Below are 245793 nucleotides of genomic sequence, written 5' to 3'. Positions count from 1 at the left end.
CCCTCCTTTTGAGCCACTGGCATCATGCCTTCTGTCATTCCTTTCCTGGAAGGTCGTCTTTCTGGTAGCAATTACCTTGGCGAGGAGGGTCTCAGAGATCAGGCCCCTTACTTCAGAACCACCACATACAATGTTGTTTAAGGACAACATTGTATGTCCTTAAACAACCCCCCACCCCGCATTCCTCCTGAAGGTGGTTTCACAGTTTCGTAGTAACCAGGTTATTTTCCTGACAGTTTTCTTCCTGAAACCACACAAAAATAGGGAAGAGCAGCGTCTCCATATGCTGGATTTTAGGCGTGCACTAGCTTTCTATATAGAAATGACCAAACCATTCTGTAAATCCATGCCTCTCTTGTGGCAGTAGTACATAGGATGAAAGGCCCACCCATTTCGGCTCAGAGAATTTCATCTTGGATCACTTCCTGCATTGGCATGTGCTATGAGCAAGCAGGCATCCCATAACCTGCCAGGGGTGGCAGGTTTGTAGAAATTTTCGTGGTGACCAGAACCCATCCACCCCTACCCAAACACCACTCACCCAAACTCCGCCCCTCCCCCATGCCTAAGGCTCTAAGAGGGAGTTTGGGTGGGGGAGGAGATCTGGGGTACAGGCCCTGGGCTGGGGCAGGGGATTGGGGTGCAGGAGAGGTGCAGGCTCTGGGAGGGAGTCTGGGTGCAAAAGGGGTGAGAGGTTGGGCTCTGGGAGGAAGTTTGGGTGGGGGAGGGAGTCTGGGGTGCAGGCTCTGGGATGGAGTTTGGGTGCTGGGTGCAGACTCCGGGCTGGAACAGGGGGTGGGGGTGCAAGAGGAGGTGAGGGGTGCAGGCTCTGAGAGAGAGTTTGGATGCAGGCTCTGGGAGGGAATGCAGAGGGCTGGTGGCAGTCTCTGGGAGGGAGTTGGGGTGCAGGCTCTGGGCTGGGGGTGGCGATGTAGGAGGGGGTAAGGGGTGCAGGATCTGGGATGGAGTTTGTGTGCAGGCTCTGGGATGGGGGTGGCGGTGTAGGAGAGGGTGAGGGGTGCAGGCTCTGGGAGGGAGTTTGGAGGTTGGAGGGGGGTGCGGAGGGAAGGGGTGCAGGGTGAGGTCTGTGGGGTGGCTAGGGATGAGGAGTTGGGAGGGAGTTCAGGGCTAGGGCAGAGTGTTGGGGTGAGGGCTGTGTGGTGGGGCTGGAGGGGTTCATGATGCAGGAGGGGGCTCAGGGCTGGGGAAGAGGCTTAGGGTGCCGGGGATGAGGGCTCTGGCTGGGTCCAGGGATGAGGGTTTGGGGTGTGGGAGGGGCTCAGGGCTAGGGCAGAGGGTATGAGTGCAGAGGTGGGTGAGGGCTCTGTCTGGGGCTGGGGATGAGGGGTTTGGGGTGTTGGAGAGGCTCAGGATTAGGGCAGAGGGTTGGGGTGTCGGGGGGTGAGGGCTCTGGCTGGGGGTGTGGGCTCTGGGGTGGGGCAGGGCTGGGGATGAGTTTGGGGTGCAGGCAGGCTGCCCCAGAGCTGGGGCCAGAGAGGAGGACTCACCTCAGTCCTTTTCCAGCTGGCAGCAGTGAGTTCTGGGGGAGGGCTCCCCCCTCCCCCCGGCAGCACACTCACCCCCACCATTGTCACTGCACGTGCTCCTAGGGCCCCTCACAGGTCCAGGAAGCCTCCTCGCCTCCCTTGTGGTGGGTGCTGGAGGGGAGCTGCCATCACATGTGCACCTCCTCCCCTGCTGCTGCCCCTCAGTGTAGCCTCACTGGGGTGAGGGATGAGGCTGCCCCTTGCCCAGCGTGGGGCAGGAGCAGTGACTGTGGGCAGGGGGGGGCCCTGTGCTGGTGGAGGGTCCCGCCGGAAAAGGGAAGGGTCGGAGGTGGAAGGGCAGGGTAAGGGCAGCCTGCTCTGCCATTAGTGGTGAAGGGGCACTAGGACCCTGTGGCAGCAGTTGATGCCGGGAGCCAGCAGAGTGGAGTTGGAGTCAGCATGGAGCTGCAGGGGAAAGGCAGGGACATGCTCTGGGGCCTGGGGGAGGCAAGTGGAGGCAGCAAGTGGGGCCCAGGGGACATTTGGGGGAGGCATGCGGGGCCAGGGAAGAGACCTGGCCCCAAACATTGGTGGAGCCAGGCCCCCAGGCCCTGAATGTTGCTGGAGCCCAGGCACCACAGGCCCATACAACTCGCTGCCCCTGTCACCTGCCATCCTGACCACCCATTCTATGAAAACACAAGTTTCCTCAGCAATGTTCCTAACCCACATCCCAGTCCAGGACATTTGCAGAGCGCCAACCTGGTCATCGGTGCACACTTTTCTTCCCACTATGCCATCACCCAGCAAGCTAGGGATGATGCCAGGTTTGGTAGAGCAGAGTTGGAATCTTCATGTCCATGAACTCTGAGCCCACCTCCTAGAGTACTGCTTGGGGGTTGTTGCCGGCACAGAGGCCCGAGGACAGCAACAGGGGTTCGTTGCCCGGTGTGCTTCGCTCCAATAAACACACCAAGGTGGAGAAGCAGACAAAGTTTATTTGAGCCCAAATAAGGTGCAAGGGAGACATAGCAATCTCAAATCCTGCACACAGATACAAGCCGTTTTTCCCTTCTTATACATGATTTCAGCTAAGCATTCCCATTACCCCCCCACACTCCTCCTCCTTACCCCCCCTTCTTCCCCCTCCCGTCTATTTTTCTATAGCAAATACATCATGCAAGTAGCAATTACACTAAGCAGGTTAAATCATACTTGGCAAAAAACACTTTAGCTCGTTAGTAACTCTTCTGTGAACAGTTATCTTGTTTTACTTCTTTGATCTGTTATTTTGCCCCTTAACCAGGATCAAGCAGGCCTTATTATAGCAGGCCTCATTATTACCTTCTGGTACAGGTGTTGTAACTGATAACCATTCTCTGTTGCCAGCCTGTTAGGTCGATTAAAGTTCAAACATAAACATGGAAGCGCTTTGGTCAGACATGGAGTGACTTTAGTTCATTTAGGCCTACTACAGGAAGGCTTTATTGACACTTATGGTTTTCCACTCTCCTGAGTTACCTAGAGTCATGCCTAGTGACACCAACAGGGTCACCTAACATGGAATGGACATGTGCAAGCACTTGAAGAAAAGTTGATTACTAACTTTTCTGTAACTGTTGTTCTTCAAGATTTGTTGCACATGTCCATTCCACGATTCATCCTCTTGCCCCTCTGTTGGAGTTAGCCAGCAAGCAAGAATTTAGAGGGTGAGGGGTCCGCTGGTCCCCTTATACGCGCCATGAGTGAATCTCACCAGAGGGCACTAGATCCTACCCAATGGGTACCACTGAGGGAAAAATTCCCAGTGACTGTGCATGGGCATGCACATAATTAAAAAGGAATTGACATGTGCAACACATCTTGAAGAATAACAGGTACAGAAAAGTTAGTACCTGCCTTCTCTTCTTCATTTGGCCACACAGAGCGCCTGCAGGTGAGCAGTTAGCCATTTCCCCCTAAGAAGATGAGTGATTGGAGTCCCTATATAGAAAATGACTGTAGTACAGCACTGCCAAATGGGGCAACTGAGCCAGAAGCTGGGACAATGGAGTAACGATTGGTGAATGTGAATTAACTCCAGATAGTTGCTCTCCAGGTTTTGGAAATAGGCACCTCTCTTACACAAGCCACAGATGCTGACTATCTTTATGAAATACTGTATAAGATGCTCCAACCCAGTTTGAATTTCATGCAACCTCCAAGCCAAGGTGATGGCAACTAAACCAACCATTTTAATAGAACGGTGTGTGGAGGCCAGGATGCTTGGTCACACTCAGGAAAGATGGGTCATTTGCTGCCAGCATGACTCTATGTCTTGACAGATGATGTTGTGGGTCTCTCTCTATGCTGGCTGGGAAACTTCAGTCCACCCTTGGCTGGGCCTGAGTGCCAGGTATGGGTAACCCAGGCTCAGCATGTGGGTGACAGGGTGACCAGATGACAAAGATGAAATATCGGGATGGGGGGGGTGGTGGCGGAAAAAAAAAACCAGAGCGCCCCACCCTTCCCACTGCCATTGCTGCCACCAACAGGTAGCACAGTCCCGTCTCCACGCGACTCTATGGTGGCCGCAACAGCTGAGCACACCCAGGCACAGAGCTGCCAAGCCCACATGCTGCTCTAGATCCCCGGAGCAACCTGGCTCACTTCCTGGCTGCCCTCCTCGCCCGGGCTGGGTCGCTCCGTGAGCCATGGGAGCGGCGCAGGAGGCCCAGGCCTGCCTCACCTTCTACTGGGGGCTCGGGCAGAGGGAGCTGCTGCGGGATCTCTGCCAGGCCGTGCTCACCTTCCTAGAGAAGGTGGACTGGAGCAGTCCGCAGGGTGAGTGCTGGGGGCCCCCCTTCCTCCAGGCTTGCGCCACCATACAGCTGATCAGCGCAAGCCTGGGAGGGAGGAGGAATGCGGCATGCTTGGGGAAGAGGTGGGGCCAGAGCAGGGATTTGGGGAGGGATCCAATGGGGCAGTGAGGGAGCAGGGCTGGGGACGGGGCCAGGGTGGGGATTTGGGGAGGGATCCAATGGGAGAAGGAGGGGGTGGGGCAGGGGGGCGAGAGCCCCTCTGGGCTCCGCCTGTGCGCTGGAGCGGAGGGCAAAATTGCTTGTTTGTCCAGTGTCCCAACCAAACATCAGTCGGGACGCAGGACAAACAAGCAAATATCGGGACAGTCCCGATAAAATCGGGACGTCTGGTCACCCTAGTGACAGTCTGGCCCTGGTTCTCAGGTGTTTGTGACCAACTGCAGCCACAACCTTTTCCTTAAAGTTTCCAAAGTCAATATTGGGCTGTTGGACACACAAGGAGTGCAAAGCCTGCCAAGCAAGATGGTCATGAGTTCTTCTGCCTATCTTTGGGCCAGGTCCTGTTCTAGGTCCTGGACCAGGTAGGGTCTTGTAATGGAAGGCTAAACTATATTATACTGTTCAGCCACTAAGTTGCACTGTGGGTAACATAGCTTATTTAAATTAACCTCAGCCATACCCAGCAGAGCTTTAAAGGATCTTATGTAGAACACATCTTGTGTGTATAAGCAAGTTCTGTAGCCAGTCCATATCTGATACAGAAGCACATGCCATGGTGTCAGGAGTAAAATAACAGACAAAAGGAAAACAGCAACAAAGGGTGCGAACAGAAGGAAAAAATCAACAGCAGTTGCAGGATCTCATGAACATGTCATTCTTCAATGCCCCAGAGAAATTCAGCTCTGGCAAACCTTAAAATGGACAGACTGGAAATAATATTATGCAAGATTTCACATTGCCACCAAGCTCCACAAAGAAACTGGCGAAATACAGGTATCTTTTTTTTAATTAGTGCTTTGGGGAAGAAGGCAGAACATATCTCTAAATCCTTTGATTTTACTGAAGACACTCACAGTGATGACTATAAAAGCATTCTGGCTATCTTTGATGCACTCTTTATATCCCAGAGAAACCTGGTTTATGACATATCATGTTTTCACCAGAGAATTCAAGAATCAGGGGGAAATGCTGAATGTTTCATAAGAGCTCTACATACATTGGCTGAAAACTGTGATTTTGGGGAATGCAAAACATGAAAATATCAGGTTGGTTATTGCGTTAACAGATACAAACCTTCCGCAGCATCTACAATTGAAACAAGATTTAACCCTAGCCACAGCTATTCAAATAGCAAAACAGTCTTAACCTGTGAAACAGCAAAATCTAGAGAAACTTGAAAAACCTGACAAACCTGAAACTAGCTTATAAACTGTAAACAGACAGCTGAATGTCAAAAGTCATTATCATAAGACCCCTGAAAAATGAGAGAGAACTCTCAGGCTAACAGGGACAAATTCCAGCATACATGCACAAGATGTGGAAAAAGTCATATCCCAAAATGCATGTCCAGTCAGAGGCACATGGTATAATAAATGCATAAAATATGGCCATTTTGTAGCTGTTTGCTGCACCAAATCAGACAATGAAGAGTCATTGTTTCTGGGATCTATCCAGAGCCTGCTGAGAGAGTGAAACTGAACAGTCATGGCAAGACTATTAACTTTCAGATTGACTCAGGATCTAATGTCAGAGTTGTCTCAGGAGGGATTTACACTCACCTTCAACCCCTCCCAGTGCTGAAGTCATCTAACACAGTCCTGAAGGTATTTTGAACTGCATAGGGCAGTTTACCACAGGAACAACTTACAAAGACAAAAGCTATGCATTCAGAGTGTATGTAATCAAAGGACCAACAGCCTTCTCAGCCACAGCATGGCAGCCATGATGGGCCTAATGAGAAAGGTGGAAGAAGTCTATGGACTTTGAAAGGAGATCCGGTATAAATAATCTTAGGAGACAATGCTGAACCATATAAAGTACAAACATCTCACGGGATTCCTATCCCATTATTTCATATAGTGGAAATTAAGTTAATGAAAATGGAGCAGATTGGCATAATTGAGAAAAATCTCTGAGACAACAGCATGATGTGCCCCAATTGTATCAGTTATAAAGAAAAATGGAAAAATATGAATCTGTGTGGATCTTAATAGACTTAGTGAAGCAGTTGTGAGAGAAAAATATATTCTCCCAACACGGAATGACTTCTTCCCCAAAGTGAAAGGAGCTACAGTATTCACCAAGCTGTATGCCTTGAGCAGATTCTGGAAAATTCCTTTAGCCAAAGTGCTAAACTGACTACATTTATCACATCTTTTGGGATATTTTTGCTTTTGAAGATTACCTTTTGGGATTACCAGTCAGGGCCGGCCCACAACATTTTGACACCTGAGGCGGGGAGCTCAAATGACACCCCCATGTCTCCTCGCTTGGGCCAAAACTTTGAAAGGTCTCAATTCTGCCTTCTTCCTGTTCTATTCCTCTCATGGTACTGCTCTGCTACCTACCCCAATAAAGGAGAACTAACAACTTAAAATGCCTTGTTAAAAAATGTTAAGTAACACTTAACTTTCAAACGCCTGAACAGCAAATGTAACTTTTCTTGTTTGCATAGTAAACACTGGCATTTTTATCTGTTGCAATAATCAAAATTGTGCTTTCCGTGCAGGGCTGGCTCCAGGCACCAGCTGATCAAGCTCATGCTTGGGGCAGCAGATTCCAAGAAGTGGCATTCCGGCCGCCCTTTTTTTTTTCTTTTTCTTTTTGGTTCCCCGCTGTGGCCGCCCTGCAGAGGGTGGCGGTGCGGAGGAGGAGAGCGCCCTGCAGAAAACTCGCCAGGGCAGCCCTTGTCCTTCCCTCCCTGCCAATCAGAGCGGAGGGAGCCCTCTCGGCAGGCGGCGCGGCGGTCGGGGCCGCGTGGCTAGCACCCCGCTGAAGTCCTGGCCGCCCCCCTTCTGTCTCTCCCCCCTGCTCCCTCCCCTTCACCCTCCCCCCGCTAGACCGGGCGCACACTCCACTGCACATCTGCAGCACAGGGAGTCCCCCTGCGCCCTGGCTCCGGCCATCCAGCAGGTCGTTGGGTTTTTTTCTGCTTTGCCACTCCAGCCACCCCACAGGATCTTTTTGTGTCTATGTGTGTGCTTTTGCCACTCCAGACGCCCCACAGGATCTTTTTGTGTCTATGTGTGTGCTTTTGCCACTCCAGACGCCCCACAGTTTTTTGGGGGGGGGGTTGTTTGTTTGGTTGGTTGGTTTTTCTGCTTGGGGCGGCAAAAAAGCCAAAGCCGGCCCTGTTTCTGTGCCTTCTTGGTTGCAAAGATTTGAACTGCTTCCTATAGGTCCACAGTCTGGGCCAGCTCATGCTCTATTGAGATGGTAGCAAGGCCGACCAGCCTCTCTTGTGTCATTGTGGAGCATAGATGTGTTTTTATTAACTTCATCTTGGAGAAATTGCGTTCTCCGCTGGCAACTGTTACAGGAAGTGTTAGAAGTATGTGCAGAGCAACAAAACCATTTGGAAAGAGTGTGGTCATCTTATTTGTGCACTTACATTCCAGAACAGCCTTTGGAGTTGATCCTGCTGAAATGTATCTTGAAAGGGCTTTTAGTTCATCACCTAAATCACTCACATCAATATCAAGCCTGTCATCACGTGTCAACACTGTCTCTAGTGCCCTGCATTGCTGGTGTAGGTCTTCTTTGGGTATAGTGAGGAGTTTTGGAATATCATACAACACCCAAATATACTGCTGTGTTCCTCGAGCTGCATGAAACGTTCTTCAATTGACTGTATTGCACAATCTAGCACCTGGTTAAAGAATTCAACTTTGAATTGTTGTTTGGGGTCTCTTATGGGATTATCCCATGCCTCGTAATCAAAATGTCTTTCTCTTCGGTGACTCTTGTATTCTTGACTGAGTGGGAAAATAGTTTCAGTGTGAAGATCTCTGCCAACTTCTGTGCACTCTTCAGAACATTTTGAAATCCCTCATCTGACCAGTAAGACTGTAGGTATGACTTTGTTTTGTCTACTTGTTCCATTGCTCCAGATATATCAAGGTCAACACCTTGGAGTCTCTTGCTTACAACATTTATTTCAAACAGTATGTCATGCCACAACTGAAATTTGAAGTGATGTATGTTTCTGGTGATTCCATTTCCCTTTGCCACTGTTCTCCCATGAACAGTTCCTGTCATAGCATTATCCACCATAATGACAACTATGGCATCATCTATCTTCCCAATTTGGTATTTGATAGGCTTTATCGCCTCCACTCTACTTTCCCATCTTATGGTACTCAGTGGTTTCAGTGTCAGAGAGGATGTTCCCAGATGTTGCTTCAAAATTTGCCATCAATGAGTTGATGCAGAGAAAAATACATAGATGCTTTGAATTACATTAAAAAATTCAGCAGCCTCACTAGAAGCTGATGCTGCATCACAGACCACCAAGTTCAATGAATGAGAGCTGCATGGGACAAAAAAAGCTTGATGGTTTAACTCTCGGATACGTGTCTGCACTCCTCTGTTCTTTCCTCTCATGTTGGCACCATTATCGTAGCCCTGACCTCTCATGTCAGTTATCACAATTCCCATATCTTCCAGCTTTTTAAGAAGCACATTTGTCATACTAGCTCCTGTAGTATCGTCAATGTCAATAAATTATAGAAAATGCTCTCTGACAGTCACCATTGCAGGGATGTTTTCACTAGGTTCTGTTACTGTTGTTACAAAATGCACCATTAAAGTAATTTGTTCCATATGGCTGATGTCAAGTATGCAGTCCAGAATAAGAGAGTAATATATTGCTGACTTCAGATCTGCCAGAATCTTCTGTTTGACTTTTGTTGCCAGTAACTGCATGATCTCATTTTGAATTGTTTTTCCAAGGTAGTGGTGTGTATACATTTCTTGGATGGTGACTCTTCTTAGATGCTCCTGGAGTACAGCATCAGACTCAGCCATCAGCTCCACAATTTTAAGGAAGTTTCCATTGTTTGGCACATACAGCTGATATGAAGTGCCATGCAGTGCTAGGTTTTGGGTAGCAAGCATTCTCACAATGGCAGTGAGCCTTTTCAGAACATTTTGCCAATAAAGAGACTCTGATGCAATCTTCTCTTGATGCTGATCATCTATGGTGGCCTTTAACTTAGTCTCATCTCAAGCTTTTTCTACCTATGGAATGCTCTCTGGTGATTTGCTGCCTTCTCATGGCATGACAGATTTCTAGCCAGATTTTTCCAGTCCTTTGTTCCTGTAGAACCCAATATGGCTGGAACATTAGACTGGAAGAGTTTGCTACAAAAACAGTATGCAGCATTCTGGGTTTTTGAGTACATAAGCCATGGCCTCTCCACTTTGTCACCATTGGGGATTTCATGCCAGTAATGTGTTGGATGGAAACGTCTATTTTCATTGTCTTTGGGGAACATGAAGTTTTTCACTTGCTGTGGCCCATGCAGTACAAGGAAGTCCCTCAGGCTATTGCTCAAGTTGGTCCACAGTCCTGGATCATCTAGGCTTAAGGAACTAAACTCAGCAGCAGCTGTTTCTTGTGCCTCCACCAAACTCTTCTCTGATCTACACTTTTCTTCAGGAATGTGCATGGTTACATCCATTTGAGATGGAGATATGGATGCTGCAGTAGCTGCCAGGTCACCTGCACTCTGGCTAACTGGACGATCAGGCATCTCCTCACCACTCACATCCTCACTGGGGCTGGAAGGCTCATCATGAACATTTGTGTCTCTGTATCTCAGGAGAGCTCCTTCCTCCTTAGATAGAAAAGCTTCCTTTGCTTTCTTTCCTTTTCTGAATGCTGCCCCAGAGGGGCGTTTTCTTCTTTCACTCATGACTGCAGTTCTGTGCCAGCTAGCATGGCTCTCAACACTCAATGGAAGGGGAAAAATAAGCGGGCTGGTAGCAGGGCCTGAGTGAGGGAAGATATCAGTGTCTTAAGGGCCTAACTGGCTCCTACTACTTCAATTGACTGCCTGTTCTCCTCAAGTGAGTTCAGAGAAGCAGCAGGAAATAGGAAGCTCCCTGAGAAGCTGGTGTTAATCAGTCCAGGCTCCTGGGGGTGCTAGAGAGGTACATAAGAGGCTCCTCCTCCTCTCTCTCCGTGCGGCTCCTGCAGCTTTCTGTTATTGCCTCTCACCCTTTCCCCTGCCTGCCTGTTATGTGTCTTGTGCCCTCCTTCCTCCAGCACAGAACTCCACCATCTCTGTGCATCTAGAGCGGAGAGATACATATGCACCAGCAGCAGACACAATTTTCTACACTCTAGGTCCTAGTGGTGCGCTCCCCCACCCCCCAGTCTGGCACCTGAGGCGGCCGCCACAGTTTGCCTCATGGTAAGGTCAACCCTGTTATCAGTGCACCTGAATTTTTCCAAAGAAAGATGGCAGAATTGTTAACGAACACAAAGGAAGTTGTTGTTCTCATGGATGATATTGTGATATATGGGTCTTCAATGGAAGAACACAACAAAACCCTCAGTGAAGTCCAAAGCCTAATCAGTCAGTCTGGACTGAAGCTAAACAAGGAAAAATATGTAGTACACCTACCCACATGAAGTTTTTCGGACAGACACTAAACAAAGATGGAATCAGTCATAGCCCAGAGAAAGTAAAAGCAATTAGAGAACTGAATGCACCAATTAATGTAAAAGAACTGAGATGTATAATGGGGTGTAAATTACCTTGGTGGATACCTACAAGATGTTTCTACAGTGATAAAACCCCTGAATGAACTGCTAAAAGTTAACACATCTTGGCTATGGAGGCCAAATCAAGAAATTGCCTTCCAAAAGGTAAAAGAAATTATCTTAAATGCTCCAGTTCTCAAGTACGCCAGTCTGAGCAAACTCACAATGGTCTGTGCAGATATAAGCAGCTTTGGCCTAGATGATGCATTGTTGCAATGACATGGCTCTGAGTGTGAAAGCCAGTTGCATTCTGCTCTTGCACACTCACAGATGCATAAAAATTATATGGGCAGATTGAAAAGGGGTTCCTGGCAAGTGTTTGGGCGTGTGAGAATTTCTACAGATATATGTGTGAACTGGATTAATTTACAATGATAATATACCATAAACCACTTGTAACCCTTGTGACACTGCACCTCATAGTCATCATAGTGGTATCATGATATAATAGTGACATAGTTATGATGCATCTTGTACAAAATGTGTCATGTAAGGTGTCTATGGAAAAGTTATGATTTGCTAAATATGATTATCCTATTCGTGTGCGTGTATAATTTTTGTATATGAAGTTATGAATATTGATTATGTATTTGTATTTCAAATGTGGTTACACCTGGGTAACACCCACTAGGCAAGATGCTTCCAGTTTAGACAGCAGGTTGTGAAGGGCATATTCAAGGTAATGGGCCATTAAAGGAAACAATAGGCCATAGAAGAAGTTTATCCCCCACCTGCTGAGCCTTCCTGGGAACGCTTCAGACAGCCTGTGAATAATGGCTGCTATGACTCAGCAAGACATGCAAGGGTATATGACCAAACCGCATGACACTGAACTCCATTTTGGTACCTGTATTTTTCCACAAACTGGGCTGGGAACTTAGCTTGGAACAAAGGGGTCCCGCCATATGGAGAGACTATATAAGGTGGGGAGTGACATCATGATTTGTCTTCACTCCCCCACAACTCAACACCTGAAAGAAGCTCTGGAAGACAAAGGACTTGGAACGGGAGAGGGGAACCCAGGCTGCACAGCAATTGCAGTCTGTGCCTTAAGAATCTGCAAGCCTGCTTGTATCATCAGTCAGGGTGAGATATGGCTAATTCAAACCATATCTAATATATTAAGCATAGCTTGCGTTTTTGTTTATTTTCAAGGCAATCTGCTTTGATATGTTTGATATCACTTATAATCACTTAAAATCTATCTGTAGTTAATAAACTTGGTTTATGTTTTATCTTAACCAGTGTGTTTTGAGTGAAGTGTCTGGGAAAATCTCAGCTCGATAAACAAAGGCTATTGCATATCTTTCCAACATCAAGGGGGCAGCAAACTATATTAATGAGCTTTCCCTGGATAGATCCCTGTGCAGTGCAAACTAATGTATTTCTGGGTTTAGACTCCTGTAGGGGTGCAAGGCTTGGAAGCTGGGAAATTGGCTGTTGTCTCCTGTTTGCCCTTGAGTAGCTTAGGTACACGCAGGTAGTTCAGTTGGGTGTGTGGCACCACCTGCTGTCATGTTGGGTGATAACAGGGCCTGGAGAGGCTGGCTATGTCATCAGCAGAGCAGTGTTCCAATAGCTCCAATAGCTCCCAGACTGCACCATGGGAGTGACAACCCGTCCCAGTGGCAGAGCGAGCAGGGTGAAGTGCATAGCTTGTTGTTCTGGGTGATATTTTCACTTCATGCACTTGTGCAAAGATTTTAAGTCAAACTTTATGTGTGATGGCTGGAGATCAGTCAAAGAGAGAGTGAGAGTGAGGGAGTGAAGCAGCTTACCCCAGCGGCTGCCTGTAGTGAAATGATAACTATTCTGGGCAGCAAACCTTGGGTGCAAACCACGCCTTTTGGTCAGACCAATCAGAAGCTGTTCTACAACTACATCATAAAATGCATTTTCCTGAACCAATTATATCATACCAAGATTTTAAAACACGAGACCCCCCGCCACGTCCAACTTTTTGAAGATATAAGATAAACCCCTTTTTAAAGTCTTTTGCTAACATGAAAAACAACACTGTGACTAAGATGAGTTTTGTAGTTAAATAAAGATTGCCAGAGTACGATAGTAAAACTCTCTTGCTCAACCCGGCCCACCAACCACACACACACACACAAGCTTGATTTTTAACATTTTGCCTAAAGGAAAACGTCTGTAAAGAAATTATACAAAACACACAGAGGCTAACAGAAAACAAAAAGAGCTTATGTAAAGCTGATGAGTGGATGAGAGCTGGGGCTGTTTCTCCCTCACTTTCTAACTTTTTAAATGATTTTAAAGTTTTAACAAATGCACCCGTCTTTAAAGTTTTGCCTAAAGGAAAACTGTTGTAAAGAAGGCAAAACATGTACATGCACACACACACACACAAAAAACCCCAAACACTAGATCATGTAAAAGCATTAACACTCTTTACCAGAAATAAGGAGTTTGTTTTCCCCCTACCACATACACTTTCTTCTTTCCTAATGTTTTTTTTAAATCTAAACCAAGGATAAACAAACTTTTAAAACATTAATTAGAGGGAACAAGCATGTAAATTTCTTTATTTAGTTTTGTACCTGGAAGGGGTCCTATTAATTTAAGCTTTGTGAAGGGTGAATGTCATATCCTCATCATTTACAATAAATGTTTTTAAAAGATTGAATAACTGCATGATAGGAATAAAGCTATATTAGCATGCTTTTATACTGGATGACACTAAGAAAGCAGCTTATACAAAAAAGAGGCTACTTTTATTAAATGTAAAAGGAAAGTCTTGTGTTTTACCACAAAGACATCTCATCTAAGATAAATATAAAAACTGACACCCCGGGGTTAAAAACACAAGCCCTGAGTAACAACACAAGCAATAAAATATATGTTATAAATTAAGAGAAAGTTTCCCCCCCACACCTCAGGAATTTTTCTTAATTTTTTTGCTAACATGAAAAAACAAAACTATGACTTAGATGAGTTTTGTAGTGAAATAAAGATTGCTAGAGTATACTATAGAAACTCTCTGAAAAAATACACCAGCTTGCTTTTTAAGGTTTTGCCTAAAGGAAAACTGTAAAAACATTATATTAAACGCACATAGGCTAGTTTAAAAGGAAATTAATACAAAACATGAAAAATAGCTTATGTAAAAGAGGCGTTTTATTATTATTATTATTATTTAAACCAAGGAAAGTTTTAAAAAAAATATTTAGTTTTTTACCAGGAAGGAGTCTTTTCAATTTCAGCTTTGTAAAGGGTGTATGTCATAGCCCCATAATTTACAATAAAAGTATATAAAGACAAAAGCTCTGTGGAATGAGGAACTGCATGGAGGAGTAAGATAAATATCTCCCCCCCCCTCCAATATTTGAAGCTTTTAACTACTGCAACAATTTTATTTATTTATTTATTCGGAATAAAGCTATATTAGCATGCTTTATAAAAAATTTAAAAGACAAAAGCCATGGCTTTGTGACTGTATGAAGTTTAGAGATAGCCTCTGACTATCTGAAGACTCACACCCCACACCCCGTCTTTTCCCCCCACAATTTAACACTTTCATGTTCTTTTGCTAAACATGCAGTATTAAATTATATCAAATAAAGGGTTTTTTTAAATAATTTAACATGAAAAAACAGCATTGGTCATTTTTTAATTAGATGTATCATAACAATGCCCCCTTTAAGTACACCTCTACCTCGATATAACACTGTCCTCGGGAGCCAAAAAATCTTACTGCGTTATAGGTGAAACCATGTTATATTGAACTTGCTTTGATCCACTGGAGTGTGCAGCCCTGCCACCTCCCAGAGAACTGCTTTACCGCATTATATCCAAATTTGTGTTATATCAGGTTGCATTATATCGAGGTAGAGGTGTATGTTTTGTAAGAAGTGAGGCCTATTTGAAGAAGCAAGTCTTTTTAAAAGGTGTTAACTTTTGCAGTGACAGCACAGGCTTAAATTTAAATAAAGTGATTAAAAGCTATGCTATCACCAATTTTTAAAATTATGTAAGCATGTTTTTACATTTAAAAAAGATGCTAAGTTTACTTAATTTCCATAGCTGAATAATTATAATCTTGGCAACACAACAATTTTAGGCTAAATGACTTACCTAGTAAGATCATCCTCTGTAAAAATAGCTTAAAGAAACGTAAATTGTGAAGAAATAAGTTCCTGGAGAAAAGCAATATTATACAAAACCCACACATAAAGAGGGATTTTATAATAATAAAATAAAACATGTTATAGCTTTCTAAACAGTTACAGAGGATCTTTAAAATATAGCACTAGTTTCTTTTTCAACTTAAGTTTTTTCACTTTTCCTCTTTCCTAGAGTGTTCATTCTGTCAAGCAGGCTGCAGTTCTTGTTGGCAGAAAGGCACAAATATTTTGTCCAACTGCTGTATAAGGCTCAATCAGTTCAGTACAAATGACCGAAGTTGCCCGCATTCTCCACCAGTGTTACCCCATCAATTTAGGGCTCAAGGTGTGACAAGGTCAATTTATCAGAGGGGTAGCCGTGTTAGTCTGGTTCTGTAAAAGCAGCAAAGAATCCTGTGGCACCTTATAGACTAACAGACGTTTTGCAGCATGAGCTTTCGTGGGTGAATGCCCACTTCTTTGGATGCAAGTAGTGGAAATTTCCTGGGGCAGGTATATATAAGCAAGCAAGAAGCAAGCTAGAGATAACGAGGTTAGATCAATCAGGGAGGATGAGGCCCTGTTCTAGCAGTTGAAGTGTGAAAACCAAGGGAGGAGAAACTGGTTCTGTAATTGGCAAGCCATTCACAGTCTTTGTTTAGTCCTGAGCTGATGGTGTCAAATTTGCAGATGAACTGGAGCTCAGCAGTTTCTCTTTGAAGTCTGGTCCTAAAGTTTTTTTGCTGAAGGATGGCCACCTTAAGATCTGCTATTGTGTGGCCAGGGAGGTTGAAATGTTCTCCTACAGGTTTTTGTATATTGCCATTCCTAATGTCTGATTTGTGTCCATTTATCCTTTTCCTTAGAGACTGTCCAGTTTGGCCGATGTACATAGCAGAGGGGCATTGCTGGCATATGATGGCATATATTACATTGGTGGACGTGCAGGTGAATGAACCGGTGATGGTGTGGCTGATCTGGTTAGGTCCTGTGATGGTGTTGCTGGTGTAGATATGTGGGCAGAGTTGGCATCGAGGTTTGTTGCACGGATTGGTTCCTGAGCTAGAGTTACTATGGTGCGGTGTGCAGTTGCTGGTGAGAATATGCTTCAGGTTGGCAGGTTGTCTGTCAATTTAGGCACCCCTGCCCTTTCCCTACTGAAGGATCAGGGTGTAAGGCACCTATCCTTTCCCACTGGGCTCAGGAAAAAATGGATCAATTTAACTACTCACACTGGTTTCAATTATTTTGGTAATTTATTCCAAAATACCTGTCAGCAACAAAAAGATTGAGGGAATGTGTTTTGACAGATAGATTCCTTATTAAATACACAACTATGAGTAATAATTCATTTAAACTACAGTACAGAACCATATTTCCTTCACCCCTCAGAAGTAGTACAAAGACTTGGGGAGCCAGTGGTAATGGAGGAGCTGAGGGAGAGGGAAATAATCGCTAGGAAGGAGTTTGAAGGGTTGTTGGGTATGGGTGGGAAAAGTATGGAACAGGTTTTTTTGCAGGGCGTGGAGGGATTGTTAGGAGCATCCCCTGTGCAGACCCTGGCTGATCCCTAGCCTCTTCCATTCAGTCAGGCACATCGGGTCCTGTCCCCATGTGTCCCTGCACTACCATGTGTCCTTGCACCCCCTGTCCACATGTGTCCCTCCACCCACACACCCACTCCCCCCATCCGCATGTGACCCTGCACCCTCTCCCCATCCCCATGTATCTACCCCAACTCAGCCAGCTCTTGCCCCCATGTGGCCGCACACCCCTCCCCTCTGTTCCCATGTGACCCTGCACCCCCTTAGCCAGCCCCCTTTCCCCTGTAGCCCTGCACCTCCACTCCCATTCAGCCTGTGTGCCCCTATGTTCTCCCCCACTAGCCCTCATGAAACCCTGCCTGACCACCCAGCAACCCCATGCTGTCTTTCTCCCCAGATCCCTTGTCTCCTGACCAGGGGCGGCTCTAGGATTTTCGCCGCCCCAAGCAGGGCAGCATGCTGCGAGGAGCGCTCTGGCGGTCGCCGGTCCCGCGGCGCTGGTGGACCTCCTGCAGATGTGCCTGCAGAGGGGGCGCTGGTCCCGCGGCACCGGTGGACCTCCTGCAGACACCTGACCTAGCCCGACAGGCGCGGTAAAGAAGGCAGGGTCTCTCTCTTCCCTATCATAGCTGGGGCGGGCCAGGACCGGCTGCTGTGTTCTAGCACCACAGCGCCCTCTGGCAGACAAAAGGCAGAACTGCAGCAACATTTCAGCAGCAGCTGTTTTCTGCAAAAAAAAATTAAAATATGCACAACACATGAAATTTGCACACATGTGGTGGTGCAGAATTCCCCCAGGAGCACTTTTCCCAGTGAAAGGGCCTTACACAGGTGTGTTCTAAACATCTATTTATTAGCAACACACAGAATACATATGCCAAGCAAATCTCTTATGCTCAGCATGCCCAATGTACAGACAAATTTCACTCGATGACCAGTCAGAATCCACTCATCTGGGGATTCCTAGAGATCACTCTGCATATCACAGTCATGCACTGGGGTCAGAGAAAAAAATCCTGACTACTAAACCAACCCTGTGGCTATTTTCAAGCCAAGGGTTTTTTGAGGACCTTTCCCCTAATCAACTTTCTCTCACCCTAATCTATTCTATTGTGCTCCCAGCCCTCTGTTCTATATAGAATATCAGGGCTGGAAGGGACCTCAGGAGACCATCTAGTCCAACCGCCTGCTCAAAGCAGGGCCAATCCCCAGACTGATATTTACCCCAGTTCCTTAAGTGGCCCCCTCAAGAATTGAGCTCACAACTCTGGATTTAGTAGGCCAGTGCTCAAACCACTGAGCTATCCCTCCTCCCACATACATGCGATGGTGGAAAGGGACACATTTTAGCATCTAGCTCCAGTCTTTCAGTCAGGGGTGGCTCTAGGCCCCAGCATGCCAAGTGCGTGCTTGGGGTGGCATGCCATGAGGGGCGCTCTGCCGGTTGCTGGGAGGGCGGCAGGCAGGGTGCCTTCGGCGGCATGCCTGCGGAGGGTCCGCTGGTCCCGTGGCTCCGGTGGACCTCCCGCAGGCGTGAACCACCTGTGATTCATTAATTTTATACCAGTGTAACTCCACTGATTTCATTGGGGTCGCTCCAGATGTACACTGCTACAAGTGAGGAGAGAATCGGCCATAAGTGCTGAGTCTATGGGTGCTCCAGGGCTCAAGCACTCATGGGGGGAAAAAAACAGTGGGGGTGGTCAGCACCCGCCAGTCACAGCTAGGCTGCCACTCAGCTGTTTGGCAGCTGGTGTGGAATGGAGCGAGGGCAGGGCCTTGAGGTGGAGTGGGGGTGGAGCACCCACTGGAAAAAAATAAAAGTCAGCACCTATGCTGCCTGCTCAACAATACTTAGGGCTACAATGTAGATGGGCACATTTTGTGCATATATGCATGCATGTGTGCACACATGCCCCATCTCAAGGCTCCCTCTGCTGAAATCCTCACCTCTGCCTCCCTTACTTCTTGGCTGCACTATTCCAACTCCCTTCTCCATGGCCAGCTCATGTTCCCGTTCTCCAGACTGCTGAGCCCCAACTCTTCACACACACCATATTCATTTTATGAGTAAAAAGATGTTTTTCCTCACTACCAGTGCCACAAACTTCTCCAAACTCCCTCTGAAAGCCAAGATGGGCTGTTTCCTTCATCACCTGCAACAGAGACCCAGGGTCTTCACATCTCCCTTCAGTTACTGAAGCTTAGGCCAAGATCATCCTCAGTGCAGGAAACAGGATAGGAAACCTCAGAACTTCCTCGGTTGGAAGTAACAGAGGAGGAGAAGGACCTCGGAGTATTGGTTGATCACAGGATGACTATGAGCTGCCAATGTGATATGGCCGTTAAAAAAGCTAATGCGGTTTTAGGATGCATAAGGCGAGGTATTTCCAGCAAAGATAAGGAGGTGTTAGTACCATTATATAAGGCACTGGTGAGACCTCATCTGGAATAGTGTGTGCAGTTCTGGTCTCCCATGTTTAAGAAGGATGAATTCAAACTGGAACAGGTTCAGAGACGTGCTACTAGGATGATCCAAGGAATGGAAAACCTATCTTATGAAAGGAGACTCAAAGAGCTTGGCTTGTTTAGCCTAACCAAAAGAAGGTTGAGGGGGGGATATGATTGCTCTTTATAAATATATCAGAGGGATAAATATCAGGGAGGGAGAGGAATTATTTAAGCTTAGTACCAATGTGGACACAAGAACAAATGCTTATAAACTGGACACTAGGAAGTTTAGACTTGAAATTAGACAAAGGTTTCTAACCATTAGAGGAGTGAAGTTCTGAAACAGCCTTCCAAGGGGAGTAGTGGGGGCAAAAGATATATCTGGCTTCAAGACTAAGCTTGATAAGTTTATGGAGGGGATGGTATGATGGGATAGCCTAATTCTGGCAATTAATTTGGCAATTGATCTTTGATTATCAGCAGGTAAGTATGCCCAGTGGTCTGTGATGGGATGTTAGATGGGGTGGGATCTGAGTTACTACAGAGAATTCTTTCCTGGGTGCTGGCTGGTGAGTATTGCCCACATGCTCAGGGTTTAACTGATCGCCATATTTGGGGTCGGGAAGGAATTTTCCTCCAGGGCAGATTGGCAGAGGCCCTGGAGGTTTTTCGCCTTTCTCTGCAGCATGGGGCATGGGTCGCTTGCTGGAGGATTCTCCGCAGTTTGAGGTCTTCAAACCACAATTTGAGGACTTCAATAACTCAGACATAGGTTAGGGGTTTGTTACAGGAGTGGGTGGGTGAGATTCTGTGGCCTGCATTGTGCAGGAGGTCAGACTTGATGATCATAATGGTCCCTTCTGACCTTAAAGTCTATAAGTCTATGAGGATCATGCCATCAGGGAAGGGTCTGTTCCCTGCCTGTACAACTAAACAGGCCCATGTGATGCACAGATCTTCACAGATCACGGGCACCAGGGCTGTTCCCAGAGAGACCCTCTGTCTCCAGTCATTTCTGATGTCCTGCCAACCTCTCCTTCACACCGATGGCTGGGGGTGGCTCTGGATCTGTTTTAAGGTTGAGACTATCCTGTAATCTGATCCCAACAGGGGAGAAGGGATAAGCCTTAGTAACCAGGAAAGAGGCCACAAGCAGCTGGTCAGAATCATGACAATTTATTTATAACATTAATTATATGGTGCTGAGGGGTTTTCCTCACCACTATATCAAACCACTTCCCCCGAGGGGATTGCTGCATGCAGAGATGAGCAGAGAGGATCCAGCAGGGCCCAGAATACAGCTCCGTTATCACGCATTTTCCTGCTCAACATTAGCTATGATGGGGAAAAGAGAATGTGAGACAGTTACAGAGGAATCAATGATTCACAGAGGGGAACCTTTCCCTCTTGTAGGTCACCTCATTCTGAGCATAGGAGCTGCAGAGACACTGCCCTGCCCAGACTACAGCTTCTCTGCCACAGTGACCAGACGCATCCCTAGAACATTCATGGGTTCAGCCCTGACCCCTTTCCCAGCAGTTTTGAGTCACCCCAACCCTGGAAGATGTTTTTTCATTAACCTGTTTTGCTTTGCAGCCTGTTTAAAAACAGCCCTCATGAGAAGAGGGATGCCAAGCGTGGGTTTTGGAAGGACTTGCTCTTGCTCTGTCCCAGAAAGGTACAGAAAGAAGCAGTGACTAGGTTTGATTGAGGGGGAAGACGTAATCTTGGGACTAACCAAGCCTGCTGCCTCAGACTCAAGGCCTGAATCTGGAACTTGACAATGTGGGGGAGTTGGCGTTCCCCTCTCCCCTGAGCACTTAGGGGTGCTGGCAGACCACTCCCAGACATGGAGCAAAAGAGAACAGCAACTTTTACAACCCTCCAGACAGGCTGAGAAGACTCAGGCTGGGTTTCAGCTCTGTGCTAACTGAGCAGCCCTGGGCAATCTGAAAACCTCACAGTCATCTCTTCATACACTACCTTTGCTGCAGGGGGCGCTGTACTCAGTGATGGCAAATTCATCTGGAAGACACAAGGGAAGGGAGATGTGATCAGGGCTGTGTGAGACCCAACCAAGACTCCTCACACTTCCACCAGGCCCTGCAGCAGAGAGCTGGCACCTCTCAGGCAGGAGAGGAGGGAGCCCTCTCTCCAGGGGCACTGAAGGAACCTCAACTGGGCTCCATGGGAGGAAGGCAAAGGCTACCACAAGCCTACAGGGCAGCAGGCATCTCCAGCGGGTCTGTGCCATTTGCATCTCGCCTGACACACAATCACTGGGGTTGCCATTGGGCTTTGGTTTTGTCACCCCAATTTCCTAGCTGGAAACAGAGGAGTGAATGTGCCTCCTCCAGGTCACACCCAGAGCTGGGATCTCAGGGCAGGATCTGAACCCAGGACCCTCCTAGATCCCTTTGGCTCTAACCTACGTGGATTAGCATCTTCCCTTTACAATGCACGAGGAGTCTGGGGCCTCAGAGACTCCCATGGTGCAAGCATGAAATCAGTGCAGGATGATCCCTAGCATGTAAACCCTATGTGCCCCGTGTTCTCTTCCTGGAGCAGGAAGACACTCAGTCCCATATCCCAGCAGGTTTACTGTGGCTCTGAATATGACTTTTCACCCTCTATGACAGGCCCACCAGCCTCCACTGCTGCCAGCCCCACCCGCACACACACCTGTCTCATAGTAATCATAGACCTTCACCACCGCCGGCATCAGGCTCTGCACGGGGAAGTCCTGCTCCACCGCGAAGGAGAAGCTCTGAGTCACATTGCTCACCTGAAAGGGAAACAGATGAGGCTCAAGAGGCTCTGAACCACTTCACCCTCTCCTTCCACATCTCCTCCCCGCATTGGTGCCCCCCATGATCCTGCAGGTCCAGCATCTGCCCCACCTTGGCTGCAGGGACTGGCACGGATTCAGGCCCTGAGGGAGGTGTGATAAGCCCTGCCTGACCCCCGGGTATGAGCTGCTGTCCCTGGTACCTGTAGGTGGGGAGAGATCAGGGCCCTGTGTTGGGAAAGTGCTGAAGGGAAACACTGGGCAGCAATACATGGGTTTGTCTTTCTCAGCTGAGGCGTGGGAGATCCCCTCCCCTGGGCACTTCTATTGCGGTACATGGGGGTGGTTCTTCCTGGCCCATCCTGGCCCCATGTGGCCACTCACCTGCTCCATGTACAGCAGCACGTGGTTGGTGCTCAGTTCTGTGCGGTGGATGTGGTGATGTCCTTCCAGCTGCCAGCAGCCAAGGGAGAGAAGCAGGATGTTACTGAGCTCCCCATCAAACCACCCCAGAGCCCTAAGGAATGGGATGCTTTTACAAATTCATGGAGTCCAAGACCAGAAGGGACCTTTGTGATTAGAAAATCTGACCTCCTGTATAACCATGGGTGTAGTTTGGGGACACTGGGGGGTGTTGTCCCCCCCAAACTGCAATCCTTAGGCAGGTGTGGAATTTGCCCCACCCTGCATATGTGCAGCCCCATTGCCCTGACTGGAGCTGCCTCCCCCTTACCACAAATACAGAAGTCAAACTACGCCTGTGTGTGTAACACAGACCAGAGAACTTCCCCAAAAGAATTCCTAGAGCAGATCTTTTAGACAAACATCCAATCTCGAATTAAAAATAGTCAGTGATGGAGAACCACCGGGACCTCTTTCCCCTGGTGCTGTAAGGAAAGAGGCGGAGTATGTGTCCCCACCCAACTTATGGACTGAGGTGTAAAGTGCACCTGAGGTGCTGGACCCCAATCAAAGGCAGCACCAATTCCAGTATATACCCAACCTCAGTCAAACAGACCTAATAGTTCTTCCTCATTCTCTAGGTCTTAGACTGGTTAACACTGTCTGCAATGCCAGGGGTCACTGCACAAGGTCTCCATAAGCCCAGGCTGGAGTCAGACATGGGAGGAGCTGCTGTCTACACTGCAGATCCTGCAGCTGGGAAATCTGCAGGTGAAAGGCTGGTCTGAACTGGCCCCTGTGACAGAAGTGGGCTGGGGACTCTCAGACCCTTCAGGATTCCAGTGGAAAAGAAGAGATGGGGTCAGAGACAGGAGACATGGAGGGCCCTACTGCTGGAGATGAGACCAGGCTGCACCCATAATATGAGGGGTCAGGCATTGGAGCCCACTGGGGGCCAGATACCCCTCAGGTGGGGCTGAAGGCAAGGGGCTCTGGGGGGGCTATAGTCCATACACAGAACAGGCTTTTACCTTCCTCACTGATGACTTCACAGGGATGAATCCTGACAGCATCTTAACATCAACGATGACCATGTTGGAGACGGGGCGTTTCCCTGTGTAACTGGGAGACCAAGCAGGAAATGAAACAAGGTTTAATACATCTCAGCACAGAGCTGATGCACCTCAACTCTGATTGGCATAGGTGCACGCTCCCCCGATCTGGCATCTCCCACCCCACCTGCTTGTCCACCTGCAATCTCCTGGAGTGACTCATCCCCAGCCCTAGGGCTCAAAGGCGCTGACTCCATGGGTGCTCAAGGGCTAGAGCACCCATGGAAAAAAAGTGATGGGTGCTTAGCACCCACCGGTAGCCCCCCTATCAGATCCTCTCCCTCCCCACAGTGGCTCCTGCCCTGAAGCGTGCAGGAGGTGCTGGGGCGGAGCAAGGCTGGGGCATGCTTCGGGGAGGGGGTGGAATGGGGTGGGAAGAGGCGGGGCAGGGGCGTGATGGGGGTGGGAAGAGGCAGAGCAGTGGTGGGGCCTTCGGGGAAGGGGTGGAATAGGGGCAGAGCCTGGGGGTGGGGGGCACCCCTTGGCACATTAGAAAGTTGGCACCTAAGCTAGGGCTGCTCCGGAAGGCCTGGGCCTGTGAGGGGAGTTACCTGATGTTTATGGCAATGCTAAAAGTCCTGTGGACCTGGGGGCTGTCACATGTCTCGGGGACCGTGTGCACCTCCAGCGCGAATGGTGCCTCTTCCGGCTTGGGGAGCACATTGTACCTCAGGCTGGTCTGAAAGAGAACACAGTTTTATGTGAGCCTGTGCGTATCTCCTCTCTGCTTATCTCCTCTGCCTCCTTCCCCCTGGTCCATCTCATTCCCATCTTTGTCTTCTCTGCCTTCCTCCTATCACTAGATCCCCATTCCCTAACTCTGGACATGCTCTCTCCTCACACCTTTTCATATTTTCTCATCCTCATCCCCATCTCTTTCTCCCTTCTCTCCCCCACCCATCCCACCTCACCCTGCCATCTCCAATGGGAATGAGACGGGCTCCTCTCAGTAGCAGCCTCTCCCTCTCCCCCTACCCCAGGGCCCCTCACCTGCACGTAGACACATCCTTCTCCTGTCACCCCCATGCTGTAGTCCCCTGGCACCTCTGGCAATGCCATACGCTGGAGCAGCAGACGGTTCGTGTGATCCACCTGGAACTGGATCTGAAAGTTCCCTGTGGATTGCAGGGTCACTATGGATGCTCCTCCACTCTTGGTGTAAGTAGAGGCTCCGTATCGGGACAGGGCCTGGAGCGCCACCACTGTGTCCTGCCAGTTGAGAGATGGGCCCAGGTGCCCAAGGGAATGAATGAGCCATTTCTATGGCCTGGAGCTCCTACACCACCGGCTCCTCCCACACAGCACCACCCTGCTCAGAAAGGTCGGCTTTTCCCATTTCCACCCATTCTCTACCCATCACTCCCACAAGCCATTCACCTATTCCCTGGGTCCAGATCCTCACAGGTATTTAAGCACCTTTCTCCCACTAAAAGCAGCCAACTGTCTAAGTACCTTTGGGAATGTAGGCCTTGGGATTTCTGACACTCCATTACAGGGAGCTGAGGGAAGAACCACCCACCCTAACATGAAGGAGCAACCTGAAGGGACAGCTGACAGGGCAGACAGATAACCCACATGCCTCAGCAGCAGGAAAACAGAATTACAACCCTACTGTGTTAACCAAATCCCTCAGTGAAGTAGTCTTCCAAAGGCCAACACTTCATGCACTGTCTTCAAGAGGGATGTGTTTTCAGCTGCCTTTAATCAGGTGGCACTTTCTGGTTCTACATAACTCGGGATGGTGACCCCGTCCCACCCAGGTGTGTCTGGCAGTGACTGACTGCTGCTGCTTCTCTCGGGAGGCCTCAGCTCCCAAGTTGGATTGGCTGGGCTGGATGGGGTCAATGCTGGGGGGAGCTGAGGAAAGCGTCATGCTCGTGGATGCTAAGGGCAACAAATCTGCCCTCTGTACACAAAAGCATCACTTGTCCAGTCTCCTGCCTCATTAGCCCACTAAGGCCTGTGGAGATCTGATGTAGCCATACTCCATGCTGTGACTATCCCATGATCTAAATCCCTCAGAAACAGAGGTTCTCTAAACCCTGCAGCGAGGGCACTGTCGCCCCATCCCCCTCCCCAGGAGGAGTCTGTCTCTTATCCAATGCTGGGTTATTTGTCCTTCTGTGGCATCCTGATATATATATATATATATATCCTGGCTCCCACTCCTGTCCTGGGTGTCTGAGGCTGGGGATGGGAACTGCTCACCTGGGTGGAGGAGAAGCCCCCGTTGGGATTCTGCTGCTTGCTGATCCACTTTGCAATTTGAGTTGCTAATGACAGGTCGTCTTGGGATGGTGCCGGCTGCGTGGTGAGGTGAGTGAGGAGCACGTAGGACGTCATCTCCACCTCGGCAGAGGGAGCACGAGGGTGATAGAATGAGAGATCGGCCTCTGGCTGCTTCCCGGGCCTCTGCCAGTGAATGGAGCCATCTGCAGTGGGAGAAGGGAGAGGGAGGAGAAAAGAAAATGTTTATTACCAAATATCTGGTTGTTGCCTAGAGGGTTACGGACATAGTGTCTCTGAGGATGGAGGATGGAGAATGGAGTCCCAACCCTTGCTGGGCATGTCAATACAAAGCATGAAGGTATTAAATAATCCCTCTAGTGGGTTGATACATTCTGGGTATGAAAACTCTCAGTGACTAATTAGGTTGCTGCACCTGTGCCTGTGTCTCCCACATTTTATGAAGTCAGATCCCAGGAATGGCCAGTGCCAGGGTTTTTAGGGCTCGTTGATCTAAAATGTGTGAAGAGGCTAAATAATCCCGACCTGCCGCAGCACAGACTGAAGGTTATAGTAATAACAATCAAACCCTTCTCTACCAGGCTGGGTAGGGCCAGTGGGCTGGGATGCAGAAGAAGGGCCCATAAACAGGTCTCACCCTCTTTCACAGCATCCTTATCAAGCGAGTCCAACAGTGCCCTGCGCTTCTCCTCCTTCCCCGCCAGGGCGAAGGCATAGGCCATCAGTGCCTTCGTGTACACATGGTTTCCTCCCTGTTCCATGGCTGTTTCCAGGCAGAATAAAGCACTACGGACCACAGAGTGCTGCAGGGAGCATAGAGGGGAAAGGATCACTGTTCGCAGTGTGACGATATGAGCTAGGCTTTGGGCACTGCCTGTGCAGGCTGTCATCTCATGGCCACAGAGCACAGCTGGGTTTAAATAAGAGGTGCAGTGGATCTAATATAATGCAGATGCTGGTGATAGGATGAGTGACTTTTTGACACCAGGCACTTGCATGGTCCCAGTGAACTCAGACTCTTGTAGTAATTTGGTCACCCCATCACTGTGAGCCACTGAGCACAGAAATGTGGCTTAAACGTGTCTAGCTGAGACAGCCTCAGCAGTTACAAAAATAGCATTCCTGCCTTCCATGGGGTAGCCATGTTAGATACAAGGCCGTCACAACATGGAGAAATTAAGGTCATCTGAGGTGTCTAGGGCTATTTATTGAATTTTAACCAAGAAAAAATGTGGAAGGCAAATGAAAGACTCTGCCATGGATAGCAATGGGCCACCAGCTGTCAACGAGTATACAATCCCTCCCAGTCATTCATCCAATGAAAAGCATGACTAGACCCCTAATATGTTTACAGAGACTATATAAAACAAACAGGATTAATGAAGAAGGAAGTAGCCATGCTGTCAGGTTGAAAAGCTTCCATCAGTCAGACCCATCTGAGCTGCAGCCAGACACACAGGAGACAGCGACCGAGCGCTACAGCTCTTTTGACATGAATTTTGGATTTTTTTTTTTAATATGCACAATGGAAAAAAAATGATAAAGAGCCAATCAAAGAAGCAGAGCTTGGCCAGAACCAGTACTGCACACTGAGATGCATCTGAGGCCTGGGGACCATCTCATTCTGGAGCCAGAGCCAAAGCCTTTCCAGACTGGTTTTTTTCCCTCCTTTCCTTAGAGGTCCCTTTATCAAGGCAGTGGGCTGCCACTATCAGGACTTGGCTGGGTATAGGGAGTGGGGGAGAGGGGAGGCCACTGACCCAGGGGAACTCATGAGGGGGACTTTGTGTGTGTGGATACGTACAGTGATGGGCAGAGGAATCTCCAGCAGCGCGATGGTGATGTACGCAGAGAGCGTGACCTCATCATCCACCCCGCCCTGCAGGGAACCACAGAGAGAGACATTAACCCCACGCAGCACCTAAAGCCTTTCCCCTCTGGGCCCTGCTCCACAGGAGCTCTCTACATACTACATCCTCATCCCCTTTATCTGCCCACGCTTGCCACGCCCCATGATAGCTCTCACAAATGGGTATGTCTAACCTGCACCAGAGAACGTGCTTCCTAGCAAGGTAGACACGCACACACTAGCTCCGCCTGAGCTGGCACACTAACAAAGGCAGTGCGGCCACGGGCGGCAGCTGTGGCTAGCTGCCCAAATGCAGTCATGCTCAAGCTTGGAGTATGTACTTGGGCAACTAGCCCGAGCTGCCATGGCCACACTGCTATTTTTGTGGCTGTCTACCTGTGCTGGGAAGTACTCTCCCAGCTACCCTGTAGACACACTCTGTGTTTCTATCCCCATTTACCTCCCATGATAGTTACCATGTATCTGCCCCCTCCTTTCTCCTCCCCATAGTACAGGTAGGTCTCACGTACAGTACAGTATCTGCCCATCCGTATCTCCATGGTAGTTCCCAGGCACATGTCATCCCCTGCTCCTCCCACCCTGGCCCCATGTGCTGAAGTGTCTGAACTGTTCCCATGGAGGAGCTGTAGCTCTCTCCATGTCACTGGAGTCCTGTATGGGTCCCATGAGGCCCATGGGAAGCTGTCTGGGAGGATACGTCACCTTTATGGCATTGTTCAGGAGCGTCCCGGAGCTGCGGAAGCAACCGTTGTCCTTCTGCTTGCCAGCGAGCCAGGCCAGGGCGTCCTGGATGTGCTTCTCCTCGATGAAGATGTGAGAGCGGGCCTGCGCAAAGGACTTGAGGACGAAGGCCGTCAGCCTGCGACAGAGAGTGGGCAGCGGTGAGAGCTCCCACCCATGCCCTGTGCTCCCTGGAGGGGACAGAGTCCTGGGGCATCGCCAGCCTGAATGGAAGCAGCAGGGGCCAGAGAGCTGGTGGCCATGGGGAAGAGAGCATGAATACATTGCCTCCACCTTCACACACCTCCATAGTCTCCTTCACACTGATTTCAGGATCCAGTTCAAGCTCTCTCTTCCTGTTTATAAAATCCTCCCTGGACACAACCAGTCTCTCAAACTTATGGGCCCTCTTCATGCTAAATACAGCTCTTATAGCAGACAGTCGCAGGGTTGCAAATGTTGAATCTATATTTAAACAGAACTTCATGGGAGTTCCAAGGAGTTATACACCAGTTTGCCTGTACTTGGTAAATTAGTCAAAATGACAATTAAAAATAGCATAATAAAAGATTCAGGAGATCATGATCTGATGGGGATCTAACGAGCATGGCTTCTTCAAAGGAAAATTGTGTCTCACTAATCTCTTAGAATTCCCTGAACATGTCAATAAAGTGCTGAATGAATGAGAACTGATTGACATAATTTCTTTAGTAGTCTCTTATGACAGACTTTCTCAAAGCCTTCTGGAAAGTCTAAATGAATTGAATAATCATGGGATGAGACTCAAAGTGTTGTCGTGGATCAGAAATTGGTTCAGGGACATAAAACAAAGACTGGAATTAAATGATCAATTCCATCATAGCACAAGACTAACAGTGGGGTGCGGCGAGGTTCAGTACTAGGACTGGTGTTGTTTAATATACCTATTAATGATCTTGATAATGGGCGATCGATGGCATAGCAATTCCTATGGTCCTATCTAGCACCAGGTTACTCTCTACCTCTAACCCAATTCCACCACTATAGGTATGAGAGTCTGCCCCTCTGCAGCTCCCTGTCTGGAACAGCCTCTCCTGGATCTGTCCATCTTTCTTCAAAAATGATCTGAAACCATCCCATCCCCTTTGCCTCTTCAGTTCTCTCTCCCCTCAGGTCCAGTGAGAACAGGTGCTTTTTATACACAGCAGGATGATGAAGCCTATTCCCTTTGGTGTGATATGCCAAGGGACTGTGAAAGCTGCAGCGAGCTTCAGGCCTTTAACAGCATCAGCAGTTGACTAAAATGTAACACTTCCTTTATAACTATATAACAGAGGAGGTTTAGGGGAGGCATGACTGGCAAGAAATCTCACCAGGTATTCCCCGGCTGCCTGTAATGCTCCCCAAATGTGCTGTAAGAGCCATCCAGGTGCTTGTAATTCAGCTGCCTCTGATAACCTGAAATGGAAAGTTAAAGCAGGATTTATACATCAGGAAAAAAAAACAGTAGGGAGTGAGAGAGCAGCTCACCAGCTCAGCCAGTAAAGGGACTCCTAGGCCTTATGTGTACTAGCCAGCACTGATAGACAAACATACACGTCTCCATCCCACGAGCTAGTCAGCAGAGAGAACTGACATACGACACGTGGGCAGCACCATCATACTCCAGTAGGGGGAGAACTGCACAGTCTGGTTAGCTAGAGCACCCAGGCTGAGAAGCCATTTCACCTGGCTACTGTGTGCAGCATTTCCACACTTTTGGGGTGACTCATAGGATGGACACAGCAGCCAGTAGCTCTCGTGGGGCAATGAGTGCACATGACTATAGTGCTCAGACAACTGACAATAGTGAGCCAAGAGTGTGTCGAATGGGGACCCCACTCCCCAGATACACAACCCAGTCCCTCTGTCCTCAGCTGAGGGAAGCTCTCTCTGCAGAGCAGGCAGAAACAGAAACCTCCCACCACAACTTTGGAAGGGAGCAAGTGAAGAAACAAAAGCCCCATCCCCCCTCACCGCTGACTAAGTATCCGATGGCCTTGGATTTGGTCTCCTCACTCAGCTGCCCTGTTTTATTCAGATAGTCCAGGACGTAGATGTTGGGGGCAAACAGGACCATGTTCTGCTCCCCGCAGCCGAAGGGCATCTGGAGAAGCTGCTGCAGGTTCTGCATGGCTGTGCCCAGGATATCGCCTGGGGATGGAGACACAGGGAGTCAGTGTCGCACAGAGCCGGCCCGCGGAGGCAGAGTGCACCGCAGAGCACAGGTAGTAACAGGTGAGAGAGAAGGACAGAGGGAAAAACAGGACAGAGCCATACTCTGAAAGAGGAAACACGGAGAGAGAGAATGGGGAGACGGAAGGGTAGGAAGATGTCTGGGATGGGAATAGGGATACTTAGACAGAAAGGCCAACACACAGAGAGACTGATGAAGGTGAACAGGAACAGGAAAAGAGACAAGAAGAGATGAATGGAGAGATGATGGGGACACTGATGAAGGGAGTGAGTAGCTGACCAGGTGGAAAGGCTGGCACAGCAGGCAGACAAGGAGCAGTGGCCGCAGCTGCCACGGCAGGTCCTTTCTGAGTTGCTGCACTCACCCAGTACTGTCACATAGGCTCTGGCTGAGCCCTGCACCACGTTCAGTGGAAGCTTCAGGGAAATTTTCCCTGCTTCTGAATTTCCTGAGGGAAAAAAATCAGACAGATGAGATGCAGTAAAATGCCCCCATGCTCAGCAGTGAATGGGTCCCAGAGCAGAACCTGGAACGCTGCCTTCCACCCGACCCCTGCATGGGGAATCCCTGCTTTCAACAGCTCCATTCCTCCTAGCTGGACAGTGAGACGCCCAACTGTCCCCTCTGGCTTGGGGTCCTCTGATCCATGGGAAAAACTCAGCTTTTTCTATGGAGTGAGGTGCCACCAGATGGCCAGATGGGAAACTGCAGTCTCCAGTTCTTTGGCCCTTCCTGTTTGCTGGCAATTGGCAGATGGTAGAATCCAGTTTGTAATTTCACTCCATAGAATAAGACATTAAAGATGGAAAAGTCCTATTAACACCCCTTTAAGCCCATCCCCCAGGGACTTGGGCCAGGATTGCTCATGCAGTCTATTCTCCGGGGCTTTGTCAAGCCCTAGATCTCAATGTTCCAAGCAATGTCCTCGTGATTAGGAAATGTGTCTCGACTCTCCACACAGAAACATCCCCATCATTGCTTAGTCTCTATCCTGACACCTCAAGTTCTCACAGCACCCTCAGAGTCTCCCAAACAATCCCACTCCCTCCTTGGGGCTGTCACTCTTCATCCACTGGCAAAGGGCATAGATGAGGAAGGAGCAGAGAGGTCCTTACCATTTGCACAGAGCAGAGAGTTGAAGGTTGCTTCTGTCTCAATCCCTTCGGGCTTGGGAGAGGAAGGAAAATGAGAAAGGTGAGAAGCTGCAGGCAGACTGAGCATCTGGCATCAGGAACAAAGTCTGTGTGAGGACAGGGCGGGGAAACTTCAGAAAGGGACAGAGAGGCAGTAGGAGAGGTGGGGAGAAGAGAGAGTTTGACAAAAATGGAGAGACAATGAATGAAGACAGAGAGAAATGTAAAGGCCCAAGTGGGTGAATCAGAGAAAGAGGGAGATTTGCAAATTTCCATGGACCGATGCTTGTAGATTCATAAAATAATAATCCGTTAGAATAAAATAAAAACCAGATACTAATAAGTTATTGTCTCTTCACATCCAAGGGAAGAATAGTGCAGCTGTACTGCATAGGTTACTAGTTACCTGTAGCACACTGTGCAAGATGGTACCTTAATGCCCCTATAACAGAGAGGACATGCACTATGTGTCATTGCCAACATCAGGTGATGTGATAAGTTAAAGACAACTTACTACATAGTGGAATATCAGCAATTCTACATTCTGTAATGCTGCAGATTTTCTATTTCCATTACAGGACAGCAGTAGGGTATACGGATAATAGGAATGGACAATATTACACATTATTATAACTGGTATTCCTGTTGGTATCATGAAACGTCATTAGTTATCGTTGCTTTTTTATGACACACAGAGAGCCTAGGCAGCTTTCTGTATCATTTGTTACTGATTATAGATGCTGTATAATGAGTTCTTGCTTTCCTGCAAAGGCGAGGATGTGCAGCATTACCCTGTGCTATTTCATTTCACTGTGTAACAATGTCAGCAACCATTGCTGCCCTAGGAAAGAGAGAGGTTATGCAATGTTACCATGTTATGCTTATTTGGCACACTATGAAATGTTTTTTCTGTAAGGGAATATACAGTATTATATCCTATAGTGGGTGGGATTTTCCAAAGCACACCTAATTCCCCTAGGTGCTTTGAATTTCCCACACTTGTGCTGCTGTTAGGCTATGTAGCAAGTTGTCACAGCTTCCCTATAACAGAGGAGGCATGGACAGTTATAGTCTCACACTCTATATAAGTTATTACTGTTTTCCTATCCTACTTAGTGCATCATATCACAGCTTATTGCCTACGTCACACTGTGTGAAAACTTACCACTTCTCTATACCGCAGGGACTAAGCAGCCCACATACCTCCACTAACAGCTGTTTGATCACTGTATCCTTCTGCCCTGTCTCAGGGAGCACTGCTACCTCGTTCCCACAGAGCAGCTCTGTCTTCAAGGCCTCTGCACTCACAGAGAAATTCACATTACCTGAAACAGAGATAAGTGTTCTGCCAGGCACTGCAGCTACAGAGGTGTCAATGTCATTTCCATGGTGCTCCACTCTTCGGCACCATTGATTACATGGAAACCTCTCTGTAGAGAGAGAGCTTATGTCATATCTCATGTAGGCCTGGTCTACACTACAAAGTTAGGTTGATGCAAGGCAGCTTATGTAAATCTAGTTGTGCATGTGTCTACATTTCAGTTAGGTTCTTACCGACTTACACTGACTAAATAACATTGCCGCCCCGAGCAGCATAGAGTCAAGTTTGATATCCTTAGGTCAATGCAGTGATAGCGTAAACACTCCATTACTTATGTTGACTGTTACTGTCCTCCAGCAGCTGTCCCACAATGCCCCATGCTGACTGCTCTGGTCACCACCGTGAACTCTGCTGGCCAGGGGTCACAGAAACCAGAAGCCTCCCCGCCACCCTTTGAAGCCCTTCAAATTTTGGAAATTCCTTTTCTTGGGTGCCCAGCTTGGTGGGCACACCTAGCAACTCTCCCTTGTCGAATGCAACTGCCCAGCTGTCATGCCAGCTACACACTCCAGACATGATCCTGCCTGGAATAGACAGAAATATTGGATCTCCTGGGCCTGTGAGGAGAAGGCACAGCTCTGAACCAGGCATAGAAACATGGATATCTAGGAGCAGATATTATGCAAGACACGGCATTGGGCTATTTTCCTCACTGAGGTCCCATCTGTTAGTGAACAATGCTGGCGCCCCTTCCAATGACCAAAAGGACATTCAGCTGTCATTCTGCACCTGCTGAGACTCTAGTTGAAATATGCCTTGGTGCTGTCGAGGTGGCTGGTGTATGGCTTCATGAGACAGGGGAGCAAGGGTCAGGTTGGACTGCCCAGGATCAAACTGACATTTCAACACTGCCACTGGTAATCTGCCAGTCAGGAAAGAAGGTCCCTGCCTGCAGCTTTCTGAACAGTTCTGTGTTCTTAAAGATGCAAATGTCATGCATCTTCCCTGACTAGTCAACACTGATGTCAGTGATTCACTAACACTTGACTAACCACAGAAAAGTAGCCTCTTTTGTTGATATACTCTGAAGCAAGTGGTCTGGTGCCGAAAGAGGAATATGTGTGCCATTTATCACCCCACCGCAGTTTGGGAACCCCATTGCTGCAAATCCATCCACTATGTCCTGCACACTGCTGAGAATCACAGTTCTGCATAGCAGGGGGCGATCAATGGCTTTTCATACTTGCATGACAACAGCCCCTGTGGTGAATTTCTTGACTCCAAAGTGATTCTCAACTGACTGATAGCAATTTGGCGTAGCACGTTTCTACAGTGTGATCGTCACTTGCTTCTCCACTGTTAGTGCAACCAGGGCTGGCTCCAGACCCCAGCGCGCCAAGCGCGTGCTTGGGGCAGCATTTTGCTGGCAGGGCGGCAGCCAGCTCCGGCAGACCTTCCGCAGTCATGCCTGTGGGAGATCCACCGGAGCCGCGGGACCAGTGGACCTCCCGCAGGCATTACTGCGGAGGGTTTGCTGGTCCCGCGGCTCGGGTGGACCTCCCACAGGCACGTCTGCAAGAGGTCCCCCGGAGTCGCGGGACCGGTGACCGCCAGAGCGCGCCCCGCGGCGCGCCGCCCTGCTTGGGGCAGCGGGATTCCTAGAGCTGCCCCTGAGTGCACCTCTCATTTTGATGAGTGGCGGTGGAATACCTATCCATGGTGCACCACACTCTGCATCAATACAAGCACTCCTGATAAGTATGCATATCTCTGACATAAGGAGCCAAGTATGCATGCATACAAGTAATGTGCTAACTGTGGCAGCTGTATGATGATGTAACTTGAGTCAACATACGTTTGTAATGTAGACATGGTAGTAGTACTTTAGACCATGCCTGCACTGGGTTTTTCACACAGATGTAGCTGCATCTGAGCAAACCCTGAGAACAGCCCTGCTTCACTGTTGTGAAATGTGACTCACCCCAGTGAAGCAGGACTGTTCTCAGGGTTTGCTCTGGTGCAGCTACATCAGTGTGAAAAACCCCAGCGCAGGCATGGTCTAAGACAGGGATTCTCACAACAAATATTTTGGTGGCCTCAGAGTACAGGCATCGACTCTTGCAGGTGGCTACTCTGACACTTTCATTTCAAACCAGGGCACGTGGCACTAGTGCAAGTCACAGGTTACACCAGTTAATGCGTCTACACTAAGAGTTTGTTCTGGTGCTGCTACATCAGTGAGCTACAATAGTGCAAAAAAAAAACAAACCACAGTGCAGACAAGACATGAGGATCACTCTGCAGCAGCCTTCCCAGTCCTGGCAGGAATTGAGCAAGACGGATAGGAGTGCAGGGAGTAATGGCTCTGATTTCTGGCTGAGGACAATGGCCTCTGTTACATAGGACTCAAGGGTCATTATAGCCCCTTCAGGCCTTAGAATCTATGAATCTATGATTCTATCCATAGAGCCCTGGCTGAGTCAAGCAAAGAGTTAATGCTCCCGTTTAGCCCATCAGGGCCATGAGGGGAAGAAATAATTAAATTCTCCATCAGATCCACAAATTACTTAACAGGATCAGCACCACTTATTCCAGATGTGCTCACCTGAGATGTTTCCCAGGAAACGGTTTTAGCCTAATGACAGTGAATGGCAATGACAACTGCTGAATCAGGATAGTATTTGAAAAAATTCTGCTCCTTGGGGATGCAATTGGCTAGAACCAAGGAGTTAAGTGGAGGGTAGTCAGGAGTTTATTAAGGGCATGTCCACACTACAAAATTAAGTAGACCTAAATTAGGTCAACATGCAGCCACGGCAGTAATTAAATCGCTTTTGAATGTCCACTCTATGCTCCTTGTATCAGCAGTGCGCGTCCACACTAACAGTGCCTGCATTGATCCAGTGAGCAGTGCACTCTGGGTAAGTATTGCACTGTGCAACTCACCACCATCTAGCACAAGGTATTTTGGAAAGGGTTTGCAATGCATCATGGGGGCAAAAAAGTCATGCAGGGGTGATTGGGAACATGGTTTCAACAGCTCATGATGCAGTTTTCTCCATCCCATAATAATATATGCATCCCATAATGTTTTGCGCCTCTTTTCAAAAACACTGCAAACCTGCGCATCCGCCATCTCTGTGGGAAGTGTGGATCCTTCAGTGCTTTGCACTACTGTAGTGAGCATTGTGACCATAACATGCCTGATCCTGCAGCATTTCCGGAATTTCAAAAGGAGCCCTGGGGAATATGACAATTCCTTGCAGGCTAGCTTATCATGTACCATGGAAAGAAACAATTCAAGGTTGTTGGCAGTCATGGAGCAGCAGCAGATGGTGGCACGCTGGTTCTGGACCTGAGAAACAAGCGCTGACTGGTGGGATCACATCATTCTGCAGATATGGGATGACAAGCAATGGCTGCAGAACTTGTGGATGTGCAAGGCCACTTTTCTGGAACTGTGTGCATAACTCGCCCCAGCCCTCCAGCACATTGACACCAAAATGAGAGCTGCACAGATGGTGGGGAAGCGAGTGGCAATCGCTGTGTGGAAGTTTGCAACACCAGATTGCTACCAATCAGTTGGGAATCATTTTGGAGTGGGAAATCCACCATGGGAAGTTGCTGTAATCCAATTGTGCAGGGCCATTAATTGTTTCCTGCTACATAAGACTATGACTCTCAGCAGTGTGCCAGACATAGCGGATGGTTTTGCAGCGATGGGGTTCCTGAGCTGCAGTGAGACAACATATGGCACACACATCCCTATTTTGGCACCAGACCACCTTGCCAGAGTACATCAAAATAAAGGGCTACTTTTCTATGGTAATGCAAGCTATGGTGGATTACTAGGAAAGTTTTACCAACATCAACACGGGATGGTCAGAGAAGGTTCATGACACATGAAAAAGCTGCAAGCAGGGACTTTCTTTCCAGAACAGAGGATTGCCAATGGGGATTTTGAAATGCCAATAGTGATCCTGGGAGACCCAGCCTACATTTTACTCCCCTGGTTCATGAAGCCATACAGTGGCTACCTCTATATCAGCAAGGAGTGCTTCAACCACAGGCTCAGCAGGTGCAGAATGATAGTTGAATGTGCCTTTGGCCACTTGAAAAGCTGCTGGTGCTGTCTACTCACGAGTTTAGACCTCAGTGAAAAAAATATCCCCATAGTTATAGGTGATTGCTGTGCACTTCATATCTGTGAAGCAAAGAGGGAGATGTTTCCACTGGGACAGAGGGCAGAGGTGGAATGGCTGTCTGCTGATTTTGAGCAGCCAGATACCAGGGCTATAATAAGAGCTCAGTGGGGAGCTAGACACTTCAGGGAGACTTTGAGAAATGCTAAGCTCTGATTCACTACTAACAAAGCTGCCAAATGAAGAATGGAAGAAGAAACAAAGATCAAATAAAGGAGAAAGGTAATGAATCTCATTGTCACACTTGTATTTGTATTCAGTGGCGAGATGAGCTCAAACCACAAAGCTGTATCCAGACCTGAGCTGGATTTCAGATATCTCAGAGTTCTTTTGGATCAGTGGATTGGCTTCATGCCTGTCTCTAAATCAGCACAGAATTTTAAAACAATTTAAGTTCTTTCAGATGGGATCTTCTCTTAGTCAGGATGGCCATTTAAACAGGACTTTAAGTTTTCCCTGGGGTGTCTCAACTACCCAAGATCCACAAACCCGGAAATCCTGGACGCCCCATCATCTCTGGCATTGGAACTCTCACTGAAGGACTGTCTGGATATGTGGACTCTCTACTCAGACCCTATGTTACCAGCACTCCCAGCTATCTCCGTGACACCACTGATTTCCTGAGGAAACTACAATGCATTGGTGACCTTCCAGAAAACACCATCCTAGCCACCATGGATGTAGAGGCTCTCTACACAAACATCCCACACACTGATGGAATACAAGCTGTCAGGAACAGTATCCCTGATGATGCCACAGCACAACTGGTTGCTGAGCTCTGTGCCTTTATCCTCACACACAACTATTTCAAATTTAATGACAATATATATCTCCAGATCAGTGGCACCGCTATGGGCACCCGCATGGCCCCACAATATGCCAATATTTTTATGGCCGACCTGGAACAACGCTTCCTCAGCTCCCGTCCACTCACGCCCCTTCTCTACCTACGCTACATTGATGACATCTTCATCATCTGGACCCATGGGAAGGAGACTCTGGAAAAATTCCACCATGATTTCAACAGCTTCCACCCCTCCATCAACCTCAGCCTGGACCTATCTACACGAGAGGTCCACTTCCTAAACACCACAGTGCTAATAAGTGGTGGTCACATTAACACCACCCTATACCGAAAACCTACCGACCGCTATGCCTACCTTCATGCCTCCAGCTTCCATCCCAGGCACACCACAAGATCCATTGTCTACAGCCAAGCACTGAGGTACAACCGTATCTGCTCTAACCCCGCAGACAGAGACCAACACCTAGAAAATCTCCACCAAGCATTCTCAAGACTACAGTACCCACACGAGGAAATAAGGAAACAGATCAACAGAGCCAGATGTGTACCCAGAAGCCTCCTACTGCAAGACAAACCCAAGAAAGAAACCAACAGGACTCCACTGGCCATCACATACAGTCCCCAGCTCAAACCCCTCCAACGCATCATCAGGGATCTACAACCTATCCTGGACAATGATCCCACACTTTCACAGGCCTTGGGTGGCAGGCCAGTCCTCGCCCACAGACAACCTGCCAGCCTGAAGCATATTCTCACCAACAACTGCACACCGCACCATAGTAACTCTAGCTCAGGAACCAACCCATGCAACAAACCTCGATGCCAACTCTGCCCACATATCTACACCAGCAACACCATCACAGGACCTAACCAGATCAGCCACACCATCACTGGTTCATTCACCTGCACGTCCACCAATGTAATATACGCCATCATATGCCAGCAATGCCCCTCTGCTATGTACATCGGCCAAACTGGACAGTCTCTAAGGAAAAGGATAAATGGACACAAATCAGACATTAGGAATGGCAATATACTAAAACCTGTAGGAGAACACTTCAACCTCCCTGGCCACACAATAGCAGATCTTAAGGTGGCCATCCTACAGCAAAAAAACTTTAGGACCAGACTTCAAAGAGAAACTGCTGAGCTCCAGTTCATCTGCAAATTTAACACCATCTGCTCAGGACTAAACAAAGACTGTGAATGGCTTGCCAATTACAGAACCAGTTTCTCCTCCCTTGGTTTTCACACCTCAGCTGCTGGAACAGGGCCTCATCCTCCCTTATTGATCTAACGTCGTTATCTCTAGCTTGCTTCTTGCTTGCTTATATATACACACCTGCCCCTGGACATTTCCACTACTTGCATCCGAAGAAGTGGGTATTCACCCACGAAAGCTCATGCTGCAAAACGTCTGTTAGTCTATAAGGTGCCACAGGATTCTTTGCTGCTTCAACTAAATGGTTTCTCCACTATGTGATATGAGCAGGTATGAAGCAGATGGGTGATAATTGTATCTCAGGCTTCCAGTCTCATCACAAATCACCCTCATTCTGGATGACTGTCCTGGCCCATGTGAGAACCAAGGACTATAACCTGCTTTTCTTGCTGAAAGAAGAGACCCAGCCAGCTCTCATCTTTCACTGGTGTGTTAGAGAAGAGTATGTTGATGGAGGTCCTCACTGTACAGACAGTGTCTTTTGAATGGAGGGGGTCCAACAGCTGAAAACCATCTAGGGTTCTCTGTCTTGTCTGAGGAGGAGCTTATCACTCCCCAACCAAGGACAGAAGTAAAACACCCCAAAGAAGGGTCTTGGGGAAGTTGAATCCCCTACCAGCAGATTTTTGAGCTACCAGGTCCCTGCCCCATGAGATTTCTGTGCCACTCCATCCAGCCCCCAAAGATATCAGAGCTTGAATGCTTCTTACCCAGAGATATTGGGGTCACAGCCCAGGACACCGTTTTTCTTCCATTCACACAGAGACAATAAGAGTCCTCTTCCTTCTCCACAGGGGTAGCTTGGAAGTCAGCAGATGAAGCCAGTGAGATGCTGACCTGTCAATTGTCCAGAGAGATGTCATCAGGGAGGGGGCAAGGGAAATTAGTAGTAACTAGAGATGCAGACAGTATGGCAGATGGGATGTGCAGAGAATTGGGCAGAACAGGGTTTGTGGTACTATATGGGACAGAGGGGGTTGAGGGAACACATGGGTTTAGAAGTGTAGATGGTTACAGGGGTGTAGAGATTTGGAGTTACAGGGGTTTGGAGTGCTTGGGAGTTACAGGAGCATAGAGGCTTGGGTGCACAGGTGTTTGGGGAGGACAGGGGCTGCAGGGAGTCCGAGGGCTAAAAAGAGCTACAGACACAGGAGTTTGTGAAGCAGAGAAGTGTGGCCTGTGGGTTTGGTTGAACGGGGATGGTGTGAGTGTCCCTTACCCTGATGCAGCGGGTCAGGTAGTTGAAGACAGTGGCCTTTAGCCTGAAGGCCTCACCACGCACCACGGAGTAGGGCAGGGTGAGCTCCACAAAGAAGGGCTGGAAGGCTCTGAGGGATACGGTTGGGGACAGGCCAAAGCCAGTGTCACTTGAAGTGCAGAACGCATTAGCTTTCCATTCTGTGATGGTGTCGGGGATTGCCAAGAGCAATTCAGCACTTCCATTGGAGCTAGTGACAAAAAGAGAGATAGGATCATGATCACAGCCTGGTCAGACACTGAAGGAAAATCCAAGTGTTCCAGGGAGTGATATAGGAAACTCAGTAGATAATGCTTTCCCCTCTGAGTCCACACTGATCTCAATGCTCGACTATGGTACAGTGCTGCAGGGAGTGATGGGGGGACTCAGTAGCACTCCCCTCTGAATTAGCACTGAGCCCATTGTGCTGGGAGGTGTTGTGCCAGAGGAGGTGCTGTCTTTCAGATAACACATACAGCTGATATTTTGACAACTTGTGATCATTAAAGACCCCACATCCCTTTTAACAAGAAGAGGGGGGCTCACCGGGGGCCATTACAATCCAAATGCTTAGATTCCCCCTGCAATTTCAATTGGAAATGGGGCTCTTTTTCACTTTCCTTTCTAGATGTTTGTGCAGTGTTGTTTTGCACTGTAAACATCTGCCATTGGGGAACGGCCTGAGGGTGGCTGAGTGATTCCTGCATACACAGAGTTTAAAAAGCATTTTGGGATGATGAAAGAGGCTCAGTAACCATCAGGAATTCATATTATCATCACAAAAAATAATGAAATGTTAAAACAGCAACAACCAGCTACTCACGTCACAGGCACTAAATCCCAAATCCATGTCTCTGGGAAATACTTTCGAACTGTTTCCACTTCTGCTGGAAGGGTCTCAGCCACAACAGGGTAACTTGAGTCCATTAGCCTTGCATGTCCTGGGTGGTGTGAGTACAACTGATTAACATAGATATAATGCATCAATACCAGTCTGATGCTTCCATCTCTGAGGGTAGGTCAACACTGCAGCTGGAGGTGTAATGTCCAGCTTGGGTAGATGTACGTACACTACACTACCTGTGATCAAGCTAGTGTGCTAAAAATAGAAGTGTAGCAGTGAGGGCATGACAGGCTAGCCTCCTGAGTACATACACAGGGTCCCAGCAGGATCGTGCTGGGGGGGATTAGCCCAACCCCCGCATCCATGCTGCAACAGCTACACTTCTCTTTTTAGCTCACTAGCTCTTGATCAAAGCTAGCATGTGTGTGTCTGTCAGACCTGGAAATTACACCTCCCACTGCAATTTAGACACACCCTGGGACACTCTCCCCTCCAGCTACACTGATGTAATCAGACACCCAAATCGGTTGTGGTGGGCAGGGTAGGAATGGAAAGTTCCATGCCTGAAGCATGTTTGAGGGGTCACATCAGGACTCCAGGATGTCATTTTCTGCTCCACAATCACTGTGAAGCCCCCAGCCTTTCAAAGGATCGGCCTTAGAGCTGGTCACAAATTTCTCAAAGATTTTATTTTTTGGTGGGGGGAACAGCTTTTTGACTCAATGGAAATTCTCATATAAAAATGTCTGTTTCCATCAACAGTTTCTGGGGGGTGGGATTGTTGGAAAACTGGAAAAAAAACACTTTTTTTATTTTGGATGAAAATTTTAAAAATCCAAAAAAAAATGTTTAAAAAAATGATTTTCCCATTTTCCTTATTTTTTCGTGTGTGGAAAATAACAGCCATTTTTTGCTCACCTGTGTATTAGTATTGTTAAACTAGGCATTAGAGTTATAAAAATGTGTTCAGTGTTTAGACTTTACGGAATCCTTGTAAGCGGGTGCAGGCATTAATCTCACTTATAATATCTGTATCCCATGTTCTAAGGTAATATTTAGTGTTTGCTCTGTAACTGCGAATCACCAAAACAGAAAAGAAGCATTAACGAGTGTGAAATACCAGTCTGACACAAAAGGTGGCCCATCAACACCAGACAAACCATTGTGGAACATCAGTTGATTGTTCCCCCTCCACCAAGAAGAGGAGACAGGCCTCTGAATTACTCCCAATGCAACTCAAAGAAGGGGCAAAGGAATAAAAAGCCCTAATAAGGAAGAACTGTATTTTTTATGCTGCTTGGAGTCTGAGGGGCAAGGATCACACAAGCAAAAGATTCCCAATGCTTGGCCTGGGTTAGCCCTAAAGGTTATATAAATATTGCTTATCATAGAAGCTACTATTACCATTTGAACAGGACTGGACTAGCAAGGAGTTGCAGGGCAGGACTCAGGGGCATTGGCAGAGCTGTGTGGGGAGCCCAGCACTGGAATAGCAGAGGCATCAGAGTTTCTGCCTACAATATGTTTAACTAGCCAGATCTATTGGCACCTCACCACTATTTATTTATTTGGATTTATAATACACACAAAACCCCACCAATCCAGTGTTCTAGGCTCTTTGCCATAAATTGAAAATGCACCTCTGAAAAATCAGATATACACCAATTAACAATCTCTCCTGCTGGTGGGAAATGTTCAAATCAGTCACCAAGCAACAAGAGCCCAGGTGTTTCCAGACTACCCACCACTCCAAAAAACCCCACTGACTCTATGATTGTGGCAAACAATCCTTGTTTTGCCCCCTGTACAGCTATGGCATAAGAGTTAAGAAAATCTTTATATTGGAACTGGTCATCTTCAACCTCTCTAATGTCTGGTGGAGGAGGCAGTCCAGAGCAGTGGTCAAATGTGGGCAGATGATGGGTCAGCTGGGAGGTTGATCAGTATCAGAGGCAGCCTGGGGCAGTGGTCAGAGTTTTCTCAGGGGTCAGTAGCCGGAAGGTCCAATCCAAGGGGTCAGGTCAGTGCATCAGGGAGGCCAGACCAGGCGAGGCAGCAAGGCAGGGCCAGGCGAGGCTGTCTAGACAGCAATCAGCAGGCAATGATCTGCTGCTCAGACAGCTTCCTCATCCTGTTGAGACCTTTAAATAGCCCAGGTACTCACTAAGAGTGCTGCCTGTCCATCCAATCAGAGGATCAGGGCATGGCTGCTGTGGGTTTGTAGGCCTTTAGCACTCAAGCTGTTGGTCAGTGGCAGCAGCTAAGGAAACCACCTAAAGTCCTTGGTTCACTATCAGAGTCTAACAACCTGAGGGCTATTGGTTCCGTAACGTGCCAGTGGCAGAAGACCCAGGCTGAAACTGACTAATTCCATCATAAAGATTTTTCCCTCTCACTTCAATTGTCCCTAATCATCCATAAACTATGGTTGTGACCCTGACTGACCAGGTGCCAGCTCATGCCAATTCACTTGTGTGTGAGTATAGATCAAAGTGATTGTTAAATGTATTAGAGTATGTGGTGTTTCAACTTCATGAAAATGAGTGGGATGTTACCTGCTTTGTTTTCACTTATCTGTATCCTGTTATAATGTAGTAACAAACGTTTACATTGTGTATACCCTGTAACTAAATAACCCATCAAAGGAGAAAGAAGCCTTGTGCAATGCAAATGAAGAACTTTAAACAGAAAAGTGCAGATTTCAAAGCAAGTGGTCATTATGTGTGATGATCAGAGGCAAACACTCAAACACTCACTCTGTCATTAAAGGAAAAGCCCATGTGGGTAGTAACCCTGTCAGCTTGTTTTTGGTGAGAAGAAGCTATAAGTATGGATTCAAGGAAAGATCCTGCATCTCTGGACTGTTTGGACTCTTACAGGGAAGTGCACCAGATGCGAAGCGGAGATCCCCAGAGACAATCTGGGTACCCTGAAAAGACTTGGGAAACTGGCAGTTTATTACATCACTGCCACCATTTGGAATTACAGACTATGACTCACCTGTACATATATTTTACCTGCTTTAACCTCTCAATAACTCTAATTTCCTTTTCTTAGCTAATAAACCTTCAGTTAGTTTACTATAGAATTGGCTACCAGCCTTATCTTTGGTGTAAGATCTAGGGGTAAGTGACTGGTCTCTTGGGACTGAAAGTCTTCTAAAATGTGAGGTGATTTTTGGTATAAGTCACTTTTTATCACAAAGTTCAGTCTGTCTGGGTGGCGAGATAGACTGGAGAATCTAAGGGGATTGTCTATGACTCCATGGTAAGATTGATATAGTGATCCAGGAGTTCACATTTGTCACTGGCTTGGTGAAATCTAACTATAGAATACACCACCAATTTGGGGTGTTGCCCTGTTTTCTGACAATCTGCCCTGAGGTAGACAGTCATGGTTGTGAGCCACTCCAGACAGCGTGACAATGATGACTCTGTAGAAAGCTGTGCTTGGGGAACTCTCTACTGATGCCTGAGGATGGAAAATCCATTGTAAAGCCTTAGCGAGCTACTCACAGATTTGTCTGCCAGCAGCATAATATTCTCCCTCAGAACTCCCAGAAACAATTTGGCTCCATTAACCTCCAAGGGTGAGGCTATCAAAGCAGGCCCCTCACTCTGTCAGGAGAAGTGTGCCCCAACTTCAAACTTCAGGAGGGAGTGGTCATTTCATGATGTGGGAAAAACTTCCAAATGCTCAATCCACAACCCCAGTCCCAACACTAGAGCTAGCATGCAGCCAGCTAGGAGCAACAGCTGTGGGGGAGGGATAGCTCAGTGGTTTGAGCATTGGCCTGCTAAACCCAGGGTTGTGAATTCAATCCTTGAGGGGGCCATTTGGGGAACTGGGGTAAAAATCTGGGGATTGGTCCTGCTTTGAGCAGGGGGTTGGACTACATGACCTCCTGAGGTCCCTTCCAACCCTAATATTCTATGATCCCAAAACACAGATGCACTCTCTGCTCAGAACAGAATCCTTGTGAGGCCTTTACCAGTTCTCCTGAGTGCTTGTGCTTGTGGTGGTCTCCCGGCTTCACCTTCAAACTGTCTGTAACCCCAAGCAACTGAAGGGAACTGGAGGCAATAATGTGGCTTTCTCACCTTGGAGTTTGTGAAGACCTTTAAACCCATTTCCTGTAGGGAAAAACCCACCACACATTTTGTTATTTATTTCTATTGAGGTTGAAAATGACCCCAGTATTAGGGAGACAAGGTGGGTGAGGTAATATCTTTTATTGAACCAACTCCTGTTGGTGAGAAAGAGACAAGCTTTTGAGTTTACACCAATTGGCCCAATAAAAGATATTACCTCACTCACCTGCTCTGGGACAGACATGGCTACAACACCACTGCATACACCAGTATTAAGGGTTTAATGAGCAAGGATGAAACCTTGACACTTTTCCTTGATGGGATATGGAGCCTATCACCCATAGATAAGGCTGTGATTTAGTCATGGAGGTCACAGCAGTCACAGTTTCCATGACTTTACCGGCCCTCTGTGATTTCTACACTTCAAGAAGTGGAGGCAGGACTGTGTGACCCTGCCCTGCAGCTGGGGCTGGCTGCAACCACGACCCTGAAGCCCTAGCACTGCGGCATCTGGGCTTGGTGAGGGCTGCAGCCGGGTCTGTGTGCCCCAGCATCATGGCTTCTGCTGGGGGCTGCAGCCATGGCCATGTGCCCTAGTACCGCGGTGTCCCAGGCTTCGTGGGGGCTGCACCCGGGACAGTGTGCCTCAGCCCCACAGCATCCCGGGCTTGGCAGGGGCTGCAGCCAGGGCCATGCACCCCTGCCCGGCAGCTGCAACAGAGGCCACGTGCCCCCCTTGCAGCTTCCCAGGGCCATCTGCCCCGCCATACTCTCCTCCTGCTGCAGCCAGGGCTTGGTAGGAGCTGCAATAGGGGCCGTGCACCCCTGTCCCACAGCTGCAGCCAGCTCCAGAGCAGGGGCTGTGTGCCCCCCATGGCTGCACCCCCACTGCAGCCACTGGGACTCCATTCCCCCTCCTACCTAGCCCGACAGGTCACCGGCTCCATGAATTTTCCTTTATTGCCCGTGACCTGTCCGTGTCTTTTACTAAAAATAACCGTGGCGAAATCTTAGCCTTACCCATAGAGCACAGGGTGACACTCAGTCTCAGGTCTGAGAGAATGGATGTCTCAAAGGGGTAAGGGAATAGGATTATTTTGTTTCTAGCCCACCAGTTCCAGTCTAGTCTCAAATCAGCACTGACTCCAAGGCGTTCCTAGGAACTGGTCATTCATTGCTATGTGAAATGAGCTGGTGAGTATTAGGCCAGTTCTTAGTGGTGCTGGTGCCCCCCTTTACAAAGAACACCTTCACCATGAGCACTAATACACCCCTTTTTAGCAGCCTCGGAAGAGAGGTCAAGGATTGAAATGCCCATGAAGACAGCATTTGCCTCACCCTAGAGGTGCTCACACCTGATCTTTCCAGGTCAGAGCTGCAGCACATTGATGAGAGACAGTGCATGGTGGAAGCTTGCACCACCATTGTACTTGCTCCAGATACAGCTCCGAGATCAGAACGCCAGAGCAACTAGCCCTGCACCACATGCCACTCAGAGCAGGTTTAAATGTCCTCATCTCCCCACAGCCACAAAGACAGGATGAGGAGATTTTACCTTCAAGATGCTATAAGTGTCCTCTTCATCTGGCTCCGACACTGGAGCATAGGTGACTCCATTGACAATTATCTTCTCTGCGGCAATGCACTGCTCCTGGGGATCCATCGGCAGCATGTCTGTGCCATGATGATACCCCTGAAGTTCCTTCACTGGCAGCAGGTTATACACCTGGGCAAACAGAACTGCGTCACTTGGCCTCATCAGTACCAAGTGCCATGAAACACCGCGGGGGGAGACAGACAGGCAGAGGCAGACAGACGGCTATATACAGAGAGAAGGTGGAAGTGATAGAAAATAAACTAAGAGCCGTAAATACACTACAGAGCAGGGAGCAGGAAAGAGGGAAGCTGCTTCTTTGTCTGGGGGCAGTTTGTTGCTCTGGCTGTTATGATCAGCTATATCAAAGTACCTGCTAAAGGCTCTAATGCTCATACCAATGGCCCTTGTTTCTTAGGCAGAGACTGTTACTTACTATACGTTGGTAAAGTGCCTGAGACTGGTCTAGGCCTATAGGCGCTACACCAATATAAGTAACTAAATAAATGAATAATAGGCCCTGAACAGGAGAAAATTAGCAGCCCCATTGACCAGGGCTGTTTCCAGACATGGTAGCATCCCAAAGGAGTTGAAAAAGTTCCTGGAATCTAAATGGTGCCCAGTTCTCTGCTTCTCACCTAGCGAAAGAAGATAAGATACGGGCAGGACAGGGTCCTTTTATCTCTAGGGCACTGGTTCCGATTTCCAATCCAACCCCAGGTCAGAGGTGTGGGTGAATCAGGGAATGAAATACAGAGTCTTATCTCTAGATGTCTCGTTCCAATCTAGCTCCAGCTCAGAGGGCATTCATTAGTCTTGGAGGATGGTAAGGGCACATGGATTATCACCGGTCCAGGCTGGCACTTACAGAGCTGGGCGAGAGCTCGGCTTCAGGCTTCATGAGGAGGACACTCTTGTCCACAGCACGGATGGCGCACAGGGAGCCTGGGGAGGCTCCGACCCGGAGGTGAGTGTCGGAGGCGGGGAGGCCCTCAGACGGTGAGAAATTCAAGTCGACCTGCAACCCCAGGAAAGGAGTTAGAGGAGCTACTTCTGCAGATACCTTCACACACTGCCCTGCAGCACAGCCCAGTCCTGGAACCGCCTCATTCAGCTCTGCCAATGCCCCTCAGTCCTGCCCTGCAGCCCCCTGCTATCCCAGTGCTGGGCTCCCCTCACAGCTCTGCCAACGCCCCTCAGTCCTGCCCTGTAGCCCCCTGCTATTCCAGTCCTGGGCTCCCCATACAGATATACATTATTATCTACTGACATTCAGTTACTCTCTAAGGTGGCATTGGAGCAATCGGTGCTTGGTAAATTCTCTGTTCACATTGATGACTCAGTTCATGATTTTATAGCTACCATGAACACCATGACACTACCGCAAGTGGTTGCTGGCTCTGCTTGTACAGTGGACACACCCGTGCTCTGGGCCCAGAGCCTATGCTGCATCCTGGATATACAAGGAAGGATTGTGGGCCATCAGGGAGCTGATTTTACAGCAGCCCTGGTAAAATGAAGAAAAGCCTAGGACCTGGATGCTGCAGATGGGTAATGGCTCCCAAGAATCCATCCATCAGCTGGAGATTGCAAGAGCACAGAGCACTCCAACAAGGCCCACTCCTCATTCTATCACATGACAAACACTAAGCCCTCCCCTTGTTGAGTTTAGGCCAGTGATCCTCACTGAGGTTCTAGAGGTATTGGGAATACACTGAGCCACACAGGCAGTGCTTTGGACCCATGTCTTCATTGGCTGATGAAGGCCAGTGGGGAAGGACTGGGTCCACAGCTGGGGCCTGGTGGAAACGTCAACCATTCCCAGGCTGTTAGCTTCTCTTAAGGAAGCTACTGTGTGGCTTTCACTTGTCACTTGATGCTGACAAGCTGGCTGACTGGGGCCCAGTACCTATTCTTCCATTTTTTGGTTAAGATTATTGAGAAGGTTGTGGTGAAACAGCTCTCACAGTATCTAGATGCCTCGGCTCCCCTTGACATGGGCCAGCCTGGATACAGACCTAGAGCTGGTATAGTGACTGCACTAACTGCTTAGGTAGATGATCTCCAGATGATGAATAAAGATCAGGGCCCAAATCCTCAAAAGTATTTGGACCCCTAACTTCTATTGAAATTAATGAAAGTTAGGCACCTAAATACCTTTGGTCTGGGTACAGGTATCCAAGTGGATATTATCAACCACCTTTGATACCACTGATCTCAAAGGGGCATTCATTTACCTGTGAACCCTAGGAGAAGAGGGGCAGCCCTTCAGTGGTTTGGTGCCTGTCTCTCAGACGGGTCCCCAAGGGTAGTTTTGGGCAATTGCTCTTCTCCTCTGAGGACCCTCTCATGTCGGGTTGCACAGGGCACATCTTGTCCTCTCTCTTCTTCAAAGAGTATATGGGGTCATTAGGAGGACATAGGCTATGGTCTTTCAACGGGCTGAGGACACCCAGCTCTCATCTGATCTAGTCAGTGCTACTGAATGCTTTACTGACTGCTTGATACAGCATGTGGCTTGGATAAGAGTAGGCTGGCTGGAGTTCAGTATGGAGGAGATGAAAGTGATGCTGGTAGGATGGAGGGAAGCAGCCAGAAGATACAGCAAGAATTAGATCTGTCCTGTTACCTGTCCTCCATGATCTGCACTGGTTGCCTATCAGTTACTGGGCTAGATTGTGACCTGGTTACCTGACAAACCCACCTCCCTTGCCATCCCACAGTGCCAGAGTGGAGATCAGTGGAGGTGCAAGAGCTGGAGCCCTGTCAATTTTACAAGGAGGGGGTCTTGGTAGTGTGTTGTCTGGGAGGACCCTTCGGCTATGAAATCTATTCCACCTTCTCACCTCATCTGAAATACCACAAATCGGTTAATCTTAGGGCTATTTTTAATGTATGGTAAAAACACCCAGAGCATTTGATGATAAGTGACTGTTTTAATGTTCATAAATCTAAATAAATAAATACAAACTGCTGCTGCTCTCTAATCAATGACTTCAAGTGAATTGGGGGTTTCTCAATCAAGACACCCACCTTATTGGCAAAGCAATTTTCGACCTGGAATTTGACTGAATCAGCAATGGGCTCCTGACTGGGTGAAATGGTGTATATGAGCATCTGTGCCAGGGGAGCAATATCAGACTCCACGGGAAGCATCAGTGAGAAGGTCCCATTAACTGGCAAATAAAACAAGAGAGAAAGGCTAAGTTACAGGAAGTTGGCTCCAGGACAGGGCCACACATCTCTCTAGAGTCTCTAGGCTTCCCTTCATGCCAAACTTGCTACAGCTAGGATTCTGATCACATGGAAACATAGGGAATGGATCTTGATTTGCTGATGACAACATCAGCTCTTACTGCTTTGGCACATACTGGTGACATGAGTTTGGTGAGACTCAATCTAGTTTCTAGACCCTCATCATTAACTGTGTCCCTCAGGAACCCAGAAGCCCCACATGCCCCAGAAAATAAAAGGGAGGATTTTGTAAAAGCCTGGTGGCTGAGGGAGGGATGCAGATTGGGTGGGATTTCTACCCAAGGGTTAAAGCAAACCCAGCCTGAATTACTCAAAATGAGAGTATCCTGAGACTGACATCAGTGACAAAGAATATATCAGTCAGGAGATATGAGAAGCTGGGGGGATTAGAGCTCGGCCAGAGCTGCAGAGCTAGAATGGCTATAGAGGAAAGAAATTCGTTCTCCCCCTCTTTTTTCCCCCATCTCAGGGGATGGCACATGATGATTCTCTCACTGCATATGGAAGCAGCCTGTATTTCAGTCACAGTGGCCTAGCCTCCCGGGACAAAGATAAGGGAAAGGGTGGTGAGTGCTCACCATCATCATGCTCCACAGCCAGAGCCTGGGTCCCTGCTCGCACAATGCCTCCTTTGGCCATCACCTGCATGAAAGAAGAAGCCTTCCTGTTATGGGTATTATGAGTAGGAGAGGCGTTAGAATGGGGGAACCTGTGAGAGAAATGTCAGGAATTTTGGGCCTCAGGTGGCTGGAACCAGCAGAGCTGCTCTATTGATCTCTGCTAGCAAAATTATTTGTGTTTAATCAGGGGCAATAGAACCCAGTTCCTCTTCTTCTCCTCATAAAATGTTGGTACCCAGTATTGGGGCTCAGCAAAGAGCATCAGCCCAAGGAAAAGAGTGTGAAGGATTATGGGTAATATAGGTACAAGTTCTTGCCCCAAGCCACACACAGTTTGTGGCCCCACCTAGAATTATTGTCCAGGGACTGATTGTCTGGCAGGTGCTTGGGCCTATCTGTTGGTGTCACCTATAGGTAGACAAAGAGCAGTGTGTCCAGGTTTACCAAATAGTAAAAGACGATTTCCTTCTGCTCGCCCACGGCCTCTGGCTTCAGGATATAGTGCACCCGGACTTCCTGAGTGTGGCCACAGCTTAGCGTCTCTGACACAGGCTCTATTTTGAGAAAGCTGTTACTTGAAGAGTAAAAGCGCTTTGCTCTGAAATAGCCCAATTCGTATGAAGGACTGGTCCAGGAACGGTCGTAACAGTAGGTGCCTGTTTTATGAGTTGCCTGGTAACAGAGAAAATATTTATATAAATCATTAAAAATGGAATTGAAATTCACAGCATGTGTTTAACAGAGCGAGATAATAATGGCCTGCTTCTGGACAGGGCCGGCTCCAGGCACCAGCGCAGCAAGCAGGTGCTTGGGGCGGCCAATGGAAAGGGGCGGCACATCCAGCTCTTCGGCGGCAATTTGCCAGCAGGTCCCTCGGTCACTCTCAAAGGGAAGGACCTGCCGCTAAATTGCCACCGAGAAAGCAGTGCGGTGGAGCCGCTGCCGATCGTGGGTTTTTTTTTTCCATCACGCCGCTTGGGGCAGCAAAAACCTTGGATCTGGCCCTGCTTCTGGAAGGTGCTGGGTGCTTTGTTCATCAAGGAGTCAATAGGAAATCAGGGTGCTCAGCATTTCACAGGATAAAACCCACAGAGGACATGGACTCCTTGCCATGTACAAAACAAGACACATTCTTTCTTTCTTTCTTTCTTTCTTTCGTAGTAGTAGTAGTAGTAGTAGGACAAATCCAAAAATCCTTACTCAGCCAGAGCTCCCATTGACATCAGTAGGAAAGCTGGCCCATTATTTTTATGACATATTATTTGTATAGCACCAAAAGTGTGCTAAGAACTGTACAGACAACTACAAATGATTTACTTTGTACCCACAGAATTTAAAATCTGAACTGAACAGCAGTTTTGGAGATGAGAGAATTTTGGTCTGAGAGCAGAGAGGAGAGAACTACTTTGTATTTGCAAGAGGAAGTTATTTAATGCCTTGAGCTTGCCCCACATGCTTACCTTTCTTTATTTTAACCTGTGTCTGATTTGAAATTCTTGAAATTGTTCCCTATAATCCCTGAAAATTTCAAAAATGTCCCTGCTACATTGTGGACATTTTCAATATTTTTAATCTGGGACAAGAGAATTACATTAAAAAAATCAAGCATCATAGAATGTTCCCTCTTTGAGGGTGAGATAACGGAGAACGAGTCTATTTTCCACCTGTTATGTGTTTGGACAATAAGATGGGCCACATATTGAGGCTTGTTTATTCTGATGTTGCATCTCAAGCTAATGCAATCTCAGAAGGAAACTCTACATTTGGGGCGAAGAAGCCATTTGTGTGGCAGGTTGATTTTTTTTATGGCAGCTCAGAGGTTTTGAATGTTGGAATCAGTCCTGGGTGATGGGGACTGATGGGCAAAGTGAGATGGTCAAAAGTACAAGATAATTGTGTTTATCACATGTGGCTATACAACTGATGGCAGGGCTGTCGCCACCTCACAGATATGAAGGAGATATAGATATATACACATGTAAGCAGAGTCAGGATGAGCTCTACCCTGACATCTGGTGGTAAACTATGGGGCGTGCAGAAAGAAGTTTCAAGTATTTGCATTAGCATTTCAGTTATTTGCATTGGCACTCCCACCCCACTTAGTATAGTTCACAGCAGCCTGGGATGGTTATTTTCACAGCTGTGGGATCCCCAAATTCTTTGTTATTGGGGCAGGAGGAATCAAATGTTGTCACCCTGATTAAGTAAATGAGGAACTACAAAATTGTTTTATGATAAAGGGTTTCATTATCAACTAAATAGCACTTGCTAGACAAGGGACATGGGTTCCAAAACCCATTGAAAAGAGAGAGGCTGGGACAGATATCTGTACTTGGTGGCATAGGCGCCTTGTGTGAGCCAGAAGAACCAGTTCTATCTATGCATCTCTCCACTGTGGAATGTCAGAGTTAATTTTTGATTCCCTTAAGAATCTAGTTACAGGTTACTGAGCTGAACTCACTTTGGGCTAGTGGTGCACTGGCACTGGGCTCCCCTACTGTGAGCTGGAATCACTAAGAGCTGAAATCACTAAAGAGCTGGACTTGCTGACCTGAGAGCACCTAGTACTGTGCTAACTAGTGGGGGAGCCTGATGCAATACTGTGGAGCAGAGCAGCTGGCAGAGTGGAGTGGAGCAGTTTGTGAAGCCACTGGGTGAGTGGAGCCAAGCAGCTCGCGAGGATGGCTGGAGCGGATCACAGGACAGCTGGTGGACCAGAGCATCTGGCAGAGCGGAGCAGCCCACAGAGCAAGCGGAGCTGAGCAGTTTGCGGGGACGACTGGTGGAAGCAGAACCCCACGAAGAGGCAGGGCAGTTGGCCCCGAACCACGTAAGGTGCCCCTTTCTACCCAGGCTGGGGAGGGGGACCTCTGCAGATAGACTCTCGAACTCTAGGACTGCACTGACCCGGGACAGAGACTTTTGGATTGTGGGACTTTTGGGACTCTGGGTGATTTGGGGGTTGCTGGACTCAAGGGCCCCGAGAGAAGGACACGGCCCAATTTGCTGGGGTGGGTCTTTGCTCACAGTTTGATCTATGAACTCTAGTTGAGGTATTTTCCTAATTTAATGCTTGTTGTTTATCTCATGTAATTAAATCTTTTCTGCTACACCAAGACTCTGTGCTTGCGAGAGGGGAAGTATTGCCTCCTCGAGGCGCCCAGGGGTGTGTGTAAGATTTTCCCAGGTCACTGGGTGGGGGCTCGAGCTGGTTTTGCATTATGTTGTGGGGAAAGGACCCCCTTTGCACTGAACCCGGCCCTTGCTGTTATCATTTCGGCCCGGCAGAAGGGTTACACACACACTCTCTGGGTGAGAGGATGTCTGTTTTCAGCAGAAAAGCTACATAAACCCCTAAAGGATACTTCCCTTGAAGCCCCATCAGTAACTCCCCGCCCTCCCACAGCTACTCACTCTGAGCCCAATGGAGGCTAACTTGAACTTAGATGTGTCCAGGGCAAACCGTGCTCGCCCCTGATCATCCGTCGTGTAGTTGACTTGATAGCCGCTCTCTTCCACGGAAATCTGGACTATTTCATTGGTGATTGGCGCATCGGTCCCATCCACCAGCTTCACCTAAAGGAGATACACCAATGCCCCATGTTTACACTGGGCAAGGAAGCTGGTGCCCACAATCTTACTGGCCCTTTACTCCATCACCATGAAAGGTGCTTGCTGTGAAACACATTGTGGTTGGGGAATCTGCCGAGGGACTCTCAGAAGCAGGTGGCAGTGAATATGCCAGAGGATACTGAAGTGTCTGAGCTGAGGACAACACCCTGTGCCCAGAGTGGGAAATGCAATCTCTGAATCCCGTTTCACTGTATCTTTCTCATCACTCCCTGTGGGTCAGAGGAGTGCACAGTGGGCTCAGAGGTCACACATCCCAGAGCTGCGAGTCTCCCAAAGAGTTGGAGAGTTAGAGAAGCAGCACCTTGACTCAACCCAGCAGGAGACATCCTCAGAACAGAAAAGGGTAGGCGAAGGGCCAGAGGGAAAATTCCACCACAAGCATTTCCTCTTGGCCCTCAGGACAGTCAGGGAGAGTGGCTGGGGACTCACAGAGATAGGTAAACTCTAGCTCAGTTTGAACATAACCAACTTTGCACAACCTCAGGTCTTACGCTGCAGAAATGCTGGTGCCAGAACTTGTGACGAAGAAGCAAAGGCACTGGGTGTTAAAAATACTGTGATCCGGCAGCTCTCATGGAAGGAGAGGAGATATCACCACCCTATGACTGCAGATTCTGTGGCACACTCATTTGATACTCACATGTCATTTAGCTGCTTGTGGTTTCAGAGGTTCCCTACCTGCCCAAAGAAGGGGATCCCAGGTTTGTAATGGGAGTCCACCTTCTCAAAGGTGACTTTGCTAATGGTGGATGTGAGTTTGCAGGAGCCCGTCCCAGTTAACTCCACCCCTGCAAGAGAACAGAACAAAGAGGGGGCATGAACTAACACATCTTAATCATGCCTTGCAGCCCACTGCCATCCCAGTGCTGGGCTCCCCACACAGCTCTGCTAATGGCCCTCAGTCCTGCCTTGCAGCCCCCTGCCATCCCAATGCTGGTCTCCCCACACTGCTCTGCCATTGCCCCCAGTCCTGCCCTGCAGCCCCCCTGTTATTCCAGTGCTGGGCTCCCCACACAGCTCTGCCAATGCCCCTCAATCCTGCCCTGCAGCCCCCCTGCTATTCCAGTCCTGGGCTCCCCACTCAGCTCTGCCAATGACTCTCAGTTAGGGCTGCGGGGGGGGGGGCAAGTGGGGCAATTTGCCCCAGGCCCTGGGCCCCTGGAGCAGGGTCCTTCACTCACTCTGGGGGCCCCGGAAAACTCTCACGGGGCCTGGGCCCCTGGAGCTTCTTCCACTCCAGGTCTTCAGCTGCAATTCGGCAGCAGGGGGCCCTTCCGCTCCAGGACCCGCCGCCAAAGTGCCCCAAAGACCTGCAGCTGGGGGTCCTTCCACCCTGGGACCTGCCACTGAAGTGCTGGGTCTTTGGCAGCGGGGACCCCCGCCACCGAAGACCGCAGGCCCCGTGGATCCTCTGGGCGGTCCTGCTCTCAGTCCTGCCCTGCAGCCCCCCTGCTATTCCAGTGCTGGGCTTCCCACACAGCCCTGGCAAGTCCATACAATTCATACCTGTCTCTTCCTCTTTAATCTTGGCTTCCACTTGGATTTTATCCTCGTACCCAGCTCGCCTGAGCTGGAATATCTTGGTCTTTACCACTTCAGAAATGCAGCCGTGGCTGTCTGCCTGATGGACAAAGAACAAAATTCTTTGGGACTTTGTCTCTCATTCTCCTGTTTGTAAGGTTTACCATACTCAGAAAACCCATCCTCACCCACTGAACTGAGAAAAAAGAAATTGGCAAACACCACATTTTCACTGTTCAGGGTTTTTGTTTCCCAGATTCGGAAAGCCCATAAACTGACAATGAACATTCTGAAATATACAGCAACATTGCTGCCAACACCACCCAGTACCTGCATGCTCATCCAACAACCAAAATTAGGAGACTAGACTATTATGTGCCACAGGCAGAGAATAAGAGGGACTGGGGCCTGAGGCCATTGCAATGGCAAGGAGTACAGATCCGTTATTACTGGTACATCTAGTCTGGTATCCCACAGTCTTTTCATGGAAAAAACTCTATTAACCTATCCAGTCCAGCTCCCTGTCAGTGCAGGATTGTACCCATAGCATATATACAATTTCATTATCCATGCCACCTCACACCACCCCACACACCAGAGTAGCAATGACCCACCTGTCCAGAGAATTCCTCACACACTGCCTTTGCATCCTCGCCATAACAGGAGGTGCCTGGGTGGTTATATTTCCGGCATACACGGAAGTTCACAAGGCCAGGGACTGGCTTTCCAAAGGTATATCTATAACCAGGGAGGGGTGAAAGAAAACCAAGGCCATTAATGATAGGGAAGAGATGGAGAGATGGTTAGTCCATCCCCACAAGGACCTGGGCAGGGTTGTTTACTCTCCAGTATGCAGCCTAGTGATAAGAGGGAAGTGCTTGGTGGCCACAACTTTGTTAACATATTGGGCTCAAATTCAGCTATGGAGTAAGCCTTACCTACATCAGGCTGACTTAGCCTGTTAGCTATTTTGTCCTTTCTCATGAGTACATCCTTCCAGCCCCTCCATTATTTGTGTTACTCTTAATCATAGAATCATAGAATTCAAGATCAGAAGGGACCATTATGATCATCTAGTCTGACCTCCTGCAAGATGCAGGCCACATTAGCCGATCTACCCACTCTTTTAGCAAGCGACCCCTGCCCCATGCTTCGGAGGAAGGCGAAAAACCTCCAGGGACACTGCCAATCTGCCCTGGAGGAAAATTCCTTCCCGACCCCAAATATGGCGGTCAGCTGAACCCCGAGCATGCGGGCAAGACTCTCCAGCCATACCCTCTGAAAGAGGTTAAGAATATCATATCATTGACCCAATTTGACCCAATTAAGTACCAGTTTGGCACTTAATTGACCTATTGACTAAGCCCGTTATCCTATTATACCATCTCTTCCATAAACTTATCTAGCTTAATCTTAAAGTCATGGAGGTCCTTCGCCCCTACTGTTTCCCTCGGTAGGCTGTTCCAGTATTGCACTCCCCTGATGGTTAGAAACCTTCGTCTAATTTCAAGCCTAAATTTCCTGACTGACAATTTATATCCGTTTGTCCTCGTGTCTACATTAGCACTGAGCTGAAATAATTCCTCTCCTTCCCTGGTATTTATCCCTCTGATATATTTAAAGAGTGCAATCATATCTCCCCTTATCCTTCTTTTGGTTAAGGAAAACAAACCGAGCTCCTCAAGTCTCCTGTCATACGACAGGCCTTCCATTCCTCGGATCATTCTAGTGGCCCTTCTTTGTACCCTTTCCAGTTTTAACTCATCCTTCTTAAACATGGGAGACCAAAACTGCACACAATACTCCAAATGAGGTCTCACCAACGCCTTATATAAGTCTTCTCTTCTCTAAGTCCCCTCCATTTTAACTTGGACAGTGAGTGCCCAAGAAATAAAAGTACTATTCTAGGAGTGTCCTAAACAGAGCCAGATAAGGTGTGCATCTGTATGAGGGGCAAAACAATGCTGCCAGCTGTCCCTCTGTAAATCCCATCCAACTCTACTGAAGTAATTTGCCATGTTTCTTGTATAGCCGAGAACAGAACTCAGTCTTGAAGAACCAATTGCAAGAATACCAACTGCTAGAAATGCTTGGCTGAATCACTTGTCTGCATGTTGCATAGTGTCCATTTTTGACTAAACTACTACATATCAAACGTCTCGCAACTCACTGTCACAGTGCATTCTGCCATGCATTTCAGAGTGCTCAGCATGAACTCTGGAGATTGCCAAACATGAGACATTGCACTGCGGGACAGCACTAGGTGAACTAGCTGAACCAGGGTTGCCTCGTAGTTTCCCCATCAACAATGATGGAGCAACCTTTGTTAAAAGCACCAGTCCTACTGGACCTGAGCCAAACACTTTGCCACAAGCATTGCAACCAACAACTGCAGAACACCTGGGATAGCTCTTGTGTTATGCCCACAAGGGGTGGGGATGGAGCTCAAGGTGCTCCACGAAGCAGTTGATGAAAAGCTTGCTAGCCTGTTATAAACAGAGCTTTACAGGAAGCATTTCACTTCTTGGCCCTGGGCCATGAGACTTTTGTGTATAGGTCCCAAAAACTGTATTAAGAAATATTTTAAAGCATATTGATATCAGCTCGGGCTTCATTAGCAAGTGGGTTGAGACACTCACCAAAAAGGAGTGAATATAAGAATGATACTCACAGACCACAGACTGTCACCTTCAATTTCTCCTCCAGGATGCTGATCATTTTGGGAAGCTTCACCAGCACTTCAAATTTGGGCAGCACTGCAGAAAAGAGACCAAAAGGAACCATAAACACAGTGGAAAGAGGGTAGCATGATAAGGAGAGTTGATTATTGCTCTAAAGCCTCTTTCCCAAGCAGACCCAAAGCATTTCATAGCCTTTCTCGTTGGCCTGATTTTCTGAGGTTCTGATTATCTGCAACACCCACTGAAATCAATGGAGCTACGGTTGCTCAGCCCCTACTAAACTAATGCCATATTAGTATGGAGATTACTTCACCTGCCACCAAAATACAGCTGCCTCAGAGCTGGAACATGGCAGCTAGTCTGTCCCACAATGGTGTCTGACAGCAGACATATTTAATAAATAAATCACATACCTGCATACACAAGCAGAGGGAGCTAAGGCTAAACCCGGGTTCCTTCAGTTCCAGAATCACATGCCTCTAGCCAAAGGAGATCTCCCCTAGCTGCTGGCAGGGGAAAAGCCTTTTCTCTTTTCTATGAGCCAGTAACTAGAGGGCAGCATCACACACTCCAAGCCAGCCACACTACACAGCAGTGTCCTAAGAGGGGCAGTGAACACGTTCTGTTCTGTTCAGGAGGCGTTTCAGGGAGGTAGGATGGTAATGGAACTGGAATGTGGTCAGGGTACTGGGGTTCACATCCCTGCTCTTGCAGAAAGTTCCTCAGGACTTTTATTAACCAGGAGGAGTCAGGGCCTTGGCCTTGCAGTGCATCTGAAGCCTCAGGACTCCAACAGCACAGTGCCCCTAGCACCAGGCTGCTGCACTGGCGTCAGCACTGACTCAAAGGGGAGCACATCCCTGTCTGATTGGAGCCTTTCTAAGGTGAGTGTGTGATGCGTGGCTAGAAAGGGTTAAACATCCTGCAAAATAAATAACCCTCAAAAGACATGTGGGGAGATAATGTTTGTGGGTTTGTGTATTTACATATATATGAGTAGGGTCGACAATGTAATCAACTGTCCCTGTCTAGGCCGTAATCTGATAATTCACAGGTTAAAAGAACATCCTAGCATTTAAATGAATTGTAAACACGGGATATCTCTGTATTCATCACTCTTTGAAATGCACTGTAAATGGTGGAGAAACAAGCAAATTGCCTTATGTTAATCCATATAGCTAAGTGTCAGTGATGGACCTCCTTCAAAGTCATCCTAATTACCTTTTATTCCTGGAGGAACTCCCAACTTGTCAAAGAGGACATGAAATTGTATAAAAGATCCTTGGGTCCTGATTCTGTCATCTCAGATTTGCTTAAGCTTCATTGGGGGAAGTTTGAGTCTCAAGACTGAGGTCCCAGTTATGCTAGTACACCCTGAATAGGATAGTTGGACATTGAACTATAACCTATGAACTATTTCTGAAAGAATTCTTTGCAACTACAAAGCTCATCATCTCTGCTTTGAATCTGAACCTCAATGAATCGAACTTATGTCTGTATGTATATTGTTCTTTTAACCATACTCCCTCTCTTTTGTTTTTTAATAAATTTTAGTTTAGGTAATAAGAATTGGCTGTAGAATTTATTTGGGTAAGATCTGAAACATTCATTAACCTGGGAGGTAATGTGTCTGATCCTTTGGGATTGGTAGAACCTTTTCTTTTATATGATGAAATAAGATTTTCAGAAATCATCATATTTGACTTAGGTATCTGGACGGAGGCCTGAGGCTGGATAACTTTAAGAGAACTGTGTTGTTTGGACTTCTGAGTAACCAATGAAGTATAAAAGAAGCTGTTTTATGCTGGCTTGGTAAATCTAAGTATTGGAATATCCACCAGCTTTATGGGAATTGTCTGCCCCATTCTTTGCAGTTCAGCCTAACTGAGTGACCACAGCTGGCCCCCACTGGGACCCTGATCACAGGTTGTCTACCACTCCAGCAGTGAAGTTTTTGTACTGGTGGTGCTGGGTAGAGGATTCACTGAGTTCTCTGGTACTCGACCCTCAAGATAGACAGTAAAGGACAACTCTGAAGAGGGCATTACCAGTGGTGAGCTGCAGCCGGTTCGCACCGGTTCGCGCGAACCAGTTGTTAAATTTAGAAGCCCGTTTAGAACCGGTTGTTCCTGGAGGGACAACTAGTTCCAAAAGGGCTTTTAAATTTAACTAAAGCTCTAGCAGCTCTCTACCCTTCCCCCAGCCCCAGCTCACCTCACTCCGCCTCCTCTGCTGAAGTTCCTCCGGCTTCTCCTCCCCCTCCCCAGCTTCCCGCGAATCAGCTGTTCGCGCAGGAAGCCTGGGAGGGCTGAGAAGGAAGCAGCGGCTTCCACAAGGTGAGCTGGGGCCGGGGGGTGGGGGCGCCAGCAGGAGGAGGGCAGGAGGCGGCGCGCCGCTCAGCGAGGTCGTGGCGGGACTCTGGGGTCGGGTGGCGCGGCTCCTACCCCCAGGGTCCAGCTGCGACCACGGGCGGCGCTGTTCCTGCCCGGCCCCCGGGTCCGGCCGGGTGGTGCAGTTCCTGCCCGGCCCCCGGGTCCGGCCCCGACCTCTGGGTCTGGCCCCGATCTCAGCCGGGCGGCGCGGCTCCTGCCCGGCCCCGACCTCTGCCGGTTGGTTCCGGTCCCGGCCCCAGCCCAGCTGGGCCCCCATCTCCAGGCAGCACTGTAAGGTAAGGGAGCAGGGAGCGGATGTTGGATAGAGGGCAGGACAGTTGGGGTGGGATGGATTAGTGTCAGGGCAGTCAGAGAGCAGGGAACAGGGGGATTGATCGGGGCCAAGGGTCCCGGGGGGGCAGTCAGGAAGGAGTAGGGGTTGGATGGGGTGGTGGGGGGCAGTTAGGGGTAGGGATTCCAGGGACAGTCAGGGGACAGAGAGAAGGGGTGGTTGGATGGGGTTGGGGTCCCCGGGTGCCATCAGCAATGAGAGAAGGGGTTGGATGGGGTGGCAAGGGGCAGTCAGGGGACAGGGAAGGGGGGTGGATAGGGCACGGGTCCCGGGGGGGGCTGTCAAGGAACATGGGGGGTTTGGATGGGGCAGGAGTCCGTGGAGGGGGCATGACCCCTCATGGGGTGAGGAGGAGGGAACTGGTTGTTAGTATTTTGGCAGCTCATCACTGGGCATTACCCCAACCTGTGGGTGTACAGACTCCTCCCTGCCCCATTCCAGTACAGAAAATGCTGATCAGACCAACTGACCCATTCAATCCAGCCTTCATTCTCCATTGTCAACACCTTGGATCAACTACCAGCAACTGGCTTGACACTATGAAAGCAGCCATCCGTACCATATTCCTCCACAGTAAAGGGGTGTTGCACCTTTTCCCCAGAGCTCTTCTGTACCACCACTTTGTAGGTCCCTTGGATGGGCTCGGAGGTGAGGGGGAAGGAGAGCTGGGTGAAGCCCCCTTTTAACTCAACTTCTTGCCACTGATACACACGGTTCTTCTGTGGGTCCTAGAGGTGTCAAGACCACAAGATTACTTGGACAGTAAGGGGTGATGCCGGTGAGAAATGAGAAGCATTGGCAGAGTTGTGTGGGGAGCCCAGGACTGGAATATCAGGAAGGTTGCATGGCAATATTTGGATACATTATTGGCACTATGGGGGGTAAAGTGTATCCCTCTTCCAGTTAGCGCTATGAGTCTAAACAAAATCAGCAAGAAGCAGCTTGAAGCAGCCAGGGGCTGATTGCTGCCCATGCTGAGATGTGATAGTTCTGAACATGAAGTAAATTCCTCTACATACCTCGATATAGGCCAGTGGAACCTGGAAAAAAGTGCAAAAGGGAGAATGAGTTTAGAATTCATACCCCAGATGGAAATGTCAGCAAGTGCTGAAAAGGATCAGAGACATTAATGTAAATGAGAACAGCATCTTGAGTGACACCAGCTAGGCTACAAATTACCAGGGCTATGGATCATCGTGCTTCAGGCATAAACCAATCACCAACTAGGGCCTGGAAAAAATGTCCCTGCATGGGACAGCACTACATAATGAGAAGCATTATGAGAGTTTTAAAGCTTCCTACGAGGCATGTGGCACTGGCCCCAGTCAGAGAGAGACAGGGTTGAAGTAGATAGACCAGGGATCCCCAACACGGTGCCCGCAGATGTCATGGGGACCACTGAGATAGACCATTGGTCTGTTCAGCTCTAGCAGGGAAGCAAGATAGCAGCATGGTGGATTCCAGGTTGTGATCTGGTATAGCAGGGAGAAGGAATACCAGGATAAATGGTCCAATTGCAGTGATCTGGTATAGACTCATAGACTTTAAGCTCAGAAGGGAACATTAAGATCTTCTAGTCTGACCTCCTGCACAATGCAGGCCACAGAATCTCACCCACCCACTCCTGCAACAAACCCCTGTCCTATGTCTGAGCTATTGAAGTCCTCAACTTGTGGTTTAAAGACGTCAAGGTGCAGAGAATCCTCCAGCAAGTGCCCCGTGCCCCATGCTGCAGAGGAAGGCAAAAAAATCCCAGGGCCTCTGCCAATCTGCCCTGGAGGAAAATTCTTTCCCAACCCCAAAGATGGCGATCAGCTAAACCCTGAGCATGTGGGCAAGGCTCACCAGCCAGCACCCAGGAAAGAATTCTCTGTAGTAACTCAGATCCCAACCCATCTAAAATCCCATCACAGACCATTGGGCATATTTACCGCTAATAGTCAAAGATCAGTTAATTGCCAGAATTAGGCTATCCCATCATACCATCCCCTCCATAAACGTATCAAGCTTAGTCTTGAAGCCAGATATGTCTTTTGCCCCCACTGCTCCCCTTGAAAGGCTAAGGGCAGCTCCTGCGACCCTAGTAACAAGTGAGGAGGAGCTGAGAGAGGCAGAGAGGTATGTTGATGAGGCTTTCCGGGACACAGTAGAATTGTCCCACCTCCGCTTAGACAGCTCCTGTGCTGTTGAGGAGGAAGAAGGGCCCAGGGAAGTAGAGCAGTCGATGGGAGCAGAGGGAAACCTTCCCGTAGTTGGGACCCTCCTTCCAGATGGTGCTGGGGTTACCTCTCGCACTGAGGTTGCCTCTCCGGGGGAGGGAACTCGAGTTTCTAGGAAAAGGCAGGTGTTAGTAATGGGAGATTCGATTATTAGAAATGTAGATAGCTGGGTCTGTGATGACCGGGAGAACCGTATGGTGACTTGCCTGCCTGGTGCGAAGGTTGCGGATCTCTTGAGGCATCTAGATAGACTTATGTGTAGTGCTGGGGAGGAGCCGGTGGTCGTGGTACATGTAGGTACCAATGACATAGGGAAGGGTAGGAGAGACGTCCTGGAAGCCAAATTTAGGCTGCTAGGGAAGAGACTGAAATCCAGGACCTCTATGGTGGCATTTTCAGAAATGCTCCCAGTTCCACGCGCAGGGCCAGGTAGGCAGGCAGAGCTTCAGAGTCTCAATGCGTGAATGAGACGATGGTGTAGAGAGGAGGGGTTCACGTTCATTAGGAACTGGGGAAACTTCTGGGATGGGAGGAGCCTATACAGGAGAGATGGGCTCCACCTAAACCAAAGTGGAACCAGACTGCTGGCACTAAACATTAAAAATGTTGTAGAGCAGTTTTTAAACTAGGAGATGGGGGAAAGCCGACTGCTGCACAGGAGCGTGTGGATCGGACACAGACTTCTCTTAGGGGAGAGTCTGATGATAAAGAATCTCCAGGTTATAGTCAGGAGCAGAGGAATGAGAAGTATAATGTAAGGGCCGGATCAGATGATAAACAGTCACATAAAAAAGAATCTGGCACATCAGAAAAAGGTAGGCTAATAAACAGGGACAAGTTTTTAAAGTGCTTGTACACAAATGCCAGAAGTCTAAATAATAAGATGGGTGAACTAGAGTGTCTTGTGATAAAGGAGGATATAGATATAATAGGCATCACAGAAACCTGGTGGACTGAGAGCAATCAATGGGACACAATCATTCCAGGGTACAAAATATATCGGAAGGACAGAACAGGCCGTGCAGGGGGAGGAGTGGCACTATATGTTAAAGAAAGTGTAGATTCAAATGAAGTAAAAATCTTAAGCGAATCCACAGGTTCCATAGAGTCTCTATGGATAGAAATTTCATGCTCTAGGAAAAATATAACAGTAGGGATCTATTATCGACCACCTGACCAGGACAGTAATAGTGATGATGAAATGCTAAGGGAAATTAGAGAGGCTATCAAAATTAAGAACCCAATAATAGTGGGGGATTTCAATTATCCCCATATTGACTGGGAACATTTCACTTCAGGACGAAATGCAGAGATAAAATTTCTCGATACTTTAAATGACTGCTTCATGGAGCAGCTGGTACGGGAACCCACAAGGGGAGAGGCGACTCTAGATTTAATCCTGAGTGGAGCGCAGGAGCTGGTCCAAGAGGTAACTATAGCAGGACCGCTTGGAAATAGTGACCATAATACAATAGCATTCAACATCCCTGTGATGGGAAGAACATCTCAACTGCCCAACACTGTGGCCTTTAATTTCAAAAGGGGGAACTATACAAAAATGAGGGGGTTCGTTAGACAAAAGTTAAAAGGTACAGTGACTAAAGTGAAATCCCTGCAAGTTGCGTGGGCCCTTTTTAAAGACACCATAATAGAGGCCCAACTTCAATGTATACCCCAAATTAAGAAAAACAGTAAAAGAACTAAAAAAGAGCCACCGTGGCTTAACAACCATGTAAAAGAAGCAGTGAGAGATAAAAAAACTTCCTTTAAAAATTGGAAGTCAAATCCAAGTGAGGCAAATAGAAAGGAGCACAAACACTGCCAACTTAAGTGCAAGAGTGTAATAAGAAAAGCCAAAGAGGAGTTTGAAGAACGGCTAGCCAAAAACTCCAAAGGTAATAACAAAATGTTTTTTAAGTACATCAGAAGCAGGAAACCTGCTAAACAACCAGTGGGGCCCCTTGATGATCAAAATTCAAAAGGAGCGCTTAAAGATGATAAAGTCATTGCGGAGAAACTAAATGGATTCTTTGCTTCAGTCTTCACGGCTGAGGATGTTAGGGAGATTCCCAAACCTGAGCTGGCTTTTGTAGGTGACAAATCTGAGGAACTGTCACAGATTGAAGTGTCACTAGAGGAGGTTTTGGAATTAATTGATAAACTCAACATTAACAAGTCACCGGGACCAGATGGCATTCACCCAAGAGTTCTGAAAGAACTCAAATGTGAAGTTGCGGAACTATTAACTAAGGTTTGTAACCTGTCCTTTAAATCGGCTTCGGTACCCAATGACTGGAAGTTAGCTAATGTAACGCCAGTATTTAAAAAGGGCTCTAGGGGTGATCCCGGCAATTACAGACCGGTAAGTCTAACGTTGGTACCGGGCAAATTAGTTGAAACAATAGTAAAGAATAAAATTGTCAGACACATAAAAAAACATAAACTCTTGAGCAATAGTCAACATGGTTTCTGTAAAGGGAAATCGTGTCTTACTAATCTATTAGAGTTCTTTGAAGGGGTCAACAAACATGTGGACAAGGGGGATCCGGTGGACATAGTGTACTTAGATTTCCAGAAAGCCTTTGACAAGGTCCCTCACCAAAGGCTCTTACGTAAATTAAGCTGTCATGGGATAAAAGGAAAGGTCCTTTCATGGATTGAGAACTGGTTAATGGACAGGGAACAAAGGGTAGGAATTAATGGTAAATTCTCAGAATGGAGAGGGGTAACTAGTGGTGTTCCCCAAGGGTCAGTCCTAGGACCAATCCTATTCAATTTATTCATAAATGATCTGGAGAAAGGGGTAAACAGTGAGGTGGCAAAGTTTGCAGATGATACTAAACTACTCAAGATAGTTAAGACCAAAGCAGATTGTGAAGAACTTCAAAAAGATCTCACAAAACTAAGTGATTGGGCAACAAAATGGCAAATGAAATTTAATGTGGATAAATGTAAAGTAATGCACATTGGAAAAAATAACCCCAACTATACATACAACATGATGGGGGCTAATTTAGCTACAACGAGTCAGGAAAAAGATCTTGGAGTTATCGTGGATAGTTCTCTGAAGATGTCCACGCAGTGTGCAGAGGCGGTCAAAAAAGCAAACAGGATGTTAGGAATCATTAAAAAGGGGATAGAGAATAAGACTGAGAATATATTATTGCCCTTATATAAATCCATGGTACGCCCACATCTCGAATACTGTGTACAGATGTGGTCTCCTCACCTCAAAAAAGATATTCTAGCACTAGAAAAGGTTCAGAAATGAGCAACTAAAATGATTAGGGGTTTAGAGAGGGTCCCATATGAGGAAAGATTAAAGAGGCTAGGACTCTTCAGTTTGGAAAAGAGAAGACTAAGGGGGGACATGATAGAGGTATATAAAATCATGAGTGATGTTGAGAAAGTGGATAAGGAAAAGTTATTTACTTATTCCCATAATACAAGAACTAGGGGTCACCAAATGAAATTAATAGGCAGCAGGTTTAAAACAAATAAAAGGAAGTTCTTCTTCACGCAGCGCACAGTCAACTTGTGGAACTCCTTACCTGAGGAGGTTGTGAAGGCTAGGACTATAACAATGTTTAAAAGGGGACTGGATAAATTCATGGTGGCTAAGTCCATAAATGGCTGTTAGCCAGGATGGGTAAGAATGGTGTCCCTAGCCTCTGTTCGTCAGAGGATGGAGATGGATGGCAGGAGAGAGATCACTTGATCATTGCCTGTTAGGTTCACTCCCTCAGGGGCACCTGGCATTGGCCACTGTCGGTAGACAGATACTGGGCTAGATGGACCTTTGGTCTGACCCGGTACGGCCTTTCTTATGTTCTTATGTTCTTATGTTATGAGTTTTGCTTAGTGCTGAGTGGCTAATGAATGTTGTCTGTATGTCATGTCATTCCCAAATCTTTCCAAGATTGTAACGAGATGACTTTATGAAGCAGTCTAAAGGAGGAGTCCTGGAGTGTCAGAAAGCACTGGGATACCCCTGGCACTAGAGCCCCACCTTAATCTGAGGAACACCTCCTCTCGAAGGGATGTTTCTCTCATCCTTTTCCCCTCACTGATGACTTAATGACTAGCATACTTACCAACCTATTCAGAGGATGGAAGTTTTCATCCAGATAGACAACTCGAAACAGGACTGAGAGAGACAGACAGACAGAGAGATTTCCATGATGAGACATTCAGCCACCAAATCAGGAAATGTCAGTCATATGGCATGATGGGGAATGGGATATGGAGTCTTTCATCTCTATGGACTTGGGTTCACTACAAAATTAGGTCATGTTAGAACAAGATCTTGAGGAATCATGTTAATTAACACAGTGTGAAAAGCAGCTTTGCAGTCAGTGTAGACATGGACAAGTCATTTCACATGGTGGTTACTGGTCATGGGTAAATGCTACTGGAACTGTAGGCTTCACCAGGACCAGCTGACGCAGTCATAGAATCATAGAATCATAGAATCTCAGGGTTGGAAGGGACCTCAGGAGGTCATCTAGTCCAACCCCCTGCTCAAAGCAGGACCAAACCCAACTAAATCATCCCAGCCAGGGCTTTGTCAAGCCTGACCTTAAAAACCTCTAAGGAAGGAGATTCCACTACCTCCCTAGGTAACCCATTCCAGTTCTTCACCACCCTACTAGTGAAAAAGTTTTTCCTAATATCCAACCTAAACCTCCCCCTCTGCAACTTGAGACCATTACTCCTTGTTCTGTCATCTTCTACCACTGAGAACAGTCTAGATCCATCCTCTTTGGAACCCCCTTTCAGGTAGTTGAAAGCAGCTATCAAATCCCCCCTCATTCTTCTCTTCTGCAGACTAAACAATCCCAGTTCCCTCAGCCTCTCCTCATAAGTCATGTGCTCCAGCCCCCTAATCATTTTTGTTGCCCTCCGCTGGACTCTCTCCAATTTATCCACATCCTTCTTGTAGTGTGGGGCCCAAAACTGGACACAGTACTCCAAATGAGGCCTCACCAGTGCTGAGTAGAGGGGGATGATCACATCCCTCGATCTGCTGGAAATGCCCCTACTTATACAACCCAAAATGCCATTAGCCTTCTTGGCAACAAGGGCACACTGTTGACTCATATTCAGCTTTTCGTCCACCGTAACCCCTAGGTCCTTTTCTGCAGAACTGCTACCCAGCCATTCGGTCCCTAGTCTGTAGCAGTGCATGGGATTCTTCCGTCCTAAGTGCAGGACTCTGCACTTGTCCTTGTTGAACCTCATCATATTTCTTTTGGCCCAATCCTCTAATTTGTCTAGGTCCCTCTGTATCCTATCCCTACCCTCCAGTGTATCAACAACTCCTCCCAGTTTAGTGTCATCTGCAAACTTGCTAAGGGTGCAGTCCACACCATCCTCCAGATCGTTAATGAAGATATTGAACAAAACCGGCCCCAGCAGCGACCCTTGGGGCACTCCACTTGATACCGGCTGCCATCTAGACATGGAACCATTGATCACTAATGTTAAACACGACTTGTTTATGTCTACACTGATTGAAATGTTGTATGTAACATCATGTTAATTAACACAATCCCTCAAGGTTGTGTTCTATATAACGAGGTCAAGTTATAAAAGACAATCCCTGGGAAATCAGCTCCGCTTCAGCACCAGATTGATCGCCCTGAGCCATTACTCTCAGACTAAGAATATTGGCTCAGGATGATCAAGAAAAATAGTACAGAGTTTTCCACCTTCAGGGCACCAGTTCCAATTCAGCTCCAAGTCATGGGGATGGATGGCACAATCGACATGACTTATGGAATTCTTTCACCTCTACGGCACTTACTCCATGTCTATAGTGAGCAAAGTCAGTTTCCATCCTGAAGGTTATTTGATTGCCTATGCAAAATGAGTTGGTTGGGCCCCAGTCTAGTTCTTAATGGGACAAGTATCCAAGTCCTAAAAATACATCATTGCAGTGAGTGATGTCTTCTCTTTGGTGGTCTCAGTAAAGAGGATGAAAACTGCCTAGGCCACAGAGTCTGAACTCCCTCCAGGCACGCAGGCAGCGTGTGTGCTTGTGTGTGTGGCTTATGTAGGTACAGCAGGGGGAGCACCAATGTGGGGGATAAAAAAATTCTTCATTCTCTGAGGACTATTGATCTGGCACCTTCAGTGCACTGCAGATGTCAGGCCAATGTGGATCCAATGCTTATAAGGGCCATGGAGGATTTCCTGAATGCAATTCCCCACCCGATTCCCTGTACCTGTTTGTCCCGGTTTGTAGATGGGTTTGTCCGTCTGGACAAAGACCAGGCTCTTTGAGTTCTTGACCAGCACCGATTTCCGGCTCCTGAACTCCAGCGTCGGCCCCTTCACCAGCACCGTGAGAAACGCTGATGATGAGCTGTTAGATTTGGGAAGCTGGAGAACAGTAAAAGAGCCGCTGCCTTAGAGACTCCCCTCAACAGCCTCTTTAACTGAACCTGCCGTTGAGAGATGAGGGCGTTGTGGGAAGCCATCACAGGCCCAACCACAGCGGTGACAAGGATTAGAGCAGGGAGCAGGGGCACACAAGCTGACCTCCCCTATCTCCACATTTCCACTAACATCCCCTCGAACCTGGTGCTCTGGGTGCTTTGCAACAACAGGGCCTCGACCAGCTTCCTCCACCCCAGTCGCTCTGACAAATTTCCCCTTCATGTCTTAGCCCAAAATGTATCTTCCTTTTTTCTTGCCATCTGCAGAGATTGGGAATAAAGCCCCTTCCTCCTGTTATACTGTTCCACTAAAGGGATTCGTCCACTGCAATCCTGACTCTGTGGAAGCTTCTTTTCTAGATTAAATATGTTGACTCCCTACACACGTTAAGTCTCAATCTCCAGTCCATGTGCGACAAACCCTAGCTATGTACACTGTATTCATCAGCTGGGATTTAACATCAGACCCAAAGGCCAGGTCCCTGTCTCCTGAGCTAATCGAGGACTCTTGTTAGCTCTCAGTTAGTAGCAGGGAGTTAGTCACCAAGGTAGCCATTCGGAGTCATGATCACACACAATACACCCATTTATTACACATACAAGACAAGCTATTCCCAAGCATCTGAGGTTTGATCTGAAGCACAAGTCCAATCTAAAAGGCCATTTGTACTTAACCGTGGCTGCTGGAAGTACAGTGAGATGAATCCACTGAGCAGGTGCCCGCTACCACCAAATGGTGAGATAGGTCAGCAGGAGGGGTAGAGCAAACCCAGTCCCCTCTCCTGGCCAATAGCACGAGGGGATTGGGAGGCAGCTTGCTTTCTGAGGACCCAGTAACAGCCACTGCCAGCTGAGAGAGGCTCAGGAGCATTCAGCAAAGAGCAGACTACTGATGCCAGCAAGATACAGGTGTGGATAAACCCAGTGAGGAAGCAGGAGATACTTGGAGCAGGCAGCCCGGCAGCCAGAGAACCAAAGAGAGGTTGGCATGGGGCTCTGGGATCAATGGAGGCGGCAGCCCTCCAAGACTTAAAGGTGCAGTAATGGAAATAAACTATTGCAAAACCCTTGCTCTAGACCAGCAGTTCCCAATCTGCGGGTCACAACCCCAAATGGGGTCACGCTATCAGCAAATGGGGTCACTGCAATCCCTACTGTGCAGAGGATGCCAGTTTGCTACACACAGCATGGCCTCACATGTATGGGGCAGGCAAGGTCACGATGCATGGAGAACGCCATTTTGCTCTACAAAATGGCTTCCTCTGCACAGTACAACCTCACATGCATCATACATCACATTGCATAGACAATGCCACTTTGTTCTTCAAAATGGCATCCTCCATGCTGTCCCAGGAGGAAATAATTCATTAAAATTTGGGAACTCCTGTTCTAGATACTGGGGATTTGCCTGGGGAAAGCATCAACATGATTTGACCAAATGGTAGACCCTGGGAACAGGGAAGGTGCTGCAGTGTCCATAAAGGGGGATTGCATAATAGGAAGTTTAGGGTAGGCCTTGCAGCCTAATTGTTGCCTATAGGTGAAACAACATGCAAACAGATGTGAGTCAACTGCTACATTTGATGCCAGGACAGGACAACACAGAGGGACCCCAGTGATACATCAGACTAGGGGACTGACCCTTGCCAGTGGGACCTGCAGGCTAATTGCCCTTCTAAAAGCAAGCTGGTCTAGAAGGGACATCCCAGCTATGAGGCCTGAAGAGCCTCATTGGACAAATTTAGCCTTGTGCCCTCTAGTGGCCCACCCCTGAGAGGACAAGTTTGGCAATTACTGCGTTCATCTTTGGTTGTAACTCACTTCGCTGATGCCATTTGAATCCTTTCTGCCAACCTTACTAAATAACCCTTTCATTTGAGTTAGCATGACCATATTGCCAACCTCAAGAGATCAACCATCAACATCAGACCTCAGAAAATCATGAGATGGTTCCAAAATCATGAGACCAAAAAAAGCCAAACAGCAAATCATGTTTTTTTATTGTTTTTTCACTGTTCAAAACTCCCCTCTACGCCTCTGGCTATGTGTGTGGTGATATTTTCAGGTAGAAAAGTCTACCTTTCATGCACCCAAAACTGCACATCTCTCCCACAGCACCCCCTACTCCAGCGCCCCAACTCTCTCCTGTACCCTGATTCCCCCCACATGTCCTTCTGCCTCCTTCACATGCCTGCTGCCACTGATCAGGGGGACCCGGAGGAGGAATAGTCAGTGACTCTTTCTCAGCACTGAGAACTATCACATGAGGAGCCACAGAGAGCCTGGCCACTGTTTATGATACACTGCACTGTGGGATGCAACTCATACAGTCATCTGGCCCAGGGCCATTAAAACCCTTGTAGCTTCCTGTCCACACTGACTAGAAACCATTGCAGTAGCCATCTGGATAGCATCTGTCTTGGATGGTGTAGACGCAACAAATCCTGCCTCTTGGTGGGGGGTTAGATAGATGACCCTTGCGGTCCCATCTAATCCTGTGGTTCTATAATTCTAAGGTTCAGCAGCAGCTGCCTTGAGCTAGAGCTCTCGCCCCAGGTGTTCCAAAGGACTGAGGAGAGTTTCTAAGAATAAGAAGGGGAGTGACTTTGCAGGGAGGACTGAGAAAGTTTCCAGCAGCAGGGAAGGGGATCTTGAGGCTGGGTTTCCAGCAGTGGAGAAAGGAGTTGCATATGCAGTGGGAATTAGGCAGGTCAAGCACAGGGCAGGGCAGGGCCCAGTCCAGGCAACCAGGGCCAGCTTTAGGCCTATTCCACCAATTCCCCCAAATCGGGCCCAGCGCCTAAGAGGGCCCCACGCCCAGTGAGAATCCCTTCCCTGGCTAGAGGCGCCTTTTTAATTTTTACTCACCCGGTGGCGCTCTGGGTCTTCGGCGGCACTTCAACGGTGGGTACTTCACTCGCTCCGGGTCTTCGGCAGCAGTTTGGCGGCGGGTCCTTCAGTGCCACCGAAGATCTGGAGTGAGTGAAGGACCCACTGCAAAGACTCAGAGCACAAGCCCCAAGTGGTTTTTGTTGTTGTTGTTGTTGTTTTGTTTTTTAGTCACCCCTGCTGGGGCCCCATCAAAACTGTTAGAATTGGGCCCTGCACTTTCTAAAGCCGGCCCTGTAGGCAACCTCCTCTATTCTCAGACTAGCTTCTCTTAGTTAACCTTGCTAATCAACCAGAGCTCCAAGAGTTAATCCCTCTGGTCACTATCCTTATTGCTTTACAGTTGTGACACAGATAATAATCATTGTGGGGGTCAGAGACTCACCGTGAACGGGACGCACTTGAACACGTCCTTCTCTGACACCACGTCTGCGATCAGGCTCCTGTTCTCCCCTGCGTATTCCAGCGTGGTGCTCAGCGTCACAGACTCGTTCAGATGGGTCAGCTGGATACAGACCTTTTCAGGAATGTTGGTGTGGATCAGAAAGGGCACTAGCACCATGTACTGCCTGGGAAGGGGAAGGGCACAGGTCAGAAAAACCAGTTTGATGGTCTCAGCCTTCACCTTCCAATGGGAGCTGTATATTTTATCCAAATGACGCGGACTTTTCCCTTGTATCTATAACATATTACCACGGGAGGTGCTGGTGAGTGAGGAAGGGCCAAGGTGACAAGTGGAACAAGACTGACAGATGTTAATGCTAGTGTCTGACATTGAGCCACTGCCTTGTACAGCATCAGTGGCACTGGCAACTCCACGCCACACCCTGAGTGCAGGGTGGGTATTAGAGAGGAGTGACGAATGCCAGAAATGACCACAGCTGTCCCATTTGCTAGATAATGTAATCGGGATTCACAACGCTCTTTCCAGTGGGTGAACAATAACAGAGTGTTAACTCCAGAGCTCTTTTTTACAATCTGAGACATGACCTTCAAGGCAATAGAAACTAGAGACATAATGTGGCAGAGATTATTTAGTAAACAGTACAAGTAATTTAGTACAGTTACTGCAAATGGCCACGAGGTGGTGCTAGATCTTAAGAAAGGACCAGAGCAAATGCACTTTACATGGTCTACCTGGGACAAAATTTCTCCCCGACTCCTTTGCATTTCAGCCAGAGCTCTGGGTAGGGTGACCAAATGTCCCGATTTTATAGGGACAGTCCTGTTTTGGGGGACTTTTTCTTATATAGGCACCTATTACCCCCAACCCCCTGTCCCGATTTTTCACACTTGCTGTCTGGTCACCCTAGCTCTGGGACTCTGCCTGCGTCAAACACTGAGCCCTGGTCTACACTACAAACTTATGTCAGTATAACTATGTCACTCAGGGGGTGGGGTGGGTGGGAAATTCACACTCCTGAGCAGCACAGTTATACCTACCTAACTCCCGGTGTAGACAGTGATATGTCAACAGGAAGGCATCTTCCATTGATAAAGCTACCGCTTCTCGGGTAGATGGAGTACTTATGCCAATGAGAGAAGCTCTCCCGTCGGTGTAGGTAGCGTCTTCATTAAGTCCTACAGTGGTGCAGCTGCAGCTCGGTAAGTGTAGACAAGCCCTTAATCCAGGTCTCCCACATGGCAGAGCAGAGTGTTAACAAGTAGGTGCAACAATGCTCAACCCCTTGAGAGGCCAAGTATCAGCCTGAGTCACAAAGTTCACACTGCTAGTTTTCATGAACTAGCAGGTCTCATGGCTGGGAGGCGCCTTCCCAGATGCAATGTAGACATAAGTCAGAGAGAGCCTGGGAATCAAACCTGCCTCTCCCTGGTGGCAATGGAAAGCACTGATCTCTAGGGGGCAGTACTAGGAGTAGCCTTCCCAGTACTCCCGGTGACTGCCAGCCCCAGAGTAGTGAGGAATTGGGACAAGGAATCGAGTCTTTGCATATCAGCACAGAGAATTAGCCCTCAGCGATCTCTCTGCTGGCTGGTATGTCAGGGGGCTTGGGAACAGGGAACAGGGGTCAATGCTAGCAGCACTGTTATCTCCTTCAATCTGTTTGCACAGAGGAAGCACTGACGCATAGCTGCCGTCTTTACCTGTGTTTGTTAAAACCTGACAGCTGCTTTGCAGATGCCCCCAGTGATTTTTTGGCACCAGAGGAGGGAGCAGCATTGCCAAAGCCCCAGCTGAGAGAGTCTCCCTTGCAGGGCCGGCTCCAGACCCCAGCGCGCCAAGCGCGCGCTTGGGGCGGCATTTTGCCGGGAGGGCAGTAGGCGGCTCTGGCGGACCTCCCGCAGGCATGACTGTGGAGGGTCCACTGATCCCGCAGCTCCAGTGGACCTCCCACAGAAATGCCTGCGGAGGGTCCGCTGGTCCCGCAGCTCCGGTGGAGCATCCGCAGGCGTGCCTGTGGGAGGTCCACCAGAGCCGCGGGACCAGCGGACCCTCCGCAAGCACGTCTGCAAGAGGTCTTCCGGAGCCGCGGGACTGGCGACCGCCAGAACGCGCCCCACGGCGCACTGCCCTGCTTGGGGCGGCGGAATTCCTAGAGCCGCCCCTGCTCCCTTGTGGCAGAACCCCTCACTTTTACCTATTAACAGGTGGGAGGGAATGCATGGGCAATGAGAGAGAGAAAAAAAACGCAATATAATGCACTGACCTGCTGCCAGCCATCCATCCAGGGATCTCAAAGCACCTTACAGACCTTAATGAACTCAGCCCTCCCTCCATCCTCACACATACACACCATGTGTTAGCAAAGTATCGTTACCCCCATGGCAGTCATGGGAGGACAGAAGCACAGAGCAGTGCAGTGACTTCCCCATGGTGACAGAGTCAGTCAGTGGCAAGGCCAGGAATAGAACCCAGGACTCCTGATTCCCCAAAAACAGCATGAGCCCCCTCTCTGTGTGCAGCTTACGGTTCGGTGGTGGGCGAGGTGTCTCCAGGGAGGAGGAAGAGGAGCAGGAGGAAGATGCTGGGGCCACCGGGCAGCCAGTCCTTCCCCATGGTGCAGAGTGAGGGTGGTGAGTGAGGCAGACACACAGCCTTGTCCGCTGGCTCCCTGCACCCTGGCTGTCCGCTGGGTCCGCCCCTTTATACCTCTCTCTGCAAACAGCCCCCGGGACAGTAAGATAAGAGCAGGGGCCAGGACCATCTGGCAAATAAGAAGAGGAAGGTGAGGAGAAGCCGGAGCCAACAGCTCTGAATCAGGGCACAGAGAGGGATCTAGCCGGTCCCTGACAAACTAGGGAGAGGGGGTCAAGTAGGCTCTGTCTGATGAAGGAGAGGGACAGAAAGGAAGGTGGGGGGAGATGGCAGAGCAGGCAGTGGCAATGAGAACCTCCTTTCTGATGGAGCTCAGCATGCCGTGCTGGCCACTTACCCTGAACCAATGCTAAATGAGGTGCTGAGGGAAGGGGAAGATGCTCCTTGAAATTGGGGGTGCAGAAAGTTGAGATGTTTTATGGGAAGCAATGGGGGATGGGTCTGAGCCCTATGTGTATAAGGAGGGTGAGAACCATCCCTGCTTGGTTTGAAAATGGGGATCTCTGCTGAGCCCCCCTCCTTCCTCTGAGATCCCACCCACCCCCACACATCTGCTTGCTCTCTCCCACGCACAGACCTATCCAGGCCTAGCGCAGGCAAATGGGGCCAGAGAGAGGTTGGGCAATGACCCCTCAGAGATAACCCGGCCTTCGCCTCCCTGCCCAGGCACACAGGGAGGGTAACAGGGCGGGATGGGGATGAGAAGCTGCCAACAATTTCACCCATTAACAGCCTGTAACACATTAACCAATTCCCCAGGACAACAGCTTAGCTCTCCCCACACAGCACAGGGGTCACTGACCTAGAGCAATGGTCCATCTAGTGTATTCTCCCACTTGCTTCCACACTGGATCAACCTATTGGTCTATTTAGTAGAGTATCCTATGCTTGACGGTAGCCAATGCCGAATGCTTCAGAGGGGGAGAGAAATCCCCACAATGCACCTCACTAGGTAACATTGTCTCATGGAGGGAAATTTCTTCCCAACTCCTGATCCCTCGCTAGCAATCTGCTCATGCCCTGAGCATGAACATCCATAGCTCTGGTAATGATTACCCTAGTGGCTATTGGCACCATGAATGCTCCTCTGAGTCATATTCTCAAAGAAAAGCTATGCTAACAGAGTTAGTTATACTAAAGGGAAGTGTGTATGCATAATTTAAGGGGGAAAGCTTCATAGGGATAGAGTAATTATCTGAAAAACAAGCATTATAAAGCCAAGCAATTCTGAGTTAAGGTTGCATTTAAAAGAAAACCAAACGTATTCAGATCAGAAAGGCACAGCTAAGGCTCCCAAACACCTTCACTCTACCGTGTAGTGACACAAGGTGGGAAAGAAAAAAGAACCTTGAATCATTTTTAAAAATCAAACCCTGCAAACCCTGAAATTATGCAACTGAGTAACTAGAGGGCAGCGCTAAGGTTGTTTGAATGGCCTAGCTGTGCATTTCCCATAGTAAGAGGCAATAGTTGTGGGGGAGCATGCAGGGTCACATGCCCTCCCCCTCAGATTGCTTGGTCACATGGTGCCTCCAGGCCCCCACCCTGCTTCACAGCTGAGCCAGTGAGCTGCACCAGGCAAGGAGAGGCAGGAGTGGAGGAACTCTAGGATTATAACAGCGTTTAAAAGAGAACTGGATAAATTCATGGTGGTTAAGTCCATTAATGGCTATTAGCCAGGATGGGTAAGGAATGGTGTCCCTAGCCTCTGTTTGTCAGAGGATGGAGATGGATGGCAGGAGAGAGATCACTTGATCATTGCCTGTTAGGTTCACTCCCTCTGGGGCACCTGGCATTGGCCACTGTCGGTAGACAGGATACTGGGCTGGATGGACCTTTGGTCTGACCCGGTATGGCCGTTCTTATGTTCTTAACAGCTGGGAGCTGGTGGGAGGCAACCCAGCTTTAACTTTGCCAAGAGAGGCAGAGGAATAACTGGGAGCAGCTGAGGGGCCACTGCTTTCCCAGTGAGGGGCTGCCAGGAAGGTATGGGGGGGATGACTTCAGCTGCTCCGGGGTTGTGCCCCCACACTATCAGCAGGCACAGGTCATCTATGCCCATAGCACTTGTCAGGGGAGTGTGCCTCCCACTTTTCCCTTCTCCCTGCCCCCTGTAGCTTTTAGAGGCTAAAACATTGGGGGAGGAGAGGGGGAAACTGGCAGGCAAACTCACCTAACCAGTAGAGCTCTGAGCTCCATTACTGAGCCAGCTGCTGGGCTGACAACTTTGCATGTTTAGGGTAGAGGTGAATTAAGATATATTCGGGCCCGGGTACAAAGAACACCCCTGCCATGGGGCCATGCCCCCTGCTGCTCCGCTTCCCCCCAAGGTCCCGCTCCCTGGCATGGCCAGAAGCCGGGCCATGGTAAGAGCTGCCCAGAGAGCCTGGGCCACTGTGGGGAGCCCTGGACCCTCCACCTGCCCTGGGCGGTGCACTCTGGGGGGCAGGGACATGGGCTGGGGGCTGCTTTCGGGCATCCTGGCCCCCTGCTCAAGGCAGGTGCAGCGTCTGGGGCTCCCCACAGCTGCCCAGGCTCCCTGGGCAGATCTTACCAGAGCCTAGGGCAGTGGTCCCCAAACGGTGGGACATGCCACCCTAGGGGGGCACGGAGGAACATTTGGGAGGGCAGCAGGGCCCAGCCCTACCTCCAGGGGCGGCTCTAGCAATTTCGCAGCCCCAAGCACGGCGGCACACCACGGGGGGGAGGGCACTCTGCTGGTCGCTGGTCCCGCAGCTCTGGTGGACCTCCCGCAGGCACGCCTGCAGATGCTCCACCGAAGCTGCGGGACCAACGGACCCTCTGCAGGCACGCCTGCGGGAGGTCCACCGGAGCCGCCTGCCGCCCTCCCGGCGACCGGCAGAGCGCCCCCTGCGGCATGCCGCCCCAAGCACGTGCTTGGCGTGCTGGGGACTGGAGCCGCCCCTGCCTACCTCCAGCTCCACTCTGACCTCACCCCAGCCGCAGCCCCAGCTGTGGCTCTGCTCCTGGCTGCAGCCCCCCTCTTAGCCCCCAACTGCGGGCCCCAGCCCTGCTCTTGTCCCCTGGAGGTGGGTATAGACCAGGTAAGAGAGGCCTGATTGAAAACACACCCCTGGCCTAGGGTGACCATACGTCCCATTTTGGCCCCAGATGTCCCGACTTTTTTGGCAAAACTGGGCATTTGTCTTGTTTTCTCTTTGTCAACTGATCACCAGTTATCAAGAGCAAATGGGACAAATGACCAGTTTTGCCAAAAAGGGGCTTGGGGGAAGGAGGGGGAAAGGGAGAAGGGGCTCAGAGCAGCTTCATGCCGGGGAGGGGAGTTGGAAAGAGAGAGGGGCTCAGGTGAGCTCTGTACTGCACAGGGAGGGGAGGAAGGGAGAGGGGCTCACTCCAGCCCCACATGGGGGGGGCCTTCGGTCCAGCACTGCCCATACTGGGCAGAGGGGGCCCTTGGTCTGGCGGGGGCTCAGACCAGCTCAGGGTGGGGCTTGGGCTAGCAGCACTCAGCGCTAACAGCCTGGGGGTGGTGGGAATTGCTCACCGCCCTTCCACAGGCTTCCCACTGGGCTGGAGGTGAGGCCTTGGGGGGACGAGGAGGATCGGGGAGGGGCAGGGAGTGGGGTCAGAGTTCCAGCCACTCTTGCAGGGTGCCCAAATTGGCTGGGGCCTCTGGGCACAGGCCCCCTCAGCCCGTACAGTAATCCGCCACTGGTTTAGCCACAAGGGAGAGCTGTTCTGTGACAAACCATGGGAAGCACATCACCCCAAGACTATCACAGATCATCATGGCGAGGGTGAGCAGAGAGGTGGGGGTTGTGGTGAGGGCAGTGTGGGAGAGCAATACAAGCGGTGTTACCAAACTTGCACTCCACTCCCAAATCATCAAAATTGTGAGTTTGAAAAAGGAAATAAACATATCACCGCTTATTTGGTCTGCCTTCTGATTTTGGAGCCTTTAGGATCTCTTTGCACTGCTCTACTAGCACAAAGGAGCTGCAAGCTTGGAGGATCTGCCCTGTTGGACATCCCCCATCACAGGAGAATCCTTGTGTAGAGCAGAGCTGACACAATAGCACTGACACTCCACCTTGCAGCCGCTTGGGTCGGGGGCATGGCTGGGTTTGGAAACGGGAATGGCCAGAGCATCTTTGTGCTCCAGCTCCTGGATGGCTGCTTGGCCCCTAAATCAGTGCTTAAGGTGACTTTTGAAAATAGGATTTAGAGTAACATTTTCAAAAGTGGCTCAACACCAGGTATTTAAAGATATCGCTATGAGCTGGGAGAAGTCATGTTATGGGTTGAGTTAAAACCCACATGGAGATTGGTAGGTGTGAACTCACCTTCAATTAACATAACTGTAAACATAAGCCCCACCTAGGACAAAGGGTATCTGTGAACCTGCCCAGTAGTTTTAGCTGAGGGCTTGTCTACACCACGCAGCTTTTAGCGACAAGGCTGTTTCATCACAGCCTTGTTGCTAAAAGTCAGCGTGTGTAAACGCTCTTTTTTGGTACTTTGTCGGCACTTTTGCTGACAAAATATTTCCAGCCCCGCGAGCGGCGTTAGCTTTGTCTCTCCTGCCGATAAAGCCGTATTCACACTGCCACTTGCGTCAGCAAAACTTTTGTTTTTCACGGGGGGACTTTTTAAAGTACCCATGAAAGACAAAGGTTTTGTCGACAACTTCGCAGTGTAGACAATCCCCGAGTGTAGTTTTGGGTAAGCTTATGTGTCTGTGGCCATGTCTACACTACAAATTTTGGCCGATGCAAGGTACATCGGCATAAAGCCACAACAGTTAGTATAAGGCTATGTCTACATGACCGCCTATGTTGGCAAAACTTATGTTGCTCAGAGGGGTGAATATTCCACCCGCCTGCATGACATAAGTTACACCAACATAAGCACTAGTGTGCACAGTGCTATGTTGGGTGGGAGAGCTTCTCCCACCCAACATAGCTTATGCTGTTCACAGGGGTGGGGCTTTTTATGCAAACGGGAGAGCTCTGTCCTGTCAGCATAGAATATCTTCACCACACGTGCTGCAGTGGCGTAGCTGTATCAGTACAGCTGCGCCACTGCAGCGCTGTAAGTGTAGACATGCCCTAAAGCTGGTGCAGAAGTACACTTGGCTTCTTGCATCGGTGCTGCACATACTCACCAGGAGTGCTTGTGTCAAGGCACAGTATACTGCACACTGTCTTTTGGGAAGTTTTGGCAATGCATGGTAGGGCAGCAATGAGTTGCACAGAGGTGACTAGGAGCAAGGGGTCAACTTTCCAGCATGCAACTTTCTCCACCCCATAATGTCATCCATAGCCCATAATTTTTGTGCCTTTTAAAAAAAATCCCATGTACCCGTGTGCCCCTCCTCACTGTCCACCATCTCTGACAGAAGCACGGAACCCACACAGCTCTCCACTCTTGTCATGAGCATAGCAAGCAGAGGGTGCACAATCCTCTGGTATTTGCAAAGCCATAAGAAAAACCAAATCAGTGGGGAACATGACGATTTCCTGGAGGACAGATTGCTGTGGGATGCAGTGAAAACCAGTTCAAGATTGGTGGTGGTGTTCATGGAGCAGCTGCCACTTCTGGACTCAAGAAACGAGAACCGACTGATGGGATCACCTCATAATGTAGGTTTGAGATGAGAAGCAGTGGCTGCCGAACTTTCGGATGCAAAAGGCCACATTCCTGGATCTATGTGCCAAGCTTACCCCAGCCTTCCACCACAGGGACACCCGAATGAGAGCTGCCCTGAGAGTGAAGAAGCAAGTGGTGATCAGACAGTGGAAACTTGCAATGCCAGCTTGCTACCATCAGTAGGAAATCATTTCGGAGTTGGAAAATCCTCAGTGAGGGGCATTGTCATGCAAGTGTGTAGAGCAATTAATCATTTCCTGCTACACAGGACTGTGACTCTCAGCAATGTGCAGGAAACAGTGGATGCATTTGCAGCAAAGGGGTTCCTGAACTGTGGTTGGGTGATAGAGGGCACACATATCCCTATTTTGGCACCAGACCACTTCACCACAGAGTACATCAACAGAAGGGGCTACTTTTCTATGGTTATGCAAGTGTTGGTTGATCACGGGGGGATACTTCACCAATATGAGTGTTGGCTGATTTGGGAAGGTGCGTGATGCTCGCATCTTTAAGAACACAGGACTGTTCAGAAAGCTGCAGGGACTTTCTTTCTTTCTCAGCTGGTGGATTGCCAATGGCGACGTCAAAATGCCAGTAGTCATCCTGGGGGACCCAGCCTATCCCTTGCCCCTGAAGCTGTACACAGGCCACCTCGACAGCAGCAAAGTAAGAGTCAACTATCAGCTCAGCAGGTACTGAATGACAGTTGAACATGCTTTTGGTAGATTAAAGGAACAATGGTGATGTTTACTTACAAGATTGGATCTCTGGGACAAAAATATTCCAGTGGTTATAGATGCCTGCTGTGTTATGCACAATGTCTGTGAGGCAAAAGGGGGAAGTTTCTGCCGGAGTGGAGGTGAAGCAGCTGTCTGCTGAGTCTGAACATCCAGACACAAGGGCTATCAGAAGAGCTCAACAAGGAGTGATATGGGTGAGGGAGGCCTTGAAAGAGCACTTTAATAGTGAGCCACAGTAATGTTATGTGGTGTACTGTGCTCTGCCTGGCCCTGCTGTTTTGGGGCCTGTTAGGAACTGTGTGGTGCTTGTTGTACATTATGATTATCAAAGTGTTTGTCACTGATCCTATGAGCTGTTTCACACTGCACAATAACAAGTAAGTAGGTACTTGTAAGTAAGTAGCTTTCAATACCACTAGGCACTCTGCACAATTTTTTTTTTGCTCTGGTTTTGTTAATCAATAAAGTTCTATTTTCTGGAACATAGTTCATTTTTATACGTTCACAACATATGGTGCAATTCAAAAGCAAATACATCAAAAATTTAACAAATTAATGGAAGAGAACTTAACAAGGGGAAAGATTATTCACATCCATTTTTGCTACACATACAGCAACCGTGGCTCTGACAGGTCAATGTGTGTGAAGCTGTGGTTGTTCTTATAGTTTCCCCTGCTGTGGAGTGGCAGGGGTAGGGATGTGGTTCCTGATGCCACATGGAATGTTGAGGGAGGTGTAGGGAGGTGCTACAATGGAGTTCTCCATGGACTGCAATGGGAGGTGAGCCCAGTATCATTGAACCTGTAGGTCCAAAAGAGTCTTCAGCATCTGTGTTTGCTGCCGGAGAAGTTCCATTATGTCCTTGTGCATCTCCCTCTCCTTCCTGTTGGGATTCCGGGGCCTGGCTCCAGTCTGCTCTTTCCTTCTCCAGGCTGTGTAGGCCCTCTGCTCACAGTCTGATGCAGCACTGGCTTGCACAATCTCCTGGAACATGTCATGCCAAGTTGTCTTCTTTCTCCTCTTTATCTGGCTCAAGTATTTCATGGGTGTGGAGGGGGAATCCCTCAAGGTCACAATGGCAGCAGGTACAGAACAAAACATACGGAGTTACCATTGTCACGATAGTCACAAAGGAAAGCAGAAATTAAAGTTCAGAACTCCCTTCCCTTGCTCCCCTAAAGTTTTGCACCAGCCATGCTAATTGACACTTCTGCTTTGGAGTCTGTGCTCAGTGCCAGCTACTGCACCATCCATGCTGAGCGAAGCCCACCAGGGGTGAGGGAAATGAGGAAGGAATTGTTCCTTTTCATGCAACTATGTAGCATAGGCCAATGGCACTGAAGACTGGAACCATTTTCCACAGACAGTGGTGATTTTAGCGGAGGGTAACAAAGGCAGAGAGAGCAAAGCTGCTGCTGGCATCTCAAAGCTGCCCGGGCCCATATGCTACTAGCCTGTGTACTGCGATGGCTCTTGCCAGAGTTATCGCTGACTGGTGTGGGAAAGTGTCCTACTGTGGAGGAAGAAATAAGGCTGCTGCACCTAGAAACCTTCAAGACAGGATTGCAGATCACTGAGATCTCTCAGGATGATTCAAGGGACATGTACATGTACATAAACAAACTGCTCTGCATGGTCCTCCTCTGCCTAACTCAGTGGTTCTCAAACTTTTGTACTGATGACCCCTTTCACACAGCAAGCCTCTGAGTGCGACCCCCCCCCATAAATATATAAAAAAGTGTTTTTAATTTATAACACCATTATAAATGCTGGGGGCCAAGCAGGGTTTGGGGTGGAGGCTGACAGCTCGCAACCCCCTATGTAATAACCTCGTGACCCCCTGAAGGGTCCCAACCCCCAGTTTGAGAACCCCTGGCCTAACTCTACAGGGAAATGCAAAGCAGATAGCAACTCTAGCTCTCTTAGTTGTACTGCTACCTCCTCCCATATGAGTAAAGTAATGCAAAGTCGATAGCTGTGTCCTGTTAAGTTGGGGGCTCCATCATTGTAATGGGAAATAAATTTACATACTTACTCAAGGTTCCTTCCCCTGCATAGGGCTTGTCTATGCTCAACTCTTAGGACTGACTGGATTGCAGTGGAGTCAAAAACAGGTCCTGGCTTGCAGCATCGATGGATCTTACATTGGCATGCCCTCCCTCCTCCTCCCTCCTCCATCTCCTCAGTTCACGCCCGGGACCAGTGACTCAGACTTCTCAGAGGTATCCATGGTGGCATGCAGGGTTGTGGTGGAGTCTCTGCTGAGGGTGGCAGGCAGCTCATTGTAAAAGTGACAGGTCTGCAGTTCAGCACTGGATCAACTGGTAGCATCCCTGGCCCACTAGTATGCCTGATGCAGTCCCTTCACTTTCAAGTGGCACTACTGCTATAGACCACCAGACCAGGGGGATGAGGTGGACGAGGCTTTCTTCCGGCAACCAGCAGAAGTTACTAGATCACAGGCCCTGGTTCTCGTGGGAGACTTTAATCACCCTGATATCTGCTGGGAGAGCAATACAAGGGTGCACAGACAATCCAGGAAGTTTTGGGAAAGTATAGGGGACAATTTCCTGGTGCAACTGATGGAGGAACCAACTAGGGGCAGAGCTCTTCTTGATCTGCTGCTCACAAACCGGGAAGAATTAGTAGGGAAAGCAAAAGTGGATGGGAACCTGGGAGGCAGTGACCATGAGATGGTTGAGTTCAGGATCCTGACACAAGGAAGAAAGGAGAGCAGCAGAATATGGACCCTGGACTTCAGAAAAGCAGACTTTGACTCCCTCAGGGAACTGATGGGCAGGATCCCCTGGGAAAAATAACATGAGGGGGAAAGGAGTCCAGGAGAGCTGGCTGTATTTTAAAGAATCCTTATTGAGGTTGCAGGAAAAAAACATCCCGATGTGTAGGAAGAATAGTAAATATGGCAGGCGACCAGCTTGGCTTAACAGTGAAATCCTTGCTGATCTTAAACGCAAAAAAGAAGCTTACAAGAAGTGGAAGACTGGACAAATGACCAGGGAGGAGTATAAAAGTATTGCTCAGGCATGCAGGAGTGAAATCAGGAAGGCCAAATCACACTTGGAGTTGCAGCTAGCAAGAGATGTTAAGAGTAACAAGAAGGGTTTCTTCAGGTATGTTAGCAACAAGAAGAAAGTCAAGGAAAAAGTGTGGACCCGTTACTGAATGAGGTCCTTAGAAGCTCACATAGACTTTCAAAAATGGCAAGCTCTTCAGTGGTAATAGTTTTCAATGCAGTCTGTTGCCTTGTTATGCAGGGCACAACTTGTCCAAGCTGAGGGGAGGGAGAGGCTGCTAATGGTGGGATCTGTCCATGTTTTGCCATTATATCCAGATTATACTTCCTCTCCTCCTTCTTTTCTAGGGTCTCTTTCAGCTCCATGGCTAGGTGGGCAGTTTACTGCTGCTGCTCTTCAGCTTGCCTTTCTCTGGCTCTTAACTCTGTGCGCCGCCTTTGGTGTTCACGTTCTTTGTCTCTTTCTTGTTTGTCCAACCTGCCCAGCTGAAGCTTTGCAGTTATTTTGCTGGTGCTCATATTCCGGCCTTACTGCTTCTATTTCTGACCATAGGCAGCAGGTATAATAGGCCAGGGCAGGCTAAGCCTCCTCTGGTGTAGCTGCGCCCGCTGGACACTGGTTGCAGGGTTTGTATGGGAAATGTTTGCTTATTATGGGGTGGTTATGCTTATTATGCTACTCAGCTTCTTGGATTCATCAGTAATCTCCCTGGACTCAGGTTCTTTGGGAAGAGACCAGCTTTTCCCACAGGGTGGCTTGAGGTCTTCGGTGGGGGGGGGGGCATACAGCGTGGCTGGAGTGGCTTGGGGTGGGGTAGGGCTTGGGGGTCCTCCAGCCACGAGGGGGCTCAGGTTGTGATGAGGGGACCTTGGGCAGAAGGGCTGGAGGACTAGCCTCCCTGAAGGGGGGCTCCACCCACCGTCCATGTTTTACACTGATTTGTATGTGTCCACAGCATCCATGTATGCCTTTAGGTCATCTTTGAGCTCACAGGTAATTGAATGCAATGCTGAGCTCCATGACAGAGTGTCTGCTACTACCAGATTTTTTCTAGGAACATATTTATCAGTTGGGTAAAATTGCATTAACTTTAGCAATAGACATTGGCACCTCAGCAGTGTTCAGTTTAGATTTGTTCCGCTGATGTAGGTTACACACAGTTGATGGTCTGTTATCAGTATGAACAAATCCTGTCCACACAGATATCCATAAAAGTTCTCACATGCCCTTGCTCTTGCTGGGCACTCTTTTTCCATCCATGCACATCGTTTTTCTGCTTCTGTAAGTGTGCAAGAGCAAAATGCAACTGGTTTCCACTCAGAGCTATGTTGTTGCAACAATGCACCACCTGCTTGTATCTGCACGGACCATTGTGGGTTTGCTCAGATCACAGTACTTGAGAACTGGAGCTGTAGGGATAACTTTTTACCCTTTTGAAGGCAATTTCTTGATTTGGCATGTGATAGACTTTAATAGTTCACTCAATGGTTTTGTCACTGTAGAAGGGTCTTGTAGGTATCGATCAAGGTAATTTATCATCCCCAGTATACGTCTGGACCGGTTAGAGAGTTCACTTATACACACCAGATGGTGATCATCATACGATCCTTTAAAGCTCTGCCAGGTGTGGCTGAGGTTCGCTTCAATAAGGTATTTTACACACAGTGTCACCTAGTGTCTGAGCAGTATAATGCAATTTATAATTCCATTACAGGAGCTCTTTACTACCGCACAGGTTGAAGGGTCTTGGCAGGAATGTAGTGACTCCTCCCACCCCTTTTTTTGCTTCCTGTGAGCAAGTCAACCTGCATTGGAGTCAGCAGGGCTCCAGTGGAGAAGTAAACTCGGAAACTTCTTTTAGCACTCAAGCACTGGGACTGGGCGGGGCAAGTGTGGACAGGAGTGAAGCTGAAGTGAAGAGACTGTGAGGGAGGCAGAGGGAGAAGATTGGTGCAAAAAGCCAATCTGCACAGAATAGAGAGAGCCCAGTTCTATCCCTACTGTTGTTAAGTTCCTAGTGGCCATGAGGTGCAGCAAAATGGCAACCGTGATATCCTAAACCAGCTGCAGATTTGGTCTGCAATAAACTGGACTCATTTGTCCAGTCTTCCACTTCTTGTAAGCTTCTTTTTTGCGTTTAAGATCAGCAAAGATTTCACTGTTAAGCCAAGCTGGTCGCCTGCCATATTTACTAGTCTTCCTACACATCCTTTTGTTTTTTTCCTGCAACCTCAATAAGGATTCTTTAAAATACAGCCAGCTCTCCTGGGCTCCTTTCCCCACACTGATTACAAAACTCTCTGGTAAAGCTTTGAATGTGTTGAATGAAATGCAGATGGAGGAAGCTTAGAGATATTCTGAATTTGAAAAAGCTGTTCTGAAAAGGTTTCAAATTACTCTTGAACTGTATATATTAAAATTTAGAGCTTGTCTTCAATAAGGGGGGTAAATTGACCTAAGTTATGTTTCTCCAGCTACATAAATAACGTAGCTGGAGTCAACATAGCCTAGGTCGACTTATCCTGGTGTTTCACTGTGCTGCATTGACAGGAGATGCTCTCCAATTGACTTCCCTTATTCTTCTTGGAGAGCTGAAGTACGGGGGTCGACCAGAGTGTGCTCTGCCATCAATTTAGTGGGTCTTCACTAGACCCCCTAAATCAATCTCTGCTGCATTGATTGCAGCAGTGTGGATCTCCCCATAGTGGAGACTTAGGAATCTCAAGAAAAGTGCTGGCATGAGTCATAGTGACTATGCCTACAAAATGTGTGACCTAATGAGAAAATGGGTAATGGGATTTGACAGTGGTTAGGAATATATTATGGGATAAATCTTTAGATTCTGTGCAAGTTATGGCCGTTCTGGCTGATGCCTTTCTGCAAGCCCAAATGTCCAGTGAGTGCAAGCCACACAAGGAGGGGTACAAACCCAGTGTAAAGATGGGATCCTGTTTTGTTCCTGGGAAGGAAGGTGGTTGGGAGCCTGAGCACTCACCCCCTCTGAATCATTCCTCTCCTGGAAATCGCCATCACAAAATTCCTGTAAAGGAGACCGGTCCAAGAAGGTGTTTCCAATGTAACTCCACTGAGTGCCTGAAAAATCAGTGCTCTAAGCTAAAAGAAACTAAACCCCCTCCAACCATATTAATGCAATTGTCTTTAACACATCCGACGAAGTGGCTATTCACCCACGAAAGCTCATGCTCCAATACGTCTGTTAGTCTATAAGGTGCCACAGGACTCTCTGCTGCTTTTACAGATCCAGACTAACACGGCTACCCCTCTGGTCCTTAACATGGAAACTCCAGGAGTACCTACAGTTCACCTGATGAGTTTTGTGAGGACTGACCCTGTGGGAGTAGATATGGAATTTATTAAAGCTGCCAGAGTAAATAACCTTTGCACAGATCTCTCTGGTCAAGGAAACTGTGATCCAAAAGAGTAACATGTTACTTGACCAAGAAGTGAAGCTTCTGGCAGTGGGAGGACATAAGATTCCTGTACCTTCAGCCAAGGTGCACGAAGTGGGGAGAGGTTTCCTAAGTTGCTTGGCTGCAGGGCCGCCCGAGGAGGAGGGGGCAAGTGGGGCAATTTGCCCCAGGGCCTGGGCCCCGCAGGGGCCCCCACAAGAATGTTGGAGGCTCCCCCCCCACCTCCACCTTCTGCCATCCCCCAGCGCGCCACGTCCAGGAGCGGCCCTGGACAGAGCTAAAGAGGCGTGGTTTGGGCGGGGCCTGAGCGCCTCCCGCTCGGAGCTGCGTGGTAGGGGGGCAGGTCTGCGAGCTCAGGTCCCAACGGAGCCAGGCTGCTGCAGCGCTGTCCAGGGACCAGGGCAGCTCCTGGACGCAGCACGCTGAGGCTCTGGGAGAGGAAGGAGGCGGGAGTAAGCAGCATGGTAAGCCCCTCTGAGCTGGGCAACCCCATCCCCCCACAGCCCTGACCTCCAGCACCGAGCCCAGCCCCTCTGAGCTGGGCACCCCCCGACCCCATCCCCCAACAGCCCTGAACCCCAGCTCTGAGCACAGTCCCTCTGAGCCAGGCACCTCCTGACCCCTTCCCCCCACAGCTCTGAGCCCAGCACCTGTGAACCGGGCACCCCCCAACCCAGAGCCCAGTTCCCCACCCAGCCCTGGGCAACAGCAGCGCTACCTCCAGCCAGCGACAGCCCATTGGCACCAACCATCACCATCACCCAGCAACAGCCCATTATGTAATTGCAAATGTATACATACCATTAAGGAATTTAATGTTTTTAAATCATATATTTTGTGTACACCTCTACCCTGATATAATGTGACCTGATATAACATGAATTCAGCTATAACACGGTGAAGCAGTGCTCCGGGGGGAGGGGGAGGGGGCGGCTGCGCACTCCAGTGGATCAAAGCAAGTTCGATATAATGCAGTTTCACCTATAATGTGGTAAGACTTTTTTGCTCCCGAGGACTGTGTTATATCGAGGTAGAGGTGCATTTTCAAATTATTAAAAATTAATTTCACTGGTTATTTTTTACATTTTCAAATACATGATACAATAGTATTTCAACTTTTTTTTTTATGGAAGGGGCCCCCCAAATTGCTTTGCCCCAGGCCCCCTGAATCCTCTGGGAGGCCCTGCTTGGCTGCTAAAACTGTGGTGATAGGAGCATGGGGAATTTTGCTGCCTGTCTTGAGCTATCTCCTCACCTTTCTCTATACTCCCCTCTCCCCCCATATACAAAGGGGAGACAAGTCAGGAAGCCATAGGTGCAGAAGCATCTGCTGCCCTCTCCTCAACACCCCCTTCCTTCCCTCCCCCGACACCTCTTCCAACTTCATTACCACCAGATCAAGTCAGTTGGAGAGGGAGGTAGCTGTTTCTGCAAAGAAAGTCAGGAAGCCATAGCTTCGGACAGCTGCTTCACAGTCTCTGGGATCCTACTTCCTACAAACCTCTCGTTATGTGATGCTCACTGTATCTAACATAGCTCTGCAACTGGGAACATACAACCTAGAAACCCATTTCATGCAGCAACCACCCTATATACTGCTCGCTATCGCCCACGGTATAATGCATTTTATGCAATTCACCTTTCATGCTGCACTGTGCACCATGCACCCTGTATGGCTTGTACAATGCAATTTGCACCCTGTGTTACGTACCATGTACCTCCTTTATTCAGATCCAGCTAATACTGGTGAAAGTTCTTTTTTTTTTTTTTTTTTAATTGCGGTGTCAGTTCGTCAGCACAAATTGAAATAGTCATTGTGTCACTCCTCTGTACTTCCTTGCCAGTTGCCCTCAGAAAAGATTCCAAACTCTGTATTTGAAAAGCAAACAGTTTGAAGGGAAATGAGAAAGTCAAATCACCAATTTGTTGATATGTTTCATGTGTTGCATGCAAAAGAGTCTGTGATTTTACTAGACATAAAACTGGTGCTTCAAATTTATTTAAACAAAAACATAACTGGAATCAGTATTCAGTTTTCTGAAGATATTCACCAAGAAATCTGTCACTATCACACAAGACCCGAAGACAACTGTAACTCAGGAATTAATTATGTTTGTAGCAACAGACATAAGACTTTTCAAGGTAGTCAGCAGCGAGGGATTCCTTGCATATTCTCAGTGTTTGATTAACATGGGTGCCAAATATGGTCAAATGGATACACGTGCGCTAATACCACATTCCACAACATTAGCCTGGCATGCTGCACATGTGGCAGAAGAAAAAAGAAAACAAATCTCCACAAAGCTGAAAAACATTCTTGGCACAGTGAGTGGGGAGAATTACCCTCAAGCTATGGAGGGATGATTACAGAAAGGTTGCCTATTTGGGAGTAATTGTTCATTACACAGAGCAACAACAGTTCGGAATGGTGGAGCAAGTGCTTTGTGTGGCTCAGTTTGAGAGCAGGAAACCAAAAACTGCAAAGAACATTCGTTCAGCTGTTACTTAATCACTCAGAAGATTTGCTATACATAACATTACCATCCAGATGGCTTTTGTTACATACCGGGGAGCGAATGCGGTTGCAGCCCTCAAGTCCTATGTGTGAACAAGCTGCCTAACGCACATTATAAATACCGTACTTGAGAACACTACCGAACCAGGAAACCAGAAAGAGGAAGCAGTAACCAAACTGATCAAGGCAAGCCGAAATCTCATTACTTATTTCAGGACTTCAAAGCAGACTCCAAAAGTCTCTGAAAGGCGATGGAACAGCAACCCAGCCATGTTTAAGACAATTGAGGAGAAGTAGGACAGAATATATTAAATTTTGACAGAAAAGGGGGATACTCAGCTCACTGATAGCATTGACCACAACACCTTATCAGAGGGGTAGCCGTGTTAGCCTGGATCTGTAAAAGCAGCAAAGAGTCCTGTGGTACCTTATAGACTAACAGACGTATTGGAGCATGAGCTTTTGTGGGTGAATACCCACTTCATCGGATGCATGTAGTGAAAATTTCCAGGGGCAGGTATATATATGCAAACAAGAAGCAGGCTAGAGATAACAAAGGTTAGTTCAATCAGGGAGGATGAGGCCCTCTTCTAGCAGTTGAGGTGTGAAAACCAAGGGAGGAGAAAACTGCTTTTGTTAGTTGGCTAGCGTAGGTAGAGAAGGGGCATGAGTGGACGAGAGCTGAGGAAGCGTTGTTCCAGGTCAGCCATAAAAATGTTGGGATATTGTGGGGCCATGCGGGTGCCCATAGCGGTGCCACTGATCTGGAGATATATATTGTCATCAAATTTGAAATAGTTGTGAGGATAAAGGCACAGAGCTCAGCAACCAGTTGTGCTGTGGCATCATCAGGGATACTGTTCCTGACAGTTTGTACAAGGAACAGTATCCTTTCTCTACCTATGCTACATTGATGACATCTTCATCATCTGGACCCATGGGAAGGAGACTCCGGAAAAATTCCACCACGATTTCAACAACTTCCACCCCACCATAAACCTCAGCCTGGACCAATCTACACGGGAGGTCCACTTCCTAGACACCACGGTGCAAATAAGTGATGGTCACGTTAACACCACCCTATACCGAAAACCTACTGACCGCTATGCCTACCTTCATGCCTCCAGCTTCCATCCAGGCACACCACACGATCCATTGTCTACAGCCAAGCACTGAGGTACAACGGCATCTGCTCCAACCCCTCAGACAGAGACCAACATCTACAAAATCTTCACCAAGCATTCTCAAAACTACAATACTCGCATGAGGAAATAAGAAAACAGATCAACAAAGCCAGACGTGTACCCAGAAGCCTCCTACTGCAAGACAAACCCAAGAAAGAAACCAGCAGAACTCTACTGGCGATCACATACAGTCCCCAGCTAAAACCCCTCCAATGCATCATCAGGGATCTACAACCCCTCCTGGACAATGATCCCTCAGTTTCACAGGCCTTGGGTGGCAGGCCAGTCCTCGCCCACAGACAACCTGCCAACCTGAAGCATATTCTCACCAGTAGCTGCACACTGCACCATAGTAACTCTAACTCAGGAACCAATCCATGCAACAAACCTCGATGCCAACTCTGCCCACATATCTACACCAGCGAAACCATCACAGGACCTAACCAGATCAGCCACGCCATCACTGGTTCATTCACCTGCACGTCCACCAATGTAATATATGCCATCATATGCCAGCAATGCCCCTCTGCTATGTACATCGGCCAAACTGGACAGTCCCTATGGAAAAGGATAAATGGACACAAATCAGATGTTAGGAATGGCAATATACAAAAACCTTAGGAGAACACTTCAACCTCCCTGGACACACAATAGCAGATTTAAAGGTAGCCATCCTGCAGCAAAAAAACTTCAGGACCAGACTTTAAAGAGATACTGCTGACTCCAGTTCATCCGCAAATTTGACACCATCAGCTCAGGCTTAAACAAAGACTGTGAATGGCTAGCCAACTACAAAAGCAGTTTCTCCTCCCTTGGTTTTCACACCTTAACTGCTAGAAGAGGGCCTCATCCTCCCTGATTGAACTAACCTCGTTATCTCTAGCCTGCTTCTTGCTTGCATTTATATACCTGCCCCTGGAAATTTCCACTATATGCATCCAATGAAGTGGGTATTCACCCACGAAAGCTCATGTTCCAATACGTCTGTTAGTCTATAAGGTGCCACAGGACTCTTTGCTGCTTTCACAACACCTTAAGCATCTTAATAGAGTTCCTGCAACCCTTCAAGGAAGCATCAGATGCTCTAGAGCAGTCATACAGCCCACTCTCCACTTGGTACGAAAGGCTGAAAAAGCATCTCCATCCTTCTACCACTGATGTAGATAGTCTAAGTCAACTCAAATCCAAACTCTTGCAATGTCTCATCGAAAAGTTTGAAATCAAGCCTACGCACAGAGTAGCAGTTTTCCTGCACCCATGAATGAACGGGATGAAAGTTTTCACTGTAGAGGAGAAACAGAAAGTTTATCAAGAGACCAAGATGTTTGTCTCTTTGCAGGAGAAAAATAATCCTGCAAAGAATCTTACACTTCTTTCATCAGCTACACAGACATCATCAAAGGAGGCAAAATGGTCACATACAGAGTTTGAGGATTCGGATAGCAAGTGTGGAAATGACAATAACGGAGCTGACAAAGAATGAAGATGTGCAACTGCTGGAGTGCTGGAGACAACACAAGCACAACTTTCCCCTTCTCAATCGAGTTGCACCGTTTGTGCATTCCATCATTGTATTCAGTGCACCCTTCAAGACAGACTTCTCAGTCTCTGGTCACACAATGAGAATCGTACTTCACTTAAGCCAAAAATAGTGGCTGGTTTAATGTTTTTACACAGTAACACGTCAAAGAAAATCAGCTATCCCTAGGAAGACATTTAAGATGAAGTCCTGCAATGCAAGGCTGGTAGATAGCCCTGCAGGGCTTAATTTGTATTGAAGGAGGTGCTGGAGCTCAGTCACTCACAAATTAAGCACTGTCTGGGCAGCTGGAGAGCACCTTCACCCCCCCTCCTGTGCCCCTCACTCCTGCACTGTGCCACTTTTCCCCCTAATCTCTGACCCCCTCCTGCGCCCATGTGGGGAAATTGACCTGGAGTCACAGAGCACCTATTATATCGCCCTAGGGAGATGTGGAGGATGACAGGCCAAGCCGAAAGGTACCAGGGCTCAGTCCCAGCAAAAAATAAGAACTGGTTGGGCAGCACCTTCATCCCCCTTCCTGCAACCCTACCCCTGTGCCTCCCGTCCTGCCCTCTCTCCCCTCCCCTCCTGGAGAAACTAATGTGGAGTCACGGAGCACCTGTCATTGCTTTTTGCTGCCCCTCCCTCCGCCCCAGCACTCTAGGGAGGTGCAGAGGATGACCTGCCAAGGCAAGAGGTGCCAGGGCTCAGTTCCAGCACAAATTAAGCACTGTAGCCCTGTGATAGTATTCACCTTGCATGCCTCCACAGGGAGAATGGACTTCCTGTCCCTTGCCCTATGGACTATTTAGACTAGAGTATCATCAGCTTCAGTTACCTCTTTATCAGCATCTCACACTGAGTTGTGCAGATAATCCGCTCACCTAACCACAAAGGGGGGTGGGGGCCTTTGGGTTTTTAATTGATCACAAGCAGCCTGCCAGAGGAGCTAGTACTCATGGCATTTTTTTTCTTCATCACCACCAGCAACTCATTGCACCACACACAGGAAACAGTTTTATTGAGACCTCAGCGGGCTTTAAATCAATAGAATATTGCAGACCACAGCAAGAAGTGTTGAGCAGGAAGCCTGGAGACTGACAGCTGCACGACAAGGAGGCGAAGGCTCCCTTCTCACTCCCTGACATCCCAGCTATTGGGAGAAGACTGCAAACCCTGAGTGATAGGGGCAAGAATCTGGATGGAAACACACTGCTAATTTCCTCAGCCAAAGAGCTGGTGACTGGTGCAAAGAAACTTGGATTGCTGAGCTCCAAGTGTGATGACTTTATAAATCACAAGCTAAACAGGCTGCCGACTTTTTTATTTTATAGTTCAGTTTGTGATTGTGCATTATTGACTTTAGATGTTTATTACTTTTTATGTAAAAGGCTATATGTTCTGATGTCTGCTGTATAATCAGATTGATGTTTAAAATAATAAATAATAATAATGTGCTTATTTAATAGCTTTCTTATACAGAACACACGCACACACACAGATGCTCCTCCTGAGAGAGGCACAGAGAGATAGAGTGTGGGTATGATGCAGATGCAGATACAGAAAAAAGAGTGAGGATCACAGGTCAGATACAAGTTGATTCTCCTGGATGTGGGTCAGATGCAGATCCAATTTTTTGTATCCGTGCAGTCCGTGAAGGGCTCTAGAAATATTGTGCTGGGATCCCAGAGGGGAGTGTTAAAGTCTCCGAAACTGGAAGGGGGGAAGGAGAGGTTACTCTAACTCCTCTACAACAGAAGGAAACTGTTTCCATGTATGGGAGGGGCTGAGGCTGGCTCCTTCAGTGCAGAGAAAAGCAGCACGCCCATGGGGCTAAGGGTGGACAGCTGTGTTGTCAGATATTAGTGTTTTTCAGCTGAACAAGGGGCACACCCCACTCTCGAGAGCATAAGAGGGCATGTCCCAAAGGAAGCTCAGGAAAGGAAAAGGGGAGGACGGGTTTTGAAGAAGATGGGGGATTGTACGGAGACACTCCTATGAGAAAAAACAAAAGCCTGGGCAGCCCTATAAGCAGTTGGCTGTGCCTGCCCAGCACCATGGGGAATTGATGCTGCTAGCACATGATTGTCCTTTTGCTGGTCACCTGGGGCACAGAGAACCCATGAAGGTAAAAGAAAAACGTCTACTGGCCAGGAACACAGAACGATGTGAGGAACTATTGCAGGAGACCTGCAGGACCCCAGAAAGTCCACTACACCCTTGCCTGTAATACAAGAGGCATTTCTGAGGGTAGCAATGGACATTGTGGGCCCTATGCCACATCCTACTCAAAGAGGGAAGAAATCTAGTTTGGTGATGGTGAATTTTGCCACTAGATATCCTGAAGCATTAGCTCTGGCTAATACTGAGGTACAGGGAGAGGCAGTGACTGAATATGTACAAAGGTTCTGAAAAGAGTTAAAAGACAGCCAGTCCAAACAAAAGGTGTGGTATGATAAACATACTTGTAAACATTCTACTGAAATAAGACACTTGGTGTTGGTATTAAGCCCTGTGAAAAAATACACAATGCAAAATTCTTGGGAAGGACCTTCTGAGGTGATAGAGGTAAATGAAGATACCCATCATGTTTAAAAGCTTCATGGTAATGTGCCACAGCTACTACATGTAAACAGACAAAGCCTATCACAGCAGGAAGGTCATGGTAAACATGACCTGCTGTGTAGAAGGGGAAAGTGAGGCACACCACATTGATTTGATGGCTGAATGCCAAACTGACTTCTCTGGAAAGCATTGATATCTGCAGTTCATTAACACCGGTTGAAAGGGCAGAGGTGGTGTTTGTGCTGGAAGAACATACAGAAGTGTTTTCTAACAAGCCAGGGAAGACACACTTGCTGACTTATTACAGAAAGGACCACCGCCACCTCCCAGCAGACCCTACAGGGGCACTGGCAAGATACAGGAACAAATTCATACAGCTGTACAAAGCATGTTAGATCTGAGAGTAAATAAAGAATCTGACAGTGGGAGTCAGATGTGGTCTTGGTCCCTAAGACAGACAATGCTGCAAGGTTTTGTGTTAATTACAGAAAACTCAATCTGTCACAGTGTCAGATGTGTATCCCATTCCTAGAATTGATGATATGCTGGACATTTTAAGCAAAGCTAAATATCTCAGCTCTTTTGATTAAACTACAGGTTATTGGCAAATTCCTTTAGATAAGGTGCACAGAAAAAAAATCAGCTTTCAGCACGGAGAGGGGTCTGTATGAGTTCACAATATTACTATCTGGGTTAATTAATGCAGGAGTCACCTTTCAGAGGTTGGTCAACCAAGTGTTAAATGGTTTGCTGAGCTTTGCAAGGGTATGCAAATGACATCGCAGTGTTTAACAAGGCTTGGGCTGATCACAAAAATTGGGCTGTCAAAGGTCAAAGAGGCAGGCCTAACTATAAAAGTCTCCAAGTGCAAAACTGAAGCAGCCAGAGTTCCTTATCTGGGACACTCGGCAGGGGGAGATCAAATATCCCCTGATCCCATGAAAGTTGAAACCATTTTGTAAATTGGCCTATACGCCAAATAAAAAAAACAGGTCCAATTTTTCACAGGTGTGGTGAACAGTTACAGAAGGTTTGTGTGGGTTCGGTGACATTGCATCTGCAATCACAGATCTATATAAAAAAAACTAAAGCCTAACAAAGTTGTATGGACAAAGGCATGTCAACAAGGTTTTGATAAGGTAATAAAATCTTGTCTGAAAAACCTGTGCTAACTAGTCCACATTCTGACAAAATGTTTGAAATGTATACAGATGCATCAGACATTGGTCTAGGCATTGTACTGATACAGAGAAGGGGAAATAAGAAAACAGTGGAGTGGTTTTTGTTAAGAAAAAAATTGGTACCGACCGAACAAAATTATTCTGTTATAGAGAAAGAACGTTATGACATAGTGTAGGCAGTCAAGCAATTAAGGCCCTATCTTCTTAATAAAAAGGTCAAGGTGTTGACAGATCATTTGCCATTAATCTGGTTAAACAAAACCAAAAGCTCAAATTCCAGACTTCTACATTGGAGTTTTATACCCCAATAATCTTCTATGGATATTGTACAGATAGAGAAAAGAAAACATGGTGGCAGATGCCCTAGGCAGGAAAGAGGGCCCTGAGCTGCAGCCTCCAGGGCAGCCAATGGCTAACCCTACTACAGCTTTGTAAGCGAGGAAATGTGACAGAATATACCTGCGTCCACACACTATTATAGTAATGTTTGTACACGGTGTGCCTCCTCGTGAGATATCCTTTAAAAACTCAACTTGCTGATCAGTAACATCATGGCAAAATACAAATAGCAACATTATATGTAGAATTATTAGCATAACCTGAAATCATGACTGAACTATGTTTCAGGATTGTGCCCTGGTATATCTCAAGACATCATTATCTGGTTGCCGGGTGTATGGAAATAATGTACTTGAAAGATATTACATGTCATTACGTTATTGAGAAACCGAAGTATACTTTTTCTTACATCAGTATGCCAGAGCAGCTAGTGACAGACAATGGGCCACAATTCATTGCAGTAGAATTTTAGTCATTCCAAACTAATGATGATTGATTCTGATCATGTTACTAGTTGACCGGATTACCCATAAGCAACTGAAGAGGCTGAGAGAGCTGTACAGACAGCCAAGAAAATCCTACAGCAGAAAGATCCATTCCTTGCTCTTCTGAGCTACAGATAAACATCAGTAGCAACTACTGGATATAGTCCAGCACAACTCCTGATGGGAAGACAACTCAGAACTACTGGTCCAGCTTTGGTAAAGAATTTATTTCCAAAGTGGCCAGACATGAAGAGAGTAGGCAAGTTGGGTAAAAAGGCTTAACAAGCTTATGAACACTTTTACAACAGACATCACTCAGTTAGAGAACTGCCAGGTCTAGAACCTGGTAACCATGTTCATGTCAAATTGGATCGAGAAAAAGGATGGGCAACTCCAGATGTTATAAAGAAAAATAATCCAGCTCCCAGATCATATGCGATCAAGACCAACAGTGGAGAGTTCAACAGCAACCACTGACATCTAAAGTTTGTTCCTCAAAAAGAACGATCAACAGAGCAAATGGTACAGATGGCAGATGCAGAAGACAATGATGATTCAAGGATTCCAAACTGACCACAGCCAGTCGCTGCAACTAACGGATAGCCAGATGATCAAGTGGTTACACATTCAGGTCTTATAACTAGAAAACCAGTACAATTCAGAGACACTTAACAGACTTACCTGTACTGAACTTCAAAGACAGCACGATAGTGTAAATATTGTAAATGGTAGGGGGAGATGTAATGGAAAGCCAAATTGTATTATACTGTTCAGCCACTAGCTGGCAGTGTGTGTAACACACCATAGTTAGATGAACCTCAGGCCTGGTCTCCAGTTCCAGTTCATCAAGGCAGCTTATGTTGACCTAACTCTGTAAGTGTCTACACTAAAATGTAGCTCCAATTGATGTAACTTGCTCCTTGCGCCGACTTAATAATTCCACCTCCACGAGAGGTGTAGTGCTGAGGTCGATGTAGTTAGGTTGACACAGTGTCCGTGTAGACACTGCATTGCTTACACTGACTGTTGCTGCCTTTCAGAAGCTGTCCCACAGTGCCCCACAATGACAGTTAAATCAGTGCAAGCACTCCTGGTGAGGACGTGCAACACCAACAAAAGGAACATAGTGTGGATGTTCAAAAGCAATTTAATTACATCGGTGTACAGCCACCACAGTAACTTAGGTCGACTTAATTCTATAGTATAGACTTGCCCTCAGCTTTGCCTGGTGGAGTTTTGAAGGATCTTATGATGAACACATCTGGTGTGTATAAGCAAGCTCTGTAGCCAGCCCACATCTGGTACAGGAGCATAACAGCTGCTCCCCATCCCATCTTGGGAGGGAGAAGAGGGTGCCAGTGGCCCTGACCATAGGGGAGGGAGGGATAGGGGTGCAACAAAGTGGGGCCCAGGCCTCTCCTCTTCTGGCTAGCTCTGAGCACAAACCCAGCAACCACCACCTCCCTCCCGGCCACACCCAGGCAGCAGCACAGGAGGTAATGGGGAGGGGCGCTTGCATCCCCACCCAACAGGGGAGCCTCTGCCGGTGTTCCAGCACTGTGGATGTGTGTGGGGGAGGCCCTGGCACTTCCCCAAGTTCTCTGCTACGGGCGAGGCAGCAGAGGGGAGAAGGACGGCAGCCTGGATGTTGGGAAGCAGATGCGCTGAGGGCCCAGGGGACTGCATGGTACCTCCCCCATGCTCTCCAGGCTGTGCCTTGCCCTGGCCCAGGTGCCCAGACTTAGCATGTCCCTTCGCTGGGACAGTACGTACCAAGCCCAGGGCCCAGTGCATTACCTCCTGTGCAAGTGATGGGTCCCCCGCCAGAGGGCCACCCTGCTGTGCTGTCTTGGGCATGGTCCAGAGGGGAAACAACAGCTGCTGCTGAGTCTCTGCTCAGAGCCAGCCAAGGGAGGTGGGGTGACCCATCCACCCCTTCCTCCACGTTGTGTCCATCAATAATGCTGTTCCACAGCGTTCCAGAATTACTCGAGTGCTGCCATGTCCCCCCCAACTTCTCTTTCCATATAGGTGATCCCCTCGCCACCCCTCAAAAAAAATCATGGCACTAACATGCCATTTGCTGCCACCCCATTGCTCACTCTGCTTGTGTGTTCTATTCCTTCTCTGCCCTGTTTCTGTCTTGCCTACATGGACTGTAAGCTCTTCAGGGCAGGGACCATCTATTACTCTGTGTCTGTCCCGCGGTGAGCACAATGGGGACCCATTCGTAGTTGGTCCCTAGGCACTACCATAATACATGTGATTATTAAATAAATAATAACTACTCCAGAAGCATAGACCTGAACCACTCAAGCTAAAGGAGACCCATAATTAGGCCTGGCAGAATTAGATTTTTATTATTTTATTATTTCAATGGCTAATATCTATGTTAAATATTATTTTAGATTTTTATCTATTTAAATGTTATAGTTGTGGCAAATTATGGAGAAGTCAGGCAATATTTAATGACAGTAGATGTTGAAATTCAAAAAGTTAAAGCTGTCTAACCTTTAAAACACAAATTGTCAACATCACAAGCCAAAATACACAAAGCAAATAACCTTAAATCAAACTCTAATAAGTTCTCAAGCAGCATTTCTCTTACTTTGCCTCTCTGTAAATTTTGATGATCAATGGAAAGATTTTTTTCATCAGTTTGTGTGTACAGTGAAATCAACATTTACCCATTCCCCCGCCCCACCCCACGTGTCACCTCAGCTATTAGAGTTAGAAGTTTACTTTCATTTCTGGGCTGACAAAGGTCACCCATTCTCATTTCACCTTCCTCTGTTCCCTTCACAGCACTCCTGTCTTGGGGCACAAATGAGACACAGATTTTGGGAGTGGAATGGAAGCCAGTTTACTGCACAGCAAGTAGAGAAAAATTCAGTAGAGGCAGAAGGTCCAGCTTCTGCAGCATTCCTGGTGCCAAAGAAATGAGAAACATGGACTGAAAATAAAGTCTATCATCTGCTCAGCAACACAGAAGTACTTTACACCATGCAAGGCACTGCATTTAGCCGTATGGAGTGGAAATCCATCAACCTCATGCTGACAAAGTGGGTATTCACCCACGAAAGTTCATGTCCAATACTTCTGTTAGTCTATAAGGTGCCACAGGACTGTTGCTCAACACAGAAGTGTAACCCTATGGGTTCGCTGGGCCCAGCTGCTGTCACACTAATAACTTAGGCACTGGGGCAGAGTGAGAAAGACTAAGACTGGGAATCATACTCAGGTCTTTTCCATGGCAACAAAGATAATGTCAGCAGGTCTCTGCTATGCTCCCAGCCCTGAAAGATGAGGACTGCAAATGGATCTAGGTTTTCTGCACAGAACTCACCCTCAGAGCTCCAGCCTCAGGGAGCTGAAAGTCCATGAATCAGATTTCAGTCTCCTACATGGCTGTGCAATTTCAACAGAGGGCAATGGTGACACAAACCTCCTACTAGGAGTATCAGCAGCCTGGCCCCACTGGGAACAAGGATTAGGCATGTCTGGATGCACTGTTGGGGTCTAGATCCATTGGCCGGGTGTGAGTGAAGACTATTCTGTGGGAAAGTGCAGGAGGTGGTTACTTAGGGGATTTCTCACAGATCCATGGGAAATCAACTGCACAGCTGGAGGCCTGGAGAGCACCCTTCACCAGGACGCCACAGTGCTGCACGGGGCTGTTAGAGATGACCCTGCAAAAGAGAAACAGAGAACACAGACTGAGGAGAAATAGTAAGAGTCATCACTAAAAGGCAAGGCAGAAAACTCTTTATGGTTGTCGGGGGGAGGTGACGGGAACAGCCGCAGAAGGGGCAGCTGTCACTGAATCCAGAACTGGCACTAATAGAGACTGAGTATATAGAACAACCCCCCTGGCCCAAGGACAAGGTGCAATGAATAACTTTGGCAACTTGAGCAATGTGTGTGTTCGTGCCAGGGGCCATCTGGGTCAGGATGAGAGTGGCAAAGATGGGAGCCTCAGCAAGAGACAATTTCCTTCCAGGATTTCTTTAGAACATGAAAGTTGGAATTCCAAAGGGAAATCAGTCAAGTAGCTAGAGCATAGGATGGGGAGTCATGAGAGCCTCATTCTACTTCTGTCAGTGACACACTGCGTGACCCTGTGCATGCTGGCTCACTTCTCTGGGCCTTACCTTCCATATCTGCAAAATAGGAATACCAACACTGAGCTCCCCCACAGAGAGGGTGTCAGGCTAGCTCATTACCTGGAGTACTTTGAGAAGGTGCTAGAGAGATGGAAAGTGTTCTTCCATTAAAGCCCCAGGGCCAAACCCTGAGGTCCTTACTCAGACAACAGAATGAGCAAAAATGAAGGCTCAAATGCTGGTTTATGCTGCTGTAAATCCAGAATAATTTTACTAACGCCAAAGGGCCTATGCCATGTCTACATTATAGAGACTATAGCCGTAGCTATGCCAGTGTAGGAACACCACCTTCCCAGGTGACAGTAGCTAGGTCAATGGAAGCATTCTTCTGTTGACCTACCGGCAGCAGGGCTTAGGTCACCACACCTACGACATTCAGGCAGGTGGATTTTTCACACCTGAGTGGCACATCTATGTCGACCTAAATTTTAAGCATAGACCAGGCCTAATTCTCCACTGCCTTGAACTTTTTGTGCCACTTGCACCAGTGCAAACTGGGTGTGAAATGCTCCCAAAATCAGAAAAGTAGGGCTTGATTCTGATCTGATTTAAACCAGTTTAACTGTAACCAGTGTAAGGGCTTGGCTACACTTACAAATTTGCAGCGCTGCAGCAGGGTGTGAAAACACACCCTCTCCAGCGCTGGAAATTGCAGCGATGCAAAGCGCCAGTGTGGTCAATGCCCCAGCGCTGGGAGCGCGGCTCCCAGCGCTGTACGTTATTCCCCACAGGGAGGTGGAGTACGGACAGCGCTGGGAGAGCTTTCTCCCAGCGCTGGCGCTTTGACTACACTTAGCACTTCAAAGCGCTGCCGCGGCAGCGCTTTGAAGTGTAAGTGTAGCCAAAGCCTTACACTATTAACTTCAGTAGAATAATTCTTGATTTACAGAGATGCAGGTAGCATCAGCTTCAGAGCTGTAAGATTTTATAGCTACTTTTCACAGGTGTAAATGACTTCATACTGTGTGAAGTGGCTGTGACGCTCCCCAGGAGAACCCAGGGCTGTGCGGTATCTCACCACCACCTGCCATTAGCATGAGACAGTCTTGCGGGTGCCTGCTGTAACACAAGTAACTGCCGTTCAGGCCTCACTTTCTTAGTAATAGGCACACACCAACCCCAAGTCCTCTGAGCCTTCCCTGAAGTGTCCAGCCCCAGTATACTAGACACTCACAGAATTACTAGGCCTGCTGTTCCCAAAGGAACAGTACAACAGCTTATCAGATTCAACTCAGGACTAGCATTTTGCTTAACACCACAGCACTGAGATGTATTTATAGTAAAAACAAGACTAAATTTATGATCAACGCATAGAGATGCAAGTGATAGTGAGTATGAGTATTAGAAGCAAATGGTTACATACAAAAGAAAATCATAACACACTTTCTAGAGACTAAATTTAACTAACAAGTTACATTCCTGTCTAAAGTAGTTTATCTCATCCACAGTTCTCTCAAGTGTTTTCAACTAAGCCTAGCTGAGAACAAGACCCCTCTTTCATGAAGCAAACAGGCTACCCATTTACTTCCTAGGTGAAGGATGACATGGTGTTGTCTTGTCTCCCAAATACAGTAGGGTAAACTTTTGATGTGCACCTCAAGATAGTGTTCTCTCCCCCTACTCCACTGTGTGCTTCTTCCTGTTATTTTTCTCTCTGTGATGTTTTACAATCCTTCATTAAGGAATGGTCTAGATAATACTTAGTCCTGCCATGAGTGCAGGGGACTGGACTAGATGACCTCTCAAGGTCCCTTCCAGTTCTATGATTAACATTCAGTTTAGACTGATAAGAGGAGACCCATTGTGAACCGCACAATACTTAATTAGCATGTAAACAGCCATACAGATAAACATTTCTTGTCTGTCAGAAAACCTGTTATTGCCAGTGACCAGTCCCTAGACACAGTCTCAAATAACAGGGGTCTCAAATACACAGCAGCCCGCGGGGCTCTTGCGTGTGGCCCGCCAAGCTCCCCTCCCCTCTGCCTACCTGCGGGATTGTCCCCTGTGAGCCCCAAGCTGCTCTCTGAAGCAGCTGGCAGCACGCTCCTGAGGTCCGGGGGGGGGGAGAGAGGGAAAGAGGGGGAAGGCGGCAGAGGGCTCCTGCATTGCCTCCTTCCAGGAACCGCCCCCCGCAGCTCCCATTGGCCAGGAACAGGGAACCGCAGCCAATGGGAGCTTCATGGGAGGTACCTGGAAGAGCGGCAAGAGCAGCGCACGCATGGAACCCTGAGCCCCTCCCCCAGGGGCTGCAGGGACACGGTTCCAGCTGCTTCCTGGAATGGAGCGGCGCGGGGCCGGGGGCCAGGGCAGGCAGGCAGGGAGCCTGCCCTGGCCCCAGCGCATGCCACTGCCACCCCAGAGCCGCTCTAGGTAAGCGGCACCAGGCTGGAGCTCACACCCTGAACCCCTCCTGTACCCCAATTCCCTGTCCTTAGCCCCCTGCCGCACCCCACACCCCTCCTGCACCCAACTCCCTGCCCTGAGCCCCCTGCCACATCCCACACCCCTCCTATACTCCCTGCCCTGAGCCACCTGCTGCACCCTGCACCCCGAGCCGCACCCCTCACCCTCTTGCACCCCACACACCAACTCCCTGCCCTGAGCCCCCGCCACACCCTGCACCCTTTCTGCACCCCCTGGGGCAGCGTTGGGGTGGGGACGTCGGGGAAGGGGTTGGAATGGGGCAGGGAAGGGGTGGGAAGAGGCAGGGCCTAATGGAAGGGGTGGAGTGGGGGCGGGGCCAGAGGCAGCGAGAGGTGTGTGTCAGTGATGCGGCCCTTGGGTCAATGCACTAGTCCTCATGTGGCCCTTGTGGTCATTTGAGTTTGAGACCCCTGGTCTATAAGAACTTGGTTTTTAGACTATTTACATAACTCCTTACATAACATTCGTACATGTGTTTCACAATTATATAGATGACCAGTGTGACATTGGATTTTATTTGAGACCTCACATGACATTCTTTGGTGAACTAGAATGTACATACCAAACCCAGGAATTCCCTGTTGCTCCTCTGCACCCCTTTGCCAGTTGGCATTAAGCGGGTCTTGGGTTAGAGTGGTAGAGAAAAAGGCTCAATGGCTTTGGAGTCATGCTGATGGTGGTAGAGTAGCATTTGACAGTGCATAAGGTCTGGTCTACACTTAGAATTTAGGTCAACATACCTACAGCACTCAGAGATGAGAAAAATGCACACCCCCTGAATGCCATAGATATGCTGACCTAATTCCTGGTGTCAAAGCTGCAAGGTCAACAGAAGAATGCTTCTGTCCCCCTAGCCATAGGCACTGACTCTGTGGGTGCTCCAGGGCTGGAGCACCCATGGAAAAAAATAGTGGGTGCTCAGCACCCACCAGTTGCTCAGCGGCGGGCACTGAGGGGAAGGGGCAGAGAGGGGGTCAGAAGAGGCAGAGCAAGGCAGGACATGCTCGGGGGAGGGGGCGGAGCAGAAGCGGGAAGAGGCAGAGTGAGAGTGGGGCCTTGGGGGAAGGGGTAGAGTAGGGGCAGGGCTCGGGGTGGAGCGGGGATGGAGCACCCATTAGGAAAGAAAAAAGTCGGCGCCTGTGCATCCCCCAAGAATATGGTGTTCCTACACTGACAGAATAAACCCTTCCCTCAGTGTAGGATGCATCTGCACTGAGGGGTTATGCCAGCATAGCTATGGTGCTGTACCTATACCTCAGTAATTTTGCCTGAGTAAGGACTGATAAACACCGTTAATAGCTGAGGATCTAGCTCTTCAGAGTGCTGCTGTTTTTTTAAAAAACTGAAATCAAACTCACTTTGTATTGTTGAGTTTTGAGCCGTCTTCCCAGGTCCAGCCACTGCCCGTGCTGTTCCTCAGACCAATCCAGTGGTAACCTATGTGCATTTCCAAGAAAAGGTGCTAGAAGGGAGTGGGGAAGGACAAAGGAATTAATCAAAATCAATCTGAAAATTCAAGTCCTGATAGGCAAACGGAGCGATCAAAGGTGAGGGAGCAAAATATACCAGCTAAGCCTGACTATTCTCAAGGACCTTTATTTTCAGTGATTATTTTGTTTAAATTTCCTGGGAATTTCATGTTTACTACAAAAAATTTAAAATATGTAAAAATCAGTGCAAAAACTTGACAGTTTTCTGGGTAAATATCCTCGTTAATATGGGGGAAGGGGAGACAGAAGGACAGGGGAAAAAAATTAACAAAAAAGTAAGAGTATTGAAAGTAAAAGCAGTTTAATGCTGTGGTTTATTTAATGAACTGTACATTAACAGTTTGTCACCATATGTACACACATGCACGTGCGTGCGTATCTTCTACCACATTGCCTTACTTTGACCAACAGTCTCACACTTTACACTTAGACTAACTTTATTAACATAAACACATCTAACTAATGGAATACTTTGGATTTTACTCATGTACTTGAGTGGCCCAAAATTGGATGAAAAAAAACCCAATAAAAACTGAATAATTACTTTTGTAAAAATTGGGAATTTTTCAGTAAAAACTGGAAATGAAGGACCTTAACTACTCTTCATGTGGGTGGCAAGACCTCTGCTTTCACCTTAGGAAATGCTGATAGCTTGTCTCCTTTGCTGCTGTCCCTGCCTTGTGTTCCCCAAACTCTTCTTTTTATAATTAGGGGGTAAGCAGCAGCTCGATCCTAGGACTCCTGTCTTGACACATGTAGCACACACTGTGTTCAGAAAGCAGCAAATCACAACTTGAGGTGCCTTGTGTGTTGATACTGCAAAGGAAGTTCCCAGGGCACTAAGTGAATGAACACACACACTCTCTCTCTCTCTCTCTCTCTCTTAGATAAGGGTCCTACATTAAAAGCTACAGGGCAATTTCAGACCAAGTCAGGACAGAGGTGCACAGGCTGAAGTCAGTGCGGCTACAGGGCAGGATTGAGAGGCATTGGCAGAGCTACGTGGGGAGCACAGGACTGGAATAGGCATTGGCAGGGCAGCATTAAGGTTTCGTTAAGACACAAGAACTTTTCCCCCACAGCAGGGGTGGGCAAACTTTTTGGCCTGAGGGCCACATCTGGGTATGGAAATTATATGGGGGGCCATGAATGCTCACGAAATTGGGGGTTGGGGTACGGGAGAGGGTGAGGGCTCCGGCTGAGGGTGCAGGCTCTGGGGTGGGGCCAGATATGAGGAGTTCAGGGTATGGGAGGGGGCTCCTGGCTGGGGCAGGAGGCTGGAGTGCGGGGGTGGGGGGTCAGGGCACCGGCTGGAGGTGCAGGCTCTGGGGTGGGGCTGAGGGGATGGAGGTGCAGGAGGGTGCTGCAGGCTGGGACTGAGAAGTTCAGAGGGCAGGAGGGGGATCAGGGCTGGGGCAGGGGAGTTGGGTGCAGGAAGGGGTTCGGGGTTCAGGCTCCAGGCGGCGCTTACCTCAAGCACCTCCCAAAAGCAGCAGCATCTCAATCCTCCGGCTCCTATGCAGAGGCACAACCAGGTGGCTGTGTGCTGCCCTGTCCGCAGGCACCGCCCCTGCAGCTCTCATTGGCCAGGGTTCCTGGTGGCAGCATGCTGAGCCCCTTGGCTGCCCCTATGCGTAGGAGCCAGAGGAGGGACATGCCACTGCTTCTGGGAGCTGCACAGAGCAGGGCAAGCCCCCGACCCCATTCCCTGGCTGGAGCAATGGAGCGGGGCAAGCCCCGGGCCTGGCTCTCCATCAGGAGCTCGAGGGCCAGATTAAAACATCTGGAGGGCTGGATGCAGCCCCCAGGCCGTAGTCAGTCTACCCCTGCCCTATAGGCTCTCATTTCCATTTGTCTGACTTTTAGCTTGTGTTCCCTGTTCATAGAAAGAATAATTGTACACAATAAATTCCACCTTGGAATAAATCCAAAAAAGTTGAGGAAATCACTAGAATTTGCCCCACTGTGTTTCTAACTAAATCATCATAAATACTCCACGCTGCCTGCTGCCAGGAATGGTGATGCAAGGAAACAAAACAACAAAGCTGACATTTTCCATAGAAGCTCTAGCAATGAAGTGTCTTTGTGAGGCAAGGGACTAGAAGGAGCCAGAGAGATGCCTGGGGAATGGAAGCTTGGAGAAACCAGGGGAGGCTTCTGGCCGTGTGGAGATAGGCCAGATTGGGAAACATCTCCAGGAAATCAAAGAATGTTTTGAGCAAAAGGGAGCCTATGGGTCACAGCCTATGCAGCATAAGGAATGCAGTAGCACGTGGCTGGAGTACAGGGGTGATTTATAGAAGGAAAATCCATTGTATGTGGAACTCATGACAGGAGATATCAAGGGAGGCCCCAGGAACTGAGAAGTCAGTGGGAAACTTTCAGCAGAGGGGTCAGGGAGGATTTCTGGCAGTAGAAAAATGAGTCGTACGGAGGTTGAGGACGGCTCCCAGCAGCAAGGACTGTGGTCAGGATTTGCTTAAGCAAGAGTCCCAACTAGCTTTGCCTTGTTTGCCTGGTGCCTGAAACACTCTCATGGTCATCAATTTTGTGCCCCCTACCTGGAACCTGGAGGTTAAAGAGCTTACAAACAGATGGCTTCCAGTATCACCCACACAATTGCATTAATTTGCAGAGACTAGCTGAGCTAAGCTAACTCTCAGCAGTGGAAAGCTGGTGGGGGCAGGGACACGGGCCAGAGGATGGAAAAAGGCTTCCATGCAACATTTTTCCCTGACTGCTGATCATAACCTCCCCATGGGAACCTCTTAGATGTAGACTGAAAATGTCAGCCTCCTGCATAACATTGTTATAATGAAGGGTTTTTTCACCCCTTTATAGTAAATTGGTGTCAGCATGATAGCATGCACTGGAGGCAAATTACAGAAGCATTTGCAAGACAATGAAAGAGCCTCATATAATGATACTGACAGACTTTTACCATTTTCTTGGCATCATTGATCACCAAGAGATGTGATCCTTCTGCAGAACAGGATGCCTGGCTGGAATTCCAATCCTTTTTCATCTTGGAGAAGAAGTAACAGCTGTTCCTGTAACCAAACCACTGGTCAGGGCATCCAGGACAGGAGCTATCTGCAAAGGAATCATAATGACTTTTCTCTTTCTATTCACTCTGAAGCATTTTAGAGCATTCTATAGTGGGGATACATGCTGGGATTGCACACCCACTTGTGAAAATGTAGCCATCTTGGGCAGAACACAACAGCCATGTGGAAAGGATGGACTGTAATTAAGTCAGGGACGTGAGAGTCAGGAATAAAAGTATAAACAACTATACAAGGCAACGGAATCACAGGCCCTTTGTGTAATTTGCACCACTCTTTACATCACCTCTGAATTTGATCAGTTGTGTGCACTATAGGGCTGATCTTCCTCTGGCACTTGGATAACTCCACAGATTTCAGTGGATGCAGTTACTTAGTCCTGTGAGAGCAGAACTTAGCCCTCTGAAAGCAAGACAGGGAAAAAGGTCACGAACCGAGGGTGTGATCGCTTCACAGGATGAGAAGTGGAAAAGGTGTGACCACAGCTCACAGCAGCATATGCATATGGGGTTTAGCACCTTCTTGTGCACGCTACACTAAGAATGTCATACCACTAATACTTTTATTTCTCAATTCACTGTCTAACAGTAGACAAATGTGAAAAAAACAAAAAAAACAAAAAACCAACCTTTCATTATATTTCATTGCTCTTCCTTTAACTAGGAAACAAGGACTAGTTAAAGGATCTACCCTCTGGGGTCTCCATAGGGGGTAACCTCAGTAAGCTGTAGGCAAGTTTCTGCTTTCCTTTACAGGGTGAAAAGCTAGAGTATCTCCAGTGTTTTCAGTGGTGTTACTCCTGATTTGCCATAGTATAACGGTAATCAGAATCTTGCCTTGTCTGCTTAGGTGAATTGAGAACAGATCTCCCATCTTGTGATCTCAGGTTGTTCACATCAATTCTCTTTGGACACTCACCAATCCTCCAAACTCCAAACTCACCAATCCTCCAAACTACCACTGCAATCACCACGAGGGCAATCAGTGTCCCAACACCTACAGCCAAGCTGTATAGGCCAGATGACCCGTGCTGGGGAGCTGGAAGAGAAAAACCAGGAACCATGGTAAATGTATGGTGTATATACCTACCTGACTATGCATCCCCATTGACAGCTGTCACACATGGTACCGGACAATTTATAAATGGGTCCAACAATAACAGCATTCCTGTCCCAAACAGCTTATGGCTACAGAGAAGGCTATAGATTTTATACCCCAAAAGGGATGCACTGCTTACATCTCCCTATAGTTCCTTTAATAATATATCCATACCCAGAAATGGCTGCCTACATCTGCACTACCCAGGCATCAGTAATTCCACAACACTGAACTCAACAGCCCTGCACAGTGCTATGGCATTTTTTGTGGCAGGGAGCACTCCTGATAAGGGAGCACCTTCCTCTTAATCAGAACTGACCCCAATATCTCAGAGTCCAGGTAGGGCACTGTGTGGACGGGGATAGTGCATATGACTCAATAAGGAGTGTTGTTCCTGAAGAATCATTACTGACTCCAATGTTCCATTGTGGTGCTGAAGAATGATTTTGTGCTCCTGGAGCTGCTACTTTTCAGATACAGTGTAAAAATAAGACCTTCTCCACATGTTGATTTAAAGATGTCCTGGTACTTTCTGCCTGAGTAGGTAGTTTTAACCTCAGCATCCTGTCCAGGTTCCTAATCATATAACCACATTCTGCTTCTCCAGAATTCTTCCTGCAGTTTCAGATGGAGAAGTTACTCCCTTCCTCTGACATTGATCATGTCTTCACTCATCTCTGTACAATGCCTAGGATGAGACCTTTGGATAACAATTCATTATTAATTATTATTATTATAGTTTTACTAGCACAGTGTGGCTGTTGAGTGCCTCAAGATATTGGACTCAGTCTGAGGGCCTGAGAAATCCCGCAAAGCCTGATGTTAGGAGGGAAGGGGGAGCTCCATCTCCATCACATAATCTTTTGCACACATTGATTATAAACAGAAAATAGCTCAAATAGAAGATAAATATCTGCTCACACTTAACACTGAAGTCTATTTTCACAGTTCTGAGAAGTCGCTTGTCCAAACTTTTCAGTTCCTCCCTCTCTCCCCTCTTCTCAAAAAAACAGGAGTATGCATCCCGGACCCTCCTCTTTCAACCTCCCAGTCCAGACGTTGCACCTTTCCCACAGAACCAAAGCTCCTGCTGCCATGAAAAACTAATTTCAGCACAATATGAATGAGGAAAGACTAAAATAAAATCGTGATAGCTACAGTTGCTTGCTTACATCTTCCTTGCTTGCTTACAATTGTAGCTGTGCTGGCTATGTCCTATTCAATATATCTTTATGTTATTATTTTGACTTTTAAATGGCCCTCTCACTGGGCTTTTGGCACATGTACAATGAAAGAATCACAAGCCAGAAATAAATGTACCCCTAGAAGTTCATCTGCCTTAGTCAGTTAGTCCCAATAAGTTATCAATATCCCTTGAACCCACATACACTTTCCTAATCTTGCCCCTTCCCCAAAGGCTGGGGAAGCTAAAAGTCCTTGAACCAGACTATCAAGGTCAGCAGACTCAGGATCCATGGTGCAGATGGAAACAAACCAAAATAAAGTCTGTGCCCTTCCAAGATCCAGCCGCAAGACATCACTCAGTCAATTGTATAGATGTTTAAAATGTGATCATGCATGATCCTTGGGCTTGGTTCCCCCTGCAAAGACACCTGTGGGCTCTGTGTGTTTGGTTTCCCCTGACTGAGGCACATATACACCACTGGGCTTCTTGAGCTTGGCTCTCCTTCAGAAGGGGTCAAGTGCTCCTTTGGGCTCTACTAAGCTCCTTAGGTTTGGCTCCTCCTTGACTGGGGAAAGTGGCAGTACTCTCCCAAGGCCAATCACTCGTGGTGCCAAAAGTGAGGCATCACTCACAGTAGATTGCACAGACCTTCATAATAGGATCATCCCTCTCCTTTCCTACATGCTTACAGTGAGCTGATTTATTTTGTCGTCACCCATAATTATTTGAGCCCTGGGTTCAGTGGCTCCTCTCCTTAGCCTGGGAAAAGGGCCCTTAGCCATGGGCAGCAGGTATCATAGGCTGGAGGAGGCTGTGCCTCCCCAGACAGGCATGGTCCACCCGTGTTCCACCACCAGGCTCCCTGCTGCTTCCCACACTGCAGCCCAGCTCCAGGGGCTGGGGCCGCATTGCCCACCCTCCTGGTGTTCCAGGGGGCTGCACTGGCATCGCCCTCCCTCCCTCCAGGGCTGGGGGCACTAGCCTGGGGCAGGGGCTGGCAGCCACAGTGGGAGGGCTCTGGGCTCCGGTGGAAGGGGCAAGGCCCTGGGCAGAAGGGGCGGGGCTGGGGGCTAGTCTCTCCCAGCCAGCGGTTCACGCACTGCCCAGTTGTGGGGAGGTTTGTGCATGCCCACCTCCCGGGACTTCAACAGGTGAGCAATGAAATAATTAATACTTGAAATGTCAACTCTGTTATCCTTGTGTATCTGGCTTGGCTCCCACTGAGATAAATAGGGCAGTTCACACCACACAGAGTTATTGTTTCAGATCCTGCAAACACAGATAGAGATCACTGCATCCATTAGCCTTGAAAACAGGAGCTGAGTGCATTTCTCCAACCAACCATTACATCTAGAGACTTTAAAACACATGAAAACTTAAATTTTGGAGAATAAGGTAGCAGCATGCAAGCAGTGCTGATATGCTGCACCAGCGCATACTGGCTGAATCTGAGTCTTGGCAGGATCCATCCAACTAAGAAGGAAAGCAAACTCCAGAGTTGAGGGTCCTCCAGTGAGAATTCAGTGCCTGTAGTTCTGCCCTATTGAACCAAGGTGCTGTAGGCCTAAGGGCCTCTGCTAATCTCAGCTGTTATGGTATCACATGAGGAGAGAGGCTTTGTGTGGGAAAGGGAAAAAAACAAGATGAGATGAAACTGAACAAGAGGTGGAAATCTCTCACTGGATAATCACGAAATATTTCCTAACAGTGAAGAACCTGTGAGACTGGAGAAGAGTCACCCCAAAGGAAGAGGAGGGAACTCTTTTACACACAGGACATTTAAACAAGGACTGGACAAAGCTCTTGGAGAGCTGACTGTGGGGATCTGCATTGTTCCCCAGGGAATGACAAGATGTGACCCTATAAGAGGTAGTAAGAACCTTGCATCAGCCCAGAGAAAGATACTTCATTTGGAGATTTGGAGGAACAAGGTGGACAGTGATCAGTCACTGTTTCCTGGGGAGGCAGAGGGACATGGGTGTGAAGAGGAGCTTCCCCTTTTCTGTTCCTCTAGCCTTAGTTCAGCAGGGGACAATGTAAAAAGGGAGATTTTGAAACAAAAGAGACACTGCAAACATCTAATTGAAATATACACAGTACAATCCCCATCTCCCATGTAATGGACTTGAAACACAGCTGGAAAACATATCCAAAACCAAGGTGGTTTCCTACCAACTGAGTGAGACTTCACTGGCAGGTGGATATTTGAAGTTTCCTATGCAGCTTTGTTCAAACAGATTTATATCTAGGCATGTGGCATCAACAGTCCCAGGCACCAGGAATGTGTGTTTTAGCTGCATACACAGAAGCATCTTTTCTTGGGACAGTGAAGCGATAGCCCCTCTCTACATAGTTCTGATGAGATCCTACCTGGAATATTACGTTCAATGTTGGCACCTCATTATTAGATATTAGCAAACTGGGGGGAGTTCAGAGAAGAGCAACAAAAATGATCAGGGGACTGGAAGGAAGCAATTATAAGGAGAAATTAAGAGAGCTAAAATCAATATTAACTTAACCACAACTAAGGTGCAGACTTCATAACAGCCTGCAAATATCTGAAGGGTATAAACAACAAGAGGGGAGAGGAAACTATGAAAGGAAAAATATAAGATGAATCCCAGGAAAATCTTCCAGATAGTGAGATGTGCTGAGCTGTGGAATGGTCTCTCGGAAGAAGAGATGGAAGCTCTGTCACAGGGGGCTTTTAAAACTAGACTATAGAAAACACTGAAAAACTATAATATGCTACAATGAACAATCTTGCACTCACCCTTGGAAGACAGACAGAATGATCTACAGGATCTTTTCCCTCTCTCATATATGATTCATATATGCCAATAATTTATCTGTAACTTCATCTTTATTAATGTACATAGGCTTAAATTCTCCAGTCTATCGTCATGCAGTCAAGCTCAAGAAAGCTACAGATTTCGGGTGCCCAACCTGAGAATCCTACTAGGGGCCTTACTTTAAGAGATGCTGTGCTCTTTCAGCTCCCACTGATTTCCCATAGAGTTGTAAGTGCTCAGCACTTTTAAAAATCAAACCCAAGATGTCTCAAGCAGGACACCCAAAAATCAATGACCAGCTCTGAACATTTCTGCAATAGCTCGTGTAGATATCACATGACAAAGCCTTTGTTCTGGGATTCACCAGTTTCATTTGGCTTGCTTACCTCTATTTGTCACGACATTGTTGGCACAAACTGGCGGTGTAGGTGAAAACCGTACAGAAGTATAGATTATTTCTTCACTCATTTCAGCCACAGAGGTTTCTGCCCTGCTTACATCCATGCCAAGATGAGGTGTATGGCAAGGAGTTTGAATCAGGCTGTTGAGCGAAAGAGCTCAGAATAAGGCAAAACAGGAAACCTGAGGCTGCATTTAAAAAAAAAATGCAATCTGGCAGCCTCCACCTCCAGCTGTGTGAAAGAAGTTAATTCAAGGAAGGGAGGCAAGAGCCAATACACTGATACAGAGGGAGCACAAAGAAACAGATTATTATGATCGGTGTAATAAGCAGCAGTCACAGCACACCAACTGCCTAATCATTGCCAAGCACTTTGGAGGCAACATAGCCAAGATGAGTTTTAAGAGGAGATTTGAGGAGGACAAGGTGGTGGCTTTGCGGACTTTTATGGAGAGCTCTTTCCATGCATAAGGGGCAGCATGGAAGAAAGTGCAAAGGTGTTCTTGGAAAACTGACAATTTCAGCAAATGGGCAATGAAAGCTGGAATCACTGGCAGAACAGAGGCAATAGTCACATCTCAAAAGTGTATATGAGATGACAGATAAGAGTGAAGCTAGGCCATGAAGGCCTTTTAAAGGGAAGACAAGTAGTGTTTGATGCAGTGGAGATGGAGGAAGAGAGTGGAGGGATGCAGAGGAGGAAATGGTCAAAGTGACAAAACAACTAAATGATTTTTACAGAAGTGCTTAGAATGAACATAAGTGGAACAAAAAGTGGTTTCTCAAGACCAGAGAGGAGGAACTTGCAGTTGAGACATGAGATAAGGTGAAGTTTATCTATACAGTGGATCTTAAAGACATTAGTCAGGAAGAACCAGCAAGAAGTAGATACAGCTGGGATGTGAGTATCTAGACCAGTGGTTCTCAACCTATTTATCATTATGGGCCACATATGCTGTGTGGGGAGCCGGGCAGCAGCTGGCTGCCAGGACCCCAAGCCCTGCTGTGGAGTGGGCTGGGCGGCAGCCAGCTGCTGGGACCCTGAGCTCCACCCTGCAGGGCCAGTTGCAGCCAACAGCTTGGTACACGTCAGGGCAGCTGGGAGCCCAGATGCCAGAGCCCGCCACATTGCAGGGCAGCCGGGAACCCAGAGTCCACTGTGTGGCAGGGCAGCCTGCAGCCCACGGCCTTTAGCACACAGCTGATCTGAACCACAGCTGTGTGCTAACATGCAGCCTGCGGATTGAGAACTGCTGATCTAGACAGAGGACCGAGTCAAAGATGACACCCAGTTACAGGCTTTTGTGACAATGAGGATAGGTGGCATCATCCATTGTGAGTGAAAAAGGGGGGATACAGGTTTGAGGGGAAAAATTATGAACTTTCTTTTAGCCATGTTGAGCTTCAGCTGAGGCTGAACGTTCATGAGGCGACGTCAGACAGGCCTAGATTTTTAGATAGGACAGGAGACAAGAGACAGTGGAGAGGTAGATCTGTGAGCCATTAGTGTAGATAACATAGTTGATACTTATTAATTTAAATTTACAAATAACTATAAAGAGGCCTATCCAAGTCCCTTGGTGCCTTAACATTCACTAATACAATTCAAATCTCAGCAACATTAAAATGATCACATCAGCAGAAGCTTAGCCAGCAGAGAAGTGCCTTTCTTCACTATCTAAGAAGCATACCCTCAGCCCTCTCCAAAAACCTTATCAAACAGTGTCTTTTGCAGCATGCCTGGAAAATAATCAGATTCTGACTATTTCAGACCAAGAGGGGGAGGAGATCCCAGAGTCTCCAAGCCCTCACAGAGAGAGCACCCTGCCACCCACCCTTCTCTTTCCTAACTAGGGGGCTCCCCTGGGGTGCCTCCCTGTCTATAGCTGTGGCAGTAAGGCAGAGAGAGGGGCGATCCCTCAGGGAGGTTGGTCATACACCACCGAGGGCTTTATCCAGGGGCAGTCAGTTATTGTTTGTGACGGGCCACATTTCTTGGTCAAGGCATAATCAAGGGCCAGCCTCCAGAGAAACGTTTGCACACCACAATAATAGTAAGTGACTAGAAGGATTTTTTGGTGCATCACAAAGTGTCCGGTGGCCCTGATTTGCCCCCACTCGGCCTACTGGCTACCCCTGCGTCACACCCAAGCCCTGCGGCTCCGTGCAGAGGCCCGTGGGCAGGCAGCGCAGATCCCAAAGCACCGCTACGAGCTGGTCCCACCCCGGGCTCTCAGGTGCAGCCCGGGGGGGAGGGGGGGCAGAGGGGCGCGCGCCCCACCCCGAGGCTGGGCCGCGCGCTCCTGCCCAGGCGCAGGGATGAGGCGCGAGCCCGCGGCCCCTCGGAACCGCGCGGGTCACAGCGCGCAGCTCCCGGCCGCCCGCTGCTTCCCTGCGGGCCCCGCCCCCACAGCCAGCGACCCGCCGAGGGGCAGCGCGAGGGGGGCGGGGTCAGGAGCGGGGGGGACCCCGAGGAGCGTCACCGCTCGCGCCCCGGCAGCAACGGCCTGGGGCCGATCCCGGCGGGCGGCTACGAGCCCCGGGCAGGGGACGCCCGCCAGCCAGCGAAACCGGGGGGCGGGGGCCTGCCATGTCCCGGGGGCTCCCGCCATCCCGGCCGGGCCCGCTCAGAGCCGCCCCCCGCCCGGCTAGGGAGCCGCCCAGCGAGCCTCGGGCTCTCAGGACTACAACTCCCAGCAGGCACCGCGCCCGCCTTCCCTGGGGTAGCGGTGGGGGTGGGGAAATCAGATGACGGGTGAGTAGCGCGTGAGAGTCTCGTGAGCCGCCCTCGGGAGGGGGTCGGGGTGTGGCGATGTTAACCAGCCCTGCGCCGCCATTGGAAGAGACCATTTTGCGGGGTGGGTCTTCCCTCTGTGACTCTCATCGCTCATTGGGTCTTCTCATGTGCCAGTTTTTGAATTCCAGTCTTCATTGGAAGAGATGAAGACGTAGGCGGGGGCCTCCGTGGTTGTTCTCTCTGCCCATTGGACGAATAAGGGTAGAGAGGGTGGTTCTTGCTCTGGAATCGTCACCATTAATTGGATGAGGAGAGCCCTGGGGGCCAGACGCTTTCTATCCCCACCGCTCATTGGGCAAAAAGTACCCGTGGGCGAGTCACGTTTGGCCGCTCTCATATTCCATTGGGGGAAATGGGTCAGGGGCGGGGCCCGGAGCCTGTCCTTGTTGCCTAGCGTCAGCGCCCGCCCCTTGCCCACTTCCTGCTTCCGGATCACCGGGTGGGACTGAGGGAGGCCCTGGGCAGGCAGGTGGTGAGCGAGGCGGCAGTAGCGGTGGGGAGACCTTCCCCCACCGATACTCACGCCTGGGAAGGGGCTCCCGCTCCAGTTAACGAGGACCTAATTAGTCATTAATTTATGCATGATGATTATGCATGAGCTCTTGTTAATAATTCATTAGGCGGGTAAAGGCCGGACGGCACACGAGATTCCCCAGGGTAGGGGCACGGGGCACGTGGCGCGGGCAGATCACTGAGCTGGGCTGGCATAACTTGGGTGCGTGGGGCTGACCACGGGAGGTAGTGGCAGGGCACGTGGCCTCGTGGGTGGGTGGTGCAGGCACCGGTGGGTGGGTCTGTAACAACGGTGTGACGTGCAGCCTCGCAGATACTTCATGCCACACCTACCTCGCTGTCCTAGTGTCAGGTGAGTTTCTCCCTTTTCCCCAGTAATTTCTTTTCAGCATCTGTTAGCTGTCAGTGGTGGTATTATTGGGGGTGGTGAAAGCCTATGGGTGGGTGGATGTCAAGAGGATGGGCTGAGCAATTTATTGGGGGTGCAACAAGAGGCTGGCTTTGGGGATGATGTGTGGTTGGGGAATCCCAAGTGCTCTCAAGATGCCCTTTACAGTTTAGGCCAATTGAACCCTACTTTGTTACAGCTGGGAACTGGGATGTGGCTTCAGCAGCGCCATTGTCCTTAGTGGCCAATTTATCATTGGGGAGGTGACTACAAGGGCCGTGGGGTCTGCTGCTGTGTGAGAGTATTGCAAGGTACCCATTGCACAGGTTCCCATTCTGGGGGCTGAAAGGACTTGGCTGTCAGGCCATCTGTCCGCTCCTATATGAGGATATGGTGAATACTGAGGGAAGAAACACCCCCACGGTCTCCTGACTTGGGACGGAGGAAAGAGATGGAAGAAATTTGTAAAGGAGAAGGAACTAATGAGAGGACAAGGTCACTGAAGACTCCTAAATCCAGATATTGGATGGATCCTAACACATGTTGCAGTCCTTATCTAACAGAACTATCCAGTCACTGAAATGCAGCCATCTTTGGGGTAGCACACAGCAGCTTAATAGCCACATGGCAACAGAATACAACAATTTGAGTTTTGTGTCCAGAAAGCAGAATTCCAAATCTAGCTTAATCTTCAGGGGGTATCTAAGGAAAGGGGGTATAATCATCCACGTTGGAATTTGACCAGAACACTGTGGTTAGCTCCCCTTCTGTGGCAAAAAGATGTCATGTGATCTTTAATGACCATGAGTGGCTCTGGCTGTGGGCTTTACATCTCAGCAAAAGTGGAGACTAATTGTGCGGCCTGTTATAAAGCAGAAGGGGACACAGACAGGAAGTGAACAGTCTGGTGGGGATAGAGGAACTGGGTTAAATTTGAGTGTTTTGATAATGGAAACTGTCGCCTGTTCAAAATCAATCCTTGGGCCAAACTCGCCCCCACGGTGAGCCTGCTGCAGGCTGTAGTTACACTGGTTGTGAACCTGGCTTTTTATGGCTACGTTGTTGATACTGTGTCCTGCCTGAACTCTAGTTAAGGTCACTGGATTCTCTCTTCTAAATTTTCCCTCAGCAGTTTCAGTCCTCACTTCCTGTCCTGACCTCTTGTATAGCATTGCTTGGGTTCTGTTACATGGCTACTGTATCCATCCGATATGGCTGCATTTCAGATGTAGGAGGGGTCTCATATACATGCAATCTTCAAAGCATGTGGAGGTCTTTTCTGCATGAGGGATGCTAAAGTACCAGAAGGCGCCAGTATTTTTATATCACTTTCAGTTTGACAACCACATGAACTAAATATGTACAAAGCAGCCAGCCAGAAAGGTCTTTGCTACTGTTGAGAGAGAAGTGTGTTCTGAGCATGGGAGCCAGGAAGCCACGAGTTCTTATGCTGGTTCTGACTTGTTTGTGTGCCTTTGTAAGGGGCAAGTCGCAAGCTATTTGTGCCTCAGTTTCCTCTTCTATACAATAACCTCTTTAGATTTACTTGTCCACCATACACCCTGATCGAAGAAGTCTCACTATAGTTACAAGCTTTAGGGTATGTCCACACTAGAACTGGAGGTGTAATTTCCAGCTCCAGTAGACAAGCCCGTGCTAACTGTGATCGAGCTAGCATGCTAAAAGCAGAAGTGTAGCTGTGGCCGTGTGAGCGGCAGGAGGGGGTAGCCACACCAACTATGCTTCCTATCCAAGACCCTGGACACACCCTTGGGCAGCTAGCCACTCCCTCCTGCTCTCAGTACCACTCCAGTGTAGACAGTCCCTTAGTGGCAGACCTTGTAACTCTATGAAATCTTCAGTGTGGCTTTCACTATAACCCTCATGTAACTTCACTAGTCAGCAGTCTGGACCTTCCTTCTGTTAACTTCTTTGTGTTTTTGTAGCCCTAGCTTGATTTTTTATAAAATTTTGGATCAGTGTATTAATTGGTTTCTGTCAATATTAGAGTCTTCGCTGGGAGTTGTGGTTGGGAAGGGAAATCGACTGTGTGGCTGCTATTGAGTGACAAGGTCATTGTGTGTTTTTCTGAGCAATCAGCTCAATGTTTAAAGGATGTTTTATGATTAAGACACAGGACTGTTCAATATCTCCATTAATTATCTGGAGGATGGTGTGGACTGCACCCTCAGCAAGTTTGCAGATGACACTAAACTGGGAGGAGTGGTAGATATGCTGGAGGGTAGGGATAGGATACAGGGAGACCTAGACAAATTAGAGGATTGGGCCAGAAGAAATCTGATGAGGTTCAACAAGGACAAGTGCAGAGTCCTGCACTTAGGACCGAAGGATCCCATGCACTGCTACAGACTAGGGACTGAGTGGCTAGGCAGCAGTTCTGCAGAAAAGGACCTAGGGGTTACGGTGGACGAAAAGCTGAATATGAGTCAACAGTGTGCCCTTGTTGCCAAGAAGGCTAATGGCATTTTGGGTTGTATAAGTAGGGGCATTTCCAGCAGATTGAGGGACGTGATCATTCCCCTCTATTCGACATTGGTGAGGCCTCATCTGGAGTACTGTGTGCAGTTTGGGGCCCCACACTACAAGAAGGATGTGGAAAAATTGGAAAGAGCCCAGCGGAGGGCAACAAAAATGATGAGGGGGCTGGAGCACATGACTTATGAGGAGAGGCTGAGGGAACTGGGATTGTTCAGTCTGCAGAAGAGAAGAACGAGGGGGGATTTGATAGCTGCTTTCAAATACGTGAAAGGGGGTTCCAAAGAGGATGGATCTAAACTGTTCTCAGTGGTAGAAGATGACAGAACAAGGAGTAATGGTCTCAAGTTTCAGTGGGGGAGGTTTAGGTTGGATATTAGTGAAAACTTTTTCACTAGGAGGGTGGTGAAGAACTGGAATGGGTTACCTAGGGAGGTGGTAGAATCTCCTTCCTTAGAGATTTTTAAGGTCAGGCTTGACAAAGCCCTGGCTGGGATGATTTAGTTGGGGATTAGTCCAACCCCCTGCTCAAAGCAGGACCAGATGACCTCCTGAGGTCCCTTTCAACCCTGATATTCTATGATTCTCTGAGTGGAAACCTAGGCTTCTGGGTTGTATTCCCAGCTCAGCCATTGAAAATGTGACCTTACACTCAGCACCTCTGTGCCTCAGTTTCCCCATATATAAATCAGGGATGCCAGTCCTGACCTTGTGAAACTCAGTGCCTATAAAATACTTTCAAATCCTCAGTGGAAAGGAGCTAGGGAAGGGCAACATAAATTAGTACAATTATTAGGATTAAGGAGCTTGAAATAGACAAAGCCTGACTAATCCTAGTCTCTGTCCCCCACAAGCTCTTTACACAAGAGCTGCAAAGACAACTGATTAGACTGATACCAAGTCTGTCTCTGATGATAGATGCCCCTTTGGAGTGCAATAAATAGTGGCTTATGTCTGAAACTGACCCCGGTTTCCATAGCTGGCCGGTCTAGAGCATGTTGGGTTCTGTTCTGGCCAAGCGAGTGCCAGTTGATGCACTCAGCAGCAAGATCTTACTACCCCAATGTAACGTCAAGGAAGATTTGCAGATTGGGCCAGTGGTTTTGTGGGTCCCAAGCTGACCCTGGCTGTACCCAAGGCTGGGCTTTGGAGTCTCCTAAGGATCTCTGAGATGTTCCTGGGCTCAGCTCCTCCTCTTTGCAGCCATGAAGAAGTGGCCAGTCACTGTCTTTTTGACCTTGAGGTTTGTGTGTTGGGGTGGGAATGAGGTGTTTAAGTATTAATCCTTCTTGTACCTGTCTCTCTCTCTCTCTCTCTCTCTGCAATGGCACGTATGCAGAATGTTCCTGTCTCACTGTTGTACCTGTACTGCACTGCTTGTCCTTGTGGCCCTGGCCATGGTCGTGATGGCAGATCTGGAAGAGAAGCACTGCGACCTAGTAGGAGACCAGGGCAAAGAGTCGAAAAGAGAACAGGCCTTACTGAAGAAGCTGGAACCCCTGAGCTCCATGAGGTACCGTGCATGCAACCCTCTGGCCCACTGCAGGGACTGGGATCTGGATCCTGTCCGGGCAGTCCCAGATCACGAGAGAGTGAATGGCTCATAGGACATTGAAGAGTGGGACACTGGTTCTAACTAACCTGGGTGAGACAAATTTGATGGATCTTGTTCTGTTTCCTGGTGGGAAGGAGCCCACATCACAGAATTGCCAGCACAATCTGCACTAATGGGCTCCTTTCATGGCAGTCTTGGCTGTCACTCTGAGGACTGAATGGGCCACAGTGACAGGATTCCCTTTTCCCTATAGAGGTGGATGCCTCCTGGCACAAGAGTGCGATGGTAAGGGAGGAGCTTGCATTGCTGCTGTCCATGCTCTACCTCCTCTGGGGTCAACAGAGGAGCTCAGTTTCCAGAGGTCCCACCAGTGGAGAGGTAGGGAGCAAGTGAGCTTACCTGCAAGGCAAGGCCTAGCTTAAGCTGTAAGTGGGCCTTAGAAATGGATACAGTGTGGCGAGGCATTTCTGAATGTTAAAGATCGAATAACCTGTGTGGGATTCATAAAGCAGCCGTCTGTTATCTGTCCCCTCTGCGCAGCTTTGACAGCAACGTGACTTCAAGCCCAGAGGAGAGGTACACCTACAAGTTCAGGGTGTGCAGAGAGGTCAACAGCTCTCTATCCCAATCAGGCCTGGTACAGATCAATTTAAACGACCAAAAGCAAACAGTGGTGGGAAGAATCAATGAGACACACGTCTTCAATGGAAGTAAGACTCCCCTCAACCCTTCTCTCCAGCTCTGCCATCCCACCTTGCTCCTGAACTGCAGCCCTCTTTGTTTTTTCCCTTGGTAGGTGACTGGATCATGCTGATTTATAAGGGGGGGGATTCGTATGGCAGCCACTGCCATGGTGAGAAGAGGAAGGCCATGATAATGATCTCTTGCAACCGGAAGACTCTATCAGTGAGTGGCGTGGGGGGACTGTGGGGCCAGGTATAGAGGCTGAAGATGAGTGCGTGGCTGTGAGGCAGGAGTGAATCTGAGAAAGATTGTAGGAGGGTGTCGCTGTGGGTGAGGAGGCTGTGGAGCAACCAGAGGGTTTTACTTGTTTTGTGTAGTGGGTGTTAGGTCTTTCCACCAGTAATGGTTGTGCTGCCTTTTGACTGGCTTAGCAGGCAGCTAATAGGAGATGGTATGTTGTTTGTTCTAGAAATGGCTGAAATGGGACAGTTTGGGGGGAGAGCTCTGGAGGGGTCAGGCTAGGGTAAGCTGGGAGCCTCTGCATGTGTGTGTGAGAATTCTGGAGTCGGGGCATTACTGGAACCTTTGGCAAAGCTGGGAGCCTCTGTGCAAGTAGGGGGACTTATTTGTGTCTAGCCTGCCATATGTTTCCCCTTCCCCACCCAACCAGAGCGGCTTTACCTTGCTATCAGAAGAGAGGGAAAAGGAGCAGGACTGTTTGTACCTCTTTGAGATGGACAGCAGCTTGGCCTGCCCACCCGAGGACTCCCACCTCAGCATTGGGTCCATCCTGCTCATCACGTGAGTTACTGTAGGAGCCTGTCCGTTAGGGCTCCAGTTCCAGGCCTCTGTACCTGTTAGGAACATAGCACGTGACATACCAGAACAGATCACTGGCCCATCTTGCATGTCCGTGGCCAGTGCTTGCTATAACTCTGCCCTGGTGTAAGGCTTTTCATCCAGTGATCTACAAGAGCTTGACAAGAATTAAGCCTCAGAATACCCCATGTGAGAGATGAAAATGTTACCCTTTCTCCTGATTTACAAATGGAAAAATTGAGGCACAGAGAGAATAAACTTGCTCCAGATCGCACAGCAAGTCAGTAGCAGAGCTGGGAATAGAATCCAGGAGTTCTAACTCCCAGTCCCCTGTGCTAAGCATGAGACAGCACTTCCTGTAGGCAATGCTGGGGATGGGTTTATGCTGATCGACATCTCTGGTATCTTTTCTGCAGATGCAGCTGCTATTTATGGTCCCATTTTCTGAATGGTACTGAGCTGCTGGCTCCAATCCCAGTTGGAGGCAGACAGTTAGCTGGGGAGAGGTTGCCTTCAGCTTCCTCTCACACTCTTGTTTCAACATTCTCCTACAGGTTTGCTTCGCTGGTTGCAGTCTATATCATTGGGGGATTCCTCTACCAGCGCCTGGTGGTGGGAGCAAAGGGCATGGAGCAGTTCCCACATATTACCTTCTGGCAGGATCTCGGCAACCTGATGGCGGTTAGTGAAAATCAGTGCAGATCGGCAATCCAGCCCCGCTGGAAGGCAAAAGAAAAGGGCAACTGCCCCACACTTAGGGCCTATCATTTTTGTCAGATTGCACAAGCTTTATGCTCAGGGTGACTGTTCTTGGATGCGAGACCTCCCAAAGAGAACTCTGGTGCAGCAGAAAGCCGATGACTCATTTGAGGGGAGCATTCTCCCCTTTCAGTCACTGCTGGCCTTACTGTGCCACCATGGTGCTAATGCTGGGGAAGGTACCATCCTGCAACAGCCGTGTAAACCAGAGGCCCTGCCCAGGCACAGCCACTCTTTTCACATGGTGCTTTTCACATAGGAAGAGAGCAACCTCAGTGGCTGGCCAAATTCCAACAGGGAAAAGTTCCACTCGGCCTCCCTAAAATTCACTCCCAGCAGTCCTAGTCAGAGAGATTATTCTCCACTTACTGACCTACTATAATGTTGCCTGGTGCTATAAATCAGCTACCATGTTCCACCCAAGAAGTGATTGGTTTCAGGATTACAAGCATTGTGTATTTACTCTTTGTAAAGAGTTCTGGGATCTCTCAAATACTTCAGTGAGAGGTGCAATAGGAGAACAGAACAGGAGAAACATGAGAGGGGCTGCTATTGTTTAGCTTAATCTGTTGCATGTGGTCTGATCCCAGTACAATAACTTGTTTCTGCAGGATGGTTGTGATTTCGTCTGCCGGTCTAAGCCCCAGAATGCCCCAGCTGCATACCGTGGTGTGGGTGATGACCAACTGGGGGAGGAGTCAGAAGAACGGGATGACCATTTGCTACCAATGTGATCAGGCATTAGACATCAGTTCCTTTTCTCTTTCCATCTTCCCTCCTGCCACTCACTTAACCAGGTGTTACCTAACCACTTCTCTTTTCATGCTCTACTCTTCTGGTTTTCTTTAAACGATTTGCTTCTTCTACAGCTGGTGTCATCCCCCTGCTATCCTAGAATCCTCTATTTCAGAGCAGCACTGGCCCCAGGGGTATGTCCTCTGAATGTAATGCTGTGATTGTCTTATGCAGAGTGCTATGCAGCTGGGAAGAATGGTATTTGCCCAGAGTTCTGTGTGGCTATGAGATGGCAAAAGTGCTTATCCTGCATTCAGTGCCTGGCAGGCTTGGGAGTCCCCTCAATGAGATCTAGGGAGAAACCCTGGGTGGACATGGGGTGTGGGAATCCTGATGTAGAAACAGCTAGGATTAGGGGGAGCATTTCTGTGTCTTTAAGGTTTATTCAATCTGTGAAACACTGGATTTGTTTTCAATTATTTAAATACACTTTCTGCTTTTTTCGCTTCTGTGCTGTGACACAAGCAAAGCATTCACTGCCCGCCTTCTCCCTCTGCCCAGTGTAATCATAGCAGGGATCTCTCCCCTCTAGCCAGATCCTTAGCGGAGCAGGAGCAGGCAATAGCCACTTGGAAGTCTTTCCTTTTCCTGATGGTAGCCTGAATTGAACAGTGCAGGCAGTCTCTTTTAGTTACCGCAAAGGGCCATCGCCAAATAACCTCGATTTCACTAAACAGGGAAGGGGTGGTGGTGGTGGGGCTGAAGAACTAATAGGGGCCAGGAAGATTTCCTGACTTTTTCCTATTGAAAGGGGTCAAGGGAAATAGTGTCTCTCTTTAAACCTCCTTCTTGGTTGCTGAGAAGCTAAATATAATGACATGCTGCTAAGCAAGAACCTGAAAGTGAAACTGACTTCCAGAGCGAAGGCAAGAGCCTAAAGACAGCAGAGTCACTTGATTTCTGTTACAAGGTTTCCCTAAGTAGAGATGTTACTGCTAGCACAGTCTGGGGAATTTTTAAGATTGTGATCCTGAGTATGTCCTTCTGGGAAATGATGGTGTAAGTTAGTACAGTAATTACTTGGCTGTGAAATAGTCTAGATTTTACTTTAAAAGGGGAACACATTTAAGAGAGTGCTGCTGTATCAAATGCTGACACCAGGGTAACTGTCTCCAGTCATTACATTAAAAAGCAATGTAATGTGGAAGCAAGGCCAGGCCCTGTGCTGTTCCAATGAGCAGGTGGACTGGTGCTGTGGCACTGCCCCCTAGTGGGTGAGCTGTCAGATTCACTCTTTCAGAGCCATAGGGATGGAACAGGTCAGCTCTGCCTGAAGGTTGTTTCCATCCCTGCTCAGTTGTGCCACTAGGATGGTGCTTCTGTGCCCCCCTGCTGGTTGGGGAAATCAGAGCTGCAGTTTTCTGGGGCACTGGAGCTGCTCCCATTAGAAGACCAGGAGCTCCAGATGACCATTATAGGACTCATTAAGTCAGTGGAATATTCAGGCACTTTGATTTTTGTTTTTGTGGGGGTGGGAGGGGTAACCTTTGTTAGTGAATAATAAGCCAGTCTCCTTCCCCAGGGGAGTGGCTGGTAGAGCTATCTAGTAGAGGACACAGTTGAACCACTTGAGGGAAGAGGATATATTTTTGTAGGGTGAAAAAACAGACTGCAAAGAGCAGGATGAGGCTTGTGCTCCCTATTCTCTGGAAGGGAGGCCTGCCCAGTAGGAAGTGGGCAGGGGAGGTGGGGTTTGAGGGGCAGAAAGCAGGGTTTTTTTGTTTTTTGGCTGGGCTTGGAGCAGGCAAATGTAATTCCTACTTTCTTTGGCTTTTATTACTTTCACTAAATCTTTTCACAAGATGGGGAAATAGGAAGTCACTGAAATTTTGTTACTGTTTTTCATGGTGGTGTTTAAATAAAATGCACATTTTTTTGTACAAAAACACAACTTTAAAAATAAAATGACCCAAAAATACCCCTAAGCTCTTTATTGGTGCTTTTGAAATGATGGGCGCGGACGTGAGTGTGAACAGACCAGCTAGCGAGAGCAAAACCAACCCCCCTCCTGTAATGTTGTAAATTTAAGGTTAGAGAGTTTGTATTATGGACCTTAAACATGATATAAATGGTCTAGCTTGAATCTTTCCAGCACAGGCCTCACTTTTCAACTACTTATCCATGGAGCTGGGAAGGGGCTATAACTTGACTATTCCGGGGGGCTTGGAAATTACCTGCTTTCCTGGCTGCTTGAGATCCTAGACTCTCATTGCCTGTAGTGGGTGCTACAAAAACATGGCTAGCATAGGGGCCTTCTATTAATCCAAGAGCAGCTTTCTGCCAAGGGAGTGACTTTCTCACTCAAGTCCCTTCTGTTTCAGCTAAGGCCAAGCTGCTGCCTGTATAGATTGCTCGGACCAGGCACCATCCCCTTAACTGGAACCCATGGCTGCCAGAGTCCAGTGCTCTGCCTCCTAGTTCGGTCTAAGCCGATCCCCTTACAGCTTGAATTGGAGAGATGTGCATGCCATGCAGTATATTGGCACCTCTCATCCCTGCCACGTGCTCCAGAATCTAAGCTGTCCAAAAAAACCCCCATAAACTCTATGGTTTGGAAGAAAGCCGTGAATGGCAGGTAACCAATGCCATGTTGCATGCTTCAATTTGCAGAGAGCATGCAACAGTAGCTGAGAAGTGGGAACTGTCCAGTTCTTACCAGCGAGGTGTTCATTTATGTACCCCATGATGATACTGGAGATGTCTACTATTTTTTGCTCGAAGAGAGAGAGGATCCTATTATTGTTGCTTCCTAATGACAGTTCATTTTGATGCTTGCCGGAGGGGAAGGAGAAAAAAATTTGGTATCTCCTCCTCAAACAAGAGTGGAATGCAACAGAGCATGTGAGTGCATTTGAACCCTACTGAAGGCTTTCACTTTGACCCCTGGGGAAGGTGGCTCCTCTGAAGATCGCTAAGCAGAGGAGGCTAGAAACACGTCACTTCCCCTCACTGCCAAACAAGGCAAGATGGGCCTGTCTGTCACCATTAGTTGCTGGTGAATTTTATCACAAATCTAGAACTTGTTAAATGCTGTCTCATTTTGCCTTCAACACCAGTCAGCCAATGGCACAAGCCAGCAAACAGAGCTGTAAGCAGGGGAGTTTGGGGGAAGGGAGTGTGTGGTGTTTGGGGTTTTTTTCCTTGACAGGACTTTAGGTGGGAAGGCTATGACAGAGGCAGCAGTGGTAGTAACTCAAGCAATGGAAGAGACAATGAAGACGACCAGATATGGAAGCTATGGGATGTACGTAATCCTGGAGCAAATACCTGAAAAGAGCTTCATTTGTATAAAGTGCCACTTGATAGAGCTGATGGAAGAGAAGATCTGAGGTTTGGAGATGCAGCTGGGAAATATGGCTGAGTTTCGAAGAGGATTTGAGCAGATGATGGAGCAAAGGCAAGAGGAGGCTGAAGGGAAAGTTAAGACTTGCAGATGCAAGCTGGACTGAAGAACTCTGAGGCAAGACTGTTGGGTGAGGAAAGTGGCCAGTGGAAGCATGTGACTATGGGAACCAGGCAGAAGAAAAGACTGACTTGTGAAGAAGAAATAGAGCTCAGGAAGAGGTTTCCTGAGCTGGAAAATGAAGAAGAGGCACAGCGGGCTGTAACTGAAGGAGGGAGGACAAGGAAGAAAAGTGGCTAGTCTTATTAGAAGAGGGGAAGAGCCAATGGAGATACCCAGAGTTCAGAGCCTCAGGAGGATGCAGGATGACTAGCGGAAGATTGCAAGGGAGAATAAAAGACCAGAGGACTTTCAGCCAGAAAGAACAGGAGGAAAGCTAGATAATTGCACCAACACCAGGAAAAGGCAGGTCTACATGATTGGTGACACTCTACTAAGAAGGACAGGCCTGTCACCAGAGCTGATCTGGAGAACAGAAGGGTGTGCTGTCTGCCAGGAGCTAAGATACAGGCTGTGCACCTGAACCTGAGGAGGATCCTAATGGGAGCAGGAAAGAATCCACTGATTGTCCTTTGTGTGGGAACAAATGATGCAGCTAGATTCACACTGAAACTTATCAAGAGAGACTGTGCCAGGCTGGGGAAGATGCTTATGGAAATGGATGCTCCAAATGATCATCAGTGGGATTCTGACCCTCTCTAGCGGAGGAGAGTGAAGGCGAGATAAGATTATGATGATCAGCAGATGGCTCAGGCAATGGTGCTATAAGGAGGGCTTTGGGATGTTTGACCACAGGAAGGCAGCCTTGGACAGAGGACTGTTCTCATGACTCCACATGAGTAGGGAGGGAAATGACTTCTAGGACAGAGGTTGGCACAACTGATTTAAAAAAAGAGTTTTAAACTAGGAACTCGGGAGACTGTGGGGAGATGCTCATGGAATCTCCATTCCTGATTTTAACATTGAGAGGGAAGAAAATCATGTAAGAAAGGATACTGCAATGGCTAACAGGAACAGCAGTGGGTAGGAGAATGAACATTAAGGAGAAGGACAGTGCAGATATCAGTCAGATAAGCAATACCAGCAGTATAATGACTGATCCAATCAGGCAAGGAATGTGGGTGAAGCCAAGCAGCAACAATTAAGATGTTTATATACCAATGCAAGGAGCCTGGGTAACAAAATGGAGAAACTAGAGCTACTGGTGCAGAAGTGAAAACCAGATATAAGGAAAACAGAAACATGGTGAAATAATAGTTGTGACTGGAGTGCAGGGATTGAAGGGTATGTGCTCTTCAGGAAAGACAGAAATAAAGGCTAGGGTGATGGAGTAGTATTGTATATTAATGATGAGGTAGACTGCAAAGAAATTAGAAATGATGGAATGGATAAGACACAGTCTGTTTGGACCAAAATCACTTTGGGGAAGAAAGCTACTAGAGGGTCCCCTGGTAGAGTGCTTGGGGTAGGCTATAGCTCACCAGGATCCAATTTGGATATGGACAGAGACCTCTTTAATGTTTTTAATGAAATAAATACTATTGGGAATTGTGTGATTATGGGAGACTTTAACTTCCCAGATATAGATTGGAGAACAAGTGCCACTAATAATAGTAGGGCCCAGATTTTCCTGGATATGATAGCTGACATTTCTGTACTGAAGTCGCTGAACCAACAAGAGGGGCTTTTACATTTGGTGTTGGAAAGCAGTGAGGACCTCATTGAAGAACTGGTTGTAGAAGACAACCTTCATTTGAATAATCATGAGCTAATTCAGTTTAAACTCAATGGGAGGATAAACAAAAATAGGTCTGCAACTAGGGTCCTTGATAACAAAAGGGCTACCTTTTAAAAAATTAAGGGAATTAATTAGGGAAGTGGACTGGACAACTCAAGAATCTGAATGGTGGAGGAGGCTTGGAATTACTTTAAGTCAAAGTTGCAAAAAAACTGTCTGAAGCCTGCATCCCAAAGGGAGAAACTTCATAGGGAAGGGTTGCAGACCAAGGTGGATGAACAAGGATATCAAACAGGTGATTAAGAAAGCAGAAAGCCTACAAGGACTGCAAGATAGGATAGATCAGCAAGGAAAGCTACCTCTTGGAGGTTAGAAAGCGTAGAGATAAAATGAGAACTGCCAAAAGCCAAGCAGAGTTGGACCTTGCAAAGGGAATTAAAACCAGTAGTAGAATGTTCTATAGCCATATAAATAAAAAGAAAACAAGGAAAGAAGTGGAACCACTAAGCACTGAGGATGGAGTGGAGATTAAAGATAATCTAGGCATGGCCCAACACCTAAACAAATACTTTGCTTCAGTTTTTAATGAAGAACTATGGGGTAGTAGCACAGTGACTAATGGGAATGAGGATACAGGGGTAGAAATTACCACATGTGAGGTGGAAGTCCAAACTCAAACAGCTTAATAGGACTAAATCAGGGGGCCCCCATAATCTTTATCCAAGAATATTAAAGGAACTGGCACATGAATTTGCAAGCCCAATAGCAAGGATTTTTAATCTGTAAATTTAGGGGTTGTACCCTATGACTGGAGAATTGCTAACATAGTTCCTATTTTTAAGAAGTGGGGGGGAGTGATTGGGGAAAACTACAAGCCTGTTAGGTTGACCTCAATTGTATGCAAGGTCTTGGAACAAATTCTGAAAGAGAAAATTGTTAAGGACATGGAGGTTAACAGTAATTGGGATAAAATACAACATGGTTTTACAAAAGGTAGATCGTTCCAGACCAACGTGATCTTTGAGAAGATAACTGATTTTTTTTAGACAAAGGAAATGCAGTAGATCTAATCTACCTGGATTTCAATAAGGCATCTGATACAGTTTCACATGGGAAATTATTAAATTGGAAAAGATGGAGATTAATATGAAAATTGAAAGGTGGATAAGGAACTCAGTAAAGGGGACATACTGAACGGTGAACTCTCAGGCTGGAGGGAAGTTACTAAGGGAGTTCCTCAGGGATCAGCCTTGGGACCATGCTTATTTTTATTACTGATCTTGGCACTAAAAAATGGGGATGTGATAAAATTTGCAGATGACACAAAGTTGGGAGGTATTTGCCAATACAGACGACCAGAAAATTATACCAAAAGATCTGGATGAGCTTGTAAACTGGAGTAATAGAAAAGGAATTAAATTTAATAGTGCAAACTCATGCATATAGGGGCTAACAAGAATTTTTGCTATAAGTTGGGGACGTATCAGTTGGAAGTGACAGAGGAGGAGAAAGATCTGGGTGTATTTGTTGATCACAGGATGACTGAGCTGCCAGCGTGATGTGGCTGTGAAAAAGGCTAATGCAGTCCTAGGATACATTAGGCAAGGTATTTCCAGTAGAGACATGGAAGTGTTTGTACCATTATACAAAGCACTGGTGAGACCTCATCTGGAATATTGTGTGCAATTCTGGTCTCCCATGTTTAAGAAAGATTAATTCAAACTGGAACAGGTGCAGAGAAGGATGATCTGAGAAACGGAAAACCTATCTTTGGCTGTTTGTTTAGCCTAACCAAAAGAAGGTTGAGGGGAGATAGGATTGCCCCTCTGATGCATTTATAGAGAGAATTATTTAAGTTCAGCGCCAGTGTGGACACAAAACAAATGGCTATAAACTGGCCATCAACAAGTTTAGGCTTCAAATTAGGTGAAAGATTCTAACCATCAGAGAAGTTCAGCCTTCCAAAGGGAACAGTGGGGGCCAGGGGCAGCTCTAGGCACCAGCAAAGCAAGCACCTGCTTGGGGCAGCCCATTTGCAGGGGTGGCAGGGATTGAGCATGGGAGCTGAGAACCAATGGGGAGCTGTAGTTCCTTGGTTAGCTCCCTGCCTATAGAGCCAGCCCTGAAGCAGGGAAAGAACTACACTTCCCAGCATTCCCATGGCCACTACCAACTGGAAAGGAAGGAGGGGGACCTCATGCGTCAGCGTGCTGTGCGTGGAGAGTTGCACTGTGAATGGCAGGGATACCATATTTTAACATTCAAAAAACAGGACAGTCCACGGGGAGGGAGGGTAGCCCCACCCTGCCACCATCCACTCCCTCCGACTGCCCCCCACAGAAACCCCAACCCATCCAACCCCCCCTTCCCCCCACTCCCTGTCCTCTGATCACCCCCTCCCGGGACCCCTGCCCCTAACTGCCCCCTGGGTCCCACCCCCTATATAAGCCTCCCTTCTTGTCCCCAACTGCCCCCTCCTGAGACTTCCCCCCCCCCCCAGGACCTCACCCCCTACCTGTCCCCTGACAAACCTCTGGGACTCCTATGCCTATCCCCTGGGTGCCCCCCCCCGAACCTCTGCACCATCCAATGCTCCCTGTCCTTTGACTTCCCCCCCTGGAATCCCCTATCCCTTCTCCAACCCCCCAGCCCCCTTACCTTGCCACTCAGACCAGCGTGTCTGGCTCTACGCAGCGCCAGACACGCTGCTGCATACATGCTGCTGTGCTCCCCTGTGGAGCCCACAGCCCCTCCCCCCCACACACACCCAGCACCTGCCTTCCAGATTTGAACACCTCAAAATTCAGGAGTGTTGAAGCTCAGTTTGGGCAGCTGTTACTTCATTTCTCCCAAATCAAATATACTGATCCACTGTAACTGGCTGTAGTAAAAGTAGGATAAAATTGAGCAAGAAATGCTTCCCAGTGGTTGTTAGGACTGGAATTGCTATTTTCAACAGCCATTACCTTTTTTTTGTTTGTTTGTTTAAAAGGAAGACAGTGATATTGTATTGGAAAATTCCCCATAGAAACAAAGAGTGGAACAAAAGAATAATAAAGGCACCTCAACTTTTCCTCATTTATGGAGGACAGTCTTATAATATGCATCCAGATATCCTCCAATCACACAAGCTGAAAATTGTTCCACTTTACTGCAGCTCTGTAACCAGATGGGAACCAATCCTGTCTGTGTTCTGTGCACATCCAAAATTCCTGCTGAATGACCTGCCCTGGGAGCAAGTTACCAGTGACCCAGGGCTGCGGCGGAAGGAGGGTGCAGGTTGGGGGGGTGGGAGAAGAAGAGCCCAGGGCTGGGGTGGTAGGAGGGGGGGGCTACTGGTGGGGGGGAAAGAGGGGCCCAGGGCTGGGGTGGCAGGGGGGTGGGGGGAGGGCACTGGTGGGGGCAAAAACTTAACTAGGTTCAAGACTGAGCCTGCTAATTTTATGGAGGGGATAGTACGATGAGACTGACTGCAATGGCATGTAGTCAATCTGTGACTGCTAGCACAGATATCTTCAACAGCCAGTGATGGAACACTAGCTGGGGAAGGCTATGATTTACTATGGAGAATTCTTTCTCAGCTGTCTGGCTGATGGGTCTTGTCTACATGCTCTGGGTCTAACCGCTCACCATATTTGGGGAATTTTTGCCTGGGTCAGATTGGCACCTTCCTCTGCAGCATGGGGCACTGGTCACTTGCAAGTTTAAACGAGGGTAAATGGTGGGTTCTTTGTAACTTGGAGTCTTTAAACCATGATTTGAGGGCTTCAATAACTCAGCTAGAAGTTATGAGTCTATTACAGAAGCAGGTAGGTGAGTTTCTGTGGCCTGAAATGTGCAGGTCAGACTAGATGATCATGAAGGTCTCTTCTGACCTTAAAGTCTCAGTCTGAGCAGCTTTTAACCTCAGAGTATTCAAAATATGGAGCACGTGTTCTATCAAGTGTTTTAGTCAGATGGGTCACAAGTAATGCTGCTTCCTGAGGCCTGTATTCAATAAGTAAATAAAACCTACAGAAATTCCCTACCAAACTAGTGAGAATCTTAATTATAAAATTCAAACTCAGTACTTCACTGAAAGCAAGTTAAGGTTCCTGCACCAACCCTCATTCCTGTCCTCCCCACCTCCCCCAAACATCTTCCCTCACTGCTTTGTCCTTTTCTAATGCAACTCAGATACATACCCTCTACCAAAGTCTCACAAATCAGTACTATATAGAAGAGCCTCGATTTCAGTAAGGCATTTGATACGGTTCCACATGGGGAATTATTAGCTAAATTGGAAAAGATGGGGATCAATATGAAAATCAAAAGGTGGATAAGGAACTGGTTAAAGGGGAGACTACAACGTGTTGTGCTGGAAGGAGGTTACTAGTGGAGTTCCTCAGGGATCAGTTTTGGGACCAATCTTATTTAATCTTTTTATTATTGATCTTGGCACAAAAAGTGGGAAGGTGCTAATAAAGTCTGCAGATGACACAAAGCTGGGAGGTATTGCTAATACAGAGAAGGACCGAGATATCATACAGGAAGATCTGGATGACCTTGTAAACTGGAGTAATAGTAATAGGATGAAATTTAATAGTGAAAAGTGCAAGGTCAGGCATTTAGGGAGTAATAAGAATTTGAGTTATAAATGGGGGACACATCAGTTGGAAGTAACAGAAGGAGAAGGACCTCAGAGTATTGGTTGATCACAGGATGACTATGAGCCACCAATGTGATATGGCCGTTAAAAAAGCTAATGCAGTTTTAGGATGCATCAGGTGAGGTATTTCCAGCAAAGATAAGGAGGTGATACAAGGCACTGGTGAGACCTCAGCTAGAAAACTCTGTGCAGTTCTGGTCTCCCATGTTTAAGAAGGATGAATTCAAACTGGAATAGGTTTTCCATTCCTCGGATCATCCTAGTAGCCCTTCTCTGTACCTATCTTATGAAAGGAGACTCAAAGAGCTTGGCTTGTTTAGCCTAACAAAAAGAAGGTTGAGGGGGGATATGATTGCTCTTTATAAATATATCAGAGGGATAAATATTAGGGAGGGAGAGGAATTATTTAAGTCTAGTACCAATGTGGACACAAGAACAAATGGATATAAACTGGACACTAGGAAGTTTAGACTTGAAATCAGATGAAGGTTTCTAACTCTTAGAGGAGTGAAATTCTGGAACAGCCTTCCAAGGGGAGTAGTGGGGGTAAAAGACATATCTGGCTTTAAGACTAAGCTTGATAAGTTTATGGAGAGGATAGTATGATGGGATAGCCTAATTTTGGCAATTGATCTTCAATTATCAGCAGGTAAGTATGTCCAGTGGTCTGTGATGGGATGTTAGATGGGTTGGGATCTGAGTTACTACAGAGAATTCTTTCCTGGGTGCTGGCTGGTGAGTCTTGCCCACATGCTCAGGATTTAATTGATCTCCATATTTGGGGGCGGGAGGGAATTTTCCTCCAGGGCAGATTGGCAGAGGCCCTGGAGGTTTTTCGCCTTCCTCTGCAGCATGGGGCACGGGTCACTTGCTGGAGGATTCTCTGCAGCTTGAGGTCTTCAAACCACAATTTCAGGACTTCAATAACTCAGACATAGGTTAGGGGTTTGTTACAGGAGTGGGTGGATGAGATTCTGTGGCCTGCATTGTGCAGGAGGTCAGACTAGATGATTATAATGGTCCCTTCTGACCTTAAAGTCTATGAGCAAGACTCAGCCCTTCTATTCAACTACATTATAGCTTCATTACTTTCAGCCAGGCCAACAGCCCTCCAGTAATCTGTGCAATTGCCTGCTAGTGATCACCGAGAACACCCTTTAGCTACAGCCATCAGATTAGTTTTATAACCCCATCCTAGCAGACCTTATTAGCTTCATGCGAGGGGGGGCTGGGAGGACTCTCAATATGGACCTCCTGCAGCACCATGCCATTGCTGTTCATGTATACAGAGTAGATTTGAATTTCATTGGACTATTTATGCGAGTAGCTCTTATGCAGAGACAGAAGGTGGGGCTGAGACACGTGGCACAGAATTTACTCTTGAATTTACTCACTGCTGAGCATTAGGGAGGGATCTTCCAAAAGCATCCACCCCAAGAGCAGAGTTAGGCCAGTGCCAAATACTTTTGAAACTCCCATCCTACTTCACTCTAGCAACCAAGTCTCACCCTTACCTCTTACATTTTCTGGGAGTTTCCTTGATGCGTGTTGTTTTCTTGGCCGGGGGGGGTTAAGCAAAAGCTTCCTTAACAGGAACTCTGCCCGATCCATTAGTGGAGCCGGGAACCTCTGCAAACTTATTTGACAGCTTCAAAGTATTGCATTTTGCCTACCAACTTTTTGTGTAGAGGAGGGCAGGAAGTGTAGAATTCTAATTAAAAGGGGAGGAAAGCTTAGGTTTTGATCAGGCCTGTTTACATAGGTCATTAAGAAGCAGAATTAAGCATTTTTTGAAGCATTCTTTTTATGAGGAAAAGAAATATTTGTTTTACAACCAAAAATAAGAGACCTGAGGCAGGTGGGTACAATCCTGCCCATTGAAACTTTGCCCCGTACACTCTCTGCGGAGAGTGGAGAAGAGATACAAAATACAAACTGAAAAGAGAACACTAAAATAAAAAGTCCCATAGAACGGGCTGGAGCCTTAGCACTCTTGAAAACTCCTGCTTTGGATCCATAAGTGACGTCCCAGTCTTGTGGAGAGAGACAAACATCTGAGGCTGCAGGGCTCCCAAAATGAATGCTCCCCCGTTCTCCAAACTCCTTGGCGGAAGTGCTCTAATTAAACCCCCTTCTACTGGCCCAATGGAGGTGGATCTGGAGTGAGCGGCCACTACAACATTTACAGCCTTCAAGCTGCACCGCTAAAGGAGACAGTAAAGCAAAGCAATTGCTTTTGCCCTGGGCCTCCAGGGTTTGGTACACATGCCATGATGGCTATTAAACCCAACTCAGAACCTTAGTCTAGGAGGCTTTAAGAAAGTGGAATGGGAGGTGGCACTTTAAGTGCTAATTCTTACCTGTCAACCTCTCCTAACATCTGGAATTCACTAGCTTTCCTACCCCAGCAACAGACATAAGCAAGGCAGCTCCCAGCATCAGCACTGGGCAGGTTCCACTCCATGCATCACATTCTGGTATGGTGAAAAATCCAAAAAAAATAACTGAGGATCTAGCTGCCCCATTGTGGCAAGAAGGGGCCAGCTCAGCTCTCCCTCCTCCCCACCCCCCTCAAAAAAAAAAACAACCCCAAAAACTGGTTACTCCGAGAGCCTCTGAGGTGGGAGGAGGTCCTCTTTTTCCCTTTCTAGGAGTTTCACCTTCTCTTGTTCTTCGGGGGTGGAGCGGAAGGGGGAGAAGGGTTTAAAAGAAAGTGAGATGCACTTGAGGAAGGGAAGAAAAGTTTCAAGGCCCCAGGTGGGAGTTTTCCTCCCCCTTGTAGCACCGTTAAGAGACCAAAAGAGGCTTCCGAGTGACAGTTTCACTCCTTTAAACTTCCCTTCTCATTCTTTTCTTTGTTATGCAAGATCATAGGAAATGGTCCCATTCCCCCAGCCATGCACTCCAGAGGCAGGCGGTTCCACTGGGGTCAGGGGAAAGGGAGACCTCTGGCGCCAAGGCCATTAGGTTTCCTTGAGGATGTTGATCTTGGCGCAGATCTTGAGGGCAGGTCCCAGCTTGATGTTCATAGCGCTCATGAGGTGCTCCTCCTTAAGCAGCAGCAGGGCCTGCCCATCAATCTCCTGTGAGCGGAACTCCTCTGCGATCTCCTGGCAGCCTGCCGGGGGGACCAAGAGAGAAGGCCAAGTGAGACAGGTCTCTGACCCACACACTCCCACTCCATTCAAAATGGGCTCCTACTTCCAGTCTCCCAGGCCATCCTGATGGGGAGGGGGGCACGTTTCTAAGAATCTGCCCCACTCATCTGCCCTGGCCCCTGCTCTCCTGGCAGGTTGGGGAGTACAAAGGGTTTGGCTGCACTGCCTGCCCTACCTCAGAGTCTGCTTCAATCAGAAGCCCCAGGAGTGAAGCAAGGAGAATGATGAGAGGGTTACCCAGCTCCTCACATCCCAAGCTCCATGCTGGACACCCTGCATCCCTGGCTGTCAGACACGCTGTTAGCCCTTTGTGCTCTATTGCAGGGGTGGCCAACCTGTGGCTCCAGAGCCACATGCGGCTCCTTGTATAGGCACCGACTCTGGGGCTGGAGCTACAGGCACCAACTTTCCAATGTGCTGGTGGGTGCTCACTGCTCAACCCCTGGCTCTGCCACAGGCCCTGCTCCCACTCCACCTCTTCCCTCACCCTCCCCTGAGCCTGCTGTGCCCTCACTCTTCCCCCATATGCCCCAGAGCCTCCTGCAAGCCCCGAAACAGCTGATCGGGAGGGAGGGGGAGGCGCTGATCAGCAGGGCTACCTGGTGGGTGGGAGGCTCTGGGAGCTGATGGGAGGCTGACGACATATTACAATGGCTCTTTGGCAATGTACATTGGTAAATTCTGGCTCCTTCTAAGGCTCAGGTTGGCCAGCCCTGCTCTACTGGGTCACACATGTAGGGGAGGGGATAGGACAGGGCAAAGAGCTTGGCCTCACCTTGCAGGGAGGCGATGAACTCATACACCTCCTCTACACTCCAGCGGCTAGGGTTGCTGGACAGGAAGTCTGGGTTGATGCCATGTAGGTCTGGAGTAGGTGGGGCCATGTTGGAGTTGGTCAGGTCTCGCTCTCCATGACTGGCCCTCACTGACAAGGGCCCTGGAGACGTGGGGGACAGAGCCTCATCATAGCTAGAGTTGTCGGAGCCTCGACTGGAATCTTCCTGACCCTACAGGTATCAGGCACCAGGGAAGTGGGGGAGGAGAAAAAGGAAGATGGTTAAAAGAAATTCATTAACATCAAGAGAAGCCTGGAGAAATCTGAGAAACTGGACAAAATGAGTAGCCCCAGCGGGTCTTGGTAGCAGTTTCTTTCCTGCAGTGCATTCTCCATGTGCTGTGTAAGCAGGGAGAACATCCCAATGCAGCCACCTTTGGGGTGAAATGCAACAACTGTTCAAACAGGTAGTGCCTCACATTACACCACTGTCACGGGAGAGAAGTACTCAAATTCTGAGGAGTGAGTGACTTAGAGAGGCAGAATGGAGTTAGGCCAGAACCTACCAAAGGAGCACTTGGATTTAGTCCCAACCAAAGGAGTACATCCAGGGCCTGAGGGGCCAGCACTTCCAGCAGCAGAGACAACTATAGTACTGTGATGGGGACTGAGTGTGTCCAGGATACAAAAGACAACAGCTCCAGTAAGGTAATGCTCCATCATGCCAGGCTCAAGGTCTGGCAGGACAAGGGCAAATGGGTCTGTGAACTCACCCGATGGCGCTTGCCCTGGATCTTGGCTCGTGCGATCTCGGAGCTGCTGCGGCGCGGTCCACGCCGACGCACTCGGGCATAGTTAGCTTCCTGGAACTCCTTCATCTTCTTCCTCTGCAGCCGAAACTGATGGCTGCAGCTCACATTGTACCTGAGACAAAGAGAAGCAGACGAGCAGTGAGGAAACAGTCCTGCTCATCTCCTACTCTCTCCCCTGGATGGGGCCAGAAGGTGGCTGATTCCTCTTTGCCATCGGGTTCCGAGGCCAGTTCCCCCTCTTCCAGCCCTCCTCCTGAAAGCAAGCAGTGCTGACCTTTGGTACAAGCAACATGTTCAGACCACAGCATCCTGCACTAACTCAGCAGCTGATGGACCAACCAGACCCCTCCCTCCAGGTGCAGAAAGCGGGATGTGCTGGGGTGTGTCCTATCAGGAGGCAGCAACTCCTGGCGTGATTTTCCCACATTCCCCTCCCCTCACTGCCCCCAAAACACACACATTTCAGATCTGGGCATTCCAAGCCCCACAGGGCTAACACAAGCCAGCAGAGTGCTATTAACAGGCCTTTGCTAACTAGCTGTGGACTTGACCATTGCTGGGGGTTGAGGAACAATTCCCTCACCCCACTTCCTGGGGGAGTCAAGAGCACTTTAGGTGCAACACCCCGATCCACCTCCCCAAAAGGAACAATGGTGGACGGATGCTCAGCAGTGATTAGTCAAGTTATAGGTCCAATCCAGCAGGCTCTCTGCACACAGAACTCTCGACTTGGCCAATGTAGTTCTTGCATGGAGTGCCAGAAGGAGTGAGCACTGTAACTTGGGGAAGGGAACATATCCAGCTGTGGGGGAAGTACAGTCAGAGAGGAGGGGGATAAAGCCTGGTGTTACCTTTTAGCACAGGTCATGGAGCAAAACCTCTTAGAGCCCCGGAACTGATTGGCTGGGGCATATTTCCCACAGTACTCGCACTTCAGCAGGTTTGTCTTCTTGTCCAGCTCTAGAGCAAGATCCTTTGTTACAACCAAAGAAAATCTCTCACACCCCCTCCCTCCCGCCCCAATTACCACCAGGAACCACAGAGTCACTGAGCAATCTCAGCCATTTCTCTTGGGACAGTCTATTGAGCTATTAGGCTGTGGAAGAGCCTCCTTGAGGGATGGGATGGAAACCCCACTGACTGAGATATTGCAGATAAGGATTGGACGAAGACACAAGCAAACAGAGAGGTTCATTCCTCTCCTAATGCCTCTAGAGTCTCCCCTCTTGTCAAGAGCAGACACTCCTATCCTCCACACAAAGGCAAGAATCCCCTCAATTCACCCCTCCCTATTGGCTCTGCACTGCATTGGAACCTCCAGGCTTCCAACAGAGAGGATCCAGACTGCCCATGTTAGTGCTAACCAGGGATCTCTAGTTAGTGTGCAAGGACTCTTCTCTCTCTCCCTCCCTCCCTCAAAACCCAAGAAGTGAAGACCCTAGATTCCCGAGTTTGAGTATCATGCTCCTAGTCCCTCGAGAAAGGAGAGAGCAGCACCTACCACCAACTGTGAAGTACAGGAAGAGGAAACAAGAGAAGGCCAAAAAGTTATTTTCCTGACACAAGCTAGGCTCCCTGGAGCTGGGACTCACCCAGGGTTGCGCTATCCCCTCCTGGGGAGTTGCTGGACTGGTTCTCACTCTGCCCAGAGGGAGCCCCTCCCTGGAGCGGCTTCTCAGACTCTTTCAGTAGCTGAGAGCAGCCAACCTGCAAAAGGGGGGGTGGGGGGGTGAGAAGGGAACTGACAGTCAGGGAGTGAGCCTCCTTGCCCCCAGCAGGGATCCCAGCCCCAATCCTTTTCAAGAGCTCACTGAGAAGGGGAGACCTTGAACCACACAGTGGTCATTCCTTCCTGACCTATCCAGCTGGTGCCCAGTGCTTGCTAAGTAGCCAATCATACTGGTTATTTGTATCCTGGCAGCATCACTGTAGATGCTCTTTTTGATCTTTAATCTTGCTAAGCCACTCGCCTTGAATATCCTGACCTCTCAAGGTCCCTTCCAGTCCTATGATTCTATGATCCTGCAGCAGCGAGTTCCAAAGGGCAGTGACACACCACATGAAGCAGTATTTCCCCTTATCTTGTTTAAATTTACAGCACTTTACTAGCAGAAGTGCCCCCTTTTCCCTGTATTATGGGTCAGCATAAAGAGAAGACCGCTCTGACATTCCCTGCCCCATTTGTTGTGTCAAAGACCTTTGGAGAAATTGACCAGCCCAACTTTGCCTTCCATCCTCCCACCTATCTACTCGCCTTTAATCCCTCTGCTGCCTTCCCTGGTAATTACAGCACAGATCCCTCCCTTCCCCTCTTCTGTCACTGCACCTGGGGGGCAGGGGAGAGAGGGGTGGGGAAAGAAACTTCTTCTCCAGTGATGGAAGAATACCAGCCCCACAGAAAGCAGCTTCTTCCCAGGGCAGCTCTGACTCCTTCTCCTGGGGACTCCAGTTCTTACCGGGAATGGCTCTGCCCCTTCCTGGATGACAAATCCCTCGATGATGTGTGTGAGGATCTGGGGCTTGACGATGGCCTGTGGGGGTTTGGAGTCTCCAGTCTGTCGTGACACCATTGCCAGGGTAGGGGCAGGGGAAGATGTGGTGGTGACGGACGCTGCTTCACTTGTGGGGGCATTTGGAGTTGTGCTGGGGACAGGCTCAGATTTCTCTGGAAGAATAAAAGCACATAAGGAATCAGACCACTGGCCCATCTAGTCCATCCTGCCAGCTATATACTATACCAGTCCACACCTTTGGCCCATCCAGTCCACCATGCCACTTCACATCACTGGCCCATCTAGCTTCGTGTCCTGTCCATCACCAGGTCCCTCTGCTTTACCATATCAGGCCACAGACCGAGAGCAATCAGAGCCTCTCTCTACCCACTCACCTCCAAAGCCACTCTTCTCCTCCATGGTTTTCGGGCTCTCTGCCACAGGAGAGGACTTGCCAGGCAGAAGTGTAGTGGCACTGGGCGACTCTTCCTTCTCCTCCTCTGATTCTGCTTTGCGCTTCACTGCCACGGTCTGGGGCTTACCCTATGCGGGAGGAACAGGAACATGTAAGGGAAGAGATGGAACGCAGAGTGCAGGGAAAAGCAGAACACATACCAAAGGTCTGAAGGGAAACAGTCAGCACCTCCTCAACCCTCCAGCTCCAGCCTGGTTCCTTCCCATGGTCAACCCCTCATGCTCCCCACCACCACAGACCTAGGCTGCCATGCATTCCTATTAGGGAACAATGTCACAACACTAACATCTCCATTGCCACCATCACCATCTTGGTGCTCTACATCTCTCCCTCCTATGTCAACCACACTGATTTAGCAGCACCATGACACAGGGACTCACAAAGTCCCAGTTTGTGGTGATGGGCCCCGTGAGAAGGAGGTGGAATGGCAGCCATCTGCCAGTTTCCAGATAGGTTGGTCACTGGCCAGAGTCTGCTCCCAGGGATTGATATGATGGTGGGAACAGTCTTGGATGGGAACAGAATCTGGGAGCTGTCACAGAAGCTCACTGTCTTGACAGCAGAGTTTAGAAACAATGGGGCCCAATTCCACCTTTAGCTACCCTGGTGAAACCCAGAGAAAATCAACAGGGCTGCAGTAGGGTGCACAGCAAGGTCCCCAAATGAAGTCCTTGTGAACACTGAGATAGGGACCCATGCAGCCTTATGAAGATAGTGAAAGCTACCCCCACTGCTTTCTTTGAGGGGCCATTGGAAAATGGGAAGTCCCCTGTCACTAGGAGATCCTCAAAGGCCTACAGCTGGCCTGATCTGAGGCTGATACAACACACCAAAGGGTCTCTGACCTGGAGAGGCCCACATCTAGTGGGAAGAGGAGAGTTCAGTGTGTGGCCCATTCTGCCCCTGGTCTCTCTGCCAAGACTGACAACAAGGAGGCCAGTTAATGCTATCTGCCCGTTTTGGGGAGGACTAAGCTCCAGCTCATTTCATGAAGGCCACTGAATGGCCATATCTGAGAGAGAATGACTTTTTGTCACTAACTCCTTGGCTGGATTAGAATCAGTGCCCTAGAGGGGAAAGGCTTCATACCTCATTCCCCATCTCATCTCACTGGCATGCAGCCAGATTGAAACTGGTGCCCTAGAAGTGAATGTAAAGAACCTCCATCCTATTCCCCTTCCCATTGGCATCACTTACGGGTAATTGGACAGGCTGCATGTAGAATGCTGCTGGCACCTGAGCCATGACTGGGGACGAGGCCGTGCTCTTCACCACATGGGCTGTGCCTTGAACTTGTGCCAAGTTGACTCCAGTAGTGAGTGGAGGGGCTTCCTGGGGGGAAGCTGTGGCAGAAGGAGCTTGGGATGATGGGGAAGTGGCATGGGCTTGGGAGATGGGCTGGACCACTGCCGGCATGCCCCGGGGGGCCGACGCTGTAGGGGTAATCTGAGCCAAGCCCAGGGCCTGGGCTTGGGCTGAGCCCTGCTGCCGGCTCCCCACCACCTGCACTGGGATGTGTGGTGGGGGCTGCTGTGCTGCTGACACTTTGGCAGCCCCAAGCTGCGGTGGTTTGATGGGGGCTGAAGGTGGCTTGGACTGAATGGGAACAGGTGACTTGGTGGCTGGCTGGCAGGGGCTGTCTGGCTGAAGCTGTATGGGCTGAGGCTGTGACTGCAGCATGGGTTGGACCACAAGGGTCTGAGCCTGCTGCTGATTTTGTGGAGGGGAAGGCTGCTGCTGGGGAGGCGGAGCTTGCTGCTGCTGCTGGGTCAGAGATGAAGCTTGCTGTTGCTGTTGCTGAGCCAGCTGGAGGTGGGTGGCGGTGTGTAGGAGCTGGGACTGGCGGTGCTGGAACTGCTGCTGGTGATGAATGGCAATCTGCTGCTGGATCACCACCTGCTTCTGCAGGTGAATCTGCTGCTGCTGCTGGATCAGTGAGTGGGGCTGGATCTGTGTGTATGTGGCTAGAGACAAAAGAAGGGGAGAAGAAAAGGAGAGTGCACAGCATTAACAACAAGGGAGCAGCAGGAGATGAAGGTAGTGGGAAATGTGGGATACAGACCCTTTCACCTCAAGGGCACTGGTTCCAACCCATCTCTCTACAAGCGACCACCACAACTAGCCCCACTTCTGGTAGTTTCATCAGAGAAGCCAAGGACTAAAGAGGCTGAGACAGACTCTCCCTCTCAGTCCTGCTGGGGAGAGACCTCCTTGGAGGGAGCATGCTGGAGGGGAGGTATGTGTGGGAAGGTCTCACTGCTGGGCTTTCAGGGGTCAGCCCTTGTGACAGAGCTGAGTTAGGGAGCTAAACAGCAACTGCAAGGGGAAAAAAGGAGGAAGCAGATGTAAAGGCTGGATCATCACTTACCTGAACTGATCAAGGTCTGGCTGGGCGCTGGCGTAGCTGTCCTGGTCAGGTTCATGCCAACGGTTTGCTGCCCACCATCTGCTTCAGCCTTCTTTGTTGCTGCTGCATTCTCTGTCTCTGTCTGGCTCCCCTGGCTTACTGTCACTGCCTGGGCAGCTGCTACTGGTAATGGCTGCACCACCCCAGTGCCTTTCCTCTGGCAGCTGCCCCCAGGGCCAGACGAGGCTGCCTGGCCCACCCCTGTGGTGGCCTGGCTCCCACCACCTGCCACCACACCCCCAGAGACACCATTACTGCCTGTTGCCCCTTGGCTCAGATTCAGAGACTGGCCTGTGTTGCCAGAAGAGGCCTGAGCCACTGCCAAGGTCTGGCTGGCATTTGTGGCCTGTGGTAGGCCCGAAGTCTGGGAGTTTCCTGGAAGGGCTGCTTTCTGAGCAGAGCTCTGGAGCTGGGCATTAGCAACTGAGGTCTGCTGGCTCCTCACAGCCAAGTTCTGCACCTAGAAACACACACATACAAACAACCCATTTGTTTAGATTACAATGATGCACATGTATTTCCCTGTAGTTTGACAGAGAGAGGCAGGGAGCCTGGAAACACCATAAAAGGTCAATTCTGGCTCCACTGGCAAAGTCGGTCAGTCAGTCCGTAGACTCTAGCCTCTTGCACTGGGATTTGGCTCATACTTCAGAGCAATACTGAAGGTGCTGCACTATTAGAGGGGTCATCTCTTCACAGGTGACATTAACCTGAATTCCTTTAACCTGAATTCCCTTCTGCCCCAGCTCTGGAGGAAGTTAAAGATTTCATGGCACTTTCTGAACAGAACTTGAAAATAGCACCACTCTCTCAGAATAGCAGGTTCTAACAGCACAGACTGCATGAGCGGCATGGGACGGCCTCCCAGCCTCCGAGCTGTTGGGATCCACATCAGCTTTGTCTATAGCACCTTGGGATCCCCTTTCCAGCTCAGTAAATCTCTTTTTATTTTTGGGCTGCCTATCTCCTTTCCCTGGGCACAGGGCACTCCACCCAGAAGGCCCAAATCTCCTCTCATTGCCTGCAGCCCACTCTGAGCTCTCCAGTTCTCTTTGCACTTTGGTGCTGCCATCCTTTGTGCTCACTCCCCCACCAATTGCAATGTTATCTGCAAGTGTGATCGTGGTTGGCTTTAATCAAAGAAACAGCAGACAAGACAGATGTGAAGCAGCTGCAGTGGGGCAGGAGCTCAGGTGATCAAAAAAAGCCTCTGGAAATACCAAGAATGGTCGGGACGGGGCAAGACAACTGACGGGGAGCATTCGTGCTCCTTGACCTGAAGGAAAGCTTTTAAGGGCAAGCCTAGTCTCTGTGGCCCAGTCAATCCTTGGCCTCTTTACAATGGGCAGTGAACAGGACCAAACAGTACTAATACTGGCAAAGGCTCTTTCTTGTGGAGCACCTGCCTCACTAGGAACTAGACTATGAACCCACAAATTTGTTTCACTCAAGGTAACCAAACAATCAATCATGAAGATGGAAATGACCCAACTAGTGGGTCACCCAGAAGACTAGGCAGGAAATGAATCTGGTCTCTGGAAGTGAAAAGTCAGCACAATAACATGCAGAAGAGAGAATGGAGCCTGCAGCCCCCACTGTCCACAGTGGGCCCAAGGATCCAGAAAGGCAGGCAGAGCAGAGTTAGCCTTCTACTAAGGGAGAGCTTTAACTGGAGACAGAGATCTGGAGTGGGGTGAGTGTGCATGTGTGGGAAGGGTTGGGAGTGCGAACCCCAGGAGGGGGGCATCACTGACCTGGTCTGTGTCTGTGTGGACCCCGGGAGACTGAGCGGGTGGCACCTCCTGCTGGACAGCGGCCACGGCCCCGTTAGGCATCAGGATGAGCTGGGAAGTAAGAGGCACATTGCGGCCCAAGGTCCGGTTCACCTGCAACAGGTTCCCCAGCTGCGGCTGTGGGATGGGTTGGGTGATGTGGAGGAGGAAGGAGTGGAGGGGGAGAGAGAGGAAGAAAGAAAGCGAACCACAAGCAAACAGATTACAAAGCAACACTGGGCTGGGGTGTCACACCCTGCAAAATCACCCACCCTCCCCCAGCCCTGTGATCCAGACTGCAGCCCTTGGGACCTAGAAATCAGAAACTGCTTCCTTATGGAGCTCTCTTCCATCACACGCATGGCTGGACTGATTACCAAAGGGCTGTCCAGGATTGGCTAAGAGACCAGAATTTCATTTTCACATGTATGTCTAGGACTGACTGAGGCAGGTATCTATCTGAGATGTACATCCAAGACCAGAAGTGGTTGAAAAGAAGGGAATTATAACCCAAGTCCAACACTGGTTGAGAGGAGGGAGAATTATTTTTCAGATCTATAACTGAACCCCAGAGTCCCTAAGAAGGGGGTTTAATATTAGATGGATAGCCTCGCCCAGGACTGATTTAGAGGACATTTTTTCAGATCTGTCTCTGCATCCAGAATTGAAAGAGAGGCAGATATTAATTCTGAATTATGAACGTGAGCCGGGCAGTGGTTGAAGAGATTAATTTGTCAAATATTTGTTCCAGAATGGTAGAGAGGAAGAAATGTATTTTTGTGATCTATATATCTGAACCTGTGATTTGCTGAGAAGAGGGGATTTATGTTTCACATATGTACCCTACTCTAATGAGAAGTGCCATGGGATCTTCAACATCCATGCAAAGTACAGACAGCCTAGTTCCTAAAGGTCTCATCCACCTGCTCCCACTACGCAGCAGAGCATACTGAACTCAGTACATCTGCCTTGGAACGCTGAGCCAACTCTGCTCAGAATCAAACCTGTGGTGGTTCCAGAAACTAGGGCCTTTCAACCTGAAGCTTAAAATATATCAACCCATTCCCTGTCCTGCTATATCAGAGCCTGAGACTGGGTCCAGAGTCAGGGATTTATTCTGGTGGCCATATGACAGAGCACTGGACTGAGCGAAAGGCAGGTGGGGGCATGTTGTGTGCATATGTGTCTTACCCGGAGATACATCTGGGCCTGTGACTGATTGAGAGGCGGCGAGGTGGTGTTCCCCAGGAGCACAGACTGGGTAAGCGTGGTGGCGCTGGGGGAGCTCACACTCTGTGAGCGGCTGATTAGCTGGGCGGCCGATGTAGTGGCCAGATTGATCTTAAAACAGAGAAAAGCCCCAAATCACACAGGAAGAGATGAAGCCCGGCCCCCTCCACCCACCCACACAGAGAGAGGGGACAGCAGAAACTGGCATTTTAAGGCCCAGCCTTTCCCTGTTTCCAAAAACCAGAACTAGACAGATCAGGGAGAGGATGACAGAGACTGACTTTTGGCACCATTATCCCCTCCCTTTTCAGCAGCAGTATCTTGGTGGGGCAAGCAATTGTTTCTGGACCCCATCGCAACATAGCCTCAGCAACTCACGGTAAGAGCCCTTGTTCCAAGAAGCTCTGGAATCCTAAGCCAGCCACAGTTGACACTAACCCATTTACACACTGCACATCATCCAGTTACCATCAAACTCTCATAATGATGGACACAAAGACTACTACTAATAGGATCTAAAGCCTAATGAAGGAATGGGGGCCTTTCTCCAGACACTGCCAGCCTCTGACTAGTTTCCCCCAGCCTTCGCCTGGCCACCCCATTTCTCTCTTTCCCCCTCCAATTAACCCTGATTCTTCAATCCCACACAAGTTTCTGACCTCCTCCCAAATAGCACTCTACCTCTCCCCTACAGGACACTCATCCACCTGCCTGCTACTCATCGCTCCTCTTCTTCTCTCCACCCATGAGGCATGATCCCTTCCTCACCCCAACAGACTTTATCCTCATTCTCCCAATCACAAGAGATCTTTTTTTTAACCTTTCCAGCTGTGGATCTCTCTGCTACCAAGGGGCGTATCCTTCTCCCGATTCTCTAACCCCCACATGATGAGTGCCCCAAACGCTTACTGCTGACAGTTTCCTGTGGCTTCCTGGCATCCCCAGTGGCTGTGTGCTGCTGGCTGTCTGAGTTCTGAAGGGATGTAGGGAAGAGGGAAGTTACTTACTGAGGCCTGGGTGGTGGTGGTCTGTTGCGGGGTGCTGGTGTTGGGGGAACTTGCCTGCCTGCTGGCTGCAATTGTAGCCTGTAAGAAAGGGATAGAGGGAGAGAATGAGCAACTGGAATGAACCTTTTAATCCAATTCTAACATTTAGCCAAAAAAGAATTCCCAGTCCCAACACTTACAATCTAAGTATCAGCAGATTCTTCCCTTCTGTACTATGACAACTCCTTCCTCAACCCCAGAGATCTGGAGCACCACATACCGCGACCTGAACTCTGCCCCCTCAACCCACTCTTCTGACCGCACCCCCTTATTCTCCCCACCAGCATTAGCTGTGGATGTTTGGTGTCGTAGTTCAGTATGCTGCAGGTGGGGAGGCTGGCTTCTATGGAGGGCAGAGTTCAGGTTGTGGTGTGTGGGTTCTGTGGTGTATGGCAATTGTGATGCTGGTAAATTGTGTGTCTGAGGATGGAGGAAAAGAGGAAATGTACTGTTAGGTGACTGCACTTCTCATTTCTTTACCTTTGTGGTTTTGGGTTGAATGTGTTTTGTGGACAGCAACCTTAACTGTTGCACAACTAAGATGCGTGTGTATCCACTTCCTAGATACTCCTCCCCACTATGTCGAGGGGAAGAAGCAGGGATTCCTGTAGGTGTGCCACAGCTGAGGAAGAATTTATCTGCCAGTAAGTGCAACAGTCTGTCAGCCACCACACACAAAATCATTTGCAATGTAGGATCAATCTGACAGAAAGATGTAGCTGCCAATGGAGAACATTGTGTGTCCAACAACAAAACAAATAAGCCTCCATTAAAAAAAGAATGTATTCTCTGTTGCACCACATCTTCTCAAGATATATCTGACTAACCTGTGTGTAGACAGATAGTGGTTTTTAAAAGGTATCAGTCAACAGAAAAGTTGGACTGTTATGGACTAATATTAGCCAGAGACAGATTACTAACACTTCCTATTAACAATGTTTGAAAAGAAACCAAGCAAAAATTACAGAAAAAAATACAATAGGGCAGAAAACCTGACTCTGAAATGTCACACTGGAAGGGCTACCTATATGCTCAGAAAAAACAGCAAGTCTCTGCCCATTCTGAGCCCATTTCGGAATGTACCTGCACCCATTGTCTCCATAATAATCTATTTCTTATTTAAAGGGGATGAGGGGCTGGTGAGGTGACTCCCAGCAATGTGTTCTCAATGGAGACCTGGAGGACCTATCCAAGCTCTCTTCTTTACTTGAAAGTTAATTCTATCTCTCTCCAAAGCCCCGTTTATAAATATTTGTATTACTGTAATGTCTAGATGCTGTAGTCATGGAGCAGGACCCCAGCATGCTAGGAGTTGTACATATAGAATAAAAAGACAGCCCCGGCTCCCAAAGGTTTACTATCTAAGTATCAGCAGATTCCTTCCTTCTATCCCGTGACAACTCACCTGCTGGACAGCTGCCAGACTGTGGAGCTGGGCACTGTTGAGCTGCTGCTGGAGCATGAACTGATGGAAGTATTGGGCTGCATTGGGCTGTCTCTGCAGTGCCTGAAGGGCCTGGAAAAAGAAGAAAACAAAAAACAGACACCACCACACACAATGTGCCCATGGGGTGCAGTCAGAGAGAGACAGAAGGATCTAAGGAACTGCCAAAAGGGAGAAAAGATCATCCAAAGATCTCAGGATGTAGTGGAGCCATCAGCCACAGGATTTGCTCTGTGAGCAGGATGCAGGACACCAGAGTAGGTGGATCAGTAGCCTGAGCTGGTACAGCCTAAAGGGGATACATGATTCAGTGGACTACAGATGTACTCCAGTTCATATACTACATCTAACAAACTCCAGGAAGTTGGAAGTTTGCATGCTAGACTAGGTCAACCAGTGCTCTGACCCAGTGCTGGCAGAATACCAGACATGAAAGGCCAATGGCTGTTCTAGTGCAGCCAAAGGAGCTGGGACACTGAACTAAATGAACCAATGGCCTTCTGAGATTAGAGCTGTGCAATAATGTGATTCAATAGAATAAGAGGCTGCACGCTGTACTAAAAATGAAACAATGGCTGCTCCAGTAAAAGTGGAAGCAGGATACTGGGCTACATGGACTAAATGTCTGGCCAGACTTGGCCACCCTTATCTGCCTAAGTCTGAAACACGCCAACCCTCTGATCCCATTCCCAGCCCAGGTGAATGGGCATACAAAGAAAGTGAGGGATGTAGAAGACCCTTCTCCCTGCACCCTCTTGTTCACCCATTGAACCCAGAACACAGTTAGCTCCTCACCTGCACTGCCTGTCGTTCATATAGAGACATCTGAGATATCTGAGGGCGAGTGCTTCCTCCAGAGCCTGAACTCCCATTAGTGGAGTTGGAGTTCTGCTCGCTTTCAGTCTCCATGGTGACAGGTCGCAGGGATCTCAAACAGTGGAGACTGATTCAAGACCTAAATCAAGAGAATTGGAAACCATGTCACACTAACGAAAGAACCAAAACTAGTATTTCATTGTATCACGGATACCCTTTCAACTTGAATATGCCAGTCTTGAGTTCCCCACACAGCTCTGCCAGTGCCCCTCAGTCCTGTCCTTCAGCCCCCAGCTATTCCAGTGCTGGGACCCGACATAGCTCTGCTGACACCCCTCAATCCTGCCCAGCAGCACTGAGAGAAAAGTGTCTCAATTCACACAGAGGTTAGGCCCACAGTTCTGTTTTAACACAACTGTCATTTATTATCGCAATTAGTTTAAGTGAAATGAACAAATTTCCACAATTTATGGCCATGCTGCTGCTGTAATAGGTAGTTAAACAGCAAGCTCTGAACTCCTACAAAGGCAGGAAAATACCAATTGTATATTATTCAAACAGTTATTCAATTACCTGACCCCCTCATCTCCATTCAAACATCAGTGAACTGAGGAAAAGAATATTGTGCTCCTAGTCACTTGTCTTCCCCTCCTAGCTGATTCTTCTTCCCAGTTCCATTATCCCGCTGCAGAACACCCAAATACAACCCCTCGCTTCTTGACTTGGTCCCCCACTCAGGTTGGCTCTTCCCTCCTGCTCACAGACATGCACTTCTGGCTGGGCTGTAACCCCTGATGGTTTCTGACTTAACTGTTACATCGGGACTTGCCAGTGAGGGTGAAAAGTTGTGTGGAGAATGCACAGCTAGGGGAATCAGGTCAGGAACATGGAGTGGTAAGGGATTACCAGCAGAAAGTTAAATGGGTCACATGGAGAATGCATATCAGAGGGATCAGAAAAGGTTTCCAAGAGCAGTGTTGTGAGGGGCAGAGAGATTTTCCAATAGTAGAAAGATAGGTCATGTTAATATAGGGAACCGGAGAAATTGGAGAGGGTTTCCATCAACAGGGAGGCAGATGAAATGGAAAGCCCTCATCCAGGGGATCAGGAAGGGTTTCTGACAAAAGGGGAAGATGTGCCTGAGTGATCATACAGGGCTTCTAGGAGCAGGAGATATGGGTTGACTGGGTAATGGGAGGAGATTTTGTGATGGCGGCTCTGCATGTCTGAAGGAAACCAAAAAGGCTGAGGAATTATGCCAGTCCTGAACCATCTCCCCACACCTTCCTAGTCTGTGGCCTAGTGCCCCTGCCCAATCCAAAGTGTATAATCACAGGGTATTACCTATCACAATACATGCAGCAGTCACTTAAGATCCATCCAGGGCAGATACAAAAATTGATGATTTTTAAACATTTTAAGTAAATACATTTTCTTTAAAAAAAAACTTATTTAAAATTAAATCTGAAATTATGACAATTTATGTTAAGGCCTAAACATACTTCAATAAATTAAATATTTTTAATTTATTTAAATTGTAAGTAGTACACATTTGCTGATGAAGTTTTAAAGTCTACCCACTATAACTGGTGGAAGTCACTGGCTGAACACCTGGAACAAGAGTTTGTTGAACTGTAAACCAGATTTTGACAGCAGTAGCCTTTTTTGCAGGTACAGAGAGAGTATTTTCTTCCTTTCAGTTTATTCATGAGAACATAAGAATGGCCATACAGCATCAGACCGATGGTCCATTCAGACCAATAGCCTGTTTTCTGATAGTGGCCAGTGCCTCATGCTTCAAGTGAGTGAACAGAACAGGGCAATTTATCAAATGATCCATCCCATTGATGGTTTTTGTTAGTTAGATAAAACAATTTTAAAATGCTGATTTTGTGTGTTTTAACTGAATTTCAATTTCCATCTAAAAAGAGCTTGACACAAATTATGAGTAAAAAAATTAATCTAGTAAATACATGCACCATTCATGATTACATAATAATAAAAAATGGTAAAAATTAAGAATCTGAATAAATGTATTTTAAGCTATAAATTAGCTTAAATAAATGTGTCTAGATATAGTCTCCTCCTGGTTAACGAAGTGTAGCAAATTAAGTGTAAAGGCTATATTTAACTGAAAAAATCAACATATTTTAATGGTTACCAACCAATGAGACTCAACCTTTCTTTAGGAAAATAATTAGAAAGTACTAGTTCAAAACAAAATTAAAAATCAATTATTTAAATCAAAGTTTCCGGCTTGCTGATTTAAATCACAGTTAAACACGGTGATTTAAATAGCTCTGATTTAATTCAACCCATCCCAGATCCATCAGTGATGTATTTAGTCGCCTAAGCCAGTGGTTCATATACTGTGATCTGTGCAGCTTTTTCTGAAGAGCAGCATTCTAGTGATTGAAACACATATGACAATCAGATAGTAGGGGATAGAGACAGAGATGAGGGAGCTCCATAAAAGTCTCTCTCTCTAGCCAATGTTGTATGCAATGTTGTTGTTGTGGCCTTTTTGGTCCCAGGATATTAAAAGACAAGGTGGGTGAGGTAACATCTTTTATTGGACCAACTTCTGCTTGTTCATTACATCAGGGAAGAGATATTTGTGGTTAAGGGTATGGGGCCAAGTAGGCAAATCATCACTTTTCAAAAGTGTCAGGAAGACTTTAACATCTATGCAGAGTACACAGGGCCTCACCAATCAAATCCTGTTGAGAGCACAAAACTGAGGAGCCAAGGATCACTATGTGGTGGGTCTGAGAGGCAGATAACATGTGAACACAGAGAACTGTTAGCATGCAGGGGAGGGTTTACTGTACAACAAAACCTGTAGTTTTACTTCACTGCTTGCATATTGTTGGGAATAAGTCTGCATGGACAGAGTGGGAAAATGCACATAATATAGTCTAATAGATCTCTGAATTCTACAGGCCAAACCCTTCAGTTCTTACTTGCATTGACTTGCTTATACTAGGTCTGAATTTATCCCATACAGCACAACCCTGCTCCCACTGAAGTCAACAGGAGTTTTGCTATACAATATATGTTTGACACAAATCTGTGATCATCTAGGATGTCATGGTGTCACTATGTTGCGCATCATAGCAACAGCAGGGATAGAACTGCTCTAAAAGCACGGGACCACGTCAACTAAAGGAGAATCTTCATTAATTGTCAGCCATCTGTGGTCTCTGGCAAACCATTAAATAGTTCTGATTCTACCTGTGCCCTCCCATGCAGAGAACAACCCAGTACAACCCCAGTGCAGAGAAAGATGCAGTTAAAGTGAGGGGAAATTAATTGCAGTACGCTGGAGGCACAGACTAGGGAAGAAAAATAGGGTTACACAAATATTTAAAACAAAACTTACACTAGAATCTGGTGTTACCTAAGAGTAGGAGAGCAAAGCTAAAATATTAGAGTGTGATCAGAGTCAATGGACAGCAACAGGTAAAGATCAGACTTGGCCCATGGCAGACAAGAAGCTACCATAAGCAATCTCTACAGGAACTTTTAACTGTTGGGTTAAAAAAAATTAATAGCCCAGATCCTGTAGATCATCACATGCACAACTCTTATTGACTTCAAGGCATACATATATATTTGAATACTAATCTCTTTACATGCCACACTAACACCCGAGTTAATTAAAATGTTATCTGTTTTGAAGAGCTCATTTACTTTTCACCTTTACAGTTCAGTTACTGTTTTTCTCTGCCAGAGAATTTCAGTGTACTGTTTTATTTGGGCATAAGCTTTCGTGAGCTAAACCCCACTTCATCAGGTGCATGGAGCGGAAAATACAGAGGCAGGTATAAATACACAGCACATGAAAAGATGGGTGTTGCCTTACCAAGTCAGCACTGAACCCCCACTTGGTAAGGCAACTCCCATCTTTTCATGTGCTGTGTATTTATGCCTGCCTCTGTATTTTCCGCTCCATGCATCTGATGAAGTGGGGTTTAGCCCATGAAAGCTTATGCCTAAATACATTTGTTAGTCTCTAAGATGCCACAAGGACTCCTCATTGTTTTTGCTGATACAGACTAACACAGCTACCACTCTGAAACCAATGTACTGTTTATTTATTTATTGCATTTACAGAAAAGTTTAACCCTCAGTCAAATTAGGGCCCAATCCTGCAGTTAGTTACACACAGAATCATAGAAATGAAGGGTTGGAAGGGACCAAGAGAGGTTATCTAGTTCAGCCGCTGCACTGGGGCAGGACCAAGTAAACCTAGACCAGAGGTCCCACCCGGGCATCCATGTGCGCCCACCTACTGGCCACCGGACAAGCAGCCGCCAAATACCACCGAGAAGTGGCAACATCAAGAAGCGCTACCGCTGAAATCCAGCCGAATTTTGGCGGCATTTCAGCAGCGACGCCTCTTGATGACGCTCCTTCACAGCAGCATTTCGGCGGCGGCACCTCTTGACGTTGCCGCTTTACGGTGGCATTTCAGCGGCTGCTTCTCCGGCAGCCATGGTCCTCAGTGGCTAGTCGTCTGGCGCCCACCCCACAGAAAAGCTTGGGGACCACTGACCTAGACCATTCCTGTGAGGTGTTTGTCTAACCTGTTCTTACAAAGCTCCAATGATGGAGATGCCACCACTGCCCTTGGTAACCTGTTCCAGAGCTTACCTGTAACCTTACACGCGGGGACCACTCACATGAGTAAAGTTACCCACCTGTGTGTTTGCAGGATTGATCCTGCAACTGTATCTGGGATCCAATTAACCCCCGGCACAGCCCCAATGACTTCAGCGGGGCTCTGCATGGGGGCAGGGGCCAAACTGCCGCCATCTGATCTAAAATACGCGAGGGGGCGATTTCTGGCCCTCCTGGGGGGGCTGGGGGTTAACCCCCGTTTTTAACGCAACCTCAAGGCTGGACATGAAACAAGCGGGCAGCGCAGCGGGGCCCTTCCCTGGCACGGGCGGAGAGTGGAAACAGCGGGACGCCTGCGCCCCCGCGGGGCGGGGGGGAGAGGGACAGGCCGGCGCTCGGGAGGCAAATCGCCGCCTCTCCCGGAGCCTGTCGGGGCCGCAGGTCCCGGCGGAGTCGGGGGCCTCCGCGCTGCCCGGGCGGCGGCGGGGCCGGAGACCCAAGGGGGAGGGAGGGGGCGGGCGGCGCGCGGAGCAGAGACGGAGCCGCGGCCCGGCCCGGCCCGGCCGGCACCGCGGGGGGCTGTTACCTCGGATCCCCGCCCAGCGGCCCGCTCCGCGCGGCGCAGCGCTCCTCATGGGGCGGCGGCGGCAGCAGCAGCAGAGCCCGGCGCGGCCGCCCCCCGGGGAAGGCTCCCAGCGGCCGCTCTGCCGGGCGGGTGCCGCAGCTCGGGCCCGGGCGGCCCCGCCACCGCCGCGTCCTGCGCTTGGGGGTTTTCCCCTTTTTTTAATTATTTTATTTATTTATTTATTTATTTGCCTCCGGGGCTGCCTGTGCCTCCCGCCGTCACTTCCTGCCACCAGGGGGCGCTTCCGGGACACGTGACCCTGCCCCGCCCGCCCGGCTGCTTGCCGTTACCATGGAAACGAGAGCCCGGGCTGGGCTGTGCGCGGGGCGGGGCAGACAGGCAGATTTGCTCGGGAGCGGGCAGATTGGTTGGTTATAGTGACCCTCTATGGACTGGGCTCAGTGTCCCACCCACCCACAGGCTCCCAACATTGGCTGCTGGGCTGAAGTCTCAATGGGCTCCCCCCAGTATTGCCAACCCCATGGGTTCAAAAATGAGTCAGACCCCTCACCCCCCCCCCCCCAGCATACATCCCATTTTGGGCAGGACAGTCAGTCCCCTTTTTAAGCCCAGTCTTGGACATCCTGACTTTTTTGGCAAAACTGGGCATTTGTCCCAGCCCAAGCCACAACTTCGAAGTGCTGTCTACACAGCTATTGTTAGAGCACTAGCGTGAACCCTGCAAACTCGAGTCTGTTGACCCAGGCTAGGAACCCTGCTGCTGTGGCCTGTGTACAGGTACCCAGAGTGACCTAATTTTCAGAGGTGCTGGCTCAAGCCAATGTGAGCTGCTGGGTACTCAGCACCTTTGAAAATCAGGCAACTTAATATGGGTTTAGAAGCTTCACTTTAGGTTTCCACTTTGGAAAATCTTGGCCTTAGTCTTTCTTCTAAAGTATCAGGTATACCCGCTGTTGGAGGAACCATGCTCAACTACACAGCCCGGTGGTCTGATTCACTATGGCAGAAGGTGGGGTACCAGACTTAAGAATCCTGTATAGAAGACAGCATACCAGATTTGGGGGACAGAGGATCTTGCAGTTCTGTGGTACTTTGGGTCCATTTGTTGACTTACAGGCGGAAGCGCTGATTTGTGATTTTGTGGCTCCGTAAGTGACAGAGCAGGAAAGTAAATTTCCATTGCATCATATATGGAGAAAATAAAGGAATGTTAGCAAGAGTTCAAGCATATATCTCCACAAGTACACTCACACCAATGCCCTACTGAGAACCAGCAGTTCATGGCACACAGGCCATCCAATAACTTTCAGAGGAAAAGCTACAGATGTCGAGTGGGAACTAGGGTCCTAGTGATGAAGGGCTCCATTTTCCATTCCTTGTGAGCCAGCCAGAGCCCCTGATCTGGGAGTGACTGGAAACAGGGTCCCAGAGCAGGAAAGTCTCCATATTCTATTTCCTATCCTGCAAGATAGCCAGACACTTTCACCTCCTCCTTTCTAACTGAAAACACTCTTCTGCATTTCAAGGCACTCCTCTAAGGGTATGTCTACACTACAAGAGTAGTTCGATTTAACTTAGGTCGAATTTGTGGATTCGACCTTATGAAGTCGAATTTGTGTATCCACACTAAGGACACTAATTCGACTTTTTGAGTCCACACTAACGGGGCAAGCGTCGACATTGGAAGCGGTGCACTGTGGGAAGCTATCCCACAGTTCCCGCAGTCCCCGCTTCCCATTGGAATGCTGGGTAGAGCCCCCAATGCCTGCTGGGGGAAAAATGTGTCGAGGGTGGTTTTGGGTAACTGTCGTCATTCAACCGTCACTACTCCCGCCCTCCCTCCCTGAAAGCGCCGGCGGGAAATCTGTTTGCGCACTTTTCTGGTCAGTGACAGCGTGGACGCCACAGCACTGCGAGCATGGAGCCCGCTGCGATCATCGCTGCACTTATGGCCGTTGTCAACTCCTCGCACCTTATCGTCCACCTCTTCCACAGTCAGCTGCTGAGAAATCGGGCGAGGAGGCTCCGGCAGCGCGGTGAGGACATGAAGTGTCAGAGTGGCACAGACCTTTCACAAAGCACAGGACCCCGCACCGCGGACATCATGGTGGCAATGGGTCACGTTCATGCTATGGGACGGCGATTCTGGGCCCGGGAAACAAGCACGGACTGGTGGGACCACATAGTGCTGCAGGTCTGGGATGAATCACAGTGGCTGCGAAACTTCAGGATGCATAAGGGCACTTTCCTTGAACTGTGTGATTTGCTGGCCCCTGCCCTGAAGTGCCAGGACACCCGGAATGCGAGCAGCCCTGAGTGTGCAGAAGCAAGTGGCCATAGCCCTCTGGAAACTTGCAACGCCAGACAGCTACCGGTCAGTAGCGAACCACTTTGGCGTGGGCAAATCTACCGTGGGGGTTGCTGTGATGCAAGTAGCCCACGCAATCGTTGACCTACTGCTGTCAAAGGTAGTGACCCTGGGAAACGTCCAGGTCGTCATAGATGGCTTCGCCGCGATGGGATTCCCAAACTGCGGTGGGGCTATAGATGGGACTCACATCCCTATCCTGGGACCGGCCCACCAGGCCAGCCAGTATATTAACCGAAAGGGCTACTTTTCAATGGTACTGCAAGCACTGGTGGACCATAGGGGACGTTTTACCAACATCTACGTCGGGTGGCCGGGCAAGGTTCATGACGCGCGTGTTTTCAGGAACTCTTGTCTGTTTAGACGCCTGCAGGAAGGTAGTTTCTTCCTGGACCACAAAATAACTGTTGGGGATGTGGAGATGCCTACAGTGATCCTCGGGGACCCAGCCTACCCGCTAATGCCCTGGCTCATGAAGCCCTATACAGGCGCCCTGGACAGTGACAAGGAGCTCTTCAACTACCGGCTGAGCAAGTGCAGAATGGTGGTGGAGTGTGCTTTCAGACGTCTCAAGGGGAGATGGAGGAGCTTACTGACTCGCTCAGATCTCAGCGAAACCAATATCCCCATTGTTATTGCAGCTTGCTGTGTGCTCCACATTCTCTGTGAGAGCAAGGGGGAGACCTTTATGGCGGGATGGGAGGTTGAGGCAAATCGCCTGGCTGCTGATTACGCTCAGCCAGACACCCGTGCGATTAGAAGAGCCCAGCGGGAAGCGCTGTGCATCCGGGAGGCTTTGAAAGCTAGGTTCCTCAGAGAGCAGGGTAACCTATGACTATCCAGTCTCTTTACAGAGAAGCTGAACCTGCCCCTGTTTCAGTTACTATTGACTTTTTTCAGCGGTTACATACCCCGTTCACCAGGTTTCCCCCCTTCCAACAGACGTTTAAAAATAAAGTTATTGGAACATTTTTAATTAACAAAGTTTTCTTTACTAACGAATTCACGTTAAAGGGTTCAAACAGGGACGCAGACTGTGGTGGGTACGGTGTGCAGTGATGTACAGACCGCTTCTACACTCGAGGAATGACAGGCTCCTGCTCCTACAGCGGTCTCTGGGGGGAGGACGGTTACAGGAGGGTGTGCAGGAAGGGGTGGGTTTGCAGGAAGGGGTGAGGGGTGTGTGGAAAGGGTGAGTAGGTGTAGGGGGATGATGGCTCTGGCTGGGGCTCAGGGCATCGGAGAGGCTCATGGCTAGGGTGGAAGGGCATGGTAAGGGCAGCCTGCCTTGCCATTTGTGGATGCCAGGCGCTCGGACCCTGGGGCAGCATACACCTCCCAGACTGACCTGGGGCAGCAGACACCTCCCAGAGTGACCCGGGTGCCTAGTGACTGCACTCTGTGTGTGACCTGCTGTTGATCCTGCCCCCATGTCTGTACCCTGGTAATGGTGGCTGTCCTATGCAATTAACAAACCCCTATCTCCCCTTCACAAAAAATCTTCTGCAAAGAAACATGACGGAAACAGTAATGAACAGCAAACTATTTTTAATACTCAACTACACAGTTGGGGGATGAAACTGGGATTTTGGATTGGGTGAGCCAGGAAGGGAAGCAATTCTCATACTTTAGGGAATGAGAGCTGTTTGTTACATGAGCGCTCTGCTGGGGTGGAGTGACAGTTTTCACGGCCCCTAGCGCCCCTCCTTCTTGTGATTTTGGGTGAGGAGGGGACAGGACTTTGTGGCGGGGGAGGGCGGTTGCAGATACAGTTCAGGGGGGCTCTCTGCTCCTGCCTGCGGTCCTGCAGAACATCCACAAGGCGCCGGAGCGTGTCCGTTTGCTCCCTCATTAGTCCAAGCAGCGTTTGAGTCGCCTGCTGGTCTTCCTGCCACCACCTGTCCTCCCGTTCACTGTGTGAGCTCTGCTGCTGAGAGAGGGTCTCCCTCCACTGGCTCTGCTGGGCCGCCTCGGCTCTGGAGTAGGCCATCAGTTCAGCGAACATCTCGTCCCGAGTCTTTTTCTTTCGCCGCCTAATCTGCGCCAGCCTCTGTGAGGGGGATGCCGGGGCAGTTCGGGAAACAGCCACAGCTGTGTGATGGGAAAAAGGAAGTGATTTCCTTGCAAAGATACATGTTTGCGAACACTGAACACAGTCTAGTCTGTTTCTGTGAACAAGACCATACACGGCACCTATCTCATGCGCTCTCAGGACAAGTTCGAATTTTCGGCATTCGCTTTCATTGCCTGGGGTCTTGCACTGGAGATCAGACAAGCGGGGCAGGACAGCAGAATCCGTGTAGCAGCCAGGCCTGGTAAGCCGTAAACTTTAGGCTGCTTAACAGTTAATGGATAGCAGTGCCCTCCTGCTGCAGGCAATCTGGAAAGCATAAAGTCTGACCCAGTTCCAGCCCCTCGCGGCTGTCCCCGGGAAAGATCCCTGTATGCTTCCCCTCTGCAGCCTCCACCACGTGGCTGTTAAACGACGGTCATTGTTATGCAAAGGAAAAGTCAAGCATTCCCAATAGTAACATTACACTAATTCCCCTAATTAGATGCAGCAGTCGCCGAGCGAGATCATCCTGAGGCGGGTCACTAAGAGAGACAGAGAGCGCATGCTGCGTGAATCCCTGCACAGACCAGGGCCCTATGCTGCCATGCTCGTCGAGGCAATGCTCCCACTGTACCTGAGGATAGCCTGGCGCGGAAGAGTGTGCTTCCACGGAGCACCCAATAAGGCACCTCTCCCCAGGAACCTCCTGCGGAGGCTTTTCGAGTACCTCTACGAGAGCTTCGTGGAACTCTCCCAAGAGGATTTCTGTTCTATCCCTATATGTATTGACCTTCTTTTCATATAGTTTTTATTCCTGTTTTTTAAAAAATAAATGTTTACATGTTTATAGCACTTACCGACTGATTCTTCCCCTGATTCAGAGTCCGGGTTAATGGCCGGGGAGGGTTGGTAGGGGATCTCTGTGAGGCTGATGAAGAGATCCTGGCTGTCGGGGAAAGCAGTATTGTAAGCGCTGTCGCCTGCCTCGTCCTCCACAAACCCTTCCTCATCTTCCCCATCCGCGAACATCGCCGAGAAACTGCCCCTCGACACTATCCCATTCTCAGAGTCCACGGTCACTGGTGGGGCAGTGATGGCAGACCCACTGAGAATGGCATGCAGTGCCTCGTAGAAGCGGCATGTCTGGGGCTGGGCTCCGGAGCGTCCGTTTGCCGCTTTGATTTTTTGGTAGCCTTGTCTCAGGTCCTTGATTTTCACACGGCACTGCGTTGCATCCTGGCTGTATCCTCTGAGTGCCATGGCTTTGGAGACCTTCTCGTAGGTCTTTGCATTCCCTTTTTTGGAGCGCAGCTCTGAAAGCACAGACTCATCGCCCCACACAGCGATCAGATCCAAGACTTCCCGGTCAGTCCATGCTGGGGCCCTCTTTCTACTCTGAGATTGCATGGACCCCTCTGCTGGAGAGCTCTGCATCATTGCCGGTGCTGCTGAGCTCGCCCCGATGTCCAACCAGGAATTGAGATTCAAAATGGCCAGACAGGAAAAGGAATTCAAATTTTCCCGGGGCTTTTCCTGTATGGCTGATCAGAACAACGGAGCTCGGACTGCTGTCCAGAGCGTCAACACAGTGGTGCACTGTGGGATAGCTCCCGGAGCTACTAAGGTCGATTTCCGTCCACACATAGGCTAACTCGACATAGCCATGTCGAATTTAGCGCTACTCCCCTCGTCGGGGTGGAGTACCGAATTCGAACTAAAGAGCCCTCTAGGTCGAACTAATTAGCTTCCTGGTGTGGACAGTTGCACGGTTAAATCGAATTAACGCTGCTAAATTCGACATAAACTCCTAGTGTAGACCAGGCCTAAGATACAGAGGCAATATTCCTTTTTACATGTAACCCTTCTGCCAGGTGGAGCAGGCAGCAATCAGGGCCGAATTCAATATCTAGGGATTCCTTTTCAACAATATAACACAAAACTGGCTTGAGCCTCCAGCTAGGAAGCTGGGGAAATTACACACCACCTCTGGATGCCTCTGAGAGGCAATACTTCCCCACTCACAAGCACACAGTCTGAGTATAGAAAATAAACATTTAATGAAAGGAGGGAAGTTACCTGAATTAGTGAAAATGCCAGAAGCAGGATTCATAATCATAAAACTGTGAGCAGAAGACTCAGCCCAAAATGTGTGGGGTAGTGCCTTCTGCCTCATTCTTGAGTTCTACGACCACAGTTCCTTTTCTGTGCCTCTCTGCTCCCTCACCATACCCCATTCACAGGGGTTGTCCTTGGTCAGTGAAGACCCAGGGTTCAGAGGTACATCTGTGTGAGTTCACCTCCCACCCTGGGTAGAAAGCACCTTGCTTGATCTGCCATCTGAACATTTTCTCTGGCTAGTTGACCTGCCTGCTGCAGTACCTCTCTGCTGGCCACCCCACCAGCCCTTCATTCTGCTTGCTGCCTTGCCAGCAACTTGTTTGCTGATCATCAGTCACCTTCTGCTGCCACCTGCTTCTCTGGTATGACCTCTGCACCTCAGTCTCTTAGTGATTTTCAGCTCTTTCCAAAGTGGGCAGAAACATGGCCCCACCACAACTGATTTCAGTTCTAATTGACCACTTAAAATAACAAAGAGGCTCCTAATGAATCATATTTAGCCCTTTCTTTAAAGGGGGGAGTAACAGGCTAAACTAATGCAAAAAACCCCTAAAGAGCAGCCATACCTCCTAGCTAGAACATCTATTTTCATCCTCTCTTCCTTTACAAGGCTCTGGCATTTGAGCTCCTGGCTTAACAAGGTCCTTTCAGCTGAGGGTGACCCCCTCATTTGGGACAGGTTAAGCACAGTCCTGCTTCCCTGTATTCTTACAATAATTACAACAACATTGGTAACAGCATTTCACTACCCCTGTATTCAGTACTGCAGTGATTTGTAACCCAACACCAGCTAAAGTTGACTATTTTGAGCAACACCACTCGCTCTATCTGCTGGTATCAAGCAGAGTAGGTGTGTTCATGTAAATACAGTTTGCTCCTGAAGCCTCTCCCCCTCCCAGCTAGCTGTCAGGGCCCAGGGAGAATTCATTGAGTTCATTCAGATCTTCCCCATACACATGGGGAGCTGAGACACCGAGAAATTAAGTGAGTTGTCCTATTTGGCATCCAGGAAGTGTGAAGTAGACCCAGGATTGAATATAATGCAGCTCAGCCATGTCCCAGGTTAGTGCTTTACCCACAAGACTATCAAGCTTAATTTAGTGAAAAAGGGGCATTGTTATACAAACAGCATCCCCACAATGGTCTCTCTAGATGTCTATAGAACATTACACCATGTACTTGTTCATTGTTCTTCCTGCCTGTTGCCAATAAAGTTGTTTCAAGACTAGCTCTGTGTGCAATCCAACCACAGAAGCTCCTCTGACCACCCCAGAAAGCCTAAGAAAGCCATTTCTACAGTGGTGTGATATATTGTTACCAGATGTGCCCGTTCTTCAAGGCTTTGTCTGCTCTTACATATAAAAGTGACCTGCAAACTATTCTTGACGCTTAATCCTTGTGCCTTTGTTATGTTGCTTTATGTTGCACAGAAAAGACCTGAAAAACGTTTTTTCTTTTCTTAAGTTTTCCATCCCTCGCCTACTTTTTTAACATTAGATAGTCATGTCTCATTAGCTTTGTAATAAATTAAAGGGGGTGAGGTAGCTCCTTCTTATGGACACCCAGCCAGCCAGTTAGCTATAAAATTCCTCTTAGTAGCTTTTCTCTACTTGCTTTACCTGTAAGGGTTAAAAAGTCTCACTGCGTAGGTAAAAGGAAGTGAGTGGGAACCTGGCCAAAAGAACCAATGGGAAGGTTAGAACTTTTTAAAATTGAAACAAGACTCCCCTTTTGTCGGTCTGTTGTTGTTCTTGGGGCAAGGCAGACAGGGCTGCAGTTATGCTGTAAGAAGCTTTGGGCCAGGTATAAAAAATCATCGGTATCATACCTAGAAACTACTCATTTGAAATCCCAGATGATTAAGTAGATCAGGAAATGTCTAGGAAGACATGATTAAGTTTATCTCTTTTTATTTCTTTATGGCTTGTGGACACCTCTGTGCTAACCCTAAATGCTTTTGTTTTACTTGTAATCATTAAGATGGATCTCAAGAAACTATTCTTGATGCTTAATCCTTGTATTTGCTCTTTTAAAATCTAGCAATAGCCTAAGTTTCCAGATGTATTTTCTTTCTTTTTGTTTTTAATAAAATTTACCATTTTTAAAAACAGGATTGGATTTTTGTGTCCTTGGAGGTATGTGCACATGTTTAATTAGCTGGTGGCAACAGCTGATTTCCTTTTTCTTTCTCAGCTTTTCCCCAGAGAAGGGGGTGAAAGGGCTTGAGGGTACCCCACAGGAAGGAATTCCCAAGTGCGCTTTCCTGGGTTCTCAAAGGGGTTTTGCACTTGGGTGGTGGCAGCATCTACCCATCCAAGGTCAGAGAGAAGCTGTAACCTTGGGAGTTTAATACAAGCCTGGAGTGGCCAGCATAAATTTTTAGAATCCTTACGGGCCCCCACCTTCTGCACTCTGAGTGCCAGAGTGGGGAATCAGACTTGACAAGCTCTGTTTTTCCTGAAAGAATCTGTCTTTTTTCAGAAATAATGGTTAATTAGGCAATGTCTGCACTACAAAATTATATCAACCTAACTTACTTCAGCATACAGCCACTGCAGTTATTTAATCACTTGTGTGTGTGTGTGCACACTTGGCCCCTTGTGTTGGCGGCATGCATCCTCACCAGGAGCACTTTTTACCGATTGCCTTGTCAGTGTGGAGCACTGTGGGATGGCTTGCGAAAGCCAGTAACAGTTGATGTAAACAATGCAGTATCTACACTGATACCGCATCGACCTAATTCCATTGACAGTGACTGTAGACCGCTCGGGGAGGTGGTGTTATTAAGTTGGCACAGAGAGGCACTTCTGTCAATAGGAGACACAATTAAGTGAAGACACTTCCACAGCTAAGTCAATGCAAGGCAGCTTATGTCAACCTATCCCTGTAGTATAGACCGGGCCTTATTTGTATTGTATCTTGTTCTTCAAGATGTGTTGCACTTGTCTATTCCACTGAGGTGTGCAGGGACCAAGCAGAGAAGAGCAGAGAGTGTTCCTCTGCAATACCCATATATGCCCTGCATGACTTTTTGGCCCTCATCCAGGATATATAAGAGCGGTGCTGCTCCAGCCCCCTTCAGTTCCTTCTCACTGGCCAGGGCCTGGGTCAGAGCTCACACACTGAGCAGTTTACCTCATGGTTTCTTCAAGTGATGCCATCAGCTAGTTTAGCTTGTGTCTCCAGTGTGTGTAGTTAGTTAGCATTTGAGTACCTATTTTCTTTCTTTCTTTCTTTCTTTCTTTCTTTCTTGTTGTTTTCTGTTTTTTGTGGGGGTAAATTTTTGTTCTTTGGTGCTCTGCTCCATTTCTGATGCAGCGCTCCCTGTTCAGCATGTGCAGTTTCTATTCCAAATAGTGACCCACATATGTGCTGTCTTTTGTACCATGGTGAGGGACATATTAAAGAGAGGTGCAGTAACTGTCATACTTTTAAAAAGAAAACACAGATTTTATCCATGGTTGGACAATAAGGGCCAGATGGAGAAAAGACCATCAAATATAAATAGCAAAACTACAAGAGACAGCAATATGAAATAATATTATAGTTTGGTATGTAAGTTAATGCAGCCTTAAACTGCATCTATCTAGGCAGCATAGAGGTTCATGGGAACTGTAGTTCAGACTCCATGTGTCCCCATTCTCCCTATGAGCAAGAGTCCTTGACCAAATTACACCTTCTATAATGCATCAGGGTGACCCATCTAATTTAGCCATGCGATGCATCATTAAAGTCACATGACTGCAGGTGCATTATGAGATATGTAGTCCTGCCAGAAGCCTAACCTGGGGTGGGGAGAATGGGGGCATATGCAACCCAAATTGCATCTCTTGAGGCACCATGCACCTTACACAGATGTAGTTCAAAGGGGAACAGATTCAAAGCTAAACATTTAGATTCAGTTCAACAACTAAGCACAAAATGTTTTGTTTTGAGAGTATGGAAACGTTCCATGTCACTAGAAAAGACTGAAACAAATTATTTGGCCATTTCTGAATCCATATTTTTTTTGCAACTTTTTATTCTGTGAAAAATGTTATTTCTAATGTTCATCCCATTTTCTCTCAGCTCTAATTTAAACCCAGTTCATTTTGTAGACAAGGTCTTTTTAAAAGCATAGTGCAGATGGGACCGTTAGTGTGTGAATAATGGGGAATCACAGCAGGAGACAAAGTACTTATCTTCAGATAAAGCACTGCAGCAGTGGCAATGTAGCGCTTTAGTAAAGACACTACTATGTTGAAGAGAGAACTTCTCCCGTCATGTGGTTAATCCACCTCCTCAAGAGGCATTAGCTATGTCGACAGGAGAAGCTGTCTCATCAACATAGTGCTGTCTACACTGGGGGTTAGGTCAGCATAACTACGTCGTTCAGGGGTGTAGACCTAGTCAAGGACACATGAAATAAGGTGAAAAGTCAGAGAATCAGGCCTGGTCTACACTACGAGTTTATTTCGAATTTAGCAGCGTTAAACCGAATTAACCCTGCACCCGTCCACACAACGAAGCCCTTTATATTGATATAAAGGGCTCTTAATATTGATATCTGTACTCCTCCCCGATGAGGGGAGTAGCGCTGAAATCGGTATTGCCATTTTGGATTAGGGTTAGTGTGGCCGCAATGCGATGGTATTGGCCTCCGGGAGCTAATCCCACAGTGCACCATTGTGACCACTCTGGACAGCAATCTGAACTTGGATGCACTGGCCAAGTAGACAGGAAAAGCCCCGTGAACTTTTGAATTTCATTTCCTGTTTGCCCAGCGTGGAGAGCTGATCAGCACAGGTGACCATGCAGAGCTCCTCAGCACAGGTATCCATGCAGTCTGAGAATCGAAAAAGAGCACCAGCATGGACTGTACGGGAGGTACTGGATCTGATCGCTATATGGGGAGAGGATTCCGTGCTAGCTGAACTACCTTCCAAAAGACAAAATGCCAAAACATTTGAAAAAATCTCCAAGGGCATGATGGAGAGAGGCCACAATAAGGACTCACTACAGTGCCGCGTGAAAATTAAGGAGCTCAGACAAGCTTACTAGAAAACCAAAGAAGCAAACGGAAAGTCTGGGGCAGGGCCACAGACATGCCACTTCTATGCTGAGCTGCATGCAATTTTAGGGGGGTCCGCCACCACTACCCCACCCCCGACCATGGATTCCGAGGTGGGGGTAATCTCAGCCATGCCTGAGGATTCTGCGGACGGGGAAGATGATGAGGAGGAAGAGGAGGACGAGCCTGCGGAGAGCACACAGCACTCCGTTCTCCCCAACAACCAGGATCTTTTTCTCAGCCCGACTGAAGTATCCTCCCAACCCTCCCAAGGCATTATCCCAGACAATGAAGCCATGGAAGGGACCTCTGGTGAGTGTACCTTTGTAAATATAAAACATCATTTAAAAGCAAGCTTTTTTTAATGATTAATTTGCCCTGAGGACTTGGAATGCATTCGCAGACAGTACAGCTACTGGAAAAGTCTGTTAACGTGTCTGAGGATGGAGCAGAAATCCTCCAGGGACATCTCCATGAAACTCTCCTGGAGATACTCCAAAAGCCTTTCCAGAAGGTTTCTGGGCAGTGCAGCCTTATTCCGTCCACCATGGTAGGACACTTGACCAGGGCCGGTGCAAGGATACTTTGCGCCCTAGGCGAAACTTCCACTTTGCGACCCCCACCCCCACCCCCACTCCTCCCCCCAGAGCATCGATTATAAACTTTCAAAAATGAATACTGCATAATATGGCATTGTTCATTAGAATTAATACACATTCAGCTTGAAAATTTATTAATTTCATTATTTAGTCTACATATTTAATGAAAATAAATGAATAACCTGACAGGGTGTGGGGCTGGCTGGCTTCGGGCAGGGGAGTGCAGCAGGGGTTGGTTGGAGACAAGGGGGTGCGGGTCTGGCTGGAGCCAGGGGAGGGGGTGTGGCAGGGGTTGTCTGGAGACAGGGGGTGCGGGGCTGGCTGCGGACAGGGGGTGCGGGGCTGGCTGGAGGCAGGGCAGGGGGTGCAGCAGGGGTTGGCTGGAGACAGGGGGTTTGGGGCTGGCTTCGGGCAGGGCACGGGGTGCGACAGGGGCTGGCTGGAGGCAGGGCAGGGCGTGCGGCAGGGGCTGGCTGGAGATAGGGGATGTGGGGCTGGCTGGAGACAGGGCAGGGGGTGCAGCAGGGGCTTGCTGCGGGCAGGGCAGAGGGTGCGGCAGGGGTTGGCTGGAGACAGAGGGTGGGGGGCTGGCTGGAAGTGGGGCAGGGGGTGCAGCAGTGGCCAGCTGCGGGCAGGGTGGTGGGTACCGGGGCCGTCCCTAGATATTCTGGGGCCCTACACCGCCCCCCCCCACGGTGTGTGTGTGTGGTGCCCCCAGCCTCCGCAGGGGGAGGGTCCTGGGGGGGGCGGGGGCACCCCAGGCTTCTGTCGGGGGGGCAGGCCTCGGGGGGGCCAGGGCTGGCTTTGAGGGCAGGGGGGAACCACCCCCCAGCACTCCCTGGCGGCGCAGCTGGGGCCGGGTCTCTGCACTTCCCCCCGCCGGTGAGTGCAGGCCCGGCCCTGCTGCAGAGCTCCGGGGAGTGGGGGCAGGGTGGGGCTGAGCAGGGGCGAGGGCCCTGGGGCAGAGCCAGAGCAGCAGGGAGCAGTGCAGGCCCCCAGCTGCTGGAGGAGGAATGATATCACTTCCCGGCCAGCCGCAGCTCATCAAAGCCGCAGCGCCAGGTGAGCATCCCAGACATTTTGGACACCTCTTTTTGGCACCCTCAAATCTTGGCACCCTAGGTGGCCGCCTAGTTTGCCTAATGGTTGCACCGGCCCTGCACTTGATCACGCCATGCTAGTAGCAAGTAATCTGGTATCATTGCATGACAAAGCCTGGCAGCGTATGGTCCCAGTGTTTGCTGGCATTCAAGGAACATCCGTTCTTTATCTCACTGTATTATTCTCAGGAGAGTGATATCATTCATGGTAACCTAGTTGAAATATGGAAATTTAATTAAGGGGACAGAGGTGGCTGTTCCTACTGGGCTGTTTGCCTGTAGCGGAAAAGAAATCCTTCCCTGCAGTTAGTCAAGCTGGGGGGAGGCATTGGTGCTGAGCTTTTTGCGTTTGGCTAGCCGTGATCTTCCATGATTCCAGCCATGCGATGGGGGGAGGCGTAAAGCGATCATCCCAGAGAATTGGTTGTGGGGGGTAGTTTGTTTTCTGCTGCTGCACGTTAACAGGAAAGCCGCAGCACTCAACGGGCTTTGCTTGGTATGTGGGAAAGGAGGGTGCTGGATATATGAAGGCTGCAGAAGCCGAAAGACAATGGCTTACCATGGCCACATGCAAGCCGAATTCTGTTGCCCGGACCTACATCTGTGATCTCTAACACTAAAGCCGCAGGCACTCAATATTAAGATACAAAATGCGACCTTGTACTGAAATCACATGTGCTATGTAATGTGAATAGTGTTGTTCACCGTGAAAGAGTATAAGCATTGTTCTGTAAAATGTATCTTTTTAAATACTTCTCTCCCTTTTTTCCCCTCCCTCCCTCCTGCAGCTGCAAATTTTTCAAGCCTCCCTCCTCCGTCCCGAAGGCTATCTCAGATAAGGCGGCGGAAAGAAAGGACACGAGACGAAATGTTCACTGAAATCATGGAATCGACCTGCAATGAAAGAGCTCATCTGACTGAGTGGAAGGACGCGGTATCAAAGTACAGGAAAGATGCCAGTGAACGTGAGGACAGGAGGGATGAACGTGAAGAGAGGAGGGACGCTCGAGATCAGAGGTGTTGGCAGGAAGATCAGCGGTGGCGGGATACAACGCTGGGGCTGCTGCATGATGAAACTGACATGCTCCGGCAAGCAGCAATAACAATGGGTATATTGGTTTGGCTGAGGTCTGAGCGAGTCAGTAATGTGCGCCAGTGTCCCTTTAAACCTCCAAATGCACATTCTACCACCATTCTGCACTTGCTCAGCCTGTAGTTAAACAGCTCCTGACTACTGTCCAGGCTGCCTGTGTATGGCTTCATGAGCCATGGCATTAAGGGGTAGGCTGGGTCCACAAGGATAACAACAGGCTATTTCAACATCCCCAACTGTTATTTTCAGGTCTGGGAAGTAAATCCCTTGCTGCAGCTGTCTAAACAGAGTAGTGTTCCTGAAGACGCGAGCGTCATGAACCCTTCGCGGCCATCCCACGCTGATGTTGGTGAAACATCCCTTGTGATCCACCAGTGCTTGCAGCACCATTGAAAAGTACCCTTTGCGGTTTACGTACTGGCTGCCCTGGTGCTCCGGTGCCAAGATAGGGATATGGGTTCCATCTATCGCCCCACCACCGTTAGGGAATCCCGTTGCAGCAAAGCCATCCACTATGACTTTCACATTTCCCAGAGTCATTACCTTTGGTAGCAGCAGCTCAGTGATTGCTTTGGCTACTTGCATCACAGCAGCCCCCACAGTAGATTTGCCCACTCCAAATTGATTCCCGACTGACTGGTAGCTGTCTGGTGTTGCAAGCTTCCACAGAGCTATCGCCACTTGTTTCTCAACTGTGAGGGCTGCTCTCATCTTGGTATTCTGGCGCTTCAGGGCAGGGGAAAGCAAGTCACAAAGTTCCATGAAAGTGCCCTTACGCATGCGAAAGTTTCGCAGACACTGGGAATCGTCACACACCTGCAACAGTATGCGGTCCCACCAGTCTGTGCTTGTTTCCCGGGCCCCAAATCGGCGTTTCATGGCTAGAACCTGCCCCATTACCTGCATGATCTCCAAAGCACCGGTGCCCGCGGTCTGAGAGAATTCTGTGTCCATGTCCATGTCTTCATCACTCCCATCGCTGCGCTGCCGTAGCCGCCTCCTACTCGCCTGGTTTTTCAGGTCCTGGTTCAGCATAACACCTCACGCATTCTCGTGAAGTTTAACAATGTCCATGACTGCTGTCTTGAGCTGAGCGAGCTCCATGCTTGCCGTGGTATGGCGTCTGCACAGTTCACCCAGGAAAAAAGGTGTGAAGCGGTTGTCTGCCGTTGCTTTCATGGAGGGATGGGGAGGATGTACACAGAACCACCAGCAATAATGTTTTTTGCCCCATCAGGCACTGGGATCTCCCAGAATTCCAATGGGCAGGGGAGATTGCAGGAACTATGGGATAGCTACCCACAGTGCAACGCTCCACAAATCGACGCTAGCCTTGGTACATGGACGCACACCGCCAAATTAATGTGCTTAGTGTGGCTGCATGCACTCGACTTTATACAATCTGTTTCCAAAAACCAGTTTCTGTAAAATTGGAATAATCCCGTAGTGTAGACATGCCCTCAGATGCAGGGTTTTCTTTGTTCAGAGAGAACAGTCCTGGGGGACACATGCTGAGAAAGGGCTGAATAAAGCAACTTATGAAGAGATTTTGAAAGAAGTAAAAATGCATAGTTTGGATAAATAATGACTAGCTAGAAGGCACAATAATTCAGTATATGCATTTAAAAAGAGTAAATACCCAAGAAGAGGGGACATATTTAGGGGACTTGAACAGGTAAAATTAGGAGTAAATGGGCTGAAACTGAGAAAAGGGGAGCATTTTTCCAACTGTGAAGGGGCTCTCAGACTGTGGAGTAGTTTCCCAAAGGGAAGGGAGTTGGCAGTCCCATTAGCTAAGGCACTAACAACTAGTATTATATAAATCCCTAGAACATGCCATTCAGTTCTAGGACAAACCACTTGTCACAATGCTACACACTGTGGCCAGTTGGCACTTCATGGGAGCAGCAGGGATGGAACTTTCAGGCTGGTGTTCCAAACCCCCAGACCTCGACCCCTTCATCCAAAGGAGACCCCATTACGTGTTAGCTGTATCAGGCCCCAGCACACAGCTGAGTATTTCTGTTTCCAACCTGTAGCAGGCAGGGATTATCTACAGTCCCACAGTTCATGTTCACAAGTAAGGAACAATCCCGCACTAGTCACTAGCTGGAAAAGGTGAGGGCTATTGAACACAATGGTGCTTAGCAGATCTTCTCCCACAGACTCTTTCCCCCATTCTGGCTGTGGAGGGCAGAGCCCTAGCAGAATGGGACACACCTTGGCCTGAGAAGTCCTGGGTGAAGCTGTGATCTGGGGCTGAACGGGGATGAGGGGGTTGGGAACAGAGAGGCCAGGAGCCATTGGTCAGGTTAGTGAATTCATTTATTTGTAATGTTTGTTTCCCGATTCTTGCTGCTGTTTTCTCTCTGTCGCTTCATCCATCCACCTCAGCCTGTGCAGGGGCTAAGCAGGTGGGACGCGGGAGGTTCAGAACACGACTTCATCCCTCACATTTCCTCTGCTATGAGGGGGAAAGGAGCGGGAATGGGAGAGGTTTAGGGAAGAGAATTGCCACTCCTCCCCTAGGCCTAGGCACAGAGCCAGCAACACACATCCAGGGCTGGGTATGGCTGCTCTATTGCAGGGAGCACAGCCCTGCCAGGGCCCCAGGCAGGAGATTCCATAGCCCCGACCTCTCCCTACCAAGGGCAGGGCCTTGCCTCATCTGCCTCCACACAGAGCGTCTCGTAACACTGGGGAGTCGCAGCACAGGCTGTGTCAGCCTAGGCTCCGGCTGGAACCATCTCTGCTGTATCTGACACTGCAAAGCGGCCATGTGGCAGGGAAGCAGCCCAGCTTGGATGAACCTGGGACCACAGGATACTTGGTACCATAGACATGCTAAGGCTCAGCTTGGACATTTGCTTTGGGAGCGAGGTGCTGATCTGAGCAGCACGTTCTCTCCCTGCACCTTTGTTCCTATGGGACCCAGCCCAGAATGGAGTAAATCAATTTACACAAGAGCCATTAGTAATCAGGGGAGGGAAGGGAGCTCCCTGCACTGGGACTGAGCATCTGCCTGTGGATCAATACCAGGGGGAATGGAGCCCAGAAAAGCCCCTGGATGCTGAGATCCTTCCCTGGGCCTCTCAGACCTGCAGAACCAGGGCTGGGAAAAGGAGGCTTCTGCTGAGTCCTGCTGCTGGGAGACCCTCCCCTCCTCTGTCTGTCTGGCTCTCCTGTGCTTTGGTTCTTTCATTCACTCTCTCTGTCATGGATATTTTGGCTCCTCTGATCCTAGCCAGAAGCAGGAAGGTCAGGTCCTTTACACCCCCCCTTTCCCCAGCTGCTGGGGAAAGGGGGGGTATAAAGGATCTGAGTTTATAGGACAGGCTGAGCGACCTCATGTTCTTATTTGATCTGAGCCCCGACAGCCCATCTCTGACAACTTCACACAAACAAGCGACCCAGTGAGATGGCAGGGACTTGCTGGCTCTGACTGGGTTGGAGCCTTCACCCCACCCCTGGAAGAGCCTCTCACAAACCACTGCAATGACACAGTTTCAATACAGCTCAGGAGGCAGAGGCTGCAGCAGGGAGATGTGTAAAGTGAGGATGAAAGGAGCATCTGTCCCCCAGATTAAACGAAGACTCCATCAGTGCAGGCAACAAACCCCTGTGCAGGGGGAAAAAAAGCCACCAGCTCCGACTGCACTGGGGATGCACACCTGGAGCTGAGCTCTCGCAGTGGGGAGTAGGTATGGGGGTGCTGTGAGCAGGACGAGGGGAGGAAATGGCTCTTCATACGCTACCTTTGCTGCAGGGGGCGCTGTACTCAGCGATGGCAAATTCATCTGGAAGACACAAGGGAAGGGAGATGTGATCCGGGCTGTGTGAGACTCAACCAGGACTCCTCACAGTTTCACCAGGCCCTGTGGCAGAGAGCTGGCACCGCATCAGAGATCTCAGGCAGGAGAGGAGGGAGCCCTGTCTCCAGGGGCACTGGGGGAAGCTCAGCCGGGCTCCATGGGAGGAAGGCCAAGGTTACCCCAAGGCTACAGTACAAGAGGTATCTCCAGTGGATCTGTGCCAGGTGCCCTATGTCCGTTTGCATCTCATCTGACACACAACCGCTGGGGTTGCCGTTGGGCTCTGGTTTTGTCACCCGATGTCCTAGCTGAGGAGGTAGAGGAGTGAATGTGCCTCCCCCAGGTCACACCCAGAGCTGGGATCTCAGGGCAGGATCTGAACCCAGAACCCTCCCAGGTCCTTTTGGCTCTAACCCACCTGGGTTGGCACCTTCCCTCTACAGTGCGGGAGGGGTCTGGGGCTCATGGTGCGAGCATGAGGCCAGTGGAATATGATCCCTTGCCCATAATCCCGGTGTGCCCCACATCCTCATCTGGGAGAGGGGTGACACTGCTGAGATGGGCTTGTTGTGTCCAGAGATGAGAGGGGGACGCAAACCAGTGGGGCAAACCAGTGTCAGGGATGGTGCGACAGGGCCGTTTGGGGTTGGAAGCAGGAGGAGAAGGGAATGAGGTTTGCCCTTGAACCTCCATGGGCAGTTGCTGAGCAGGCAGCGCTGGCGTGAGGTTCCCAGCTCAGCCCCAGGCCTGTCACCACCCTCAGGAGGCAGCATGGGGTTGGGGAGGTGGATCATAGAGAGAACGAGGCCAAACACAATCCCGAGCCCAGCGGGTCCCCCTGAGGCTCTGACTGTGGCCTCTCCCCTCCCTGTGACAGGCCCATGGTGGTTAACGTCCCCCCAGCCCTGCCCCCACACGCACCTGTCTCATAGTAATCGTAGACTTTCACCAGTGCCGGCTTCAGCCTCTGTACGGGGAAGTCCTGCTCCACCGCGAAGGAGAATCTCTGAGTCACATTGCTCACCTGGGGTGTGTGTGGGGGAAACAGATGAGACTCAGGAGGATGCTCTGAGCCACCTCACTCTCTCCTTCCCCATCTCCCCACCCCTCATTCTGCAGGTCCAGCATCTGCCCCCCTTGGCTGCAGGGCCTGGCAGGGATTCAGCCCTGCCGCCCTGATCCCCCTCCCCCAGGTACAAGCTAGGCTGGGGGAAGAACAGGGTCCCAGCTCTATATGTTGGGAGGAGCAGGAAGAGCTTCACAGAAATGCTGGGGAGCAGCAGCAGCTGCGCAGGAATACATGGGTTTGTTTTCCCCAGCCAACACCTGGGAGATCCCCGCTCAGTGCCCCTATCAAAGGTATGTCAGGGGGTGACTCTCCCTGGCTCATCCTGGCCCCCTGTGAGCGCTCACCTGCTCCATGTACAGCAGCACGTGGTTGGTGCTCAGTTCTGTGCGGTGGATGTGGTTACGTCCTTCCAGCTGCCAGTGGCCAAGGGAAAGAAGCAGGATGTTACTGAGCCCACTTCGAACCACCCCAGAACCCTAAGGAATGGGATGCTGAAGCAATCCCAGAGCTGTTAGCAATTATCTTTGAGATCTTCTGGAGGATGGGTGATTTCCCAGGGGATTGGAGACAGACAAACAGAGTATCTATCTCTATAACCAACCTCACTTTCTTCTCTGAGAGGGTTACTGGACTAGTGGATAGTGGGGGCGGGAAGGGAGAGGAAAGCAGCAGTCACCATATATCTTGATTTTAATAAGGCTTTCTGATACAGTCCCACCTGACATTCTCATAAGGAAATCAGGGAAATGTGTCCTAAAAGAAATCATCATCAACTGGATGCACAAGTGGTTGAAAGACTGTACTCAAAGGGCAGTCATCCACAGTTTGCTGTTAGACTGCTAGGGTGCATCTAGTAGGGTCCTGCAGTGTCAGTCCTGGGTCTGGCACTACTCAACATGATCATTAATCACTTGGATAATAGAGTGGAGAGCATGCCTCTAAAATCTGTGCATGACACCAGCTGGGAGGGGCTGTAAGCACTTTGGACAGGATTAGAATTTAAAACCACTTTGCCAAATTAGAGAATTGGTCCAAAACCAAGAAGATGAAATTCAGTAAAGACAAATACAAAATACTACACTTGGGAAGGAAAAATGAAATGCACAACTACAAAATGAGGAATAAATGGCTAGGGGGTAGTTCTGCTGAAAAGGGTCGGTGGGTTACAGAGGATCTCAAATTTAATATAAATCAGCAATGTGATGCAGTTGTGAAAAAGGCTAATATCATTCTGGGGTATATTAACAGGAGTGTCATATGTAAGACACGGTATGTAATTATACCACTCTACTTGGCATTGGTGAGGCCTCAGCTGGAGTACTGTGTCCACTTCTGGGCACCACACTTCAGCAAAGATGTGGATATATTAGAGAGAGTCCAGAGAACAGCCACAAAAATGATAAAAAGTGTAGAAGACCTGACCTAGAATCATAGAATATCAGGGTTGGAAGGGACCTCAGGAGGTCATCTAGTCCAACCCCCTGCTCAAAGCAGGACCAATCCCCAGACAGATTTTTGCCCCAGATCAAACTAGCTAGAGATATAAAAGGTAACAAGAAAAAATTCTACAAATACATTAGAAGCAAGAGGAAGACCAAGGACGAGGTAGGCCTGTTACTTAGTGAGGAGGGAAAAACAATAACAGAAAATGTGGAAATGGCAGAGGTGCTTAATGATTTCTTTATTTCAGTTTTCACCAAGAAGATTGGTGGTTATTGGACGTCTAACATAGTGAATGCCAGTGAAAATGAGGTAGGATCAGGGGCTAAAATAGGGAAAGAACAAGTTAAAAATTACTTAGACAAGTTAGATGTCTTCAAGTCACCAGAGCCTGATGAAATGCATCCTAGAATACTCAAGGAGCTGACTGCGGAGATATCTGAGCCATTCACGATTATCTTTGAAAAGTCATGGAAGACATGTGGAAAGGTAAAAACTCTGGGCATGTCTAGTCTTGAGAGAAGAAGGCGGAGGGAGGACCTGATAACATATTTGAATACTTTAAAGGGTTGTTATAAAGAGGATGGTGATCAATTGCTCTCCATGTCCGCTGAAGGTAAGACAAGTAGTAATGGGCTTAATCTGCAGCAAGGGAGAGTTAGAAAATGTTTCCTAAATCTAACCTAACTGTAATGGTAATTAAGCTCTGGCACAGGCTTCTAGGGGAGGCTGTGATTTCCCATCACTGGACATTTTTAAGGACAGGTTAGACAGACACCTATCAGGGATTAGCTAGGTTTACATGGTCCTGCTTCCTCACAGGCGGCTGAAACTTCCTCACAGGATGACCTCTTGTGGTCCCTCCCATTCCTACCGTAGAGTCCTGTGTGGGACTATTTTTTAATCCTGCTCCCACCCACTCTCGCTGTTATGGCAACGGGTCCTGCGGGATCCCAATCCCACTGCAGAGCTCTACATTAGTCCCACACAGGGCTCTAGCCTATAGCTCTGTGGTTCTTTGCTGGTGCCATAGGCACTGACTCTGTGGGTGCTCTGGGGCTGGAGAACCCATGGAAAAAAATAGTGGCTGCTCAGCACCCAATGGTGGCCCACTGATCAGCTCCTCCCCTTCCCCCCCAGCACCACCCGCCCACCGGTGGTCAGCTGCTCAGTGGTGTGCAGGAGGCTCTGGGGGGAGTGAGAGAAGCAGGGGCAGGAAGAGGCAGGGCGGGGGCAGGGTGTGCTCGGGGGAGGGGGTGGAACGGGGCGGGAAGAGGCAGGGCAGGGGCAGTCCTCGGGGAAAGGTGGCAACTGTGGGCAGGGCCTGGGGCCCAGCAGGGGTCAAGCGCCCTCGGGGAAACCAGAAAGTCGGTGCCTCTGGCTACTGCTTTAAAGGAAGAGGCAAAATCTGCACTATGGCCCCAGGGACAGTGCGTAATGCGGCTGGGAGAGGCTAAGCCTCCCCAAACCTCCCCTAATGCACCGAGCCATGGCCCCGGGGCTGGGCCACAGCAGAGCTCAGAGCTCCTCCAGAGCCAGGGATTGGGACTGCTTGGCCAGGCAGCTGGGGTTCCCCTGTCTGCGGTGGGGGGCTCAGGGCTCTTCTGGCCCCAGTGGGTGAGAGTGTGGGGGCATGGGGGTGGGGTCTCACGCAGAAGGAGCAGGGCAGGGGTGGGGCCTCGGGTGTAATGGGCGAGGCAGAACTAGCCTCCTCGAATGTGGGGGGTTCGTGCACCATCTATGTATGGCCCCAACCACCTGGTGGACTGAGATGTGAAGTACCACGGTTTGAGACCTGTGGGGATAGGCCACAATCAAGTGCAGCATCAGTGCAGTGTCTGACCCATCCCCTGAGGGCAGGGCTGGGGCTGTGGGCAGGGTTGGGGTTCTGGGCACTGCCTCCCCTGTGCTGCTCACAGGCATCATTAGTCTGATGCCATCACACCTCAGGGCCCCTCAAGGGACACCTCCCAGTGTCTGAGTCTCCCTGAGGAGATGCAGGGCCCAGGGTGGGCTCAGGAGTTGCAGTGGAGGGGTGTGAAAGCTGGGGGAGAAGAGAGGGATGCAGGGAGGTGGGGGCTCATCACTCTCTCTCCCAAGCACCCCGCAAGCCCAGCCTGACTTCCCCTTACAGGAGCACTGCCCCCTCCAGGGGAGACTGTGAGGTGCCTCCAGCTGGGCCTGCTCCCCCTGTGTGTAACAATTTATCAGGGAGTCACTGAGTGGGCGCTCAGGGGGATGGGATGGGACGGGGAGGGCGTGGGGAATCAGGGGAGGGTTAGAAAGAAGAGATGGGGTCACAGAGACAGGAGACAAGGGGAGGCCTGATGCTGGACAAGGGGGCAGCCGAGCCTGGATTGGCTGAGCCCTGATTAGGGGGTGGAGCCAGGCTAGGAGGGGCCTATAAAAGCGGCCGCCCAGCCAGGCAGCGGCACAGGAGGCAGCAAACAGAGCTGCTAACAGGGGAGTTTGCGTGGGAGTTAGCAGGGGGAGGAGGAAGGGGGCCGCGCCGTGTCCCCTGTGTTACCCTAGGTACAAGCACCGAGCGAGGCCGGGACAGCAGCAGCCATGAGCCAAGCAGCAGAGGACACACCGAGGATGAGAGCATGCAGCAGCTGCGGTATGTACCTGGTTCTAGCAGGGGACCCAGAGCAGTACTATGTATGTATGAAGTGTCGCCTAATAGAGCTGCTGGAGGAAAAGATCCAGGGCCTAGAGCTGCAGGTAGAAACCCTGATAGAGAATAGAAGGGGGTTCGAGCAGCTGATGGAGCAATGGCAGGCAGTAACCGAAGGGGAACGCCCAGGGGCACAGGTGGGAGCAGGGGCTAAGGCCAGTGAGGGGGGACCACCAGACGAGGAGGATGGGCGGTGGAAGCATGTGACTGTGAGAAGCAGGCCAAGGAAAAGGAGAGCCAGTGAGGGGGAAATAGAGCTAAGGAACAGATTTGAAGGTTTGGAGAATGAGGAAGGGGTAAAGAATATGGTAGCTGATGGTGGGAGGCCAAGGAAAAAGAGACGAGCGGCCAGTCCCATAGATAGAGGGGAGGAGTCTATGGAGGCAACACCAAGTTTGGGTCAGGGGAGATTACAGGATGGCTTAAGGGGAACCACAAGGGAAGATAGGAATGGAAGGAGCTTGCAACCAGGGGGAACGGGGGATAGGTTAGAGGACCGCACTGTCCCCAGGCAAAGGCAGGTCTACGTGATTGGGGACTCCATACTGAGACGGTTGGACAGGCCTGTGACCAGGGCCGATCCAGAGAACAGAAGGGTGTGCTGTCTACCGGGCGCTAAAATACGGGATGTGGACCTGAGGTTGAAAAGGATCCTAAGAGGAGCAGGTAAGAACCCTTTGGTCATCCTTCATGTGGGAACGAATGATACTGCTAGATTCTCACTAGACAGGATCAAGGGAGACTATGCCAGGTTGGGTAAGACGCTTAAGGAAATTGAGGCTCAGGTGATCTTCAGTGGGATCCTACCTGTCCCTAGGGAAGGGCGCCAAAGGGGTGAGAGAATCCTGACGATTAATAGTTGGCTGAGAGAGTGGTGTTACAAGGAGGGCTTTGGGATGTATGGGCACTGGGAGGCTTTTGGGGACAGACAACTGTTCTCACGGGATGGGCTCCACCTAAGTAGGGAAGGAAGTAGACTTCTAGGAGGGAGGCTGGCTCATCTGATTAAAAGAGCTTTAAACTAGACACTGGGGGGAGACGGTTGGGAGGGGCCCTGGTGCACTCCACGCCAAATTTATACATTGGGAGTGAGAACAAGAAGATAACAACAGATATAGCCAGAGGGGGACGGTTAGGTGTAAGGAAGAGGGGGGGGACAGATACTAGATCGACAGGTCGAACTGGTAGTACTGTGTCCCTACCGAGCGGGGTGAGAAGAGTGAGAGGAGCCCAACAGCAAAAATTAGGATGTTTGTTCACCAATGCGAGAAGCTTAGGTAATAAAATGGAGGAACTGGAGCTCCTGGTCCGAGAATTGAAACCGGATATCGTAGGAATAACCGAAACATGGTGGAACGATAGCCATGACTGGAGTACAGGTATGGAAGGGTATGTGCTGTTTAGAAAAGACCGATGCAAAGGTAAAGGTGGGGGAGTAGCATTGTATATCAATAATGAGGTGAAATGTAATGAAATAACTAGCAATGCAATGGTTAATACGGAGTCTGTATGGGCAATGGTCACATTAGGGAAGAAAACTACCAGAGCCTCACCCGGGACAGTGATTGGGGTGTGCTATAGACCGCCAGGATCTAGCTTGGAGACGGATAGAGAGCTCTTTAATGTTTTTAAGGAGGTAAACACTAATAGGAACTGCTTGATCATGGGAGACTTTAACTTCCCAGATATAGATTGGGAAACAAATGCTAGTAATAACAATAGGGCTCAGCTTTTCCTAGACGTGATAGCTGATGAATTCCTCCATCAAGTGGTTGCTGAACCGACGAGGGGGGATGCCATTTTAGATCTGATTTTGGTGAGTAATGAGGACCTTGTTGAGGAAATAGTTGTAGGGGACAACCTTGGCTCGAGTGATCACGAGCTAATTCGTTTCAAAATTAATGAGAGGATAATCAATATTGCATCTGAGACTAGGGTTTACGATTTCAAAAGGGCTAACTTTACTAAATTAAGACGACTAGTTAGGGAAGTGGACTGGACCAACATATTTAGGAATCTAAAGGTAGATGACGCCTGGGGTTACTTCAGGTTGAAGTTGCAGGAGTTGTCAGAGGCATGTATCCCGAGAAAGGGAAAACGGCTCGTAGGTAGCAGTTTTAGACCGAGCTGGATGACCAAGCGTCTTAGAGGGGTCATAAAGAAAAAACAGAAAGCGTACCGGGAGTGGAAAATGGGAGGGATCAGCAAAGAAACCTACCTTATTGAGGTCAGAGGGTGTAGGGATGCAGTGAGAAAGGCAAAGCGACAGGTGGAGATGGACCTAGCGAAGGGGATTAAAACCAATAGCAAAAGGTTTTTTAGCCATATAAATAGGAAGAAAACCAAGAAGGAAGAAGTGGGACCGCTTAAAACTTTAAACGGAGTGGAGATTAGGGATAATCTTGGAATGGCACAATATCTGAATGAATATTTTGCCACGGTCTTTACTGAGGTTAATGAAGGGCTAAGGAATAGTGATAGAGGGACCGATGGGAATGAAGATATGGGGGTAGACATTACGGTATCTGAGGTGGAGGCCAAACTTGAACAGCTTAACGGAAGTAAATCGGGGGGCCCGGATAATCTTCATCCTAGAATATTAAGGGAATTGGCGAGTGATATTGCTAGTCCGTTAGCGATGATTTTTAATAAATCTCTAAATTCGGGGATTGTACCGTTGGACTGGAGATTAGCTAATGTAGTTCCTATATTCAAGAAGGGGAAAAAAAGTGACCCGGGTAACTACAGGCCTGTTAGTTTAACATCTGTAGTATGCAAAGTAATGGAAAAAATTTTGAAAGAGAGAGTGGTTAAGGAGCAGGAGGCCGATGACAACTGGGATAGATTACAGCATGGATTTACGAAAGGTAGATCGTGCCAAACCAATCTGATCTCCTTCTTTGAGAAAGTAACAGATTTTTTAGACAAGGGAAATGCGGTGGATCTAATATATCTGGATTTCAGTAAGGCGTTTGATACGGTACCGCATGAGGAATTATTGGTTAAATTGGAAAAGATGGGGATCGAAATGAAAATCCAGAGGTGGATAAGAAGTTGGTTAAAGGGGAGACTGCAGAGGGTAGTACTGAAAGGGGAACTGTCGGGTTGGAGGGGGGTTACCAGTGGAGTTCCTCAAGGTTCGGTTTTGGGTCCTATTTTATTCAATCTATTTATTGCTGACCTGGGAACCAAGAGTAGGAGTGGGCTGATAAAGTTTGCGGACGACGACACCAAGTTGGGAGGTATTGCCAATTCGGAGAAGGATCGGGATATCCTCCAGGGAGATTTGGATGACCTTGTAAACTGGAGTATTAGTAACAGGATGAAATTCAATAGTGAGAAGTGTAAGGTTATGCATTTAGGGATGACTAACAAGAATTTTAGTTATAAGCTAGGGACGCACCAGTTGGAAGTAACGGAGGAGGAGAAGGACCTGGGAGTCCTGGTTGATCGTAGGATGACTATGAGTAGGCAATGTGATGTGGCCGTTAAAAAAGCTAATGCGGTCTTGGGTTGCATTAGGCGGGGTATTTCTAGTAGGGATAAGGAAGTGCTAGTCCCGTTATATAAGGCGTTGGTGAGACCTCATTTGGAGTATTGTGTGCAGTTTTGGTCTCCCATGTTTAAGAAGGATGAGTTAAAACTGGAACGGGTACAAAGAAGGGCCACTAGAATGATCCGAGGAATGGAAGGCCTGTCGTATGACAGGAGACTTGAGGAGCTCGGTTTGTTTTCCTTAACCAAAAGAAGGATAAGGGGAGATATGATTGCACTCTTTAAATATATCAGAGGGATAAATACCAGGGAAGGAGAGGAATTATTTCAGCTCAGTGCTAATGTAGACACGAGGACAAACGGATATAAATTGTCAGTCAGGAAATTTAGGCTTGAAATTAGACGAAGGTTTCTAACCATCAGGGGAGTGCAATACTGGAACAGCCTACCGAGGGAAACAGTAGGGGCGAAGGACCTCCATGACTTTAAGATTAAGCTAGATAAGTTTATGGAGGAGATGGTATAATAGGATAACGGGCTTAGTCAATAGGTCAATTAAGTGCCAAACTGGTACTTAATTGGGTCAAATTGGGTCAATGATATGATATTCTTAACCTCTTTCAGAGGGTATGGCTGGAGAGTCTTGCCCGCATGCTCGGGGTTCAGCTGACCGCCATATTTGGGGTCGGGAAGGAATTTTCCTCCAGGGCAGATTGGCAGTGTCCCTGGAGGTTTTTCGCCTTCCTCCGAAGCATGGGGCAGGGGTCGCTTGCTAAAAGAGTGGGTAGATCGGCTAATGTGGCCTGCATCTTGCAGGAGGTCAGACTAGATGATCATAATGGTACCTTCTGATCTTGAATTCTATGATTCTATGATTCTATGATTCTATGGACAAGGGACTAAGGAGGGGCCCGGTTGCACCGGTAAAATGAGGGGTTAGGAGTTGGCGCTGACTGGGGGCCAGATACCCCTGAAGTGGGGTTGGAATCAAGGGGCCCTAGATGTCCACTGGGTGAGGTTGGGGTTGTGGGGAACTGGACTCCACTGGGTTGTGGGGCAGATACCCCTGGGGGGCTGCGACCCATACACAGAATGGACCGTTACCTTCCTCACTGATGACTTCACAGGGATGAATCCTGACAGCATCTTAACGTCAACGATGACCATGTTGGAGACGGGGCGTTTCCCTGTGTAACTGGGAGACCAAGCGGGAAACGAAACAAGGTTTAATACATCTCAGCACAGAGCTGATGCACCTCAATCCTGACCTGCAGCACCTCCCACCCTGCCTGGCTCCTGCTAGTCCAGTTCTGGTCCCTGGCTCCCTGAGCTGCCAATACCTGCCATTCCTGCCCTGCAACCCAGCGCTGCTGCTGTCTCAGTCCTGGGCTCCCCACACAGCTCTGCCAGTGCCCCTCAGTTCTGCCCTTGGAGCAGTGGAAGTCTGTTGAAAGTCCCTGAAACAAGACGGCATCCTTTCCAATAAGGGGTTTAGTTAAATTACTCCCATCGTTGGTGGCAGGAGGAGGAGGGAACAATTTAAATCAGGATTTAAATCACTTGGTTTTTTAAAATTTTTTATTTAAAATAGGGTTGAGGGGTTGTAGAACCAATGTAAATATTGGTGCTAATTTTGACTGCAGTTTGTAATGAACTAAGTTATAAAGACTCGTGTTTCTAAATGCCACTATGGCTAGAGGATCCTATTTGAATTTGACAGAACTTTGAGACAGAAAAACAAAATACTGGAAGTGAAGGTGCCGTTTCTGCAAACTGTTTAGTAGGAACTGTAGGGGATATATAGAACAGGCCTGGTTTGAATGATTAATAACTAGTGATTCCTTTCAGCCCTCAAAAATGAAAAAAGCTACCCACCTCTATTTATCCCAAAATAGGATGCTCTTAGGAATAAAATGGTTCACATCAGTTGAGACCCTTTGTCTATGGACCCACAGTTCAGCCAAGGTCAGGAGTTGCTCTCCCCAAGCAGAGAAACTAAAATGGCTAATGAGAGTAATGTTAATCACCTAGAAAAGAATCTCTCATTATTTGCGTATGGACAAAACCTCTTTCTCCCTCCTAATCTAGCTAAAAAGAACTCCAAGTTATCAAGAAAGGGTCATTCCCTGCTTTCCTATGCAAAGTGGCCTACTGCACATTGAGTGGATCAAGAGATGGGTGAGGAAGCTGCAAGCTAAACAAACCAGAAGTGTGGCTGTAAGACTGAAGGTCAAATTGGGTGAAATGCCCATTTCCCCAAGAAATCCAAACCATAATCTTTCACCCCAAATTAGAAGCTGAACATTGTTCTTGCTAGTAAATATTCACCTTTTATGATTTTTGTATGTTAAACTCTCGTAATAGTTTTATATACTAACCAAAAGCCTTTTCATTTTGTGTATCTATATATTTATTGCCATGTACATATGGAAACTAACCTAATGGTGAAGGGAAGATGATGGAATGAGTGCAATTGTTTACTCTGGTTTTTACCCCGATTTCACTAATATAGCCCAGACAGCCAGGGAAGGGAACCCCTCAAAACTACTGAAAGTTATCTACAGAAGTATGTTATCATAAACAAGGCTGGGTAATTAATAAGGGATGCTTATGATCCAATTATGTTCTGTGATTGATAAGAGGTATTTGTTGTTACAGATGGGTTCTATAATGGATGGAATAATGGCCCATTGAACATGTTTTTAACTCATTAAGAACTTTCAGTTGTTACAGCTGTTAGTAATAATCACTGGATTAGAGATTCCTTTTTACTCATCAGTCAGGTAAATGGAGGCTCATAAAAGAAATTTCATCAGTAACTAGGAAAACAGAACATATGGCAAAAATAATTATGGGAAAGTACTTTTCCCTCCAAAAAGAAGTTTCTTTATCTCACATTGTATAAAAGGAAAGAGGATTGGAAAGTTAGTTTGGGAATGAACACTTAGCATTCCACAAGGTACAGAAGAAGGGAATATATGTGAAAGAAAACAGTCAAATATAGTAAAAATCTTTAATGAAACAAACTGTACCATAGAATCCCTGTGGATATAAATTCCATGTTTGAATAATAAGAGTATAGCAGTAGGAATATGCTACCGACCACCTGACTTGAATAGCGACCGTGAGTCACAAGAGTGAAATGCCTGCAATTTTTTTATAACACTATAACAGAGGCTTGAATTATATGTATATCCCAAATAAAAAAAAGTAAGAGGACCAAAAAAGTGCCACTGTGGCTAAACAACAGAGTGAGAGAGGTTGTTAGAGAATAAAAGGACATCTTTTAAAAACTGGAAGTCAAATCGACAGAGGAAAATAGAAAAGAACAAACTATGGCAAATCAAGCGTAAAAGTAAAATTAGGGAGGCCAAAAAAGAATCTGAAGAGCAACTAGAAAAAGACTTAAAAACTAACAGCAATTTTTTAAAGTACATCAGAAGCAGGAAGCCTGACAAACATCAGTGGGGCCACCAGACAATCAAGGTAAAGGAGCACTCAAGGAAGAAAAAGACATTGTGGAGAAGCTAAATGAATTATTTGCCTTGGTCTTGACTGCAGAGGATGTGAGGGAGATTCTTACACTTGGGCCATTCTTCTTGGGTGACAAATCTGAGGAACTGTCTCATTCTGAGAATTTAATGGAGGAGGTTTTGGAATAAATAGATAGATTAAGCAGTAAATAATCGCCAGGACCAGATGGTATTCACTGAAGAGTTCTGAAGGAACTCAAATAGGAAATTGCAGAACTACTAACTGTGGTACGTAACCTATTGCTTAAATCAGCCTCTGTACCAGATGAGTGGCGGATAGCTAAAGTAATGCCAATTTTTAAAAAAGGCTCCATTGGCGATCCTGGCAATTATAGGCTGGTAAAATTAATTTCAGTATCAGGTAAATTGGTTGAAACTATAGTAAAGAACAGATTTATCAAAAACAGATTAACATGATTTGTTGGGGAAAAGTCAACATGGCTTTTGTAAAGGGAAATCATGCCTCACCGATCCATTAGAATTCTTTGAGGGGGGGGTCAACAAGCACATGGACAAGGGTGATTCAGTGGATATAGTGTCCTTGGATTTTCAGAAAGCCTTTGACAAGGTCCCTCACCAAAAGCTCTTAAGCAACGTAAGGTGTCATGGGATAAGAGTGAGGCTCGCTCATGGATCAGTAACTGGTTAAAGGACAGGAAACAAAGGGCAGGAATAAATGGTCAGTTTTCAGAATGGAGAGAGGTAAATAGCAGTGTCCCACAGGGATTTGTCCTGGGACCTGTGCTGTTCAATATATTCACAAATGATTTGGAAAAAGGGGTAAACAGTGAGGTGGCAAGCTTTTCAGGTAATACAAAATTATTCAGGGTATTAAGTCCAAGGCTGACTGCAAAGAGTTACAAAACTGGGTGACTAGGCAAAAAAATGGCAGATGGAAATTCAGTGTTGATAAATGCAAAGTAATGCACATTGGGAGACATAATCCCAACTAACATATAAAATGATGGAGTCTAAATTAACAGTTACCACTCAAGAAAAAGACCTTGGAGTCACTGAAAAAAAATCTGTTCAGTGTGTAGCAGCCTTCAGAAAAGCTAACAGAATGTTAGGAATGGGATAGATATTAAGACAGAAAACATAATGCCACTGTATAAATACATTTTATGCCACATCTTAAATACTGCATGCAGTTCTGGTTGCCCAATCTCAAAGAAGATATATTAGAAAAAATACAGAGAAAGGCCACAAAAATGATTAAGGGTATGGAACGGCTTCCATATGAGAAAAGATTAGAAAGACTGGAAGTGTTCAGCTTAGAAAAGAGATGACTAATGGGGGGATATGACTGAGGTCTATAAAATCATGAATGATGTGGAGAAAGTGAATAAGGATGTGTTATTTAGCCCTTCGCATAACAAAAGAACCAGGAGTTACCCAATGAACTGAATGGGCAGCAAACTTAAAAAAAACAAAAGGAAGTACTTCTTCAAACAATGCACAGTCAACCTGTGGAACTCGTTGCCAGGTGATGTTGAGAAGACCAAAAATATAACAGGGTTCAAAAAAGAATTAGATAAGTTCATGGAGGATAGGTCCATCAGTGGCTATTAGCCAAGCTGGTCAGTGACGCAACCTCATGCTCTTGGGTGTTCCTAAATCTGACCGCCAGAAGTTGGGCCTGGACAAAAGGGGATGGATCATTCAATAATTGCCCTGTTCTGTTCATTCCCTCTGAAGCAATTGGTACCAGCCAGTGTTGGAAAACAGGATATTGGGCAAGATGGACCTTCTTTCTGTACACAGCTGTATTAATCTTTGGTTAAATAATCTCATTTGAGCTTGTTATTTGACAATCTTGAATCATTATTAAATTCAAACTTGCAACATTCTATACGTGGAAAATATCTCTTGTTCTAATACATAATGGGAAATGCTTATGTACAATACAAGAATGTGTGGAGTATGTCCTCCAAATTGAGAAGCTTATAAGGGATTTTGTTGGTTTTCACTGTAAATAATTGCTGTGGTCTAACAGTAATAGGAATTGTCTGGCACAAGGAAGAAGAAATGTTAGAAGATATAAACCAGAGTATAACCTGAGAAAGTGACAGAAATTGCTTAAAAGCGGGGATCCTAATTGATAGTAGGGGCTAAAAATGAAATACAGTCCTTGAAATGAATCAAACTTAAACGGCCTCCAATAAGAAAAGAATTGAAGAAATTTGTAATACACAAATGCCATGTACTGGATACTAATGGAAGCAGCAAGCAAACTGAAAGAACAGGAATAAGAGGATGCCTCTTACCTTCTTAGGAGCCCTGAAACTAGGATATATAAACTGTATTTTTTGTAAAAAATTCTCCCTTAGTGGCATAAAATCTCTGTCACTTCAGATCCAAACTGGTTCCGTGTTAGCACTAGGAAGTTATTTCAATACACTAGCTAAGTCATTGTGAGATTTTTGATACTCACTTTAAAAAATAGGAGCTTAAAGTTAGGTCTGGTCTACACTACAGACCTATACCTATGTCACTCTAGGGTGTGAAAAATCACAACCCAAGTGATGTAGTTATATGGATCTAACCCCACCATGTAGACAAAGCTAGGTTGGTGAGAAAGCTTCACCTGTCAACATAGCTAGTGCCTCTCGGGGAGGTGGAATAACTACGCCGATGGGAGAGCTCTCTGCTGTCGGTGTAGAGTGACTTCATTTAAGTGCTACAGCAGTGTTTTAAGTGTAGACTTGTCCTTAGGCTCCAAAGCTCATATTTTGGCATCTAAGGGTGGGTATTGTAAAAGCACTGAAATGATTTAGGAGTATAAGTCTGACTGAACTCGGCCTGTAAATCCTGGTGAAGGAGAACGGCCGGGTCAAAGCACTCAGCTCCTGCGACTGGGGTAGTTCGCTCTGTGGGAGGGTGGTGGTGGTTGCAGGCTACTGTCCGGGCAGTTTTATGTCTGAGGCTGTGGCTACACTTAGCACTTCAAAGCGCTGCCGCGGCAGCGCTTTGAAGCGCTAAGTGTAGTCAAAGCGCCAGCGCTGGGAGAGAGCTCTCCCAGCGCTGTCCGTACTCCACCTCCCTGTGGGGAATAACGGACAGCGCTGGGAGCCGCGCTCCCAGCGCTGGGGCTTTGACCACACTGGCGCTTTGCAGCGCCGCAATTTGCAGTGCTGGAGAGGGTGTGTTTTCACACCCTGCTGCAGCGCTGCAAATTTGTAAGTGTAGCCAAGCCCTTAGTTTGTGTTGCTCTCACAGTAAGGGTTTGGCTACACTTGCAGCTGTCCAGTGCTGGGAGTTAAAGCAGTCTTCGTACAGCTGTGTAGGGAAAGCGCTGCAGTGCGGCCACGCTGACAGCTACCAGCGCTGCAGTGTGGCCACATTTGCAGCATTTGCAGCGGTGTTGGGAGTGGTGCATTATGGGTAGCTATCCCAGCGTTCAAGTGGCTGCAACGTGCTTTTCAAAAGAGGAAGGTGGGGTGGAGTGTGACAGGGAGCGTGGGGAAGACAGAGAGAGTGGATTTTTGGAGCTGACACTGAGTCAGCTCCCTGCCTTGCAAGTTCTGACCCCTTCCCCTGCCCCCTTCTCTCATTCACTAAATGCAAATAGCCCTCTTTGTTTTTTTCCCTCACAGACCAGATAAGCAGCTGCTCCGAAACAGACCCCGCCCCGCCCGCCACACTGCTTTTCTCCTCAAGCAAACACTAGTAGTGGACATTCCAAAGGGATCCCCCTGCCTGCCTCTGCTTGAGCAAACAGTAGCTGTGTTTGTTTTTTAGATAAGCAGCTCCGGGAGCCCCGAGTTCACAACAAAACAAACAGAGGCATCACAACAAAACAAAGAGTGTTATCTTTACTTAAAAGCATTATGGGAAGGTTCTGGAGGTCAGTTACAGCGTAGTAAGATTAATCACTGTTTACACTGGCACCCCAGCGCTCTTCTCTTTATTCCTCTCGTCGAGGTGGAGTATATGCAGCGCTGTAGCCAGGGAGATACAGCGCTGTATGTGCCTTGCCAGTGTGAACGGGGAGTAAGTTACAGTGCTGTAAAGCCACCATCAGCGCTGTAACTCTCAAGTGTAGCCAAGCCCTCAGGGTGTTACTAAGATGCTGATTTCTCTTTTTCAGCCTCAGGGAAACAAGCCCAGAACAATCACTCTAACAATTTAGCGGGAGAAAGTAAAGAGCTAGCAACACAGAAATACAAATTCAGATTGACATTGAAAAGAACAATTGCAATTAAGAAAATATCATGGGATTTAATTTTTGAAAAAATATTGATTTGTATCAACTTTTCTGGGGGCTCGTCTCACCACTGAAATGACTTGTCCCCTGCCCTAGGGCTGCTCCGGAAGGTCCAGCCCTGCGAGGGGGAGTTACCTGATGTTTATGGCGATGTTAAAGGTCCTTTGAGCCTTGGCGCTGTCACATTTCTCAGGGACTGTGTGCACCTCCAGCGCAAACGGTGCCTCGCCCAGCTTGGGGAGCACATTGTACCTCAGGCTGGTCTGAAAGAGAATATATGGTTCTCTGTGTGTCTCCATCTGTCCATCTCCTCAATTTCCTTCCCTCTGCTCAGTTTCATTCTTTCCTTTATCTCTTCTCTCTCTCTCCCCGTTCCCCAACTCTCTCTGTCAACTCTCTCCTCCTCACACCTCTTTCCTATTTTCTCCTCCTCTCACCCATCTCTTCCTCTTTTCCTTCCCTCTCTCCCCAGTCCACCCCATCTTCCCATCTCCAATGGGAATGAGACAGACTCCCCTCAGCAGCAGCCTCTCCCGCTCCACCTGCCCCAGGGCCCCTCACCTGCACGTAGACACATCCTTCTCCTGTCACCCCCATGCTGTAGTCCCCTGGCACCTCTGGCAGTGCTATACGCTGGAGCAGCAGACGGTTTGTGTGATCCACCTGGAATTGGGACTGGAAGTCCCCTGTAGATTGCAGAGTCACTGTAGATGCTCCTCCGCTCTGGGCATAGGTGGAGACTCCATATCGGGACAGCGCCTGGAGTCCCACCACTGTGTCCTGCCAAACAAGAGATGAGCCCAGGTGCCCAAGGGGATGAATGAGCCATTTGTATGGGCCCAGAGCCCCCACTCCACTGGCTCTTCCTACACTGCAGTGCCCCGATTTTCCCATTTCCACTCCCACAAGCCATTCACTCTATTCCCTTGGGCCCAGATCCTCAAAGGTATTTAAGCACCTTTCTCCCACTGAAAGCAGCCAAGTGTCTAAGTACTTTAGGGAACCTAGGCCTTGGTATCTCTGACACTCCACCACAGGCATCTGAGGGAAGATGCCACCACCCTTCCCTGAAGGACCAACCCAAAGGGACAGTTCAGGACCAGGTGAAATGGGAGCTGCTTGTAGCTCAGAGAGGACCCTGGTGAGGCACCCAGGAGGATCAGTAATGGAGTATGAGAAAGTCTTTCAGCCCTTTGGGTATCAAGCCAACCAGGGTAATGGTGGAGCATGGGCCCCAATGACTGGTCCTGTCTAGAGACTCCCTGAGGTCCCAGCCTCCAAGCACCAGCATGGTCTGCACCCGCTCAAAGGGGGAGGTGGCACCTCCTGTTTGGTTGTCACTCAGGATGGTGCCCCCCCACCTCTTTCTGGGTATGTCCGGCAGTGACTGGCTGCTGCTGCTTTTCTGGGGAGGCCTCTGCTCCTGAGCTGAATTGGTCTGGCTGGATGGGGTCAGTGCTGGGGGGAGCTGGGGATGGCACTGCACTACCTTGTGAGTGCTCAGGGCAACTCTTCTGTCCTCCATACACAGCAGCATCACTTGTCCAGTCTCCTAACTCATTAGTCCCTCTGGGTCTGTGGGTATCTGATGCAGCCATACTCCATGCTGTGACTATCCCCTGATCTAAACTAAACTATACAGCCAAGGGACTGCCACCCCTTCCCTCCCCCCAGGTCAGTCTTCTCCTCCCCCAGGTTGTTTGTCTGTCTCCTGCCCTCTCCTGTCTGCCTCTCCCTCCTGCCCTGGGTGTCTGAGGCTGGGGATCGGAACAGTTCACCTGGGTGGAGGAGAAGCCCCCATTGGGATTCTGCTGCTTGCTGATCCACTTTGCAATTTGAGTTGCTAATGACAGGTCGTCTTGGGATGGTGCCGGCTGCGTGGTGAGGTGAGCGAGGAGCACGTAGGACGTCATCTCCACTTCGGCAGAAGGCGCACGGGGGTGGTAGAATGGGAGCTCGGCTTTTGGCTCCTTCCCGGGCCTCTGCCAGTGAATGGAGCCATCTGCAGCAGGAGAAGGGAGCAGGAGGGCAGGAGAGAAGGAAATACAGATGCTTAGTACATGCCATTTCTAAGGGGGTTGTTGACCTGCTGCTGCTGCGGGTGGGAGAACAGAGCCCCCCCATGCTCGTCTGGCATATTGACATGAGACGTGAAAGGATTAAATAGTCCCTCACTTGCTGGTCTAGTGGATTTATACAAACCTTCTGGTACAAACACTCAGTGACTAATCAGGCTGCCACCTCTGTGCCTACGTCCCCTTTATCTTATGAAGGGACATCCCAGGAATGGACAGTAGCAGCCTTTATTGGGCTCTTTGATCCAAAAAGGGTGAGGTCGCTAAGTGGCCCCAGGCGCTCAAGGCCCAAGGGTTACAGCAGTGACGGTTGCACCCCACTGCAGCAGGGTGAACAGCCCATAAGTCCTTCTCTTACCAGCACAGGCCCAGTTCTTCCTGGGATTTCCTGGGACACCAGGACCTTAATTTGGGGCCCCCTGGAATGATCTGTTTTTTCATTTTATCAGTCCAAAGATCAGGCTTCTCCTCTTCATTTGTCTCTTGCTGTAGGGAGCAGACGTCACTCTGTGCTGACCAGGGGCCATCGCTCCCATGGAACGAGTATCCAGAGTGAGGAGCAGTGCTTGGAGCGAGGAATGGAGTGGAGCCAGCTAAGATATGAGCAGAACTGTGCTATTGCTCAGTGCGAATGGTACCATTTGGTCAGGGTTTCAGGATATGCTCAGTCACAGCACTGAGATGTGTGGGGGACCCCCCAGATACACCTGTGTCGCTGCAAAGTCAGGCACCGGCAGCTCTGGCCCCAGCTCACATTTTTAAAAAGTTCCCTTTGTCTCTACATTAATATTTCAGCACCTTAAAAAAGAGCCACCATCAAACTGTTCCCACAGGAACTTGCCCTCGGGAAAGGGGACCCAGGCCCCAACTCTCTCCTCCCTGGTGATGACCCCTATGTCTGGGGAGCTGTAAGGCATCTCCCAGAGTCCTAAAATGTGCCCCCCTGATGCTTCTCTCCATGTAATGCCCCTTGGACCAAACCATCCTCTGCCTCACCTGCTGCCCCCTGAGCTGCTCTCGGTACTGGCCCACTCCTGGGCTGCTGTAGCCACCAGAGCCTGGGGGCGGGGGGAGCAGGAAGCTAGATGCCACTGAGATGCTTCCTCCCCCTGCAACAGGCTCCCTCCTCAAAATGGGTGACACTCCTGGGGAGTGTGGGGACAGGAATCCTCCTGAGGCAAAGGGGGAGAGGAGGGTAGAGACGGCCTGGACCCAAAGAAGTGGGGAGAGGGAAGAAGAAACCAGGGGAGAAGGAAAGAAAAATCTTGGGTGAGAGATCCTAGGGAGGAGGGCAGGAAAGGGAGGGGGAGAATCTGCACACATGGATGGGAGGGAGGAGAGAGACACTCAAGGAGGGTGGAAAGGAGAGAAGACGCCTGTAAGACCTGGCCAACACACAGATTTTGTGCCACTACAACTATTTTGGTTAGGGCTGTGACTTTTCTACTGGTACCTGTAGTCTGGGCATGGTCATACTAGCATAAAGGTGCCTTGTACCAGTAGGGCTGTACGGGAACAGTTCTATTGGTATGAACACCTTCATACTGCTATAACTGCGTCCACACTGCGGGAGTTGCACCACTTTAATTATACTAGTACAGATACAGCAGAATGACTTTTGTGTGTAGACAAGGCCTGAAGGTCCATCTACCCTGGGGAAATGCTCCGTGTTAGAAGAGAAAATGCATTAAGCAGCACGCTGGTAAATATGACTCAGCACCTAGAATAGACAGGGATGGTTGGGCTTACAAATTAATTTGCTGTTTGTAAACTTAGGCTATGGGGTGCCCTCAGGGGAGCCACAGGCAGCTAATGTGATTGGTTGGCCACAACCAGCTGCCGTTTTTCACCCAACCTGAGTCTGTCTAGATCTGCCAGCAGATCGAGGGACGTGATCATTCCCCTCTATTCGATATTGGTGAGGCCTCATTTGGAGTACTGTGGCCAGTTTTGGGCCCCACACTACAAGAAGGATGTGGAAAAATTGGAAAGAGTCCAGTGGAGGGCAACAAAAATGATTAGGGGGCTGGAGCACATGACTTATGAGGAGAGGCTGAGGGAACTGGGATTGTTTAGTCTGCAGAAGAGAAGAATGAGGGGGGATTTGATAGCTGCTTTCAACTACCTGAAAGGGGGTTCCAAAGAGGATGGATCTAGACTGTTCTCAGTGGTACCTGATGACAGAACAAGGAGTAATGGTCTCAAGTTGCAGTGGGGGAGGTTTAGGTTGGATATTAGGAAAAACTTTTTCACTAGTAGGGTGGTGAAGCACTGGAATGGGTTACCTAGGGAGGTGGTGGAATCTCCTTCCTTAGAGGTTTTTAAGGTCAGGCTTGACAAAGCCCCGGCTGGGATGATTTAGTTGGGAATTGGTCCTGCTTTGAGCAGGGGGTTGGACTAGATGACCTCCTGAGGTCCCTTCCAACCCTGAGATTCTATGACAAGGTGCTGAGTTGTCTTTAGCAGTATGTCAACTAATGCATTTTCTAACACAGTGAGTTTCCTCACCTGCATGAGGCCTATGAGTGTGGGGCTGGGGCAGGGGACAGAGAACCCAGGTGTCTGATGTGATGGGAAGGGAACCTGGTGTTTGCACATGCTGGGACCCTGCATAACAAGTCCCATGTTCACTAGGGTTGGGGGCAGCCTGTGTGTGTGTGTGTGTGTGTGTGTGTGTGTGTGTGTGTGTGTGTGTGTGTGTGTGTGTGTGTGTGTGTGTGTGTGTGTGTGTGTGTGTGTGTGTGAATGGCTTTCGGGTGGGGGAGAAGGAGCCTGTGTGTGTGAGTGGATCCTGGGGAAACCTTGCATGTGCTTGTGCATTAGCTTGTGCCTGGGGCAGGCTGCAGTGTGTGTGTGGGGAGAGAGAGATTTGTGGGGTGCAAGGCAGCAGGACAATATGCCTGTGATTTTGTGGGCTGGGAAGTAGGGAGTATGTGAGAGCTTTTGGTGTGGGAGGCAGGAGGGAGGAGAGAGATTTGGAGACTTGGGGGAAGGAGGAAGAGAGCAGGAGGAAAAGAAAGGAGAAACCAGTTATTTCACAGTATAGAAAAGGGGGAAACGGACTGAAACAAACAGAGGAAAAGCTAACAAGCTCCAGAGTAGAGCAAGGAGGCAAATGGAGGGAAGGCAGGGACAAGGGAAAGGGCAAATGCAAGAGAGACAAATGCAAAGGGAAAGTTGGCAATTTACCTAATAGGTAGGTTGGATACTGAAGGTTGCAATCAATGACCCAGTTTAAAAGAACAAGGAGTCCTTAAAAGGGCAGGGATACAACAGGGATACAACAGCCCAAGTCAGAAATCTGCCTGGGCTGCCTCTCTCTCAATCTGGTTTCTTCATGTCAAATAATGTTCTCCCGCCTGGTGCCGGCCCCTCGTAACATTCCTCTGCTGTGGTTTCCCCTCTGAGCACCTGTATATGATTCTCAATACACGGTCACCTTATGAGTTGGGGAGGTAGGGCCGGGGGATGGGATGCAGGAGAAGGGCCCATCGAGAACTCTCACCCTCTTTCACAGCTTCCTTGTCAAGCGAGTCCAGCTGTGCCCTGCGCTTCTCCTCCTTCCCCGCCAGGGCGAAGGCGTAGGCCAGTAGCGCCCTGGTGTACACGTGGTTTCCTCCCTGCTCTGCTGCCGTCTCCAGACAGAACAGAGCATTACGGACCACAGAATGCTGTGTGGAGAGAGAGACATGGGCTGAGAGGGGGAGGAGAGGTCACCATGGAGGTGAATTCAGTCTGTGAGCTCAACAGGCAGGAAACAATATGCACTTTTTCCATTTTATGAAGTATTTTTTTCCGGATTTTCTGACATACGGGTAACTCTAAACAATAGCTGATCTTTCAGAGCCAGATTCCCCGGGACACTCTCTCGCTTTCACCACTCCAGCAATGTGCAGTGGCTGGTTTACAGCTGCGTTGCATCAGTAGGCTGGCACTAAGCATCCAGAGCGAACCAGTGAGTCCGGCCCTTCACATTTGGTGAATGGCGATGGCGTATTGGGGAACCTGGCCCTTTAAATTTGTCCTGTGGTCGGTCCTCACTTAGGAACATTTGAGAAGCAAAGTTTGGAATCAGACATTTCCCGTAAGGACATTCCAAGGGATACCAATGTGCACAGGTGCATACACAGCAGGGCAGTTCATCTGTTTTCGTCAATGGCTGAAAATGGAAAGTCCAGCAGACAGTCCCATTTTCAGTGGCTTGAAACTTTTTCAGACTGTTTTGATCTGAACCTTCCTAGCCCTTGGTGTCTGCTAAGAGAGAGGTTCTTTCTGGGAAGCTGGAGGGAATGAGCTCAGCTGGTATTGAGACAGAAAAGCCTGAAAACAAAATGCCTTGGGGTTTATACTCCTGCTAACTGAGAAGGGCTTAATCAGGACATCAAGTTTCCTCAGTTAAATACAGGGGATGAGGTTAGTCTAATGACAGTGGATGGGAACTGGCTGCTACTTCATCAGGACAATGTTAACAAGCAGGCCATGTTGGGCCACATCCACTTGCCTTGTCTGACCACAGCCAGTAGCACCACACATCTAAAGCCTGGTCTAGCCTCAAGTTACAGAACTCACCTTTTCTGGGCACAGCCTGGCACACGTTCACACTCAACTTCTCTACCAAGAAAAATCCTCCACTTTTGGGGGCATACTGACTCCCTTTTCTGGAGCAGCATTAGCCCCATGTCAGTGGAGTTATATCAGCACAGTGGGAAGGTGCATGCTCACTGGAAGTACCAGTGTAAATGGTCCTTCCACTGCAGTCCCATAGTGCAACATTCCCTTTAACAGAGACTGTCTGGTAGCACTTTTGAACCAAGTGTCCCAATGATGGGAAGCCCGCCTGGCTTTTACACAGTCAGCACATTCTCCACAGCCACAGCTGTTCCTGCTACTTGCTACCTTTTCCCACGTGCTCTGAGTGAACATTTCCCACAAGCACAGCGAAAGCTACGCAGCAAGATTTCCACACAAAGCAATGCCGCTGAAAGCGGCACAGAGGACACTGGGATGCCTACCCACAATGCACCACACTGTTGCCAATCTGGCCTGATACTAGATGAACACAATGCGCTGGCACAAGTGGCCCAGTGTGAACTCACTGCACCGATATAGTCTTTTTGCCATTGCTCCCTGATGATAAAACTTTTACCAGTGCGATTTCTGGATGTGGAGCAGACCTAACTGAAGGAGAACAGAAATCAGCCCTTGATGGGGATCCATTTGGCTAGTGCCAACTGCCAAGGGGTTAAGTGTTAAATATCTGTAAAACTCTAAGCTGTAGGCGTGTAAGAGAGGATCAAGCAAACACCACCTGAAAAGTTTTTAAATAAAGATCATATAAAAGGATAAGAGATGAGACAGAACCAGCATCCTGGACTGGAAGGGAAGCTGCAGGGAAATTCCAGTTCCAGATTTGGACCTCCATTTAAAGTCTTTTCTGACTCGATTTCCCCCTTTTTTAAAGGCTTCTCTCTCGGGATGGGAGGCTGTGACTTGGGGGTCCCCAGCTCTGTCTGTGGCTTGAGGGGTTACCGGTACGTACAGTGATGGGCAGAGGAATCTCCAGCAGCGCGATGGTGATGTAGGCAGAGAGTGTGACCTCATCGTCCACCCCACCCTGCAGGGAATCACAGAGAGAGACATTAACCCTGAAACCCCACCCACTGGCTCCTCCTCCCAGGGGAGTTCTACATCCCTGTTCTTCCCACACTGTGGTAGCTTCCATGTACCTGCCCCTCTTCTTTCCGCTACCCACGGTCGCTCCATGTACAGTATGGTTCTCCCCTGCTCTTGCCTCCCTTGGTAGATCCCATCTGCCCCATTTCCAAGCCCCCTGCCCCAGACCCATGTGCTGCAGTGGCTGAGCTGTTCCCATGTGCAGTTGCAGGCTTCTCGATGTCACTGGAGTCCTGTATGAGTCCCATGAGGCCCATGGGAAGCTGTCTGGGCGGATACGTCACCTTTATGGCATTGTTCAGGAGCGTCCCCGAGCTGCGGAAGCAGCCGTTGTCCTTCTGCTTGCCAGCGAGCCAGGCCAGGGCGTCCTGGATGTGCTTCTCCTCGATGAAGATGTGAGAGCGGGCCTGCGCAAAGGACTTGAGGACAAAGGCCGTCAGCCTGTGACAGAGAGCGGGCAGCAGTGAGAGCTCCCACCCATGCCCTGTGCTCACTGGAGGGGACGGGGTCCTGGGGCATCGCCAGCCTGAATGGAAGCAGCAGGGGCCAGAGAGCTGGTGACCATGGGCCAGGGAACCATTATCTCACTCAGCCACCTACTGACATGCAACAGAGCCTGGGGGAAAGACCCAGCAGTCGTCTGACAGGGCACAGCAAAACTGCCCATTTTAGGACAGGAAGTGAGCCAGCTTCCTGCATTGGTTTCAAACAGCCAGGGCACAGTTTAGGGGTAGAAGGTGGTTGTCCAGAGCCCTTGGGAGAACAGCCCTCACAATCTTCAGTGACCAGGAATGGCCAGGATACTGGCGCTGCATTTTCTTCTTATAAAAACAGCAGCACAGCACCCCCTAGCATCAGACTGGGGTCAGCACTCAGAGAGACAATACGCCTTACTGAGCCACCCACCCTGCTCCCTGCAGCACAGCACCCCCTAGCACCACACTGGGGCAATAGAGTCAGTAGTGGCAGAGGGAAAAGCAACCCCTACAGAGCTGCCCACTGCTACTCCCTGCAGAACCTGTTTGTTCACCCTTAGTGCAAGGCATGCACTAAGCATTGAGGGGCTGTGATGGCTCCACCCTCTTACCAGCTTCCTCATTATCCTGAGGGCACTGGTGGCTAAACTTTTCTGGTTGAGGATCGAATACATAATTTCAGAAGGGACAAGTATCCACAATCAGGTCTTTGGGATGGATTCTCTGCCCTGTTCTGACCCCTGCACCCTGCTCAGGTAACACAAAAGGAGCTGTAACTACCAGCAAGTCACCCAGCAGGGGAATCTTTGGCTGACCCCTTTACACCACCCTCCACATAGCCCCTGGTACAGAGAGTGAGTGGCTGGAGTGTGCTGTGTTCTGGACACACCTAGCTGATGTATGGTCCTCAGGGGACTGTGGCCAGCTGGAGAAAGTTAGAACAGCCCCCAGGCTGCTCTAACCTGAGCTGAGCAGGGAATCAGGGGGCTGTAAATGGTTATTAAGCCAAAATTGCAGGCCTCTAGCATACGAACTAAAGGAGATCTCCCTTCCCTACCACCTGTCATAGTTGCCTTATCCCACATCATCAGCTCTAGAGCTCTTCCCCTCTCCTCCGCCCCTTCATGATCAGCACCTATTAACAATGGGCAAGCTCCAGGTTATAACAAGAGAAGGGAAAGAATTCAGCAGCACTGAAATCTTACCAGGTGTTCCCTGGTTGCCCATAACGTGGCCCAAATGTGCTGTAGGAGCCATCCTGGTGTTTGTACTTCAGCTGTGTCTGGTAACCTGAAAGGGAGAATGAAGTTGTGTTTTACTGCAATAAAGTCCAGCTGTAGATGTCAGCCAGAAAAAGACAATCTTCAGCCCTGTCTACACACAAACATCCTGCTTTAATTGTACCTGTAGCGTTAAAATGCTCCGAATCCCCCAGAGTGGATGTAGTTAGGATAGTATAAAAGTGCTAATACCAGTACAGCTTGTTCCCAGATGGGAAGGGGGTAGAACTGCATCCACACTAGGGGTTGTACTGATTCAATTATTTTGGTAAACTATCACCTCCTAACTGAAATAGTTACACTGGTACAAAGCTGGGTTTAGATCAAGCCTTAGATGCAGAAGCAGGTCCGATGTAGAGTACGCAAGCTAGGCAAGCCTCCCATTCCTAAAAACAGCCTCAGTGTCTCAGCAGAGCGGCCTTGGTCTTCTGTTAGGCGTTAAAAGAAGGTACAAGCAACAGGGTTATGATGTGCATCTACTAGCCACCCATACCAGGTTCAAGGATCCCTTTGCAGCACCTAAAATAAATAAATGGGAAGGCTGTCTCTGAAAGATTGCTAACCCTCATTAAAAACAGGGTGGAGCAGAAATGGAGAATGAGGAATAATCAAAGGTGTGACCCAAACTGGGGCTTTTCTGAAAAATGATGACGTGGAAAGGGCCTCTTGTAACTCAGCGGCTCTGCCCCAGGTGTGTTCAGAGTCATGGCTACTGGCTTTACTGGCAAAGGTCATGGCCACATTAGGAATAAAGGAGCATTACCAACATTGCTAGCTAACACGTGTTTCAATCCTAACACAGACAAGGCACTTGTAGTTTCACACATGTTAGCTGGTTGAGTTAACCTTAGCAAGGAGCCTAGAGTTTACCTTAATCAGCAAACATGTATTAAAACTACAAGTCCTTCCTTAGAAGTTTTTGAGGCCTGGCTTGACAATGCCCTGTCTGGGCTGATTTAGTTGGGGATTGGTCCTGCCATAGGCCCTGACTCCATGGGTGCTCCGGGGCTGGAGCACTCACAGGGAAAAATTGGTGGGTGCTCCTCACCGAGGAGGAGGAATGCAGTGTGCTTGGGGAACAGGCAGGGCAGGGGCGGGGATTTGGGGAGGAGTCCAATAGGGGCAGGGAGGGGGCTGAGTCGGGGCCGGGCCGGGGGCAGGGTGGGGGGGCACCTGTGGGTCCTGCTTTGAGCAGGGGGTGGGACTAGATGACCTCCTGAGGTCCCTTCCAACCCTGATAGTCTATGATTCTAAGTTGGCTAATTGTGTTACAAATAAAATCTCCTCTAGTGACAACAAGGCTTAAACCCAGCTTTTGCTCCATTTACTACTGCCAGGCCTGCAGAACCAACCCAGCTCTTCTTCTCCGCCTTGCATGTCATCAGCAGAAATGCACCCAGTGCGGTGCTGCACCTAGGCTATGTCCACATGGACCCATCTTCTCCCATTGAGCACTTCCAGAGAGTAGAGTTCTCTATGTTCCTAGATGTCACCCTAGATCTAAGCATGCTACCATGCTATGGCACCCCCTGTTGGGAAGCGATCTATTGTAACCAACCATTAATGGAGTAACTACTCAGAGTAACTCCTGGCAAAGGGAACCCCTGACCTCTGGTGCGGGGTTGGGGGGAGGGGGTGTCAGAGGCCCTGGTTCAAAGGTAAATGATGAGGGTCAGTTGTGATGGTGCTGCCAATACGCTGGTGGCTAGGAAAGGCCAATATAGGCCATCTGGGGAGCCGAATCTGGTTGGCTGGGGCAAGAGTGAATTACCACTGGGCTCACACACTGGAGAGCAATGGGATGAAAGGGCTGAAAGGTACAAGTGTGTTCCCCTCCCCCCCAAGAGACAGGTGGTCCCCTCAGTCCGTCCATCCTTCCCAGTGGGAGCATTATCTGAGCAAGGCAGACCCAAAAACCTCCCAGCACAACCTTGGAAGGGAGCAAGTGGAGAAACAAAAGCCCCGTCCCTCCTCACCACTGACTAAGTATCCGATGGCTTTGGATTTGGTCTCCTCGCTCAGCTGCCTTGTCTTATTCAGATAATCCAGGACGTAGATGTTGGGGGCAAACAGGACCATGTTCTGCTCCCCGCAGCCGAAGGGCATCTGGAGAAGCTGCTGCAGGTTCTGCATGGCTGTGCCCAGGATATCGCCTGGGGATGGAGACACAGGGAGTCAGTGTCGCACAGAGCCGGCCCGCGGAGTCAGAGTGCACCGCAGAGCAAGGATGCTAGTGTGAGACATCCATAACAGGCTTGTGAGATCACAGGCAATAGGAGGGAAAGAGAGAGACACACACAACACAGAGAAAGGAGGAGACAGCGAAATACGCTCTGAGAGAGAAGGGACACATGAAAGGCAAAGTGAAGGGCGTGTTGCTGGAAGGGCAGATGGGAGCACTAGGGTGGACGAATAGCCAGAGACGTGGGCCCAGAGGCAGAGGTGTTGGGAAGGAGAGAAAAAAAGAGGTGAAGTGCTAGCTAGTGACTACAGCCGTAGGCAGCTGGGGGATAAATGGAGGGGCTGTGATGGGTGCACAACGGGGTGAGGAGTGGAACGGGTGGAAAGACCACTAACGTCAGGCACGGGGAAGGCACAGCCGGGCTCTTTGGACTGCCTCACTTACCCAGCACTGAGAAATAGGCTCTGGCCGATCCCTGCACCACGTTCTCTGGGAGCTTCAGGGACATTGGCTGCGGCGCTGTCTTTCCTGGGGAAAAGTGACATAGATGGGATTGTAGTAAAATCCCCCCTGTGTAACAGTGACCAGGCCCCAGCACAGGAGCTAGGACACTGCTCCTATGGCTGTCTTTCCCCTGGCATTGCACAGGGGCTCCCTGCCTTTAGCAGCTCCATTCCTCCATAGCTTTATAGTGAACCCCCCACCCATCCCCAACTCCCCTCTCAGGCTCGGATCCCCCTCGCCCCCCACCCCAGCCCTCCACATGGAGCGAGGTGCCACCACCTGGTGAGACAAGGGAACTGCAGTCTCCAGCTCTTTCTCTGGCACCTTCCCCTTTGTAATTTCACTCCATGGAATCAGAGAGTGAGAGAAGGGGAAAGCCCCATTCAATCCCATCTAGCCCATCCCCCCAGCACCGGGCCAGGATCGTTCCCTAAGACCTAGGCTTCCAGCCCTTCCCTTGGGGGCCATTCCAGACCTTCAGTGTTAGGAAACATTTCCTCGTTATCCAGCTGGAGGTGTCCCACCTTCTCATTTCCATATTACTGCTTCTAGTTAGCTCTTCCCCTCGGACACCCGGGGTTTCCAACCTTCCCTTTGCAGAGGCAGGTCAGGAGGGGTGGGGCTCTTACCAGCTGCACAGAGCAGGAAATTGTAGGTCGTTTCCTTCTCAAGCCCTTCAGGCTTCGGGTTGGGGAGGAAAAGGGAAGGGGAAGGAAAATGAGAAAGGTGAGAACCTGCAGAGACACTGAGCACTTGGTGGCAGAAACATCTGGCCAGGGGTGATGGGGAGAGATGGGGAGAAGGGAAAATGCTGGGGGAAAGAAAGAAAGAAAGAAAGAGCAGAGCATGAATCAGAGAAAGAGGGAGACTTGCAAATTCTCATGTAATAATAATTCTGATGAAGCCAGCAGATTATGGTTGGAAATTGGCTACTAACAAGTTATTGCCTCCTCACTCCCAAGGGGAGGATATTGCAGTGCTCTACCATGGGTGATTAGTTGCTGGTAACACACTGTAAAACCTGGACTTTCCTTGTTACGCAGAGAGAACTTCCAGCTTTACACCATGTGCTGGTGCTGATAATATGCTGTGATGCTAATGAAGTGATGTAGGGGCTCGATCCTGCCAGGTGTTTAACTTTAAGCCTGTTTGAGGTCAATGGGACAACGCATGTGCCTGAACTGAAGCAAGCTTTGCTGGGTCAGGCCCAAAGCGCTCAGTGCCCTGAAATGACATATTGTAATGACTGCAGGGCCACCTAGAAATTCACCATTACACACTGTGGCCAATTAGTCCTGTAGGGCTACAGTAGGGCTAGAACTCAGCTCCTCCTGTGCCAAAAGCCCAGACCCCCATGGCTTGACCTAAGGAAGAATCCCTGTTATTTATTGAAATGACCAGAACAATTCTGACTAAAACTCAGGAACTAAACGTTGTGAAAAAAGAGGGTTTAGTCAAATCAATTTTTGTTTTTGGAACACACCCCTCCCCCGCAAATTTTTATGCTGACAATAGTCGGTTTCCCCCCCTTTTTATAACTGTTTTCCAACTTTGCCAGGTGGAAACCAGTAGCCAAGCGTGAAAAGGGGCTTTCCCTCACTTTCTCACACTTTTAAAAAACCTTTCCCTCTCTTTCTTCAGTTGGACAAAGTAAAAAGTTTTAAAAAGTGTGTGTGTATGGAAGAGGGGAGGGGGGAGAATCTAAAAGTTGACCCCCCCAAAAAAAACATTTGAGGTTAATATGAACATTTTTTGTTTTGTTTCAAAATGTCTTTTCAAAATTAATCTCAGTGACAAATCTGCTGTTGAGTTTAATTTTGAACATTTCATAGGAAATCCAAATGCAGTGATCAAAGATGTTTTAAAGATTCTTTCTTCTGGTGGAAAATTCACTGGGGAAAAAATCCTGTTTTCCAATCAGCTCTAACTCTTTGCTAGCCTAGCACACACAGATGAGCATTTCTGATTCCATCAGGTAGAGGGCAGTGGTGCACTAGTCAGTACTTTAAAAGAACAGGGCAAGACCAGTACACCCCCTACATCGCATAAAGTTACCATTAGACTCCTATTATTTTAAACCCAATTTTCACCTCCTTCATAATTTTGAGAAAAATAATCTCTGTGTTTCCAGAACTGTCAGATCAGCCCAAGATGAAGTTGGACATTTCCACTTATGTGATGGAAGCAAAGTGAATATTCTTCAGCTGAAGAGGTTTAGAAATAATTTATTTTTAATTTTTTTGTGAAAAGTTTCACAGTTCTTTGGGCCCCTATATGTTGAAAAAGGAGTCAAGTTATAATTCAAATTTCACTTGGCACATAGGAGATCTTAAAAGCAAAAGCCAAAATACATTTACAGTAACATGACAGAATCATAGAAATGTAGGGCTAGAAGGGACCTTGAGAAGCCATCTAATCCATCCCGCTCAGAACATGGCAGAGCCAAGTACACCTAGACTATCCTGGACAGGTGTTTGTCCAAACTGTTCTTAAACCTGCAATCGTGGGGAATCTGCAGCCTTCCCAGGTAACCTGGGCCAGTGTTTACCTACCTTTACAGTTAGAAAGTTATTCTTGGTATCAGACCTAAATCTCTCTTACTGCAATCTAAGCCAATTACTTCTTGTTTTACCCTTGGTGGACGTGGAGAACAACTGATCACCATTCCCTTTATAGCACATATCTGAAGACTGTTATCTTGTTCTCCCCTCAGCCATCTCATCTCTAGACTAAACATGCACAATTCTTTCAACCTTTCCTCATACGTCAGGTATTCTAAACCTCTTATCATTTTTGTTGCTCTTCTTTGGACTCTCCTTTGGTTTCTGTCCCAAAAGACATGGCTGTGACAAACTTATCACCTTTGTTTATTATTTCAATCACATGGTGTAACAAGATACCAGTATTCTTCTGTAAGAAGTTATGCAGTATTACAGCTTATACTGGCTAATATAGTAACTTATCGCTGCTTCCCTTTACAGCATTAGAGAACGTGTTATTGCTGAGATCATATTAAGTCATTATGGCTTCCCTATAAAACCAAGAAGACCTGCAGCATTATATCAATTGTCACTACGCAGCAGTAAGTTATCATGGCTTCTCTATACCACAGGGACTAAACAGCCCACCTACCTCCACTAACAGTTGTTTGATCACCGTGTCCTTCCGCCCTTTGTCCGGGGTCTCCACTACCTCGTTCCCACAGGGCAGATCTGTCTTCAGGGCTTCAGCGCTCACTGAGAAATTCACATTACCTGAAACAAAGAAGGATAAGTGTTCTGCCAGGCACTGCAGCTACAGGAGTGCCAATGTCATTTGCATGGTGTTCTGCTTTGATTATATGGAAACCTCTCTAAAGAGGGCAAAACGCAAGTCACATATAGGTTAGCACTTTAGCACAGCTCTGCAGCAGCCTTAGTTCCAACCCCTCGGCTCCAATGGCTACATCGAATGGGGCTGGGCAAGATGGAGAGGAGGAGAGTGCAGGGGCAGGTCTTCAATTCTGCTGCCCAGACCCCTGCGTGGTGTCAGAGCCATCATCTTCCTTTTCCAGAAATTTCAGACCCAACCAGCCTGTCAGTCCAGGTATTTATATGGCCCCCATCACAGTAGCCAGATGGGGAAACTGAGGCACAGGGACACTGACTTGCCCAAGAGCTGGACACTGAGTCCAGGTCTCCTGAGTCCAGTCCAGTGCCTCTGCCACAAGGCCAGCCTTCCTCCTTTCACAGCAGATCAGTCCCTTCCAGAGAGGATGGAGCCATCCAGTATCTGATCCAGAAATTTTGGAGCCACTTGGTCCCTCACACAGAGGTTTTGGAGTCATCCATTGGTCCCTGATCCTGAGATTCTGGAGTGGCCAGGTCCCTTACCCAGAGATTTTGGGGTTACAGCCCAAGACACTGTTTTCCATCCGTTCACACAGAGACAATAAGATTCTTCTTCCTTCTCCACAGGGGTAGCCCAGAAGTCATCAGATGAAGCCAGTGAGATGTTGACCTGTCAATTGTACAGAGAGGTGCCATCAGGCAGGGAGAGAGAGCGGTTCAAAAGGTTCGGGGGTAAATGGAGATGAGACAATGCAGGGGGGGAGAGGGGGCAGGGATTTTGGGGGCCACAGGGATTTGGTGGGGCAGGGATTGAGGTGGGGAAACCTGAGAGGTACTGTGGTTTGGGGAGGTGCAGGAGACTGAGGAGGGGCCGAGAGTTGGGTGCATGGCTCTGAAGAAACACATGATTGCAGGGCCTGAGGGACTTGGGACCAGTTGTGGGAATAAAGACAAAGTGGTGACCCCAAATTTACCACCTTGGTGTGAGTCTGAGAGCCCTCTGGTGTCCTGTTAGGGGAGGAGGTGAAGTGCTGGCCGTGGGGAGTGGAGGGCTATCTGGGAGTAGCTGAGAGAGAACAGAATTGGGGACCATCAGTGAGTGTAGTGAAGGGAAGGAAAGGGATGGGGAAGCAGATGAGAGGGCCTTGGGTGCCCTTAACACTGTAAAGCTTGTTCCCGCTGCACTTTATCTAGAATGAAACCCATTTAAATAAAAGCTGAGAGAAAAGTCACCATAACTTTGCAGGGACCCCCTTCCTGAGTCCCCTCCAGTCCCTTGTGCTGGAGCAGGAATATACTGCAGGCTAGTGGGGCTAAAGAATCAGTGCTGTTTCCATAGATGCAACAGGCCAGCGAGTTTCCCAGTGGCTATAGTGCAACTGGGAGTGTTGTGCGGCATGAGGCCAAAGGCCAAGCACATGTGTCCATTCCAGGAAGCCTGGAGTCTCCACTAGAGCAGTGGTTCCCAAACTGGGGTTCGTGAACCCCTGGGGGTTCATGAAATGTTACAGGGGGTTCTCAGGAAAAAATTCCCTAATGGCGGACAGAGCTATCCCTAGAGACCTCGGGCAGCACGGGGCCAGCAGCCCGGAGCTCCTGTACTGCCAAGAGCTAAGCAGATCAAAGCAAACATCTCTATCACACTGAGGAGATTTAAACTTCAAGACTCCTTATAAGAAATGGAAAGGGAGGTGGATATTTTTTGCTGTTTTTAAAATTAAATGGGCAGCTAGTATTGTTCTTCATAACAATTTTAAAAACAAGTTTAAGCTTTGTTGTAATGTGCGTTTTGTTTGCCTGGACTGCTCAAGACCTGAATGTTTCTGTAAGAGGAACAATTTGAGTTGGCTTCTTAAATACCTTCATGCTGTGTCACATCTGATACTCCTTGATGAAACATAGGAGCCTTGTCTTATAATAGCCTTATTCAAAGTAACACAAGCTACGAAAGTGAGATATTGGAAGGGTGTTGCCATTTTCATAATGTCATAATACTGTAATGATTAATAATAAATAGTGTGTAATAAGCATGTCATAAAAACAAATTTTATATTTCCAAGATCACTGCTTTTATCATTTAAATTCAGGTAAAGGAGGAAATCCCTGGAAATATTCACTTTTAGGAGGGTGTTCGTGAGACTTGATATTTTTAGTGTAAAGGGTTCACAGGTTGTTAAAGTTTGGGAACCACTGCACTAGAGTAAGGGGTGATGCACAGTGTTTGGTCACCCCAGGTACCTTGCTTGCTATGGGGTCATGAGATAGGCACAGAGGTCGAAGGCCAGGTGCCTTCAGTCACACAGGAAGTTGGTCTCAGGTATATCTGCAGCTCGCAAACCTTTGTCAGCCAAACAGATTCTTTCTTTCCTAATGCCCACTCTGTACCCATATGGTAACACACATCTAGGAGCCAATCAGATTCCTCCTTTCCATCACCCATTTCTTTCCACTGTAATAAGACACTTTCCTAGGGGCCAATCAGCTGCCTCCCCTGGATGGGAAGCCATGTTGCAACTGGCCCATGTGGTCTCCTCCCTGGCCCCTGCTGAGCAAAGCTGTGAGTGTCTCTTACCCTGATGCAGTGTGTCAGGTAGTTGAAGACAGTGGCCTTTAGTGTGAAGGCCTCGCCGCGCACCATGGAGTAGGGCAGGGTGAGCTCCACGAAGAAGGGCTGGAAGGCTCTGAGGGACACGGTCGGGGACAGGCCAAAGCCAGTGTCACTTGAAGTGCAGAACGCGTTGGCTTTCCATTCTGTGATGGTGTCGGGGATGGTCACGGCCAAATCAGCACTTCCGACAGACCTAGTGACAAAACAAGAACAAGGAGATGGGGGGAGCTTTCCTAGCTTTGGGGGAAACAACTGTGTCCTTCACAGCATCCTGAATTAACACCCCCCCCCCGTTTTGTAACTGCAGGGTCCCTTAGGAGCACTGGGGGTGTGCATGCTGGTTGGCTATTTTAGGCTCACCACAGAGCATTCCTCCCATCCCATCCTACATCCAGCTCTGCAGAAGAATCATCCAAGTAAGAAGACTGGGGATGGGGTTCCATGGTGAACAATAGAAAATCCCTCAGATGCACAGCTATAGAAAAGTATGAAATGCATAGCTAATAGCAACTTCTGCACCAGAGCTGGGACCAAAAAGAAATTACATCTCCCTCTGACACACACACACACACACACTTAACAGGGGACTGTTCATTGTGATCCACACAATTAATTGTCTCCCAGTTACTGTGAGGAGGAGGAGTGGATGTGGTGTATTAGTAGAACTAGTTACTTCCTGCCTTTCCTCTACCTGCCTATCCATCCCTCATGCTTGTCTCTCTCTAGGCTATCTACAAAAGGTACTATCACAGAAGGATATAAGCACATCTCATGGGTATCTGAGCAACTTCTTCTGAGTGTCTGTGTAACCAAGGTTAACCACACTCACATCCCACAATCATCACTTACTTCACTGGAACTAAGTCCCAAATCCACGTCTCAGGGAAATACTTCCGGACGGTCTCCACTGGGCCATGATCAATGATGTGATACAAATTATCGATGAAGTAATCAAACTGGGGTGAATACATCATTCGAGCTGGAGGCACTTCTTTAGACATTAGGGGTGCAGGGTGTGGCAAAGGGAGAGAGGATATAATATGTTAGACATTATTCTAAACCATGGCACTTTGTTTCCAGTTAGTGATAGGCCTGATCCTAAACCCAAGATCTAATAACCCTTCCTCACAAACTTCAGCCATGTTCAGACCCAAACTTAGACCTGTCCCTGCTTGCAATCAGTCATTCTCTTCCGCATGCCACTCCCAGAGTCATCATCTTTTTAGAACCTTTTTCAAAGCCATTGAAAAAACATCTCTATTGCTCTATTGTGATCTCAAACTGTTTGCTTTCTAAAGACTTCTGCACTCCTTACAGGGGTGGGATGGATGGATGGACATATTTATTCCTCCACCTCCAATCCCAGAGTGCATGGGAAGCCCAGAAGTAATGACTGCGTTGAAGCAACCCCTAGAGCCCTGCCTATATCCACTTCAATATGGAATTAGCCTGTGGAACTCACTGCCCCAAGACATTATAGATGCAGTAGCTGAGTCAGGTTCACAGGGGAAAAAATTGTGTTTGTATATGACTAAGAGTAGCAGCAACACTAGTGACACCAGCCAAGATTCACATGATCAGGGATATCAGTCATCGTATGTCAGGATACAAGTTGATATGCCGTAGGCCAGGAAGAAATTTGCCCCACAGTACTGCACAGTGAGGGGTATTACCAAGGTTTTCCACCTTACTCTGAAGCAGCCACCATTGGTCACTGTCTGAAGAGGGATCCTGCACTAAAAAGACGACAGTGCTGATCCAATATGGTCAGGAGGCAGGAGACTGCCATATATAGATCAGTAGTCTGATGTTCTATAGTAGGAATGGGGACATTGGATTAGAAGGTCAGTAATTTGATCTGGTTACTCTTCATTTCCACTAGTGTAATTGAGAGCATAATTAACACTAATATTTAGCCATCCAATCTCAGAGCTCTTCACAAAACTAAGTATAATTAGTTCCCTTTTATAGATAGGAATATTAAGGCACAAAGAAGTGAAATGATTCATCCAAGTTCAAGTTGATGGGAGACCTGAGAATGGAGTACAGATTTCCTGATTCCCAATCCTAAACTCTCCCCCTGGGTTCACACTCCCTCCCCATTGAACCTGGCTCTCTTTCTGCTTAGCTTTTTCTCTAGCACTTGCTGGAAGGTGAAAACCTGGAAGTGGAAATTGTCCTGTCCCAGGCTGAGAGAGCTGCAACCAAAATCAGCAAGATTTAGCAGCCATTTTGTGCCAGTGCAGCAAATCCACATTAGGGGGTGCAAGGTGCCACTGCATCAGTGTAGTTACAACAGTGCATATTTCCTTAGCTGGTGGAAGGTTAGCAAGCAGGTGGAGCAAGCAGGTAGGTGAGCAAGCAGGTGGAAATGGACCAGATTCCTATTTCAGGACTGACGTTAGTGAATTTCAGCCAGCACAGCTGAGAACAGAGTCTGGTCCAATTGGTCTAGTTTCCATGCAGAGGAGAGGGTGAAAGGGAGGGGAGCAGGAAATGCACCTAACGGGGGTATAAGCGGGGTAAAACAAAGCAGTCTCTTTTACCACCAATACCAGCCGCCACAGGTACATATCGTCCAGATACACTGTACATTCTCTCCATGCAGAGTCTGGGTTTATGGACCTTGGTGCTGGTGAAGACTTTTAAACCCATCTCCTGTAAAAAGATAATCCAGACAGCCATGTGGTAAAGTAAACCATACGTCGGGAGATAAACGTGCCGTGTGGACTGGATCGGGATGTGACGGACTTATCACAGAGCAGGGATGGGTCATTGCAAGAGCAGATACTAAGGCCTGAGAAGTCAATGCCAGTGTGGCTGGCGGGAAGCCAAGGGCGAGGTCTATGTCAGTGAAAGGCACCGGACCAGCAGCTGGAGTGTGTCCTCAGAGCAGGTTCAGAGGCATGAGCAGTGCAAGTTTCTGCCATGCACTCAGCCCCTGCCGGCTTGCCCTGCCCTGGAGGGAGTTCAGGCTCTCTGGCCCAGTCCATCCCCTGCCTCTCTGCTGAGACACCTAACAGTCCTTGTCAGGTGTTTGGGTGATTTGGGAGCGAGTCCCACTGGGAACAAACTTGAGATCCCGCAGGACACCAAACCCTCACCGGCTGGGGCTGGGTAATTACCCTGGGTGCTGGCTCAGAGCAACACTCCGCACATGTGTGCATGTGTGTGCGTGTGCTATGTAGACAGGATAGAGAGCGTGTGGGACAGGATCTCTTTGACAAAATGGCTGCAGAGGCTGAGTTGCCCATTTCTGGGCTCTATTTCTTTGCCCCAGCTGTTAGGACGTCTCCTTGTCATGTTTAAATTAATGATGGGGAATGAGGCATTCAGTTCCCAAACCTACGGTGTTCCCATCTGGGGTTTTCTGGCCCTACTTTAGTTATTACTTTGAATGTGCTGGCTAACAAGCATCCAGCTCAGACAGCATCCAGTGAGGAAATCTTCTGAACTAACAGTGATTTCACACTCTAAAGGGAGACGTGGCGCTCACCTTGAGAACATTGTAGGCGTCCCCTTCACCGTCAGGAGAAATGGGTCCATAGATGAATCCATTAAAAATGATGATGTCGAGTTTCACACAAGGGTTATTGTCTTCTTCCTCCAAATGGTGCTCCCGGTAATTATAACCCCTGATCTCCTTCACGGGGAGCAAATCATACACCTGTGGGTATGACAGGTCTCGATGTCAGTAACCACAGGCCCAATATTAATAAACCAGCGTGTGCCACCCTAGTGATCACAACTTTAAACTAACACACCCATACGTGCAATCCCAGTGACCCTACAATAACAAACCCTACAGTAACAGGCTGACTCCAGGGCTCAGCACTGACTTTTCCATAATAATCGAGTATGTGCTGACCAGTGCTCACCAGTGGCCCTCCAGTAATAAATCAGTATGTGTGGTTGTGTCCTCGCAAGGGTCCCCAGAACTATAAACCACTGGGTGCAGCAATAGTTTTCATGAGGGCCCTACATAGATCAAGCAGTGGGCGCAGTCCCTGTGCTGATGAGGGACCCTACAATAACAGACAGATTGCTCTGCCCTAGCTCACACGAGTGATTCTCAGCACTTTCCAGACAAGACCAGCTCTTGTGTCTGTTGATCACCGGGCCAGGCTGGCACTTACAGAGCTGGGAGAGAGCTCAGCTTCAGGCTTCATGAGGAGGACGCTCTTGTCCACAGCACGGACGGCACACAGGGAGCCTGGGGAGGCTCCAACCTGGAGGTGAGTCTTGGAGGCGGGGAGGCCATCGGCCGGTGAGAAATTCAAGTCGACCTGCAACCCCAGGAAAGGAGTTAGAGGAGCTACTTCTCCAGATACCTTCACACACTGCCCTGCAGCCCAGCCCAGTCCTGGAACCGCCTCATTCAGCTCTGCCAATGCCCCTCAGTCCTGCCCTGCAGCCCCCTGCCATCCCAGTGCTGGGCTCCCCACACAGCTCTGCCAATGCCCCTCAGTCCTGGCCACTGCAATTCAAACATGACCAGCAGTGCCCCCATACGCCAGTTCTGCTTCCACTCTCCATAATTTTGCCTATGCAAATTACTCCTGATGCGCATTCATCTTTCATATTCAATTGCTGATCCATGGTCAGTGCCCGACGGGCTCATGGAGCCACTAAACATTTCCTGAGTCTTCCTTGAAATTTGCCGTTCCAGGTTCCACAGATGGGCCATTGTCTATGGGTGAATGCGAGTTATAGAAACAGGATGCTCACCTTATTGGCAAAGCAGTTTTCAATCTTGAAATCTTTGGAATTGGCGATAACTTCCCCGCTGGGTAAAGTGGTGTATACGAGTACCCGGGCCAAGGGGGCGATATCAGGATCCACGTGGAGCCTCAGCTCAAATACCTGGATAACTGGCAAACACAGAGAGGGGGCAACTAAGCTTTAGAGTATCAGCTCCAGGGCCACACATTTCCCTAGGCTCCCTTATTATAGCTGCAATATCAGCCACCCTGAAAAATTCGCTATCCAAGGGTAAGAGTGTTATATCAAAGGGAGAGAGAGACCACGACTAGTGAGAAAAGAAGGAAAGAGAGAAAGCAAAGAGGAGAGAAGGGTGCTGTTCTCGGCACCTCCTTCAGACACAGCACTCAGCCTCCCAGGACAGACAGAGAAAGGGGTGGGGAGAGCTCACAATCAGAAAGGGCTGAAATTTTTCAGATTTTTGTTGTTGTTGAAAAACGCAGACTCACATCAACCAAAATATTTCACAGATTTGTGTGAAATTCACCAAATGGTTTTTGTCAGAAAAAAAATCAGCAACAAAGCAGAAGGTTTTGTTTTGACATTTCCTAAATGAAAGGTTCTGTTTTTCCATTCAAAACAACTCCTCATTTACAATTTCCCTTCAATTCTATTTAAAAAAGATTAAAGCAGCTCAAAAGTGAAATGGTTCAGTCGCCCCCAAACAATTGTTTTTTGAGGTTTCTGGTTCAGCCAGCGAACAGGGAAATCAGTTATTCACATAACTCACGTTCTCCATCCCCCACGGGATGCACCTCGGTGCCTGCCCTCACGATGCCTCCCTTGGCCATCACCTGCCAGGAAGAAGAAACCCTCCTGTTACAGGGGTCCTGGTGGGAGGTGGGGGATGCTTATGGGGGAATACTGGGGGTGGGGGGTGTCTATACCGATGCCTTCCTGTGGGGAAGTAACAGAAAATCCCACAGAGCCAAACAGAGTCCCAGACCCAGACTGGAGTTTACTGGGACCTCGACCAAGTCAGAAATTCTCTCTCCCTGCAGAAACCATCCACTGGCTGGCCAGTTCTGCATTTCCTTCACTGGCTTTTGTCAAGGTCAAGTGAACCTGGCCTAGGGGCAGTTTGGTGGCCTGGGACATATATGGGTGTCTGGCCTCCAGTGCTGTGTCATGTGTACAGAGGTAGAGGTCACTAGGTCTGGGCTTACCACATAGTAAAAGATGATTTCCTTCTGCTCCCCCAAGGCCTCTGGCTTCAGGATGTAGTGCACCCGGACCATCTCATTGGAGCTGCAGCTTAAAGTGTGAGACACAGGCTCGATTTTGAGAAAGCTCTTACTCAGGGAGTAAAAGCGTGTTGCTGTGTGAAAGGCATTACCATACTCAGGGGTGACCCAGTATGCGTCGTAACAGTTCAGTTCAGATTTATAGTTTGCCTGAGAAAGAAGAATGTTTTTACATCAGATCAAAAAGTGAGTAACAAGTCTACTAGCATTTCAGAAGGAAAAAGTGGGTAATTCTAAAAACATTTTCTTGGCAGATTTTTCAGTGCACAGTGCATTGATCTCTATTTTCCATGCTTGTGTGGAGAGAGAGAGAGAACCAGAGGGAGAATGACAGAGTGTGTGCAAGACACAGAGAGCAAGGGGCAGACAGAGAGAGAACAAGACAGAGAGGAGGAGACTGAAATTCCCAGCCAGCAAACTCTTTGTTTTATCTCCCGATGGGCGGAGAGATCGATAAACCCACGGACATCTCTCCTGAAGCTCAGCCTGTGACATCTCAGATCCCCTAGCTCCCTGGATTCAGCCACTCACATTGATTTGAATGGAGGTGTCTGTGAAGTTGACAGTGTCTATGGAAAACCAGACTCGGCCCTCTTCATTCGTTGTGTAGTTGGCTTCATATTTGTTTCCCCCTATGGAAATCCGGATTGTTTCATTGGCGATTGGAGCATCGGTCCCATCCACCAGCTTCACCTAAAGGAACAAATCCAATCTCCGTTGCTTATACGAGGCAGGGAAAGCAATCCCCACAGTCCTAATGGCCCTTTGCCCATGTTATTCCCCTGAGGCAGTTCCAGAGGGTGTTTCTTACAGAGCCGACCAAGGGCCAGGTTTGTATGAACGTGCTGGGTGAGTCTGAACCACCTGAGGAGGTGGCACGTTCTCACAGTGTGTGTGATTGGGAACATGGGAAGGATTGTGCCGGCTCACACCAATGGACCTTCTCCTCTGTATCCTGTCTCTGACAGCACCAGGGGGTCAGAGGAAGGTGCTGCAATTCCCACCAATGGCAAGGATACCGCAGCATGTGTAGAGGCAGAGGGAGATGGCTCCTGTGATCCTCCCACGTTTTCCCTTTTCCATTTGCAAGTTCTCATTCTCCACAGCCAAGCACACTCATGTCAGGCAATTTCCCAGGCTCTCAGAGGTTCCCTACCTGCCCAGAGAAAGGGATCCCTGGTATGTAATGAGAGTCCACATGCTTGAAGCTGATTTTGCTCATGATGGCTGTGATCTCACTGAAGCCTGTCCCAGTTAACTCTACCCCTGCAAGAAAACACAGCAAAGAGGGGCTTGAACTAATGCACTGACCTGAAGCACCTCCACATGCTCCAATCCTGCCCCCCACATTGTCCATCTCTGCCAGTGCCCTTCAGTGCTGGTCTGCAACACCCCCTGCTATTGCAGTGCAGCCCCACAGCTCCACCAGGGCAGCATGATGCATACCTGTACCCTCTTCCGTGAGCTTGCCTTGCACCTCAATTTTCATCTCATAACCCTTTCGCTTGAGCTGGAATATTTTAGTCTTCACCACATTGGAGACGCAGCCTCGAACATCCGCCTGAGCCAGAGACCAAAGAGGAAATTACCATGGAAACCCCTGTACAATTCAGGTCCGTGTGCAACAGGAACAGATGCCTCAGCACCTGAGACATTTGCCTGCTGCTTGATTTGCCTTAATCCCATCCTCTTACTCGCTTGATCCAACCTGACTCCCTCTCTTCCCTTCTTCCTCAACAAACCAATCCAGGCATCTCTGGTCCCCAGTGACGTATCCAACATGCTGCTCTCTGTGATGGATTTCATCACCTGTTCTCCAGGTTACACACCTGATTCCCTAACCGTTCAGATCAGATTCCCCTAGATCTGCAACTTCCCATCAGTGTAATAAATCCAATTGCGTCTTTTATCCATCCTTGGAATCCTCTCTCTTTCTCCAGGCACATTCTCCCTCTTCCTCCTTCTCTCTTTCCTTCTCTCTCTTTCTTCTCCTCCAACTATCTCTGTCTAACCTACTTCTATTTTCTCTCTTACTTTCTTCTCCTTCATATTCTCCCTCTCTCTCTTTATTGCTCTACCCCATTCTCTCTCCTCCTTGCCCTGTCTCTCTTTCTTCTTCCTCCTGAGTTCTCTCTTCCAGATCCTACAGTTCCCTCTTGCTTTCTCCTCTGCTCTGCTAAGCTCCCCTCCCCATCTCAATCCCGTTCACTGATGCAAAAACCTCTTAAGGTCTTCTCTTTCCGAGCTAGGGAAGAAATGCACATTTGGGGGTGAATCCTGATCTGACTGATGTAAAAGGGAGTTTTGCCATTGATTTCAATGAGGCCAGGATTTCACCCGAGGGGTTTTTCTTCATAATTTATATCCCCCAGCCCTGGCCTCACCTCCTTCTAACCAATACCTCCCTCCTGTGAGACAGAGCCCAACCCAAAACACAGAATCTCCGCTGAGGTCTAACAATCCCCTTTGACAGACACAGATCACCCTTGAAGGGTATGCTTGTGTTCATTTTGGATAAAATGTGGTTTGCAGGGTGCTTATGCATAGGGAAGCAGGCTGTGGCTCACCAGCCTAGGAACATTCTAGAGAAGGCCGGGGGGGGGGGGCGGTTGGGGGGAGCTCAGCATGTGGACTGGAGAACTATGAGCATGTGATAAACAACCCCATATATGGAAAGGTTAAATCTGATTGGTTAGAGGTTTGTGTTATGTAACTTGTTATGTAAGTGCCATGTGCTATAAAATAACAAGGGGAGGGGTTCCTAGCTGGAGGGACTCTGCCTGATTTTTGGTACCAGGGGCTCTCCCTTTGTGCACATTGAATAAAGCCTTGTTGAATCACATCTAATTGAATCGCATCAAATCAAAGTCCCTTGATTCTGCCCAGCATCTTACTCATTGGGAACCACAAAATCCCAACACCCTCCTCAAGACGTCACCTCCTGCCTATGGGATGGGCCTTGGACTCACCTGTCTGGTGAATTCCTCACACACAGCCTCGGCCTCTCTTCCATAGCAGTGTGACCTGGACTGGGAGAATCTCCGGCACACACGGACATTGAACAGGCCAGGGACAGGGGTCCCATAGGTGTATCTGTAACCAGAGAGGGGTTAAAGAGACACATGGTGCTTAGACGGGGAGACAGAATCAGACAGAAGAGGCCTTTTGGGGCCCTTTATACCATTGCCTCTGAGGACTCTGTTTCTGGTTTCCTAATGTCTATTCTCTGGAGCTTGGTCTAGTCCTGTTTCTCAGTGACTCAAGTGACAGGGCTCCAAACATTTCCCGAGGGAGATTATTCCATGACCCAGCAGGCCTGCCCCCATTAGGAAATGTTGCCTGATATTCCGGCTCTTCTGCTCCTTAATCAGTTGAGTTTCCCTTCTCCCAGCTCCCTCCCATTTGGCCAAACCTTTCTGGTACGGACGAGCCCAGACCTGTAGACAATATTCCAGGTGCAGTCTCCTCAGAGCTGTGGGGCCCGGAGCTGAACATTATCTTCCAGGTGGGGTCGCACTAACCAGGGGCAGCTCCAGGCACCAGCACGCCAAGCGCGTGCCTGGGGTGGCAAGCCGGGGCGGGGGGCGCGGTTTGCCGGTCGCACAAGGGCGGCAGGCAGGTTGCCTTCAGTGGCATGCCTGCGGAGGGTCCGCTGGTCCCGTGGCTTCGGCGGACCTGCCGCAGGCGGAACGCCGAATCCGCGGGACCGGGGTCCTCCCGCAGGCAACCCCCCAAAGACAGCCTGCCTGCCATGCTTGAGGTGGCAAAATATCTAGAGCCGCCCCGGCACTAACGCTGTATAGAGAGGGATTATCATCTTCCGTCACTGCTACACGACACCTCTGGAGCACTGTTTTCAGCTCCGGGCACCTCTTACCCAAAGGCCATTGACAAATTGGAGGGAGTTCAGAGAAGAGCAAGAAATATGAGCAGGGAGCTGGAGGGATGGATTTATGCGGAGGGAAGGAAGAGTTAAATCTGGAGAGTCTGGTTATGGGATGTCTAAGAAGGGGCATAATTTCTGCCTACAAGTGTCTGAAGGAGGCATCACAAAGAGGGGCCGGGATTATTTAAGGAGGCACTTGGGGGTCTGATTAGGAAGGATGGAATGATGTTAAGAAAGGGGAAATTTGGGTTGAATAACGGAGAAAAACATTCTGAGAGGGAGCTGTACGGGGCTGAGGCATCATTTCCTGGGACAGGGTGAGGAGCCCCATTTCTTGGGATGTTTAAAGCTTGGGCTGGGTGCAGACTAGAAAGTAGGAACAATCCTGCCTAGGGCCCCTGGGGATGGAGAGAAAGTGACCCCAGGGGCCTTCTCTATCTCTGGTTTCTGGAGTAGCAGCGGGAAGGCAACAGTGGACGAGCACAAAGAACAGTGACTCAAACCCCGCGACTCACAGACCACAGACGGCCACTTTCAGCTCCTCGTCCTGGATGGTGATTTTCTTGGGCAGCTTCACCGACACCTCGTACTTGGGCAGCACTGAGTGGGAGAGACGGGCCAGAGTTGAGCAGAGTGGTGGGAACACATACATCACTGTCGCTTCCCCACTGAGTGACAGACACAGCCTCTCCCCCCTCCCACCTCCAACGCATGGTGCCAGATCCTCAGCTTGCTATAAATCACCACAGCTCCATGGCCGTCAGTGCAGCTGTGCCAGCTTACACCAGCTGAGGATCTGGCCAGGGATTGTAGAACTGAAGAGAAAGACACCGTAACCCCTGCTCCTCTCCCCTTTGCTCCCCTTGCCCAACCCCGACCTCCGGGCTGTCGTTGCTTTATAGGCTCTATTCCAACCTATGCTACGCAAGTGATACCTAGTGAGGGCCCGACTCCCCAGTGCACCATCGTCACTCACCAGATGTAAAGGGCCACATTCACTGTGTGCTCTGGCTCCTGTGCTGCTCCAGGGAAGCAAAGCAGCCATAAGCCTGGTTACTTTGCATCCCTGGAGTGGTACAAAGCAGACAGACTGCACCAGTGAATCTGGCGCCGAAAGTTCAGCCATTTTAAACTTATCCCTGCATGAAAAGAGTCGGATAAAAGCTGTTTCATAATACGATAAAAGCAAATATTGTTTCCTGCTGGCTGAGCTCACAGACTGCATTCGCCTCCTGGCTGGGCACTAGAATGTCAAGTTTCACCCCCAAAGTGAATTTTCTCAGAAGTTCTGAACTAACTGAATGAGGGGGTTATAATGGGAGAGAGACACTGGCGGGGTGGGAAGGGTGGGGGGCGAGAGTGGAGAGCAAACTCAATAAGAGCTGCTGTAGCTATAAGGCTCAGGCAAAAGCCAGCATGGCTGGGAGTGGCACACACAGAGGCATCCCAAGCAAGGAGGCGACAGTCTATCCATAGCCAGGTCACACTGGAGCACTGGAACCAGTGAGATCGGCCCAGCTGCAGCACAGGCTGGTCACTGTGCCCCACTGCCATGCTAACAGGTGTTTGGAGCTCTGCGGGTTTGCCCTACAAGAGCACTGCTTTAAAGCCCTTCAGTTGCGACACCCTGTGGTACCCATCCCGCAGTTCCCAGCACAGACCCCAGAAGCAGTGGATTCTGGGAAGTTTCAGAGTGCCCTGTCGGACAGCAGCAAGAGGACTAGTGGAGCCACTGTTACTAACCCGTTCAGAATGAGCTGGTTCTTAGGCTTGCTGAGAGCAAGCTCTTGGAATGCTTGTAAGTGGCTGGAGCACTTCTGTGGGACAGTTCACAAGTGGTCGGGATGGAGGCTGGAGTGGTACGTTTCCCTAGACTAGACAGAGCTGTAATTTCTCTCCCCTTGGGTGATTAGTGGCAACCACTATAATTAAAGTTCTTTGAGAATCTACCACCCCTGCTGGCCTCATTTTCCTTTCCTCATGAACTTTCTGAATGTTTGTCCTTTGGGGCTGATGTTTTCCAGGCTTGGTCTCCAGCCAAAGTGTCTTTATTTATTTATTTTGAACGTTTGAAGATGTTCTGGGTGCCAGGGGCCGCAAGGACAAAGGTGTGAAGACCAGAGTGGGAGAAGGGGAGAAAGGAGAAGTGAGTTAAGCCAGTTTCTTTGGCAGAGCACAGGGGGAGCAAACTGTGCCACTGAAATGCAGCATTCACGTAGTTTGTTCTGCATCCGTACCATATACTGCACACAACTGGTAGGAAAGACCCTACACAAAAATAAAGCTGCATTGTACTGAGGCTGGAATCACAGCCCAAATCCAGTAGGCCCAAGGATAGGCCTTTGTATTCACTCCCAGGCTTACAGTGAACAGTGACCCTGACAGTTCAAGTGCTTAGGAGAAAGCTACACACCACTGGATGGGGGCTTGGATCCTGATCCCTTAAAGCATCCAGGCGTTTTCCTGGCCCATTCCTCAGATCACTTTTCACTCAGCTACACCCCAGACAATCCTGAACTGGATTTTTGTGCCTGGAATGGATGAATCCCAGACTGTTGCTCCTGCTTCCAACACCCCCAGCCCCAGCACGAGTGGGACCCTTCCTTACCATATTCCTCCACAGTAAAGGGGTGTTCGAGATTGGTCCCCGACTCCTTCTGCACCACCACGTTGTAGGTGCCTTGGATGGGCTCGGAGGTGAGGGGGAAGGAGAGCTGGGTGAGGCCCACATTTAACTCCACCTCTCGCCACTGGTACACGCGGTTCTTCTGCGGGTCCTAGAGGTGAGGAGAGCACAAGGTCACAAGACAGGATGACTCTTAACCTTTCATTTACAAGCAGGGTGTCTACACGGCATGAGGCTGGAGTGCAGGGCAGTTGCAGTCCAATGTTCAGCAGAGATACAGGATATATGTGATCATCTCCCTCTCCTATAGATGAGGTTAGGGCATCTGGCAGCCAGCTCTGTACTTTCCCAGTAGTCTGTAAGGATTAACCAGTCAAGTCCTGTCCAATCAGCATGTGATTAAACAGCCAGATACCAGCACTGAATCTATTCCATTGTCTGCCCACCTGATCAACATCCCACATCCACATGGAGTGGGCAAGGAGGATGAGAGAGAGACAGGCTAAAATACCAATGCACAGATGGCAGGATACGATGAGTTTCTATGCCTGGGAGCTTGAATGTTATATCTGCAGTTTGAGAACTGGCAACTGCTCTGGCTGAGGATTGAAATACTCAAGTTACCTCTGGGGCTGAGAAAGCCCTCCCCATGCAGGTATGTGGAAGGCAATGGGCTATGGAAATACTCATCTGGTCTTAAATATGTTGTTTGAGTTGCTACTCCTCTTCAGGCAGCCAGTGTATCTTTGACCAGTCTAGCTTATCCCTGTATGGGAAGGGGAATGAGCTGTGCCAGTATAAGGCACCTCTGTGCTGGTATAAACGGGCCCATGCTAGTGGCTGCACCTGTATAACTACTTTGATCTAAAATCCCACCACTGACTGACACAGTTAAACTGGAATGAAATCTGTGTGCAGACCAGGGCTCACTTTCACAAAAGACCCTTTTCAGGCTCCTTTAAACAACCTAAAGAAGCAGAAAAGGCCACAGGCCCATTTCCCCCCTTTCCAGGTCATGTTCCAATGTTGCGCTGCAGCTGGGAACTGAAATCTCTAGGGTGATCCAATGCTGAGATGCCAGAGACGCAGCCCCGAGGGTGAGTGGCGTGCATGCAGGACTCTATTTCCTGTTCACACAGGCTTACCCTTACTTCCTTGGGGTATGGCTACACTTGCTAGTTGCAGCGCTGGTGGAGGCTTTCCAGCGCTGCAATTAGTAAGTGGCCACACCTGCAGGGCACTTCCAGCACTGCAACTCCCTGGCTGCAGCGCTGGCCGTACACCTCACTCAGCATGGGGAATAAGGATTGCAGCGCTGGTGCTGCAGCGCTGGTCATCAAGTGTGGCCACACACCAGCGCTGTTATTGGCCTCCAGGGTATAAGGGTGTATCCCAGAATGCTTTTAACTAAATTACTCCCTTTGTTTTGTTATGCAGCCTCTCTTTGTTTTGTTGTGACCCTCCGGAGCTCCGTTGCTACCGGAGCTGCTTATCAGCTCCTGTTTGCTGTGATCAATCTGTGAACAATCAAATGAGATCCTCCTCCCTGCGTGATTCACAGGGGTTGAGTGTTTGCTTTGCTTGAGAGAAACGTGGGGAGGGGGCAGAGGGGGGAAAGAGAGTATGTTGGATGCAGGCTGTTTGCAGTTAACAGTAAGGGGGTGGGAAAATTTTCTGATTTTGCACAGTGTCAGTTCCAAAAATTCACTCTCTCTTCCCCCCCCCCCCCCGGTCCCTGTCACACTGCCCCACACCCCCCTCTTTTGAAAAGCACGTTGTTGCCACTTGAATGCTGGGATAGTGCCCATAATTCATCACTCCCAACAGCGCTGCAAATGCTGCAAATGTGGCCACACTGCAGCGCTGGTAGCTGTGAGTGTGGTCACACACCAGCGCTGGCCCTGCACAGCTGGACGACCAGCGCTGCAACTACCAGCGCTGCAGATTTGTAAGTGTAGCCATACCCTTGCTCTCAGCCCCCTAGTGACTACACTACCCATTCACAATGAACACCACACTACACCCTCCCTCTGCTGTGGAGCACAAGAGTCTGCCCATCCCCAAAGCAGCCTTAGCTTTCAGCTAGCGGTTGTGAGAGTAAAAATCAATGGGCCACTTACCTTGATGTAGACCAATGGAAACTGTGGGAAAAACGGGGAGAAGCAGAGTTAGAAATACAGGTCAGACGTGCACTGAGCTCATTTACCCTGTTCAGGGGACTTCTGCATCTCTACTCTGCATTTCCCTCTGCCCCTTGCTCTCTGTTACTCAATGAGAAACTCCAGCTGAGCCTTCTAATGTTTTAGAGCCTGAACTGGTCAGTTTAACACAGCTGTGAAATTAAACACTTCGTTTCGCATTTAGAGGATTCAAGGTAAAAATTTCAAAACCACCCAAGTGACTTAGGAGCTGTCAAGGCTGATTCCCCACTCTGGCACTTTGAGTGCAGAAGGTGGGGGCCCGCAAGGATTCTAAAAATTAATACTGGCCACTCCAGGCTTCTATTAAACTACTATGGTTATAACTTCTCTCTGACTTTGGATGGGTAGATGCTGCCACTGCCCAAGTGCAAAAAACCCCTTTGAACCCAGGAAGGCGCACTTGGGAATTCCTCCCTGTGAAGTACCCTCAAGCCCTTTCACCCCCCTGCTGGGGAAAAGCTGAAAAAGAAAACAAAGGAAATCAGCTAATTAAATAATATATGCACAAACCTCTTAGGATACAAAAACCCAATCCTGTTCTTAAAAAAGGTAAATTTTATTTAAAAATGAAAAGAAAGAAAATATATCTGGAACATACGCTATTGCTAGATTTTAAAAAGAGCAAATTAATAGTTAAGCATCAAGAATGGTTTTCTTAAGGTCCAGCTTAAAGGTTACAAGCAAAACAAAAGCACCTGGGGTTAGAACACAAGCCATAAAGAAATAATAATTGCATCTTCCTAGACATTCCCTGATCTACCTACATATCTGGGGTTTCAGATAAGTAGTTTGGAGATATGATTTGATGATTTTTCATACCTGGTTTAAAGCGTTTACAGCATTGCTGCTCTGTGTCTCCTCTCTCCAGAGAACAACAGACAGACAAAGAGAAAGTTTTTTCCCAATTTTAAAAAGTTCTAGCCTTCCCATTGGCTCTTTTGGCCAGATGTCCACTCCCTTCCTTTTACTGATGGTTTTTTTAACCCTTTACACGTAAAGCAAGTAGAGAAAAGCTACTAACAGGGATTTGGTAGCTAACTGGTTGGCTGGGTGTCCATAAAAGGAAGCTCCCCCACCCTTCATTTATCACAGGAGCCTTTTTCCAAAGAGATTTAGGTACTTTAGGTCACATCCACAAAGGGACTTGGGTATCTAACTCCCACTGATTTCAATGGGAGTCAGGCACCTACGTACCTTTGCAGTTCTGTGGCTTAGGAGCCAAAGAGCCACTGACACTTGGGGGCAGATTTGTAAAGGTGTTTAGGTACCTAACAATACAGACAGACACCGAGTGGAGTTTCCAAGTGCTGAGGTATCTAGTTCCCCATTGCAGCCAATGGGAGTTAGTCTCCTAACCTGCCTATGTGCTTTTTAAAATCCCACTAGGCACCTACCTGCAGCTTTAGGCATCTAAATCCCTTAGGCAATCTGGCCCAAGGTGCCCAAGTCACTTCTGAAAATGGGACTAAGGTTTCTAAGTCACTGAGGCACTTTAGAAATGTGCCCCTGAGCGTTTAGCCATTTGGAAAGTTGCTGGTTTCCAGGGCTTTCAGGTGGCAACTCAATTCTCTGTGTCCTGCTCTGCAGCATCAGGTGGGGCCTGTTGCTGGGATGTCTCCTCAGGGACCCCTGCTCCTGCAAACTCGCAGTGAGGTTATGGAGGGGGGTCAGCTAGATCACAGTGTACGATGTGCAGGAAGGTGGGACAGAGTCAGGTACAGGGGTCTTGAGGCCCAGTCACATGGCTTCCCACAAGACAGAAGTGATCTCCTCAGGGCCTGACTCACTGCTAGCCCACCCCGGTGCTGTCATTCACACCAGTGCAAAGTGGGGCACACAGCAACCAGCCTCATTTGGCAATGTTTCATGCTCACTTTGCTCTGGTGTTAATGATGCCGCAAGGTGCACAGCACTGGGGAATCAGGAACTTAGGATGTTCCTAAAGCCACCACTGAAGTCTCTGATTTTCAGTCTTATCAAATGGAGAAGCCCAGTGCTTAATCTGTGCCAGGGCTGAGCCACGGCACTTCTGGGCTTGGCAGTAAATAGCCCCAGCACCTCTGGGCTTGCCGCATCACTTATGAAAGTAAAAAAAATTGCTTGAGCCCCAAAACCTCTTTCATTACAAATTAAGCAGTGGAGAAGCCAGTTATTCCAGTCTTACTCTGCATGTTGAAACCAACGGTTTCTTCTTTGATAGTTATTCTTTGCAATTCTTTTCAAAGCACTAACTTCTCTGGTAGTGTTTTACGTTTCCTTGTGATCAGATGAAGTGATCAGAATCTTCCTGTTACACTAGAGTGCTTTAGCCTCTGGAGATTCATCTGCCCTGCTGCTCATTCCCTCTGCCCCAAAGTCCTGTTTCCTGTATGCAGAGGGACCGTAAGGATGCCACAAACAGAGGATTATGATTTTTAAGATGTAACAGAAGATAGAGGGAGGTTCTTAGCTCCACCAGCTGTGAGCAATTTATCATGTAGGACAGAATTATAGAATCACAGAAATATAAGGCAGGAGGGGACCTCCAGAGATCATCTAGTCCATTCCCTGTGCTGAGGCAGGACCAAGGTAACCTAGACCATCCCTGACAGTTGTTTGTCCAACCTGTTCTTACAAACCTCCAATGATGGGGATTCCACAACCTCCCTTGGTAACCTGTTCCAGTGCATAACTATCCTTAGAGTTAGAAAGGTTTTCCTACTTTATAACCTAAATCTCCCCTGTTGCCAACTAAATCAATTCCTTCTTGGACATGGAGAACAACCAATCAGTCTCCTTTATAACGATGTTTTAAATATCTGATTATTATTGTCAGGTCCCCCCTCAGCCTTCTCTTCTCTAGACTAAACAGGCCCAATTCTGTCAACCTTTCCTTACAGATCAGGTTTTTGAAACTTCTTCTCATTTTTTGCTCTCCTCTGGACTTTTTCCAATTAACTTACTTCTGGCAACATGATCCTAATAGGACAATTTCCATTCCCTGCTCCAGGGGAAATATGAACATCCTCCCCAAGATCTCTGCCAAGACAATCTCAGAATCAGCTTAGCCCCACTGGACAAATTTTGCTCCCAGTAACGGGTGCTAGTCTAAGGCATTACTAATGCACTCATCAATTTAGGATCTCACATCAACTCCAGTGCCCACGAAGTCAGTGGAGATGTTCCGGATCGAGAGTGGTACAATGAGATAAGAATGTGGCCCAGAATCTCAGAGCAAAGATCATCTCATCTAAACATTTCTTTAACTCTGCTTCCTCTTGGGGTATTTCCTCACATGCCAGCCTATTGATCAGATCTAATGGCAGAGGCAGGAAGCACAACCCCATAGTCTCCTCTGTAGCTGGGCTGCTGGTGGAGACGATCCCATTTGGAAGCCAGGATTATTGGCTATTTTAGTAGCTGTCCATAAAGCCACTTCAGAGGGATTTATTCTCTGAACAGTGACTCTGGAAAAACATTGTGGGGTTCCACATTATAGCAAATTTGTGACCATCTCTGATGTCATGACTGTCACTCTACCATAAACCATGGCCTTTTGAAACTCATGGCAACAGCAGAAGGCACAGAACTCTGACCCATCTGCCCAGGCCTCAACCGTGGAATCCAAAATAGAATCTATGTTAGCTCTCTGCAGCATAAGGCCTATGGCTAAGGCTACGATTTCGGCACAGAAGTTTTTAGTAAATTTCACAGCAGTGGTGTGTGTAGGGGGGGAAACGGTAAGTTATGGCAAGGTCACCAAATAATGTAGTTTGCACTACATCAACATGCACAAGAGTATATTGAGGATGCTGAAAGGGGAGGCCCGGGGAGGTGAGGGGGGCACCCTGGGGTGCTGTGCTAACCCTGCAGCAGCAGTTCCTGTCCTGCAGCACCGAGCCTTACTCCCCATTTTGGGCATTGGGACCTGGTGCATGGGGTCACAGTGCCACTCAGGTTTGGCCCGTCCACCCCTCTACAGATGGAGAAGGAGGGTCAGATGGGCCAAGCCAGAGTGGGGCTGCATTCCCATGTGCCAGATCTCAAGACCACTTGTTTTGGAGGCTAAACAAATGAGTTTTTACAGCTATGTGCAAGATTTCATGGATTTTATTGAAATTCACAATTTCTGTGACCATTCTGACTTCTGCAACAAAGTAGTAAACATATGATACACAATTGTGCATTTCAGATTCCAACCAGTAGAGGGCAGTGGTGCATTTATACATTAGCCAGATTTGTAATATAGTATAATAATTCATATTGTGCTATAAAGGGACATATTGTGTCCTATGTACACTCTGTCAATGAAGTAGAATGGAGTGTAAATCATGGCAGAAACTGATCCCCATGTAGAAGATGTGGGGAGTCAGATGGGATCATTTGATTTACAGAGTTGCTTTTACAGCTCTAGATGGATGTTAATAGAAATAAGTTCCCCGGGAATCACCAAGGACTTTAAAGGGGTCATCATCAGCGCTCACCAAGTCAGCCATGGAAACTGATCAGCGATCAGACCTACCTTCTCATTCAGAGGACGGAAGTCTTCATCCAGAGAGACGATCCGAAACAGAACTGCAAAGGGCATGATTGAGAGAGGAAGAGATTTTCACTGTTACACCTGCAGCCACTCACCCACGGACCATTGGTCATTGAGGCAGCTGCTGTGTGCATGCCTGGCCCTGATGCAATGACCCATGGCAGGGTTGGATGCATGCACCACACTCCCTCAGCTTTGTGACTAGCGAGGAGGAGGTGGGAAGGCAGGGTTACTGCCAGCTGTACTAACTTGGTGACAAGTTGTGGGGTCTCTGGGGAGGCAGGGAGGATTTCCTGCTCTGTAAATAATTCCCCACCTGATTCCCTGTACCTGTTTGTCCTGGTTTGTAGATGGGTTTGTCCGTCTGGACAAAGACCAGGCTCTCTGAGTTCTTGACCAGCACCGATTTCCGGCTCCTGAACTCCAGCGTCGACCCCTTCACCAGCACCGTGAGAAACGCTGATGATGAGCTGCTGGACTTTGGGACCTGGAGAACAGCAAAAGAGCCACTTGCCTTAGAGACTTTCCCCTCTGCACTGAGCCTTTGGAGGCTGGAGTTGTACATGGAACCAAAATAAAAAGGTCACCACGTACCTACCAGAATCAGGGACTGTGGGGTCTGGGGCTCTGCCAGTCTGACCTCACCCTGGTTTTGCAGGACTCTTCTCCTCCATCCCCACTAATGTCTCCTCTATGCTGCCAGAATCTTTACAGTGATGGGGCCTCCACCACCTCCTCCAGAGGAGACTCTGCCTGCCACCCCAGTCCGTCCCCTCCCTACCAGGAGACTTTGACTTCTCCACCTCAGTAGCTTGTATCTTAAGAACGTCCCCCAATGTCTTAGTCTCAGATTTTCCTTCTGTCCATCACCCCTTGTGTTGCCTCTTGCCAAGACTGGGGGTCATTTCCCTTCCCTTGTTACGCTCCTTCCTCAAAAGCATTGATGGACTGTGATCGTGTCCCCCCAGCTGTGGATCCCAGTGATGGATGAAAATGGGAAGTACATTTAATTACTTCTGTGCTGGGTCCATTTTCTTCTGCTGTCCCCCCAGCCAGCCTTGGGAGCTGCAGGGAGAAATCCTAAACTGGCCCCCGGGAGAGGCACAAGATGAGCTCATTGATGTTGATGGTCTAGAGGAAGTTCTCTAACCTCCTCCTTCCATGGTTTTCTTTCTGGCCTCACTCAGAGGCTTGTGGAACCCCCTGAGAAATGGGAGACTAGTCCTCAGCCATAAGGTCAGCACTGACTCAGAAAGGAAACCACCCAACAAAGGCAGCCAACCACAGCCTGTAGCACAGCCTCTCCCAGCATCATGCTGGTCACTGAGCTCAGTACCCACTGAAGATCACTCCTAACGAGTCACCCACAGCACTGCCAGCCAGTGACCCTGATTTTACTTGAGTGTCTCCTAGCTAGCTAAGCCTGTCTCTGTTTGTGATTTCTGATAGTATCAGGCCTTGCAGGGGTTGGTCCCAGGCTGTCACTATCTTACAGACTCAGGTAATAAACCCTGTGGGGGTCAGAGACTCACCGTGAACGGGACGCACTTGAACACGTCCTTCTGCGACACCACGTCTGCGATTAGGCTCCTGTTCTCCCCTGCATATTCCAGCGTGGCGCTCAGCGTCACAGACTCGTTCAGGTGGGTCAGCTGGATACAGACCTTCTCAGTTACGTTGGTGTGGATCAGAAAGGGCACTAGCACCATGTACTGCCTGGGAAGGGGAAGGGCACAGGTCAGAGGGGCGGGGATGGGGAATGGAGAAGGTACTGATGAAAGGACATGGGCTAGTGCGACAGCCAAATTCCCGACCATCCGTCCGCACTGTAATTTGTACATACAGGATGGTGAATTTCATTTTGCTTTTGTAACATACGAGCCGGTCTGCTCGGTCAGCCAGGAACCTAGGACACCACCTGGAGCGAAGGAGCTAGTTCTGTGCTAACAGCAATTGCTGTCCAAGGGCTGTTTGTTCAGGCTCCCAGCAGGGAGTGGGGATGGCTTGAAAAGTTCCAGGCTGTTAATTGAGGTTTGTGTATCCCACAGCCCCTGGCTGTATTATCTGAACAGCGGGGAGAGAGCTCAGATGAAATGCTTGTTCTACCTCCATGGAGACTGGCAGGCAGTTACACAGGAGTGTGGATCAGGGCTTTAATGCAACCTCCTCTAGCTGTCTGTCAATCTAGGTGTGTCACCTGCTGCCCTCAGTAATGGAGAGATACAAATGTAGGGGTGGCTGCGTGTGCGCTGACATCTGAATGTAGGGAATGGCCATTGTGCTAAAGGGGCAGCGTGGCCTAGTGTACAGGGCTTTGGCCGGAGAACTCATTGCTATTCCTGAGTGTGTCAGTGACATGCTATGTGCTACTGGGCTTCACAGCTCTGTGCCTCTGTTTCCCCATTTCTGATATGGGGATCCTGAAGATGCTGCTTACACCCCCACTCCCTCTTCATGTGCCTGGAGAACTTTGGATGAGAAGTGCTAGCTTACAGGTTCAAGTGTTAATGAGGACTTTACTCAGCTTGGCTCACGCCTCACCAGCAATGACAACAGAGTGATTTGGGCTACAGAATAGGGTTGCCAACTTTCTATTTGGCAGAAAAGCTAACACCCTTGCCATGCCCCCTACCCCGCTCTTTCTCCGAGGCTCTGCCCCTTCCACGCCCCTTCTCTGAGGCCCTGCCCCTGCCCACTCCATCCCCCCTTCTTCCATCGCTTTCTCTCCCCCACCTTCGCTCATTTTCACCAGGCTGGGGCAGGGGAGTGGGGTCCGGTAGGGGGTGAGGGCTCCCACTGGGGGTGCAGGCTTTAGGATAGGGCTGGCGATGAGGGTTTGGGGGTGCAGGAGAGGGCTCAGGGCTGGGGCAGGGGGTTGGGGTGTGGGAGGGGATTTGGGATGCAGGCTCCAGGTGGCGCTTACCTCAGGAGGCTCCCAGGAACCTGCCAGCATGTCCGGCTCCTAGGCAGAGGTGCGGCCAGGCAGCTCTGCAGTCTCTGCGCTTACCCTGTGTGCAGGCACCGCCTCCGCAGTTCCCATTGGCCGTGGTTCCCGGGGAGGGATGGAAGCAGTGCGTGGAGCTCCCCTGGCCGCCCCTAAGCCTAGGAGCCAGAGGAAGATGCCAGAAGCTTTCTGGGAGCTTTGCAGAGCCAAGCAGGCACCCTGCCTGCCCTGCTGCGGGTGGCCAACCAGACTTTTAACAGCCCAGTCAGCAGTGCTGACCGGAGCCACCAGGGTCCCTTTTCAAGCAGGCGTTCTGGCCAAAATGCGGAGGCTCAGCAACCCTACTACAGAAGATCTCACTGGCTGTGGCTGCAGCCTGCTGACTCGGAGCAGAGATGCTGGCAGAACATCACTGCTGGGAGGCTGGACGTGCAGCAGTGTGAAGCTCCTGGGACACCCAGCTTTCTGCCGGGGGGGCTGTTCATCTTGCTTAGCCAAGATTTCAAAATGACAGAGTTAGGTAGGAGAAGCCTTAACCTGGCTCTGATTAAATTCCACTTCGACCTTTGTTAGGCCTGAGCCAAAGCCCATGGAAGTCAATAGGACTCTTTCCATTCACCTCACTGGGCTTTGGGTCATTTTCTCCCTACCTTCAATCTCAGCCAAGAAAGGCTGGGGGCTGATTCTCCCCCACCTGGCACCTGGTGCAAAGTGAGTGCAAAGGGAGCCTGAAATGCGCCATTCTGCTCTGGTGGCATTTGACACCCCCTCTGCCAGACGCTGCACGGCATATGCGTCTCTCTCTGGGGTGAGGATGACAGAAGGAACAACACGGGACAGTCGTGTTGCTTAACACTCTAGTGGCAGGCTCGCTGGTACTACAGTGATTAGCACAGTATGAGAGCCTACATCGAATAGAGACCAAGGGCTGAGCTGGAAGAAGGCAGCAGGCAGTTTCTGTCAGCTGCATATTATGGCTGCTAGAGGGAGCTGTGGCATTTTCTGAGCAGGCAGCCAGGTGCCTCCTCTCTGCCTGCTGGATCAGAGCAAGCAGCCTGGAGGTGATGGCAGAGGCTGCAGAAGTTGGTTGGGCAAAAGCACAATGTGAGGGGTCTGATACTGGCCGCCAGCACCCCCCTGTACAAACCCCAGGCCCTCCTCAATCTGTACAGCCCAATGCATCCCAGGAGTTCCAGCCACAGCAGCTCTGCCCCCAGAGACCTTTCAGCACAGACCTTCCATAGCTGCCATGTGTTGTTGAGCTCCTTGGCCAGCCCTCCTCCCATCTGCTTGGGGCAAGGTTTGTCAACCACGAACTTAAATTTATGCTCACATGCAAAGTATTCACAAATATGCAAATTATTTCATTAAAATTTGCATAAATGCCTCACAGAGCAGAACAGCCTTGGTGACAGTGCCTCACGTTCTGTTCTTCCTCTGCCCTTTCAGCAAGAACAAACTTTAGTTTAGACCGAGAGAACGAGACAGGACAAAAGGCAGGTCTTGGTAAGACAGATGAAGACAGAAGAGCAGGGCCTCTCCTGTAAGATGCAACTGAACACAAAATGGCAGCTGCTTCTGCAGAACAGAGGGGTCTTCTCTCCATTTAAAGGTGCAGGATGCAGACAAATTTGACCAGATTAAATTACATGCTCAGAGTGTATCAGAGCAAGCAGCTTGGAGGTGATAGCAGAGGCTGCAGAAGTTGGTTAGGGCAAAAGCACAATGTGAGGGGTCTGATATTGGCTGCCAGCACCCCCCTGTACAAACCCCGAGCCCTTTAAATGGAGAGAATTCAGATAGAACCATTTTCTGTTGGAAAATGCAGTTTCATCACAATGGAGACTTTTTGCAGGAGCATGTCAATTTTGACAACATTTTGAATGGAAAAATGTCTAAATGAATTGTTTTGACTTTCTCATTTATATAATGTAAAAATGTTTTATTTTGACTTTTATATTACGATATGAATGTTATAGAATATTAATCTATTACGATATGCAACATTTTCTATTATAGTACAATGTTTTGACATTATCAAAAGGTAGTGTTTAGATTTTCTGACTAAAATTTTTCTGGGATTTCCATTCCATGAAAAATTTGGACTGTGTGTTCCAATTTGCAATGAAACCAATTTTTGTAATGTCAGAATTTCTGGCAGGATGGCAATTCAAAACAATATGGAGTTAATTGGATTAAGAGATCTGACAGTTTTTGATCGGAACACCCAGTCAAAAAGGCATCCTGGTGGCTCCGGTCAGCACTGCTGACCGGACCGTTGATGGTCTGGTTGGCGGTTCCACACAGCAGGGCTGGCTAACCTTCACTCCACACGGCTCCCAGGAAGCAGCCAGTATGCCCACCTCCTGCTCCTACTACGCATAGGGGCAGCCACGGGGCTCCGCACGCTGCCCCTGCCCAAAGTACCACCCCTGGAGCTCCCATTGGCTGGGAACTGTGGCCAATGGGAACTGCAGGGGTGGTGCCTGCGGATGGAGCAGCACTCAGAGCCATCTGGCCGTGCCTCTGCATAGGAGCCGGAGAGAGGACATGCTGCTGCTTCCAGGAGCTACTTGAGATAAGCGCTGCCCGGGGCCTGCACCCCAGATCTCCATCCAGATGCCAACCCCCTGCCCCAGCCCCAGCCTCAATCCTCCTCCTGCCCTCTGAACCCCTCAATCCCAGCCCGGAGCACCCTCCTGCACCCCAAACCCCTCATGCCCAGCCCCACCCAGAGCCTTACCCTCCCATTCCTCAACCCCAGGCCAGAGCCCCCTCCTGCACTCTGAACACCTCAGCCCTAGCCTGGAGCCCCTTCCTGCCCCTCAAATCCCTCATCCCTCACCCCACATCAGAGCCCTCACCCCCAGCCAAAGCCCTCACCCCCCGCAGCCCAACCCCATACCCAGGCCTGGAGTCCCTTCACGCATCCTGAACCCCTCATTTCTGGCCCCACCCCAGAGCCTGCACCCCCAGCTGGAGCCATCAGGGGGGAAAGTAATTTAAGGGACTTACTGGTACTCTAGAGTCCTGAGCGGGGGCGTGGCCTCAACCAGAAGAGGTGGGGCCTTTCAAGATTCAAAGGCCCTGGGGCTTTGGAGCTACCAGCTGCAGAGGTGGCTGGGAGCCCCAGGATTCAGGGGTGATTTAAAGGGCCCTGGGCTCCGGCCACTGGGGAGCTCCAGGCCCTTTAAATCACTGTGGGAGCCCTGCTGCCACTACCCCAGGGGGAAAGGGCTCGGGCAGGGATTTAAAGGGCCCGGGGCTCCCCACAGCGGCTGGAGCCCCGGGCCCTTTAAATTGCCGCCAGAGAAGATGGTCCAGTCCGGCACGGTGTACTGGCTCATGCCAGTATGCCGGACCGGACTGGCTTAATTTCAGCTCTGCATCACCCTCTCCTGCACCCCAGCCCCCTGAGTCAGCCTGGTAAAAATGAGCGAGTGAGTGAGAGTGGGAAGAGTGAACGAGAGAGGAAGGGGGGGGTGGAGTGAGTGGGGGGCGGGACATGGGCGGGGCCTTGGAGGAGGGGCAGGGGGCAAGGCAAGGGTATTCAGTTTTGTGCGAATAGAAAGTTATCAACCCTAGATCCATTGCCCGCTGAATCAGGGCATTGTAAATTGCACCTGCTTGTGTACACCAGCGAGGAGGAGTGCTGCACCCAGGACAGGGGAGTGCCCACTGGAGGGAAAACGCTGTAATCTATGCTGGGCTCCATCCACAGGAACTCTCTGCCAGTCGACTCTGCCAAAAGGATACCCTGAGTCTGCCCAGTTCCTGGCTGAGCTTGGCCACGTGCCCTCTTCAGGCCCCTCAGTGGAGGCGAGGTTGCAGCCAAGTTGCTAGTTTGCAGTGCCGCAGGTGGATATTCCAGCAGAGTGTGGCACAGCCAGGGTCTGTGCTGACAGCCAGGAATCTAGGTCACAGACTCTCTTTGGGAACAAGAACAGTCTGTGGCTGCCAAGGGAAGCAAACTGGCTTTAAAGAAGAGGAGAAAAGAGAAACACTTTTCTGAGCTCTCCCTCACAGGCAAGGAAACTGGAATAACAGGGGGTTGCAGGGCAGGACTGAGGGGCATTGGCAGAGCTGTGAGGGGGATGAAGGAAAGAAAAGAGAAGGCAGCACAAGCCCCTGCATGTGCAGCTTACGGTTCGGTGGTGGGCGAGGTGTTTCCAGGGAGGAGGAAGAGGAGCAGGAGGAAGATGCTGGGGCCACCGGGCAGCCTGTTCTTCCCCATGGTGCAGAGTGAGGGTGGTGAGTGAGGCAGACACACAGCCTTGTCCGCTGGCTCCCTGCACCCTGGCTGTCCGCTGGGTCCGCCCCTTTATACCTCTCTCTGCAAACAGCCCCCGGGAGGGGCGAGATACGGGCAGGCGACCAGGGCCATTTGGGAAATGGGGAGAGGTACGTGAGGAGGATCCAGAGCCAACAGCTCTGACTCGTGGCACAGAGACTGTCCCTGGCCAGACCCTGACAAATGCGGGGGAAGATATTTATTGGAAGTGTTCATGTGAGACACTGTCCTGTGTCTGAGCCATTCACCCCAAGCCCCTGTTTGTATCACTCCAGCAGCTCTCTGCGGTGGTTGGAGAAGCCCTTTAGCTCATTACAGGGCCAGTCCAGCATTCTGTGGGGATTGGAACGAACTCCCAAATCCTGCCCTGTTTCCAGAGAAACCTTTCCTGTCCCCATCCCCAGGACTGCCAACCACAAGAGATCAAAAAGCGCGAGTCAGACCCTCAACATCATCAGATTAACCCTCACAAAATCTTAAAATTTTATATAAAAAAGACATTTTGGTTTTGGTCATTTGAACTCCCCGGGCCCCTCCCCAGTGTGTGTGTGTGACCGTCAGTCTGACCCACTCTACCAGAGGTTTGGGTTAAGGGGTTCTGGGGCCCTGCTGCAGGAGCTCTCACCCCCACATCTGCCTGTCCCATGCCCAGGCGTTAATCCTGTTCCACAGCCCCATCAGTCCCCAGTCCCATCAGTTCCCCACCCAGCCCCCTCCAGCCTCATGTTGGTCGTTATTGAGGCTCTTCACCCCTCTTTCTTCAAGGTCTGAGGGGGAGGGTCTTGCTGTGGGGTCCCCACCCCCTCACCCAGGCTGGAGGGGCAGTACCAGGGCTCTTCCCCCCTCCCCCCTGTCCCTTCCCAGACCAGATGTGGAAGGGAGGAGAGGGGACTGGGGAGGAGCAGAGGAGCCATCTGAAGCGGCTTGTCTATTTGCTCCCCTCTTCCCACTCCCCTCCTGTGAGAATGGCGATGGGAGGGGAGAGTCTCCGGAACTCTGGCCCCAGGTGGGTGCCCTGTGTCAGTGTGAGGGGAGCTCCAGCCTCCTCTGAAGTCTCGTCTCTCGCAAACAAATCTCAGATGTTGGCAATACCACATAGCACGTTCCACCAGCATCTTAGCCAGTTACCTCCAATAATAGCCCCCGGCACACGTGCGGGCAGGTCCGTTGAGAGAAATTGGGGCCCTGGGACATCATGTTTGCAGGGACCCCACCCCCTCCCATTTACTTTATTTATGCAGATGTTACAGAAGTTTTGGGGACCCCTGAGCTTGAGGCCCCCGTATAAATGTCTCCCTTTTCCTGCCTCTAGTCCAGAGGTCGGCAACCTTTCAGAAGTGGTGTGCCAAGTCTTCATTTATTCACTCTAATTTAAGGTTTTGTGTGCCAGTAATAGATTTTAACATTTTTAGAAGGTCTCTTTCTGTAAGTCTATAAAATAGAACTAAACTATTGTTGTATGTAAAGTAAATAAGGTTTTTTAAATATTTAAGAAGCTTCATTTAAAATTAAATTAAAATGCAGATCTTATCAGTTTAGTGTGATCCTTGCCCTTGCTTGTTCTTGCTGAGTTTTCCAATGTCTGGCACGTATTTGGATGCTTTAAGCTGCACACAGGCTTCTAAGTGATCAGTTGTTAACCAGCTCCAAGAGGGACAGAGGACAGATTTCATGTGTGAAAATACCTGTTCACACAGGTTTGTGGATCCAAATACTGAAGCACTGCAAATGCAATTTTCTTCAAACAGTTAAATTTCACTGGCAAGGACATCCAGCAGGTCAGAATAGTGGCCCCATGATCTCTCTCGGTAGCTTCAAGTGCACTTCGTAGATCTCCAAACTTTGATGCCCACAATTCTGAGTTTTTTAACTGAATGAGCTGCATTTTGAAATCTTTAACACCCATTCACTGAAATACAGACAAATCCAAGTCGCTTTCACTGAACTTTTCAGGTTTAATTAGAAAAGAAAGCATTGGGCCAAATTGCTGGAAATCTTGAAATCTGTCAGAAAATTCTGATTCCAGTTCTTGCATGTGCATTCCAATCTCATTGACACTGACAATGCAATGTGTTGATAGCTCTTTTATGTGCTGGAAGTAGCAGAAAGTCTAAGTTCAAATATCCTGAGAAAAAACGGCAACTTTTACAACAAATGCCTTCCAGGCTTCATAAAGATCCAGAACCATTTGCCCTGCACCCTGCACCCCGGAGACAGAGGTTGAGTTCGTTTAGGTGAGTGGTGATATCAGTTAGAAACATGAGCTTACACAGACATTTGTCATTATTCAGTTCAGGATAGTTTTGTCCTCTTTTCCGACAAAAAGGCTTTGACCACATCAAAACAGTTTACAAAGCACATCAAAACCTTGCCATGACTTAGCCACCAAATGTTGCTGTGAAATACAGGGGAAGCCTTAGTCAGGGGAAGGATGGATCCTATTTAGATCCCCAATATACCTGGGAAAATAAGTAATTTTTGATTTGCTGATAATTGTGAATTTTTTTAAAAAAATTGATTTGGATTGAACCAAAACCAAAAGTTTTCTAAACATTTGGTGAATCAAAAGGTTGCAAAAAATATTTTGGGTCAATTGAAACATTTAATTCAATCTGAAAGAAAAAAATTCATTTTGATTTTGAGTCTTTTTAATGTATTTGAGCATTTTTTAAAATACAATTAAAAGAAACCATTTAAAGGAAAAGCAATTTTGAACCAAAAAAATCAAAATATTTTATCTGAAAATGTCAGAACAAATGTTCTGGGTTTTTTTTGGAATTTTGTTTAAGGATTTTTTTTAACCAAAATAATTTGCTAAAGTTTTTCTGTTGCCCAATCTGAATTTTTCACACAGAAGGAGTTTTGTGTAAACAATGTCATTCTGCTGTAATCCCCAACCTGCATGGGCCCAGCTCCAGTCACTTCCCGTACAAACAGTTGGAAAAGTTATGCAATTGGCTGTGGGTGGTAACCCAGCCTTCACCTCCCTGTGGAACTGGCCAAGGAGCAGGAAGTGAAAACATGTGAAGAGTTAGCACTTCAATAGTGTGCCCTGTCAACAGTGGGTTAATACCCTGCTGCACAATCCCCTTCCTATTTACTCTCAAAGGAGATTTTTTTTAATTCCCCAACTGTCAGTTTTTATGAGATCGACCTTGCTTCCACTGTCCAACTCTTGAAGTCATTGGGTGATTTTTTTTATGGCACCTGAGTGATGAGATGAGATGAAATGGAAGCACTTGTGCTCCTTGAGTCCCAAAACATAAACAGCAGGCATGTGAATCCAACACACCAACTATAGAGCTGCATGGGCCGCAAAAATGTGGAGTAGAAACTTTTAACTTCATAATTGACCCTGACAGATTGAAAGTGCCCCTGCAAAGTTGTCTGGAAGCTTATTGCGATGTCACTTCCTGCCTTATACAGCTTTAGCATATGGTGGGAAGTGGGAACCCTTTGTTTCAAAACTTGGTTCTCAGACCAGTTTGTGGAAAAATACTGACATCCCAAGATGGAGTCCAGAATCATGTGACCTGGTCACATGTCCTTGTAGAGTCATAGCAGGCATTACTTACAGGCTGTCTGGAGTGTTCCCAGGAAGGCTCACCTGGTAAGAAATAAGCTTCTCCTAAGGCCTATTGTTTTCCATAATGGCTCATTGACCTGAATAAGCCCTTCCCAACCAGCTATCTAGACTGAAAGCATCTTGTCTAGTGGGTGTTACCCAGGTGTAACTACAATTGAAGTACCGAAACATAGTCAGTATTTATAACTTCAGATGCAAAAGTGATATTTGCATACAAATAGGATAATCATATTCAGCAAATCATAACTTCTCCAATGACATCTCACATGACTTATCTTGTACAAAATGCATCTTAATTATGCCATAACCATATTATAATATTTCTATGATGAATATGGGGTGCAGTGCCACACATATATGTGTGGCACTGCAATAAATATTCATTTATTTAAGGATTTTGACTTCCTAAACAACTTCAACAATATGCCACACGCTGAGATTTCTTCTGCAGCTGCAGCTTTGGTTGCAAAATATGCATTCTGATCCCGAAGCAACTTTTGAAGATGAGTTTGAACAGTTTTGTTGTTTTTCAAAAAATGAAGATTGTTACTCGCCAGCTAACCTACTAAAGCAGCTGAAGGCTCCCCACCTGGATTCACTTTCCCAAATGTGGGCATCATTCTTCGTATTTACCTTACATTGCTGGTTACAAATGCTGAAGCAGAATAGTCATTCTCCAGGATGAGCAGAATTAAAACCTCAGACCACTTAACAATGGGGCAGGCCAGAAAGAACACCCTGGCCTTAATGTCCGTGGACAGTGATGTGACATGAACCCTGGATTACAGTAACATAATCAAAATTTTTGCTAGCCAGTGATCTTGGAAGAAGCCCCTGCAGTACTGTAGTTAAGGCCATGTTTTTGTTGTGCATTTATATAGGCAGTTTGGGTTGTTTGGATTTAATGATCTGAGAATTCAATAAACCAACGGTTCTTAAACTGTGGGTTGGGACCCCATTTTAAATGGGGTCGCTAGGGCTGGCTCAGAATTGTTGGTGCCTGGGGCCAGGGCCAAAGCCAAAGCCTGAGCCCCACCACCTGCGACTGATGCCAAAGCCCAAGGGCTTCAGCCCTGGGTGGTTGGGCTCAGATTACAGGCCACCGGGGACAGTGGGGCTTGGGCTGTGGCCTTGCCACCCAGGGCAGCTGGGCTCAGGCTTCGGTCCCCCCTCTTGGGGTCGTGTAATAATTGCTGTTGTCAGAAGGGGATCATGGCACAGTGAAGTTTGAGAATCTCTGTACTAAACCAATGTAATGAAGTACACTAGGTGCATGTTATGTTCTGAAGCTATGAGTCCTATAAAAATAGCTATTTGTTGAAAAAATATAACAAAGTGAACTATATTGTGGTTATAATGTTAACCAAAAAACCCAAACAAAACATTTTAAAATATATTAATCATACGTGTTTTCTTCTGGTTCATGAAATGTGCAACTCTACACACTGTACTGCTTGTTCTCACTTAGTGAGGCTGTATACAACTTTTATTCTTATATTCTAATTCTGTTTGTATTCTTTCTAATACTCAAAATACAGTACTGCTCAAGTTAGCTTAGGAACAACCTCTTTTAACAGCCAGTAGTGCTTCTGTGTTTTCTGCTGAGAAAGATCTGGAAATAATAATAATGAATGAAGGTGATCTCATATTTACAGATATTAGTTCACATGCTCTGTCTAATTTCCATGGTGTACAGGGCCCCAAAATTCTTTAACCCATCCCTGAGTACACCAAACTCCTAGGGTGCCAATAGTTGTACCCCAACTCGGAGACCACCCATGTAGGTGCTTCAGCAGCTAGGCCTTTGCATGCTAGCCCTGGTGGCTCCCACTAACTCAGACACGTGGCTAAGGGAAAGGGTATTTTACTAGGGCTGGCAGGAAAGGGGAAGGTTAGACAGTTACAGCTCCCAGTGAGCAATAGTGATAAATGTTTGAGTCTCTTGGGCTGGCTAGTTGAGAGTCAGGGCTTTTCAGGCCCAGTGTCTGCGGTGCCCTCTTCAGTCCATTCACTAGTCAAGAACATGAGCAAGTGAGTGAGGGTGGGGGAGGGCAAGTGATGGAGGGAGCAAGGTGGGGCCTTGGAGAAGGGGCAGGGCAAGGGTGTTTGGTTTTGTGCAATCAGAAGATTGGCAACCCTTCCAGGCCAGTTCAATTAGTGTCTCTCATTGGAGCCACTCTGCACTGGCTCTCTGCCCAGCTGCTGCTACTCCCCCATAAGCTGCACACAGACTTGCACCCAGCTGTAACCTCCAGCAATCACAGACAGTTCCATATGCAGCTCTGCATCTGTTCCTGGAGATTGCCTCTGCATCCAGCTTCCTTGTAGCTCCTGGCTTGCCAAGCAGCCACCACTTCCCAGACAGATCCTGGTCCTTTTCCTGCACCTGGCTGGGAGGAAGGGGAAGTGCAGTGTGGAGGTGGCTGATGGGAGTCACAGTCCCCTGCTTAGCAGATCCATCACAAGAGAAATGTTCCATTGGAGATTTTCACCAGCTCTAGCCAATAGCTGTCTGGTCCAGCTGAGCACATTGATGGCGTGGGAGTTGAGGAGAAGACAGGAAAGCAGTGAGCAGATAACAGAGGATTTGGAAAGTGGGACAGGACAGAATTTGCTGGTTCATCACTTAATGACTTGGCTTTGTTACAACAGGGGCCATAGGGAGCACAATGTATTTGAGCCAAGGAACAGAGCAGCCAGCTGCATATTTACAGCTGAGGTATTGACTTGCTGCAGGGCCCTGGCCCATATCACCTGACTTTGTTCCAACAGGAGGAACATGGAGTAAACAACCAAGAGACTCAGCAAGGACATGCAGGTTGTCTTTGCGCCAGCTTCCCTGGGGCCAGACATTAGGCCAGGGGATTCTGCAGCCCTTTCATTCTGGTGCCCACATTGGGAGGAAGAGAGGCCCACACAGAACTCCAGTCCCTCACTGTGTGCTTCTCAGCACATTCCATCCTGCACGGCACTGGGATGGGCTCCATGGTGCAAGCCTACGGCCCAAACCAAGGTATAAATAAGAGTAGTTACAGCCATTATTAGAATTTGGACCCGAATTTTGGTTACTGCTGGGGGTCTGCAATGCTGAGAAGAGTCCCCTTCAGTGAGGTTAATGGACAGGAAGCTCAAAAGTAGATTTATGATCTACTGTTACTCTTCCCAGTGCAGACACTGCTAGTGGAGATTGCAAAGGACAGTGTGGTTTCTATTAGCCTCTCCCCCATGCCTGTAGCATGCAGAGCTCTGGCTCAGTTACACCGTTGAGAAGGAAAAGCCGGACTAACTCCTGAGTGTGTGGAAGAGGGACAGCGATGATCTTCAGAGAGACCTCAGAGGCAAGAGGAAAGGAAAAGGTTCTTTGGACGTGGGCTGTAGTGGATTTAATCCATGGAAGGATTCTATAGTCCTACGGGTCTTGTCCTGCCTCTCTGTAACCTCAAAAAATCAGCTGTTCTTTATTCGTAAAAACCCACATCTCAGTGCCTCATTTTGGCACTTCTAAAGAAGTTTGGGGTAGAGCTGTGGGGGGGACTGGACTAGCACGGGCTGCAGGGCAGGACCAAGGGGCATTGGCAGAACTGTGTGGGGAGCCCAGCGCTGGACTAGCAAGGGTTTGCAGGGCAGGACTGAGGGGCATTGGCAGGACTGTGTGGGAAGGACCAGGTCCGGCTCCAGGCACCAGCTCAGCAAGCAGGTGCTTGGGGCAGCCAAGGGGAAGGGGCGGCAAGTTGGGCTCTTTGGCGGCAATTCGGCAGAGGGTCCCTCGGTCCTTCTTGGAGGGAAGGACCTGCCGCCGAATTGCCATCGAAGAAGAAAGCGGCGCGGTGGAGCTGCCGCCGATTGCGGCTTTTTTTTTCTCTTTTTTTTGGCCGCTTGGGGCAGCAAAAACCCTGGAGCCGGCCCTAGGAAGGACCAAAATAGCAGGGGAGTAGGGGAATACATGTCAGGATTCAGGTACATTTAGCAATTTAGCAGGTTTTTGCACTTCAGCATGTCAGCAGTATTGCTGTCAGCCCAAGAACCTTGGGCAACTCCTCTGCCCTTTTGTTACTGCCTGGGTTACTGTCTCTTTGAGATGGCCTGTAGCACTAACTAGAAGTTGCACACTTTGTTGTGTTTGTAGGCAGAGCTGTACACCCATTGAAGATATGGCTACACTTGCAGCAGCGTGTAGAGTACAGACAGTGCACACCGTGCTAGCATGGGTATAAACAGCAGCAGACACAATGAGGCACGGCTTGGACGGGTAGAGTGCTCTACATACCTGAACCCGCAAGTTGTATAACCCACACAGATCTCTACACACCCAAGCTGTGCCTCCTGTGTCTACACTGCTGTTTTTAGTAGTATAGTGTCCTGCTGCTTCCCTGCTTGCCAGAGCCTTTCACTGCAGTGTATAGCTATGTAATGCCATGAGACTCCAGCCATCGCTGGCTGGGATCAAACCTGTGACTTCTGGAGCTTAATGTATGAGGTTCTATGGCTGAACTGAAAGGCAGCTCTCTCTTAGCCAAGTCTGTAGCAGGCTCATCAATCTCTAGCAGTCTAGCTTCCACTAGCGGGGGCAGAGCGCCACACCACCCAAACATTACAGCTACCCTTGCAGTGCCTGTACTCTACATGCCACTGTAAGCAGACAGCCTGTGAGCAGCACATTAAGCTGCTGGCTCTGCTGCGGATTGGGTGTGCAGCAGCAGGGGGCGCCACAGAGATTCCGCTGCCTGCAGCACCAAAGGGGCATGCTGCTGGCCTGCGTTTTCCCATACACCGGTGGAAATCAGAATTTTCTGGTTTTCCAAATATCACCAAAATTAATAGCTGTCTTCCCATTGATGCCTTGAACATAGGCACCGACTTCTAATGGTGCCGGTGGGGGCTCAACCCCCCTCTGCCCCTGGCCCCGCCCCGACTCCACCCCTTCCCTGCCCTCTCCTGCTCCCATTACAACCCCTTCCCCAAATCCCCACCCCACCTCTTCCCCACCTCCTCCCCTGAGCGTGCCATGTTCCCGCTCCCCCCGCCTCCCTCCTGGAGCTTGCTACAGCTGTTTGGTGGCAGCAAACGCTGAGAGGTAGGCAGAGGAGCGGGGATATGGCGCGCTCAGGAAAGGAAGCGGAGGAGGAGGTGAGGTGGGTCGGGGAGCTTGTCTGCCGGTGGGTGCAGAGCACCCACTAATTTTTCCCTGTGGGTGCTCCAATTACGGGCACCCACAGAGTCGGTGCCTGTGGCCTTGAACAGTTCCAGAAGTTTTGGAATTGATCAGCTGCGGTGTTCAAAAGTTATGTTACAGACAAAAAGGGAAGTGCCATTGAGTTGTGTAAGGCCCCACTTTGCTTAGCCAACTAGTGATAAATGTCCTTCAGTTGCAAGTTTGTGCTGCTAAAAAGTGTGTCGGAAACTAGGACCCAGGCACTTGGAAGTTGAGTTTATTTATTATTAATTATTATTATTATCTATTATCATTTAGATGCTTTGACCAACTACTGTTT

The 245793-nt window shown here is 48.8% G+C and overlaps 5 protein-coding genes and 1 long non-coding RNA gene across 11 annotated transcripts in view; 1 reads left to right on the top strand and 5 right to left on the bottom strand.

The window, feature by feature from the left end:
* Positions 1-20336: 20336 nt before the first annotated feature.
* A2M (alpha-2-macroglobulin) lies at positions 20337-76042 on the bottom strand. The gene is made up of 36 exons (XM_044998131.1): positions 75892-76042; positions 73347-73530; positions 69860-70016; positions 67727-67779; positions 62433-62453; positions 61973-62141; positions 58680-58764; positions 56623-56746; positions 55994-56108; positions 55166-55275; positions 54269-54430; positions 51299-51526; positions 50813-50876; positions 50013-50155; positions 47848-47997; positions 46941-47111; positions 45286-45427; positions 41274-41391; positions 40433-40661; positions 39924-40050; positions 32867-32988; positions 31646-31697; positions 30895-30978; positions 30311-30487; positions 29668-29752; positions 28298-28454; positions 27530-27604; positions 26363-26528; positions 25687-25910; positions 24469-24687; positions 24030-24157; positions 23398-23488; positions 22349-22417; positions 21859-21961; positions 21160-21201; positions 20337-20511 (listed from the first exon to the last, which is right to left on the bottom strand). Exons 1-36 carry the CDS (start codon positions 75978-75980, stop codon positions 20486-20488), a joined length of 4461 nt encoding a protein of 1486 aa, XP_044854066.1. The 5' UTR covers positions 75981-76042; the 3' UTR covers positions 20337-20485.
* On the bottom strand, positions 20337-236724 carry LOC123355543 (alpha-2-macroglobulin-like). Of its 2 annotated transcripts, none has more exons than XM_044998143.1 (36): positions 236570-236724; positions 231013-231196; positions 229811-229967; positions 229463-229515; positions 224881-224901; positions 222743-222911; positions 220650-220734; positions 219218-219341; positions 217695-217809; positions 217405-217514; positions 216780-216941; positions 216171-216398; positions 215735-215798; positions 214972-215114; positions 214380-214529; positions 213740-213910; positions 212790-212901; positions 211093-211234; positions 210208-210436; positions 208179-208305; positions 207439-207560; positions 204936-204987; positions 204247-204330; positions 203597-203773; positions 201546-201630; positions 200149-200305; positions 199731-199805; positions 197697-197862; positions 193895-194118; positions 192678-192896; positions 192252-192379; positions 185481-185571; positions 177109-177177; positions 176617-176719; positions 175639-175680; positions 20337-20511 (listed from the first exon to the last, which is right to left on the bottom strand). In XM_044998143.1, the coding sequence occupies exons 1-36, from the start codon at positions 236656-236658 to the stop codon at positions 20486-20488; spliced, it is 4455 nt and encodes a 1484-aa protein (XP_044854078.1). In that variant the 5' UTR covers positions 236659-236724; the 3' UTR covers positions 20337-20485. The 2 variants fall into 2 exon arrangements, with proteins under 2 accessions (XP_044854078.1, XP_044854084.1); XM_044998149.1 differs by lacking the exon at positions 20337-20511 and adding an exon at positions 174191-174347.
* KLRG1 (killer cell lectin like receptor G1) lies at positions 100999-112930 on the bottom strand. 2 transcript variants are annotated; one of them, XM_044998220.1, is made up of 5 exons: positions 111815-112930; positions 110714-111508; positions 109672-109823; positions 106599-106702; positions 100999-102339 (listed from the first exon to the last, which is right to left on the bottom strand). In XM_044998220.1, the coding sequence occupies exons 2-5, from the start codon at positions 110856-110858 to the stop codon at positions 102228-102230; spliced, it is 513 nt and encodes a 170-aa protein (XP_044854155.1). In that variant the 5' UTR covers positions 110859-111508; positions 111815-112930; the 3' UTR covers positions 100999-102227. The 2 variants fall into 2 exon arrangements, with proteins under 2 accessions (XP_044854155.1, XP_044854154.1); XM_044998219.1 differs by having other exon boundaries at positions 110714-112930.
* On the top strand, positions 117770-127995 carry M6PR (mannose-6-phosphate receptor, cation dependent). 2 transcript variants are annotated; one of them, XM_044998218.1, is made up of 7 exons: positions 117770-118026; positions 122805-122978; positions 123561-123730; positions 123817-123926; positions 124375-124505; positions 125078-125204; positions 125894-127995. In XM_044998218.1, the coding sequence occupies exons 2-7, from the start codon at positions 122806-122808 to the stop codon at positions 126014-126016; spliced, it is 834 nt and encodes a 277-aa protein (XP_044854153.1). In that variant the 5' UTR covers positions 117770-118026; position 122805; the 3' UTR covers positions 126017-127995. The 2 variants fall into 2 exon arrangements, with proteins under 2 accessions (XP_044854153.1, XP_044854152.1); XM_044998217.1 differs by lacking the exon at positions 117770-118026 and adding an exon at positions 118483-118933.
* Positions 137414-157753, bottom strand: PHC1 (polyhomeotic homolog 1). Of its 3 annotated transcripts, none has more exons than XM_044998214.1 (15): positions 157503-157753; positions 152273-152432; positions 151439-151549; positions 149995-150072; positions 148949-149098; positions 147740-147895; positions 145947-146445; positions 144776-145542; positions 143499-143646; positions 143068-143276; positions 142204-142318; positions 141463-141571; positions 140573-140723; positions 139800-140031; positions 137414-138984 (listed from the first exon to the last, which is right to left on the bottom strand). In XM_044998214.1, exons 2-15 carry the CDS (start codon positions 152384-152386, stop codon positions 138830-138832), a joined length of 2994 nt encoding a protein of 997 aa, XP_044854149.1. In that variant the 5' UTR covers positions 152387-152432; positions 157503-157753; the 3' UTR covers positions 137414-138829. The 3 variants fall into 3 exon arrangements, with proteins under 3 accessions (XP_044854149.1, XP_044854150.1, XP_044854151.1); XM_044998215.1 differs by lacking the exon at positions 157503-157753 and adding an exon at positions 156997-157175; XM_044998216.1 differs by lacking the exon at positions 147740-147895.
* Positions 236725-245729: 9005 nt separating the features above from the next.
* The window catches only part of LOC123355725, an 8114-nt gene continuing 8050 nt past the window's right edge, over positions 245730-245793 (bottom strand). The window contains exon 4 of the long non-coding RNA XR_006575188.1: positions 245730-245793. This exon is cut by the window's right edge and continues 224 nt beyond it. This is a non-coding gene — a long non-coding RNA (uncharacterized LOC123355725).

This window comes from Mauremys mutica, chromosome 1 (assembly GCF_020497125.1).
Source record: "Mauremys mutica isolate MM-2020 ecotype Southern chromosome 1, ASM2049712v1, whole genome shotgun sequence".
NCBI lineage: Eukaryota > Metazoa > Chordata > Testudines > Geoemydidae > Mauremys > Mauremys mutica.
Note: the sequence above shows the minus strand (reverse complement) of the source record. Positions and strands in the feature narration are given on the sequence as shown.

Bases quoted from the DNA above. Each gene is read 5' to 3' on its own strand.
- A2M (XM_044998131.1), bottom strand. From the start codon at position 75,980: ATGGGGAAGGACTGGCTGCCCGGTGGCCCCAGCATCTTCCTCCTGCTC. The intron at 67,780-69,859 runs GTACAGGGAATC...TGTCTCTCTCAG, and splicing joins CTACAAACCGGGACAAACAG to TCCTGTTTCGAGTTGTCTAT. The intron at 21,202-21,858 runs GTGTGTGTGCGG...TGTGTCTTCCAG, and splicing joins CTATGATTACTATGAGACAG to ATGAATTTGCCATCACTGAG.
- KLRG1 (XM_044998219.1), bottom strand. From the start codon at position 110,858: ATGGTTCCTGGTTTTTCTCTTCCAGCTCCCCAGCACGGGTCATCTGGC. The intron at 106,703-109,671 runs GTAAAAGTCTGT...ACTCCCTTCTAG, and splicing joins TCAATGATGCCAAGAAAATG to CACCTTTTCTTGGAAATGCA. The intron at 102,340-106,598 runs GTGAGTTTGATT...TCTCTTTTGCAG, and splicing joins TCAAAACTCAACAATACAAA to GGTCATCTCTAACAGCCCCG.
- M6PR (XM_044998217.1), top strand. From the start codon at position 118,902: ATGCCACACCTACCTCGCTGTCCTAGTGTCAG. The intron at 124,506-125,077 runs GTGAGTTACTGT...ATTCTCCTACAG, and splicing joins GGGTCCATCCTGCTCATCAC to GTTTGCTTCGCTGGTTGCAG. The intron at 125,205-125,893 runs GTTAGTGAAAAT...TTGTTTCTGCAG, and splicing joins ATCTCGGCAACCTGATGGCG to GATGGTTGTGATTTCGTCTG.
- PHC1 (XM_044998214.1), bottom strand. From the start codon at position 152,386: ATGGAGACTGAAAGCGAGCAGAACTCCAACTCCACTAATGGGAGTTCA. The intron at 151,550-152,272 runs GTGAGGAGCTAA...TTCTTTTTCCAG, and splicing joins ATGAACGACAGGCAGTGCAG to GCCCTTCAGGCACTGCAGAG. The intron at 147,896-148,948 runs GTAAGACACATA...CCCATCCCACAG, and splicing joins AGGCCCAGATGTATCTCCGG to CCGCAGCTGGGGAACCTGTT.
- LOC123355543 (XM_044998143.1), bottom strand. From the start codon at position 236,658: ATGGGGAAGAACAGGCTGCCCGGTGGCCCCAGCATCTTCCTCCTGCTC. The intron at 231,197-236,569 runs GTAAGCTGCACA...TCCCCTTCCCAG, and splicing joins ACCTCGCCCACCACCGAACC to GCAGTACATGGTGCTAGTGC. The intron at 210,437-211,092 runs GTAAGTGATGAT...TTTTGTCACTAG, and splicing joins TGGGACTTAGTTCCAGTGAA to GTCTGTCGGAAGTGCTGATT.